Genomic DNA, 288,358 nt, shown 5'->3' on the forward strand with positions numbered 1-288,358 from the left:
AACTGTGGTAGTTTTGAATTCCATAAACATAGTCATCATCATCATCTTCAACATGATATCAAAACTCTGAGAACTCAGAGGTGCCTGAGTGGCTCATTCGATTAAGCATGTGACTCATGATTTTGGCTCAAGTCATGCATGAGCTCATGGGTTGTGAGATGGAACCCATTTGGGGCTCTGTGCTGACAGCAGGAACCTTTCATCTTTTCTCTCTGCCTCTCCCCTGCTTGCACTCTTTCCCTCTCTCACTCTCTGTCTCCTTCTCAAATAAATGAACTAAAAAACCAAAATTTTAATATAAAGAACTCTGAGAATCCAGTGTCTAAATGATAGTATTCAAGTCTTTTTAATTCTAAGCTAATTTAATCACAATCCCTACAAAACACTTTATAAACTGATTTGCGCAATATCAGTGTTAAATCCTCCTTAAAAAAAAAGCTACAGGTGGAAAAGTTGAAGAAGGTATCATCTTATTTCTCTAGCATACATAAATAGTTATTAAATAATGTTGTCATGGTTTACTTAATACTTGTTATCAGGGTTTGCCAGAGAAACTGAACCAATGGGATGTTTGTTTCTTTGTTTATTTTAAGACATTGGCTCATGCAGTTATGGAGGCCAACAAATCTCAAGATTTACAGGATAAGTCCGCAAACTGAAATCCTAGGAGAGCTGATGGTGTGGTTCTAGACTAAAGGCCTGCAGCCTTAAGGCTCAAGAAGTACTGGTCTGTCATTTCAAGTCCAAAGGCAAGAAAAAGCCAATGTCCCAGTTTGTATGTGGTCAGGCAGGAGAAATTCTTTCTTACTAAGGACAGGGTCAGTTTATTTATTCTGTTCAGGACTTCAACTGATTGGATGCCACCCACCCACATTAAGGACGATAATCTGCTTTACTCAGTTTACCAATTTTGATGTTAATCTCATGTAAATACATCCTTACAAAAACACTTTGAATAATAGTTGACCAGTATCTGAGCACCTTATGGTTCAGTCAAGTTAACACAGAAAATTAATCAGGACAGGACTCATGTTTAATGAATGATTACTGTATTACAGTTAGTTGTTTTAGGATTTTACATGTATTAACTTATTCAATACTCATAACAAAACTACAAGTTCTTTTTTTTTTTCTATTTTGGAGATAAAGAGCAGGTAAATAATTTGCCTAGGAACAAAAAGCTGAAAAAAAGTGGCATTAGGATTTTGATTATAGTAGTCTGGTGACAGAATAGCAATCCTTATCACAACTTAAAAGAGCCTCTCTAAATTGGATAGTTTGGATTATAAACATAGTTTTCAAAAATTACCATATCTGGATGCTTCCAAGAGTAAAAGGAAGTGCTAACAATTATGCTGGAACACCACTCATAGATTGGACTATAACCTGGAGATATGCTCACCTTTATATAAGTTTTTAATAAAAGAGCTATTGTGTATATCAGATTATGAGCGTATTTGCCCTTCCTTTTACTGCTACTTATAATGAGAGTAAGAATAAAAACTCACATTTGCCCCAGCATGCAGAGATGACATGGCTGACTAAGAAAAATATGAATTCAAGGCAGACTGATTAGTTATAGAAGGACTGGCAGGGCCAAGCAAACAGATAACAGTCATTCCCAAGGTTAACAGGTAAAGCAGAAAGCTGGCATTTTGTAGAACATGTGAGAAATAGACTCAGCACTGAAAAACAACTAATAAAGATTCAGTGCTTAAGATGTACTTGCAGTTTTAAACATACAAAGGCTAAGAACTCAGTAACAAGGCATTAAAACAAGTAAGTGGAATTCTCATACTGATGGTATAGACAAATAAAAGAATGTTAGATTCACAAAAGAGAATCAGTGAAGAATGAGCAACATATATAATGGAAAGCAGACCAGAAAAAATACCCTTTTCTTAAAAAGGCTCCTAGGTTTACTTTCTAGTTGCCTTGTAAAAAACCTGAAATACTGCTTTCAGAACCATGGCCTATAAACTTTTCTAATCCTGTTTATTCATTTTAGAAATACTGTATTACTTCACTGATTATCTCATAATTCCTGTGGGTCGTGATTCAGGACCAGCTTAGATAGGTGATTCTGGGTCAAGGTTTCTCATGACTTTGAAGTCAAACTGTGAAGTGGGCTTGCATTCTAATCTAAAGATTAGATTGGACTAATCTAGACTAGATTCTGCTTTCAAAGTCACTTACAATTTTTTGTCAGACCTCATTTCCTTGTGGGCTGTTGGAAAAAGGGCATCAATTCATCCCTGCCACTGGCCTCTCCATGTGGGCCTTTCCATAGGTCACCTCCCAATACAGTGAAGAATGAATGATCTAGAAGGAAATCAGGAAGAATGAGCTTCAGATGTTCATGATCTAATCTCAGAGGTGATATATTGTCACTTATATATTATTTATTAGAAACAAGTCACAGCCCATACTCAGGGAGAGTCTATACAGAGGATTGGACACTTGGAGGGGGGATGTTTGGGGGCCATGGCAGATGCTACCCTCAATAATTCATATCCTTCTCATATACAGAATACACTCTATACCTCTCAAGACCACTCAAAGTCTTATCCCATTATAGCATCATCTCAAAGTTCTTAATCTTGTCCTTTAACTCAAGTCCAGGTATAGATGAGTCTCCTTAAGTGTAGTATGTTTTAGCACAGCTATTTGAGAACAATTCTTTTTGATCTGTGAAATTGAACCCATGAGTTATCTGTTCCCCACACACCTAACATAAAATGCTGGGTTGGATATAGAATAACCACTGTAGACATCACTGTTCAAAATGAGGAAAAATGAGGTTCAGGTGAATCACCAGTCCCTAGAATTTCCATGCAGAATAGTGTTAGAAATTGCTTGAAAGGTCTCAAGGCTTGAGAGTAATTCTGCATGGCTCTGAGCTCCACCTTCAGGGCTCTTTTGAGTTGTGTTTCCTTTTTCAGGAAACGTAGCGTGTGTTCACGGCTCAGCAGTTCTCTCAGCCTCCATCAGGTTTCGTATCTCATTGGACTCTGTCCTCTAATCCCATTCTAATTGTTAGAAGCTCCTTGCTTCCAAATCAGTGTCCTACTTAAAAAAAAGAATACGTTTAAGAGTTTAATTTACTTGTTTTGGTTTATAGAAATACTGAGTTAGATTTTGGATTTCAAAAATACTGTCCCTGTGGCGACAGGATTAAAACTTTCTTTCAAATAAGTCATAGAAGCTTTCACATCCCTTATTGAAGGCTATGAACTAGGAATTTAATGCTCTGAATTCATCATTTCCCTTCTTAAACTCTCCAGCACAGGTAGAAGCAAGCAACTAACCATCTGCATTCTCCTGTTTATTTTTACTAAAATATTCAGTGTGAGAAAATGCATAGTTACCCACATCCTTGCCTTCTTTTGATTGTTTAATTTATCCTTTTATTTTATTTTTTATTTTTATTTTATTTTTTAAATTTACATCCAAGTTAGTTAGCATATAGTGCAACAATGATTCAGGAGTATATTCCTTAATGCCCTTATCCATTTAGCCCATCTCCCCTCCCACAACCTCTCCAGTAACACTCTGTTCTCCATATTTAAGAGTCTCTTATGTTTTGTCCCCCTCCCTGTTTTTACATTATTTTTGCTTCCCTTCCCTTTTGTTCATCTGTTCTGTGTCTTAAAGTCCTCATATGAGTGAAGTCATCTGACATTTGTCTTTCTCTGACTAATTTCGCTTAGCATAATACCCTTCAGTTCTATCCATGTAGTTGCAAATGGCAAGATTTCATTCTTTTTGATTGTCGAGTAATACTCCATTGTGTGTGTGTGTGTGTGTGTGTGTGTGTGTGTGTGTGTGTGTATATATATATATATCACATCTTCTTTATCCATTCATCTCATTGATTGAAATTTGGGCTTTTTTCATACCTTGGCTATTGTGGATAGTGCTGCTATAAACATTGGGGTGCATGTGTCCCGTCAAAACAGCATTTACCTGTATCCCTTGGATAAACACCTAGTAGTGCAATTGCTGGGTCATAGGGTAGTTCCATTTTTAGCTTTTTGAGGAACTTCCATACTGTTTTCCAGAGCGCCAGTTTGCATTCTCACCAGCAGTGCAGAAGAGATCCTCTCTCTCCACATCCTCTCCAACATCTGTTGTTGCCTAAGTTGTTAATGTTAGTCATTCTGACAGGTGTGAGGTGGTATCTCATTGTGGTTTTGATTTGTATTTCCCTGATGATGAGTGATGTTGAGCATTTTTTTATGTGTCTGTTCTAAATCTGGATGTCTTCTTTGGAGAAGTGTCAATTCATGTCTTTTGCCCATTTCTTCAATGGATTATTTGTTTTCTGGGTGCTGAGTTGGATAAGTTTTATATAGATTTTGGGTACTAACCCTTTATCTGATATGTCATTTGCAAATATCTTCTCCCATTCTGCAGGTTGCCTTTTAGTTTTGCTGGTTATTTCTTTCGCTGTGCAGAAGCTTTTTATTTTGATGAGGTTCCAATAGTTCATTTTTGCTTTTGTTTCCCTTGCCTCTGGAGACATGTTAAAGTTACTGTGGCCAAGGTCAAAGACGTTTCTGCCTGCTTTCTCCTCAAGGATTTTGAATGCTTCCTATCTTACCTTTAGGTCTTTCATCCATTTTGAGTTTATTTTTGTGTATGGCATAAGAAAGTGGTCCAGGTACATTTTTCTGCACATCACTGTCCAGTTTTCCCAGCACCATTTGCTGAAGAGACTGTCTTTATTTTATTGGATATTCTTTCCTGCTTTGTCAAAGACTAGTTGGCCATATGTTTGTGGGTCCATTTCTGCGTTCTCTATTCTGTTCCATTGATCTGAGGGTCTGTTTTTGTGCCAGTACCATACTGTAATCATACTGATGATGATGTAATCATCATACTGATGATTACAGCTTTGTAATACAGCTTGAAGTCTGGGATTGTGATGCCTCCTGCTTTGTTTTTCTTTTTCAAGAGTGCTTTGGCTATTCGGGGGTCTTCTTAATCATAATTAATTAATTATAATTAATACCCCTTAATTATGATATAATGCCCTTCTTCATCTCTTGTTACAGTCTTTATTTTAAAGTCTAGATTGTCTAATATAAGTATGGCTACTCTGGCTTTCTTTTGTTGCCCAGTAGCATGATAGATGGTTCTCCATCCCCTTACTTTCAATTTGAAGGTGTCTTTAGATCTAAAGTGGGTCTCTTGTAAAGAGCATATAGATAGATCTTGTTTTCTTATCCATTCTGTTACCCTGTGTCTTTTCATTGGAATATTTAGTCCATTGACATTTAGAGTGAGTACTGAAAGATATGAATATATTGCCATTATGTTGCCTGTAGATTTGGAGTTTCTGGTGGTGTTCTCTGGTCCTTTCTAGACTTTGCTGCTTTTGGTATTTTTGTTGTTGTTGTTGTTGTTTGTTTGTTTTTTAGTTTTTAGGTTTTAGGGTTTTTTTTTGTTTTTTAAAAAAAATTTTTTTTTCAACGTTTTTTATTTATTTTTGGGACAGAGAGAGACAGAGCATGAACGGGGGAGGGGCAGAGAGAGAGGGAGACACAGAATCAGAAACAGGCTCCAGACTCCGAGCCATCAGCCCAGAGCCTGACGCGGGGCTCGAACTCACGGACCGCGAGATCGTGACCTGGCTGAAGTCGGACGCTTAACCGACTGCGCCACCCAGGCGCCCCTAGGTTTTAGTTTTTTTATTTTGTTTTTGTTTTTGTCTTTATCTTTTCTTTCCTCAGAGAGTTCTCCTTAAAATTTCTTTCAGGGGTGGTTTATGGTCACAAACTCCTGTAATTTTTGTTTGTCTAGGAAATTTTAATCTCTCCTATTTTCACTGACAACCTTTCTGGATAAAGAATTCTTGGCTGCATATTTTTCCAATTCTGCACATTGAATATATCCTACCACTCCTTTCTGACCTAAGTTTCTGTGGATAGGTTAACTGCCAACCTGATCTGTCTTCCCTTGTAGGTTAGGGACTTTTTTCTCTTGCTGCTTTCATGATTCTTTCCTTGCCTGAGTATTTTGTGAATTTGTCTATGATATGCCTTGTTGATGGTCAGTGTTTGTTGAATCTCATGGGAGTCCTCTGTGATTCCTAGAGTTTGATGTCTGTGTCTTTCCCCAGGTTAGGAAAGTTTTCCTCTATTATTTGCTCACAAAACCCTTCTACCCCCTTTTCTCTCTCTTCATCTTCTGGGACCCCTATGATTCTGATGTTGTTCCTTTTTAATGAGTCACTGATTTCTCTAATTTAAATTGTACTATTTTGCCTTAGTCTCCCTCTTTTTTCCTCCTTCATTATTCTCCATAAGTTTGTTCTGTATATTGCTGATTTGCTGCTCTGCCTCATCAATCCTTCCCGCCGTGGCATCCATTTGAGATTGCAGGTCAGTTATAGCATGTTTTATTTCATCTTGACTAGATTTTACTTCTTTTTATCTCTGCAGATAGCGATTCTAATCTATTTTTGACCCCAGCTAGTGTTCTTATTATTGTGATTCTAAATTCTGGTTCAGACATTTTGCATGTATCTGTGTTGTTTAAGTCCCTGGCTGTCATTTCTTCTTGCTCTTTCTTTTGGGGTGAATTCCTTTGTTTCATCATTTTGAAGGAAGAAAAGGAATTAATGAGGTAAAAAAGTAAAATTGAAACCAAAATTAAAATTAAGAAATCAAAAACAACACACACACTGACAAAAATCAAATAAATGATGCTAGATCCTAGGTGTGTTTTGGTCTGTTTTAAAAGGGGCTTGATAGATTAGGGAAAAAAAAGGGAAAAAGGAAAAAAAAAGGAAATCATTTGAAAAGTTGAAAAAATGAATACAATGAAATAGAATAAAATGAAATGATGGAAGTTAAATAGAATTTGAAAAATTTACAAAAAAGTAAAAAATATAGTAGAAAAAATTAAAGAAAAATATTTTTAAGAAAAATTGAGATTAAAAATAATTTTTTTCTCTTTATGTTTTCAAGAAAAAGAAAAGAAATGAAAAAATAAAAAGAAAATTGAATAGATGGACCAGCGAACAGGCTGAAATATTATTGAAATTACATCGTTTTCCCCTAGAAGTCAAACTATGAAGCATTTTGTAGTCTGTAAACTAAGCAGGCAAAGAGCCTTGTGTTGTTCCTGAAGAGTGGGGTTGGCCTGTTGGTTGGGGCTTAAGGTAATGGCTCCATTCTCCACCAGATGGCACTACTTAGCTTACTGGGATGGATTCTTATGGGGCTTTTAGGTGTGTATGTGCATGTGCAGGAGGGGTGAAAATGGCATCACCCAACTACCTAGTCTCTAGTATTGGAATTCTGTTCTCCCTGATCAGCAGTTGTGCACCCTACTTTGTCTCTGGCTTCTGTCCACTCCCTGCTTTTATACTGTCTGTGACCAAGCTGTCAGGTTGCCAGGTGGCACCTCCCTCCTGAGTTTTATATCAGATGTGGCTGTTTTACCCTACCCCTTACTTCTAAGGGACTGGGGCTTTGACCCATTCTGCACCTCTGTGGGAGGGTCTCACCAAGCAATGGCTAGCTGCTGGCCACAACCAGGAACGTTCACAGGACCATGCTGCTGCTGATGCCCAGAGACTATGGCTGGGTCCCAGCCCACCCCAGAAAAAGTTCACATGATCATGTAGCAACAGCATTTCAGGGATTATGGTAAATCACAACACACATCTGGCACCAGGCTTCACCCTTAATGACCTTGTTCTAGCACCAGCGAATGTAATTGTTCTTGGGGTCCACTGGGCTTAGCCTATTGGGGGGGTGGTGCACAGCCTCTACCAAATGTTCTCCCAGCAGGGGAATTGCCTCTCCCCATGTGGCCTGAAAACCCCCAGATTTCACTCTGCTACTGGCTGACTTCACTCTGCTTCCCTTCTCAACAGGGTATCACCAGGTATTGAGCTGCAGAGTTTAAGACTCTGCACTCCCCTTAATGGAATTTAAACCCTCTTCTTTCTCCTTTCTCCCTTTTTAGTTCAGTCCCTGTGGCTGTTTCCACTTTTCTACTTTCTCTCCAGCTGCTTTTGGGGGGTGCTTTCCCCATATTCTCCCCCCAACTATCTCCATCCTCTCTGCAAGCAAAAACAGCTCCCTGCCCTTGGTGGCTTCTCTCTCCCCCATATCACTTCCCTGTGCCACATACCTGCTGAGTTCTGTGGTTCAGGTTGTGCAGATTGTTGTGTTAATCGTCAAATCAGTTTTCTAGGTGTGCAGGATGGTTTAGTATTGATCTGGCTGTATTTCATGGATGCAAGACACAAAAAAAACTTCAATGCTGTTCTGCCATCTTGGCTCCTCCCTAAACCTTGCCTTTTTGTAGACATTTGATTACAAGCACCTTAACATGATAATTGAGTAATTGTTTTGTCTTGGAACATAATGGACCAGCGGTGCTTCCTTTACCACTGGAAGCAGAGTCATTAGTGTTTTTATATCTAGTCAGATCACAGAGCTCATTCCATAACCCTAGAATCAATTCAGAGAGCTCATCCTGAGGAGTCTTTTCCTCTGGAATTATTGGCAGTGTCAAACTCTATGCATCAGTGTTCAATTAGAGAAGTAGGTAACAGAAATCCCTGCCTGGACCATTATAATCTCCAACTCTGAGCTTCAAGGTCCACACATCTTTCCCGGATTACATCATCTGTTTGAGGGTCTTTTTGACCTTTTGTTAGGTTCACTCATCAATTCTAACTCTCCCTTTTCTCATGGTCAGTCAGAGTCAGATAATGATTATAGTAAATGGTCCCTTGATCAAGGATACCAAGATTCATCTGACAGATTTCCAGAACTTTGAACCTTAGGGAAAAGGAAATTGAATATTTTTTGCTTCCTTGCTCATTCTCATGACCAAGGTCTCTTGGCTTCTTATGTAAATAGGTCTTTCCCCTTCAGATCTCTGGAAGTTAATAACAAGAAAGAGTACAGCTATGCTATGTTGATTTTTTTTACACAACATTTTTGTTTTATCTAAATTTGTGTAAACTAAGAGCTTCCCAAAGGTGTCTAAAGAACAAAGATGTGTTCCAAGGTGATCTTCTCTTTCTGCTTATGTGGAGAAATGACTGGAAGCTTTTTCAACTTTAGAAAGAACAAAACACTTTATTATATTTAGTGCAGCAGGGGAGGAAAGTATTCCTGCTTCTCTGGTTTTATTATTGAAACTCTCCCTAGTTCCTTAAAAGTTTTTATATGAGAGCTTTTTGCTGTTGTTTAATGTTTTAGAAACAGATATTAGAACCACAATCTGCATCATTTATTATTCTGGATATTTATTCTTAAATTTTGTTGTTATTAATAAATCCTTCCAATTTCATAAAACTTGAGTAAAGTCTACTTTAGATAATGGTATATTGAGAAATCTGGAACCTGACAAAACACTAGTGTGTATAGTATGTAAAGACAAATAGGAGCCCTGCTCCAGAAAGATTTCTCAATCTGGCATCCAGAAAAACCTGAAGGATCCACTAAGCATCCTTGCCCTTGTGAATTATGTATATACTTTACACATATAATTATGTGTAGTATCCTTGTAACATTAAATGCAATCATAAATGAGTGGTGGCAACAAATTACAGTAGCGCAAGAGAGTCTCAAATTGTGGAACACAATTGATGAGCAACAGGGACCTACAGACATCTCGCCTAGTGGATACTCCTCTGGGAGGCAAGTTAGGGTTTTCCAACTTAAATTTTAATTGATTTCTATCGTCCTCCTTAAAATGTGAATATAACGAAACATCAGAGAAAATGTTACATTAGTTTGAAGGGGGATTACTGGCTTGTAAACATGTTTTTGAAACTATTGAATAAAATTGAAAAACGTAGCCTAGTAATCTACAACAGAAGAGGTTGACATTATCTGTCTACTAATTTTTATGTCATGGTTAGTGAAAAAAAAATTAAACAGATGACGGATTGAATTGAGCTCCAATTTAGCCTTTAGTTATAGTTATGGGCAAAATTCACTCTCACGCAGTGAAGGCACAGTTGCAGGCCACTGAACTGCATGATTAGATCTTGATATATAAAACAATAGGTTGCCTTTGTGAAGCTGACTCTGAAAACACCAAGCAAATGCAGTGACTGATATTTTGGTTTCTTTTGATCTCCATGAGATAGTAAGCCAATATATTTAGTTATCAAGAAAGAAAGAGGTTTTCTATCTTTTTATTATTTATATATTTCCCTAAAAAATTGAATTATACATGTTTTCTTTGACGAAAGGAGTTTTTTCCTCCCTGTTTCCCTCAGTTTTAAATTTATTGACTGAGAACTTGAATTTTGTGTTGAAATATTGGTTAGTTTACATGCTACTTTAGGACTACACAAAACATAGTTTGAACATTTAATAGTTTTTATTGCATTTCTTTCTTTCCGTATATTGGGCATTCAGTATTATCAAAAAGTATCAGAATATATTAAAAAGTGATATAATAGCCAAACAGCCTGTTTTGTTCCGTGACATACATGCATAGTTATTTATGTTCCTGTTTATTACTGAAGTATAATTAACATGCAAGAAAATCAACAAACTGGATTGTATATTTGACAAGTGATTTTTATCACCATCACTTTGGGTTTTCTTTTTTCTATTCTGGAGCTACATATAAATTGAATCATAAAATATTTTTCATCTGGCTTCGTGCATTTAACAATATTTTGTTTTGTTTTTTTAAAAAATTCACCCAGGATAATGTTTATTTTGATTCTTCTATGTTGCATGAATCAGTAGTTTATACTACATATTACTGAGTAAAAAGACAATGTAAGAATACATCCAAATTTTTATATTCATTCCTCTGTCAATGGGCATTTGTGGTGTTTCCAGTTTTTAGATATTGTGAATAGAACTGCTATGAATATTCATTTACAAATCGTTTTGTGATAACATACATTCTCTGCTCTTTGGTATATGCCTGTTAGTTTCAATCACTGGGTCATAGTATGACCATAGTAATTGCATAGTATGAAATCACTGGGTCAAAATATATGTTTAATTGTATAACAGTTTTCCAAAGTAGTTGTACCATTTTACACTCTCACCTGAGATATGTGAGAAATATAGTTGTTCTACATTCTTGCCAGCGCTAGCTATAGTCAGTCCTTTTCATTTCAGCCATTTTAGTGGATGTGAAGTCCTATCTCACTGTGTTTTTTAATTTGTATTGCCTGAGACTAATGACAACTAGTAAACACAAAATGCCAGGCATTCTTCTGAGCAATATGCCTGTGCTTTATACTCCAAATAACTATAATGTAGTTTATTGACAGGACTGATAATCAGAGAGAGCCCCTTCACTTTTTAAAACCTCCATAAGATTATGTATCAGCTGCAGTGCTTCCCACACTCCCCCTCACTAGTAAACTTTGGGCATTTTTCAAAGCAAAGTGCCATATGTATTGTAGAATTTATGTATTTCTTAACCATTCAAGATATGTAAAACTCAAATGCTGGTTTAATTAGAAAAACTTTGTCACTCGACAAAATGTTTTTTTAATATTGTGCCTATTACCAATTACCCATTACCTTTGTGGATTTTATTATGTCATTTTGCATAAGCACAGCTATCTCTAGGAACACATATCTCATTATAGCAGAAATGGTCATCTCTTTTTTTCCCAGTGATTTTACTATGATGACCTAAGTTTGATTTTCATCTTGTCTTTCCTGTTCCATGTTTCCAGTGTTTGTTCATATAGAATATATAGATTGAAGTCTTTTATTAGTATTAAAAATTCATAACCATGAATACTTCAAATATTCCTTCTGCCCCATTCTCTCCTTTTCCTTGTAGCATCATTTATACTTCATGTTGTACTTTTCTACCATATCCTGTATATTTCTTATACCTTTTTTTAGTATTTCTCAATTTTCACTCTGTGGTTCAGTTAGTATACTTTTATGTGGCTTCTTTGTTTGTTCATTAATTCTCTCTTTGGCTACATCTATTTTCCTATTAAATCATGGCTGTTTTCTTAATTTTAATATTTGTTTAATGCAAGAATTTTTCTATGCAGTCAATCCCCTGGCTATTGTTTCACATATAAACTTCTCATCTCCATCCCAACTGTGCACACCCTCATCTTCGTGTATTCTGAATGTTGATGGAGAGAAATTTAATGTTAGCCATATTCCTTTCTTGTAAAATATATATGAGTTGATATTTCGGTCTATTAACCAAAAATATTTATTTATTCACTTATTTTTTAATTTTTTAAATGTTTATTTTTGAGAGACAGAGAGACAGAGTATGAGTGGGGCAGGACAGAGAGAGAGACAGGGAGACACAGAATCTGAAGCAAGCTCCAGGCTCTGAGCTGTCAGCACAGAGCCTGAGGTGGGGCTCAAACCCACAGACCGTAAGTTCATGACCTGAGCTGAGGTTGGACGCTTAACCGAATGAGCCACCCAGGCGCCCCCCAAAATTTTTAAAATACACATATTCTTTAAGACTTGTCTTGATGTTCAACATTCTTGGTTAATTTTCTGACACAAGGTGTGCCTTTTTTCATCAGATTTTAACTTATTTCAGAAAATGTTTACTGAAATCCTTTACTAGACGTTTGTTCTTTATAATTATTTTGATATTTTTCTTTAGGAACTTCAACTATTCAGGTTTTGTCTGTCTTTTCACTGGTCATCTATTAATTTCTTATCAGTAGCTTTTAATGTTGATTTCCATATCAGTTTGCTCACTATTTGCTTATTTCTAATCTTCAAGTTCCCCTACATTGCTATTTACCAGGTCTGTAATCTCCTGTGTTCCTTAAAAATTTGTCTTTATTTCTGCAAATATTTATTTTTTTAAGCAAATAGTTTCTCTATTCTGTTCCATTGATCTGAGTGTCTGTTTTGTGCCAGCACCATACTGTTTTGATGATTACAGCCTCATAATACAGCTTGAAGTCTGGAATTGTGATGCCTCCTGCTTTGCTTTGCTTTTTCAACATTACTTTGGCTAATCAGGGTCTTTTCTGGTTCCATACAAATTTTAGGATTGTTTGTTCTAGCTTTGTGAAAAATACTGGTGTTATTTTGATAGGGATTGCATTGAATGTGTAGACTGCTTTGGGAAGTATAGACATTTTAAAATTATATTCTCTTCCAATCTGTCAGCATGGAATGTTTTTCCATTTCTTTGTGTTGTCTTCAATTTCTTTCATAAGTGTTCTATAGATTTCAGAATACAGCTCTTTTACCTCTTTGGTTAGGTTTATTCCTAGGTATCTTATGGTTTTTGGTGCAATTATAAATGGGATAGATTCCTTGATTTCTCTTTCTGCTGCTTCATTATTGGTGTATAGAAATGCAACAGATTTCTGTATGTTGTTTTTATATCCTGTGCCCTTGCTGAATTCATGTATCAGTTCTAGAAATTTTTTTTGGTGGAGTCTTTCGAGTTTTTTACACAGAGTATCATGCATCTGAAGTGTGAAAACTTGACTTCTTCCTTGCTGATTTGGATGCCTTTTATTTCTTTTTGTTGTCTGATTGCTGGGGCTAGGACTTCCAGTACTATGTTGAACAAGAATGGTGTGAGTGGATTTTGGAGTTACTTACTTAACAGTTTACTTAGTCTTACCTGCTTCCAAGTTCAGTTTTCCTATACCAGCTTTTTGCAAGAGGGGAGAATGCAAGAAAGTTGTCCCATTCTCCCTTCCTAAAACTTTGTGAGGGCAATGATCCTCTTTAAAAATGGTGCCTGTAGGTAGGCAAGCTGCTTTTGACTTTATGAACTCAATTTTGTTCTAAAAATCTTCACTGGCTGCTGTCACCAAAATTTCTAGCCCCTGCCTCATGAGCTATATCTTTCTCTTTTAGGTGTTTATTCCTTATACTTTATGAAGTTACCACCTTTGTCTCACTGGGTTATGTCTACACTTTCTCTCTACAGAGATGTGCTTACACCCTCTGCAAATGCACAGAAAATAAAAGCTCACTTCTCCTTCTGATTTTGGCTATCTGCTATTCAATGACTTTGTCTTTTTCCATTCTACCCTGTCACTCTTGCTGCTGCTTCTTGATGTCTCCAAAGTTTTCTTGAGTTGTGTTAGCAGTAGAATTTGAGGATTTCCTCTTGGTATGTACTAGGTTCAAGTTTGAATGTTTTCATTGTTTCTTTGTTTTTATTTATATAGCTAAGTCTTGGAAAATTAAGAATTAGATATCCTTGCTAATTTATCCCTTCCTGGTTACTATGCAATCTCTAATGAGAAACCTATAGGGATGTTTCACATCTCAGCTGCAACAGGCTTGTACTCTTAGAACTTATGTTTCCTACAAGATTTTGTTGTTTGGATGCTTTAGAGCCATCCAACTTTTCCTAGCAATAAAATACTCTGCATGACAACTACATGTATTTATATGTCTGGTTCTGACATTTTTCACTAATTGGTTTCAAAATATTTTCTATTTGGCAGTTATTCATTTATTAACACACTCTCTCTCTCTCTCTCTCTCTCTCTATATATATATATATATATATATATCAAAATATGATTATCTAACTATTTTTGGCTCTGAATCCATTTAATCTTTACTAAATGAATAGATAGGAATTACAGAGTATGAAAATTACTACAGAGTAGATTCTAATCACATTTTAACAATCATTGTGATTTTGAATAAGGATTGTAATGACTTAAAATATTCAACTATTTAATACAAAACAAAATAAAACAGGTGAAAGGGTGGTTTGTTTCATATATGATTTTTACTTCTTGTTACAGTTTTTGGAAGTCTAATAAATTTGCTTATTATCTGATGATTGCTTTCATTTACCATATTTTGGAGAAAAAAAGAACAAAAAGGATGAAAATAGCATTTAAATAAATAAATATTTAAAAAGAAGAAAGAAAATCCACAAAAGGCATATGCAATAGATAACAGAGACACAGAACTAAAAAGGAATATCGAAAGCTTATCATAACATCGATCATGTTCTTCCTCTCTGTGCCAGTCATGCAGAGTTTTTTCATTCCTTTGAATGTGTCATAATTTCTTGCCAGAGGACTTGTCCACATTGTTTTCTCTGCCCAAAGCATCTTCACCATTTTGTTACACTTATTCTTCAAACCTCATCTCAAAATTATATCCTTAAGGAAAAATCTCCCAGAGGTTCTCCTGTTTTATGAGCTAATCTTCCTAACACCATCATTTTCTGGCAGTTATCATGTTTAAGGTTTTCTTATTAGTGTAATTGTTTGTCTGGCAAGTGTAGTAGACTCCAAACTTCATGAATACATGAGCTCTGTCTTATTTTGCTCAGCATTATTCGAAATACCTTACTTTAGCACATTGTATATATTGAATAAAAAGAGTTTAATTAACAAATAAGGAGAAATAGGCATCTATAAACCAATTCCAGTGCCTATATGGCTGCATAATCTTGAAGAATTTTCAAGCCTTCTATTGAGTTGCTGGCTATAAAGATAAATGGGTGTCTAAACTTGGAAATGCTTTCCTTATAATTGTGGCAGGTGTCAAGAAATGGCTTTGAAGAGGTAATTCCAATTGACTCCTATTACTGTTTAAGCTTTCTCTAATAAACATCAGCAATTCTCAGAGGTTTAGATTCTCTGAGAATGCTCACAGAAGGATGGAGATATTACAGTTTGGGTTGCGATGTGATCTAGATTGCAGGAAAATTTATGGCGCAGTGGATGTATGTGGAGGAGAAAATGAGGGCATCAGTAACAAGCTCATATTTGATTTTTGAGGTGAAAATATTGTAAGTCCCTCTTAAGTCCTTTTTTAGCCATGGGAGACAAAGTAAATATTTCAAGAGTGGTCTCAGGGTTTAGGACACATGGTAGGCAAATTATTCTGCAAGGAGTGGGATATTATTTGTGAAAAAGTAGCCTAATCACATAGTCAGAAGGAAAACTTTGTGAAAAAAAGTGGAGCTAAGTGAACTTCATTAGGTATCTAAGCCACACCATGTCTTATTGTAATCTGGGGTTCACTTAAGGGGGATGTTCCACTTTGGATTTTTCTCTTTGCAGAAAATAAAGGATTGGGAATTAGAAAAAAATGATGAGTGCTTATTCTTCTCACCAGACTTAGGTGAATTCTAAGAGACGAGAAGCAAAATTTTACAGCTAAGGACAGAACACTTTCTCTAGTAAATAATATGCTTGATTTCTCAAGCAGAACTCGGTGTCTTTGAAATTTGTCAAACATGTTCAAATTTCTTCTCATAGCAGGGATGAAAAAAGAGATAATTCAATGGTCATTAAGCTGCTTTGACCTCTATGCCTATAGCTAATGGTTAATGAGCATGTGTGCCTTGATTGACCATTACATAATGAAAACTCATTTTAAGGCGTGTTATTTAGTAATAGAAAGTGCAGAGCCTTTGAATTCAGAACATATGGTTGGATCTAGGCTTTACCATTTACTAGTAAATGGCCTTAAGAAAATCACGTACTACTCAGACTTTCAGTTCATCATCTAGAAAATAGGTCTGTAAAAGCTTATCTACTAATAAGGCTATTCATATGATAAAAAGTACTCTATAAAAATTCTAAACTGTGAGCTCTAAAAGTATGTTATAAATATATAGCAGTGAAAAAGTTAGTTTATGCTTGAATTAGTACTCCATTAGTTAGAAATTAAAACTATTTTGTTTTTGCTTTATATATTAGTTCTATACATATATCTCTATGTAAGAATTTTAAATTGACAGAATTCTAATATGTTAAGTATATACTAACAACCCTCTCATATTTTTACTGCTTTCACCATTTAACATTCTGAGCACTTAACATGGTATCAAATAATTACATCTCTAAAGGCTATAAACCAAATTCACAATCAAGGTTTTGGGAAATTTAACTAAATGTCTTCCTCCCTTCCCTCCCTTCCCTTTTCCTCCCCTCCCCTCCTCTCTTCTTCCTTCCTTCCTTTCTACCTTACTTCCTTCCTCTTTCTCTTTCTTCTTCCTGTATAATATTTTATATTATACATTTTTCAGTAGAGGAAAGCAATAAACTTTTTTTCACTTTCAAGCACCAGTATTTATGGATAGTTCTATAAATGGGCATATGAATACTTAGAAGTAGAATACTTAAGAAGAAATGTGAAAAAAAGGAAAATAGGTTAATTTTACTATTTATGTCATAGCAGTAGCATTTGTGAGTCATCAGTGACTAATTATAAATTTATTTTTATTAACTCTATATGTTTCTTTCACAATAACTTAAATACAGGGATTGAAAACTAAATAGTATAGGATAATGTATGTAATAAAGGTTAAATATCTTTTTTACATTCTATAATTCATTTCTGATCTTCATATATTTCTTATGTTATACTAGAAATAAGTACTTATTTAATAGGAAGATATGAGAAAATTTTATTTAGCTTTTGGCAAAATAATCTGAATGTACTGAGATTTTCAAATAGTTATTTGCAATAAACATCCAATTTAAAGAGGTAAAATTATAACATATTTTGGAAATTTGGGGAAAAAGCAAGTAAATCATTTTTCTAAAGTAATTTAGCATACATTTTGAAAACAGAAAATTCAGATCTGAATGATTAGGTTATTAAGATAATGAATTTGTATGTCTATTACCAGATCCAATTTTTGTTACACAAAATCAGGTACAACATCAACTGTGATTGTTTGTTTCAGGAAATGACATCTGTGCTATAATTTATATGGCATTATAGTAGAAAAGCACTAGATTAGAAATCGGAAAACCTATGGTCTGGTCCAAGTTTGGGCACTTTTTAGCTTACATGACCCTGAACATATCAACTGACTTCCTAAATCTACACTATCTTATGTATAAAATATGAAAAATTAAAACTAAAGTATAGAGATTTTTAAAAATTTAATTATATGGTACATAAAACATTTTTATTTATTATTTATTTATTAAAAATTTTTAATGTTTATTTATATTAGAGAGAGAGAGAGAGAGAGAGAGAGAGAGAGAGAGAGAGACAGCGTGTGAGCAGGAGGGGCAGAGAGAGAGGGAGACGCAGGATCCAAAGCAGGCTCCAGGCTCTGAGCTGTCAGCATAGAGCCCCATGTGGGGCCGAACTCATGAGATCACGACCTGAGCTGAAGTCAAACACCCAACCAATTGAGCCATCCAGGTGCCCCAAAACATTTTTTAAGCATAAAATAATGCAAAGTTGCTTCTTTTTCACTCAAGTGTTCTTTTCTTTGCTTACATTACCCTCCTAGCTAGCAATGCCTTCTCCATTCTCTTTAAGTGAAAAACATAAACATTGTCTGTGATACTGATTTAAAGGTCTTTAAAGTGACTTTGATATGTAAACTCTACCATTATTGCTTTCTTATAATAGCAAATTATGAGGGTCATAAAGGAGACATATCTATTTTGATCACCATTGTTTGTACCTAGTGGCAGGTAGTTCCTTTAAAGTATTTATTGATTACATAATGAATAATTTGAACACAATTGATTGAAATAGTGTGATATCATAGATGGAAAAGGTAATTTTCTCAGGGATAAGAGAATTACGGTTACATTTCTGGTTGGGTTTGTTTGTGTCTATATAACCCTGAGCATGTCCCTTAAACTCTGAATTTCTGTTCTTCATCTCTAAAATAAAGGACTTAATTGACAATCCTAAAATTTTGATTATGTAGTTTTCTTAGACCTGTATACATCCTTTAGAAATATTAGTAAAATGATTCAGACAAATGCCTTTACAAGTTTCTGTTTTACTCCTTAAATATATAATTCCATCTTTTTTTTTTTTTTTTTTGGTAAAAAAATAAGAATCTTTAATGCCTCTTTAGTAGCTTTCCCAAGCTCATCACTGTTTCTTGGGAGTGCTGAATTTTCATCTCCTATTTGTCTAACACTGCAATTTTCCTAGCTTAAAACTCCACTCCCCACACAGCTTGCTCTCCTGCTCTTATTGCATGATATCCATGCAATTCAACCTAAGTCCGTTTAATTTCAAGCTGGTATGTACCTTGTATATATTCATGAGGGCAGTGCTTTTTGAGACATTGGATAAGGAGAAGCAGCCATGGTTGTCAGAATAACTGAACTCTGTATTTTCTTCCTAGATTAAAGAGTGGTTTCCCTAAAATGAGATTCATATTCTCTAAGTGAAAGCAATAAACTTGTATGTTTTTCCCAACCTCCCCCTTCTTGGGATGGAAACTTAATTTATAAAAGACCTAATTCCTGTAATCACTGACTTTTCTCAAATCTGGCTGGACCGTGTTATGCTTAGGCAACAGGACCAGCAGCCTTGCATCCATTATGGAGGAATCCCATCTTGTGTTGCTCTGAACCCTTCTTCAATGTTTCTGAATCCTTAACTATGGAAAGTAAGGAGGTGGCATGCATATGGTCTTCCATTAACTCCAACCATTACCTATACAAAGTGCTGCAATTTATGTGGAGTATTAGGGATACAGTGCTAAAGACAAAGTGTGAGCGAAAAGACAGTTTATGAGCCTGGTCTTTCACTTGAATAATCCTCACATTTTTCTCCCAGACTAATTATTGATGATGCTCCAAATGATGTATTTTCTGACTAGTCTTTCTTTCTCTATATGGGTCAGTTGCACATAGAGATAAAATTTATGGTTCCTAGCTCATTTCATCATTTACCTTTAAGTGGACACAAAGTGCTTATGGCTTTTGAGCTTTTGTTGTTTTGTTTCATTTTGATTTAAAATAATTTTTATCATCAATATATGTCAGAATGCAAAAAGAAACCAAATCTCAAGATATAACACGTCTCAAGTGTCTAATATGTGATTACCTAGGCTTATGGTCTTATTTCCCCCAGCATCATACCTTATGTCTCAAATATATTTAATTCTTAGGCTTTCAAATTTCTCTTTGGGATTTTAGTTTAGAAAATTTCTAATTTTCTACATGGGAATATGGATCATGAACAAATATTAATATATTAATTATTACAGTTGTTAAACACTTGCCTACTCAAAATACCATTGGAATAATGCACTACCTAGATAAAGTCTTAGCATCTTGAAGGTAAGAAGACAGAGTTGTGAAATTTATGATATTCTCAGTAGTATAGTTTGAAGAGAATTGGGCAAAGATTATGGTATAATAGTTTTGGCCTTGTGGATACAACAAAGTGGGGGTTTTGAAGAAAGGGTTTAGAAGAATCTAGGAGAGAAAAAAATCATTTGGAATTATTAGTTGAAAAGTCGACAATCTGATGTTCAATGACATAGGTCTTTCAGGAAGTTTCTGAAATGAATAATAAAGTTATTTGTAACTTTTCCTGGGCAAGAATTTCCTGGAAAACACAACAAAAAAGCTCAAAAGACATAATCACTTTATGTCCACTTGGATGTGTTGGTTATGATAGTGGAAAACTAAAGTCATATTAATATAGATAGTAACCTGCATGGGTGTATTATAAATGTTTTCAATTCTCACATGTCTTATGGAGAAAAGCAAGGAGCAAATCCTGAAGGTGGGGAGTGTGTGCTGTAATTTTAAATAGGGTATTCATGGAAGCCCTCACTGAAAATACAAGTTAAACACGAAGGAGGAAAACTGATTGGTTCTCTACTTCACTGATTGGTGAATTATCTTCACAGAACTCTAAGTCAATCTATTGATTGTTGTGGTGCTGTCAGATGACGATAAAGCTGCACAGATGCTTCAATTTGAACAATATAAACTCTCTGCTACACAGTCTCTGTGCATTGTGAAACAGAAATTCAAAACCTGGTATTTTAAATGTCAGGCAGTAAACAGCTGTCCATAAAAACTGATAAGTGCCTCCATTTACTCTTAGTTTGGCTATTATTTCAGCATTATGGTCTATTTTTTTAAAAAAAGAAAAAAATAATTTAATGTTTTTGTGGAAAGCCTATTTCTTTTAAAGTACAAATAAATTATGTTATTATTAAGCTTATTTTTTTTCATTCCAGTTTTTCTCTCTACCAAGTTTGAAGTAAGTTATCTCCTCCTCTTTTTTCTTAGACCAGCATAGGGACTTGTTAGTCTAGTAGAGAAGCAAAGTTTCTTACTTTGAGGTAGAAAATGCTAAATATTTCCTTCCTATTTCCTATTTCAATGAAAAGGAAATATGACATCTTCTCTGTAGTATCACATAGAAATTTTATGAATGAAAACTTGTAGAGCAAATATTTTTACTGTGTAAAATGTGTAAAATTTCTCTTATTTTTCATAGCTTATCTGCAACATAGTCCAGAAATATGACCCTGTACTCCTGGAGTTTGGGACTCAGACTTGTGGGTCTGATGGAAACATGGAGATCAAGAAATTCAATGTTTTTGATAGTCTAGTCTGAACTAGGGACTGATAATTCATGCTAATAAGATGTGTACTATTTGGAAATATATAAACTAGTAGATTAACTTAATTTATAATATAAAATGGAACGGCAATCAGATTAACATTGGAATGGAACTGATCTACATGTGTTTCTTATTAAGTATTACAGGTGTCTTTAACAATATCCCATTTCTTAACTTTTCAAGTCTCCTGACAACTTTTCATATTTGCCTTTCTGAAACAAAATAATGGTAAGTGTAAAATAATATAAAAATTTCAGGTATATTTTGCACCAAACACTGCCTTTGAGATGTACCAAAGAGACTTTGGCAAATCACAAAGACCTGTTCTTACACTTTATAAAAAGAGAGGTGCTAAAAATAAATAAGATTATTTTATACGTGACTATTGATTAATTACATAATAAGGGTCAACTCAGAAGAGATAGTTATCATTTTTCTACATTAAATATATATGAGTAAAATATTATTAATATAAATATTTCAGAATTTGTATGCTATATGGGAAATTCCTAAAGATTTGTCAATGCCTGACCTCCAAGGAAGATGGCAGAATAGGAGGATCCCAAACCACCTTGTCCCACAGATACAATTAGATAGCACTCACTTTAGTATAAATAACCTAGAAAATTACCTGAAGACTAGAATATACTCTCCATAGCTAAGTGTAAGGGAAAGGCCACATTCGAGAGGATAGGAAATGTGGAGATGCCGTTGGGAACCAAACAGACCTGCAGGACTATTTGTGGGAGGGAGGGATTTAGCAGGCACAGAGAGGAAAAGAGGAACAGGTATCCACACCAGGCACCCCAGGCAAGAAGAGCCTGCACAGAACAAACGAATCCCTGTACCATTTGGCTTTGAAAATGAAAGGGGTCTAACAATCAGTGAGTCTTAATGCTTTGAATTTTTTTAATGTTATTTATGTATTTATGTATTTATTTATTTTTGAGAGAGCAAGAGAGAAGAGCGTGAGTGGGGGAGGGCAGAGAGAGAGAGAGAGATACAGAATCTGAAGTAGGCTCAAGGTTCTGATCTATTCACACAGAGCCCGACACAGGGCTCAAAATCATGAACCATGAGATCATGGCCTGAGATAAAGTCAGATGCTTAACTGACTGAACCACCCAGGTGCCCCAATGCTTAGAAACTTTAAAAATCAGTAGCCTAGACTCTGGGAAAGCTAGGAGGGCAGAGTCCCTGCGCTGAAGAGACACCACAACAAACAGCCCTACTGAGATACAGCTTAGAAGCATCAGTTTGAAAATTGTCTGGAATATATGAAAAGGAGATTTATTTACTAATCTCAGAGTATGTGCTAGAGGGGCTGAGAACTTTGGAAGATTTATCCAAGAACCAAAGAGCTGCTAGGTGCCATTTCCTTCCCCCACTCCTAGCCCAGATACATAGACACCTATGGGAACCAGCACACGGCTAACACTCTCCACCTAGCTTGCTAAAAGCACCTCCTGCCCCACGGGCTTCTGTGAATCTACTCCCTCCAACCCAGCAAACTTAGCAGTTTTCCCAGGTGAGTACAGGTACCCTTCTGCAACAGACTGGTGTGGACCTTCCTCCATCATGTGCCCCAAGCCCATGTTCTTGTGAGGACCTTCCCCCTCAAATACCCTCGGCCAGAGCCCATCTAAAGCAGTGCCTCATGTGTGGCAGTGTGCAGACATCCCCAACAGGTGCCAGTATCATTCCAAAGTGACTCTTTCCCTGTGTGTGGGGGGAGATAACCACACATACACCAGTCCAACTGAGGCTTCATCAGTGGGCTGGGGGCAGACATGGGTCTGACTGCTAGCCTCACCCATCAACAAAAGCTTCCCAGGGGACAACACAAAGAAAGTGCCCTGCAGTTCAGCTATTGCATCTCTGGCAAATGTCTACTTGGACTCAACTGAATCCCAAGTCAGCCTCATACTGGCCCATTAACAACAAAGTGACCAAACCCTGCCCACAACAGGCAAAAAGAACCATTGTAGATGACTGGACCAAAGGCAAATGCATCTCAGCCACAGCAGTAGGGCACATGCAACACACATAGAAGATGCCCTTGAAACACCAGGCTCTAGTGAATAGGGCATATTGTACTGCAGGACACTACAGTATGTCTTGTTCATAAACCCACACTTTTAACAGTAGGAGACATAGCTGATTTCTTAACACATAGAAACAGACACAAAGAGTTAGACAAAATGAGAAGACAGAAGAATGTGTCCCAAATGAAAGAATAGGACAAAATCACAGCAAGAGAGCTAAATGAAACAAGTAATATGTCTGATAGGGAATTGAAAGTAATGGTCATAAAGATCCTCACTGGACTTGAGAAAAGAAAGGAAGAGTTCAGTGAGATCTTCAACAAAGAGGAAACGTAAAAAAAAAAAAAAAAAAAAGTGAGTCAGAGATGAAGAACTCACTCACTAAAATTAAAAATACACTATCAGGACAAATAGTAGACTAGGGAAAACAGAACAGGTCAGTGACCTGGAGGACAGAGTAATGGAAAGCAATCATGCTGAACAGGAGAGAAAAAAGTAAATAAAAAGTGAAAATAGACTAACAGAACTCAGTGGCAACATCAGACATAGTAACATCTGCATTATAGGGAAGGGGAAGAGAAAGAAAATGGAGCAAAAAATTTATTTGAAGAAATAATAGGTAAAAGCTTCCTGAATCTGGTTAAGAAAATAAAAATCCAGGTCTAGGAAGGACAGAGAGCCCCCAACAAAATCAACCTAAGGAGGTCCACATCAAGATGCATAGTAATCAAAATGGCAGAAAGTAGTGATAAAAAGAAAATTTAAGAGCAACAAGAGAAAGGAATACAGTTACATACAAGGGAAACCCAATAAGACTATCAGCTGATTTTTTAGCAGAAACTTTGCAGGCCAGAAGGGAGTGGCATGATATATTCAAAATGTGAAAGAAAAAAAACCTACAGCCAGGAATACTGTATCCAGCAAGGCTATCATTCAGACTAGAATGAGATATAAAGCATTTTACAGAAAACAAAAATTAGAGGATTTCATGACCACTAAGCCAACGCCACAAGAAATATTAAAGGGGACTCTTTAAGCGGAAAGGAAAGATCATAAGTAGGAGTAAGAAAAATAGGAAGCACAAAAGCAGTCAAAATAAGTATATCTATAAAAGTCAGTCAAGGGATTTACAAAAGAAAAGGAAAGAAAGTATGGCACCATATGCCTAAAATGTGCAAGGAGATTAGTAAAGAATGCATTCAAACTTAAGTGACCATAAACTTAATATAGACTGCTATAAGCATAAGATATTATATATAAACCTAATGATAACCATAAATCAAAAGTTGGTAATAGATATGCAAAAAATAAAAGAACAAAATTCAATTATATCACTAAAGAAAGCCAGTAAATTGAGAGAAGAGACCAAGAGAAGAAAAGTACACAGAAGAACTACAAACACAACCATAAAACAAGTAACAAAATGGCAATGAGTACATATTTATCAATGATTGCTTTGAATGTAAAGGGACGAATTGCTCTAATCAAAAGACATAGGGTAATGCAATGGATAAAGAAACAAGACTCATCTATATACAATTTACAAGAGACTCACTTCAGACCTAAGGACACATGCAGATTGCAAGTGAAGGGATGGAACAAAAAGTTAATGGAAGTGAAAAGAAAGCCAGGGTAGCAATACTTATATCACACAAAATAGACTTTAAAACAAAGGGTGTTGTAAGAGATTAAGAAGGATACTATAGGGGCGCCTGGGTGGCGCAGTCGGTTAAGCGTCCGACTTCAGCCAGGTCACGATCTCGCGGTCCGTGAGTTCGAGCCCCGCGTCAGGCTCTGGGCTGATGGCTCGGAGCCTGGAGCCTGTTTCCGATTCTGTGTCTCCCTCTCTCTCTGCCCCTCCCCCGTTCATGCTCTGTCTCTCTCTGTCCCAAAAATAAATTAAAAAACGTTGAAAAAGAAAATTTAAAAAAAAAGAAGGATACTATATAATCAATCATAAAGGGAACAGTCCAGCTAGAAGATATAATAATTATAAATATTTATGCACCCAACATTGAAAGCATCTAAATACATAAAGCAGCTATAACAATCATAAAGGAAATGCTCAATAGTAATACAATAATAAGAGGGGACTTTAACAACACAGCATTTGGACAGATCATCCAAACAGAAAATCACCAAGGAATCAATGGCTTTAAATGACACGATGGACCAAAAGGATCTAACAGATATATTCAGAACATTTCATCTTAAAACAGCAGACTACACATTCTTTTCAAGTGCATATGTAATATTCTCCAGAATGGATGATCTTATTAGGCCACAAAACAAGCCTCAACAAACTAAAAAAGATTAAAGTCATACCACACATTTTTTTTCTGGCCACAACACTATGAAACCAGAAATCAACCACAAGAAAAAATCTGGAAAGACCACAAATACATGGAAGTCAAATAACATACTATTAAACAATGAACGGATCAAGCAAGAAATCAAAGAGGAAATCAAAATATATGTGGAGACAAATGAACATGAAAACACAATGGTCCAAAATCTTTGGGATGCAGCAAAAACTGTTCTAAGAGGGAAATTTATAGCAATACAGGTCTACCTCAAGAAGCAAGAAAAATCTCAAATAACCTAATCATGTATCTAAAATCTAAAGAAGCTAGAAAAAGAAGAGCACACAAAACCTAAAACTAGAAGAAGGAAGGAAATAATAAAGATTAGAGCACAAATAAGTGAACTAGAAACAAACATAAAACAAAAAACCCACAATAAAACAGATAAATGAAACCAGGAGCTGGTTCTTTAAAAAGATCAACAAAATTTATAAACCTTTAGCAGACCCATGAGAGAGAGAGAGAGAGAGAGACAGAGACAGAGACAGAGACAGAGAGACAGAGAGACAGAGAGAGAGAGGGAGAGAGAGAATGCAAATAATAAAATCAGAAATGACAGAGGAGAAACAACAGCTGACACCACAGAAATACAAATGACTCTAAGAGAATATTATGAATAATTATATGCCAAAAAATTGGATTACCCAGAATAAATGGATAGATTTGTAGAAACATATAACATCCCAAAACTGAATCAGCAAGAAATAGAAAAATTGAACAGACTGATTACTAGCAGCAAAATTGAATCAGTAATCAAAAAACTTCCAACAAAGCAAAGTCTAGGATGAGACAGCTTCACAGGTGAATTCTACCAAACATTTAAAGAAAGGTTAATACTTATTCTTCTCAAGTTATTTCAAAAAATAGAAGAAGGAAAGTTAACAAAATCATTGTATGTATCACTCTGATACTAAAACCAGACAAAGACACTACAGAAAAAGAAAAAAAAAGGAGAAAGAGAGAGAGAGAGAGAGAGAGAGAGAGAGATAACTACAGGCCAATATCTCTGATGAACATAGATGCAAAAATTCTCAACAAAATAAAGTAAACTGAATCCAACAATACACAAAAAAAGTATTCACCATGATCAACTGGGATTTATTCCTGGATTGTAAGCATAGTTCAATATTTGCAAATCAACAAATATAATACATCACACCAATAAAAGAATGAATAAAAACCATATGATCATTTCAATAGATGCAGAAAAAGCATTTGACAAAGTCCAACATCCATTTATGATAAAAACCCTCAACAATGTAGGTTTAGAGGGAACATACCTCAGCGTAATGAAGGCCATACATAAAACATTCACAGCTAACATCATATTCAATGGCAAAAAACTGAGAGCTTTCCCCCTTAGATTACAAATAAGACAAAGGTGTCCACTCTTACCACTTTTATTCAACATAGTACTGGAAGTTCTATGCATAGCCAATACACAAGAAAAAGAAACAAAAGGCATCAAAATTGGTAATAAAGAAGTAAGAATTTCACTATTTTCAGATGACATGATAATATGTGTATGAAAAACACTATGGACTCCACCAAAAAAATGCTAGAATTGATATATGAATTCTGTAAAGTCACAGGATACAAAATCAATATACAGAAATCCATGGCATTTATATACACTAATATTTAAGTAGCAGAAAGAGAAGTTAGGCTAATAATCCCATATATAATTGCACCAAAAATGATAAAATATCTAGGAATAAGCTTAACCAAAGAGGTGATTTTGAAAACTATAAAACACTGATGAAAGAAATTGAAGACAATACAAATAGAAAGATAGTCCATGCTCATAGACTGGAACAACCAATATTGTTAAAATGTCCATACTACCCAAAGCAATCTACAAATTTAATGCAATCTCTATCAAAATACCACCAGATTTTCCACAGAACTAGAACACATAATACTAAAATTTGTATGGAACCCCCAAAAAACCTGAATAGCCAAAGAAATCTTGACAAAAAGAACAAAACTGGAGCCATCATAATCCCAGATATCAATATATACTACAAAGCTGTAGTAAATCAAAACAATATGGTACTGGCACAGAAAATAAACACAGATTAATAGAACAGAATGGAGAGCCTGAAATGAACCTGTGATTACATGGCCAGTTAATCTTCAACAAAGGAGGCAAGAATATGCAATAAGATAAAGACATTCTCTTCAACAAATGATACTGAGAAAACTGGGCAACTATATTAAAAAGGATGAAACTGAACCACTTTGTTGTTAGCAGAAACAAAATTGTTAGAGCATACACAAAATCAACCCAAAATGGATTAAAGACCTAAATGTGAGACTTGAAACCATAAAAATACTAGAAAAAGGCAGTAATTACCCTTACATTGCTGTAGATAAGTCTCCTAGGGCAAGGGAAACAAACAAACAAAAAACCTATTGGGACTATGTAAAAATAAAAAGCTTCTTCACAGCAAAGAAACAAACAATCAGCAAGCCAAAAAGACAACCTACTGAATGGGAGAAGATATTTGCAAATGGTATGTCTGAGAAAGGGTCAGTAAACAAAATATGTAAAAAATTGATACAACTCAACATCCAAAAAGCAAATAATCCAATTAAAAAATGGCCACAAGACATGAACAGACATTTCTCCAAACAAGGCATACAGTTACTCAACAGACACATGAAGAGATGCTCAACATCATTCATTATCCGGGAAATGCAAATCAAAACCTCAATGAAGTATCACCACACACCTGTCAGAATGGCTAAAATCAAAAGCACAGGAAATAAATGTTGGGAAGGATGTGGAGAAAAAGGAGGCCTCTTGCACTTCTGGTGGGAATGCAAACTGGTGTAGCCAATGTGGAAAACAGTATGGAGGTTCCTCAAAAAGTAAAATTAGAATTACCATATGATCCAGCAAATTCACCACTGGGTATTTACCCAAGGAATATGAAAACACTAATTCAAGAAGATACATACACCCCTATGTTTATTTCAGCATTATTTACAATGGCTAAATTATGGAAGCAACCCAAGTGTCCATTGATAGATGAATGGATAAAGAAGATATGGTACATGTATATAATGAAATACTATCCATAAAGAGAATGAAATCTTGCCATTTGCAACAACATGGATGGATCTAGAGGATATAATCCTAAGTGAAATAAGTCAGAGAAAGACAAATACCATATGATTTTGCTCATATGTGGAATTTAAGAAATAAAACAAATGACAAAGAGAGAAACCAAGAAACAGACTCTTAAATATAGAGAACAAACTGATGGCTACTCGATGTAAAGTGGGTGGGAGGATGGGTGAAATTGGTGAAAGAAATTAAGAGTTCATTTATCATGATGAACACTGAACAATACATAGACTTGTTGAATCACTATATTCTATACCTAAATCTATTATAACCCTGTACGTTAAGTCTCCTGGAATTAAAAAACATTTTTTTAAATGTCTAGCTATCCATGATATGTTTCTATCGGACTTCTGGTGGCTGCAATGCCTGATATCAGACATTAACAGTGTAGTATTATTATCAGCCATAATTTCAGTTATGTTTTTTAATGTCAACTTGATTGCTACTTTATTCCTTTAATGTGGATTTTGCATTTTATAGGCCAGTGGTTCACAGTTGGAGATTCATGTCAGTTATGTATTGAGCTTTATTAACATACATTATTTATGCTCTATCCCAGACTTACTGATTTTGTTTACTGACATTCTTCATGCATTCTTGGTATATTCTAACTATATGCTTATTATATTCATCGTAAATTATATCTCAGGATTATTGTAAATTATGACTAATGATTTTTTATTTGTGATGATTTTGTTCTTCCATTTTATGGATTAATGTAATATCCATGCTCTTTAAATAGAAGTGATCGTATTTATCGATGTTTTCTTTCAAATGCTTTTGGATTGATTTTATCTCATTTTGCATGCCAGATGTTATTGTCAGTTGTAGTATTCTTCATATGAACTCTCATCAGGTCTTTCCCTTTTGGAAATTAACAGTAATAAGTAATAAGTTAATTGCAAACATAGCAATTTCAGGTCTTTTGTCATCTAACAATAGGTTTTTTTTGTTTGTTTTACACAATGCTTCCCTAAAAGCACTTGCCATCAGCTACAGGCTATAGCACTTCATCTTAAAAAAAGAAGGGCTGTCACAGGGCTCCAAGAAATAGGAGTCCAGTAACTGGACTATGCCAATTATTTTTGGGGACCGGCTTCTGATGGGATCATTCAAATAAATTTGAAACTTAAACCAGTGAACTGACTCAGGAATTCCATAATTCTAGTTGAAAAGTAGATGGGTTCATGAGGCTTCTAAACTCAAGATAGAGCAGAACAATAACGAATTATGTAAGAAGGTATGAGCTGATGAGGGATGACTGATTTTTACTTGCAATTATTGGTGTTTTAATTTTATGTTTATTAAATATATAAGAAAACTTTTTTCTCTTAAGCTGTCTATAATTCACAATTTAATAGACTAAGCTTTTGTAAATGGAAATGAAACTTTGTATATATGTTATTTTCCTCTGCCTGACTTCTCTAGAATTGAAAACTCTTATTTTTATGGCATTATAATTATTTGCATAAAATTCAATAAGTCTGTACTCCTTGTACCAGGGCATAATTGGAAGTTTTAGGTATGCCTAAATTTTACATTAAGGAGTCAATGCTTATAAAGCCCTCTTAGGAAAACTGACTGGTACCAGTCTTATAGAGTTCAGAGCTGTGGTAAGCAGAATAATGCTGTTCACCCCCAAAGATGTTCATGTCATAATTTTCATATCTTGTAAATATATTATCTTACATGGTAAAAAAGGCTTTATAGATGTAATGAAGATTAAAGATCTTGAGATGTGGAGTATGTCTTGGGTTACTAAGTAGGGCCAATCCAATCACATGAATCCTCAAGGGTAGAAAAGTCTTTCAGGCTGTGGTCAGAGACAGAAAAAAGAGGGAAGATTCAAAGCAGAAAGTCTTGGCCTGCCATTGCTGGCTCTGAGGATCAAGGGTCCTCACCTTTGGTGGTGTGAAAAGTCAGCTAAAGGGTAAACCAGATGTCCAGAATAGGGGTTCTCCAACATTAGTGTTTCTCAGAGATATCTGGATGGCTTGGTAAAATACATATCAGAGTTTCTGATTCAGTAGCTTTTGGTAGAGCCAGAGAATTTACATTTCTAATAAGCTCCAAGGTAATGGTGATGCTGCTAGTTTAGGGCCTTACTCTGAGAAGCGCTGCTCTAAACAGTGGTACCCTTACTGGGTTCAGCAACATGATTGGGATTATTCGGATAACATTCACAATATCCACTAAGTAATGTTGGCCCCATGTGGCATTTTTGCCTGTATCACTCTTCAGTCAAATTAAAAGTTAAGCAGTGGCTATAGACTATACTGGGATGACTTATAAAATATCACAATGCTCTGTTCCAAAATGATCAAGGTATGTATGTACATTTGACTTTATTATAAGGGGTTTTTGTTTTTACATAATTGATTATTTCAGGTTTTACAGTACTTCATATTTGTGACATGAAAATAAACACTACTAGTATTTTTAATTGATTTTTTTGACATTGAAAGCAAAATGAGGAACTGTAGTGCTTATTATAAGGCCCCAATCATGCGTAGAGTTTTATTTCACTATCCTCAGAGAATTGGCTTAATAATAGTAGAAAATCCATGTATGTAAATCCATAAACAGAAGTGAACATCACCTGTGCATTTAGGATTTAAGCTTTTAAATTTGATTCCATCACTGGGGTTTATTATCTCTTAAAAGTGGATAATAGTTCTATGAAGTAGAATTATACATATTTTTAAATTTAGAAAAGATCCAACAGTTTGTTTTAGAAAAGAAACCTTGATTCTTATGGTAGCTTCCCTTTCTGGCTCATTTTAAAACCATTTACCTACCATTTACGTTATAACAAAGCCTTTATAATTATTTCATTTAATGTTCTATGAGAAAAGAATCAGGAAACATGAGGTGTTTATCTCTGTAATGACTGCTCATTGTGGTTTTTGAAGGAGAAGATTTACAATTTTAAAATTCTTTGACTATTAATTGGGTTAAAATTTTGATATTTTTTTAAAAAAATTTTTTTTTTTTCCAACGCTTTTTTATTTATCTTTGGGACAGAGAGAGACAGAGCATGAACAGGGGAGGGGCAGAGAGAGAGGGAGACACGGAATCGGAAACAGGCTCCAGGCTCTGAGCTGTCAGCACAGAGCCTGACGCGGGGCTCGAACTCACAGGCCGTGAGATCGTGACCTGGCTGAAGTCGGACGCTTAACCGACTGCGCCACCCAGGCGCCCCTAAAATTTTGATATTTTTAAAAGATGTCTTTTCTCCAAAGTTTATTGTTGTAGTTAATAATTTCTAACTATAAGACTGTTGCTTATATACACATATAAAAGGCATGATCACTGTGGCAGCATTTATATGAAAATTTTTCCCCATTGGAAGAAATGTTTTTTAATAATCAAAAAGTGTAATTTTCACCAAATGTCCATTTAATTTTTTTCCCCACAAAGTGGAAATTAGCATTGGAAAATATACTCTGGTATATTATTGTGAAATGGTTCTCTTCTATGCAATATTAAATTTTCAGTAATTCAAATAAATTATTTGGGTAGCTATCATATGCCAGAATCTGTGCTAGAGACTGGGTTCGCAAAAATAAGACACATAATCATTTTCCTTAAGTAATTTATAAATTTTGGAGGGAAGAATAAAGAAATAATAAATATACAAATAAATACATAAGGACTTTCAGTTTCAGTTCTGATATGTAATTGGCAATAGTCACTTATGTCCTTATAAAAAGAAACAAGCTGAACAAACTGAAAACCAATGACTTTTTGAAGGCCTATCAGAGAACTGAGATCCAGCAAATTGCCAGTCTAAAATAGAGGAGATGGGGGGCGCCTGGGTGGCTCAGTCGGTTGAGCATCCGACTTCAGCCCAGGTCATGATCCCACAGTTTGTGGGTTCGAGCCCCACGTCTGGCTCTGTGCTGATGGATCAGAGCCTGGAGCTTGCTTCAGATTCTGTGTGTCCCTCTCTCTCTGTCTCTCTCCCACTCTGTCTCTCTGTCTTCCAAAAATAAATAAACATTAAAAAAATTAAAAAACATAAAATGGAAGAGATGGGCAAATCCACAGACACTGCTGGAGACATAAACTGGTAGGAACACTTAAGTGACAGTTTCTACAAATTGCCAGAGGTTGCGCGTGTATTATTTTGAGAGAGAGAGACTACTGGGTGTTGCTGTTTTAGGAGTATCCTGTATCCTGTGGGTTTTTATGTTCAGGAACTCTACTATGTCCAGTGAAAAGCCTGGAAGCCCCTCATGCTTCACACAGAAATAGGGGAAGATTAATAATAGAGAATGAGCCAGAGCAATTTCCATAACAAAGGCCTACTCTCTAGGGGATAATCTTAAGAGAGCTTTATTCCACAGGATCTATCTCTCACTCAGCCCCCTGAAGCCTTCTTTCACCAACAGGGGATAGAGGAGAAGAAACACTTGAGAGGGTCACTGATCAGGTCAAAGGCCCACTAAATGATACATTTATCCACAAGTTCATAGAATGCTTCCCCTCTTCCACACCTTACCACCACAGCAACAGGGCTCCACTATAATAATTCTGGGTCACAGCTGAAAGAGCTGCAAGATGGACTCTCTGAGAAACACTTAAGGACACCCAGGGGCACCTGGGTGGCTCAGATGGTTAAGTGTTGAACTTGGGCTCAGGTCATGATCTCACAGTTTGTGAGGTCAGCCCCGCATAGAGTTCTATGCTAATAGCTCAGAATCTGGAGCCTGGTTCAGATTCTGTGTCTTTCTCCCTGACCCTCCCCTGATTGTACTCTGTCTCTCAAAAATAAATAAACATTAAAAAATTTTTTTGAATTAAAAAAAAATATTTAAGGAAGTCCAAAGCCAACAGAAACAAGAGAGAAAAACAAGGTCATTAGAGGAGGTTGCAGCTATACAAAACATTAAACAAAGCCTAACTGACAAAACCTCACACTAAAAGCCTATTTACTTCAGCTCCTGTTGGCTACCACATCACGTTTGACTTGAACAAAAAATATATATATTAGGCATGTAATGGACAAGAATTGAGAGACAAAGCTAACCTAAGAACTGGGTACAAATATGACAAAGATGTTGGAATTATCAGACAGGGAATTTGAAATAAATGTCACTAATATGTTAAGGGCTCTAATGACAAAAGTAGAGAACATTAAAGATGAATGGCTACTGTTAGCAGAGAGGTTAGCAGAATTTTCTGTAAGGAAGAGTCAAAAGGAAATGCTAAAACTCAGAAACACTGTTAACGTAATGAAGAATGCCTCCAATGGGCTCATCAGTAGACTTAACATGGCTATGGAAAGAATCAGTGAACTTAACAAGAAGTCAATAGAAACTTCCCAAATTGAAATGCAGAGGAAAAAAAAAAAAGAATAAAACAAGTAAAGAAACAAAAAACAGAACCTCTAACAACTATGGGACAATTACAAAAGGTATAAAACATCCATGAAGTTGGAATAACAGAAGGAGAAGAAAGAGATAGAAGAGAGGATATATTTGAAGTTATCATGGCTAAGAATTTTCCAAATTTATGATAAGACCCCAAATCACAGATCCAGGAAGCTCAGGTAAGGCAAGCAGGATAAATATTCAAAATTCTACACATAGGCATAGCATATTCAAAATTCAGAAAGACAAAGACAAAGATAAAATCTTGAAAGGAAGCCAAGCTCTTTATGTATAGCAGAATAAGGATAATAATTACAGCAGACTTCTCATCAGAAATCATACAAACAAGAAAAGAGTATAGTGAAATATTTAAAGTGTTGAAAGAAAAAAAAAACACTCACCTAGGATTCTATATCCAGTGAAATTATTCTTTGGAAAGGGAGATGAAAAAAAGCTTTCTTAAACAAAAACTGAGGAAATCCATCATCAACAGATTTGTTAAAAGTTCTTCAGGAAGAAGGAAAACTATATAGCTGCTCTCAGGAAACAGTGGAGACTACTTTGAAAGTAAATAGCAGAAATGGTTGTGAGGTCATCATATTTATGGGATGTCCAGGGAAAACATCCTGAAGTAATTAGAATTAAGCTGAGGTATATAGAATAAAAAAGATTTTCCTTCTGTAAATGTAGGGAAGGAATTTTAGGTAGAGGAAATAGCATGTACTGAGTTCCTAAGGCAAATAATAGAGTGATAGCCAGAGTATGGACAGCACATATGTTGAGGAGTTTATATTTTGAAAGGTTTTATGCAAGAAGGTGAAATATATAGATACTACCAGATTTATATTGCTGTTGTTTTTACTCGTAAATTGTTTACATTAACAAGAACAGCCAAAATCTAAGAAAAAAATCTAATTTACAATAACGTCCAAAAGACTAAATATTTATGAATAGACTTACCAGAAAGGTAAAAGACTTGTGCTCTAATAACTAGAAACATTGATGAAAGAAATTGAAGGATACACAAATTAATAGGCGATGGCCCATATTCATGGATTGGAAAACTATTAGAATACTGTTAGTCCATAGTACTCAAAATAGTCTACAGAGTCAATAATATTTTGATCAAAATCCCAATGACATTTCTTACAGAAACAGAAAAATGAATCTTAAAATGCATTTGAAACCACAGAAGACTGAGTAGCCAAGCAATCTTGGGAGAGAAGAGCAGGGCTTGAGGCATCACACTTCCTGATTTTAAATTTATATTACAAAACTACAGTAATTTTAAAAAATATGGTACTGACATAAAGGCAGACATATAGACCAATGGAACAGAGTAGAGAACCCAGAAATAAATCTACACATTATATGGGCAACTGAACTTCAACAAGAGTGCCAAGAATACCCAGTGGGAAAAGGGTGGTTTCTTCAACAAATTGTGTTGGGAAAACATGTTATCAACATGGAAAAGTATAATATGGGACCCCTATCTTACACCATCCACAAAAGTTAACTCAAAATAGATTAAAGACTTACCACATGAGACCTGACACTGTAAAATTCCTAGAAGAAAGCATAGGTGAAAGCTTTATGACATCAGTCTTGGCAAGATTTTATGTCACATGACACCAAAATCACAAGCAATAAAAACAGAAATAGACAAGTGGGACTATATCAAACCGAAAAGCTTCTAGCCAGCAAAGGAAAAAACCAACATAGTGAAAGGTGAACATACAGAATGGGAGAAAATATTTGCAAACCACATCTGATAGAAAATTAATATTCAAAATATACAAGAAATTCCTAGAACGCAGTAGCAAAAAAGACTTGATTAAAAAATGAGAAAATTACTTGAACAGAAATTTCCCTAAGACATACAAATGGCCAAAAGGTATATGAAAAAGAGCTCAACATCATTAATCAGGGAAATGCAAATTTAAACTAAAATAAGGTATTATCTCATATCTGTTAGGATGGCTATTAAGATAAAAACACAAGTGTTAGTGAGGATGTGGAGAAAAAGAAACCCTTGTACGTTGTCCGTGGGAATGCAGACTGATGCAGTCACTATGGAAAATAGTATGGAGATTACTCAAAAAATTAAAAATAGAACTACCATACAGTGCAGCAATTCTACTCCTGGGTATGTATTTAAAAGAATTAAAATCAGGATCTCCTAAAGATACCTGTACTTTCATGATCATTACAGCAATTATTCACAATAGTCAGGATATGAAAACAATTCAAATGTCCATTGACAGACAAATGGATAAAGAAAATTTGGTATATACATATAATGAAATATTATTCAGCCTTAAAAAAAGGAAATCTTGCCATTTGTAACAACACAGATAGACATGGAGACATGCTGAATGAAATAAGTCAGTCACAGAAAGAAAAATCAATGAAGCAGACAGTAAAAATGGTTGTTGTCAGGGCCTTAGGATTGGGGAAAATGAGAAGTTGTTCAATGGGTAGGAAGTTAGATTTATACAAGATGAATAAGTTTTGGAGAATCTGCTATACGGTATAGTGGTCATAGTTAAAAATATGGCACTGTGCACTTAAAATTTTGTTAGGAGGGGAGAATCTCATGTTAAGTGTTTTTACCACACACATACACACACACAAAGCAAAGGGACACAAGAATATTTGGGGAGTTGATGAATATGTTTAATACTTTGGTTTTGGTGATAGTTTCACGGGTGTTCAAATATGTCCAAAATTATCAAATTGTGTGCATTAAATATGTGCAGTTTTTTTGGTAAATAAATCTCAATAAAGCTGCAAGGAAAAAGAATGAAACAACAAAAAAACTAAATTCAAAAAAAAAAAAAGAACAAAGTAAACCAACATCATTGCTTTTCTAACAATGAGATAACACCAGACTATGTAAAAAAAAAAATTATACTGTGCCTTAAGAGGCATACTGTGCCAGAGACCTGATGTTGTAAGGCAACATCAGAGCATGTCAGAGCTAAATGCCATAAAGATAGATGAGAAATAAATCAGTTATGATTTTAACAAATTTGTAAATGCTGTGTGTGAATTACTGTATCAGTTTAGGATGACTAGAGCTCCAGACACAGGAGAAACTTGCAAACTCTTCCTCAGGAGTCCTAGGGGCTCCTAAGAAAGAACGGAGAAATCTGTGCAGTGATGCAGGATAGCAGGAGCTGCTTGCGGCAGGTACCAAATAGTGCACTCTTCCCCAGACCCTTGATCATTCCTATTTTTCCAGTAATTTGTTTATTTCATTTATAAGATTTATGGGCATAATTTTTCCATAGTATTTTATTATTATCCTTTAATTTCTATAGCATTTGTAGTTATATCCTCTATACTAGTCCCTATATTGCTTCTTTATAATTTGTTTCTATCCTCTTTTTTACTCTGATCAGTCCGGCTAGTAATTTGTCTATTTTAATAACTAATTCAAAGAATAATTTTAACATTTTTGAAATTATACTTTATTAAGAACTTTGATTCTGGATGAGACTGGGAATCAATGTTGACATAGATAAGATAAAGTCTGATGTGAGCACTCCAACAGTTAGAGGTCAGAGAGGAGGAGGGGTATGAGGAAAAGAGACTAAAGAGTGGTGGTTGATGAGGGGCAGAAACACTAAGCGAAGGATGTCCTGAGGGAAAGAATGTTCAAGGAGGAGAATGTGATCAACTTTGTCAGCTTTGCTGATAGGTTGAGGGAAGAAATTGATCATTGGATTTGTCTACATGGAGATGTCAGCATACCTAAAGTACTTGACACGAAGAACAGATCATTTCTTAATACTTTCCTCCTCTATACAATGGAATGATTTTCAGTTACAACCATGAAAAAAAATAATAACCTAAAAATACTGACAAGGAAATTTTCTTTTATTGAACTTTTTGTATATAGTCATACCAGTGGTAATTATATAAGAAATTCAACTGTAAGCCAAAATTATCCTAGGCAAATTAAGGATGTATAATCACCTTAGATTCAGGGCACAAGTAGAGTGTTGGACCTTAGGACCTAGAACAGGTTAACCATAGTAACAGGAGGGAAGACAGAACATACAGGAACAGATTTAGGTAGAACGGAGGACAAAAAATTGGGAATCGTATTTCCTTGTTTGTTTTAATCAGTGAAATAGAAACCAAGGTCACCAACAGAGAGTGAAGAAGAAGAATATTAAGAGTTTTGAAAAAAGAACAAAAGATAGGAAAGTAGTTAAAGATAGTCGTAGAGTGAGTGAAAGAGGAAAATGTAAGTAAATTATGGAGAAGTACTTTCTTGAAGTTAGTGTGACAGCTGTGTGTGTGTGTGTGTGTGTGTGTGTGTGTGTGTGTGTGTGTGTGTTAATATATGGTATGCCTGATGAGCAAAGGAAAATATCTGAGTGGTCATCTGCTGTCTATTTGGGACTTAAAAGCACTTGAAAGCAGGAAAATGTTCTTTTTTATAATCCATCTTTTGTCTCTGCACTGAAGGGACTGATGATTTTTTCTGCAAGACATATGCACATGGATTATAGTAAAACCAACAAATATCAAAACATAAAATAACCATATGAGAAAATATAAAATACAACACAACGAAGTATGTTATGTCAGTATTTCTGACGGTACAGAATACAGACTTTTGGCTCAAGTAGAGATGACTGAGTCCAGAAAGATTTCATTGTATAGATGAGGTCTGTCTGGGACATGAAAGAGACATAGACTTTTAATAATTAGAATAACCAGAGGATGTCATGTGGTTTACACTAGATGAACAAAGGTGACTCAAGTGGTACCTGACACATACTAGGTGCTTGATTTGAGCAAATTACAAGTGGACACTTGATCTTTACATGCATATTTCCCGTATTAGTGGCAAATATAGTTGAAAAGCTATTTGTGCAAGATTATAAAAGACATTAAGTAGGGTAATGAATATAGACATTTTTCTTACAGGCAGTGGAGAATTGATGACTCTTGAAGAGAGAAATCATTTGAGGGTGCTTTTGAAAGAATAAGCAAGCAGCACTGTAGAGGAATAATTCAAAGGAGAGAAGCTGGTGGTGAAAAGCTAGTTAGGAGATTATAACAGTATTCCATAAATGAGTATGTTATCTTTGTCTTAAAAAAAGGACAATATAAGTAAGTGGATATTTACTGAACATTTACAATATGGAATACATTATGTTGTGTGTTTTTGGCAAACGTTGACCATTCAACATAGAGCACGTAACAGCATGAATACCACAATGTTACCTTGTTGTATCTTGTTGTCACTTTTAGGCGATTCCAGATAAGCTAAAATGCATATTAAAAATACCTAGTTTGGGGCGCCTGGGTGGCTCAGTTGGTTACATGGCCAAATCAGGTCATGATTTCATGGTTTCGTGAGTTTGAGCCCTACTTCGGACTCTGTGCTGACAGTGCAGAGCCTGCTTGGGTTTCTGTCTCTTTCCCTCTCTCTCTGCCCCTCCCCTGCTTGCTTTCTCTTTTTCTCAAAATAAATAAATAAACTTAAAAAAGAAAAAAATACCTAGTTTTTCTGGATATAAAAGCTATAAACCCAATTATAATGTATTAGCTATTTATCATTCTTATAGTTAGACATGGGAAAAGGGTTTACATCTTTGCCGGGTTAAAAAGGATTATAAAATGTTTAATTAAATCTAAGCATTGTAGTTGATAATTTTATGGCTAACTTGGGATGCAGTGGTTAATGTGATTTAATTTGTTGGCATTAAAGTCCTAATTAAAGAGGAGTACAGCCTTTTGTAGTATACTAAATGAATTTTCTTTGGTGTGGTCCATATGGTATATGGCTTACAGAGAAATTTTCATAATACAATCATGGTGGGGGACAGAAAGCCTACATACTTGTAATACAATATTTAAAGTTTTAGGTTAGCTTAAAGTTAAGTAGAAATCAATAGATACTTTGAAGCAGCTTTGCAAATGTATTAGTAACTTTGACTGATTGGTATTATTATAAATAAGAATTCATATAAAATTGCTGAACATATCTTTGATGCTGAATTATCTGAAATAGAAGATAACATATTTACGGCAAATTATTCTTTAAAAGATATAATGTGGGAAAAGTGATTAGTAATTGAAGTTATTTTTTAAAATTTGTCAAATTCTACTTGGAATTATAGTTATTACTAATGCACATGTCACCGTCTTAACAACAGATTTTTATCTTATTTACTTTTTGTATTTCCAATAGCACTTTTGGGTTTAGCAGTTTTTTGTTTTAACTTATTAATTACTTAATAATTATTGATGAATTTATATTGGATATAGAAATTGTTTGGATTAAAGTTGTAGTAGATAGATGAACATGAATTTCTTATTATATTTTGTAGTTAACTTCATCAAAAATATACTTTAGAGTTTATGTTTTTTTATCCTGTGTTAGAATCCTTCCCACTCTATAAAATGCATATTTAACTTTGTCTTCCTGAGCTTTACAATTTTGCTTGTTATATCAGGATATTTAATCCACCTGGGAACACATATTTTCATATGCGATATGAGTTAGTAATAATGATAAAATTATTTTTTTTATGAAGTGAGTCAAATTTCCCAAAATAATTTATTGAAAATTCTGTTACTTTCAAATTTGTTTGTGATGATACCTGCATATAAATCATAATGATTTGTGGACTCTTGTATGTCTTTTACCAGTTACTCACTTTTTTTTTTTTTAATTCTTAAAGATTTTATTCCAGGGTGCTTTTCCCCTTTAAAATTTGTGCTTTACATATTTTAAAGCAGAATTATATTTATTTCAATACAAAATTCTCCCTAATCCTACAATAATTTCAAACCGTCATTCAAGTTATGTACAAGCATCTTGTTTGAATAACTTATACCCACAATCCCTATTCTTTTGTTTTTTTTTTTTTTTTACTTTACTCATATTTTATTGTTTTTTACTTGTATTTTAATTGCAATGGCATCAGATCGTTTAATATCTGTTAGGGTGCATTTTCCTTGGCTTCTCATATATGTGTTCTCTTTAATTGTTTTCATTCAATATTGGCATTTATTTTCCTATGTAAATTTAAAAACTTTTTTTAACGTTTTATTTATTTTTGAGACAGGGAGAGACAGAGCATGAACAGGGGAGGGTCAGAGAGAGGGAGACACAGAATCTGAAACAGGCTCCAGGCTCTGAGCTGTCAGCACAGAGCCCCACACGGGGCTTAACTCACGGACCGCGAGATCATGACCTGAGCCGAAGCTGGCTGCTTAACCGACTGAGCCACCCAGGCTCCCCCCTATGTAATTTTTTTTACAAATGTTTATTTAGTTTTGAGAGAGAGAGAGAGAGAGAGAGAGACAGCATGAGAGGGGGAGGGCATAAAGAGATGGTAACCAACTGAGCTACCCAGGTACCCCACTTTTATGTTCTTTAATAGAGCTTTAAAATTATTCACAAAATTCTTAGATATATATTTTGTTACATGAATTCATATATATATATATATATATATATATATATATATATATACATATACATATATATGTATATATTTGTTTTTGTTTTTGCTATTGTGTTATAACTGGTTGTTTTTTATATTGAAAAATACCATCGGTTTATAAGTTCCTAGATCCAACAAACTTTCTTCTTTCTGTTAACAGCTATAGGAGTTTGTTTCAGTTTGTATTATAGAATTTAACCTTTTTGAGGCCTTACCCATATATGGTTTTAAAATCATGGGGATGGAGCACCTGTGTGGCTTGGTCAGTTGAGCTTCCGACTCTTGATTTTGGCTCAGGTCATGATCCCAGGGTTGTGGGATGGAGCCTCGTGTTGGGCTCCATGCTCAGTATAAAGCCTGCTTAAGATTCTCTTTCTCTCTCCCTCTTCCTCTCTCCACCACTTACTCTCTCTCTCTCTCTCAAAACAATTTTTAAAAATCATATTATATTATTAGAAGTACCATAGTAGCTCCTTACTATTCATTAATATAAATCACTTATAAAATTTTTTAAGAGCAAAAATTCAATACTGAGCTGTTGCTAATTTCTTCTATGAAAATGTTGCATTCTTATTCAGGATAGAAAGATCCTGTTAGAGATGCGGTCTTTGCAAGGTGGCAAATGTAACTAGCTTCCATTTCTTATCACTATAGTCCAGACACTGTATGTAACAGCAAACAAATCAGAGAACTTTCCTCTTCTCAGACACATCTAGGTGGAATATGTAGTATCTTTTCCTTTGAGAAATCAGTCTTTGTTACCCATTAGTCACCCTAGTGAGGCACTGCAACAATCCGACTTCTAGGTTTTAGAGGAACAATGACCAAGAACAGGGCAAATATGGTTTCTCTTTCCTTCTTTACCAGTGTTTGTCAAAAATTGTCAAAATATAATCTAAAGAGCACCATTGGAGTATACTTTCAAACATTGATTTCTAAGAAACAACAACAAAAATACCCCTCTAAACCTGCAAAACTATGAGGAAGTGACACTGGGGCCTCTGGTTGTCCTCCTATCTGCTTGGATGGTGGTGGACCATCTGTGGGGCTCCTGAAAAGAAACCCACACAGTAGGAAGCAATGCCAAGTCAATAGGAAAAGAGAGGCCTGAATTCAGTTCCCCTCTTCAAATTCTTCTTCAAGATAGACACTATATTTTATTTTATTAGACTCCTTTGGAGTGTATAAATATCATTCACGGTCAAAAGCATCCTAAGGTGTGCCTGGCTGGCTCAGTCGGTAGATCATGCGACTCTTGATCTTGGGGTTGTAAGTTTGAACCCCACATTGGGTATAGAGTTTACAAAAAAAATCCTAATACTTAGTCTGATACTTGGAAGTAGAATATTACATCTGACTGGTTTAAAGCATGAAATGTTCAGTGTCATTAGATGGATGTGAACATTACTCCACTGACAGGTGGGAATTTGGCAATCTTTATTTGATATCAAACCCTTATTTGATAGTTACACAACTGATTTATGTGTGTGTTGGTGGATGGCATAATCATATGCCTCCAGGGTTTAGAAGTTTAGAGAACTAAGAAGAAAAATGTGACACTGTAGAATTGTGTTGGCTCATTCTTATGGCCTTTAATACTCTCTGGAAAGAAGTAAAGACCTAACTTTACTGAGAATCACAGATCTTCAAAAAGATTATTGTAAAAACTTTGGCTTTTGCTTTGAGTGAAATGGAGAGCCACTGAGTGGTTTTGAACAATAGAATGAGATGATCTGTATTATTATTTAAAAGGATCCCTCTGGCTTTTGAATAGAAAATAGAAGAAAAGCAAGGAAAGACCAGTTGGGAATCTGTTATAAAGATCGAGATGAGAAATGGTGGTGATAAAGGTAGTAGCAGATGTAGTAAAAAGTAGTCAAAGTTTCAGACATATGGATCTACCTAAACATACTAACTGTGAAATATGATTAGCCAATTGGCTATCCCATACTGACTATCCACAGAAACTGAGGAACAGATAACCCAACATACCTGTAAACACTGATCCCTTGGAGTTCCCTGGGCACCCTTGCCTACCCTTTTCAGCCCACTCAGTGGAAACAATGCCAGGTTGAAATATTTCAGAGACTCGCTCCCCAGAAGGCAGATTACTTAAATATATCTCACCAAGATTCCATGATTTCCGATTGCCATTCCAACCAATAAAGGTGTAAATGTCCAGTGATGCCTCTATATCAAGGCTATATTTTATAAATGTGGACCAAAAGAGGTGACAGGATGTTGTGACTGTATATAAACATGTTACTTAAACCTAAAAATGTTTGGACTTGTATTGTTAAATTGATATCCCATTATTTAAACAGAGTTTAAACATGTCTATGCACTTTTAAGTCAGTTACTTTTGAGACAAACTGTTAAGGGAAACTTTGTTTTTAGCCATGCAGAACTATATATTGCTCTCTTGAGAATTTTATCATCAAACTAATTAAGTGGTGTATCTGAGAAGAGTAAGAGTGCTAATTATATTTCTAATGAAAACTAATAATATATAAATAAAATGTGTTGATGTCACGTTAATGAATATTAAGAACATTAAGAAGGGTCTACACTATGCTTATTATAGCAAGTCCTATTAATTTGCGCCAACATTTTAATTTTCACCTGTAAATGAGTGAGGAAGACATTTTAATGTTGTAAATTTAGATACAGAAAGGGAATTAGACAATATTTTATTTCTTACATTAAAGAATTATTGCTGGATTCATGTACTTTAATAAAGAAAATTATTAATTAATTACAAGACAATTGGCCAAGATGTTTTTCCATATTAGTGTCTAATTAATAATTCATAGTTTCCTATGGTAAGCAGTTTTGAAAGGAAGCTATTTACTTGTGTATGCTACTAATATTTAGCAAACAACCATATGTAGAATCCAGCAAACAGTAGATTCCATCAAAACCCCACTGGGTTTTTTTCTCAGAAATTGACAAGCTGATTCTAAAATTGATAAGAAAATGTGAAGAACCTAGGAAAGCCAAAAACAGTTTAGAAAGAGAAAAGCAAAGTTAAAGGACTTAAACTGCCTGATTTCAAGATTTACCATAAAGCTATAATAATTAAGATAGTGTGATATTATATTAAATATGCGGTAAAATACTGAAATATACATACGTACTTATACATGTACATATACATATACATATATATACATTGGTGACACAGAATAGAGAATTCAGAAATTAACCAAATGGATATGGTCAATTTTATATTGATAAAGGTGGCAAAAACAATTCAGTGTGGAATAACAGTCTTAAAAAATAGTCATGAGCAGGGCACCTAGGTGGCTCATTTGTTAAGTGTCTGAGGTTCATGATCTCATGTTTTTGGATTCGAGCCCTGCCTCTTCCTGCATTGGGCTCTGTGCTGACAGCTCGGAGCCTGGAGTCTGCTTCGGATTCGGTGTCTCCCTCTCTCTCTGCCCCTCCCTCACTTGCACTCTGTCTCTCTCTCAAAAATAAATAAACATTAAAAAAAATTTTTTTTAAATAGTGATGGGAAAGTTGAAGACCCACATGGGAAAAAAATGAACTTGAAAACTTAGTTTATACCATTTACAATACTTAACTCAGAATTGATTATTGACATGAAAGTAAAAACTACAATTGGGAACCTTCTAGAATAAACAAAGGAAAAATATTTTGTGACCTTGAGTGAGATTGTTAGACTAGACACAAAAATTATGAGCCATAAAATTTAAAAAATCTGATAAATGGGACTTGATCAAAATTAAAACTATGTTGCTCTTCAGTAGTCACCATAAGCAAATACAAAAGCAAACCACAGAATGGAAGAAAATATTTTCAAAACACACATCAGATAAAAGACTTGTACTCAGATACATAAAGACATTGTGACTCAATAATAACAAGAACATAATCTAATAAAAATGAGGAAGAGATTATGTTCTTGCTGTTATTGAGTTTTGAAAATACTTTCTTCCACCTGTGGCTTGACTTATGACTTATCAAATGCTGTGCACTGAATTATCCCAAGATTTAGCATCTCCCTCAAAAGAAATGTTTATGATCTCACAGTGTCTGTAAGCCAAGAATCCTGGAGGAGTTAGCTAGATTCTTCTATGACCGAGTCTCTCATAAGACTACAACCAAAGTGTAGACAAAGGCTGCAATCAGGTTAAGGCTCAGGTGGGAGTGGATTAGCTTTCAAATTCACTCAGATGGCTGCTTGAAAACCTCAGATCCACCTGCAGTCTCAGTCACAGGGACCTCTCTCTACCTGGCTGCCAGCATAAATGGTAGGTGAGTGCTCCAGACAAAAACCTTTTTGTAATGTAATCTCAGAATGCTATCCTGTAGATTCTTTTATATTCTATTCATTAGAAGTAAGTTCAGCACATACACAAAGTTGGGATATTACACAAGAGTGTTAATAACAAGAGATGTGAAAATGTTAGGGGACCATCATAGAGACACTAGTTAAAGTATACCCTCTGGTCTCCAGTGATTCACATCCTCCTTGCATGCAAAATACCCAATGTCCTCCAAAGGTGGGTTTTATTGTTTGTTGGTTGGTAGACAGTTTATTGTTTAAACAGAGAGCATTATGATGGCACCTTTAGATCTACTAGACCCCTATTTATAAGTTTAGTTTAAGGAAAACTTCATAACTCATTTAAGGAAATTGGCTTGAGGAATTTTTAGGAAATTTTATTGTTCCCTTATTTTTAAAAATATATTTATAGTAACATACCATACAAACATATACTTTTAAGGAGGAATAAATACCTTTTTTAGTTTTCTAAATATCTTTCATTTCCATTTTACTTCTAAATAAAATGCCAGGATATTTATAATATACACATAATAATCTCTAAGTGAAATCTCTTTAAAATTGCTTCACACAATCTTTATTTATATTTGCCATTAATTCTATTCTGAATTAATTTGCCACCTCTCAGGGGCACATGGGTGGCTCATTCAGTTGAGCATCCGACTCTTAATTTTACCTGAGGTCATGATCCCAGGGTCATGAGATCGAGCCCCACGTCAGGCTCTGTGCTGAATGTGGAGCCTGCTTATGATTCTCCCTCCCTGTTTCTCTCTCCCTCCCTTTGTCCCACTCCCCTGCCTTGTACTCTCAAATAAAAAGAAAACACAAAGAACCCCAAAACATCTATAAATTGCCACTTCTAATATATGAGAAGTCTAGAACTGATAATTTTCAGGTTTAAAATAAAAATGATTTATTTTTCAAACTTTAAAAGAAATTATGTTTAAAAATACTAGTGGACACTCAATTTGTCATTATTTTTTCTGACTTTGGATTACAAATTAACTTTTTGTTTAATTTCAGAGGGTTATAAAAATTTACTTTATCTACTAATGATTTTTAAAAAGTAATGAAGTTTGGATAGTTTTTGAGACTCCCATTTCAAAATGATTTTATTCTCTGATATATATCTTTCTTCTTAAAGAACTCTTTATTTCATTACAGAATTAGCTCAAAGGCAGGAATCTCATCATCTAAATCAGGTCCGTGCATGGATGAAGCCCTGCAGCTGTGTCTCCTTAGTACAGCTCCTTGGTTATAGTTCTTCTCAATTTGCACAACCAGGAAGTCAAAAAGACATGTTATCTGCTCTCAATATACCTAACTAGCATTAGTGATGAAATAAGCATTAAGATAATTGCTATAGACATTCTGGTTGTAAAGGGGGAAATGAGAGGTACAGAGTGGTCACTTGTCCTTAAGAATTCTAAAATCTGTCCACATGTTGGAAGCTCCTGATTATATCCCACTGCCCAGGAAAAAAAAAAAAATTCTCCTTGGCACTCATGTCTGTGCTCTGGGTTCTTGGTTTCACTCTGGGAGCCATTTCTTTTTGCATAAAAGTTAGCACTTTTTTTTTTTTTTTTTTGCAGCTAAGTAGATGTAGTTCCCTGCTTTATGCAAGTAGAATTCTGAAGGTACAACAGCCTCCTTTCATTTGGTACTCACTTGATTTTGGCATATGTACTTTCTGGAGAGGCTGAAGACTTTTTAAACTATCAAGTCCTGGTTTTTGTTTTTTTTGTCTTTCTTTGCATTTAGCTCTTTTCTTTTACATTTCACTATTACCAACACAAATAAAACCAGTCCTCATCTTCAACACTTTTCTTAGACATCTCTTTAGGGAAATAACTCAGTTAGTTAAGCAAATTAGTTAGTTAAGTCACTAAATAACAAGGATTCCTCTTATTCCTTTTTCAAAGAGATTTTATTCACTTTTCTACAGGTCCTCACCCTCAGCACACTCAAAGTTCAAAATCCCACAAATAGTGTGTTCAAGACACTTTAAGTTTTCACTAACACTCTCTCCTCAAGGTCCATTGCTTAATTTCAAAGTCATTTCCACAAATTAGGTCTTTGTGATGGCAGTCTTCCATTCAGGCCCCAAAATCTGTATTAGTAATTTATTGCTGCCTAATACATTACTCCAAAACTTAGTGGTTGGAAACAGCAAACACTTATTATTTCACAGTCTTTGTGGGTACAAGGTCAGATTTGCTGGGTATTTATGCCTAAGCTCAAGAGACTTAGGAGACTGCAGCAGTCAAGGTGTTAGCTGGGATTGCAGTCACTTCATATTTCAAATCAGGTAGGATTCACTGGCAAGCTTACTCTCATGATTCTTGGTATGCCTCATATTGGCTTTCAGGTGTAGTGATAGGGACCTCTCCACTGGGCTGCCTCATAACATGCCGGCTGGTTTTCATCTGAACAGATAGTCTAAGACAAAGTGAGAGAGAATGCTAAATACTAAGGCTACAGTCTTTTAATGACCTGATATCAGAAGTGACATCACCTCATTTTTGCTATATTCTTTTCACTAGAAATGAGTCAGTAAGTCCAGCCCAAATTTAAGGGTAGGGTATTACACAAAGGCTTGAATTCCAACAGGCCTGGGTCTCTGGGGTTGGGGGTTGTAGGGTGATGGGGTGAGGAGCATCTTCAAGGCTGTGTGCTATAATAGTTTTGTATAAATACATATCACTAGTGATTTGCAATTGTCCATAATATTGAGCAAAATTTTTCCTTCAATCTCAAGATTTTCATTAAACATACAGTAAAACTTGGTTTAGGAGCATAATTCATTCCGGAAACATGCATGTAATCCAAAGCACTTGTATATCGAAGCAAATTTCCCCATGAGAAATAATGGAAACTCATATGATTCATTCCACAACCCAAAAATATTCATATAAAAATGATTACAATACTGTCATATAATACAAAATAATAAAGAAATACAAAATATAAAGAAAAATAAATAAATTAACCTGCACTTACCTTTCAAAACCTTTGTGCCTGGTGTGAAGGAGACAAGAGAGAGGAGAGTTATTGTGTAGGATGACTTTCACTACCACTAATAGAATCACTGCTTTCTGTGGGCTCAATGGAAGCTTGCTGCATGGGGGCCATTGTATATTCTTGCACAGATGTTAGGATGTTGACTATAGTACAGTATTAATAAACTCTTGTCATATACTATATTTAATGTAACTGGCAATAAGGCAGCAGAGAAAAGGTCCATATCTGCAGCAGCCTGACCTAGAGCGAAGCAAAGCATTCCTAAGCTTACTCATATGGAAAAGCAAAGGACTGTCCATAGGTGCTTGGAAGTGACAAAAAGTACACTAGTGCCAGTTGTGGGCACCTTCCAATGTTCTGCCAAACCTCACGACCTGAGACTGAGCATCTGGGCATGGGAGACCATCACCCACAATCCCACAGTGACAGAGAGAGAGAGAGAGAGACAGACAGATAGACAGACAGAAAGAGAAGAACCATTGGCTCAGTTGTGATCATGTGATGTCCAGCATCATGTACTACTCGTATTGCAAGATATCACTCGTTATCAAGTTAAAATTTATTAGAAATGTTTGCTCATCTCACAGAACACTTGCAGAACAAATTACTCACAATACAAGGTTTACTGTACTTCTTATCTTAAAGGGGAAACCACAAACCTTTAATTGGTTGAAAATTTCTTCAGTAGACCTTTTAAGTTAAAATTTATCAGATTCAAATTAGATGTGGGTGAAGTTGCCTTTTTTTTGTACCTTCTAGCTTTTATTTTATATATGTATGCACCATGAAAAAAACTACTACTTTGCCTAAAATGTGATTTTGTTAAATATTTTTTTTTTTCAATTAACTTTCCAGTAAAGGAATTCTCATGAGACTTGGCTTGTGCCCTCATGCTACCACATTTTTCACATGTATCTCCACCTTTATACACTAAAAATTCTTGATATATGAGAATTTGGACCACTGCTCCTCCAGGTCAGAGGAAACATTCTGTATAAGTCAGGATCCAGCAGGACAAAACAGAACAGAACAAAACAACACAAATCGCATATTTAATACAGGCTGCTGTTTTCATGGGTAAAGTCTAAAAGTCTAAAAGAGGGTAAAAGGGATGCTAAAGGAACTCAGAGAATCAAAGCTGTATAAAGCTCCCACCACCCTTTCAGCCTAAAGGAAAGAGGTGGTATTACCTGAACCTGGTGGCAGGGACATCCAAGGGGCTGTGGTTTGATGGTGCTCAGAGAACAGAGGGAGGTGGATGCAACCTGGAGTTTTTGAAACTCTAGCTCCTGATGCATGTTGCTGGGCTATTATTCATACTCTACAGGGAGTGGTACATGGCCACCGAGTGTGCCAAAAGAAGCTGAATTCTGAACTTAACTGGCCTAACCAGAGAGAGGTCAACAAGACCAAGGAGCTGGAAGCTGTTCTCGCTTGGAGCCCTCTAAGCTTCCACCAGTGGCTACCCTTGGAGAGATTAATTTAGCTGATAAGGCAATTGGTTAAATATAGTTTGCAGATTTCTAACCCCAGAACCCCTGAAGGGAGTATAGAGGGAGAGGCTTAAAAGTAGGAGACTAAAGGTAAGTAAATGCTCCCTAACAGAATGTTGCAATGGTGTCAGGTTACTGAGGTCCTGAACATATATAAAGTTCTATGAGTGCCTAAAAATGTCATGCATATTTATTTTCAGGTTTATAGTAATAGCCTTGATTCATGCAGGTACCAATACAACAAAGTTGCCATAGCTCAGGTTCCCAATAAGCAGATGCTGAGAAAGAATTGGGCTGTAAGATATTTATTAGAGATTAATGTTTGTAATGGGAAGGGAGAGAAAGAAGGATTAAGGAGAGTGGTCGTTCTCAAAGTTCAGCACCCATCAAAGCACCCAGAAATTGCTGATATTCACTCCCAGAATATCCGATCAGTAGTTCTGAGATCAACCAAGAATTTGAATTTTTAAAAAGGTCACAGGTGCTGCTGCTGCTGATATGGGCTTTGGGTAAATTACCCACACTAAATTGCAGGCTCAAGAAAATCCTTGGTCACCTGGAAGGGAGCTCTCTCAGGAGAGTATTGTCTACCTTGCTGGGCCCAAAGGATCAGGCCTTTGCTCTCTCATCTCTTTCAGTCACTGGATAGAGGTTGTCCTGGGAAGGGCCTAAAGTTGGGGGAAGCCAGCTCTCTGCAGTTGAGGCAGGCTCTGAAGAAGTTACAAGTTGGAAGCTGGAAGCTGGCTGCTGACCTTCACCTCTGTTAGGCTCTACCTTCCTGATGGGAGATCTGGTGGTGCATCTCCATATCTACCAAAAAAGGTTGAAATAAAGTTTCTTTATTATGGACTACTGTAAGTTTTTAAAAATTTCAGTTAAATTAATGTGGTATCCAGTATTCAAATAAAATATAAAATACACAACTATAGTTCCTTACACAGCCATAAACCATAATGGAAAGAAAAACATGCTTATAAAAATGAATGTGATTTTCTCTGTGTCCTCATATTGTTCTGAAATAATTGTGCAATAAATCTATAAAACAAAGCTATTTCACAAAAATAATACAGGGTGCAATTAAGGATGTTAGAGCTCTTCTGAAGGATATAGATGTAAAGTCCAGGTATAATGGGTAGAATTTATGATTCAATTATGCAAAATATTTACTTTCTTGGTTGCACACATAAACTAGGTTCAAGCCAATGGTTGATCTCATTGTGAAATTCACACTGAAACCAAAAATAAGCTCATCTATGAATTATAACATACTCAACATTAATAAAATATATTTAAATACACTGTTCAGATTAATTTCTAAAACCTACATGTTTTAAAGGATTAAAACTTTATATATATCCAGAACAACAAAAAAAGTATCTTTTTATTCAGAAGGTAATTAGCAGGAGTTTTGCATTTTGAGAAATGAATCAACCATTTACTACATAAAATTATCTGTTCTATTTTAAAATCCAATCTTCTTAACAGAATAAGTTAGTTTTTGTTTTGTTTTGTTTTGTTTTGTTTTGCTTCATTTTGCAAATTCCATTACTGCTGAATATACAACTCAGATGCTATTTCATAATGGCTATTTTCAGCTAGTTGTTTCCAACTCTATTAGTAATAGAGTTTGTTCAAAAGTTGCAGCAAAAATTCTGATGGCCACATCAAAAACTACAAAGCCTAAAATAATCATAAATGGCCGAAATAAGTGATGATATCTAAGGAAACATACAAAATATACAAAGTAAACTATACAAAAATATTCTCTTCTTTATGACATTTACTGTATTAAAAATGACTCTTCAGAGATTTGGAGCAAATCTTCAAGAAATTATGTATTTTAAATGAAAAAAAATAGATATACTATAGAGTTGCCAATTCCACAAGAATTCTTCATGTGAGTACATTGTAACACTGAATTGAAGCAATTCAAATGTTAGGAGTATTTTGATATTAATTATTATATCACATTTATATTTGAAATATTAGAATATATTAACATACATGATTATTTTAGAGTTGATATTATTCCAATAATATTTATAATATTATGTTTTAATTCCAGTTATATTTATATGTATGTAAGTAAATATAAGTCTATGTGTGCTTTTGGATGTATGGATCTTCATATGGGTATGTATGAATGGTTTGAATGTGATTTAAGAGTGAATGGATAGGAGAATGATAGAAAGTAGGTGTTCCTGAGTGAATCACTGTTTGATGAATTAATATATTTATTTTTAATGCTGTCCTTGGTGCTCCTATTTATCCATATTTATGGATGTGTGTACATGCAAGTGTTTGTGTTCATATTTTTTACAAAAATCTGTAACATTAACACTGGTTTAAATTGCATTTATCGAATGTAGTGACAAGTTTTAAAATCATTGTGCTTTACATGTTTTTTTGAAACACTTAAGTGGATTTTTTAAAAACTGAGTCTAGTTTATTAGATATAAATAAGCTTTTGCAATATTAGGAAGATGGCTAAATTTGTAAGTAGATACTTCAAATGGTTAAAAGAAAGACTCAGTTTTCAGATATAGTTTGGACTGTCTTAAAGAATTGATAAAATCAAGTTTGCAGACATTGTTAGATGTTGAGGGAAATTTACTTAACAAAATGAAAGTTAATTAAGCAGTAAACATAAGGGAGAGAGGGAGAGGAAGGGTGGAAAAGAGGGAGGGAGAGAGATGGGAGGAGGGAGGTGGAGACATTGACAAAGATGATCTTTCTTGTCTTTGCCCTCGTATATAGTCCATACTACTAAGAGCAGCCGGCATAATCCTTGGGAAATAAAATCAGGTCATTGCTGGGGTGCCAGGGTGGCTCAGTCATTTAAGCATCTGAATTCGCCTCAGGTCATGATCTCATGACTTGTGGGTTCAAGCCTTGCATTGGGGTCTATGCTGACAGCTCAGAGCCTGGAGCCTGTATCTCCCTCTCTCTGTGCCCCTCGCTCTCTCTCTCTCTCTCTCTCTCTCAAAAATAAATAAACGTTAGGAAAAAAAATTAAATCAAGTTATTGCTTGGCTCAACAGACCCAGAGGTTTCCATTCCACCAACATGGCCTTGTTTTTCTTGGAACATATTAAGAATGAATTGAGATGTACTTGACACTCCAAAGCTCCTTCTATCAAATACCCTCTTCTACCTTTTTGAGTGGCTTTTCCCTCTCTTCTGTCAGGTCTCTTCTCAAAGTTCCCTTTGTTGAAGAGTTCTTCCTGGCCTATTCTATATAGAAAACTGCTTTCTGTATTATCACTCTCTAGCTGCTACTTTGCCCTAATCTCTTTACAACATTTATATTGCTCCAGAAGACAACTACAAAACCAAGAACTGTGTCTGTTTGATTTACTACTATAACCCAGTATTTAAAACAGTGACTGGAAAATATTAGACACTCAATGCTTATTTCTTATGCGAACAATATATGTAGAGCTAACTTTGAAGAGATATTAACCTAGATGCCAGGTATTATGTTAAGTGGTTTAAATATATGACACATTATCCTGACAGGAATCCCATGTTATACAGAGAAATGGTCAGTTTATCAGTGGTAGAGATAGGATTTGACCTTAGGCGGTCTGATTTCAGTGACTACACTGTGTTTAAAAAAATTTTTTTAATTGTTTTTATTATTTATTTTGAGAGAGAGATATAGAGTGTGAGTGGGGGAGGGGCAGTGAGCAAAGGAGACACAGAATCCGAAGCAGGATCCAGGCTCTGAGCTGTCAGCACAGAGCCTGACCTGGGGCTGGAACCCATGAACCATGAGATCATGTCCTGAGCTGAAGCCAGATGCTCAACTGACTGAGCCACCCAGGCACCCTACAGAAACTACATTGTTAATCATCATATCAAACTATCAAACCATGGGAAATATCTTTTAGTGTTTAAAATAAAACAGTACTTTCTCCTCTTTGGGGTTTTGGGATTTTTCATTCTCTTAAATAAAGACAGCAAATTTAATTGATGTTTATTTTTACCCTTGCTGAGAGCTTAAGCTTTTGTTTGTTTTCCAATCGCTAACTTTACCAACACCTTGGAATATATGCCTTCTCTAACATGCTATCTTTTTCTTGGAAAACGTGGTGAATTAAAAAAAAAATTACAATTTGCCTTTAGGATGTCTAATCTGCTGATCTCGTATTCTAGCCTTATTTGTGATTTGCATTGCATTCCTGCCCTCTGGGGAACTTTAGGTTTTATTTTTCCTCCTCAATGTTTTATAGTATGTTCATGCTTATTGCACTTAATTTTGTGCTTTGTGAACACTTTTCCTACTTTACAATGTAATTTTAACTCTAATTATATATGACATGTTAGTGTTACTTTCAATTCCACATATAAACTCTAGTTTCCAGGAAAAAAGTGCAAAAGAATATATATTACTTGGGCTTTGTTCAGAAACTGACAGTATAATTTGATCATAAAATTCTGTGCTAATGTTTTACTGCTTTCTCACTGAGAGACTGAATATACAAATGGATGATAGCCAGACCATATATAAAAGTAGAGTTCTGACTCTCAACCTGCTGCAGTCAGTCCAGGAAGCTGAACAACAGCCTCAGTAGCCATTGGCCCCAAACAGTCAGGACTTGATCAATAACTGACAGCTTCCCTAAAATTTGCCCCTGCTTCCAACTTAGGACCAACTGGAGAAAACCAAATATGCTCCCATAACCAATCATATTGAATGCCCTGCTTTTAGTTAGCCCACTCACAGCTTCTCCATGGCAACAGCTTCCAATCAGAGGATACTTGAAACCTTCCCTTTTTTCCATATAAAGCTTTCCCATTCATCTGCCTGCCTTTGAATCTCTGCCAAACAAAAGTGTTGATGGCTGACTCCCTTGTTATAGCAAGCTCTGAATAAATAGCCTTTGCTCATTCTCATTTGGGTAGTCTTAACTTGTTTCTACAGTTCCTTTATTGGTACACTGACAATTTCAATTTGTTTTCATTGCTTCTAGAGTATACATTTCTAATATTATATTAAAACTATAAACTTTATTTATTTATATATTATATTCATGAGGACCCAGTTTTGAGAGTTTAAGTATGGAGGGAATGGCAGTCAAGGACACAGCCCCTCACTCCTGGGCCAGTCATGCTTACATGCATATCGGCATACCTAGCCTGGGTGCCTCCATTCAGAGACTATAGGTGACTATATAGGTGACTAAAAGGTGCACCTAAAATGTGCCTCAGCTGAAACAGTCTCACTAAGAAACTTTTCACCACTCTGATTCAGCACTTTTTCACTCCTAGCACATCCCCTACCTGTTCCTCTTGGCCTTCTGGGTATATAAGAGGCTGGAAGCTTTTGTTTTCAGGATCCTCAACCTGGAGATGATTCCCTTCACCATGCTGCACATCATCTGACTGATCCTCACCATGGACAATTTCATGGAACATGGTCAACCTTCACTCCTTTTCTTTGCCTCTTGCCTGTACTATACCAGTGCTATAATCTGTGTCTGTACACAATTCATATGGTGAAGTCCTAACCCCCAGTAACTCAGAATGTACATTTAAACTTTAAAGAGGTATTTAAGGTTAAATGAGGTCATTGGAATGGTCCCTAATCCAAAATGAATTGTGTTCTTATAAAAAGAGTATTTTAGGACAGAAACGTGCAAAGTGAAGGCCATGTGAAGACATAGGGGGAAGATGGCTACCAATAAGCTCAGGAGAGAAGCCTCAGAAAGAAAAATCCTGCTGACACCTTGATCTCAGACTTCCAGCCTCCGAAACTGAGTTTAAATTACCCAGTATGTGGTACTTTGTTATGGCAGCCAAGTAATAATATCCAACTAGTAGAACTGCAGTAGTATGCAGTTGATTTCAATGTATTAGGATGTCTATTCAATTGTTGAAGCACAAGTGAGTGGTTAGGTTAGTAAAGTAGTATAGACAAAAAATGTAACTTTAGGTAGAGATGACATATTTACTTCTACTAGTATAATCCATGAATGAAAAGTATGTAATATATAATTCTCTTCCAATAAGATCAACACAGTTAAATATGGCAAAAATTGGTGCTAAAACAAAGTAAACCAGGATAGAATCTGAGGTTAACTTTTAAACCAATGTAGGCAGAACTAATATAACTCGAATCAAGCTAATCTCTTTAGATTCCCTTGGGAGAACAAAACAAACCAAATACGCAGTTAAATTTCATAATTAAATGGACCTCTCAAAGGTCATGGCAAATGACCAAATATAATTTTATATGAGAGTTTCAGGAGACACAGTACATTTATAGAACCCCTTAGTTTATTTCAGGTCTTCCCAGTCTCTACATAAATTAAGAGTTTTGTTTCCATAACTTTTTTTTTATATATGATCCAACAAAACTTAGCAAAAAAATATATATATACTTTTCATACCAAGGGTCTAGACTTATCCATTTTAACTTTGTATTCCAGTTTTGCTCACAAGACACAGAATGTTTAAGTGAAAATGCCTCATATATACATATGCTAGAAATTGTAAAAGAGAGGACTAAGTGATTATTCAGGTAGTCTAAGATATACCAATCTACACTCCCTAGTGTATGTTCAAATTACTTCCGTTTTAACTTTTTCATTCTCATACTATAGGTTGTTTCTAACTTCTGATTACCTTAAATGTTTTGTGTTATAAGGGAGTAGAGTTATTTTCATTCAAAAAATTCTTTTATACCCACCTTCCTTTGAATAGCTCTCAAAATTTGCTGTCAGGAGCCTTTTAGATTTGTTCATTGTAAACACCAAAGGAGAGACCGCTATTATTGGCATCATTTGCCATAATCCATCATAACCATTGCCAGAAGAGTGTCTACATGTTTTCCCTCTACTTCAAAATATGCTACTTCTGATATAGATGTTTTGTAGACACTCACTAATATAATAATTAATTAATTGTCTTCACTCTGAAAAGGAAAGTTCTTTGCCAGTAATGATATTCTATCAAATTAAATGACAAGTTTTTGATTCATATCATTAATATGAATTTTTATTTTCCTCTGCTTAATGATCATGTATAAGCATTTGCAATATTCGGTAGAAAATATTTTTCCTAAAACTTTCAATTATTAGACCAGAAAAAAACTTAGTAAGTTGTATGTAGCAGAAACAGAGCTCTGTTCCCATTTGCAAAAATGCATATGTTAGCTATGTACCTGGTGTAACACATTTACTACTTAATTTAGGGTGGTGGCTGTCAAAAATTATTCTCAGGAACTTTTTAAGTTCTTAAAAATTATTAAGAACCTTAATGTGGTAAGTTCTATTCATTTTTACCATATTAGAAATTTAAATGGAGAATTTTTATAATAGTTATTTATTTGAAATAGCTATCCTATATAATATGTAACACAACAAAGAAAGCATACATATTTTATGAAATATTTATAAAATATTCTATATATTTATAGACCTATAGAAATATCTAAAACAAAGCAAGAAGAGTAATGTTTTATCATTTAAAAAATCTTTTTTGTATTTGGTTTAATAGAAGAGGTCTTATTTAAGCTGCTTTACTATCACACTGTAATAGTCTGTAATACATATAAGAGTGTGAGCATGAAAAAGGCAAATTTGTCATTGTTGTTGCCTCCTCCTCCTCCTTCTTCTTCAGAAAATAGTTTTGACCTCACCAACCATCTTGTGGAACATAGAAAATCAAGAAGCAGCTTTTTAAGTTACCTAGCAGTTTGCTATAATCATCTATTGTACCATTTGGAAGCTATGGAGACATTCTCTTATGTGTTCTCAGTGTCACACCCTTGGGTATGTAAAAATTCTGATCAGTATATACCTGGTGAACATTGAGCAACTTAAGCTAGTTGATAAGAAAGTCAGCACACTCAGAATGCCGGATTTCTCAACAAATAATATTTATAATAACTGGGTTTTTCTGTACAGAAATAGATTTTAGCCATATTATAAAAAATAGAAGAGGAAATATTGATGAAAACACAAGTTCATCAGAAGTTCCTTTGTAATCTTCTCTTTTTTAATTCTCTATTTAAGCATTCTCTTTTTTTCTTTTTCATCCTATCATTAACTCCTTTCCCAAACTTCATATTTTAATGTGATGATGTTTTATTTTGACAGCTTTGTGGAATGTTCCCTTTTCACAGTCTAGCAAACACATTGCAAACTGATAGATATGTAGCATTATGGTGTTATTTACCTTTATGAAATGAGTGGTCTCATCTCAAGTGGGGCAATAACTCCTTTCATATATCTCTTACATTGTTATTAAACTTACAAAAATATAAGGTAAACTGCAAGGTGATATACAAATATAAGCTATAAATATTTCAATGAATAATACTAGTCCTTGGTCCTTGATATACATACACTCGAGATACAAACCTAGATCCATGAATAGATGATGCCTTGGTTTCTTGTACCCAAATATTAGTATGAGAATAGGAATCCAGGTTGAGAGGTGATAAACAGCTGTTGAGTAGTTGTGTAGTTTTTCCAGTGAGCATTAGAAAACTCAATTTATGGGGCACTTGGGTGGCTCAGTTGGAGAAGCGTCCAACTTCAGCTCAGGTCATGATCTCGCAGTTTGTGGGTTCGAGCCCCATGTCGGGCTCTGTGCTGATAGCTCAGAGACTGGATCCTGCTTCGTATTCTGTGTCTCCTTCTCTCTCTCTCTCTCTCTCTCTCTCTCCCTGCCCCTCTCCTGCTGGTACTCTGTCTCCCTCTCTCAAACATAAACAAATATTTAAAAAAATTTAAAAAAATAAAACTTAGTTTAGCTATAGATCCTCATAGATTTAGTGGATACTAGAAAATACAATTTGTTATGTAGTCTAATTTGTGATAGTTGATGACTAGCTACTAGGGGAAGTGTGTGTGTGTGTGTGTGTGTGTGTGTAATGATGAATTGCCTGAGAGTTGCATATTGGAACATGCTCTATCTAGTTCTACAAACTCTAGCTCTTCTAGAAACATAGCAACCTCTGGGTAAGCAAAATAATTTTTTTCATCAATCTTACAGATTTAGCATAATTCTTCCTACTCATCATTAAAGAGCACTCTGGACTCTCTGCCTGTAGGGGGAAGAGGAAGTTAATTACTTTGTGGTAGCAGCAATAGACTGCATTCTGTCACTCAACCAATATCAGTGACTTAAGTGAAATGAGACAGTTTCTTGGTATTACATTCAAAAGGAAAGTTTTTAAACATTTTCCATAGACATCTTAGTATGCACTTGTCAGTATAATATAGCTGATATAATGGCAACCTAATTTCCCAGTGAATATTCACTTTAGCCATACCAGCTGCTAGGCCACGCTACTAGCTACAGCTTTGATGTTAAACAGAGATAGTCATTTTTGTAAAGAAGTAAATTGCTTTATTTATTACTGATGTTGCTTGCCTCATTTATTGAAACACTTTGTCACAGCTGGAGAATGCAGCTGCTTTCCTCTTCCTTATATTACAATAAAAAATAAATCGTAAGAGAAATACATTAGAGAGTAAAATAGTTTATTCAGTGTTTAAAATAGGCTGTCAGCAAGTTATAAATCTGTAATTTTCAGAAAATGAATACAAAATTTAAACCAAAAGATATTGATAATGATCAATTATTCTAAGTGTGTTGTAGTATTATTTTGAAACTCCCATTTCCCAGTCAAGACCCAAAAAAGACCCATATTTCAAACTTTTAAAGAAAATTAAATCTTCTGTGTAATCATCTACAAAAGATGATCAGATGTAAAATTTTATTAAATACATTTATTTATATCAGAACCTGGCACATATTAGAAATGGAAAACTTGAAAACACAAAATATAATTGTTCCTGAATGATATGATGATGTAGTTTAGAACATCAAAAATGATTTATCTAAAGCATACTTCTGAGTCAATAAAAACTAAAGTCATACAGTCTTAGTTGTTTTCTAAGGTCAGGTATATTTAGACTTGGTGGTTCAAGCTCAGAGGGAACTTAATGTGCTCAGAGGGAATTCAACAAGGAATTGATCATGAGCTGAACTTATAAAACTCTAGTGTATAAAATATTTTAGCACACAAATTGACCAGAACCTGGTAGAAAGTTTCCAACTAAAATTACCTAATGATTTGCCAAAAAATTATTTTTTTAAAAAAGAGAGTAAAAATAAAACAATTAAGTTCTCTTTCCATCCATGAGTGAGTAGTGGTCCGGATTTACCCTCTCTTTATGCAAAAACAAAATCTAAAAGCAGACAAAAATATATGCAATATTGTTTTCAGACATTGTACAAAATACAGTGTAAGTCCGATGATCCATTGAGAAAAGAAAAACAAACAAGGTGAATCCTGTGAATTTCTCAAATTATTACCTGGAAACTGTTTTGTCAGTGTAGTACAAGAAAGGTTTCTGGGTATACAGGGAGTGGGGGTGAGATTTTTGCCTTCTAATATTTTTATAGGGTATGGAACATCTGCACAAAACTCAGTAGTGGAGTGACTCTTTGTGGCCTGTGAAGAAACACTGGGGCATTAATCTAAGTTACAACAATTAGGGTATTTGATCTGAAGAAAAACTATCCATGAATGATACAAGTCTTAATTCATTATTTTAGAAAAAATTGAGGGAATAGTAAATTCAAATAAAGTCCACCAACATGTTGTATAGCAAAGTAATTGTTATTTAGATTAAATAGTTGTAAACCTAGCTTTAAATTTTACAATCTATGACCTTGGATAAGCCTATTAACTTTTCTGGATCTGTCTTTTCTCATCTGTAAAATGAAATTGTTAAATAAGATTGGTAGTTGATAATAATTCAGAGTAATAACAGTGGGGCATCTATGTGGCCTAGTTGGTTAAGTGTCCAACTTAGGCTCAGGTCATGATCTTATGGTTGGTGGTTTTGAGCCCTGTGTCTGGCTCTGTGCTGACAGCTCAGAGCCTAGAGCCTGCTTTGGATTCTGTCTCCCTCTCTCTCTCTGCCCCTCCCCCACTCACACTCTGTCTGTCTCTGTCTCAAAAATAAATAAACATTAAAAAATTAATATATATGGATATATTTGTCGTTATATATTTTATTCTTGTTATTTATTTTTTAGCCTGGTGTCTTAATGGTCACTTCTAGGGCTGCAAAGCTAAGTATTAGTCAATGACTGGGGAAGAGGATATGTGAAGGTTCTAAACCTCAGCTGAATTATCTGCGTATGTTAGAGTACATTCGAAATACAGCCAATCAGAGATGTCTGGGTGGTTCAGTCAGTTAAGCATCTGGCTCTTGATTTGGGCTCAGGTCATGATCTCATAATCATGAGATCTAGTCCCACATTGGGCTCTGTACTGACAGCATGGAGCCTGCTTGGGATTCTCTCTCTCTCTCTCTCTCTCTCTCTCTCTCTCTCTCTCTCTCTCAAAATAAATAAATAGACTTAAAACAAATAAACAACAACAATAAAAATACAGCCATTCTTCTAGTCTTCCTGGGCTTTCACATCTTTAGTATCTGAGGTATCTCAGGTATCCAAGATCACAGGGATTCTCAAGTGTCTCCAATGCATGCATTTACTTTGTTAGCCAGGAATGTGTGGATAGCTTATTTTGCCTTGTAAGCTCCCCAATACCCAGGATTCTGGATACAGAACCCTGTACACCAACCATGACTACAAACCAGCCCTAGCACGGTTGCATTTTTTTCTTTCTTTTCTACTTAATTTACTACCATTAATGAAAAAATCACCTCAGGTTTTTACCTTCTACTCCAAATCATGTGCCCTCTCTAGAAGCAAAGCTTCTCATTATGGTGGTCGTCTATGCCTGGAGAAAACTGTCCTAGCTGACCAAGTTAAAAAGAGAAGATAGGGAGCAGCCTCATGCAAAAATAGATCTCTATCTGTTCTTACCTGAAATTCTGTCAGGTTGTTATGAATAATCCCTTCCCAATTTTTTGTTTGCCCGTGGTCTATTTCCAGATTCCTGGTATGGTTTGCTTCAATAATTTTGTCTAGTTTTATATTTGTTTTATAAGCAAGAGGATTTATTAAAGTCCTCAAAGCCATAGTCAAAAGTCCCAGCCACAACCTTTGCAAATTTACTCAGATAATACTCAAGCACTTAGAGAAAACATTAGTCTCTTTGTCTTTCTCTAAGTTTTCTAATACTCCTTTCCATGGACTTTTGTGGGATCTCACTTTGCTTATAGGGATATAAACTACTTTTAATTGACATCTTAGATTTGAAATCAGATCCTCTTGAATATCTGAGGGTGAATTCACAATTCTATTTATGAAGTAATATGTTGGTTCAGTAATTGGTCTCATTTCTTTTTTGGGAAAAATGCAAGTCAGGTATTAGACAAAGAAGAGTTTGATATAAATTAATAAAACAATGCTTTAAAAATCCCTTCTATTTCTATATGCATTTCTGACCATGCTGCAGAGGAAAATTGCACACTGAATTCGGTCATGAAATCTAGGTGTTCTCAAAAATACAATATGAGATAAAACTATTGACCAGCTAAACTCCTGAGTTAAAACTGGTGTATAAAATTGGCAACATTAGGACAAAGTAAAAGAAGACAGAATTGTGGTTTATATGAAAATGTACTTCAAATATTCTTTCTGTCCCTTTTTCTTTCTTCTTTCTGGGATGTACATAATGCATATACTTCATGGCATCTCATATAGGTCCTTTAGGCTCTATCTACTTTTCCTCATTCTATTTTTTTTTCCTGATACTCAAACTAAATAATTTCAATTGTCCTAGCTTCAAGTTCAATGATTATTTCTTCTCCTTGCTTAACTCTGCTGTTGAACCCCTCTTGCAAATTTTTTGTTGCTGTATACTTCACCTCCAGAATTTGTGTGGTTCTTTTTAAAAACATTATTTTAGAAATTATGGTAAAAATAACCATTTTAGTAAAAATTACCATTTTAACCATTTAATTCAGTGGCATTAAGTACATTTACAAATGTTGTGCAATCATCACTACTATGCATTTCCAGAATTTGTTCATCTCCCAAAACAGAAACTGTACCCATTAAACAATAACTTCACACTGTCTCTAGTTCTTAAAATTTCTTCTTTCTCTATGAATTTTCCTTTTCTATGTACCTCAGATAAGCATAATTATACAACATTTACCCTTTGTGTTTGGTTTATTTCACTTAGCATGATGTTTTCAAGGTTCATTCATGTTGTAGCATGTGTCAGAGTTTTATTTAAGACTGAATAAATAAATATGTTTATTATTATATTATATTATAAATATATAATAAATATTTTGAGGAAATGTCAAAATTTTCCACAGTGGCTTTTTCTTTTAATAGTTTCTACTTCTTTATGGATATTTTCATTTAGTTTATACATTGTTTTTCTGATTTCCTTCAGTCTTTATCTATGTTTTTCTTTAGCTTTTTGACCATATTTAATGCAATTGTTCTCTAGTCTTTGTATAATTAACCCAAAGTCTGTATTTCCTTCAGGGATGATTTCTTTTTCTTTTTTTAATGTTTATTTATCTTTGAGGGTGTGGGGAGGGACAGAGAGAGAGAGGGAGACAGAATCCAAACCAGGCTCCCGGCTTTGAGCGGTCAGCACAGAGCCTAATAAGGGGTTCGAACCCATGAACCGTGAGAGCATGACCTGAGCTGAAGTTGGACGGTTCATCCACTGAACCACCGAGGCACTCCCTCAAGGATGATTTCTTAACATTTTGTTCCTCTCAATAGGCCATACTTTCCTGTTTCTTTGTATTCCATGAGTTATTTTGTTGAAAACTGGGCATATGAGTATTACAACATATGGAAATCAGATTTCCCTCTTTGCCAGAACTTATTGTTTCTCCGCTGTTGAAGGCTGTACTAGTCCATTTGTGTAGTGACTTTCTCAAACTATTTTTTAAAGGCTGTGTTGTCTTCTCTGACCACTGAAGTCTCTGTTCTTTGTGTTCAACTAATTTTGGCAGAGATTCCCTTGAGCACCAGAAGCTAAAACACAACCCTGCACTCACACCCCTGACCCTCACACATACACAAACAAAACAAACAAGCAGACAAGGAAACAAAATAATTCATCCCTTTGTGCAGAATGGTTCTGTGCAAAGGCACTATTTCAGTACTTAGCTAGGCTTACATTAAGCCTAAGGATTAGCCTGAGGTGAAAGCTTAGTGTCTTTCACATTGTTTTCTGCACATGAATTTTGCTCTGGGCATGTGCATGGCTTTCTAAATTTCCTCACATGGGAGTTTTTGAATGTCCTAACTTCTTAATGAATCTCCTTAACTTTTGTTCCAGGGACTTTGGCATCTGTTTCATGTTTCCATCATACTCTTTCCCTGGGAATCTGAGTTGTGAGTTTGGCTTGCACTTGTTTTGAGTAATGCCCACTGTTTTCCTGGTCTGTTTTCTATCAGGTGAAACAGAGACATGCTCCTTGCATCCCTCATTCAGGCATCTCCCAGATGGTTTGGAATGGACAAACATACACAATAATTTTCTAATAAGGTTTGCTGTGCTCCCTATAGAGCTAAGAGCCCAAGGACTTAAATAAGGTTGCAGGTTTCTTTTTCAAGATTGCTCATGTGCTGGGGGGATGCGGTGGTGTTGGAGCAAGGGCAAGTGAAAACACCACAGATCTTTGTTACCATTTTCAATTTACCTTTTGTCAATCTTTCTGTGGGGGCTGAGAACTTGGAGCTGCTTACCCATCTGTTGCAATGGAGATTGATGATGAATGTTTTACAAATACGACTACCAACTATTCTGAAATTATGTCTGGATCCATTCTGATTGGCTATTCCCAAGGTAAGAAATAATTTTTACTAGAAATTCAGCTACAGATTAAACTTTTTTAACACAAGGTCGATTTTGAATGCTCATGTGCCTTCTTGGCAATATATTCAAATAACCAAATCACTAAAGAGATAAATGTTTGAAATTTATGTACTGATATTTTGTAATCACTGATTGTTTATAAAGTACTTCACTAGTAAAGTCCATTGCTTTTAGAAATATTCTGCATCCTTCTTATCATACTCAACTAATTTATGGATCCCAAATTTTTAATGGAAATGAGTAAGCAAACTACCACTACCATAAATCTAGACTGCCATCTTTTTTTGACCAGCTTAAATGCTAAGAATGGTTTTACAATTTTTTTTTCCTCCAAGATTTTACTTAAATTCAAGTTAACATATTGTGTAGGATTGGTTTCAGGAGTAGAATTTAGTGATTCATCACTTACATATAACACCCAGTGCTCAACACAAGTGCCCTCCTTAATACACATTACCTATTTAGCTTATCCCCCCACCACCCCTCACTGAAAAAAAAATCAGAAGAATGGTATTTTGTGATGTGAAAATTAAAGTTCAAATTTCATTCTTCATAAGTAAATTTTCATTGGATCCCAGACAGCTACATTATTTGTTTATACATTTTCTAAGGCTGCTTTTTGCTACAAAGGCACAATGGAATAGCTTTGATAAAGATCATATGCTCTGCAAACCTATGGTGTTTAGTATCTAGCCCTTTACATAAAAAGTTGGCCAAATTCTGTTTTTGTACAACATAAACAGAATCAACAACCTAATAAATCATTCCAATGCCTTATGGATTTAAAAGGCCTTCTCTAGGATCAACAGCTCAAAGATAGGTACTTCTAGAAATTTCAGCTACCAAAAATTTATCAGGTAATATGCTTTTTTAAAATTTTCTTGTTTTTTTTTTTTTTTGAGAGAGAGAGAGAGAGAGAGAGAGAAAGAGAGAGAGAGAGAGAGAGAGAGAGAGAGAGCGAGCATGAGTGAGTGAGGAGCAGAGAGAGAGAGGGAGACACAGAGTGTGAAGCAGACTCCAGGCTCTGAGCTGTCAGCACAGAGCCTGACTAGGGGCTCAAACTCATGACCTGAGCTGAAGTTGGACACTTAACTGACTCAACCACCCATGTGCCCCTATCAGGTAATAGGCTTTTTTTTTTTTAATTAATCTTTGATCCTTTTAGCATCTTTTTCACTACATTAGCCAAATATGCCCAAAGTTTCATTTAACACATGAGTTTTGACACAGAACCTTTTCAGGTTGAAGGTTTTACTTGGGACTTAAATTTAACCATAATTTTAACCACTTTTTCCATAATTCTGATAGGTTTAACAACAAATCCTGAACTTGATGCTTCTTCTTCTACTTGAGGTAGAGAAAACTGAAAGTCTCCTTTACCATTAAAAAAACTTCATATGAGTACACTATTCTGTGTTATTGTTGTTTTTTTTTTTTTGTCTTGTTTTGTTTTGTTTTATTTTTTGTTTTTGAGAGATAGGCAGAAAGCATGTGAAGAGGTGGGGATGGCAGAGGAAGAGGGAGAGAGAATCTTAAGCAGACTCTATACCCAGCATGGAGCCACAGGTGGGGTTGGATCTCAGGACTGTGAGTTCATGATGTGAGCCCAAATCAAGAGTTGGTTGCTCAACCCACTGACCCACTTAGGTGTCCCTGAGTACATTATCCTTACATAGTTAATATTTAACTACAGGACTATGTGAATCAGAGTGCCTTGAAATCAGAGTGAATTTCACCTGTGAAAGATTTGCTTATTTCCTTATCAACTTTTGCAATGATGGATAAAAGCTTTGTAAACAATAATATGTTAAAAGGCAGTTTTTATTAAAAGCATGTGACATTGAACACTAGTGGTTTTGGTGACATCTGTAAGAATACTTTCAACTTAATACTTGTCAATATAAGGCCATTGGTAGAATTCTTCTGAGAACAATTTTGAACTGGACTGCCAGTCATTTCTTATTAACTATCATTTTTGAAAATGACTGCATCTGTAAGTTACATTATTTTGTGTATCTTTGAGATCAAATAATTCATGAGATTAGTATAAATAGATTAAATTACCAATTGAGTAACTACATTGTCATTAGAATGTGAAAATTCTACTATATAATCACATCTTTTTCTCCAGAGCTCAATGTCATAACCTAACTTTATTAAAGGAAATTCAGTTTTATAAAATAAAATTTTCTCAGGTGTTTCTACTTTAGTGCTGGCTACTGTCAAGAAAATTTTAGATAAAAGAGAAGATGTCACATTTTCTAAAAATTCATGAATCGGCATTAGGTTAGATAGTGATGGTCACTGACACTCTTTGCTGTTTTGGATCTTTTAAACAAGATCCTTAGAATCTAGTGGCAAATATGCTACAAAGTAGCAAGTTAAATGATTTTGAAAAATTTATTTTATCACTCTACTAGCTATTCCTCTTGTTAAATTGTTATTTTTATGTTCCTACAAATAGAGCCTTTATTTATATTCATGAGAAAATATTAATATAAAGGATTTAATGCTTTGCTGACCAACAATTTACCTATTGATAGTATTTGACCCACAAAATACCTTTGTCTTTTCTGAAAAGTTTTTTTAAAGTTGTAAAAGTTATTTTATGCATACATAGATAAAATACTATGTATTTTACTAGTAATTAAATTACTGGTAACTAATTAATTACTTCTACATGGTGCTTTATTCATAGTTAGATATTTTTGTTTGGGAGGTATTTTATAAACTGATGATACTTTATCTGCAGGTGGGAAAAGCTGATTTCTTACATCTGGTATACTTTTATTTGAACATACAAATACACCTTTAATAGTGAACCATTCAGTTTCATAGCTGTGTTACAGAATTCACTTGAGTGTTACCTCAATTTGCTAATTATTTTGGTGAAAATACCCTCTAAAAATTTAACAGGAAACCTCCAAGCTCATTTCCAGGTACACTTTTGGTCGCTTCATATTTATGGCACACAGGTAATATTAACAGTGTGCCTCTTTTCATGCCAAATGTTTATCAAAAGCATTCATCAAACCTTTCTCTTATCCAAATTTCTATTGTACTTTCTTTGATCTTAAAATCCTGCTCAGTATTATAAAAATCATCTTCTAGGACAATATGTTATGCTTTAAAAATCACTTTATTTTCTAAGGGAAGTAAGCATAGTTCTATCAGGTATAAAAGCTTCAGGGCTCATCTTGGTCAGGTGGTGAGGAAGATTTGGAAATATTGGTGTTACTTCGAGAAAACACCTTTGAGAGAGCTGAAGATACCTTTGCCAACATTTTAGATCCTTGTTTGGAAATACTAGGCTTGGGAGTTTCTGTGGAAAAAGCAAAAAAGTAATATTAATATTTATTAGGCATTCTAATTGAGACAGTATTTATTAGGCATTCTAATTTAGACAGTTATACTATAGAATTGATGATTTAGAATTAAGAAAGTGATGTTTATAAAATACTTTATGGGATTTAAAAACATTTGCAAATGTTCTTTTTTTTTAAGTTTATTTATTTATTTTGAGAGACAGAGAGAGCAGGGGAGTGGCAGAGCCAGAGGGAGACAGAGAGAATCCCAAGCAGGCTCTGCACTTATCGTGCAGAGCTTGGCATGGTGCTTGAACCCACAAACCGTGAGATCATGACCTGAGCTGAAGTCAAGAGTCAGATGCTTAACCAGCTGAGCCATCCAGGTGCCCCTCACAAAGGCTCTTCTAATTTGATCCTTCTAACACTCTTGTAAGGGAAATAGGAAGAGTGATAACTCCATTTTTGGACACTGAATCTTGGCAAGGTCAAATACCTTGCCTAAGGTCATATGAGTAGAAAATGGATGCTCTGGGAATAGGGGCCAGCGTTTTGACTCTCATGGACCTACCGCACTTTGATACTTCTCCAGTTAGGTGTACAAAGAATGTCTTTCTTTTTCTATCAGAACACTATTGGAAAAAGCCTGATGAGCTAAACTTAAAGTAACTTTCAACTTTACACAACGAGGGTATCTATTTCAGAGTACTCAAGTGAAAGCACAAGTGCATTAAAATTGTCATAATTTCTCACCTACTTTGGGTGAATTTTCAATTGGTTAACTTTAAGTGATTTTTTTTTATCATGTGAGATAAGACTGTATAGATCATAAGAGAATTTTCATTTAGATTCATTTTTCTACATTCATTTTTTACATTTTCTACATTCTTCATATTTTAATTATCACAAAATTATAATTTTACTTATAAATATGTAAAGATAGAAATGAACATTTATGTACTTTTTTGAAACTTTTTGATAAGACATGAAAACACACATGACCAAATTTTCTTTTTTTTAATTAAAAAAATAATGTTTAATGTTTATTAATTTTTAAGAGACAGACAGAAAGACAGAGTGTGAGTGAGGAAGGGACAGAGACAGCAGGAGACACAGAATCCAAAGCAGGCTCCAGGTTCTGAGCTGTCAGCACAGGGGCCAGTGCAGGTCTCGACCTCAGGAACCATGAGATCACGACCTGAGCCAAAGTCAGATCCTTAACCGACTGAGCCACCTAGGCACCCCCATTTTCTTAATTCCATCATGTGCCAAAGTTCATGACTATACATCTTGTAGTTACCTAGATTTGTCTTTTCTAGCAAGATAACCTTCTATAGTTAAAGTTAAGATAGCCAACGGTAAATTTAACTAAAAATATAGAACGAAAAAGTATATTCAGGGTTTTTACCCTACCATTATTTTTTAAAATGACCTAAGAATTTAAAAGGAAAAAAACCCACAAAATTTGCAGCAGATAAGACACAAAAGCATAGATGAAAGAGAAAGATGTACTTTCTGAAAAAGTAAGATAAAATTTTACTGACATGATTGAGGCATTGTTGCAAGACTTCTGAAATTGTCATTGGAGGTACAAAATAATTTCTGTTCTTGAAACTTGTGGTCCTGTTAAAAATTCAGATCTCTGGGCACCATTACTCAGAGATGCTAACTTAGGCAGGCTAGAGAGGGTCCAGGAATCTACATTGTGAAAAAAGTACCCTGGGTGGTTCTAATGCAAAGCAGCTCCAGGAAACACACTTGGGACACTGCCTCAAATCTGCATGCTTTATTAGATGACTGTATATTGTTCAAGACCGGAGGGTGCCTGGTATCCTAGCTTAATAACCTACATGAGAAAGTCACGAACCCTGCGTTTATCTTGTTAGTAGTTCTTTCTGTAGCAAAACTATAGACTATCTTTGGTTATTACCCAATATGGGGCTAATTCTGGGATGCAATGGCAACAATATGAAACCACATATGGAGGGAAGAAAGAGTGGAGGATCAAAGTCAGAAGATCTGTTTTTGAGCCCTAAAAGCTTTGTATTTGTTGACTGTGTAACCTCAGATAGTTATTCCCTCCATTTTCTCTTTTTTAAACTAGGGCTTTATGATTCACAGAGACAGAATAGTATGGTGTAGGGGATATAGACAAGTTTTGTTTGGTCTACAAAACATTTCAGAAGAACTTTGAATTATGTGTTAAACTTTAAAAGTCAGGAATTTTCACCTCTAACTTCTTTTGAAAAATGCGAAGACTTCAATTGGAAGACCTGGCAACAAGCCAGTGTGTCAGTGATTGCTGAGTAGCAGCTCCCTCCTTTAGATGGGACATGCCATCTCCAGTGCACCACAGACCCTTGCTCAACCTACTGCTCTTGTTTATAACATTACTTGTATGGCTCCTGTGGGCATTTAAGTGTATGAATTCTGGTTATATTGAACGAGCTTAGGCTTTGAAGTTGGGCAGATCTGTGTTTGAATCCCAGTTCTGCAGCTTATTAGCTGCAGGGTGACCTTGAATAATATACTCTTACTTTCTTCTTCGGTGACTCGCACTTCCCTCTTTAATAAAAAGGGGATATTTAATTCCTAATAAATGTTAGTTCTATTATTTGTAACTATGATTTGAGGTTAAAATAAAAGTACCACATAATAAACTGCAAATTGTTATACACACAAACATACACATAGTAAGAATATTATTTCAATCTCATATTGATAATAGGCATCAATACTTCAAGGAAGGAGCCACTCATTCCAGGATGAATGCTAAAGGATAGTATATTTTGTACCTGAAATGACTTCTTTTGAGGAATGTACATTGCCAACAATATTCTTGTTTCCTTCAAAGATGGTGATAAACTGCCAAGACAAAGTAAAGTACTTATTTAATCTTTTATTGGATAGTACACACTAAGATACCTAGAAATCCCCAAAAGATGTAGTACAACCATTGTAGCACCTTACATCAATAATGTCTGTGCTCTGAAGTCTCAAAGAATTATCCACTGAGACAGGATCATAATTTTTGCCAATTATGGCACCTAGGGTTGACCCTTGTCATAGATGTGGGCCTTGAATACCATTCAATGATGATCAAATGCTCAGCCATCTTAAGTCACAAAAAAAGCCAGCTCTGTCTGCCCCCTCCCTCTTTTGGGGGTATTGAAATAAGTAACAAATTATAAATTCTTTTTATGATATGAGAGATGATGTTAAGGGGTAAAATGGCTGTTCACTATGTAACTCCAGTTTCCTATTATGGAAATCTTAGGTATTTTGGAGTCTGGAGCAATAAGCAGGCTATCTGGACCTAGTTGGGCATGGAACATGGCTCAGATACTAGCTTTACTCTGTAGGCCTATATCACCTCTTTGAACAGAGAAGCAGCAATTTTCTCAGAAAGGCATAAAATAGAATGGGATAGGTAATTGGGCTACCTTGTATATATTTTATAAAACTAGCTATTAAATAAGGAAATCAATGATGAGAAATTTTTTTAAAAGGCCTAAATTCATGAAGAAACATAAAATATGTTACATATAGATTATGTAAAAAACCACCAGGTATTATAGGAGTTTTATCATAGTTCTTCAAAGAGGACTTGAGGTAGCTTATCTATTAATGTATTTCAAAACAAATATATACCTGAGGAATAAAATGGAACCAAGACTATCTAAAACACTAATTCTCAGTATTGGCAGCACAATAGTTACATGTGGAAATTTTTAAAAAAAATTTTTAAATGTTTTATTTATTTTTGAAAGAGAGTACAAGTGGGAGAGGGGCAAAGAGAGAGGGAGACACAGAATCTGTATTTGTCAGAGCAGAGTCTGACATGGATCTCGAACTCGTGAACCGTGAGATCATAACCCAAGCTGAAGTTGGACGCTTAACCGACTGAGCTATCCAGGCATTCTGTGGAAATTCCTTTTTCTTAATATGAATCCCAAGGTCCCACACCTCCAATTGAATTGAAATCTCTCAGGGTGGGACAGATATTGATATCTCTTAAAAAATGCCCACATGTGTGAGACTGACTTCAGAATCCCTAATCTAAACACCGGCAAGGAGATGCTACCAAGTGTCTGAGATGAATAAATATACTTGTTATTTTAGGAACACCTATCTTTTCATAAGATTTATTCATAAGAGATTGTCATTTCTTCATGGAACACCATTATAACCACCACTTTAAGTTTTTGTCTGAAAATTCCAAAATTTTAGTTGCATCAGACTTGTCTTCTCCCTTAAAAGTTGTAGACATTGTCTTATTTCTTTGTATGTTAAGTAATTTTGAATTCTATCTTGAGCATTTTAAACAACTTATGAGTTTCTAAGAACTGTTAGAGTACTCTGGAGATGGTTTAGTTTTTTATCTGTTTGCTTAAGTAGGTAATTAACCCACTTAGATTTAGACCACACATCCTACCCTTCTATAGCTGTTTCCAATGTAAATTCAGTTTCCAAAGCCTTGGCAGTATATATACGTAGCATCCCTGTGTGTGCACCACTATTAAAGCTATAGTTCAAGTTCTCAAAGCCTTTTGTTTATGTAAATTCAGGCCAGTTGCATACATGAACAACACAGGAGAGACATACAGATTTGTAGGGGATCCTTTCTGACGATATTCTGTGACTTTTTTTTTCCATATCCCTAACTCTCAATAGTCTCCTTTCTGGTTCTATGGCTAGAATGCTGTGGCTACCCATTCTGTGTGCTGTCTCACACATCCCACGATTGCATTTATGTCTAGAGTAAAGTGGCAAAAAGAAGCAGAGAAAAAAAAGCAGATTTCCTTTTAATCTTCTTCAGGTTACTGGAGACCTTGTCCTAATTCTTCTGGTCAAAGGGAAGGATTTTTCTCTCACAGAGTTTTAAGTGCCTCAAGCCTCTGCAGCCATTGCCATGTAGCTTCGTGTCTGAAACTTGCCTTGAGGCAGAGCCAAGAGATGGGAAAAGTGGGAAAGAAGTGAGATTCTTCTACTTCCCAGTCCACAGGAATATCTTAATTCTGGTGAGAGAGCAATGATTTCTCCTGGGGATTTATTCTGCCCATTCTTTCCATGCAATTCCAGGATTTGAATTGCTCTAGGTCTAAAGTAGGAGATAAGGGGGTACAAAACCAGGAAAACTCATAATGAAATTGGTGATTCTTTGAGTTTTTATTTGTCCCCTCAAACTCCTGCTATTATTTATTTTCCAGAATCCTCAGTTGTTGTCCAGAGTTTTTAGTTGTAATCAGAGATAGAGATGGCATAGAATGTGCTTAGTCCACCTTACTTTGAATTGGATTGGGTATAACAACTTCAACTATAGTTTTACCATGGAAAAAGCTGCAAGTTATGGGAAGGGCAAAAAGCCAAAAAAGGGTCCAGATTAGCAAGGAATTTAGCCTGACACAAAGAATAGTCTGTCATGAGGTCATCAGTCTACAGATTCTGTCTCCCTGTTATTTCCATATGATTTTACTTGGAAAATAATGGCCTAAGTAAGCCCGAGGTTGTCAGATAGATGTTTATATTCATAAATGAGGATTAGGTTGAGTAAGAAACTTCCCAGCATCTTCAGGGTTTGGCATTAGTATGACGAAGATGACTCTGATGATAAGGGACTGGGTAATTGATGGATTCCATGTGCATGGTGTAGGGGAAATTCAGAAGTGGGGTTAAATTGAGCCAAGAAACAAAGTGATAAAAACAAAAGAAGATCTGTAGCTTTGGCTCTCATTGGAAACTTTTAAAAAGAATTAGGAGGAAAATTTTTCCTGAGTTCATAGTGGAGAGTAGCTGAACCTCTTGGAAAGCTGCCTTTAAACAATCAGTCCTTAGGAATACAGAAAAATAGATGGAGTCAGCGCTCATTTCCTGCAAGCCAGTCTCCTCCATTTTTGAAAGCTTCTATTCCCTCCCTGCCTCCACCAAGTTCCTCACTTGGGTCTACCTGCCTTAGACAGGGCCAAGTGACTCCCTGTACAGTTTTCTCCGGAGTCAGTAGTAACACAGTTAAAGAGTGGAAGTCCATTTAGGTTCTAGGGAGGAATAGTGGGTTACTCTGTGCACGTAAGCAAGGAATAACTTACCTGTAAAGTGAAAATTTTGATTAAGGGATTTCTTCAGTTCCATGAATAGTTCTTAGCCAGAGGGAAAGATCTGAGCAGGAAGAAATACTGAATAGGGGTAGGTTTCCTGATGTTCCACAAACTGTACCACCCCAAGCCCTGATGTGGCCTTGAAAACTGGGCTATATTCAACTGGACTCCATGTATGCTAATTAGAGTTTATTGAAAAATATTTACCTTCACATTGTTTGAATTCTCTGGCTTTTGCTCCTGAGAATTTCCTGTTGGGAAGGGGAAAAAGAAAAGGAAAAAATAGTATTTTTTTTTCTTTTTTTAGGCATGAACAGTATTGAGACAAACCTGGTCTTATTATTTTTCACCAGAAAGTTCTAGAATTTAGTTAGGTAGAAGAAATTATTATCACTTTCGCTGTACAGACATTGGGAACACAACTGAAATAGGTAAGATCTCTAGAGTTCTGGGGCATGTCCTAGACTTTCCTTTAGGAATTATAAGATGAAATATGATTTAGTAGGAGAGGCCAACTCTGTTACTTAGTAGCCACATGTTTATCCATAAGTACTCAATCTCTGCAGGCTTATTTGTTTACATGTAAAATAAGAGATTACCTTACAGATGATTCCTAGGGGCCTTCCAGCTCTAACACTCTTTGATTCTACATAGCTAATTAAAAGCAGATTATTGAAACAAAGAAGAAGGTGCTGGTCTTATGAAATACTTTGAGTGAGAACCAGGAGAATTTTGAGGCAATACCAAGAGGAAATCTGGAGAAGTTGCTACAGAATCAAAAGTTGCCTAAATTCCAGGGGAAGTTAGTATGCCTGTAAAACAAATTTAAACTAAGGGAGTTAGAAATTAAGAGAAAAGTTTTGGGGCTCCTGGGTGGCTCAGTCGGTTAAGAGTCTGACTTTGACCCAGGTCATGATCTCACAGTTTGTGAGTTCAAGCCCCGTGTCGGGCTTTGTGCTGACAGCTCAGAGCCTGCAGCCTGCTTTGGGTTCTGTGTCTCCCCTCTCTCTGCTCCTCCCCAGCTCGTGCTCTGTCTCTCTGTCTCTCTCAAAAATAAATAAACATTAAAAACAAAGAGAGAGAAATTATTAGAAAAGTTTCACAAAAACCAACCACTAGGGAGGCAGAAAATCTGAGTTTGAGTTTTAGCTTTACTTCTGAGAGTGAAGAACATTGGCAAATTGAATCTAACTTATTTGACTGTTTCCTAATTATGTAGAATGTGATTGAGATTCTTCCCTGCCTGTCTGGCAACAGGACTCAATGAGATATCTTATATATAAGAATTTTGCATTTTATAGACATGTCATCATCAAGGGCCAACACAAGTGGTCATTCTCTGAGTTATCCTTTGGACAAATGTAGGTTTTGGGGTGGGGGGAAGTAGCAATAAAACTTCAAATAACTCAAATATGACAGGGATTCATTATGACACTTATCTGACAATACTGGTAAAAATTTATTGTTGTTTGATCATTTTTCTAAAAGTACCTGGCTCTATATTGCACATAATTGAGCTGACTTTTGCTTTTAAATGACTGAGGGTATTGGGTTTACTTCTAGGCCTATCATTCCAAACATAGGTTTTAAGTTTCTAGGCTAAATGGCTGTCAACTTCCCAGCATATACTAGGAGTTTGTTTTGATGAAAAGTCATAGAAAAATTCCTGATAGTTGAGGATCTCAGATGTTCAGAGTTAACTTATTTTATTGTATACCTATATGAAACAAAGAATATAAATTTCCAGCTCTGACCTCTCTGTTAAACTCCATCTTAAAAATCCTGTTTCTTATGTGACACCTCAACTTGAACATCTAATGGGTAAATCAATCTCAACATAACCAAAACAAAATTCTTGTGCCTCTCATTAGTTATTCCCATCGTCTCTCTTATTTTACTAAATGGTCCTCCTACTATAAGCCTATTTTAGGTTCTTGGGAATACTGTGGGAACTTACATTCTAGAAGGAGATAGTGACAAAACAACAACAACTAACAGTCTATCAGAAAGTTATAAGTGCCAGTGAGAAAAATCAGCCAAGAAGTGGAAGAGTTAGTGCCATGGTGAGAATGAGGGTACAATTTCAGAGTATGGTAAAAGAAGATCTCACTGAGAAGATGAAACTTGAGCAAAGACCTCAAGGTGAAGGGTAAGCAAGGGAGATGTAGGGGGAAGAGCATGACACAAGGATCAGAAAGAGCAAAGGCCTGAATGCCTGGAATGTTTAAGGTCAATGAGGCTGGGGCAGAGAGCTGAAAAGAGAAACAGAGGAGGAGTTAGAGAAGTAAAAGGGGGTGGAGTGATATCCAGATGATGTAATATTTTACAAGCCATTGTAATTTCTTTTGCTTTTGTCCCAGATGAGATGGGAAATACTTATAAATATCTGGAATCATCTTGTTCATGTCCTTACCCTTTGATGCCCACTCAAGTATAAATTCTATGAGATTAAGGACTTTGTCAGTTTTGTTCACATATAGGATCCTAGAGCACAAAGGAGATGCTTAGTAAATATTTGAATGAATGAATAAATAAAAGATTGAATTGGGCAGCTAAAATATTGCAGAAGGATATAAGAATTAAGCATGATCATTGCAAAAAAAAAATGGGAAAAAACACCCACAATACATTTATGGTGAGGAGATTTAGGATCCAGAATTGACTCTGCCTTTGACTCAAAGTAACCTTGGCAAAATTGTTTCCTCACCCTGAGCTTGAGTTTCCTCATGTAAACATGATGGGGGTTGTATTGAATGGTTTCTCTAGCAGCCTATGATTCCATAATACAGGTGTGATTAGTGATGATTGTGACATCTTCTGATTATGGTATGTTCATGGAATTCTGGAATATTTATTGCTATTCTATGAATCATCTTAATGAAAATAATTTCACTTCGAAGATAAGAAACTATGTTTCTAAAGTAACTCCTTGAGTGGTGTTGTGTGTTTGGAATAGCCAGGGTAAACCTGTGGTTTGAGGTTTTTTGTTTGTTTGTTTAAGTTTATTTATTTTGAGACAAGGAGAGAGAACACAAGCAGAGGAGGGGCAGAGACAGAGACAGGAATCAGAATCCCAAGCAGGTTTCCCGCTATCAATGTAGAGCCTGAGATACAGCTTGATCTCACGAACTGTGAGGTCATGAGCTACGCTGAAACCAAGTATCAGATGCTAAACAACTGAGCCATCCAGGCACCCCACTGTGGTTTGAATTTTAAGGCCGCTTTGTGTTAAACATGACACTCTACTTCTTGTACCTATGAACACTCTTAGAACCACATTGATCCTCTGAGGTTTCACCAAAAAGTTCTCACAAATGTTCGAAGGAGTAGGTATCACTCCTTAGAGTAAAATAAAAATAGAGATTTCTTTTTTTCAAGTGAAGTCCATACTAGTCAGATATTAATGTGAGCAAATATATTTAGCTCCAAAAGGCCCCTCCCCTTTTGTACATTATGGTAGGACTAAGTACAAAGGAAGGGTAAGAAATCGTTAAATGCTAGTATAATGGGTTCCAACTCAAGTAAAAACTATTGGATCGTGCAACCTTATTTTATGAATATTTTTCACAGGAGCATGGTAACTCAATTCATAATATCACACCATTTTCTTGATCAAAATCATTAATAAAATCTTAACAGTAATTCAGAAAAGGCAAACTAGTTGGCTCATTTTAGCACCTGAGTGATGTAGTAATGGATTATTTTCCTCCAAAATAGATAAATTTGCAGGAAAAAAATATCAATCTCAGGTTTGGTAACTAAAAAAAATCATCAAAGCAGTAAACAAGGCAGTAAACAAACAATAAGTAATTAGTAAAAAGTTTATCAAAGCAGTAAAGCAGTCTTCTTTTGAATGCTTTCTAATTTAAGAAAAATAATAAATCCAACCTTCTAATATTTTGGCACTTGTATCTGAGGAAAAATCTTCAGTCTCACTAAAACAAAAGAAAAAGAACATTTCATTTTCTGTGCATTTAATGAATGAAGAAATTACTGATTAAGCAAAAGAACAACCTGTCAGTTATTCTTCATATGGATGTAAACCTGGAGTAATTTATCACCTAATTTCCAAATCAAATGAAAATGATTTCTACATTAACTTTTTTTCCACTTTTAAAATTTTGGTTAAATACACATAACAAACTTTTCCACCATAACCATTTTTAAGCGTACAGTTCTGTGCTTAAGTCCATTCACATTGTTGTGCAACCGTTGCCACCATCTATTCTCCAGAACATTTTCATCTTCCCCAAAACTGACACTTTTCTACCCATTAAACATTTAATAGTGCATTATCCTCTCTCTCTATTCTCAGGAACTGCTGTTTTACTTTCTGCCTCTATGATTTGACTACCTGAGGTATCTCATATAAGTGGAATCATGTAATATCAGCCCTTTTGTGACTGACATGTCACTTAGCATAATGCCTTCAAGGTTCATACGTGTGTAGCATGTGTCAGAATTTCATTTTTAAGCCTTACTTACATCCTACTGAATGCATATACCACATTTTGCCTAACCATTCATTTATCGGTGACTCTTGGGTTGCTTCCATGATTTGGCTATTATTAATAATGCTGCTTATGAATATGAGAGTACTACTATCTGAGTCACTGTTTTCAATTCTTTTGGGTATATATCCTGACAATAGTTATCCTAATGAGTGTGAAATAGCATTTTATTGTCATTTTTATTTGCATTTCCCTAATGATTAGTGATGTTGAGCGTCGTTTCATGTACTTATTGCCCATTTGTATATTTTTTGAAGAAATATCTATTCAAATCCTTTGCCCAATTTTTAATCAGGTTGTTTGATTTTTTAATTTTTATTGAATTACAGGAGTTCTCTATATATTCTGGGTAGCAACCCCTAATTAGATATATGATTTGCAAGTATTTCCTCCTATTCTATGAGTTGACTTTTCACTCTGTGCTTTGAAGCACAAAAATTTTAATTTTGGTGAAGTCCAGTATATCTAATTTTTGTTGTTGTTTTTTCTTGTGTTTTTAGTGTCATATCCAAGAAATTATTGCCAAATCCAATGCCATGAAGCTTCCACCTCCCCCCCCCCCCCCCCCGCCCACCGGTTTTCTTATAAGAGGTCTACAGTTTTACTTAGGTCTTTTATTCATTTTGAGTTAATTTTCACATATGGTATAAGGGAAGGGTCTAACTTCATTTTTGTGTGTGTGGTTAGTTTTCTCAACACCATTTTTAAGAATGTTCTTTTCCCATTAAGTGTCCTTGGCATGCTTATCAAAAATCATTTGGTCATAAATGAAAGATTTGTTTGTATGCTTTTTATTTTATTTCATTGCTTTTTATGTCTGTTTTTATGTCAGTACCATACTGTTTTCATTACCATGTCTTTGCAGTAAGTTCTTAAATCAGTAAATCCAACTTTGTTCTTACTTTTCAAGATTGTTTTGGTTATTAGGAGTCCCTATATAAAATTTAGTAAGAATTTTTTATATATAAATATTTTGGAATGAATCTTTTCTGTATCTACAAAAAATGCCATCAAATGCAATTCTTATAAAATGCTGATCTGTAGAATACTGTGTAATATTGGCATCTTAACAATAGTGAATCTTCCAATCCATGAATTATTAAATTATTTTTTTTTGAGTATAACTGACACAGAATGTTACATTAGTTTCAGGTGTACAGCCCACAAGTTTATACATTATGCTATGTTTACGGCTATTGTAGTTACCATCTGCCCCCATACAATGCTATTAAAATATCAATGATTATATTCCTATGCTGTGTCTTTTATTCCTGTGATTTATTCATTCCATAAGTCAAAGTCTGTAGCTCCCAGTCATCTCTACCCCCTCCCTTTTGACAAGCATCAGTTTGTTCTCTGTATTACATTTATAGGTCTAATTCTGCTTTTCGTTTATTCATATTTTTATTAGATTCTACTTATGAGTAAAAATAATACATTGTCTTTCTTAGTCTGACTTACTTCACTTAGCATAATCTTTCCATTAATTTTTGTCTCCTTCCTTTTCCTTCAGGAATGTTCACTTATAGTTTTTACTTTTCCTTTGGGATTGTTCATTGTCAGTACATAGAAATGTGATTGAGGGGCGCCTGGGTGGTTCAGTTGGTTGAGCCTCCGACTTCAGCTCAGGTCATGATCTCACAGTTCGTAAGTTTGAGCCCCACGTTGTGCTCTGTGCTGACAGCTTGGAGCCTGGAACCTGCTTCAGATTCTGTGTCTCCCTCTCTCTGCCCCTTCCCAGCTCATGCTCTGTCTCTCAAAAATGAATAAACATTGGAAAAAAAAAAGAAATGTGATTGATTTTTCTATGTTGATTTTGTATCCAACAACTTTGATGAATTCATTTACTCGTTTTTTTTTTTAATTTTAAATATTTATTTTTAAGAAAGTGAGAGAGAGAGAGAGAGAGAGAGAGAGAGAGAGAGAGAGAGAACAAGAACAAGTGTGTGAAAGAATCTGAAGCAGGCTCCAAGCTCTGAGCTTTCAGCACAGAGCTGGACATGGACCTCGGACCCACGAACTGTGAGATCATGATCTGAGCCAAAGTCAGACACTTAACTGACTGAGCCACCCAGGTGGCCCTGAATTCATTTATTCTAAAATTTTTGTTTCTTTTTGTATGGACTCTTTAGGGTTTTCTACATATAAGATAATGTTATCTGTGAACAGAGATCATTGTGTGTCTTATCTTCCAATTTAGATGCCTTTTATGTCTTTTTAAGTGCTCTGACTAGGACTTCCAGTATGTTGAATAGAAGTGGTAAGACTGGGCAATTTTGTTTCCAATCGTAGAGGAAACTCCTTCAGGCTTCCACCCTAAGTAAAATATTAGTTCTAGGTTTTCCACATATGGCTATCATTACTTTGAAGTAATTTCCTTCTATTCCGAGTTTGTTGAGTGTTATCATGAAAAAGTATTGACTTTTGTTAAATGTTTTTTTTCTGCATTAATTTAGATCAGAGTATGTGTGTTCTTCATCTTGTACTATGTTGTATTAAATGGGCTGATTTCTATATGTTGAACCTCTCTTGTATTTCTGGGACAAATCTCACTTGAGTCCTGGTGTAAAATGTTTTAATGTGCTGTTGCATTCTGTTTGCCAGAATTTTGCTAAAGAGTTTTGCATCAATATTCAGCAGGGATGTTAATCTGTAGTTTTCTTGTAGTGCCTTTTTCTAGGTTTTGGTATCGAAGTAATGCTAGCCTCATGAGTTTGGAAATAGTCCCTTGTATACAATTTTTTGACAAGAGTTTAAGGAGGATTGATGTTAATTCCCCCTTAAATGTTCGCTAGAATTCACCATTCACTAGTGAAAACATCTGGTCCTGAGATTTTCTCTGTTAGGTTTTTGATTACTGATTCAATCTCCTTACTAGTCTGTTCAGATTTTCTATTTTTTTTTTTCATGATTCAGTTTCAGTGGTCATGTATTCCTGGGAATTTATCCATTTCCTCTCAGTTATCCAATTTGTTGGTGTATAATTGTTCATAATACTCACTTATAATCCTTTTTATTTCTGTAAAATAAATTGTAATGTCCCTTTTTTCATTAATAGTTTTAGGTTTTTGAGTCTTCTATTTTTTTCCAGAGGCCATCTTGCAATAATTTTGTCAATTTTGTTGGTGGTTTTGAGGAACTAACTCTAGGTTTCACTGATTTTCTCTATTGTTTTTCTATTTTGTATTTTGCTTATCTCTGCTTTGTATTATTTTCTTCCTTATCCTAGTTTTGACTTTAGCTTGTTTTTCTTCTTTTATTTAAGATATAAAGGTAAGTTATTGTTATAAGATCTTTATTAATGAATTTACACCTATAAATTTCCCTCTTAGAACTACTTTCACTCTATCCCATAAGTTTTAGTATATTGTTTTCATTTTCATTTGTCTCAAGTATTTTCTAATTTCCTGAGTGATTTCTTCTTTGACCCATTGGTTGTTTAAGAATGTATTGTTTTGGGCACCTGGGTGGCTCAATCGGTTAAGCATCCAACTTCCACTCAGGTCATGATCTCACAGTACGTGAGTTCCAGCCCTGCATCCGGCTCTGTGCTGACAGCTCAGAGCCTGGAGCCTGCTTTGGATTCTGTGTTTCCCCTCTCTCTCTGCCCCTCCCCGACTCATACTCTGTGTCTCTCTGTCTCAAAAATAAATTTTCCAGTTCTCCTGTTGCTATTAAATTCTAAATTCATTCCATTGTGATTGAAAGGATACAGTGTATAATTTTAATATTTTACAATTTATGAACACTTGTTTTGTGATCTATATGTGGTATCCTGATCACCCAGCCTATGTTCTATGCTGGATAATGTTCCATGTACACTTGAGAAAAATATGCATTCTGCTGTTGTTGGGTGGAGTGTTCTGTATAGGTCTGTTAGTTCCAACGGATCTATAGTGTTGTTTTAGTCCTCCATGTATTCCATCTGGATGTTCTGTCCACTATTGAAAGTAGTCTGTTAAAGTCCTCTATTACTGTTATTTCTGTCTTCAAATTTGTCAGTGTTTGCTTCATCTATTTTGGAACTCTCAAGTTTGTTTCGTATATGTTTATATTAGTTATGTCTTCTTATTGAATGAACCCTTTTACCATTATAATAATGTTGTCTCTTGTTTTTCACTTAAAGTCTATTTTGTTTGATATTGGTATAGCTAACCTTGCACTCATTCGGTTTGTCTTTGCTTGGGGTATCTTTTCCTACCTGTGTGTATCTTTATTTCTAAAGTGAGTCTCTTATAAACAATATATACAGATCTTCTTTGACTTATGAAGGGGTTAGTCCTGAAAAACCCATTATAAGTTGAAAATATCATAAATAAAAAATGCATTTAATATACCTAAACTACTGAACATCATAGATTAGCCTAGTCTACCTTAAACATGCTGAAAAAACATTAGTATACAGTTGGGCAAAATCGTCTAACACAATGCATATTTTATAATAGAGTGTTAAATATTTCTTGTAATTTATTGAGTACTTAACTGAAAGTGAAACACAGAATGATTATATGTGTACAGAATAGCTGTTCATATATTGGTTGTTTACCCTCATGATTGGGTGGGTGACTGGGAGTTGTGGCTCACTGCTTCTTCCCAGTATCACAAGAGAGTGTTGTACAGTGTATTGCTAGCCTGAGAAGAGCTCAAAATTTAAAATTCAAAGTACAAGTTTTTACGGAATGGGTATTACTTTTGCACTATCAGCAAGTCAAAAAATCATAAGTTGCACCATCATAAGTTGGAGACTATCTGTAGTTGGATATTCTTTTTGAAGTTCCTTCTATTAATCTGTGTTTTTTTAAAGCGTTTAGTCCATTTATACTAAATTACTGATAGGGAAGCACTACTTTTGTCATTTGGTTAGTTTTTTTCTGTATGTCTTATAGCTTTTTTATCCCTCATTTCCTTCACTGCTGCCTTCCTTTGTGGTAGTTGATATTTTGCAGCTACACAGTTGGTTCCCTTTGCATTTTATTTCAGGAATAGTCTATAGATATCTTCTTTGTTGTTAGCATAGGGATTACATACAGAATCCTAAAATGATGACAAATTGACACCAGTTTAACTTCAATTGCATACAAAACTCTACTCCTTTTAGATTAACCCCCTTTTCCTTCATGTTTTTGATGTCCCCAGTAATGTCTTTACATCTTTTGTACCCATCTGCAGAGGTTTATACTTATTTTTGTATTTATCTTTTAAATCTTGTAGAAAATAAAGAGTGGAGTTATTAAGCAAAATGATAATACTGGTTTTTACATATATGTCCATGTATTTACCTTTGCTAGAGAATTTTATATTTTTATATGGCTTTGAGTCACTGTTTAGCATCTCTTACTTTCAACTTGAAGGACTTCTTTTAGGATTTCTTCTGTACCGTGTCTGGTGGTAATAAAATTCTTGTTTTTGTCTTTTTATCTTATAATGTCTTTATTTCTCTTTAATTTATGAAGAGTATTTTTGCTAGTTATAGAGTTTTCATTTGATATTTTTCTTTCTTTCAGGCCTTTAAAAATATCATTCACTGCCTTTTGACTTGCAAGCTTTCTTCTGAAAATTTCCCCGAGTGTTCTGTGGGGATTTCTTATAGACAATGACAAGTCATTTCTCCCTTGATGCTTTCAGGATTCCCTTTTTATCTTTGGCTCTTGACACTTTGATTTCAATATGTCTTGGTTTCGTCTCTGTATATCTATGCTACTTGGAGTTCATTAAGCTTATTGTATTTGTATACTCATGACATTTTGCAAATATGGAGGGTTTTAAAGATCATTTCCTCAAATAATCGCCCTGCCCTTTTCTCTCCTTCTTCTGGAAATCCCATGATACATATATTGATATGTTTGATAGTATCCCATAGGTTCCTCATGTTATGTTCACTTTAGTCTATCATTTTTTGCTCCCCAGATTCCACAATTTCAAATGACTTGTGTTCATGTTCTCTTCTGTCTGAGTCTGCTTTTAAACCCATCCAGTGAAATTTAAATTCAGTTATACTTTTCAGCTCCAGAACTTCTCTTTGGTTCTTTTTTATAAGTTATATTTCTGGGGTTTTTTTTATTCTCATATTGCTCATATACTTCCCAATTTTCTTTAGTTCTTTGTGTTTTCCTATAACTTTTGAACATATTTAAGATAGTTATTTTAAAGTCTGTTGTATATGTCCAATTGTGTGCTTCTTTATGGACATTTTCTGGACATTTGTTTAGTTTCTTTAAATGGGGCCTCTTTCCATGTTTCTTTGTATGTATAGTGAACTTATGTTGAAATTTAGGCATTTGAAGAAACAACTACCTCTCCCAGTTTTTAGAGATTGGTGTGGAAGCCCTTTACTAATTAACAGGACTCAACCTTGAGAACAATCTGAGGCAGAACCTTAAGATTTTATATCTTTTCTCAGCATACATCCTTTTGATCCTATGTATATGCTTTCTTTTTTCAATTTGTCTGACCTGGTTTTGTTTTTGGTTTTGGTTTATTTTTGCTTATTTTTAAAAATAATTTTATTTTGTTTCATCATGATAAATGTACTCTTTAATCCTCATCCCATATTATCCCCTTTTGGTAACCATTGGTTTGTTCTCTATAGTTAAGGGTATTTCTTGGTTTGTCTCCCAAGAGTGGATATGTTTGTCTTATTCCTGACCTTAGGGGGAAACACCCAGTTTTGCACCATTGAGTATGATGTTGGCTGTGGGTTTTTCATATAAGGCCTTTATTATGTTGAGATATGTTCCATCTAGACCTACTATGCAGAGTTTTTATCATGCATGTGTGTTGTACTTTGTCAAATGCTTTTTCTGTATTGATTAAAGTGACATTTGGTTCTTATCCTTTCTCTTATTGATGTGATGTATCATGTTGATGGCTTTGTGCATATTAAACCACCCTTGCGTCCTAGGAATAAATTCCACTTGATTGTGGTATATGATTTTTTACATTATTATTGAATTTGTTTTGCTTGTATTTTGTTGGCAATTTTACATCACTATTCATGAGAGATATTAGCCTGTAGTTACTTTCATTATGGTGTCTTTATCTGGTTTTAGTATCAGGCTGATACTGGCCTCATGGAATGAATTTGGATGTTTACCTTTCTCTTGTATTTTTTGGAATAGTTTAACAAGAATGTGTATTAATGCTTCTTAAATGTTTGTAGAATTTGCCAGTGAAGCTACCTGGTCCTGGGTTTTTGTTTTGGGGAGGTTTTTTTTATTATTGTTATTACTGATTCAGTTTCATTGCTAGTGATTGGTCTGTTCAAATTTTATATTTCTTCCTGCCTTAGTTTTTTTTTTTTAATTTTTTTTTCAACGTTTTTTATTTATTTTTGGGACAGAGAGAGACAGAGCATGAACGGGGGAGGGGCAGAGAGAGAGGGAGACACAGAATCGGAAACAGGCTCCAGGCTCTGAGCCATCAGCCCAGAGCCTGACGCGGGGCTCGAACTCACAGACTGTGAGATCGTGACCTGGCTGAAGTCGGACGCTTAACCGACTGCGCCACCCAGGCGCCCCAACCTGCCTTAGTTTTGGTAGGCTATATGTTTCTAGGAATTTATCCATTTCTTCTAAGTTGTCCAAGTTTTTGGCATTTAGGTTTTCATAATATTCTGTTAAAATTGTTTGTATTTCTGTAGTGTTGGTTGTTATTTTTCCTCTTTCATTATTAATTTTGTTTCTTTGGGATATCTTTTCTTTAAATGAATTTCCTAGAGGTTATGATCTTTTCTTTTTTTTAAATATATATTTATTTTTTAAAGAGAGAGACAGAGTGTGAGTGGGGGAGGGGCAGTGAGAGAAGGAGACAGAACCTGAAGCAGGCTCCAAGTTCTGAGCTGTCAGCACAGACTGATGTGTGACTTGAAATCATGGACCACAATATCATGACCTGAGCTGAAGTCAGATGCTTAACCAACTGAGCCATCAAGGCACTCCTGTTGATCTTTACAAAGAACAAGCTCCTGGTTTCATTGAACTGCTCTTTTTCTTTCTTTTCTTTTCTTTCTTTCTTTCTTTTTTTTTAAATATGAAATTTATTCTCAAATTGGTTTCCATACAACACCCAGTGCTCATTCCAACAGGTGCCCTCCTAAATACTTATCACCCACCTTCCCCTCCCTCCCATACCCCCCATCAACCCTCAGTTTGTTCTCTGTTTTTAAGAGTCTCTTATGTTTTGGTTCCCTCCCTTTCTAAACTCTTTTTTTTCCATTCCCCTCCCCCATGGTCTTCTGTTAAGTTTCTTAGGATCCACATAAGACCATATTTCATTCTTTCTCATTGCCATGTAGTATTCCATTGTGTATATAAACCACAATTTCTTTATCCATTCATCAGTTGATGGACATTTAGGCTCTTTCCATAATTTGCCTATTGTTGAAAGTGCTGCTATAAACATTGGGGTACAAGTGCCCCGATGCATCAGCACTCCTGTATCCCTTGGGTAAATTCCTAGCAGTGCTATTGCTGGGTCATAGGGTAGATCTATTTCTAATTTTTTGAGGAACCTCCACACTGTTTTCCAGAGCAGTTGCACCAGTTTGCATTCCCAGCAACAGTGCAAGACGGTTCCCGTTTCTTCACATCCTCGCCAGCATCTATAGTTCTCCTGATTTGTTCATTTTAGCCACTCTGAAAGGCATGAGGTGATATCTCAGTGTGGTTTTGATTTGTATTTCCCTGATAAGGAGTGACATTGAGCATCTTTTCATGTGCCTGTTGGCCATCTGGATGTCTTCTTTAGAGAAGTGTCTATTCATGTTTTCTGCCCATTTCTTCACTCGATTATTTGTTTTTCGGGTGTGGAGTTTGGTGAGCTCTTTATAGATTTTGGATACTAACCCTTTGTTCGATATGTCATTTGCAAATATCTTTTCCCATTCCATTGGTTGCCTTTGTTTTGTTGATTGTTTCCTTTGCAGTGCAGAAGCTTTTTATCTTCATGAGGTCCCAATAGTTCATTTTTGCTTTTAATTCCCTTGCCTTTGGGGATGTGTCGAGTAAGAAATTGCTGCGGCTGAGGTCAGAGAGGTCTTTTCCTGCTTTCTCCTCTAGGGTTTTGATGGTTTCCTGTCTCACATTCAGGTCCTTTATCCATTTTGAGTTTATTGAATGCAAACTCCATTGAGTTTATTGAATGGTGTAAGAAAGTGATCTAGTTTCATCCTTCTGCATGTTGCTTTTCAGTTCTCTTAGCACCATTTGTTAAAGAGACTGTCTTTTGTCCACTGGATATTCTTTCCTGGTTTGTCAAAGATTAGTTGGCCATACTTTTGTGCATCTAATTCTGGGGTTTCTATGCTATTCCATTGGTCTATGTGTCTGTTTTTGTGCCAATACCATGCTGTCTTGATGATGACAGCTTAGTAGTAGAGGTTAAAGGCTGGGATTGTGATGCCTCCTGCTTTGGTCTTCTTCAAAATTACTTTCGCTATTTGGGTTCTTTTGCGGTTCCATATAAATTTTAGGATTGCTTGTTCTAACTTCGAGAAGAATGATGGTGCAATTTTGATTGGGATTGCGTTGAATGTGTAGATTGCTTTGGGTAGTATTGACATTTTAACAATACTTATTCTTCCAATCCATGAACACAGAATGTTTTTCCATTTCTTTATGTCTTCTTCAATTTCCTTCATAAACTTTCTATAGTTTTCAGCATACAGATCTTTCACATCTTTGGTTAGGCTTATTCCCAGGTATTTTATGCTTCTTGGTACAATTGTGAATGGGATCAGTTTCTTTATCTTTCTGTTGCTTCATTGTTAGTGTATAAGAATGCAACTGATTTCTGTACATTAATTTTGTATCCTGTGACTTTGCTGAATTCATGTATCAGTGTAGCATACTTTTGGTGGACTCTATCAGGTTTTCCATGTATAATATCATGTCATCTGCAAAAAGTGAAAGCTTAACTTCATCTTTGCCAATTTTGATGCCTTTGATTTCCTTTTGTTGTCTGATTGCTGATGCTAGAACTTCCAACACTATGTTAAACAACAGTGGTGAGAGTGGACATCCCTGTCGTGATCCTGATCTCAGGGAAAAAAGCTCTCAGTTTTTCCCCATTGAGGATGATATTGGCTGTGGCCTTTTCATAAATGGCTTTTATGATCTTTAAGTATGTTCCTTCTATCCCGACTTTCTCGAGGGATTTTATTAAGATAAGATGTTGAATTTTGTCAAATGCTTTTTCTGCATCGATTGACAGGATGATATGGTTCTTATATTTCTTTTATTAATGTGATGTATCACGTTGATTGATTTGCGAATGTTGAACCAGCCCTGCAGCCCAGGAATGAATCCCACTTGATCATGGTGTATAATCCCTTTATAAGCTGTTGAATTCGATTTGCTAGTATCTTATTGAGAATTTTTGCATCCATATTCATCAGGGATATTGGCCTGTAGTTCTCTTCTTTTACTGGGTCTCTGTCTGGTTTAGGAATTAAAGTAATACCGGCTTCATAGAATGAGTCTGGAAGTTTTCCTTCCCTTTCTATTTTTTGGAACAGCTTGAGAAGGATAGGTATTATCTCTGATTTAAATGTCTGGTAGAATTCCCCTGGGAAGCCATCTGGCCCTGGACTCATTTGTTGGGAGATTTTTGATAACTGATTCAATTTCTTCGCTGGTTATGGGTCTGTTCAAGTTTTCTATTTCTTCCTGTTTGAGTTTTGGAAGTGTGTGGTTGCTTAGGAATCTGTCCATTTCTTCCAGGTTGTCCAGTTTCTTGGCATATAATTTTTCATAGTATTCCCTGATTATTGTTTGTATTTCTGAGGGATTTGTTGTAATAATTCCATTTTCATTCATGATTTTATCTATTTGGGTCATCTCCCTTTTCTTTTTGAGAAGCCTGGCTAGAGGTTTATCAATTTTGTTTATTTTTTCAAAAAACCAACTCTTGGTTTCATTGATCTGCTCTACGGTTTCTTTAGATTCTATATTGTTTATTTCTGCTCTGATCTTTATTATCTTTCTTCTTCTGCTAGGTTTAGGGTATCTTTGCTGTTCTGCTTCTATTTCCTTTAGGTGTGCTGTTAGATTTTGTATTTGGGATTTTTTTTGTTTCTTGAGATAGGCCTGGATTGCAATGTATTTTCCTCTCAGGACTGCCTTCACTGTATCCCAAAGCATTTGGATTGCTGTATATTCATTTTCATTTGTTTCTGTATATTTTTTCATTTCTTCTCTAATTGCCTGGTTGACCCATTCATTCTTTAGTAGGGTGTTCTTTAACCTCCATGCTTTTGGAGGTTTTCCAGACTTTTTCCTGTGGTTCATTTCAAGCTTCATAGAATTGTGTTCTGAAAGTATGCATGGTATGATCTCAATTCTTTTATACTTATGAAGGGTTGTTTTGTGACCCAATATGTGATCTGTCTTGGAGAATGTTCCATATGCACTTGAGAAGAAAGTATATTCTGTTGCTTTGGGATGCAGAGTTCTAAATATATCTGTTAAGTCCCTCTCATCCATTGTATCGTTCAGGGGCCTTGTTTCTTTATTGAACCTGTGTCTAAATGATCTTTCCATTGTTGTAAGTGGAGTATTAACGCTCCCTGTAATTACCACATTCTTATCAATAAGATTGCTTACGTTTGTGATTGTTTTACATATCTGGGGGCTCCTGTATTCAGTGCATAGACATTTATAATTGTTAGCTCTTCCTGATGGATAGACCCTGTGATTATTATATAATGCCCTTCTTCATCTCTTGTTACAGCCTTTAATTTAAAGTCTAGTTTGTCTGATATAAGTATGGCTACTCCAGCTTTCTTTTGACTTCCAGTGGTATGATAAATAGTTCTCCATCCCCTCACTCTCAATCTGAAGGTGTCCTCAGGTCTAAAATGAGTCTCTTGTAGACAGCAAATAGATGGGTCTTGTTTTTTTTATCCATTCTGATACCCTATGTCTTTTGGTTGGCACATTTAGTTCATTTACATTCAGTGTTATTATTGAAAGATATGGGTTTAGAGTCATTGTGATAAATGTAGGTTTCATGCTTGTAGTGATGTCTCTGGTACTTTGTGGTCCTTGCAACATTTCACTCACAGAATCCAGCTTAGGATCTTTTGTAGGGCTGGTTTAGTGGTGATGAATTCTTTCAGTTTTTGTTTGTTTGGGAAGACTTTTATCTTTCCTTCTATTCTGAATGACAGACTTGCTGGATAAAGGATTCTTGGCTCCATAGTTTTTCTGTTCATCACGTTGAAGATTTCCTGCCATTCCTTTCTGGCCTGCCAAGTTTCAGTAGATAGGTCTGCCACTAGTCTTATTGGTCTCCCTTTATATGTTAGAGCGTGTTTATTCCTAGCTGCTTTCAGAATTTTCTCTTTATCTTTGTATTTTGCCAGTTTCACTATGGTATGTTGTGAAGAAGATCGATTCAAGTTACGTCTGAAGGGAGTTCTCTGTGCCTCTTGGATTTCAATGCCTTTTTCCTTCCCCAGATCAGGGAAGTTCTCAGCTATGATTTTTTCAAGTACATCTTCAGCCCCTTTCTCTCTCTTCCTCTTCTGGAATTCCTATTATACGGATATTGTTCCGTTTCACTGCATCACTTAGTTCTCTAATTCTCCCCTCATACTCCTGGGTTTTTTAATCTCTCTTTTTTTCAGCCCCTTCTTTTTCCATAATTTTATCTCCTAATTCACCTATTCTCTCCTCTGCCTCTTCAATCTGAGCTGTGGTCACCTCCATTTTATTTTGCACCTCATTTATAACATTTTTTAACTCCTCATGACTATTTCTTAGTCCCTTGATCTCTGTAGCAATAGATTCTCTGCTGTCCTCTATACTTTTTTCAAGCCCAGCCATTAATTTTATGACTATCATTCTAAATTCTTGTTCTGTTATATTGCTTAAATTGTTTTTGATCAATTCATTAGCTGTTGCTACTTCCAGCAGTTTCTTTTGAAGAGAATTCTTCCATTTTGTCATTTTGGATAGTCCCTGGGGTGGCGTGGAACTGCAGGGCACTTCCTCTGTGCTCTCTGGAGTAACTTGCCTTGGTGGGCGGGACATAGTCAGACCTGATGTCTGTCCCCAGCCCAGTGCTGGGGACACAGTCAGACTGGTGTGTACCTTATCTTTCCCTTTCCCAGGGGCAGGATTTACTGTGGAGTGCTGTGTCCCCTGTCTGGGCTACTTGCACACTGCCAGGCTTGTGGTGCTGCTTTCATGGGGTCTGGCGAATTAGCCAGAGTGGATCCACAAGGTGCACAGGGGCGGGAGGGGTAGGTTTAGCTCGCTTTGCCATCAGTGGTCCCCTGCGGGAGAGGCCCCGCAGCACCAGGGAGGGAGGCCGACCAGTCAGAGGGATAGATCCACAGAAGTACAGCGTTGGGTGTTTGTGAAGTGCAAGCAAGTTCGGTGATGGGAACTGGTTCCCTTTGGGATTTTGGCTGGGGGATGGGTGAGGGAGATGGGCAAGGGAGATGGCGTTGGCCAGCGCCTTTGTTCCCTGCGGAGCTGAGCTCTGTCTTCCAGGGCTCAACACCTCTCCCTCCTGGTGTCCTTTCACTCTCCCGCTCTCTGAGCAGAGCTGTTGACTTATAACATTCCAGATGTTAAGTCCCGCTGACTGTCAGAACTCACTCTGTCCGGCCCTTCCACTTTGCAAGTCAGACTTGGGGGCTCTGCCTTGCCAGGCGGGCTGCCCATCCACCCCCACCCTGGCTCCCTCCCACCAGTCTGTGTAGCGCACACCACCTCCGCCCTTCCTAGCCTCTTCCGTGGGCCTCTTGTCTACGTTTGGCTCTGGAGAGTCCGTTCTGCTAGTCTTCTGGCAGTTTTCTAGGTTATTTAGGCAGATGTGGGTGGAATCTAAGTGATCAGCAGGACACGGTGAGCCCAGTGTCCTCCTACTTCTTTCTTTCTGCCATCTTCTCTCCTCCTACTTCTTTCTTTCTTTCTTTTTCTTTCTTTCTTCTCTCTTTCTCTTTCTTTCCTTCTTTATTTCTTTCTTTGTTTCTATATCATTTATTTTGGCTCTAAACTTTATTATTTCCTTCCTTCTATTAAGGTTAGGTTGTTTATTTGAGATTTTCCTTGTTTCTTAAGGGAGGTCTGTGTTGTGACCAACTTCCCTGTTAGAACTACTTTTGCTGCATCCCAAATTTTTGGACCATTTTGTTTTCATTTTCATTTGTTTCCATGTAATTTGTAATTTCTTCTTTGATTTCTTGGTTCACCCATTCATTGTTTAATAGCATATTATTTAACTTCCATATTTGTGGTCTTTCTAGATTTTTTTCTTGTGTTTCATAGTGTTTCATAGTGTTGTGGTCAGAAAAGATGCATGGTATGACTTTGATTTTTTTTAATTTGTTGACACTTGTTTTGTGGCCTAATGTGTGATATATTCTGGAAAATGCTCTGTGTATACTTGAAAGGAATGTGTATTATTTTGCTGTTTTAGGATGGAATGTTCTGAATATGCCTGTTAAATCCATCTGGTCCAGTGTGTTATTCAAAGCTATTGTTTCCTCACTGCTTTTTGGTTTGGATGCTGTCCACTGATGTAAGTGGGGTGTTAAAGTCCCTTACTATTATTGTCTTACTATCAGTTATCTCTTTTATGTTTGTTATTAACTGTTTTATGTATTTGAGTGTTTTCATGTTAGGTGTATAAATATTTACAATTGTTATATCCTCTTGTTGGATTGTTGCCTTTCTTATTTTATAATGTCTTTGTCTCTTGTTGTCTTTGTTTTAAAGTCTACTTTGTCAACTATAAGTATTGCTACCCCAGGTTTCTTTTGGCATCCATTTGCATGACAGGTGTTTCTCCATCCCCTCACTTTCAGTCTACTGATGTCTTTTTTTGAAGTGTCTTGTAGGCAGCATATAGATGGGTCTTATTTTTAAATTCATCCTGACACCCTATATGTTTTGATTGGAGCATTTAGTCCATTTACATTCAGAGTAATTATTGATACTTATTTATTGCCACTTTTTAATTTGTTTTGTGGTTGTTTCTGTATATTTTCTATGATACTTTCTTCTTTTGCTCTCTTTTATGGTTTGTTGGCTTTCATTAGTGATACACTTGGATACGCTTCTCTTTTTTCTTTACATATGTATTACTGGTTTTTGATTTAGGGTTACCATTAGGTTTGTATAGGACATCTTATGTATAGAGCAGTCTATATTAAGTTGATGGTGGCTTATGTTTAAATCTAATTTTTACTCCTTTCCCTCCCATGTTTTAGATATATGGTATCATATTTCATATCCTCTTATTTTTGAATCCCTTGACTGATTTTTACAGAAATATTTATTTTTACTTCTTTTGTGTTTTTTACTTTTCCTAGTCTCACTTATTGTCTTCCTTTCCACTCCAGGTGTCCTTTTTAATATTTCTTGTAAGATTGGGTTAGTGGTCACGAGTTCCTTTAGTTTTTGTTTGTCTGAGAAACTCTTCATTCCTTCTTCTATTCTGAATGATAGCCTTGCTGGATAGAGTGTTCTTGGTTGCAGATGTTTCCCTATCAGCATTTTGAATATATCATGCCACTTCCTTCTGGCCTGCAAAGTTTCTGCTGAGAAATTCACTGATAACATTATGAAGTTTCCCCTTGTATATAACTGTCTTCTTTTCTTTTGCTGCTTTAAAATGTTTTTATCACAGTTTTTGCCATTTTAATTGCTCTGTCTTGGTATGGACCTCCTTGGGTTGAATTTTGGGGGAAACTCTGTGACTCTTGGATCTGGATATATGTTTCTTTCCCCAAATTTGGGAAGTTTTCAGCTATATTTCTTCAAATAAATTTTTTGCCCCCTTATCTTTTTCTTCTTCTGAAATCTCTATAATGCAGATGTTATTATACTTGATACTTTCTTAAGTATCAAGTAATTGGTGACTGAGTTCCCTGAGATAATTCTCAGTTTGTGTAATTTTCTTTCTTCTCTTTTTGACAGCTTGATTTCCATTACTCTGTCTTCCAGGTCATTAATTTGTCACATGTGACTAGATCTGTTTCTATGTGTTAGAAAAGTTAGCCACTCTTTGCTCTTTAATAATCATAGCCTTATGGAGAAGATGTCCTGTAGTGCCCTGCAGTGCAGTATCCTTGTTCCCCAGGACCTGGCACTTCAGGGAGTATCTCCTATGTGTATTGCGTGTGCTCTGCTATTGAGTCTTGGCCTCTTTTTCCTTCAGTCCAATTGTTTGCGGAGGCTGTCTTTGCCTATTGTGGGCAGCAAGATGTGCAATGGTCTGCTTGCAAAATGAGACCTGCCCCTGCTACTGCTGCAACTGAGGTCCTGAAAAATTTGAGAGGTCAAATAATGTGGTATTTACAGGGTTTGTGCTGGTCTTCTGGGGAAGGGGTCTGCAGTGCTGAGACTGAGGTTAGCATGACTGGGAAGGGTGGATCTGGTGAAGTATGGGGGGGGGTGCTTGGTGCAGGCAAGTTAGGTAAGAACTGCTGTGTTGTTTCCTGAAGGTGGCCCTTGTTTATGCTGGAGGGAAGGGGAGGGAAATGGCACCTGCTAGCTCCTTTGTTCCTGAAGGGGCCTACCCAAGATCCTTGTGTCTCTGGGCTGTGCTCTGACAAGAGCAGATCATTCTCTCCCCTGTCTGCCCCCTGAATTTTTCAAAATGCTGGTTCTATGCTGTATCTGCATGGGCTGTTTGTCAAGCTGTCTCTTTTAGGGCAAGGATGCCACTTCCTAACACCTTCTGAGCTCTATCATAGCCAAGCCTGCTGATTTTTAAAATTCCAGACTTTAAGTCCTGCTAGTTTTAAGAACTCATGAAATTTGACTCCTCTTAGTCTCAAAGGCAAATATTACAGAGGTTCATTCTCCTCATTTGTTGGCTTCCCTGTGTGAAAGTCTGTATTCTGCCCTTCTAGGTGCCACCCGTTCCCTCCCTATCACAGAAGCCCATGGTCTGTTTTGTTCGCACACCATGTTTTTACCCTTTCTACCTTATTGATGTGGCCTCTTCCTTGCCTTTAGTTGTGGAGTTTCTTGTACCAGTCTTCCTGGTTTAATTATGGCTGGCATGGGTGTTATCTAGTTGTATCCATGGGACAAGATGAGCTTAGGTTCCTCCTAATCTGCCATCTTCTCAGCTGAACTTCAAAGACTCCCTCTGTCTGATGTGCTTTTAAACATTTTATTTTCCAAGAATGCTTCCCATCATGCTTCTTCTCAGGGTCTTTAATATTCATTACATCCCCCTGCCTGTAAGCTCTTACTCTCAGGTGCATCTGCAGTCCCCAGTGATTTTCATGCACTGTGGCACCCATCAGCTGCCTTCTGTGATTTCAGGCATGGATCCAAACTGTGCCACTGTCTCAGTCTATTTAGGTGAGACAGAAACATTCCCTCGGGCACCCGACAGGTAGGCCAGAACAATGCAAACAAGTTCCAGTCTGCTGTTTCCAACCCAAGGGAGGGAACTGAGAATTGAGCCATTTCTTCCCAACTGTGTCTTGTCACATTGCAGAGAGGATTGGGCAAAGGCAAAGAAAAATCTGTGGAATTTCCTACTGGTTTGAATATGCCTTTTCCTTGATGAGACATTCACTTGGTTGCTGCAGATATTTGACTGCTTGTCAGAGCTCGTATAAAGTTGTTTTATCAGTATGTCGTTGGTTTTTTTTGTTTGTCTTCCTGAGGAAATAAGGGACTGCAGTTTCTTGGTCTGCCATCTTGCTCTAAATTTACATTTATTTGATGTTATCTGTGCCTTCTGTCTTCATCATTAAAATAAACAGTAGAGAGGTGCCTGCATTACTAGTGTATTTTAAAACAACCATTATGCAGGAAAAAGAGGCAATGATGGGCCAGGAATAGATGTCACAAAAATAGTGTCAGTGTTGAAAATAAACAGTTCCTTTATGGTATGTGGAAAGAACTGTAACCAGGCAAGTTTTTCTTCTTATACCTATTGCATCTCCTATAGTCTTATAAACTTAAGAACAATGTTGAAGAAATTTGAGCTCTTCTAGATACAGTTATTAGATTTCAAATCTACAGTATACTTTTCTCTGTCCTCTATAATTGCCACATACTCCAGACTTTGCCTCTATAGTCGTCCAAACCTGAATTGTCTTTTCATGTAAATTCTTTCTATCCTTAGAGGACTACATCAAACTCCATTGTTTTTTAGAGTTCATCTATGAACCGTCTACCTTACACTGCTCCATTTCATCTTTGAATCGTTCCTACAGGCAGTTATATACACTGGAACATTTAATTCATGAAGAGAGTTGAACAGGAACCCTTTGGGCTCATAGTACAGATACTGTTATGCCTGTCTCCCAGGGTAAAAAAAATATATATATATATATTCATATATAATATATATTTCATATTTCATATATAATATATATATGAAAATTCTTGATCCAAAATACTGCTATACAAGAAAAAAAAATGTACAAACCAGGTAACTATAAATTACGGATCAGGTAGAAGGGGGAATGCCTCAGGAAGTCTTCACAGTGGGAGGCTATAGGTGGGAAGAATATGAAGGAATGAAGGAAAGTCTAAGGCTGAATACTGCCCAACCATAGTTTTACCAGGGGCCTCATTCTTCCAATAAGTAATACTTTCATCTCAAACTTCTGTTTTTATATTGCTTAAATTTCACATACCTGGAAGATGAAATCAGATCTTCTAGGTTATATGAAGATGAACTCATAATTCTGTGTATGAAGTGATGTGTTGGTTCAGTAGTAAGATTCCTTTCTTCTTTCTGGAAAAGTGAAAACCATTTGTCACATAGAGATTGACACGTACTTTCTCACCTTATTGGCATATTTTAAACTCTAGTCTACACTACAATGAAAAAAATATCTAGAAATCACTTAAAAGATGGATGAACCCCATGATTCTCATTAAAAGATCTCTTTCCAATATGTATTTTTTGGGGAATGACTTAGTGAGGATGATCCATTATAATATGGGAGTTTGAATAGATTTTAAATTTCAGATTGTTTGAAGAATATAGTTTTCCATTTCTGTACTTTACAAATATTTTAAATCATACCTTACCAGCTTCAAAAAGGAAAAGAAAAGAGACATAACTCTGTTCAATTCAGATGCTTTTCAGATCAATTATCTTAACATGTACTCTGATCTATTTGTTGGGAAGTCATGTGTGATTTCATGACCATATTTTTTACGAGAATATTATTGTAATTTTTCTTAAAATCTCAAAAAAAGCAAATATTGAGATTATTGTTCATATAATCCATTTTGAATTTTGCTATATACAATTTGCTATACATTTGCTATATACAATTATGCTATATGCTATAACATTTCTTTGGCTACCTATAAAGCCAGCATTTCTGAATATGAGGCTCAAGAAAACTATTCTGCAGACTGCATCTGGTCATGAAATCATACATAGCTTCCCAACAAATAGACCAAAATTTGTGTGAAGATAATTTACTTGTTAAGCTTCTGAATTGAACACAGTTGTATTTCTTTTCTTTTTCTCTAGCTCATCTCAGCTTCTGTATTTACACATGAATCATGTTAATTGGATAATCAATAGAGTTGTCTCACCAGGAAATCCCAAATCATACAAAGTTTACAAAAACATGTTTTGGTACTAATTTTTGGACATGGCCAACCCCCTATGATCACTGAAGTTGAGGCTGTCATTTCAGAGTTATGATACCAGGGACAAGAGCTATACCCCATGATAATGGTGGAGTTTATGGGCTGATTACAAGGATGATACTTAAAATATTTTGATTAGCCTGTTTATTTTGGGCATGTTGGCTAAGTAACTTTTAAGAAAAAAGTTGGCTATGTAGCTTGCCCAAAGGAAACATAGCTATTAAAGGAGAGTCAGGAATCAAACCCAGACAATTTGAATTTGTATGGATCTTTTTTTCACTTCCTCCTATGTTGACCCAATCTAGTTCTATCCTACTTGTGTAAGTCTTCTTACACAAAATGTTCAATTTTGGCTGTTATTTACCAGCCAAAATAACAAAAAGGACTGGAATCGATTAAATGATATATTTAAAAAAGTAGCTTGCATTTATTTTCAGTGGTTTTCATTTTCTGTTCTCCTTGGGCTTCTAACTAATCTAGGTCTCTTTCAATTATCTGCTTTCCCTCAGTTGAGTCTCATGGTTTCATCTGTTAATAATTCTGTTATACTGTAATTAATACCAGGCTTGGGAAGAGACTGGAACCATGTAAGTATTCATTACTGCCTAATTAAGATACATTCATGGACAGAATATCTGAAGATCTCTATTCTTTGCGTAAATATCTGGTCACTGACAGTTATGTTTCTCATTCACCTTACTCTGTGGCTTTTTCTTCCAAGAGTCTGTTTCAGTCATGGCTGTTGAGCACGTGGCCATGTCAAACTCAGCAATGGTTCTTTTAACTTTTCTCCCCTTAAGTTCTATTATATGATTTGAGGTTCCTTCAGTACTTTCAATATTTGCACTGGATGTGGACTGACAACATTTTCTTAAAGAAAAAAAATTTTTCAGGGTGTTTGTGCTTAGTGTTGGCTTGGGAGAAACAACTTTGCTTTCCACTGGCTTCATGGCTTCTTTCACTTGGTCTTCAAATTGCTCTCTGAAGTATTCTTCTTTTACAACCTCTCTTAAAACAACTTCATCTTCAGACATTAGTCCCTCTTCTATGATACTTTCTGAATCTTCTTGATCAATATCATGAGCTACTAACCGAATGATAAGATCTTTTTTGGTCTGAACATCCTTTAAAAGCTCTACCTTGGTGATATCAGGCTTTCTTATATTCTGAAATGAATTTCTGCAAACAGCCTGGAATTGAAGGTACAATGAATATTAAAAACCAATGCTTCATTCACTCTTTCTGTGGTTCTATTGTAATATAGCTATTTTAATATGATTTATAGTTTCAATTTAAGTGGTATTATCTTTCAATGCCACTACTCGTATAAAGAAGAAACAAATGAAAGTTATAAAAAATATTTGTCAGTATCTAGCGTTTTTTTTAATATTCCAGAGATCATATTAATCTGCCAGAATTTACTCCTAAGTGTAGAGGAAGGTCTAACATAGGTTTCCTTCTAGTCTTTTTCTTTTTCTTTCTTTCCTTCTATTTATTTATTTATTTAGCTTAAATTTTATATTTTGTTGCATCATAATTTACTTTTTGTTTTTTCATTGACTTTGAAAGTTTGGGGACAGAAGTAGACACTATAATCCACTTTTCTAAAATTCTACATAGGCAGTCATAGAGAATCCAAATGTACATATTTGTAATAAAAAAGCAAGGTATTGTCTGATATTGGCTTTTTAAAACGATGAATAACCAAACTGGTGACGGCCTTTGACTCCTCAATCCCTGTTCTTCCACTCCTGATCCTGGTTATATTTTCCAAAAGAATCTTCACAACATAACTCTTAATGTTTTTCTTACCCTCCCAAGTCAAGTCAATGGAAAACTTTCCATTTTCAATGTTTAAGGACAGATCAAAGAAAAGACAATGATAATTAAATAACAGAATTTCTCTAATTTCTGTAGCCTTTGATGATGCCACAGAACCTCCAAACTGAGTTAGTAATCTTAGACTTCAACATCCCTTTGTAACACTGTGATCCAGTTTTTCAGATAATGATGCCCTAAAAAAATATCTTCTGTGGAAACAAAATATAGAAACAGCTTTTTCAAGAAGATAAAACACAATCAATTTTGATTTTCTGTGTTAGTAGAGGGAACTAGTGGTTTAGAAATCAAAAATAATTCCATATGGCTTTGGAATTTGTTATTATATATAGTTTGATATGTATATTCCTAGTGTGTTGGGAATTTATAGTACTCAAAACAGAAAACAAAGTACTGACATGGAGCCAACAAATGTTTAGATTCTTTGAACTAATCTATTATTCTTTTGTCTCTTTTCTGTCCCTTTGCTAAAGATATATAGTATTGGAACCCAGATTCGTGCAAATAATATGTCTTGATAAAGTTCTATGTATCTGCTTTAAAAAAATTTTTTTTAGGATGGCTTTTCTTCCCCTTAAAAGGACAGGGGTAATTTTTTTGGCTTAAATATTCTCTTTCCCACTGTGTGTGGTCTATAAATGACTTAAGTAAAGAGAGGCATTAACTAAGAGTAAGATTTGTGACAGACAATTCTATAGATAATTAAAAACAGATTTTGAGTAATGTTAGTTTACAGTTCATACAAAGATTCATACAAATCTTACCCCAAGGGATTACTTATATATAAATGAAGACTGCTAAGCAATATGCTAATACAGTGATGAGAACACATATGGAAGAGTAAATCTTAGAGCTGGAAGGAACTGTCATCTGGTCCAGAAAATTTAGGGCAAAGGAGATTAAATTAGTGCCTCAGCCCATGGTGATCTCAGTATTTGAGTATGAAAATATAAAGCACTAATTAACATACTTACCAACCCTAAGATGGAATTCAGTGCCTTACAGGATAGTACTGGCAAAACATTCACCTCAAGCTTATGCTCCAGGGAGAAGGGTTCTATCAAACTTTGCTCATTTTCCAGGCCACAGATTATATCCCTAAGCATACCCAGTCTTCTGATGAGTGAACACCATCAATTTAAGGGGATTGACAAAAATCAAAACGTGTAGATCAGTGTAACTCTATAGGCCAGACAATTCCTTTGTCCTCAGTGCTATAGTTTCCATGTAACAAGGACATCATTTTGACATTTTAAAGTCCTTAGGACTTTAATCAAATAATATATTTAATCACATAATCAAATAACATGTTTGATGCCCTAGTGTGTAGCTAATTTAGGGCAGAGCTAGGTCCAGTTTATCAAAATGGCAGCATTAGGGCAACTGGGTCTCAAATATGGACAGAAGAGGAAACTGGGCACTTATAGAGGATATAGAAAAAATCGAGGAAGGCTAATTAAAATAAAATGATAACAAACAAGTATAATCTAGCATTTGTAATGTAATGTTTGTTAGTGAGCGTTGCTAAAAGTAAAGAGTACCACTGTTATAGAGTCGTAAGTTTGAGAAATTAAAACTATTTTAGATAGTTTTTGAAACCTCATATATCCTGATATTCTTTAACTGGCCTTTAAAAACTGCTTTAGCTATCCACAATAAAGAATGTAGATATCCACAAAAAATAACAGGAACTATAGGAGACTGTGTTTCCTCTGAATCTGCAAATGAAGCTTATAATTTCAGTCATCCTTATTTTACTGTTAAGGGCATTTCCCTGTATTTCTGTTCTTTAAAAATGCCAGTTGAAACTGATTTCCTTAGGAAAACTAGCCTGAGACTTTTAGAGTGATCCACTGAACTGACATGGCAAGTCCCTGTAAATCATGTGACTAAAGGAATGAACCTGTGCAACCAGTTTTCCTGTTGGGCATGGAATAACAACAAAAAGTGCATTCCCATATACCTGTTGGAGGAAGGAAATCACAGGACAATCACTATTCACTTATGGTTTTGCTATTGCTTTTGCACTTACCTCGAAGGGTTTTACATCCAGTCGTCCCACCTGATTCAATGAGATACGTCTTTCTCTCTGTATCTTTTCTACATTAGATGTGTCTGGTAAGGAGTAGCTTCTCCCGCTTATTGATGCTTTTCTCAGTTCTGTTATGCTATGTCCAGTTTTTCTCAAACACTCCATCTTGAGTTTCTCAAGAGGTTGGGTTTTTACAGAAAGTACTGCTAAGTGTTCTGAGATAATTTCTGGATCTATTTTGATTGCTTTACTCCCAACGTGTGGAACTATTTTAATTGGAAAATTCTCATTTGAATCTTGATATGGCTCTTCTTCCTCTAACTCAGAGAGTGTATCAATAGCCACATGCTCTTGGGCCTTTTGAATAATTTTATTAACATCTAGATTTCCAGAGAGATTAGCATTTGAATTCTTTGTGCTAACTGTGTCTAATGGAAACTGTGAAACTCCATTAATAATTAAACCGGCCACGTTTTTAGAGAAAACAGTGTTTGTACCTTTTATATCATCATAGAGTTCTTTATGGGTTCCAGATTGTTGCAGTACTTTACTGTATACAGAATCAATAACCTGAGAAATCATTTCTATGCTTTCTGGATTTAAAAAGTGTCCTTCAGGATCAGCAGCAACAAGATTAATGTTACTTTGGGAAATTTCAGCTGTCACTGATTTTGTCAGTTGAGATGCAATTTTATTTAACTCAGGCTTTGATAAATTTTTTGCATCTTTTCCTGAGGCACTTGGCAACTTTACTATTTTAGCCAAGAACAAGGCCAGTGCTTCCTCTAAAAACCTGGCATCTAACATAGACTCTTTTTTGGATGAAGACTTTTCCTGGGACTTAAATTCATCAACAATTTTGACCACTTTTTCCATAATTTTGACAGCTTCCAGAACTAATTCTGAACTTGATGCTTTGTCCTCTACTTGAGGTTGAAATTCAGAATTGGAAATTTCCTTCACCATTAAAAAACCTATTACATCAGAGAGGACATTGCTCTTACCCATTAAATCCTTAAATATAGAAGCGTGTGAGCCAGAGTGCTTTAAAACACTGGTGTAAACAGAATTAACTACCTTTTCAATAGTTTCGTTGTTAGCTAAAGGTACAGTAGGCAATTCCTTGGCTGGTGGTGCAAGTTTAATCTTACTTTTGGAGATAAATTCTTGTATTGAATTTATTATTTTTGAGCTTATTTTTTGCATGTCAGTTTCTAGAGATTTGGTTCTTTCCTTATCCACTTTTGGAAACACAGATAAAAGCTTTGATAAAAATTTTACAGCAATTTCTTCTATCATGTTATAAGGCAGTATATGAACATGTGATGGTTGAGGCTGGGGAGCATCAGCAGTTTGGATAACATCTTTAAGAATATTTTCAACAACACAGTCAACTTCTGCACACTGATGTGGAGTTAGCTCTCCAGAAAAATAGTTTTGCAATTGATTGCCAGCCACTTCTCGCATAACTAAGTCAACTATGGTTTCTGAAAGGATTCTGCATCCACTGGCTACACAGTTTTGTATAATCTCTTGTGATCCAAACTGTGATAAGAGGTTATTATAAATAGAATGAATCACTAATTGAATAATTTCATCATCATTGGGATGCAAGGATTCCACATATTGTATAGTCATATCTTTATCATTGGAGATTGCTGTTGTAACTGTATTTAATAAATTCATTTGAAGGAAGTCCAATTCTGTGAACCAACTGTACTCAGATGTTTCTACTTCAGTGTTGGATTCTGTTAAGAAAATTTTGGATAAAAGAGCAAAAATCACATTTTCCAAAAATTTGTGAGGCAGCAGGATGGTGTATGGTGATAATGTTTGACATTCTTTGCTGGCTGTTTGTGCCGCCTTTCGGATGTTTTTGACATCTTCAGATTCCAGAGGCAAACATGCTGAAGCTGGAACTTCATCACAAAATATGAAATCAAGTTGATGTTGAAAAATTTCATTTATCACTGTACTGGCTAGTCTTCTTGCTAAATTTTCCCCATTGCTCTTTATATTTTTACAAATGGAATCCTGAGATCCATATTCCTTCAAAATATTGCATACAGAAGAATGAACAACTTTGTCAACCAATGTTTTATCAATTACTTGTATTTTATCTAAAGATATCTTATTTGATGAGGGTTTTCTAGTCACTTTATGCATATGTGGCATTCTATCCGCAGTTATTTTCTTAATGTTGGATGATGTTTCATCTGTAGTTGATTCTTTATGCCAAAGAAGTGCTTTAGGAACTGATGACAATTTATCTACAGGTGGAAAAAACTGATTTCCCTTATGTGGCCTAAATACCTTAGTTTGAGCATCTGAAAATTCCTTTAACAGTGAGTGCATAAGTTTCACAGCTGTGTCATAAAGTTCAGATTGATTTTCATCATCTCTTACATTTTGACGTCTATCACATGTTTGTGTTTCTGATGAGGAAGAAAAGATCAATTTGTTAACCATTTCAGTGATAACATCTTCTAAAAATTTAGCAGGAGCAATTCCGGGTTTAGTTTTTGGTGGGTAGTGAGGACTGTCTGATTTACTGGGTTCATTTTTAATCTCCTTACTCTTCACTTTTTCTGTTTTTTTCCCTCTCTCTCTCTCTTTCTCTTTCTCTCTTTCTTCCTCTCTCTCTCTTTCTTTATTTCTCTCTTTCTCTTTGACAGGGAGATTTTTGTTAATTGAGAGGGATGAATCCTTCGTTGAAACAGACTGTGTAAAATCTTCACCAACTTCTTGAATTGCAAGCAATGTTGTATCATTTGGGACACTGCGGGGTTTTGAATAATTTGCTGATTCTGGAGAATTACATATTTCTAAGATATTGTCATAAATGTTTTCAGTGACATTTTGAACATACTCATAATCTGAGTATTGTTTCTCACTTATATCTGTTTGAGACGGAGAGTCTTTTCCATCCTCATTATTTGGCTTTTGGGTAACTGTTTTCAAAAAATTCTCTGCTGTGGTCTCTGTATTTCTTGCTTCAGATGTCAAAGATAACTGAAAGGGCTTGTCTTCTTTTTTAAATGTATTTTCTCTTGTATAGTCAATCTTCTTTTCAATGTTTATTTCAAATTTTGGTCCAAGTACTTCCTCCTTATAGTCTGTATCATCAGTAGGAAATTGTATGTTTATATTATTATATTGTCTCTTCTTATATTTTGAAACTGGTATGGTTTTCTTCTCAATGTGATTGTTTTTTAGAGTTATCTTTAAATCTGGCTCCTGCATAACTTTACTTTTCACACTGGTGGTTGGAAAAGTAACTCTTGATAAATTCTCATGGTTTTTAATGGAAGTTTCCATTTTATTTTCTGTCTCTTTCTTTTTGTTTGCCACACTTTCAGCTGACCCTGATAACAGGTTAACTATGTTGCTTTTCATAATTCTAGTTGCAGAGGGAACTATTGGATCTTGGATGTCACCTTTTTTCATTGAGGTCTCTTCAGTGTTGAGTCTTTTCTTTCTACTTATTGTACCTCTGTCTATTTCCAAAGTGTCCAGCATGTTTTTCTCGTCTGTGGTTGCAAAACTGTGTTTATATGAATGTTTTGGTAAAGCAAGTTCATTCCCTTTTAAGCATTTGTTTATCTGTGTAGAGGTTTGCTGAGGTAAATGCTGAACCCTTTGGGTGATGTTATCTGGATTTAGAAATGAAAAGAAGGTGGAAGACCAGTCTCCTGAAAAAAGTGGTTGAATCTTAAAAGCAGAGATTGCCTTCTGAGCTAAAGTGGCAATCATTTTTATGACAATGTTACTTTTATCAACCTTCTGAATATCACTAGATCCATACTTTCCTATGAACTGATCATACACAAAATTGGATATTTTGTCAACTGTTTCTTTATGAATTGGTGGAAAAGAAAGCGTTTCTTCAGCATTTGGTAGAACTTTAATTTCACTTTTCCTAAATTCTCCTATCAGAGAGTTTGCAAATTTTATAGCTAAGCCCACAAGGTCTGGCTCTACCATTTCTTTTTTCTCAGAATCTTTAGTAATGCTTGGAAGAGAATAAAATTTATGAACAAGCTCAACGATTACATCTTCCAAAAATGTAGCTGAATAAAGAGCAGGCTGTGTCTTTTCTTTATCAGGTTTACTAAGTACAGACACATGCTCATAATCAGAGAAGTCACTGGAAGATGGTTCTTCACCATGTAAAAATGGATGCAGATGATGATCCACGATTTCTTTCATGATGAATCCAGCTATTTTACTGAGGAATGAGCCTCCTTTTTTGTCTGTACCTTTCTGTACTTCAGCTTGAAATTCAGATTTCTTCAAAATATTAGTACATATAGAGTCAACCATACTCTCAATCACTTCTAATTGCATACTTTCTGCATTCTCCTCTGCTGTGGCAAGGCGAATCTCATGTTCAGAAATTTCTTTGATAATTTCGTCTGTCAGTTTTGAAGTTGCATCTACAAACTCACCATCGGATGTAACTTCTTCCTCTTTTAGTTCACTTTCAGTGTCAGTTGAAGGGAAGATATGCACTAGCAGCTTGTAAATCATATCTTCCAAAAGAGAACGAGGCAACACAGTAATACAGGATGGCAAGGTATGGCTATCCTTTGTGATGACACTGAGCACATTTCTGATGATATTATCAGCTTGAGGGGAAGAATAGGAAGAAGACACTAATTCTCCTGAAACTAATGACTGCACCTGATAATCATAAATTTCCTCCAATAGCAAATGATATATTTTTCTCCCAAAACAAATAGTGTCACTTTGTACAGCCCTGTATACTTGCATCAGAGATTTATAATCATCTAAAATTTTTTCATAAATTAGGTTGACTGTGTTTTTAACAATTTCTTTATATCCTTCTGAAAAACACATGTCATCATCAAAGTTAGCTGCAACTAAAATCTCTGATGTGGTAAACTCCAGAACAATCGAATTTACTAATGTTGTAACAATACCAGTAATTTTGGCTTTTACTGTATCTGGGTTTTCAGCAGCCAAGAAATTGTGTGAGAATGCATAAAGGAGTTTACATAAAAGCTCAGAAATTACCTCCTCCCAAAACACAGCCGAGTTCACAATGAAAGATAACTCTCTTTTTTTAGGATCTATTGCTTTCTGTTTATATGTTTGATCAACTGCAGCTGAAACAAGAGTTTTATCTTCAGATAAAAATGACTGAAGATGGTGGTTAAAGATTTCTTTTATTATAAAACTTGCTATTTTTGAAACAGTTATATTACTTATACCTTTTTTATCTCTTGTAAGGGATTGGTATAGATTTGAACATGAAAGATCAGCATAAATGGAATCAACCATAGACTGGATATCTTTTTCTGAAATCATACTTTGTTTTTCATTCCCATGTTTAATAATACATATTGCATGTTTTGAAATTATTGACATAATTTCATTTATCAGTTTTGTGACTGTATTATTTAAGTCTGATTGAGAAGTATCTGGGTGTTCTGTCATGGAGGCCAATGGAGTCATCTGAGATATAAGCTGAGTGACAATTTTTTCCAAATCAGTATGTGATAACATGGTAGTATATATTGTTGATGCCTGCCTTTGAAATTTTGATTTGGTAATGTTACACTGAAGTCTTTTTATTAAAACATTAGTATTGAGTTTGGAGTGTGACTTAAAAGGAATCTTTCCTATGAGGTGTGGATGAATTTGGAAATCAAAAGTTTCAGCAAGGATGATTTTAGTTATCCTTGCAGCCAATGGTTTTGTGTCATTTAGAAAATCTTTAGGAGACATTATTTCCATTTCATATTCTTGAAGAAGTTTGCTGTATGCCATATCAATAATGTTCTTGACTGCATCTCTCTCCACTGGAGGCAAACACAGTTGTTCCTCAGCATTCTCTAGAATGCTAACTTCAACTTTTGAGAATTCCTCTGCTATCAAATGGATGAGTTTTTCAGCTTTATCAAACAGTTCATCTTCTGAATCCCTTACTGACGTTGTTTGTACAATGCCTAACACCCTGTGGAATATTTTGCTTAAAACCCCAGAGACTACATCTTCCAAGAAAGTTGAGGAATAAACACTGGCATAAAACCACTGTTTTCTCTCATCATCAAAATATTTATATGATGAAGAAGGTAATAACTTTCCATCCTCAAATGGCTGAAGATGTTGTTGACAGATATGTTTAATGATAAAACCTGCTATTCTATCAATAAGAACATCATTACTGCTTGTGATATTTCGCTCAACTAATTCTTGAGACTCAGAGTTTTGCAAAATATTTTTGAATACTGAGTCCACGAGATGCTGAACATCATCTTCGGAATAAACAAACTTGGTTTCTTCTTCATTTTTTGAAAACCGAATTTCATGTTGGGAAATTTTCATCCTAATATCACTGATTATCTCTGAAGCAATTTCGTTGAAATTCATTCTTAATCTGTCTTTTGGGCTTTCTCTATCTGGAACAATGCTAGATGCAGGAGGAAAGATTCTAGATAATAGTACTCTTACCATGTCTTCCAAAAACGTGTATGGCAGCAAGGTGTTATATGGAGATAAATTCTGACTTGTCTTGGTAGATTTACTGATGTTACCAAGAGTGTCCTGAACAATATTCTCAGCCATTGAAATAGAAGAGGAATATGATGACACATCCCCAGAAAATAGAGGATGAAGAAGGTAATCTGAAATAGCTGCTACAATTAACTTTGTAATATTTTCCACAAAAATATCACTGTCTTCAGACTCTTTATCAACCTCAGGGTCTAGCCCATGCTGTTTTAAAACATTTCTATAAATCGAGGTGACAAGTTTATCCACAATATCTGTATCTGCAGAGGTGTAAGACTGTTCTTTGCCATCATATAGAATGTGAATTTTAGCTTTGTTAAAATGGTTATTTATTGAGTTTACTATTTTTTGGGTCATATTTTCTAGTTCAATTTTAGTGTTATGCTTTGGACTGAAAATCTTTGATAAAAGTCTGGCAACAATTGCCCCTACAAATGTATCAGGATAAATACCTGAGGGTGATGGCGTGTGGGGTCTCTGTGACTCTATAACTTCATTGAGAACCTGTTTAACCATATTTGATACGGCATCCAATGGAGTCTTTGGACGAGGTAAACCTTCTCCACACAAAAATGGCTGAAGATGATTTTCAATAATCTCTTGGATAATAAAACTGGCTATTCGGTCAATCATAATTGGGCTTCGGCTGGCTATACTTTTCTGTATTGAAACAAGAGAATCAGACATTTGCATAATATTGTGATAAACGGTATCCACCATCTTCGGGAGGTTTTTTCCGCTACATAGATACTGATTATCATATATAGTGAACCAAATTTTATGTTTTGAAATGGCTGACATAACCTTATTTATTATACAGGTAGACATTTCATTGAAATCTGAACTCATGAAATATTTGTTTCCCAAAGGGGAGGTCTTGTTGGGTGAAGGAATCAGTTGAGATAAAAGTCTTCTGATGATGTCTTCTAAAAATGAATGTGACAACATGGTGCTGTAGCCTGTTGAAGACCTGAACTGGGAAGTAAATTTTCTCAAGTTATTTTGAAGTTTCTGCAATATAATTTCAGCTTGGAGAGGGTAATATGAATTTGGTATGAGCTTTTCTCTGAAGCAAGATGGGAGTTGGTAGTCTAAAATCTCCAACAATATGTTATTAGTTATTTGTTCTGCTATTGAGGTATTGTCACATGCCAGATTATCATCACAAGTCACTTTCAATTTATATTGCTGTAAAACATCATAATAAACTGAGTCAACAATTCTACTAATCGTTTCTTTATGGATTGGTGGAAAACACAGCCTTTCTTCAACATCCCGTAAGACAGTGACTTGTGCGTTATTAAACTTATTTACTACACCATTGACAAATAATGTATTCATCTCATTGAGCCGGCCCTCAGTGATGTTTTCATTTTTTCCCCACAGTGAAGTAGAGAGATTAAAAAACAGTTCTGAAATTATCTCCTCCAAAAATGTGGCTGAATACACACCGATATTTATATCTCCTGGATATAGCTTATTATGGATGGGTATTGAATCCATATCCTTTGTTCCCTGTCTTTTGAGAGGGGACACAGAAGTGGAATTTACTGAACTTTTCTTGCCAAATGATGATTGCTTTTGGGGGCTAAACCCTCTGAGATTATTCAGGGATCCTGTCAAAGCATTATCTTCATAATTCATGAATCCTAAAAAGGCTTTACCTTGTCCTAATTCTGTTAATTCTGGCCTTTGTGCATTTATGAAACTAGACTGTATTTCTCTTCCTGTGTGCCTCAAATGCTTGTTTGCAAAAGGTGGGCTTTGGGGGAGTTGTGTACTGTGACATAGTTTGTCCATCAATGATTTAACCAAGCTGTGGGAAATAATAGTAAGCATAGAGTCTGATGATAATAAATCTTGATCCATTTCTGCCAGATTTTCCAAATAGTCTGACATATAATCTCCTTGAAATTGTTCACAGTCCATTGCTCCCTTACAATAATCAAATTCTTTGTCTTCTACACTTTGCAGTATTTTTAAAAGTTTACATTCTTCTGCTGATATTTCATCAGAAAGAGGGCTATTATCAAGAAAAACAGTGCTTGTGCATTTTTCCAAAAGTGTTCTGATAAGTTTCTCACACACGACATTGAGAAGAAAAACTGATTTGGGGGTGAGACCAAAGTTATTTCCAAGTACGCTATTAGTTTGCTGCTCATTTGAGGATGAGAAAAATGTTCCTGCTTTTTTATTAGAATTCATGGCCTCACCTGGATATTCATCTGGTGAAAATAAATCTAAAACAATATTAAAAACTTTATTGACTACTTCTTTGGATTCACAAGTTTTTAGACTACCAACCAGATTGTCTAACTTACATGCCAGATAATTTAATTTCTTTTTTTGAAGGAGATGATCTATTTGGTAAGTAGATGCTTCACAATTTCTGGATCCTTTCTGTCTTTCCATGGTATTTGTTTCATTGCAAATGGGCACACTATTTTTTCTAAGCACGGAAAATGATTTTTTTCTTCCATTGCTTTCAAGATGATGGTTTTTTCCTGTTTCTCTGGACATTACATGAATTACTCCTGTTAAAAGATCCTGAAAGAGATGATCAAAGTCATCAGCAGCTACTCCTGGGCAGTAAATGTACTTTGTTTTTAAAGGACACATTTGTTGTGCAATGTCAACCTCTATAATGTTACTGTTAAAGAGGATTTCAGTAATGATTTCAGAAATACTTAAAGCAAGTTCTCCAATAGAAATTGATCTACTCTCAAACATTTGAGAATCAATTGAAATAATCTTGTTAAATGTTGCATTTTGGCTTTCCAATGCTTTCTCTTTTTCTCTACTATCTTTGGTGTTACCAGAAATGCTTGAAGTTAAATGGCAAATGACAGACTCAGTAAGATGTTCACAAAATTGATTAAGTGAAGAATCATTGTATATACTTCTTAGAGGCTGTTGTGATTCACATTTTTTCCTTGATAATGTAGAAAGAATAGATTTCTCCTCACTGGAAACTGAAAAAAAAACCTGATCATTTTTAGCACACATGAAGAGAAATATATAAAATTCAATATATTGGAAATTATTTACATATAAATTTCACCTATGGAATATCTCACTAAAGAAAATGAAAAACATAATCAAGAAAGATATTGGATTTTTTTTCATATATTTATTTCCCACATGTAGAATCTTTTTTTTTTCCTCACCTGTAGAATCTTAATTTTAGCCAAAAAATTGAGAAAATAATCCTAAAGAATTCAAGTCTCCAAGTCAAGTGCTGATATCTGTCTTGCTTAAATGGGTAGGGGCTCTAAGAAGCTGCAAATCATACAGAGAAATGATTTCCAAGTTTAATGTTATAATCTATCATGTCTCCAGTGATCTCTAGAGAGCTCATGTAATTATTTTTTTTTAGTGAAAACATTTAATGTTAGGCTATTCATTACTTTTAGGATGTGATGCAATAATGACTTGATTGAAATGAAAATGTGCTAGGAAGGCTGGGGATAGGTTGCAATGTCAGCAGAACTGTAACCCCTCGATTATAGTTTGTCATAACTCTACTCTTTTTTCTATTCAACAGAGTATTTATTGAAAATCATATACCTACTTAGGATGGCCAGCTTCTTGGAAGTGGCAGCCAGAAAAACACACTATTATTTCCTCAAAATATCCTCCAGATGTAATCATCTATTATATATCTGCATGTAAAGTCAGGCAACACTCTGTGGAGATGGAAGCTTTAAGCCTGGCTTTGACTGCTAGACAGGATTTGGTCATATTGAGATGAAGGGAATGAGAAAAAAGAGTATTCTAAGGAGAAGAAGGAGCAGGAGTAAAATCACTGGAAGGCCTTGAACATGTCTGGAAATAGAGAATAGATTTGATAGAAAGGGACAAATACCAATGGGATGAATTCATGAATCTTCTCTTTTTTTTTTCCCCCTTTATTAGTCTCTAAATTTAGTTAGGCTATGTTTGGAGAAAGTCTGTTTATGAGCTTGAAATTGCAGACACACAACTATCCATCTTGAAAGAATGCCAGTTTTGGGGCACCTGGGTGGCTTTGTCAGTTAAATGACCAACTTTGGCTCAGGTCATGATCTTATGGTTCATGGGTTTGAGCCCCACGTTGGGCTCAGTGCTGACAGCTCAGAACCTGGAGCCTGCTTTGGATTCTGTGTCTCCCTTTTTCTCTGCCCCTCCCCTGTTTGCACTCTCTCTCTGTCTCTCAAAAATAAGTAAAAAATGTTTTAAAAAAATTAAAAAAAAAGAATTTCAGTTTTAAGGATGAGAAATGATCTCCCTATGCAGGTGGGTAGGACTGGTAGTATGTGTTCTCCTATTAAAATGATTGGCAAGTGATGTATATGAACTGATATTACAGCAACTAATTATTGCAATTATTGATCCAGTTCAGGGACATTTTAGTATTATTATATTAAATTTTATGAAATTTCCAATAATCAATAGGTTTTGAGATGCAAAAATGGCTATTACATATGATTTAACCTCTTAGAAAAGAAGTGAAAATAACTTTGTGAACATATGTTTAGACTTTAAGGATTGTAAGAATAGTGGAATACAAACAAAACAAGATTGGTAATACCTCTGTCCTTATAAATAATGACTAATAATGGCAAAGAATTCAACTGTACACCTTGGAAAGAGAAATTGCTAACCTTCAATCAATTAACTGTGTATTTGGTATGGGTATAAAGAAGTCATGCAAAAAAAAAAAAAAACTTTAAAAACGCTTTGGAACTTGTATCTCATAATCAACCCAAATCCCCTCCTTTAAAATAATCCCATTTTTTTCTCATCTGCATATATGGAAAACAGCAATAAACTTACTTGTTCAGATTCAAGCCAGGTGTATGTTAAACTTTTTTTCTTTCTTTCTTTCTTTTTTTTTTTTTTTTTTTTTTTTTTTTTGGTATCCTGATATATTAAGAAGTAATTAAATACTCCACCTCCAAGGCTATTTTTAGAAAAACAATAAATGCAGCTTCTTGGATAGAAGAGCTTTTATACATATCTATTTTTTTCTGAATTATACCAACTTTTAAAGTAGGTTGTTTCTTGCTTACCTCTAGTTTCAAAGTTCTTGAAATATGTGACCACAGATGTGGTGATATGTCTTGCTACCAAATGAATTTCATTTGGACCCAGCTCGTGATCAGCAAAAGTGATGACTTTAACTTCCTTCAGGGTCTTTATCTTTGGGTATCTCTTACTTTCCCATTTTTGCAATAAAGAAAAATCTCCTCTACTGGTTTTAGGTTTTTTATTTTCTTCTTCAGGTATACAGCTGTTTTTTTTATCACACATTCTAAGCAGACTTTTTTCCTCATTCTTTTGTCCGGATATTATAGACACAGAGTTTTGCTTTGATATGAAAAATGGTTTCATTGTTTCCATGTTTTCATTAATGCATGGTTGGCTTGGAAAACCATAGCTTGATAGCACAGTACTGACAATATTTTCTGCAGCTAAACATATTTTGAGTGGAGATACAGTTGTGTGAATTTGGTTTGGCTCAACTGGTTTTAGAGTTTCATAATGAAATACTCTCGGATTTTCACCTTTTCCTATTTCTATGAATGACATGACTTGTTTTAATGCTGCTTCTGTGGATTCATTTGCTTTATTAAACAGTTTTTGTAAGACACTTCCTTCAGGGAGAGAGCTGATTCCTTTCATGGTTTGGTCAAAAAGGCCAAAGTTCGATTCCCTCGGGCTGTAGTCTTGTACTGGGTTTCTAGAGCATGATGTTATATTTTCTGAATCAAGCATTTCCATTGGCTCTGAGCTTTTAATTGTACCTTCTACAGAGGGCCTGGCATATGAGGGTAAGTTCGATGAAGGCTTATGCCTTTTTTTCGTATTTTCCTCTGGATAACACACAAAACTAGGTACACTGATTTGTGAAGGATTATTTCCCAAAGTAACTTCCTTTAACTTTGACATGGGCATTTTCATATCGGTTGCCAATTCAACTTGATTAACAATATAGGTATTTTCTTTTCCTTGGAACAAACTTTCCTTTGGAAGGTTATTGATATGAGTGCACTGGTCCATTAGTGTGCCAATGATCTCACTTGCTATAACAGTCTCTTTCAATGTACTAACTAAAGATGGTTCCACTTGGCTTATTTCTTTATCTAGCTTGTTCTTAATTATACCAAGCATGTCACTGACAATATTAACAGCATATGTAAATAATTCTGAATGGAATGAGTGAACCTGTAGAAGGGTATTCTGTATGTTTTCCTTGGAAATAATAGTATTTGAATTGGGTTCATCAGAAAACTTTTTCAATGGTTGTAATTTTGGCAGCATGTTTTTGCTTAATAGCCTCTGTTGGATAGGGAAAAAGTTTTCTATAGGCATTTTCACTATTTCCGAAAACTCATATTTAGAGATATATTTAAACTGCAAATCTACAAATGACTCTAAAATGTTTAAAACCCTCTCTATAATTTCTCTAACAATTTGGTTGCTAGATCCCAGAGAAATTTGGTTTATTGTCTTTGTGTTAGATATTGGTACACTGCCGAGGATGTCCTTGATTGGCAAATCATATTTACTTTTAGTACTAATATGTTCTTTTCTACTTGCTAGAGTTTCTTGCCTACCTGGAGAGGGCACCTGGGACAAAAAACAGAGCTGTAATTTTTCAAACAGCATTTCAATAATTTCCCTTCCAAACATATTAATTTGTGCTTTGGTGTCTTCAACTCTAGTAGAGGTTCCTTTAAAATGATTATAGAACCTGCTTTCGCAATCCTTAAGATGTGGCAAATTTAAAAGTGAAAGAGAATGTTCTAATTCTTTTGTTTTTATTGGGATTTCAGTCAGCACATTTTCAGCTATCGTCATTAGTGTATACTTTTCATTTTCCATATCGTTTGATTCTGCTTGCCATTTGTCAAACAATTTTTTAAATATACCTTCTTTAGGAAAAATCTGTTCTAGCTGTGAAGAAACATTTTCCAAGTAAAAACACGCTTGTTGTTTGGCAATATACTCTGCATCTGAATTCCTCTGTGTAAGTCTGAGATCATCCACATGTGAGCATTTGATTGGAGAAGCCACATTGCGGTTACTTGTAGCATATAATCCTTGCAAAACTGTGTTAACTATTTTATTTGCTGCCATGATTTGATCGAATGGTAAAGCTTTAACATTTATCATTGCTCTAGTTTGCTTCATCTTTTCAAATTCTTTCACAATTGTTTCCAGGATATTACTTACTATATCTTTGGCATACATTTTTAGTTCTGAAGTGGGCAGTTTCATTTCCAGTAAGTTTTGGGCATCACCTGTTGATTGGGTGTGTGGCAGCCCAGTGGTAGCCTTGGACTGATTGCCTTTTGGAGTCTTCTCTCTAGGACATAACTTGGTCTTGATCTTGACCTTAGAACCACTAGGTCCTAGGTGTGATTTTGTTTTAAATTTAGTCAAAGGAGTAACTTTTGATTTTGCTTTTAAACTTGTTTTAAAATCTGGTTTAGGGCTGACCTTAGAGCCCACTTTAGAACTGTGTAGCTTTAGAGGTTGCAACTCATCAGAACAACTTTCAGGGGACAAGGTCTCTTCTAGATGAGTTGAGGCAAAATTTATGATCTTATTAAGAACCATTTGGACTAAATCTTTCCCCACTTGCAATGGTGAATATTGAAAAAAATTGTTTTCTAATAGAGAGACATTTTGACTGCCTGCATAAGGATAAACCTGTGGTATCACACATCTGGTGGGATTACACCCTTTTCCTACTTGTTTAGTTTCTTTGATGCATGCTGCTTTCTTAGACAAGGTATCATTGTTGTCAGATGCTTCTTTTTTGTTACTTTCATTTAATGATGTAACTATAGAGTACATTTTCCCCAAAACACTTTCGACTATGTTATTTGTTACGCTGTTAATCTGTGATTGAAAGTTTTTTTGTGTTATGTCTGACGTTTTAATTTTAGAATTAGATACAAAGTGGGGGATTTCATTAAATGGCTGCAAATGGCCTATGATTTCCATTATTCTTTGATGAACTGTAGTTAACACTTCTTCCACTGCACTGAGCAGTGCAGCCTTTTCTTTTTGTTTTGATTTTCCATTTCTCATAAATATTTCTTCCAAAAAAATATTCTGGCTTTCTTTTTCCAATGCCATTTGGTTTTGTTCTAAAGGATATTTTGAAAACTGAGATAGTTTATTTTTCTCTTGCTCTCTTTGTCCTAGCAATATTTCATTTGATACAGTTAGTTGTGAAAATAATTGAGGATTGTCTTTTGAGTAAACACTAATTTCCTTTGCAGATCTTTTATCATATAAACTCTCTAAGATACTGTTCACGATTCCACTCACAATGATGTTTTCTTGGAATAAAATGTTGTTTGGATAGGGATACATCTTTTGGATTTCTAAGTCTAAGTCATTTTTAATAAGTGTCAAAGTGGCACTGGCAATGATATCAGCATATTCCTTAAGAGTAGCTTGTGATAGATGAATTGGGGAGTCAAGATTTTCTCTGTACCTTGCAAAAGTGGAATCTGTGAGTTCTTGGCTGAGGATAGTTTTAGTGGATATTTTCAGGACATTTGATTCCACTTGGCTTGATTCATGAAAGATGCTATCATCTTGTTTATAATTTTCCAGTTCCAGGCTATCAAATGACTCTTCTTTAGGCTGGAAAGCCAGAATAATTAGTGAATCTATTCTTTCTGTGGCAAAAGCTTCTAACCTATTGAAAATAATTTTAGTAATGAAGTTGGCATTTTCCTCACATGGGTCAGGAGCAGATTTATTGGCGTCTTCTTTCTCTATTGTTATCTGACAATCATCAGCATAAGCTGATTCCAGATTTCTTGAGGATGGCCAATGCTCTGTTTGTCTTTCACTTTTTGACCCCGTAAGAGGAGGCTGTTGACACTCTGCTTTTGAAGATATGTCACAAACAGTCAGGGGCAATTTTGCAGAAGTAAGATTCTTTGCATTTATGCTAAGCATGACAATAGAACTGAGATTATGAAGAACAATATCCACTATATCATTAGATATCAAAATGACATCTGATTTAGGCACTGAAAGTTTTGGGATAATCTTATTTGCATCCTCAGTGAATATCTCAGAGTTTGCTCCAGAATGTTTTCTAGCTATGCTACATTTCCGAGTGGATGTGGCACAAGGTAGATTATTCTGATACAGTGTTTTTTCACAAATATCACATAAGATACCTTCAATGGTATCTTGTATTTGAAACTGAAGTACTCTTCTATATTCAGTCTTATTAAACAGCTTTTCAATAATACCTTCTTGTTGATCTGAATTAATCTCTTCCTCAGAATTGTTTTCGTCACATTTTCCTTTAGATGACACAATATCTAACACCGTGTTAACAATTTGACTTGCAATATTTTCTGAAACCACAATGTTATGTGTTAAGAAAGGAACTCTTCCCCTTTCTTTATCTAACCCATGTTTGATCCCTTGTAAAATTTTTTTAGCCACTTCTGTTGCATATGTATTTAATTTATTTAAGGAGAGTTGGCACACTGAGTTGGTCTTTTCTGAGGTAATACGATCCACTGAGCAAGGGGAAAATTGGTCTTCAGAATACAAATCTTTGACTGATAATGCTTTGCTTAATGCATTTTTATCCAAAGCCACTGGCACTGTGAAGTTGATTTTGGGACAAAAGAGAGATTTTACTTTGGAAGTAGCAAAAGTTTCTAAATTTGTTAATATCGCCTGTACAATATCTTCAACTACATTTACTTTAGCCTGTTTGTCAACACTGAATCTGGACTTAGGAGTACAAGGGTTCTTGTCTAGCACAGTAACAGAAGACTTCCCTCCATTGGTGTGTTCATGTAAAGAAACATTTGCTCTAAAGGTGATGGTTTTATACCTATTTTCACTTGTGTTTCTTTCTGGCATGGCAGCTGCATAAAGCTTATGAAATACAGTTCTAACAACATCATCTGCCACTATGATTACATCTGCTTCAGACACTAAAGGACCCATCATTTTATCTATTTTATCTATAAATTGAACAGATGTTTGAGGAATTGGCTCACCAGTGTTGTGAGGGATGCCACTTAAATGAGAGTGGGAGAGAGAAAGTACGTTTAACTGATTGACCAACGCACTGTAGAAAATTTCATTCAAAATGTTTCTTATAATGGGAACGACTGGAGATTTCTGTGGTTCTTTGAGTTTCACTTCAATTTTGCTTAAGGCTCTCTCTAGAACCCACTGTTTAAGAGAATATGATTTAGTTTCTTCTCTTAATAATGTTCTCTCCACAGTGAATTCTTTCTCTGTATGTGAGGCATCTTCAGGAAATGAATCTGATTCAGCACCTCCAGGAAGAAAATTTCCATAGGTTGGCCTGTATTGATAAGTTTTAGTGACTCCCTCTTCAGATTCAGTTTCATTAAACATATCTGAGGACACTGCATCTAAAATTAAATTGACTATATTCTTAAGCACTTGTTTCTCAGGTGGCAGGGTATTTACACTTGTCCTTAAATCTAATGAGTTCATATTTAATTCTGTTTGAATAGCTTTCAAAATAGTACTTGATATCTTTTTTGCATTCATGTATAAAGCAGACTGCAATAGTTCTTCATGTGTGTCTGTGAAAATACTGGGACTTTCACATTCCAAGTCAATCTTACTGCTTTTTTCATTTCCATCATTAACACAACCCAGAGTTTCTAAATTTCCATTAGCAAACCTTTCCAGTTTAGCAAAAACCATATTAAGAATATCTGAAGCTACATTTTTCAGTTCATTTGGATGCATTTCTTTTGTTTTTCCTGTTTTGGAAGTCACCGAAGCCATGGTTTTTGTTGTGCTTTTTGTCACCTCTTTATTACCCTCCTGAATCATCCTGGAAACTATGCTGGAGATCATGTCAGTGCATTTGGCCATTTCCTTAATAATTGAAGCAAATGATAGGCTGTCGATATCAAGAGATTGAGACTCTGAGACAGCTTTAAATCCAGAACTTACAAAACTGGTATCCGTATCAAAACTGCATAATTTTGCAAGGATGTATTCCAAAATTGTTTTGGAAATGATCTGAATATTAGACTTCAATGCAGGAGCCATTTGAGGATTTTCATTCTCTTCTCTGCCTTGTTTACTACCACAAGGTGGCTGATGGTGAGGATGGGCTCCTATGAGCTTACACAACATTTCATATAGTATTTCTCCAATACTGTCTAACACTCGCAATCTGGCATTGCCTTCGAGATCTTTTGCATTTACAACACTATGGAGAGCACAGGGAGTAGCCAAACATTTGTGAAAAGATTTTTTATCCTGCCCACTTGGCAAAATGTCTTGTTCATCAACATCGTCAGATCCATAGGAAGTTGCAGGCTTTGGCTGGTCTGAAGGGAGTGAAATATTGCTTTGATCTGAATGTCCACTAGATAACATTTCACAAATACAAGTTAATAACGGAGATTCCATAATGTCATCATTGAGATTTGAGACAAGAGATTCTAATTTATCAGTGTCAGCAAAAAATCCTTTACCTGTAAGCAATTTGGCAGGGTCTATTTCCCTATGATTTAGGGTTCTGTTACTGAGTTCTAGTTCATTCTGGATAGCACGCAAAACAATGTTTACCACTTTAGTTGTGTAAGTACTAAGTTGAGATTGTAATGAAGATTGCCTCACAACTGAAGGTTTGAAGACCATCTGCAATTTCTGACAAATGAATAACTTCAGCTTTTTAACAATTGTATTAATGATCTTATCGGCAATGTCATCTATGGGTTGAGGTTCACTTTTTTCAGATTTTAACAGAGAAGGCCTCACAGTATCTACACTGAATGAAGATAAATATTTCACTTTCTTTTCACTGTCAAGCCATATTTTTAATGGCTTTTTATTTGGTGCTTCTTTGACCATGTGAGGAGTATCAGAACTATCTAGAGAAGATTGAACTGATGATGAAATGGAACCTTCGGTGGTATTTGGAATGCAGCTTAAGGCCTTATGGAGTATATTTAACACAGCGTCTGTTATTTCTTGAGCCACTGCACCAATTTCTGACATGGAGAACATCTTGTCCATCCATTCTTGATGTGACAGTCCTTGAGATTTTTTTGAAACAAGAACAGAAGAAGCTGCTTTGCCACTTTTACTGTCTAAGTGATCAGAAGATAGGTCCTTGAGCATTTCTGTTAAAATACTTTTAACTATGTTTTCCGAAGCCTTTTGTATGTGATGCTTTTCATCTTGGCTGAAAATCAAACTGTCTCTATTCAGACAGGGTTTTTCCTTTACAATTTCTTTATTATTAAAAGATGGTAGCCCAGTCTTTAATCCCTCATCGCAAAATGCAACTTTGTTTCTTCGAGAAGTAGCTCCTTTAAGTGGTTTGCTATTCCTCTTGTATTCAAAGCAAGTGTTTCCTTTTTTAAACCAATTCTCAGGAATTTGTTCCCGAGATTTTGGCTTTTCATCTTTAAAAGATGAATCAAGCACATTTTTCACAATTCTGTCTATTTCTTCATTATCATCTTCAGAATAAAGGACCATGCCAGGAACATTAACAGGTGGAAATGGTCTTCTAGACATAGGACCATTTGATAATCTAGTGCCAGTAAGTCTGTACTTTCCTTCAGCGTCAGAAGGACTTCTTAGTCTAGAGTGTCTACATTGTTTAACATCTCCTTTTCCTGGCTCCTGATGTAGCTGAGTGAAAATATCATCAAGAAGCTGAAGGAATATTACTGTTTCTTCAGATGCAATAAGTCTCTCGTCATTAAGTTCAGATTGTATGTATCCTAGTATAGTGCTGATTGCTTCCTCTATATAGCCGACCAAAGAGGACTGGGAAAAAATATTTGACATTAAACTTTTTATTTCATCTTTAACAATTAAATTAGCAGCATCAGGTTCAGGACTACATTTCTTTTTGTCGGCTCTTTTGAGGGACATGTATGTTGGGTCTGTCACAGGTTGCTGATCGGAAAGTTCAACTGCATCTTCAAGATGAGGCAGTTCATTTCGCTTACAAGATGCAAGAGTCATCAGCTTTTCTAAAATGGCATGTACCATATCCTCTGCAATGTCACACATGGGTTCCACATTAGAAGGCAGTGAAGCTTTTAAAGGTTTTCCATTTGATGGACTGAGGTATTCTCTATTGGGTATTAAGCCCGGCTTAATGTCAGCTGACAGATCTTCTTGTGAAAATATCTCAACACATTTTTTCTCAACTGCAGACTGTAGCTTCTCAAGCATATTCTCCACTATCTCTGAGGCTGTTGAGCAGATATCAACATTGTAAAGCAAGTCTCCCTTTTCAGGTTCACTTTGGTCCACAAAAACTTCAGCCGTAACAGAAGAAATAGAGGGAATGGCCTGTGTTAAATCAGACATTATTTCTTGAAAAATGCTTTCCAAAATCAATTCAGTTTCCCCTTTTAAGTGGCATTTAAAGTTAACAAAAACATTCTTCAAATTCTTCATTTCATCCATGGCTTTTGCTTTTTGATCAGGAACAAGTAGACTCTCTAAGCCATCTGTTTCAGTAGTAGCATCCTTAGATTTTTTTGTGCCTGTTTCAAATGATGTTAAAAGGTGGCTATCCGATTTACAAGTTCTGAGCTTAGGATTTGCATATACCATACTGGTTTTATCATATTTGAGTTCTGATGTTATAGCTGGCCCTTTCACGTGGCATGTTTCTCCCACAGATGTTCTTTTGATGTGAGCAGAAGGTGGTTTTAAAGGTGTGGTTGGTTGCCTTATTGAGACGTCAACCTCAAAGGCACAGGGCTCTTGCTGAAATGTTTTAGTAGTAGCAGATGCGTAGCTTCTGTATGTAAGCTCTCCACTGCATGTGCTACAGAAACTTGAACTCTCTGAAGAGAGGATGGAGTCCGAAGACCCTGGGTATGCTTTATTCCGGAACCTTTCTTCGTATTTCGTGATGGCTGGGTATAATATACTGGTCACTGTAGCTACAACCCAGGTCATTACATTCTGAATTATACTATTCAGTTCTTCAGAAGTTACCTGGAAATGAGGCAAGAAGAATGAAGAGAAAATCATTTAATAACTTATTCTATTCTGGGACAGAGGGTAACATTTAATTTTTTATATAGAACAGTGCATAGCTGGATACTATCATAAAGAGAACATAATGAATTTATTTAGAATCTCAGATTAATTTCAAATCGACTTATTCTGTACTGTAGTAAAATATTTTTTGTAGGTTTTCACTTGATTCACATTCCCTCAGAAGTTTTTTATTGTTTTTTCCCAGCATTCATTGCTGAGATAAATGACTTTTTGATGAAATAGAAAAAAAATCTCACCAAACTGCTGTCTAGCTACATAACAATGCTTCTGCAAGCGTTGGCAAGAAGAAACAGTGTCTACAACCCAGAAATATTATTTAGTAATATACCAGATTATTTACAACAAAGTATTTCTCAAAACAGATGTGGTCAAAACACTTGGGTGCTTTCAGAGGCATCTGTCTGTCTAGCTAAGATGTAAGGATGAAAATAAGCCATCTCTCCTTCCCATTCTCTGCTGCAGAGGTGAATCTGTGATTTATATATACATGGAAATGACTGCAGCTAACGTTAAGAATTATTTGATAGCAACAAAAGGAAATGCTTATGGAGACTGAATCACTTTGTATTGAACAAGAGTATCAATGCAAACTATTTTAGGTAGGAAGGCTGAGAAAAGATGATGCAATGAAAGAACAAATTAGATAGAAAAAAAAAAAGGGCTCCACTAGACTGGAGTCTGAAAGAGTCAGGAGAGTAAAAGGGTAGAGAAATTGAATTCCTCATTTTGAGCCAGAAATATAAACCCAAGGACCAGATTTGGATAACCATTTTCTTAGTAGTTAATGGTGGTGTCACAGATTACACTGGACCAAAAGGAGAAATAGAATGCATGTGTAGAATTCTATCAACCACGACTTATTTCCTGAAAATAAATTTGAGCTTGCAAAAATTCTTTTGCCTATAATAAATGAGTCATCTGGTTTTAAATTGTTATTACTCTTAAGACATAAAGGCTATAAACATAAGTAATTGACCTCAAAGTCTGGAAGGCTAGTATGATTCCTGTAAAGAGGCTGCTCATACCCAACATATTACCTTAAGTTAGCATGGAAGTATTCATATTTCAGGGCAACATTCAAAGAAAATTTAACATCTATGCAACATACTCTCTCCTGATATATTGGGAGAGTATTTAGAGGCACCCTAGGGAGAACAATTCTATCTTATTCTAATTCATGAGTCTTCCAATATATTTTTTTCACTTATTGTACAATGGCTAGTGATTTGAAAACATATTTTGGATGAAGGAATATATTGTATAATACTTGTTTTATATAATGACATCCTAAATCAAACATTTTTAAAATGAAATATAAATTTTAACAGAAAAATTAATTGTCATAATCCACTGCAATACATAATAAACTAAGACATTCTATATACACTACTTTTGTATTCAAACTTTATTACCAGGAATAACTTTTTAAAAATCTACATTATTATTCTTAGGCTAGGTGTGAGAAAGAGTTTCTAAATTTTATATATGAAAGAGAGATATTCCAAAAGTTTTCTAAGTAGTGAAGTATAGGAATTTAAACCTAGTTTTCATTTGCTTTCCATTTTAATGTTAAACTAAGAAATATTCCCTTGAATCAAAGTTTTTATATTTGCTACACACTCTATGACTTGAGCAAGTGTCCATGGGAAAAAGTATGTCAGAGTACGTGTTGTTCTCCAACCCCTTTCTATTTCCTGAGTGGTCTGACTAGTTCTAGACTAGGGCTTTGTAAATTGGACCATATTATCTGCCTATTCCAAGTCTCAACTCATAGGTGACCAGGTACCTTTTTATGTGACATTCTATGGTGACCCGGCCACTTCTTACTAAAATGTCTAGAGCTAGACCCAGGCATCCCAGCTTACCAGCCAAGTCTGCAAAGCCATGTCACCTAATGGTTTCCCATGATAAAATAGGTTTGTGGTATTTGTTGCTGTCATGATGGCTATGTCCTTTAATGTCATTCCACACACTTCTATACCCATGAAACTTCTCTCTGAAGGGCCAACATTATCTTTTGATAAGAACTTTAGATCACTGAAACATTTAAGAATTAACTGAAAGTAACTTTAAAGAAAGGCAGAGGAAGAAATTAATATCAATAGGTGATTCCTCATTATTTTATTCACAGTTTTTTTTCTATTATGACACATTAGAAAGTATGATTAATATGCTGTTCAATGATACATACTTTTTCTTGCCAGCAATTTTGTAAGAAGCTCTGTTCTCTGTAAAGTCAAGAAAGGTTGAGCATTTAGTTATTGTCTAGGGTCAAGAATTGATATAACTTTTTCCAAAATTTCTAATCATTAATCACCTGCTTCTTATCTTTATATCTGAGAGTTTTTCTATAGAAATTCAAAAGGAAGAATAAGCTTTATTTTTTGTCACCCCCTCCCCCTCTCTCCAATTTATCCTGCTCCTTTGATACTGGCCCACATACTTTATTGCTTGAAGGTATAGGATTGTAGCTGATGCATAAAAAATACATCTATCTAAAAATTCTACTTCTGACCCTCCTTTGCCATGCCTGCTTTGTGGCTCTCTGGAGGAAGACACAGCATTGGAGAGAGAAGGGGACTTGTCCTTTCTGTTCACTAAAAGGCACCATAAGGTGGCAAGGTATTTGAGAAGACCTTTCTGACAATTCTATGCTCTCATCAAACAGCAGGAAGGGAATATGTGAATGATTATTCAATAACTACGTGTTAAAAAATTAGTTTCTAGCCATGGAATACCAACTTAGATGTAGACCTTTTCTATATATGAAAATATTCTATCATGTTTTCTAATTAGAATTATTTATCATCACACACTAATGAAATAGAAAACACAGTTTCTGAATTATAACAAGTAAAATAACAATAATTAAAATTAGAGAAAAAAAAACAAGTCATTAATAAAACAAGCTCTAAGACCATATGATACTTTCATAAATTTCAACATGGGCTCTTTGCTTATATTCAGGTATATGATACTCTCATATATTTCAACATAGGCCCTCTTCCTACTTTCTTAAAAGAAAATTGACATCCCCTTTCCAGTTTTGAGGGCCTGTACTATCCATTATAAAATTCAATTTTTCCTGAAGTCTGAAATTCAATGAGAGACAGCAAGACTGGGAATTACATCCTAAATCTTGGCAGAAAAAACAAAAACCAAATTCAAACCAACCCTCCCATCCTCACCCCCCAAAAAAACACCAAAAAAACCCCCAAAAAACACCTTCATTGGTTTCAGCTCAGAAATTGGGCTTGGTAAAAACCATACTTAGACTAAAACCTTTTTTGCAGTATGGAACGTGGAGAATGAAAGCTGATGTCAGTGACATGTCTTTTGGCCTTCTTTATTTCTTCAGGATCTGATTTCTCAGGTCAACCTAAGCATAGTTTTCTTCTTTTAGATATTTTGCAACTTAGCTCTCCCAGATTCATTTTTCTGTTCCCTTCACATTATACTGTAGAGACCAAATAGAACTCAAGGAGTCCAACCTATTAACTAATAACTGTCTCCAACAGGCTTTCTGTCCCAAAGGCATGTATATGGATCCAAACAAACAGCAAAGACCTAAGAATAAAATTAGCCAAATAACAGAAAGTTTTATGAAGAACACTTCAAACAATTTTAATAACCAGATAAAGGATGACATTGGTGAAAAAGGCAGAGTAAGAAGCTCTAAAAACCTACTCCTCTATAAAAGTAATGAAAAACTGGCAAAAAATTACAATTTCATAGTAATTAATTGTCCTTTTTTTCAGTTTTCTGAACTCTGAAAATTAACCAAAGGCTTTCAGCATTCCAGAGAATGTTTATTCAAGAAAAATGGTTGATCTAGATAAAAACAGTGAGCTCTGTGCTATTTTAGCTTGCCCTATTTCTATCCTCTTTCTCCAGCTCCATGATATCCTTGAAAAGCAACACCTGCCAAACACAGGGGCATGGTTTTCTTCATTGTGGTATCTGCCTAACATTTAGCATTATGTTTTGAACATAGAAGCTTCTCAATAAATGTTTGATAAATAAATTCCCATTTAAAGTCTTTTGGATCTAGGCCTACTGTATAATACAAAATTAGTGCATGCCACTAATGGACTTTGAGAACTGGTTCCTGGTTTCTTGCCTTCAATTTTTCTTATGTAATTCTGTCAGAGTTATCTATCACGCATACTAATGTGACCATTACTTCCCCCTCCAAACCATCAGAGTGCCACCCATTAAATAAACTACAAATTCCTGACCACAGTCCACACAACGGCAGACTTATTGCCTTCTTCACTCTGTTACCCCTTACATCTTCCATTCCAATAATGCAAAACTTACTCATTATCAAAGTGCAGTACACAATTATTGCAACTCTGTTTATTGCCCGCCCCCCCCCCCCCCCGCTATCGTGGGGTAAACACTTTTGCTTTGTCTTTGTTCTCTTGGTCCTGAATTTCCATGTCTATTTTATAAAAATTTTCTGTGCCTTTTGTATTGACATTAGAAAAAACTAGAACTAAACAATAGAAGAAAGGGAGGGGAGAGGAGGTGGACAGTAGATCAGATATAATGATTCCATAGTAAAGTCTTACAAAATCTGGAGTTAAATCAGAACAAGAGGAATGTATGGAACACCTGGGTGGCTCAGTCAATTAGGCATCTGACTTCGGCTCAGGTCATGATCCCATGGTTCATGGGGTCAAGCACTGCATCAGGCTCTGTGCTCACAGCTCAGAGCCTGAAGCCTGCTTCGGATTCTGTGTCTCCCTCTCTTTCTGCTCCACCCCACCTCTCAAACATAAATAAACATTTAAAAAAATTAAAAAAAAAAAAGAACAAGAGGAATGTGATATGTGTATGATGGATGGGCATAGTCAGACCAGAAAGTATCTTTAGTTGTGTTTTATTTGTATTCTGACCTGGGGTTAGGCTGGGTAATGCAGCCGTAAGTATTCCTGTCAATTTGGGAGGAACTGGTAAAGAAGCTCCAGGCCATGCACTGAGTTAGTCATCTTAGCCAAGCTAAGATTTTTAATGAAAGAGTAGCTGAAATATTTACTATGAAAGATTCAAATGATTCTGTAGTTCTGCAATCTTGGGTGGGGAAAATAAGAAGGCAGAAATTAAGATTTATGAACGTCCTGCAAACTTTTTAATGAAGAGGTATTTATATTTTCAATAAATAAAAATTTATTTGTTCAATAAAATAAAAATGGTCATTATATAAACATGATCATCATTCCTCCACTCCATACTATTGCTTTAAACTGAACTAGTCAGTTTTCTTCCTCCTGCATCTATTACAGTGCTACATATCCTATGAAGTCTCAGTAAGTCAGTCAGACTGACATCAGTCCTAAAATCAAGATCTTTCCTCCAAGGAAGCTTGATCTGAATATTTTGACACCCTCTATTGCCATACATCACTTAACTTTACCCAACCATTTTCATAGTGATTTGGTTTCTAAAGTATATGCTAGACATTTTTGGCATACTACTTTTTTAAAAAGGTGATGATATGGGCCTAAAATAATAGTTTTTCTTCTAAAGTTGAGAAGATCATACATAACCACTAACAGAATAGGTGACCACCAAAGTTTGAGGAATGGAAATCCCCCAGGCCCCCAAAATTTCTTCTCCAGAGACTTGCAATTTCCAATGTTAGTGGTTATTATTTGAGATTATACTGCAAATACCCTTTAGGAGAAGAATAACTGATGAAGCTAATACTTGGGAATAAACTAATTTACCATCCTTAGGAAGCCAACAATCTCAAAAAGCCAAGAAATGGTAAATGCTTCAAAGGGAATAAAAGCAAAGAAACAGGTTTAGATCCTGGAAATCTCCTGTAGTGGGGGTGTTAATGTAGGATATACTTGAAAGGTGCACGAAGGCTCTGAATATAGTGGAAGTGTAGAACCACACTGGGGATAAGGAAACAGAAAAGGAAGAGGAAGAACATTGGCTTTGTCTGCTTTACAGTTTACACTTAGTGCTGAGAGTTTGCAAAAGACAGAAGTTTTCAGTAGAACTACTAGAAGGTTACATGTAATCATTTGCTTTTGAATAGCACTCATGTGATTATTAAAGTATTAATTTATAATTATACACTAATTTTCTTAGATACTTACGTATTTGTGAAAATACGACAAGGGAAAGTACCCTTGGATCTGGCATGAACCTGAGGTCCTAATTATTAGAAAAAGAAAATTGTAATTAGTTTGTATTCTTCCCCAGAAACTTGTAAAGTGGAAATTAATATCCTCTAGTAGATCTTTATTCTCTCGGACTGTTTTGTTTAAAAGCCTCCAGACACTCTCCACAATGAAGTCCAAATTCCTTAGTAAGACATAAAATATACCATACCATCTGATGTTCTTACTTACCTCTGTAGTGTCTACTCTGGTTAGCCTCTATATATTCATGTATGTTCTATAGTCCAGAGACACAGAATAACATAGTTTACTGAGTAACATGTTTTCCATGCCTCTGGGCCTTTGTTTTTGCCATTTCCTTTGTCTCAAGCACCCTACGCCTTCTTTTAACTTCTCGTCTTTTAGGCTTCATTCAGTTTGTGTTAATTCCACTAGAAACCCTTGCCTAAGTAAATAAATAAATATCTTTCTTCAGTGCTCCTAAAGCATTCTACACATGTTTCTATTATAAAACTCATTATGTTATATCATAATTAAATGTTTACTCTTCTGTCTTCCTGACTATGACATAAATTTACCACTATATCCTCAGCACTTAACACACAGTATACAGTAACATTTATTTGTTAAATGCATTACTTGATTAATATGCTCCTCACCATTTATTCATTGCTTTATCTGCCACTAATCTCCTCCTGCTTGAATATTAGCTAACTTGCTTTGTACATAATCCAGCATGATTCTATTACTGGGTTTTAGTAAATACTTTATATATAAGTGATATAGGAAGTCTGTGCAGTACATCTCTACAGGCATACTGGATTGGTATATGTCAACTATGCAAAAAAACAAGTGAATAAAAGATGTAGACAAAAAGGATGCCCTGATTTCAGAAACTATTATCAGTAATTAGAACCAGTTCAAAGTCAAGTTTAAATGGTAACTCTTGTTTCTTCTAATAAATGAGTAATCAATAGGTACTAATCATGTGCATGAAAAAGTCTTATTTAAATCTCATGAACCTTTTTGGGGTTTGTTTTTGTGGGTATGTTTTTTTGTATGCTAGGTTTGGAGAAGTAACTGGAATTAAGAGTGAGTAACTGGGAAATTAAGTGTGAAGACAGTACTATTTTAAAAACAAAATAGAAAACAAACAAACAAACAAAAACCTTTTCTGTGGTTTCCATTAATATGTGGGAGTTAGAAATTTAAAAAAATGCCTAAAATTCTATATAAAACATTGAAACAAACCTCTTAAAAACAATCAAGCAAAAAATTTGGGGTAGCACAAATCTAGAAGGGTAAGCAAGTGTTAAAGCTGATGCTTTCCTTATGAGACTCGGCAATACCTGCAAACAAGGTGGAGAATCAAAACTAAGAGCCTCTAAAAATGTACTGGATCCCAAAGAGCTATACCCTTGGTAGAAGAGATGTCTTTAAACGTAAACTCATGCCACAGAGGTAGCAGCACAAATAAATTATGTCTTGGCTTCAGCCTTGGATAAAGGAAGAGGAAAAAATGAAAATCTCTCTTTTTAAAATTTTTTTTTAATGTTTATTTTATTTTTGAGAGAGGGAGAGAGAGAGAGAGAGAGCAAGCAGGGGAGGGGCAGAGAGAGGGAGACACAGAATCTGAAGCTGACTCCAGGCTCCCAGCTGTCAGCACAGAGCACGACCCGGGGCTCGACCCCATAAGCTGTGAGATTATGACCTGAGCCAAAGTCAGTCACTTAATCTACTGAGCCACTCGGGTGCCCCCAAAATATCTCTTAAGAGATAATCTGTGATGATTAATTCTTACGCAACTTTGAGGTTCAAATATACTGTATATTCCATAAAAATTAAAATAAACCTGTATTGATATCTCTCCCAGATGCCTACCAGAAGCATATGGTAAAATTTTAACTGCTTTATTGAACCATAACTGGTGATCAAAGAAGTATACATATTTAATGTGTCTAATTTGATTCTATAGAGCAATATATACTATCTAAATATGGAATTCCCAATGATACATTTCTGCCAGATATGAGCTCACAGATAGGGACACCTGGGTGGTTCAGTCGGTTAAGCGTCTGACTCAGTTTCGGCTCAGGTTGTGATTTCACAGTTTCATGAGTTTGAGCCCCATGTCCGGCTCTGTGTGGACAATGCTGAGCCTGCTTGAGATTCCTTCTTTCCCTCTGCCCCTTCCCTGCATGCACTCTCTCTGTTTTCCTCAAAAATAAATAATAAAATTTAAAAGTGAGCTCATGGAGTACCTGCGTGGCTCAGTTGGTTAACAGCTGATTCTTGATTTCAGCTCAGGTCATGATCTCACAGTTCCTGAGTTTGAGCCCTGCCTGGGATTCTCTCTCTCTCTCTCTCTGCCCCTCCTCTGCTCATGCTTGCTATCTCTCAAAATAAATAAACATTTAAAACATAATAATAAATTTAAAAAATGAGCTCACATATATAATAATGCCCTGTACACACACACACACACACACACATACACACACTACACACACAGACAAATATGAAGAAACACCATGACTGCAGAAAAATAGCATTAGGCATAGACATCAATGTTTTAAAATATTTGAATTACTAGATATAGAATATTTAAAAAGTGAATTTTATCTGTTAAAATACATAAAGATGGAATTGGAAAATACAGGAATGGGACAAGAACCTATCAAAAAAGTCAAGTTAAATTTGAAAAATATCTACTCAGATATATAGATCTATATATAGATCTATCTATAGATCTATATATAGATCTATATATAGATATATATATGTAATGTTTAACCAGAAAAATTTCAAAGTGCATGGAATTGATAAAATAGTAAATTAGATAAACTGAAGAAAGAATTGGTGATTTGGAGGACAAATTGGAAGAAATTAACCAGAATGCAGCACCAGAGAGATGGAAAATATGATAGTTGTTAAAGGATGTAGAAGAAAAAGAAGATATCTAACATATATATACCTGGAGTTTTAGAAGAAAATAATAAAGTGGAGAGAAGCAATATAGGAGAGAAAAATAGCTGAAACTTGTCCAGACCTGTTCACTATGGTGATACTAATGAAAAACAAAGGCAAGACCTTAAAAGCAGACTGAGGTGTGTATGGAGGCGAGGGGAAGAATCACTTACACAAGAATTATTAAGTACAGAAAAAGTAGAACATTTAAGTAAAACAGTATCTTCAAAGTGCTAAGAGGAAAATAACTGTTCTTAATAACTTGTATATCCAGCCATAATTATATCCCAGAACATGGGTAAAATAAGGAGAGATTTATCAAATAAAATCTGAGGATTTATTCCCAAAATACATTCACTAATGACATTTCTGAAGAATGGATTTACTTTAGGAAGAATGAAGGTGATTCTGTAAAGGACAAAATGCAAAAAGGAATGGTGAACAACAACAAAATATTGGTAAACATGGAAAAATATAAACAAAACCTGGATGTATAAAAACAGAATTTAAATTAGATGGTAATAAAAATCAAAACTAAATAATTGGTTAAATGTGAGATAGTGATTTAGAAGTAAATTATTCTAACTTTGACTTTCACTTTAAGTATACTTGTTAAAATTCAAAGGTAATTGTCAAAAGGAATATACATACATACAATTCCTAAAACTGTAGAGGGAAAACTGGATTAAAAAATAAGTTTAATAAATTAAAAGAGAATATCAGAGAAAATTTAATACTCTGAAAGAAAGCAAGAAAGGAGAAATTAAAAGAAAATATCAAAAAGCAGAACAAAGCAAAACACCAATATGGCGTTAAAAATCTTCCAAAGGTTGTAATTAACAAAATGTAAGTGGCTTACATTCAGTTAAAAGTCAAATTCTAAGACTCAATAAAAATGAAACAAGATGCAGGGATAGAGTGTTTACAAAAGCCACATCTATCCATAAAATATACTAAGACTGAAAGCTAATGTTGCTATATTAGTATCAGACCTACTAAATTTGAGACAAAAAGCATCACTTCTGGTAAAAACCATACACAATAATAAAAACTCAATTCTACACCTGAAACTAATATTACACTGTATGTTAACTAACTGGAATTTAAATAAAAGCTTAAAAAAAACCCCTCAATTCATCAGGATAGTCCTTGATGTGCCTAATAACTAACCTAGATCAAGGGTTGGACACAACCTACTGAACCACACAGATGTCCAATTCCAATGATTTTTAGAACAGAGTAAATAAAAGTAAGTATATAGATTTTTTTGAACTACACAATTAAACATCTTGACTGAATGGAACTATTTAGAACATGGTACTACCAAATTGATATTTATTATTTTCAACCATATACAACTCTTAAAAACTAATCACGTGTGCTAAGCCAGTAAAGAAATCCTGCAGATATTTGAAAAAGCTGGTACAGGGGCGCCTGGGTGGCTTAGTCGGTTAAGCCTCCGACTTCAGCTCAGGTCATGATCTCACGGTCCGTGAGTTCGAGCCCTGCGTCGGGCTCTGTGCTGACAGCTCAGAGCCTGGAGCCTGCTTCGGATTCTGTATCTCCCTCTCTCTCTGCTCCTCCCCCACTCATGCTCCGTCTCTCTCTCTCTCTCTCTCAAAAAAAATAAATAAACAAACAAACAAAAAAAGCTGGTACAATAAGGCCATGATCTCAGTCTGCAAAGCAATTAAATTGGAAATAAATAACAAAAGGGAACCTAGAAATCCAATATACTTAAAATTTTAAGATGAATTCACAAATACAAAATAAGACAATTAGAATATAGATATGAATTAGAAAAAAATGAAAATATTGCAAATAAAGTTTTGCAGTACATTTCAAAATCTTACATATCACAAATCAAGTGCCACACACTGTTCTAAGCACTTTTACAAATATTAACGTATTGAATTGCCATAGGAATTGTATGAATGATGTACAATTCCTGTTCTTGTAACAATACTCCAGCCAGTCCTAAGGGTTAACTTGCTTCAAGTTAACACACTCCTTGCTTCCTGACCCTCGATCTGTAGCAGAACTAATTTACTTTCTTTGAGATTTGCAGACCACTGGCCATGGGGGAAATGAAGGACCTGAATGTTCCCAGGCCACAGAGGCCAGAAGTCTGTTTGAAGCCACTTTAGCTTTTTGATTGGCCCAGCATCTTTTAGCAAAATATTTTTCTTTTGCAAGGTCACACAAATAACTTTATTGTCCTCCCTTTGCACATCAGTAGAACTTGCCCTCCTATGCAGAAAGAACAGAGTAATCTTGCACAACTCCTGGATACCAAGGAACTGGACCTTCTTGCACAGCCCTTATCCTGGGCACTAAGGAACTAGAACTTGAACAACCTCCAAGCTCTGAGATAACTGGTGCCATCAAGTGTGCAAGGTAATCCAGAAATGTCACAGACCACTGCATTTGCCTTAACTGATTAAACCCCTTTAAAAATCTTTTGGCCAAGCAAAAACCTTGGACAAGAGTACACCTCTCTCCAGGTTGCCAGGCTCCTGAATAAAGCTCAAATTCCTTTCCAATCAAAGCTCCTCTCTTGATTATTGATCTTTCCAGCGGTGGTCAGCGAACTTGTGTTAGGTCACTTGTGTTAGGTAACATTCTCATGTTATAGTTGGAAAAAACAAAGAACAGAGAAGTTAAGTAACTTGCCCAAACATAAATTTTAGGTGTTGGAGTGTGGATTCAACTTAAATATTTGGGTCAGATTATATGTTCCTACCCATTATGCTACACTGCCTTTCGATAATCTAATCCATATGGATAGGACATATAGCAACTTTCTGCCAAGAAGTTTGAAAATTTAGATGGATAAAAGAGACAGAAAATATGAATAGTTTCAGATTTAATTGAATCTGTAGTTTAAAAATCGTTTTTCTTACTAAGAGAGCCAGGGCGAGGTTAAATATTTTTCCAGTAATTTGTACCAAACATTCCAGGAATATGTAGCACCATACCAGGCATGAAGCAGGACTTCAATAAATGTTAGTTAAAAGAATGAATTAATAGATCTCATAACTTACTCAGTAGCTGTTACTGATGTTTACCTGATTCACAGAAGTAGCTTGATCTCTTGTTTGATCGTTCATTCCATTCAGCATTTATCTCCTTCTATATAATCCAAACAACAAAACAAACATCCTCAAAAGATTTCCCCCTCCATGATTTGAACATCAACTATTATTTATATATTTAAAATACAGAAATTTAAGATTCTGAGAATTTCCCTTAAATGTCAGTTTTTAAGAACTGCACACATTTTGTGATATTTACATAATTTAAAAGTTCATAGTTGTATCATGGGAGATACACAAGACTGCCCACACATTTGGTGATTTTCTAAGGCTCATGGGACTCAGAATATAGTTGTACTCATGTTTAAGATTTATTATAGTAAAAGAATACACTATAGGATAAAGAAAGGGGAAAAGGCGCAGGCCGAGTCTTGAAAACTCCATGCGCAGTTTTTCTTATGTTCTCTCCCTTCTCTGTGCATGCTCTTTTCTCCAGCAATTAAAAAAAAATTCAGTAACATGTACAATGTTTTTACCATGGGAAATCCATTAGAAACTCAGCACTCAAAGGTTTTTATTGAAGGCTGGTCATGAGGACACCCTGTGCCTTAGTGCATATCAAAATTCTAGCCTCTTAAAAGGAAATCAGATGTTCAGCAAAAATCACATTATTAGCAGTACAGTGCACCATCCATTCAGCTACGGAAAGTTCCATATTACTTCAGGACTTGGGAAAAGTCAACTTCCCAATGCTAGCCAAAGGGGTAACCTTGCAAACAGGCCCTTCTAAAGACACAAGTCTCAAGCCTGCTTTAACTCTTTTCTGACAGTGATATTCACTAGCATCCTAAAATGAACTATCTTTGGAATACACTGATTGGTAAATATGTTAATCAACTCAGTGGGATAAAAGAATAGGTGTGCTTTTTAAAAAAATGTTTTAAGTTGTTTTTTTTTTTTTTTTTTTTTTTTTTTTTTGAGAGAGAAGACAGAGTGCAAGTTGGGGAGGGGCAGAGAGAGGGAGACACAGAATCTGAAGCAGGCTCCAGGTCCAAGCTGTCAGCACAGAGCCAAACACGGGGCTTGAACTCACAAACTACGGGATCATGACCTGATCTGAAGTCAGACGACTAACCAACTGAGCCACCCAGGGACCTCATTGTGCTTTTTTGACAAAGCTACAATAAAAACTTTAGAGGTGGAAAGCAGATAACAGGGTCTCTGATTACAGAGGGATGTGGTTCTCTAGACTTGCTCAAGAACTCAGTCTGCTCAAGGAGGTAAATCAAGTGAAACAGGCTTCTTTTTTTGCCCACCAGATCTGAGAGCTGAACATAGGTCACAAAAAATATATTTTATGACAGTGGTAGGCTACGTATAACATGTTGGAAACAGAGTGTAATACTTAACATAATAAAACAGTCAGGCTTTTCCTCATAATAAATTAGGAATTTGTGGACATTTGGTACTCATTTGAGATCAATATGGATGGCAAATTTAATAATATGCACATTAACCAAAAAAGGTCAGTAATAAACTTTAGATTGTTTTTACAGGAGTTTTTGTTTGTTTGTTTTTAGTAAAAGACATGGCCTTTGGAATCTGTTAGGCAATCTGAGAATTTTAAATGTCAAAGTTGTTAAGAAATTTCTTTTTTGACTCTTAGCATACTTAAAGTGGATATTGACATAGTAAAATGCTGAACTGGAAAATGTTTGTAACAAAACTGCACTATAGAAAAGCATTTTATGGTAAACATACATCTTAGAAGTTATGTGTAGTTTGTCAATTATTATGCATTATAAGAAACAGAAAATGATGCCACTTCCTACCCTATTCAAGTACAAATTCATTTGGGAAAAACAGTTAATTTCCATTTTCAAACCAAGTTAACTCTTCAGTACAGGTGAACCAGTTAACACTGTGCTGGTAATGGAATGTGGTTTTGACTCCTAAAACCAGTTGGTAACTCACAGAGGAAAAAAAAAATGTAATGTATATCAGAAGACACACCTTGAATTTATGATGGTAACTTTCCAAAAGCAGGTAACTGATGGCTAGTCAAAAACAAAGGGGAGAGAGAATATGACTACCTCTGAACAGTCCATCCGTATTAGTAGAAGCCCAACCAAAGAAAGCCAAATTAATACTTCCTCTGTAGGCTGCAGGTATGCACTGTGAACTACAATGTTGTAGCCTATATTTAGGAAGATTATCCTAGGGATGTTAAAATTTTGTTATGGTATGACTAATTTCAGGGAATGAAGCTGTTTTGTATGGCCACTTCATGAATGGAAATTTTTATACTCATGCTGATCATAAGAATGTACTTCATTAATTCTGCTTGCCTTTGGGGCAAAAGGAAATATTATATACCTTATTTTTTGGAGGATCCAAGTAAGACTGTGAAGATCTTGGACAATTTCTTGTGGGTGAAGTTTGAGCTGAAATAATTGAATTTTGAGTTGAGATGTTTACAGCTCCTAGAGAAAGAAGAGATTAATTTTACATATGAGAAGATCATATTTCTGGAACAAGGGTGAATGCTGATGAATAGATTTGATCCAATGTTCCCTCTGCTGAGCTTAAACAATCATTGAATTACCACAATCAGGCATTTATTTGAGGTAAAGAAGTGTCTCCAGGAATTACATGACCTGTTTTTAGTGTTCACTGGCTACAAATTTCAAATGGTTCATTATTGCCTTTAGACACAAGTCTGAAATCCTTAACCTCTGATCCTAATTTATTTAATATTATGCTAGCTTAGTCCCTATAATTAAACACAGACCACTGCCAGAATTAACTGCTTTCTTTTCATTCAGTCTGCAATCAAAAACCACTCACTACTTGGATAAGGGAATAACCAAAGCTGTGTTTTAGGAAGATTGCTTTCACAGCAATATTTATGGGGATTAAAAAGAGGAGGAGGAGAATGGAGGAAGGTACTGAAATAGCCAAGGATGAAAGAAACAAGGTAGAAGCTGTGGGAATGAAAAGAGAGGAAAGGGCAAAAGAAATTAAGGGGGTAGATTAGAAAGAAAGTAGCAACCTTGGGATGCAAAATACAATAAAGAAGAGTCAAAGAATAATTAACATTTTGTGCCTAGGTGAAACAGAAGAAGGATCAGGAAGATGATGAGTTTGATATTCTATAGAATTCGAAGTGATCATTGGCTACTCAATGGAGGTGCCTAATATTTTCTTTGTGTATATGTAGGATATGCATATGAGTATTTTTAGTGCCTTCCAGAAATCTAACAAGGTATGGGGAAATTTAGCTACTGTATAGTCTGCTGAAGGGGAAATGAGAAATACAATGTATTGTCTATGGAGAATTGATGGCAGTGGAGTGTGGGGCCCTTCCAGAGACAGTTCTCTGTACTGTAACTTACTGAGTCACATATGTGAGTAATGTACTCCATCACTATAAACAGCCACATCAGGGACCCTAAATTTTCCATACTTAGCAAAGTTCAAAAGCCATACTCATCAAGCAAGCACTGACATGTGAGCTAATTATATCTATATTCATAAACAATTTTTTTACCATTTTTTATTATCCAAAATAACCATGATTGTTATAATCAGCAAAACAAATTGAAAAAACTGTATATATATTATATATATATATATATATATATATATATAATATATATACATATAGTCATGATTATGAAACTGTATATATATATATATAGTCATGATTATGAAATTAACAATATAACAAGTATGACTGTTTTTCATTTTCTCACCTCTATCATCAGACGTATTTGATTTTCTAGTTACTCCATCTTTCTACATGGTACATTAAAGAGAAAAACATTCATTAGTAACTGCACTTATAAAAGAAATTTTGTCACTATCAATCAACCAAATTAATATAGTTTCTCTCTCTTTTATCCCCTAATCTCACATGAAAATTGTCTCAGGAAAATATATATTAACAACCTCCTGGAATAGTTTCTATAGGGATCAAATTTAACTAGTTTAAAATTGAGTTCAATATGTAGCAGTATACAAAATTGTTCCTTTTCTAGTATTCCATATTTTGTTTAAAGGCATAGTAATCCATTCAATGGTTGGTTTTACAAAGTTTAGAGTCATTCAGTCTATTTCAGGGAAATACAATGTAACCTATTCCAATCCAGCCTACAGCTTAATTAAACACAGTTCTCTTTGATTTTGAGAAAATCATTTTCTTGTGATAACATTTTTGAGTCTGTCTGTCCTATTAGGCAATGAGTCCTCAAGATAATTGATTATGTTTTATTCATCTTTATATCTTATGTGTCCAAATTTCCTCATTTTCCCTTCCTTCTAGTTTAGCACAGGGCTTGGCCAACAGTGAATACGTTTTAGCTATTATTATCATTGTAATTGCTAAATGTTTGGATTAGTTACTACTGTTAAATTACATAGTGACTCAATACGCCCAAGGAAAGAAATCTGGCCTCATGAATAGACCCTAATATCCCTAACCAATTGGTATCATGCTAGTGAAAGAGATCATAGAAGTGAAAAATTAACTAGATAAGTAATCATCATACAAAAGTTTGAGACATAATTTTATACCTTTTGTTCAGTACTATTAACTTGGACATCTGACTGGCCAACTAAAGTTGCTGATTTTTTGACGACATTCTTTGTATTACTTAGAGATTGATAAACGGCATTTGCTGTAGGTCCTAAAAGTAAATAAATGAGAGAGAAAAACCATAGTTATTTTATTTTAACAATCTATTGAAGTGTAATTGAAGTATAATAAACTATACTCATTTAAATTGAAAATATTTCAACTTTAAAATATGTCTACAACTATCACTGCAATCAAATAACTTTTCTAATACTCTTTTAAAAGTTTTTCATCCACCTTTGTAATCCATCTATCTTTCTCCTCCCATCCTGACAACACTCTATACTTCTCACACAAGATTAGCTTGAATTTTCTAGACTTTTATATGGATGGAATCATATAACATGTACTCTTTTTTTGCCTAGCTTCTTTTACTCAGTATAATGGTTTCACATATTTTAATAATTTGTTCCTTTTTATTTCTGAGAAGTGCTTCATTATATGGATACACCACAGTTTTTATTCATTTACCTGCTATTTGGGTTGTTTCCATTTTGGCCTCTCACAAATCAACTTTTATGAGAATTCGTGTACAAGTCACTTTGTTTTCATTTCTATGGGGTAAATATCTATTAGTGGAACGACTGGATCATACAGTGATCCAGTATATGTTTAACTTTTACAAAACAACACACTGTTTTCCAAAGTTGCCGTACCATTTTACAAGCCATTCAGCAGTGTATCAGAGTTTCAATTCTTCCACCTCCTTGTCAATATTTAGTAAGCAGAAGAAAGAAAATAGTAAAGATTGAAGTGAATATCAAAGAAATCAAAAAAAAGGAAGAAAATAATGAAACAGCTAATTCTTTGAAAAGTTCAATAAAAGTGATAAGCCAGATTACCAAGAAAAAGCACAAATTTGTAGCATCAGGAAAATTAGAGATAATAGCACAACAAAAGTCTATATAGATAATACTAAAAAATAATAATAAAGGAATATTATAAGTGTATGGTAGTAGGCTTAAAAATTTATATACAAAGGACAAATTTCTTGAAAAACACAAACTAATCTCATTTATGAATAGATGATATGAAGAACTACATATCTATTAAAGAAATCGAATATGTAAAAACATGTGCACAAAGAAAACTCCAGGCTCAATTGACTTCATTTCTGAACTATACCAAATATCTAAAGAAGAAATTACACTAATTATACACAAACTCTTCCAGAAAATTAAAGAGGAATACTTCTACTCTCACAACTCATATTTTGAGACCAAAATCACTCTAATACCAAATTCATTAAAAGACATTACAAGAAAAGAAAACCTCAGTCACCATCCCACATGAACAAAGTTGCAAAAATTATAAATGAAATATATTGAATCTAACAATATATGATAAAGATAATGCATGATGAATGAGTAACGTTAATCCCAAGAATGTGGGACTGGTTTAACATATAACATTAAAAATAAGTCAAAGTTATTCACAACTTTAAAAGAAATAAGGAGAAAATTTAGATGATTATCTCAAAGATGCAGGGAAAAAATGATAAAGTTTAATAGCCATTCATGATCAAACCTCTTAGTGAACTAGCAATATGAGGATATGTCCTTCCTGTGATAAAAGCTATCTTCAAATCTCTAGAGCTGACACTCTATATTGATCATGTCCCCTTAAATTTTGGAACAAGATTAATATGTACACAATCACCATTTTTTTCAATACTATCCTGGAGGTGCTAGCCAGGAAGAAAAAGAAATGAAAGGTGAGCCCAAATAAAATCCCAACAGACTATATTGTAGAAACTGGAAAGCTGTTTCTGAAATTTATATGGAGAAGTAAAGGCCCTACCACAGGACAGTCAATCTAGAAGAACCACAAATATTAGAGAACTCAAACTACCAAATTTGAAGACTTATTATAAAGCTATAGTAATTGAGAACACTGTATTCATGTAAGAACAAATAGATAAATAAAACAGGAGACTGTCCAGAAATAGGTCTATCTATGTATCTATGTATCTATGTATCTATCATCTATCTGTCTATCATCTATATATGTTCACTTTATCATTTAAAAGATGCCAGTGAAACTCAATGATGTTGAAGCAATTAAATGTGTACAAAATAAGCTTGAATAATCCTGTCTTCCCAGATAGCAAGGAAGCTATAAAAAATCATTAGGGTTATGTCACAAAGGACTCAAGAGTTATACTAATGGGAGATCCCACTGGCAGGAACTATCACCCTTTTAGCATTAATAAACACATTAACATAATTTTATTGAAGTACATTAAATTTATTTAAATCTGTAAATTCACAATGAAAAAAACAAACCTAATTGCTCACTGTTGAAGGATGCTACTGAAACAATTTACTACTTTGAAAACTAATAAATGATTGTAAAATGTTAAGCTTCAATCTGCTTTTCCGAAGTATCCTATACCACACTGTAACCAAATAGTAGTTAAGAGGAAATTTCTTTTTTTAATTTTTTTTAATGTTTATTTATTTTTGAGACAGAGAGAGACAGAGCATGAATGGGGGAGGGTCAGAGGGAGGGAGACACAGAATCCGAAACAGGCTCCAGGCTCTGAGCTGTCAGCACAGAGCCCAACGCGGGGCTCGAACTCACGGACCACGAGATCATGACCTGAGCCAAAGTCGGCCGCTCAACCTACTGAGCCACCCAGGCGCCCCAAGAGGAAATTTCTTTTAATACAACTTTTCCAATTAATCTAAGAAGAAGGAATGATAGAATTAAGTTATCCCAACTTGAAACCCTTAATTAATTCATAGATCTAGGCCTTGAACATAAATGGCTGCTAACATTACAAAGAGAAAGGAAATGAGATATTATATGCCTCTTGATGGAAAGGCACGCCACCATCTATGAATCAGTCTTGCTAGAGAAATTGAACCTGCAAGATGGCAGCATAAGAAGACCCTGACCTCACCTCCTTCCGTAGACCCACCAATATCCAGCTACATACACAACAAATTTCTCTGAAAAAGCCCTGAATGCTAGCTGAGCAGTTCCTCCACAACAAAAGATAAAAAGGCCACATCTGCTTGGGAAAGAGATACACCATGCAGAGGTGTGGTCTAGCCAAAAACCCCACCTGTGGTATGACAACCGACCTGTGAGAGGGATTCACAAATATGGAGCATATCCCTGAGAAGCAAGCAGTTTGAGCTCCCTAGCCCTTGGGACCTGCACTGGAGAGATGAGCCTCCAAACATCTGGCTTTAAAAATCACTATGGGGGAGCATGGGTGGCTCAGTCAGTTAAATGTCTGATTCTTGATCTCAGCTTGTGTCTTGATCTCAAGGTTGTGATTTCAAGCCCCATGTTGGGTCCTGCACTGGTCATGGAGCCTACTTAAAAAAAACACAAAACAAAACAAAACATCAACATAGCTTACATCCAGGAAACTCAAAGGGCATTAGGAAATAAGATTCTGTTCCTAAAGGGTTTGTACACAGACTACTTACCCTAAGACCCAGCACAAGTACAGCAGGCTGAAAAGCATGTAGACCATACACGAAGAAGATCCACTGGCTATTCTTAAAGCATCTTCTGGAAGGGTAGAAGTTTGTTCCAACTCTCTCCAGGGAAGGAGGTGCTGATTGTTCCCATTTTTATAGTCTCCTATCTTGGCAAGTGTTGGCACTGCCAGGTGCCATTTTTGCCCTCTCTCTACCCTGCTAATTCTGCTTGCCTTACCCCTGCAAACTCCTGTGGCCCTGCCCCACTGAAGCCAGTGGGTGGGCTTGCCTGCCCCAACCCCTCCCCTGTAGCCCTGTCAAAGCCAGCAGGTACACACAGTTCATAAGGGATACCCTTTGATTGCCTGGCTCTAGTGGCCAGGGGTCCTTGTGTTTTGGGGCCCCATGGGACTGAAACAATCGGAGAGCCAATTCTTGGCAGGATGCTGCACAGACAAGTGAAACACACACCCGGCCTTCTTTTGATCACTCCCTTAAGACTGGGAGAGATAGCTGTTTTGCCTAATACATAAAAAACAAAAAACAAGGAAAATGAGGAAACAGGGGAATGTGTTCCAAATGAAAGAACAAGAAAAACTCCCAAAGAAAACTTTAATGAAAAAGTGATAAGTAATTTACCTGATAAAGAGTTCAAAGTAATCATCATAAAGATGCTCACAGATCTTGAGAGATGAATAGATGAACACAGAAAGATCAACAAAGATAAAATATAAGACAGTGTGAAACATAAGTCATAGAGCTAAAGAATACAATAACTGAACTGAAAAAGATACTATAGGGGTTCAACAGCAGAATGGGTGGAACCGAAGAAAGGGCTAGTGATCTGGAATTGAGGGCAGTGGAACTCACCCAAAAAGAGATAAAGAATTTATATATATAATGTTTATTTATTTTTGAGAGGGAGACAGACAGAGCATGAGCAGGAGAGGGACAGAGAGAGAGGGAGACAGAGAATCTGAAGCAGGTTCCAGGCTCTGAGCCATCAGCACAGAGCCCGATGCAGGGCTCAAACCCGCGAACCATGAGATCATGACCTGAGCCAAAGATGGATGCTTAACCGACTGAGCCAAAGATGGATGCTTAACCGACTGAGCCACCCAGGCACCTGGAAAAGAATTTAAAAAAAATAGATTAAGAGACTGATGGGTAGCTTAAGGGACCTTCTGGGACTCCAATTAAACAACAACAAAAAAAAAAACAAAAAAAAAAAGAAACAAAAGTCATCCAAATTGGAAAAGTAGAGTAAAATTGTCACTATTTGTGAATGACATGATTTTATAGATAGAAAAGGTATTATGCTAAGTGAAACAAGTCAGATGGAGGCACCATATGGGTTCTGCTGGTTTTTATTTATGTTTGAAATGTTTAATAAGAAAAACTGTTGTGCGTGGGTGGCTCAGTCAATTGAATGTGTGACTCTTGACTATGGCCTCAGGTCATGATCTCATGCTTCCTGAGATCAAACCCTGCATCAGGCTCCATGCTGACAGCACAGAAACTGCTTGGGATTCTTTCTCTTCTTCTCTCTGCTCCCCACTCTCCAAATAAATAAATAAACTTAAAAAAAAAAAAAGAACAGTTAAAAAAGCCATTAACAAAACTGGAAATATTTGCTACAAATAAGACAAAAGATTAACATCAGCCATATTGAATTAAGAACTTCTGTACATCAAAAGATAAAAAGAAAGAATAGAAACAAATCATAATTGGAAGAGGATATTTATTATAATGTGTGTATATATATATATATATATATATATTAACACAATTATCTAGTATGGCTTAAAAATCTTTCACATCCACAGGAGAAAGAAAACCCCTTAGGAAAATGGACAAGAGATTTGAAAATATGATTTCTCAGAAAAGGAAACATGATGCAGAAATCCCATATCTAGGCATATAACCCCTAGAGAATCTCTTCAATGAGTACCATGAGATTTTATATTTATATAAACATTTATATAAATACAATATATAATATATATAGTATCTGTAACATATAATACAAATATATATAACATATAAAAATACGATATAAATATTATGTATATAATTTCCATCAAGAGAAATATATGTATATCGTGGTATATTCACACAATGGGATATATCAGTAATGAAATAAAATGTCAGGCAACAGAGATAAAACTTCTGAAACATAATGCTGAGTGTAAAAAGCACATCACATACAACTGGATACAACAGCATATCAGTTACATTAAAATATTTTTAATGGTATTTATTTCTATCTATATGTATATATGTAGTTTAAGGATATACACCCATGTAGTAAATATATTTAAAAAATATATTTAAGGGGCGCCTGGGTGGCGCAGTCGGTTAAGCGTCCGACTTCAGCCAGGTCACGATCTCACGGTCCGTGAGTTCGAGCCCCGCGTCCGGCTCTGGGCTAATGGCTCAGAGCCTGGAGCCTGTTTCCGATTCTGTGTCTCCCTCTCTCTCTGTCCCTCCCCCGTTCATGCTCTGTCTCTCTCTGTCCCAAAAATAAATAAACGTTGAAAAAAAAATTAAAAAAATATATATATTTAAAAAATAATGGTTATGATAATCACTAGATTTGGATAGTAGTTCTTTCTGTGAGATAAGGAAGTCTGCTTAAATTAAATTTGGCAAAAGATATAAACTTAAGTTTAAGGAAATTCAGTGAAGATTAAAGCAGGCAAAAAAATAAAAATCCACACCAAGATATATCATAATTAAGTTGCTAAAAGCTATTTCCCACCCCCCAGAATTTTAAGAACCAGAGAAAAATGTCACCTTACTTACAGAGGATCACTATTCAAATATAGACAATATCTCATCAGAACTACAGAAACACAATGAAACGGAAAAACAGTTTTCAAGTTCTGGAAAAAATGTCAACTTACAATTCTATATCGAATGAAAACACTGTCATTCAGGAATGAAGGTAAAATAAAGACATTTTTAGAAGACGGGAAATAAGATGATTCAGTGCCAGAAAATCTGTTCTAAAAGAAATGCTAAGAGAAGTTCTATAGGCTGAAAAAAATGACACTGGAAAAGAAACCTGGAATATCAGAAATTAAAGAGCATTCAAAATGGCAGCTATCTGGGTAAATATAATATGTTAGTCTTCTTCTATTTAGTTATTTAAAATAAAAATGTTACGTTGTCTGAATGGATGTTTGATGTATGTAGATGTAATACATAGGGCAACTATAACAAAGGGTTGGGGGATAAGAAGTCATAGATAGTGGAAAGATGTACATTCCACTTAAAGGGTGAAGTGGAATTGTGAAAAGATAAGTACAGTGTTGTCTAGAACAACCACTAAAAAATATGTAAAAAGAGGTATCGTAAAAGTATAGTCATGGACAACAGGAAAACAAAATTTAAAAACGTCATGTATAATAGTACCAAAACAATGAAGTACTTATGTATGAATATGACACAACATATATAAGATCTCTATGCTGAAAACTATAAAAACACTTATGACAGAAATCAAGTATAACCTAAACAGAAAAAGATACTATGTTTATGGCTTGGGAGACCAAGATTTGTAGAAGGTTTCTTTTCTCCTTAAAGTGATCTGTAGATTGATTTAATGTACTTCACTAAAATATCTCAGCCTAATTTTTGCAGACAAGCTGATCAAAAAATTTATATGCAAAAGGCAAGCAAATTAAAATAGTCCTAAAATTTTGAGGGAAAAAATTAAGTTGGTAGAATTATACTACCTGATTTCAAGACTGTAAAAAGCTATGCTAATTAACAGTGCAGTACTGGCAAAGAGGTAGACACATAAATTGATCAATGGAACAGAAATTAAAAGGCAAGTCACAGACTGAGAGAAAATATTTGCAAATCACATATCTGAAAAAGATTTGTATTCAGAGTATATAAATAACTTCTGAAACTTAACAGTAAGAAAATTACCCAATTAAAAATGAGCAAAAAGCTTCAACAGAGACTTTACTAAGCAGGATTTACAAGTGGCAGACAGCATATGAAAAGATATTCATCATCATTAACGATCAGGGAAATGCAAATGAAAATCACAATGAGCTAACACTATATCTATTAGAATGACTAAAATAAAAAATTGCTGATAAACAATGGTTGCAAGAATGCATAGCAAATGGATCTCTCGTGCATTAGTGATGGGAATGAAAAATATTACAGGCACTCTGGAAGCATTTGGGACAGTACTTTGTTCACTTAAACATACATTTACTATGACTCAACAATCCCTTGTTTACATAAAAAGCTGACTACAAATACTTCTGATTTTTCTATTCATAATCACCCAAACCTGGAAACAACCCAAATCTCCTTCAACTGATGAATGTACACATTTTGTAGAGGTGGGGCTGGTGTTGTCATAATTGTGTGCCTTGTAATAACTATTGGTGTCTTTAAAAAAGTCTTTGAGCTTTAAAAATAGGACCCATGAAGCTTAAGAGTTAAATCTACCTCAGTGGTCCTGAAAGTGGAAGACATCCTCTGCTAAGACAACTCTGTCGCTCCCCAGGTTTCAGAGTCTTGATGAGACTAATCAAATTACATACTCAGGGAGGAAAGATTGTGGACTTTTCTTCTTTAAATTTGAATTAATAACGCCAAAGTAATTTAACTTTTTTGATTTAATTTTTTCCTGGAAATTTGGTAGTGGGAGGAGATTCATATTGTTCAATTTTTAACAGCCTCACACTTTGACAGTGTATTATTTGGAGAAGTTTTATGCTGCCGTTTGTGTTCCTGGTCTAATCCAGTGAGCCCTAATAGACAACATGAAGTAACAGTATGGGATAAATAATAAAGTAAAATAAAGTAAAAGGGTTCAGAGTAGTTTTGGAGTTAATTTCTGACTGACTTCAGAGTTTTCTAAAATCATTTTGAACATTATAAAAATTAGTTTTTTTTTTTTAGGTATCATATACTGTTTAACAGCAATAGATTTTTCATTTTATTTTTCTAAAATTATGACATAATATTAAGTTTAGAACACTAAATCAGTAACTAGAGATCAAATTCTGAAAGCAATAGAGGTTGTGTCATTATTGGTAAGCATCATTCTAAATCAGTCATTTGACAACACAAAATAGAAGATTTAAGCATTTAAAGCATTTAAGCAAAAGTTTCTATCCAAACTCAGTCTTTCCTCAAATTACTACAGTATTTCTTATCAAAATATTAAATTACCATATACTCCTTTATTTGGTCTCTGGTCACCAACTTGGTAAACTAAGTTCATATTGTCAAAAGACTTCTTTTTCTTCTTTGGAGAATAAGCTTAAAAAATGTAATAAAACATTTATTTTTAGTAAGAGTGATGACAGAATTACCCAATATAGACTATTTTATCAAGCCCAAGGGAGGTGAGCCTTATGCTCATTTGTAGGTGGGATTATAGGGAGGTATTGGAGAAGATGGAAAGATGTGAAATGGGAAGGTAATAATTCTTGAAATATTATCACTTCAAGTTAAAAGATATACTTGAAGGGACAGAATTTTCTTCTGGTAGAGAGAAAAGTTACACCCAGACAAACTGTAACATGTCATTTCCTATCTGCTGGGATGCATACCAATGTAGCTACTGGCTAGAGACCCACTGGGCCACAGTTACTATTGCATTCTTGGATGTGCCTCCCAGCCTGGCACAGGCAACTGTATATATATTACTCCTTTGTGATAGAGGTAATTATAGTTCTTCTTTTTCACCACGTAAGGAGGGTAAAGTCTCCTCACATAATGGGTACTCAATGGGTTTTCATTAGAGATGTAAATGTGAGAGTGATCTGTCTGCCCACTGGAGCAAATTTCACCTAATATTCCCTTCCTCTTTCATTCTCTCTCTGTCCCTCTGGAAGTTGTCTACTTGGTGGAAGATGACAATATTATTTGGAAGTATAATTGTTTGTTTTGTAAGATAGATATTCGTGTCACCTTGATAATATAAATTGGATTCATTTATACCTTCTTAATGTATTTTATCTTTATTTTTTGAGAGAGAGAGAGAGAGAGAGAGAGAGAGAGAATGCACATGAGGGTGAGGAGGGGCACATGGAGAGGGAGATGGAGAGAGAGAATCTTAAGCAGGCTCCCTGCTCAGCACAGAGTCCAATCTAGGGCTTGAGCTCACAATAGTCAGATAATGACCTGAGCCCAAATCAAGAGCCAGATGCTTAACCAACTGAGCCACTCAAGCACCCCCTTTACATCTTCTTCAAAAGGGAATTTGAGGTAACAAATGTTTAAAATGTCTACTTGGAACTCTTTTCCTATTTAGAAAGTTAACAGTTGAGTTTGTAGGAATGTATATAGTTACTAAAGTGATTTCTTTTCTGAAGCATGAGATTGTTTTCATTATTTTGATGAGCTGAATAAACTGAATTAGCCCATTTAGCAAATATATATTTTATACACAAACACATACACATGCATACATACATAAATACAGTACTCTCTGCTCTGTGAAAACAAAAGTGGGAGATATGATATTATGGGTGATTAAGACAGTGGGAAGTATGTAATAAGTGTATTAAGAATAATACAAAGTACTATAAGGGATTCAAAGAAGAAGGATCTTCCAATTAGGGCTGTTAAGAAAGACTTTGTGGGAGGTGCCTGGGTGGCTCAGTCGGTTAAGTATCTGACTTCGACTCAGGTCATGATCTCATGGTCTGTGAGTTCGAGCCCCGCGTCGGGCTCTGTGCTGACAGGTCAGAGCCTGGAGCCTGTTTCAGATTCTGTGTCTCCCTCTCTCTCTGGCCCTCCCCCGTTCATGCTCTGTCTCTCTCTTTCTCAAAAATAAATAAACGTTTAAAAAAAAAAAAAAAGAAAGACTTTGTGGAATGTCACTTACAGTGGGGCTTAAAGAAATGTGGATTGGGATAGATGGACACTGAGCACATTACTCCAGGCTAAGAAAATTGGACAGAGAGGTACAGAAGTAAGAAAAGGACCTTGTGTGTTAGGAATGGTCAGTAGTCTTATTTGATTGGACAATGATTGGACAATGAAATAAATTGAGTAGTTACTATAGACTTTTGAGATCTTTGTGAGAATTTAGGAGTACTATTTTTGTTTTTAGATCATGAACTGTAGCTCAAAGAGGTTAAGTAATTTGTCCAAGCCATTTGAATGGCTAGATTATTACGGTAAAGCAGTTTGGTAAAGATTATGGACTTTAGCAGTTTAGCTCTAGAGCCTAAGTACATCACCCCTAGATCATAGCTGCCTTCTTCAAGGAGGTGGTATGAAATAAAGCTTAAAGTTTAGGTTTGAGTTGGGCTCTAGGTAGTGATGAATGGTTGCCTCAAAAGTCTGAGCTTCAGTTAAGAGGTGATAGAGATCTTTATGTTTTGGGAGCAGAAGAAAGCCTCAGAACAGATTTAAAGTGTAATTAGTAGCAGTTTGAAAAATAGATTTGAAGTAGGTTTGAAAAAAGAGGCAATGAAAACTAGTTAGTAATCTACTGGAGTGACACAAGGAGGCTTTCATCTAGAAAGAGGATTGATAGGACAGAGGATGATCTTGTTTTTTCCTGATACCACATAGGATAATTTTTTTTTTAACGTTTATTTATTTTGAGACAGAGAGAGACAGAGCATGAACGGGGAAGGGGCAGAGAGAGAGGGAGACACAGAATCCGAAGCAGGCTCCAGGCTCCGAGCCATCAGCCCAGGGCCCGACGCGGGGCTCGAACTCACGGACCGTGAGATCGTGACCTGAGCTGAAGTCGGACGCTTAACCGACTGAGCCACCCAGGCACCCCCCACATAGGATAATTAAAGCAAATCTACATTTTTGCATTCTGGCTATGAAATTGTAGTTAACATCATTAATTTAATTTAACAAACAATGTATTTTATGAGCTTAAAGAAAGCTGGTAGAGATTGGGCATAGCAAAGTCATGACTGGATATCCCTCCTTTAAACTCTTCATTTCCTTCTTTTGTCTTTTCTTCCTTACATTCCCTTCTTCTCCACTTCCTCCCTTCTTTATTCCCCGACCTCCTGCCTGCCTCCCCCCCCCCCCCCACCTTCTTCTGGTACTGTCTATTCATTATGGCTGGGAAAATAGTAGAATACCATGTTGGTTATAAAATAGCAATTATCTTACATGAAAGTTTTTAAAGTTTCAGTAGCAAAAAATACATTATTTTTAGTATAGGGAAGTCAGAACTACAGAATAGACAAGCTTGCTACTAGACCACTTGATAAGATTATTTTACTTTGTTTTAATTTTTACATATATGTCTATTTTTCCACTTGAACCGTAATAGAAAAACGCCTAGAACTGTGCCTAACACAAAGCAGATAGCAATTGTAAGCAATCAGAGTTTTATGAAAGGATTTTTACGTAAATACATAGATAAGCATTTTCTACATAGCTCCATCAGCTTTTTAATATTCTCACATTCACTATATGTTCCATCTTGTCCTCTGTAATGAAATGTGTTGTTTCTCATCTCTTCTCTTTTAAAGCCATTTTCTTGCATTTTTTGTAAATGATAAGCCATTTTTTTCTCTAGAAGGGCTTGTTTCTAAAATATTAAGATATATAAAATTAATGTCAGCTTTCTGTTTAAAAATGCAAAACAAACATTTAAAATGTGAGAGTATATGTTGGAAATCAACAGTCACTCCTGTCTTAAGCTTTTGGGCTAATATTGACCCTCTACGTACCAGAAAGAAAATAACTGCACAGAGAAAGAACCCTAGGGATCCTCCACGGGTTCCCTAGAGTATTTAGCAAGAGAATGGATCAGTACAGGTATGCGAGGAAACAAACAAAGGCCATCCTAAAGGATTAGAGAGAAAAGTGCTTGGTACCTGTCTATCATGCCTATTTTCACCATCCACTCCAGAAAAACGTCTTAAGTCACAGGGCATTGGGTAGAGTACTAAAATGGGTCTTGGTTCAGTAGTGAGGAATAACTAGTATAAGATTAAACATGGCTCTGGTCCCATCTAACAAATCTTAAAAAGCAAGACTTAAAACAAACTGTTTCCAAAGAAATTATCTACATTCAAGAAAAAAGTTAAAGGATATTTAGAAGGATATGAAAATATTCAGCATCCAAAAAGTAAAATTCATGATATCTGACATCTAATCAAAAAGCACCAAGCATATAAAGAAGCAGGGAAATATGATCCATAAAATGAGTCAATCAATCAATTAAAATTGACCCATAAATAATACAAATGCTAGAATTAAAGGTAATAATATTAAAGCATAACTGTATTCCATATATTTACAAGGTAAGGAAAAGACATGGAAGATATAAAAAGGACCAAAATCATTTTTTAAATGTATGAGATGAGTAATATAAGATATGCATTAATAGCAGAATAGACATTGCAGAAGAGATTAATTAAAGTGCATTAAGGAAAAGAAACCATCCAAAAGGAAAGATTGAGAGAAAAAAAGTTACAAAATGAAAGAGTATATGTGAGGTGTGGAACATCAAGCAACCTAATTAATATATGCCTGTACAGAGGAGAGAAGGGACAAAAGAAATATTTGATAATAATGTCCATTATCACTTTTTCTATTCTAGGTTATAACAGGGGTTATAAGTCAGTGCAATCAGGCAAGAAAATGAAAAAGCATCCAAAGAAAAGAAATAAAACTACCTTTATTCATAGGCAACGTAATCATTTATGTAGAATGTCAATTGGCATCTAGAAATAACTTACTAGAATGATTTTGTCAATGCAGACTACAAGATGAATATAAAAAATTTGCTTTTCTAGATACTAACACCAAATCATCATAATTTAAAATTAAAAATACCAATTATAATTGCATAAAAATTATGAAATACCTAGGGATGAATCTATCAAAAGATGTGTAAGACCTGAAAACTGCAAAAATTAAGGAAACCTAAATAATTGGAGAGAAATATTTGGTCCACAAGTTGGAAGACTCAATATTATCAAGAGATCAACTGTGCTCAAACTGACCAATAGAATCAACATAATGCTAATCTAAATTTCAGTAAGATTTCTTGGTAGAAACTTAAAAGCGGATTCCAAAATTTATACAGAAATGTGAAGGATTTAGATTAGCCAAAACAACTTTAAAATGGTAGAACAAACTTAAAAGGTTAGCACTACTGATTTAAAGAACTATAAAAGGTACAGTAATCAAAGCAGTGTAATAGACATAGATCAAAGAGTAGAAAAGAATACAAAAATACACTATACAACTGATTTTTGACAAAGATACAAAGGCAAAATCTTTTAAAGATTTCCATAATTGTAATTTAAGCACATACATTGGAGTAAAATGTATGTCAATGTAAAATGGTGTCAATCTGAAAAAAATATTAAGAAGCATACACCAATGAATTGAAAACTTCTATTAAAACACAATTCAAGAGAAACAATTTAGAATAACTCCATTGGAAATATCAATACTTGAGATATCTCTCTGCCATGAACATGGCTCAAGCTTCCTGTGTTGTCACCATGTCTACCATCAGTGGTAGCGTCTAAAAGCACTTCCAGGGCCAGAACTTGTCCCATTGCACTGGTTGTCACGAAAATTGGTCAGGACTCCTTGAATAGTAATTGGCATGAGGCAAAAAGGGGAGACCTGGGACATTCTGTTGCTCTACAAACCAGATACTTTCAGAAATGTCTGGAAGCAAACAAAAAGGTCAGTTTGGAGAGAGTTCCCATTGCAAAAAAGTGATTATTAGAAAATAATAATTACAACAAAGTGAGATAAGCTGAGCTCACCATATGAACCTTGAAAATACTAAAAGGTATATCTACCAAAGTAGAATAAAAGATTATCATACATATTTAAATTTACATTAATAAAAAATATTACATAGCAGTATATATCAATATAACCAAATTATGTATATCTTATACTACATCTAGTTTGTCAACCATAAGCTACTGAGGGGAGCCTGGGTGGCTCAGTCGTTTAAGTGTCCAACTCTTGATTTTGGCTCAGGTCATGATCCCAGGGTTGTGGGATCAAGCCCTGTGCTGGGCTGTGCACTGAGTGTGGAGCCTGCTGAAGATTCTCTCTCTGTCTCTCTCTCTCTCTCTCTCTCTCTCTCTCTCTCTCTCTCTCTCAAGATTCTCTCTCTCTCTTTCTCTCCCTCTGCCCTTCCCCTGCTTTCTCTCTCTCTCTCTTAAAAATAAATAAATAAAAATAAAAACCAATAAGCTTTGAAAATACTTGTAATTTTAGACAAGTATTAATCCACATGGAGAGTTGTCAATGTTCTTTTATTAAATGAAAGAGCAGTCTACAAAACACCCTGTAAGGTGTAATAACATGAATTTATTTATTGTAATAAATTTTCATAGAAATATCACACAATGTGTGCATGTATCATACAATAGGTGGTGCTAGGATTACAAATAATTTCTTTCTCTTTACACTGGTTTACATTCTAAATCATAAAATATTATGTATCATTTAAAATAAAAAATAGTTACTCTAAAAAAATTAGCTGGTAGGGAAATATTGAGAACTTTTCCCAAGAAATTCTGGGAGTAGAAAAATCAGTTTATCATTTTTTTCCTAGAACAATTACTAGTTTACGTCGTGAGATAAAGTCAAAAGCAGTTGTATCAAATAATAAGGCAGCACTTTTTTGATTATAGTCAGAATATAATATAGCCAAAATATATCCGTAGCTTTCAGTTTTGTATAATGCATATCATTTGGGGTAACTGGTCCATTGTTATCTCGCAAAGTGTACTTTCAAATACCAAAACTAGCAAAAGCTTCTCTTCAAACAGTCCCAGTTAGAGGTTTTAAAGCTCACCCCACCTTCCTGTCACTCTCTTCTCTGCTGCGACGCCGTTGTTCCTCTATCCTAGCTTCTCTTTTAACATCTTCTCCAATCCTCATCAGAAGTAGCATCTCTTTTGTCTTCCATTCCTAGGGAGCACGGAGTTACATACTCAGTACATGCTCACACTAAACCTTTGTATTTTGCCCACCACCACCAAGCAAATTAGAACACGTCAGGGGCCCAACAGACATCAGGTCAAGGATAATGAAAGTCATACATTGGGTTTAGGATGGGCTTTCCTTACTGCAGTCCTATTAACAATGCAAGATGGTTATTTTTTACTAAAGCTGAATTAAAAATCTCCCCCCCTCCCCGCCAACAATGAAGACTTTAGGGGAGTTAAATAGTGTCTAGTAACTTTCATAATCATCTCTTTAAGAGCAGGTATTGGTTCATATACATAGTTTGTGCTATCAGCCTTATTATTTTATGTAACAACTTGTATATTATAGCTGTGAAGAAAGATTAATGGGGATATATGATTCAGACCTGAAATGACTTCAGGAACTATGATGGACAACTAGTTACAAATGAAACAGTTGTATACAGTTTTTCTCTCAATATTTTAAATTTGTTATCTCACCTCTTCAATTTTTCTACGAAGACTAAGTTTTCTTCTTGTGTGTTCTCGCTGTCGTCTTTCTTCTCTATCCATTCGGAGCAGGTGTTGCTCTTCTGCTGTACGCTCAAGTTCTAATTCCCTATTTATCATATCCAAATATCTAAGTAAAAGTGCAAATACAAGTAAAGGTGTATTGGCTGTTTCCCTTATGACGGCTTCATCTGCTTTGATATTCCAAAACCACCTTCTGGCTTAGTTTTTGTTTCTTAAACTACAAGAATTTTATTGACTTTCTATCAGCTCTGTTCATAGACCTTCAAGCCAGCATGATCTCATGGTTCCTGAGATCGAGCCCCACTTGGGCTCTACACTGACAGCAGAGAGACGGAGTCTCTCCCTCTCTCTCCCCCTCTCTCTTTGCCCCTACTCTGCTCATGCTCTCTCAAAATAAGTAAACAAACATTAAAAAAAAAAAGAAGCATGTGCTAAAGATACTTTCCTTCATCTCCTACAATAGGAAAGATTTTGGATCTGATTTGTTCTTCAGTTATCAGCTTGGATTACCTTTTGGATTCCCAGAAACCCTGTCTTCTCTGGTAGAAATTCCTCTTCATACCTTTGCCACCATAATTTCCCAATTCCTGTACCTCTTGGTCTCCTTTCCTCTCCATAGTGGGGAGTAGTGGAGTTAAATAGTGTCTTGTTATCTAAAAAAATTCCTACTTTCAATTCTTTCTAGTATCTTCTTCCATATTTGGGTCTACAATATATACATAAAATATGCATTAACTTCAATCTTACCTGTTCCTTATTAATTGTTCCTGGTCCTTAATAGATTGGGTGTCTTCCTGTAACAACCAATTTTGGAACCGTGCAACATCAGAACGTCTAGGTATTTGATTGTTTTCCTGTAGTTTATTTACTTGCTTTGCAAGCATTTCCTATTGAAAAAAGTATGTCATATATACACACATAGACATATATGTACATAAATGTGAATATAGATAGATATACATATATATGTATACAAAATCTTTTTGCATTCTTCAGAAATAAAACTGTCCTACGATATGCCTTTTTATTTAGTGCTTAGTACTTTGTGAATAGCTGCTTCTGTTTAATTACATTTAAACCTATTATAGACATGGACAACTGACCCAAAATAAAGATGTCTTTCTCGGAAAAAAAATGATAAATATTTCATCATATTTTTCTACCTATTCTGAAAAAGTTAAGTGAAAATAAGAAAGAAGGGGAAGAGAAGCTCTAGGCATAGGAGAGAAATTGGGGAAAATATAGAACATTTAATAGTATAGGGAAGTCATTATCATTCTTTTACAACTCTTAACCTTTGAACATAAATTTGTGAAAGTACACATACACATACATTTCTCATTTTTATCCAACTCACTCGAGCCTAAAACCCGAATTCACTCATGCACATGTGCATGTGTGCACACACTCTCACACAAACTTTGAGTCAAAAATTGAAAGGAAGTCACTATCTATACCCACTTATTCTACATCAAGGCATTCCACTTCACCTTTAATAACATTTTTTATTGAATGAACACAGCTGCATGTGTGTGGGTACACATACACAATGTACATGTTTCTTGAGTCACCTGTAGGACATTATAACTATCATACACTTCCTCTCCTGTTATTCCCACTGTTTTGGGGGTTCCAGATGAAGAATCTTGCTAGCCCAATAGACTCTTCCTATTGGTCCTCGCTCAGGTAGAAGTGACATGTCTGAGTTGCTAAATTATTACTAAATTATGTAAGCTACCACAGGCATATTAATAGATGACTTGGTCCCTTTTTTTTTTTAGCTCAATATAGCAACTGTGTTGGTCACAAAATATTATTTATTCCTCTTCTAAATTTTATTTGGAAAAAGTAGTCTGTCAAAATTAAAGGTAAAAATATTAAAAGAAAATATTTTGCATACAAAGAAAGCTTTCTTCCAAATCCTAGGTAAAGAAACCATATTAAGTATTTAACTTACTTGATCTCTCATATAGTTTCTTTCAAAGTCTAATTTTAAACTGGTAAGATATTGCCTGTACTTATTCAATTCCCTCAAGGTACATACAATCTAAAAAACAAAACAAAATAATAACAACAAAAATATATGAATACAAATATTTAAAAATCATTAACAATTACTTTCTGGAGGAAAAAACAGTAATGGAATACCATTTGATAATATTTTGGTATTAAGAGTAATAAAATGCTAACAATTTTTCAAGCAGGATCTCTCTATAATTTTTAACCCAGAGGAAATATCTTTTCCAAACCATTACTTTATTAATATGCATTATGCCATGATAGAGGATTTAGTACCCACAACTGGAGTTATTAAAAGACCAATGTAATAAAAATGTTCAGCCCCAGTAAGAATATAGTCCATCAATATTCCATCAGACTGATTTTGCTAGGTTCCTATTTTGTCTCAAGTTTTTAAAAAGTGTATGGGACATAATCCTTGACAAGCATATAGTGACATTAGAGGCAGAGAAAGAGGACTATGATACAATTGGGAAAATTACCTTTACCTCCCCAAATTATTTGGTAATCATCTTTTGATGGTATAAAGAAAAAAGGTGAGGGAAGAAGTAGTTTCATTCAGAAAAAAGCGATTGTCTGATTTCCTTTGACCCAAATACTGAGTAATTTATGAAATTTCCCATTAAGTATTTCTTCTGACCAAATCAAAGGTGATACAGACCTCCCCCCCCCACCCCGCCGTAAGGTACAGAAGCAAGCCTTATCAAGTCTTAGAAATTTGCAATGATTAAAAAGAAGTAATCTTCAACCCACTTTATTATTGCTGGTGATATAGCCACCCTTCTTTAATCTTCTCAGGATATCTTTGCGCTTATAGTATGCTCTTAAATGTGGATCATGGAGACTTTTATATTGGTTTTCCAAAAGTCGACAGTAAGGATCAGTCAGGTTAAAACCGTAAGAAGGTCGAAAAAGCTGCAAACACAGATTTAAAAATATTATAAAGGTAAAACTAATGAAATTCACTTTTAAATGTTAACCTATCGAAATGACATGAAGAATCTGGTGTGGAGAAAAATCAGCAACAGAAAAGCCTTGGATTAGGCAACATAAATTTATTATCTCTCCCTCTTTTCTCCACATGATCCTATTCTAAAAACCTACTCTCATTCAATTAATTCCTTCTCTGATCTCCATCAGTCCTTGGCCCTGAGCCAGAGAAGAAAGAAGGGAAAGGAAAGAAAGGGAATAGGATAAAATTTGTTTTAATGTATAAAGAAAGCTAAAACTTTCTTTTCCTCCTCCCTCTTCCAGGTCAATGTACTCACTTCATTTAAAGTATAAAGGGATAATATTGTGATTATCAATAAACTGAAAATGAAGAAAATAGAAGTCTTTTATCAAGATTCATGGAAACAGCTTTTTTGTTTTTAATTTTTATTTTTTATAATGAAATTTATTGTCAAATTGGTTTCCATACAACACCCAGTGCTCATCCCAACAGGTGCCCTCCTCAATACCCATCACCCACCCACCCTTCTCCCCACCCCCCCATAAACCCTCAGTTTGTCCTCAGTCTTTAGGAGTCTCTTATGTTTTGGTGCCCTCCCTCTCTAACCATTTTTTTTTCTTCCCCTCCCCCATGGTCTTCTGTTAAGTTTCTGAGGATCCACATAGGAGTGAAAACATATGGAATCTGTCCTTCTCTGTATGACTTATTTCACTTAGCATAACACTCTCCAGAAACAGCTTTAACAAAAATAGTAGAAGTAAAAATCAGATTTTAAAGATAATGGATTAAAGAGTTATTTTGTATTGGGGGGGGTCTTATCTAAGGCAAGAAACCCAACGATCCCTGAATGCTACAGTTAGGAAAAAAATCAAGGTCTACAGTTAGGAAAAAAATCAAGGTCTTACAAAGTTCAACATATTGAAAAACCAATTATAAAAGATATTGATAATGGGGTACCTGGGTGGCTCAGTTGTTAAGTGTCCGACTTAGGCTCAGGTCATGATCTCATGGTCTGTGAGTTCAAGCCCCGCATTGGGCTCTGTGCTAACAGTGCACAGCCTGCTTCAGATTCTCTGTCTCCCTCCTCTCTCTCTGCCCCCCCCCCCACCAACAACAACTCATACTTGCTACCTTTCTCTCTTTCTCAAAAATAAATAAACATCAAAAAATAGATCTTGATAAGACTGAAGTTTCTTCATATGTGTAAAGACCAAATACCACCTTATACAATAATCATTAGCATATAAAAGAAGGAAAATATCAGCTAACAGTCATGTTTCTCTGTTACTTTAGAGAAAACAGATGAATTATCTACTCTCATTTATAAATTACATTACCAAAGTGAGGTGGATTGTTTTGTGTGTGAGTTCTTAGTCCATTTTTCAATGGCAGGGTGGGATAATGGGTTATGGGGGAATTTCTCAAAGGGAAAAAGTGGAGGATATAAGTGGGTGTGGAAGTTGTCCTAATATTGCCTTTGCATTCTTTCTTTCTGCTATCCTTTAAGTTTTCTTGCCCAGAAAAATGGAAGTTCTAGTCTAAAGTACAGTCAAAGCAGGAGTTGTCTCAAGTGAAAGGCAACTGGAATGTGCGTAAGATGCGGGACCCTTAGAGCGCCTGTGCTGCTTGGGGGCCTTCAGTTCAACTGATAAGACCCCACACACTGTGCACCAACCCAGATCTGCCTGCAGGTACCAATTTGTGACCTCTGTGTTCAGTCTGGCAGTAGCCACCTCAGTCAGATTCCAAACACTATTGAGCCTGGCCAGGTGGGACCCTATAAAGAACTCCTTTAAGGTAGGTGGGAGGATGTTTCATATGTGGGCAAAGGGGCAGGCTGCGGGAACCTGATAGGATGCTAGCTTTCCTTTTCCATTTAAAAGCCTCCTTGATAAGTTTTTGACCTCTTGTTTGACACCAGGCTTCAACTTCTTCCAAGGCCCTAAATCATAAAGCAGAATTCCCCAGTTACCAATGCTTCTCTGAGGAGGCAAAGAAAAGAATCCCATTGGACAATGTTTTGAATTCAGTGAGACCAGATATAAAGACCATATCTTTCCTGTAAGGGGAACAATCAACAATCATGAGTCAAGGAGTGGACCGATCATATTTTTCTAAGATACTGACATCTTTTTTTAAAGATGTTAACATCTAAGAGATGTTGAACATTAGCTGGGATGGCAGTATATATCTCAAGACCAAACTTGGGCTACTGACCTGTAAACAAAGAACACCTTTTAGACATATCCATTCATTGGAGCCAGCGTAACCATTCTGTTGTCAATTAAAGTGATTAGTTTCCCTTAAACACACACACACACACACACACACACACACACACACACACACACACACACAAACTAAAAGTATAAACATAAAGCACCAGTCTATGGAGGAGATTGTACTGAAAGAAAAAGAAGGATCTCACAAAGTCATTCTCCAGGGAAACAGTCTGGTGCCTAATTATGATTAGCCACCCAGGTTCCCCCCCTTTTTTTTGGGGGGGGGGAGGCTTATTTCTGATGACATCATAGATAGAAGAAGGGCACGGGGTCACTCAGAATTCTTTCTCATAATTTTTTTTTCAATATTGATCAAAGAACCACTGAAAAAGAATGCACTGAACTTTCTTCAGCATTAGTTACTGGGTCAAAGGCTGGGGAGGTTTGAGGGTAGAGGTACGGAGGACTAAAAATATGAAAGAGTTTGAGAGAAGCATACTATACCCCAGTATGATTTAAATTATAAACATAAAATTATACTGTTGAGTGAAACTATATAAACCAAGAGCAATGCAAATTTTAAGGAAATACAGCTAATTGGGGGCTATCATACTTCAGAAAGAAACTTGAAAGATGGTTCAGATTCATAGACTGGGCAGAAGAAGAAAGAATATGCTAGGTTTGGGAGACAAGGCACAGAACAAAGGAACAAAGGCACAGAAATACTAATGTAGTATGTGTGAGTAGGTATAAAAGACCCCAAGTGGAAAAAGCTGAGGCTTTGGATTGGGGGAAAAAACTGGATGAGGAAGTTGGGGCAAATCATGCAGTCATTAGTTAAATACTGAACATGTTAACTCATTTCAACTTCATTTCTTTCTCACTTAGTATATGAAATAGAATGCAACTCAAAATAAAATAGTAGGAAAGTGTTCTGTAATTAGAGTTTTGTCCAAGTTATTATTGGTTAAAATCATAACACAATCAAATATCCAGCTATCCCTGATAACCTTCCCCCTCTCAACCAAATATGTTTGCAATAAAACCTCACTAAATAAGTAGATGTAAAGTGATAATATAAAGACATGTTAATATGGTTCCATAAATTATAAATTAAGACAGAGCTAAGAATCTAAACTTTCTAGCCCACAATTCTGTTCAAACTATACAGATGAAGTTGCCTGATAGGCATCCTAAGCAATATCTTAGGTTAGATATGGAGTTGGTTATCTTTTTCGTCTGTATATCAGTGCAGATTCCCTTAATGGACTTTGTATGATGTAGTTCCTGTATCTAACAGCAAGTAGCAAAGGGCAAAGAAAACCAATGTAAGACAATTAAAAATTACTTTACCTTTTCACCTAACTTCGTAGTATAGTATAAAGTATTGCTTCCTGGGATCATAGGCAACTTGACCCCAAGAGGCAGATCCAGTAGTTGACCCGCTCCGACCCCTGGAAAGTGGGTTTTGTGCACGCCCTGTCAGATGCAATTGGGAGAGTTTGGTCTTTCCTTTTAGGTATTAGGCCAATGTACTCCTACTCCAACCAAATGAACTCCTACGGTCAAGGTCGAAGGGTCCCGCCGTACCAGACAGCCCTGAAGACCTCCCGCTCCCCCGGACACCGCCCACTCTTCGCCCCCCAGTGCCACAGCCAGTTGTGGCCAGCAACCCAAGCCACCACCACCGGCTGCGCCGCACGAGGGCGCCAGAAGCGGGCGGTTAGGAATCGCGAGACCGGTCGGTGGCTGTGCCTGCCCCCGCCCCACAGGGCCAGAAGCCCGGGCGAAGGACCACGACGCCGGGCTGGCTGCTACTCACGTCTCCGCATTGCTGGCTCTCCGAGGCTAGGCCACTGGTGGCCGTCTTGGTGGCAGCGACGTTGGCAGCCTTAGAACAGGCGCTGAGGTACAGCTCCATCGCCAGCCCCGGGCCCTTCTACCCTCAGCCGCCCTCTCCTGTGTCCTTCCTTCGCACCCCTTTCCCCGTCGTCGTCCCTCCGTCGCGACTGGATCCAGAATGGTCAGTACCCCGCGTCCGCGAGGCCCCACCCTCGTGGCGTTCGAGGCTCCCAACTTGGAAGCGCCGGAAGGGTGGAGCCCTCCCCGAGGTGCTTGCGGCGTGAGCGTCCCAGGCTCCGGGAAGTCGGTCCCAGGGGCCTGGTCTGAGAGTCACCGTCAGTGTACCATTTCTCTCTCAAACCAGTACCCCTCAGTCATACCAAACAAAAATCCAAACTTTGAAAGCTGTCTAATTTCTCCTGGCCTCCAAGAAGCTATGGTTTGGCCCGGGTTGGGGGAGGGGGGGCATTATTGGGGGTGGGGGTGGCGGTGGGGGAGGGGAAGTGGAGTAACAGGGCAAAACACAAAATCCAGGAGTGATTGTACAGCCCACTGTAGGGACAGAGGCCTGGTTTTCTATATGTGCCTCCTTACGGACACTGTGATCGCACTCCATCCCCAGGTTCCCACTCCAGGTTCACATAAGATCCTTTGACTTCCTTTGAGGCTCACTGCCTTTCTCCTGTCCTCCCTCTAGTCTCCTCCTTTCTTTCTAGCTCTCTTCCCTCACTCTCCTACTCCCTCCTTCTTTCTGACTCCCTTGCTTTCTCCATGATCCCTCTTTCTCCTCCCGTCAACCATCCAGCCAGAATTTATAAAATACCTGACTCCTTGGCCCCATCAGTGAGTGGAGCACTGGGGATATGGCGGTGAGTGAAATTTGGCCCCTTCCTTCAAGGAGCTAACTAGACTAGAAGTACTTTGAAGGCCCAGACTGTATCTGATTTGTCAGCAATGTGGATTTAGACCTTTAATATTCTTTAACCCACTGTTGTTCTTTCTTATTTCTGGGCTATTTAGTAATAATACCTACTATTTACTAACGTACTAACTCTAGGTACTGTGCTAAACACTTACCACATTTAATCTTTCTAACAGCCTTCCCAATAGTTGCCTCTTTTTTCCGCAAAGGTTAAAGAAGAATTATAATTACTATTTAATAATGGCCCCAGAGGCAGTTTCTTAATCAATACACTAGTTTTACATCTGTTCTATTTGTTTTATGGGCACTCATATGCAAAGTACTCCTAAATTTGAACTCTGATTTTAAGATACAGTCCACTGCCCCTCTCCACATAGATGTCTTGCAATCGTCTCAAATTCCACGTACTCAAATCTCAACCCATCCCTTTACCAAAACAGGACAAAGCCAATGCCCTATTTTTCCTGCATTTCCCATCTCAGTAACAATATCAGTATCTACCCAAGCCAGAAACTGAGAAATAGTACTAGATACTTAACTTTCCCCATATTCCCCACATTCAGTTGATCTCGTAGTCCTAATGATTTTATCACTGAAATTAATTGGACCTGTCCTATCCACCTGTACACTACTCCCTCAGTTAAGCCACTCATCATTCTTTTGTCTGTGTGATAGCCACAGCCTTATCTCTCTGACACCTTTACCCCAGCAATCCATCTTTTATCAGAGTGCTATCTGATGCCATCGCTCTCCTCTGTAGTAAATCTCCAATTGCCCTAAGATTTAACAAAGCATATAACAGCCTCTGTGACTTGGCCCTGTGGTAGTTTTCTCTTGCTGCTGTAACAAATTACCACAATCTTTGTGGCTTAAAACAATACAAAGGTATTATCTTACAATAATTTGAGGTCAGCAGCGTGAAATGAATCTCATTCTGCTGAAAACAAGGTGTTGGCAAGGCTGCATTCTTCTGGAGGCTGTTGGACACAATCTATGACCTACCTCTTTATGGTTTCTAGAAGCTTTCCCTTTCTCCCACTTCAAATCCAGCACATAGCATCTTCAATTGTCTCTCTGATTCAGACCTCTGCCTCCCTCTCTATAATTAAAAATCTGTTAATTATATTAGGCTCATCTAGATGACCTACAATAATTTCTTTATTTTAAGGTCAGCTGATTAGCAACCGTATTTCCATTAGCAATCTTAATTCCTCATTGCCATGAAACACATATTCACAGGTCTTGGAGTTCACAGTCACAGGACTGCTGAAGTGTCATCATCTCTACAAAGTTTTTCTGACATTCTAAGCTTTGGCCAAATTTGCTTCCTCTGTGCTTTCCTCCATTTTAGCACTTTTCATATTACATCAAAAATATCTCTTTACCTGTCAGTCTCCCTTTAAGGGAATGGAAACTCCTTGAAAGCAGCTATTGGTTTATTCACACACTTATTTATGTACAACACTTAGTATAGTGCCTAGCAAGCATTTAGTGAGCCCCCAGTATATTTTTGTTGTCTTGACTTAGGCATACATAAATGAGAACCCATCAAAGCGTTTTTGGTTTTTTTTTAATGTTTATTTATTTTTGAGACAGAGAGAGACAGAGCATGAACGGGGGAGGAGCAGAGAGAGAGGGAGACACAGAATCCGAAACAGGCTCCAGGCTCTGAGCTGTCAGCACAGAGCCCGATGCGGGGCTCGAACTCATGGACCGTGAGATCGTGACCTGAGCCAAAGTCGGATGCTTAACCGACTGAGCCACCCAGGCGCCGCCCCCCCCCCCCCCCCTCATCAAAGCGTTTTAAGCAAATTCTCAATTTAGAAGATTATTCTGGTGACAATATGGGGGATGGATTTCTGGGGTTAGAAGGCCTGAGAGATTTCACTATGCGTAGTTACATAGGCAAGAAACACTGAAGTCCTGAAACAAGGAATCTATAAAAATAAAGGGGAAAGAATGGATTTGAGGCAACATTGTAATAACTTTGGTTTCTTCCTCATCTCACCTACTTTAAAAACAATAGAGTTGAAGGGATGATTGTTATGGTGAAGCTGACAAGAGTAGATAATCTTGAATTTTAGAGAAGAACAGTTAAATCAGAAAAGTAAATTAATTCCCCCAAAAAACCCATCCAACAGGTTAAGTTCTTTTTATACGGATAGCAGTTAGAAAGTAAGAATAGAGAAGAGAAAGCCCATGATAATTCTGTTTGAAGAAGAATTTGTTGTATTCTTAGAGATGACAGAGGAGCATGTGTTTGAAGTTTTGTGAACTTCGGGGTCTTCTGTGTTGGCCCACACAGAGCTGAATAATCTAGGTGGCTTCACTCACATGTCCAGCCAGGGCCTCAGCTAGGATGGCTGGAGTGGTTGGGAGTGTTGGACCACTCTGTACAGATGTTCTTTTCATATTCCAGGTGGTTAGATCAAGCTTTTTACATGGAAGTCTTGGGGTTTCAGCATCAAGAAGGGGTAAACATTAGTGTGCTTTTCAAATCTTCACTAGTATAATACTTTCTAAGGATACTAATCCTTGGATCAGAGCCCACATTAATGCAGTATGACCTCATCTTAACCAGACTGCATCAGCAAATTCTCTATTTCTAAATAATTTCATAGTCTGAGGTTCTGAGTGGACTAAATTTTAGGGTGTTGCCATTCAACCAAGTACAGAAAGTTACAGAATGTCCTGCTAATGGAGACAATATGATATATTGACATGTCAAAAAAGGCTTTATTGGGATAATTGATTTGACAGAGGACTCAAAATAAGAATTTGTCTAGAAATTACAAAATTTTAGATATCAGAATCATCCTGATGTATATAAGTTTCTAAATGATTCCAAAACGTATAGAGATAGAATGGTATTATCTAACCTCCCATAACTGATTCGGTAAATGTAGGCAAAAAGAATAAATGAGTATCACCCTCATATATTTTCTAAAGTGGTCTGTTTTTGGTAGGTAAAAGCTTACTTAACTTTTGATTAGTTACTCCCTCTGATTAAACATGCCTCCTATTGCCAACAGAACTGACTCAAATATTGAAGTAAACCATCCTCTGAATATATATAATCTATCAAATGTTAACTGCTTTTCTATATTTCTGTAAAATAACTTATTTGCTGGTGTTTTAGATTTTTTTTCAAATAATTATCATCTTTACAAAAGAGAAAATGGAAATTATATTAAAAAATGTGGTAAGAGAAATTTTGTCCCTATCACTAGTATAATACTACCTCTACAGCAGAACAAATTAGCACCTGATTTTTTATTGCCTAGCCCTTATCTCTCATTACTTGATGACTCTCTGTGGGTCTTAGGCCCTTAATAAGATTCTAGGTGCTTTTGATGAGAGTTACATTGCTTGGATCCCCTGGGTCAGCAGTGCCCAGCACTGTGCTAGGCATTCAGGCTGCTCATTTCTTGATTACGTTTTAGTAATTGCTAAATAGTGTGTACACACACACACACACACACACACACACACACACACCAGAGTCTGGTAAGGACTACACAGTATCTTTTCATATTATAAAGTATATCTCTTTGCCAGTATCCTACTCATTTAAATACTTTACACTTGAATTATTATTTTTTAATATTATGTTTATCTTGATGATGAAAAGCTGATATTAAATACATATTCCTGATTTGTTAAGTGGTGCAGACCATGCAGAAAGAAGGGTACCAAATTAAATATCAATTGGGAAAATTGTTCTTATATTCTCAATATATATATTTTAGATGATAACACAAATGAATCATAGTGAAATATTAAATAAAAAGTAATGTTCAAACATTATGTCCAGTTTAAGCTTTCAATTGAGAATAACATAAAATTTAAGGTAGCCAGTCACAGGTAGGGAAAATTCCATGATAGTAAAAGGCAACAGGAATACGTAGTACAGTATTAATAGTGTAGACTTGGGATTTAAATTCTATTTATTTCAACTCTTGGCTTTAGTTTCCTCAGCTCCAAAATTTGTATAGTGCTAACTCTTATTTTATAGGGCCATTATATGAGTTAAATTGATAAAAACAGCAAAATGCATGGTCTATAGAGATGCTCAATAGGTGATAATTTTATTATAAGCATCACTTTGATTGAGTAGCATTAATAGGGAAATGATTAACTAATTAATTAATTAATTAATTAGAAGTTTCCCCCAGTTTCATTGAGAGATGATTGACATAGTTCTGTATAAGCTTAAGACATACTGCATGATGGTTTGATTCACATATATTATGAAGTGATTACCACAGTAGGTTCAGCTAGCATCCATCTTCTCATATAAATACAATAAAAAGGAAACAAAGAATGAAAGAATAAAGGGGAAAAATTTTTCTCCTTGTGATGAGAACTCTTAGGATTTATTCTCTTAATAATTTTTCTATATCATTTTAGCTATGTGTTATATGGCAATGTTAGCTATAGTCATCATGCTGTATGTTACATCCTTACTATTTATTTATCTTAAAACTGGAAATATACCTTGATACCTTCCTCTAATTCCCCCTCCCCTTACCCCCACCTCTGGTCACCATAAGGCTGATCTCTTTCTATGAGTTTGGGGGGGTGGTATTGTTTTTCATTTCTTTGTTTTTTTTGTTTGTTTTAGATTCCACCTATAAGAGAGATCATGCAGTATTTGTCTTTCTCTGTCTGACTTATTTCACTAAGAATAATGCCTTCAAGGTCCATTTATGTTGTCACAAATGGTAGGGTTTCCTTTTTTCTGGCTAAATAATGTTCCATTGTGTGTGTGTGAAATAGCCATTCATCCATTGGCCCATTGATGGATATTTAGGTTGTTTCCACATCTTGGCTATTGTAAATAATACTGCAGTACGTATGAGGGTGGAACCATGATTTTGAGTTAGTGTTTTTTGTTACCTTTGCATGTATTTTCAGAAGAATTGCTGGATCATATTGTAGTTCTATTTTTGGTTATTTGAGGATCTCCTATACTATTTTTCCATAGTGGCCGTGCTAATTTAAAATTCTGCTATCAGTGCACAGAGTTCCCTTTTCTCCATATCCACACTAGTATTTGTTATTCCTGGTCTTTTTGTTAATGGCCATTTTAGCAGGTGTGATTTAATATCTCACTGTGGTTTTGATTTGCATTTCCCTAATGACTAGTGATACTGAGCATCTTTTCATGTACATTTTGGCCTTTTATATATCTTCTTTGGAGAAATGTCTATTCAGGTCCTTTTCCCATTTTTGAATTGGATTTTTTTTTTTTTTTTTGGTTATTGAGTTGTAGGAGTTCTTTGTTTTGGATATTAACCCCTTAACAGATATATTGTTTGCAATTTTTTTTCCCATTTTCTAAGTTGTTAATAGTTACTTATACTATGTAGAAGCTTTTTAGTTTGTTGTAGTCCTGTTTTATTTTTTATTTTGTTGCTTATTCTTCAGGTGTCATATCAAAAAAATCATTACTATGATCCATGTCAAGGAACTTGGTTCCTATGTCTTCTTCCTAGGAGTTTCATGGTTTCAGATCTTGCATTTACATCTTTAATCCACTTGAGTTAATTTTTGTGAGTGGGTTGAGTTTTATTCATTTACATGTGAGTATCCAATTATTCCAGCACCATTTATTGAAGAGACTTGTCTTTTCTCCATTGAGTATTCTTGTCTTCCCTGTCAAATATTAGTTAACCTTACATACTTGGGTTTATTTCTGGGCTATCAGTTCTGTTCTGTTGGTCTATTTATCTGTTTTATACCAGTACCATACTATTATGATGACTTTAGTTTTATAGTATAGCTTGAAACTAGGAAGTGTGATACCTCCTGCTTCATTCTTCTTTCTTAGGATTTCTTTGTATATTTGGAGTCTTTTGTGGTTTCTTATAAATTTTAAAAGTGTTTTTTCCCCTGATTCTTTAAAAAAAATGCCATTTGAATCTTGATAAGGCTTGCATTGAACCTACAGATGGCTTTTAGTAGTATTGACATTTTAATAACTAATTCTTGCAGTCAACGAACATGGGATACCTTTTTACTTATTTATGTCTTCTATTATTTTATCAATGTCTTATAGTTTTCAGTGTAGAGATCTTTTATTCTTTAGTTGAATTTACTCCAAGTTATTTTACTGTTTTTGATGCTACCATAAATGGGATTATTTATTTCTTTTTCAGAAAATTAATTGTTGGTATATAGAAATGCTACTTTGTGTATTAATTTTGTATACTGCAACTTTACTGAACTCATTGATTAGACATAACTGTTTTTTGGTCTTTAGGATTTTCTATGTATAAAATTATGTCATCTGCAAATAGAGACATTTTTGCTCCTTTCTTTATTCTGATACCTTTTCTTGCCTGATTGCTTTAGCTAGGACTTCCAGTACCATGTAGAATGGGAGTGGTGAAAGGGGGCACTCTTGTCTTTTTCCTGATCTTAGAAGAAAAGCCTTCATCCTTTCACCATTCAGCATAATGTTAGCTGTGGTCTTGTCACAGAAGACCTTTATTATATCAGATATATTCCTTTTATGCCTAATTTGTTGAGTTTTTATCATGAATGAATATTGAATTTTGTTGAATATTTTTTATGCATCCATTGAGGTAATCATTTGTTTTTTTTTTTTCTTTCATTCTATCAATATGATGTGTCACACAGATTGATTTGCATATGTTGAATCATCCATGCATCCCGGGGATAAATTTCATTTGATCATGGTGATTGAAGGACATGATTAATTTAAATGGTGGGCAATCTGCCCAGCTAAGTATAGTACTAGACACTGTACTATGTATTCTAGGTTAAAATCATAGAGATATTTGAGGGAATGGACTTTCTGGTTATTAAGATTTTTTCTTTTCATTTTAATTGTTGGAATATGTTGCCCTCACAATCCTAATCATTGTTATTAATGAGATTGGTTATGTTGTCTACATTTGATGCTTGGGGAGAAAATATTTTTGAAATTATTGGAAAATTTTATCCAGTAAAATGAGTAATTTTGCCGTATTTGTCAAGTAGCTACAGTTTTTGTTTGTTTGTTTGTTTGTTTTTTAAATATCAGCTCTGGCCAACAGCTTGATTGTAGCTTTGTGAGAGACCTTGAACTAGATGCACATAGCTAAGCTGTGCCCAGATTCCTGTAGTATAAGAACTGAGAGATACTAAATGTCTGTTGTTTTAAGCCATTAAATTTTGGGACAGTTTTTTACATAACAACAGGTAACTAATGTTTATGATGTACCATTCACTGTGTTAGGTAGTTAGTAAGGTGTGTATTATGAAACCCTTTCATTAACATTGTAAGACAGTTATTACAATCTCCATTTTGCAAACAGGAAATTTGGGCTTGGAAAAATGAATTTGCGTGTCATCTTAAAGCTCTGAAATTGGCTCTATTCTAAGGGATTCTTAATCAGCAAACAATTATTCTTTCTCCTCATCATTTTTTAAATAAAATTATTTCTTGCATCAAAAATATTTTTCCTCAGGTTTGTTGAGATATAACTGATATACATCACAATAAGTTTAAGGCATGCAGCATGATGGTTTGATTTACATATATTGTGAAATTTTTACCACAGTGAGTTGAGTTAGCATCTACTGTCTCATATAGATATAATTAAAAAAAAAGGAAAACAAAGAACAAAAATTCCTTGTGATGAGAACTATTAGGATTTACTTACATAACAACTTTCTTATATATTATACACAGTGTTAACTATAATCATCATGTTGTACATTATATCCCTGGCACTTGTTTATCTTATAACTGGAACTTTTCACATTTTGACCACCTTTCTCCAGATCCCCCTACCCTTAAATCTTGATGAACTATGCATTATGTACTTCTCACATTAGACTTCATCAGTATAAAATTAGGGGGAATAATAGAAAACCAACAATAAAACTACCACATGATATAGTTTATTATCTATACTGTGTATCATTATGATCTGGACCAAGCCTGAATAAGACATGAGGGGCAGGATTGATGTACTGATTTCTCTCCTCAATTCTGTCTCAGATATTAAAGATATAATCTCAAAACTACTTTACATACTTCAATAATTCACTGATACTATTCATCTATTTATCAAAGTCTATTTTTATTTTTATCCATTTTAGTCATTTTTTGTTCTTAAAAAGAATATAAACTCACTACATTTTGAATTATATTCTAATTTCTTTCTTGGCTTTTAAGAATTAACCACCTGTCTTCTCATTATAATGTAAATATATTTGATCAATATGTTCAAAGTATCTTGTCATCTGGAAAGAAAGAAGTTAAGTTGCAGGTCTGCAATACAGTCTCTTCTTGTATTGGGGGTGCTCCAGGGAAAGATAAAAAGGCAAGGAAGCTGAATTAATCCCCTTCTAAACATACTGATGACAATCCTATTGGCACAGCAGCAACAACAAAGGTTTTTGCTAGTAAAATAGACTTTTTTATTATGGAATGCTTTTAGCAAGATGTGCCTAATTGTCTAGATTTGTTTATGATAAACAAACTGGAATATATGGAGTTATGGATAATGGCTGGTTGGGAAATGTTACATAATCAATGTAACCCTCTCAGTGTAAAATATAAATGTCTTATAACCTGAATGGATTATTATATGAAAGTGAAGTAAGTAAATGCAAACCTCATAGAAATCTCATCTATTAACATGTGTATCCAATGTAGTATAATAGGACTTGGGGAACTAGACTAGGGGTCATAGACTTCTTTGGTTTACCTGTGACTCATGATGACATATATCCTTGTAATTATTAGTATCTAATTGACACTTAAAACTTGATACGGAGTCAAATCTTTGAGTGATGTTAGTCTGAATTATCAATATGACCCTTTATGTTATCTTAAGTTCCAAGAGATATTGATTCCTATGATAGTCCTCAAATTTCAGCCTTCCAATAATTTATTTAATAATTTTGGTGTCCCTCAGAGGCAGAGGAGGCAGAATTTTGTAGTGGTAAAGTAATAACATGTGTGGGTAAACATTGAAACAATATAAAGTAAAATAATTTACCCTTATTCCAAGATCTTAAGACTCTCAACCCACAAGCAAACAATAGTAGTCTGTATGTCATTATACATATGTGTAGGGGCCAAGAGCATCCCCCCTGCCTCATGGGCCACTTTGGCATAAACATTATTTTGAGTTAAAAGCAATCTAAGCACAGCAGATTCAGAAAAATCTCTTTCCCTCCCCTCATCTGAGGGAAAAATCTCTTTCCCTCCCCTGGTCTGTTTGTACCAGGAAGAGAGCTATTAGCAGAGATTCCTCCTTACCTAAGAAACTGATCTTAATAGTAGAGCAACCTGTGGTTTCCAAACATCTCCTTTTACCTTCCTGCTAATGATAGTTCACATAAACATCATGTTGCCTCACTTTGGAATTTCCATGTCTGTGTGTATTTCTAGTACATATGCTATGAAATTTGATTTTCTCCTGTTAATCTGTCTCATGTCAATTTGATTTAGTCAAGCTAGAAGAACCTTGAAGGACAGAGGAAAGTCTTCCCCCTTAACATATGCAAATCTGTGTTATAAAGCATGTTTCACATGTTCCATTTTTTACTGACCAGTATGTCTTGAAGATTATTCAATATGAGTACACTGATTTAATTTAGTTTTTAACTACAGTTAAGTGGTGTTTAATGCTGTCATTACTATTATTTACTTAACCAGTCTTCTATTTATGAATTTTTTGATTTTTTTTGTTACAAAAATTCTATAATCATCCTTTTACATAGATTTCTGGATTAAAGAGTATGTTGATTTCATTTATTTTTCTTACAGATATTGTCATGTTTCCTTCAAAGAAATTACACTGCTTTGTGATTTATCTGTGGTTTATCCTCCCACAAATGGAAATTGGATAAGGTATGTGCCTGCTGTTAATATCTTCTTTCTATGTTGGATAAATCTTTCTCATAGGCTGTGGTTTCAAGTAATGGCTAAAATTAGTTTTTCTAATTTTGTTTGCTTGTTTTAAAGACAGTGGAGATTCTTCCCCTCTTTATTTTTGATTTTGTATTTTGAAATCTTTGCTAACTTCAAGCAAAATCACTACTTTTCTGTTATTTTTAAAATTATGTAAGTTTGGAGGATAAGAAAAATGAAAGTAGTGACCAAGTTGCTTAGTATGGACTAACTTGCAAAAGATAATTTTTGTATTTTTTTAAAATCAATGCAAAATTTAGTAATTGTAATAAACATATGTATACTTTTGGCCTAAAATGCATCACAAATTAAAAAAAAAAACCACCTGAATTTGTCAGCCTGACTATGCACAAAAGAGTTAATGCAGTTGGCCTGAGACTGGTATTTTTTAGAAAAGCCTACTTGAAAAGTTCTCTCTTGATTGGAGTTGGGGAACTTGGTAGTTGAGCCATTTATGAAGTGATAACTGGTTCACTGTGCCTAAACTGCTTATAAAATCAATATGGTTTATGCTGGACATATGCCTTCTGTCTGGGCGTCTGCAAATTTGATATGTACTAGGCAGCAGATGCTTACATGATAAACGAGCATTAAAAACCTTGGGCTTTGTTATGGGTTGAATTGTGTCCATCTAAAATTCATATGTGGAAATCCTAACTGTCAGTACCTGTATTTGGAGAGAGGGTCTTTATACATGTAATTAAGTTAAAATGAGGTCACTAAGATGCATCTTAATCTAATACAACTGGTATTTTTATGGGAAGAAGAGATTAGGACACAGATAGGCATAGAGGGAAGACCATGTGAAGACATGGGTATGTCTAATCACAATAAAATGAAAATTCTTTAAGGAAAATTTTTGTCTGTCTTCTTCAATGTACTCTTCAATAACTAGAGCAGTACCCAATAATTATTATTAAGTAGAAAAAACTCAATAATAGATATTCAGTAACTAACACTTCAGAAAATAAGTGAATCAATTCTCCCCCCCCCACCCCAGTCACTGCTTAAATAGTGCCAATGTATGCTTCAGAATAGCTTTTCTTTTCTTTTCTCTTTTCTTTTCTTTTCTTTTCTTTTCTTTTCTTTTCTTTTCTTTTCTTTTCTTTTCTTCTTTTATTCATCTCTGAGAACCTATCCTTCTAACTGACACTGTATCCTTTTAGATAGAATCCCACATTTTTAACTCCTAAATTACTGTTTTTCTACATAATGTTAAGAACATGATGTATAGAATAGTAAAAACACCATGTGATGGCTTACCATTCTTTATCTCATCCATTTATTAAAGACTAGGTACATTATTAAACTGTAGTAATAACTTTGTTGCATACTTTCCTTGACTGAATTGGAATATTTTAATCATGTTTGTTCAGCATTCATATATTAATCCTTACAAAAGCTATCAGTATATGCAGATTAAATAAATTACAGGGTTTATTGATGTGCATAAATGTAGCTATTTTGTTAAATGGAAGAACAAAAACTATTAGTATCTTGTGAAATTAACTCAGTAGATCAAGGCAATATTTTTAAAGTTACAACAAAAGAGAAAAGAATAGAAAATAGTGGGTTTCAGGTTTAACAAGAGTATCACTTTATGAAAATTTGTTTTAATTATAGATATATAACTTACATATTTTGCTTATATAAATATGTACGATCTATAATGTATATCTTGTGAATTTAAGGAAGGAGTATTTTGAAGTAACACAAGATAATGGATTATGAGCATCTATATTTCAAAAAAAGATTCATTTTTTTTTAAGTTTATTTATTTACTTTGAGAGAGAGAGAGAGAGACAGGGAATGAGCAGGGGTGGGGCAGAGAGAGGGAACAAGAGAATCTCAAGCAGACTCTGCACTGTAAGCACGGAGCTGGATGCAGAGCTCCATCCAGTGAACTGTGAGATCTGCTTAACTGATTGAGCCACTCAGGAACCCCTCAATAAAAGATTCTAAAAAGTGAAAACCCTTCAGAATATTAGAACAGAAAAGGTTATTAGTTATCTTTTAAGTGGATACTTTTATTTTACAAGTAAGGATACAAGGGATCAGTAAAGTGAAGTCTTCCAAAATTACAAATTAGATTAGTGGGAGCTTTAAGTTATCACTCAAGTCTTCTGTCAATTTACCACCAAATCATACAGCTAAAGAGAATATTATGCTTCATGCTCTCCCAGCATGTAATTTGGGGTCTGTTCTACTCATTAGACTGAAACTGGCATCAAGTTAAGTTTATTTCTTTTCCCAGTAAACACATTTGTTATGGTAAGTTCAATCACCATAGAAATGTGGTTGTTCTTTTCAAATTGTTTAAAGAATATTCATTTAAATAAAGTACCTCTAATTGTGGCTATGTAATTTCTTTACTTTTGAATCCTTCTGATACTGAATTAAGAGAAACTTGTTTTTTGTTAACATGGAATAATTTTCACCTTTTCGTGTAGTTGGTATTATAAGTATTCAGAATAAGTGCCAATTAAAAATATTACTACTTCCTTATCATCTTCTGCCAGCTGGCCCTTTATATTAACATTGAAGGGTTATTTCAGGAAGCAGCTTATCAAGTCTGGGGCTTTTTTTTGGTTTGTTTGGATGGTTAGTTTTTTCACCTAATTAGTGAACAGTCTGAGAAGGGTTTTATTTTTAGCAATTCCAAAACTAATGAAGGTGGGAATACAAATGACCTTAGAAGACATTCTCAGAAGACATTCTGTAGAAAAAAAAAATTCTCCCAATTCTTTGCTCTTTTATTTGAGGCTTTCTGTCTGAATTCTACCTTGTCTGATGTTAGCAGCTTACTCCTGTTACATCATTAGTGTTTGCATGTTTGTTATAATATTGCCTACCTACTTTTGAATTACTTTGTTTTAGCTATATCTCTTACATACAGAAAACAGTTGGTGTTTTTTGTGGGATAATTTGAAATCTTATTTTTAAAAATTTAATAGATTAACCCATTTTTACCTATTAAGATAATTGTATATACATTCCAATCAATCAAACTAGTTTATGCTATTTACTAAGAGTCTTTAGAGGATTTTGTCTCTTTTGGTTAACCTTGTTCAATACCTTAACTGCCTTGTAAATATTGCTTCTAATTTTTTTAGATATCTTTACACAAATAGAATGGTAAAATCATTTTGAATTACAGACTCATAAGCATATGTTTTAACATTTTCATTCTGGCCCAGGGAACGAAAATTAAAAGGTAATAATGTCCATTCGAAATTCTGTCCAAATTTAAGAGGCCATCAGAGCCATTGTTTCTTGCTAAGATGTTGAAAATACAGAAAATAAAATGTTTTCTTTAAGTGAGAAAGAAGAAAATTCAGAGAAAGTTTGTCATTTAAGGATTGAATATTCAGTGTGCCCTCATTTACATAGCTACTTCATTTCAAGTATGATCTTATTAGTCTCTGATGGATCTGAATATTGGAAACACATTTTAGATTAGTTCTCATTTTAAATTTATTGTGTTTGCCTTGGGTAACCTTGGTAATCATTGAAACCATTATTTGTGTAGGTACTTAATTATGTGGAAACAATTATGTCCTGCAAAACAATCCTTACAATGGAAGATTTTAGGATGTTGGGTAATAGCTTATTAAACTTATTTCCCTAGATTTTTTTCTTTTTTTGTTTAGTAGTAGGAGAATAAAGCAATTGATTTACTTAAATTAGCTTTTAATGTTTAGATGATTTCACCATGTTTTATCAAGAGTGTGCAATTTAAAAACTTTCTTTAAATATAATTCCATCTCACAAATGGTTTAGTGTTGTAATAAAATATATTTGCTTTGCAACAAAATATAGACTTGTAAATATATCTTTATAGGATTATTGGTATTATAATTATAACAATAGTGAAAATAATTTTTATAATTTCTCTAAGTTGGTAATATTAAACAATATAATTGAAATATGAAGGAAATATGTTTTATATTATTTATTTTATTAAATAAAAGTGAACTATTAGTGATGTACCTTTGAATTAATCATTTAGAAGAAAGTGTCAAATTACTGACAAAATTTTGTGTGTTACCATAGCATAACATGTTACCACAAATTGAATTATCTAAACCTTTCATATTACTGATTCTTTTCATTCTTGCATTCTCTCTCCTTCCTGTCTCTTACCTTTCCCACTCATTCTTTTTCCTTATGTCTTCCTTTTATTGATTCATTGTTGTGGAATACCTAGATAGTAATTTGTGGTTGGTAGCTTTTTTGTTAAAATATGCTTGCTAAAAAGATATTTTCCACTAAGTCATTAGACCAAAATGAGTGCAAGAGGATACCAGTAGTTTTGCATTACACAAAACTAAGTACATCTTAGCTCTTATTAAATTATTTTAAACCATTTGTAAACTCCATGTAATATAGTGTAGCCAATAATGATAATAATTGCTGTTGGCATTATTAGTATTTTACCAGCATGGATTTACATGAATTAACTCATTGGATCCTTACAAAAGCAGCAAACCTGCTATTCATTTCTTTCCTATAGCAGGGTAGAGGTGGAGGGTGCTTCTGGGAGAGAATAGGATGGGTGATTTCATAAAAGCTTATTTGAAGCATGCTAACAACTGGCTTCCTGAAGATTAAATTGATAGTATTCACTTAGAAAAGAGTTCTTATGTATGGAATTCTCTAAGCAGGATGTCCCTGGTTTAGATTGTATATGGTAAACATATGTAGTATCTATGGATTTATGTGTTATGGATCTTTGAAAAATGTCACAAAGTATGTAACTTTCTAGGAGTAAAATGAAGATTACCAGACCCTAAATGCTAACTGATGTGGGGTGACCTGCACATCTTATTTAATTATCTCATCTATTACTCTGATAAATATATATATACACCTACATATATATTTAATATGTATTCTATTTGGTGTAGATATATACCGTATATCAGTATGATATTTATAAATTAGATATAGAATCATATATATGATGTATATAGGCATAGTATATTATATATATTTTATATACTTATATATAATACATAAAAATACATAACATAGGGGCACCAGGGTGGCTCAGTTGGATAAGCATCCAAGTTCAGCTCAGGTCATGAAATCCCGGTGCTTGAGTTCAAGCCCTGCCTCCCGCTGTGTGCTAACAGCTCAGAGCCTGGAGCCTTCTTCAGATTCTGTCTCCCTCTTGCTCTCTGCCCTTCCCCCACTCGTGCTATGTTTTTCTCTCAAAAATAGATAAACATTAAAAAATTGAAAAAAAATACATTATATAATATATATAGTTTACAAATAAAGGACCAGAGGGTGAATACAAACAGGATTCAAGACCCCTCCCTTGATTTTCTGTGCTTCTTAATTGATTGTATTCTTGAAATTATTAGGAAAGCTTTATCCTGGATGAGATCTCTGAATCATGTAAGTCTGATTTTAAAATGGAATCCTTTGTGTCATCTCAGGGTTAGTAAGTTACTCAAGTTTACAGAATTAGAGAATAATTCCTACCTCACCTCAGAGCTCTTTTTTTTTTTAAGTTTATTTATTTATTTTGAGAGAGAGAGTGCATGAGCAAGTAGGTGAGGAGCAGAGAGAGAAGGAGAGAGAGAATCCCAAGCTGCTGACTCCAGTCTTGATCCCACCAGCCATGAGATCATAACCTGAGCCTATATCAAGAGTCACATGCCAAACTGACTGAGCCACCTAGGTGCCCCTCACTCCAGCGTTCTGCTGTATTAGTATGCACATAAAAATAATTTACTATGTCACACTAATAAAAAAAAATCCTAACAGACTTATACAAGGCAGTCTTAAATTCATCTTTACTCTACCCACCCTTAATGAACTATGAATCTCAGTTCTTTAATTTAAAAAATGGAAATAATAATAATACTAGTGTCTATTTTAAATAATTGTGATATTAAGAAGACGAAATAGCATATGAAAAGGAGCTCTGCAAAGGTTTATAGATAGCCCTCAATAAATGTTATTTTCCTCCTCTTCTCCTCTATATAGTTTTTTTCCTCTTCCTTCTATGGAAACAATAATATTGTGAGAATTTGAATATATAATGCCTACCTGTGTCCCTAAGATTCAAATGCTATTCAGTTTTTTTTTGAGCAACTTTCACTTTCCTCATTATTTTTTTAACTCAAATAATGCAGTTTTCTATGAGTTTTATCAAATTTTATCAGAAATTACTTGAAAGACAGTAATTGTCATCATTTATTTGGAGACTGTATTATTACTAAGGAGGAAACTCTTTACCTCTGAATACCTGGTTGTCAAAAGATACTTAGATAGTACACTTAAATTCCTACTTTATTTGAAGCTAATCATAAATAAGGATACTTTTTGACCTTTGTTAACTGACATTGTTCTAACATGACAAATGCTAGAACTAACATTGCAGTATCTTACATTGCAGTATCTTAATATCTAACATTGCAGTATCTTTATATCTATAGCTATTATGCTTCGTGGAATATATTTCAAAACCCAAACTATTGAAAATATTCCTATAGCCTTGATAAAGTACAAGAATTAAAAAAAAAAATAATCGTTCTTGTGGCAAATAATTCAAGTTTGTTAACTACCTGGTGAAGTTTGCAAAGACAGTTAGATCAATAAAGGAAGCCACTCACTTTTAGAAGTAGGAAGATTGTTACATTATTAAGTGTGGATACTAATGAAATCTAAAGTTGGCATATACAGTATAGAAAATATTCTTTCCCTGCTAACATTCATACATTGTACTTATTTTTGTGAGTTTTATCTTTTTAAGTTATTTTGAAGCACTTAAATAATCTGTCAATAAGTTATCTTGTTCTTTTTTTTTTAATTAAAAAATACATGAATGTGGCAGTAAAGTTAGAAAACTTCAATATGTGAAATATCAAAGTGACTTCTCAGTAGGCAAAACTGAGTCATTAAAATTTTATGGGAGTGAGGGGTTTAATAAAAAGAATTAGAGCTGACACAAAAGCAGGAAGAGCTAGTATGAACATCTGGAATGCTCCAGATTAGTGGAACAATAACTAACAACTTCAGCGTAACTCACTGGAGCAGGAAGAAAAACTAGTATTCAAAGGGAAGTCCAATAATGAGATATATTTAGCCAAAAGATGGGGACATGAAGAGGGAGTTCATGGAGAGTTCTGCAAAATCTGCCACAGTGGACAGTGTGAGCCTGTAAAGTCATCTGCAGAGTTGCTCTGATTAAAGCACCATGACTGATCTCTGAAAATAATGTCTTTTGCTTCACTTCTGCCTTCCATATCTCACACAGATTACTTTCATTAGCAAATTTTAACCTAGAGCCACACAGGGAAGATTCCAGAAGTAGTAATTCTTATCCTTACTGAAATGTATGATAGAGACAAGTACCCAAGAGATAATCTAGCACAGTAATGCTTTCTTTATATTTGATCAAATAAGCATTTTGCCTTCTTATTTCTACAACAGAGGATGCTGTATGTGCTTAAAATAAAATGAAATATAAACAGTCAAATAATAAGTGATCAGAACTTTAATATGACACTATGTTAATAATTCCTTCCCAGCGTTTTCTTCTATATTTGTGTTTCTATCTTGGGTAGAAAAGTCAGTCCAAGTTGCAATCTTTCTTTGAAGGTAATCTTTGAAGGTATGAAGAATGCAATCTTAAAACTATTAGGTATAAAATTAGAAAAAAACGTTTTCTTAGTTAAATGTTGAGCATCACATAGTGCCATCAATTTGTATTTGATACTTGTTTTCAAAAGTATTATAACAGCTTCTTTAACTTAATAAAATAAATAGAATATTTATGGTGGTTTAGTGCTATTAATCTTTGCTGAGCTACCAATTGCAGTGAAGCTGACCAAACTGTGCATGAGCTAGGGCTTGATTTCTTATCGTTCATTTAGTGTTTTCTATTGAAGCATACTCTATAAATGCACAAATGCATACTCAGTAAAATACACAAATATTAGGCATATGTCTTTGAGTTTTACAAAATGAACTCACCTGTGTAACTGTCACCTAGATCAAGATGTGGAACGTTATCAGTACACCAGAAGACTATCAATGATGTCTCCAAGCAAAATATTCTGATATTAGTCACTATTGATGAAATTTAAACGTTTTGTATATTACATAAGTGGAGTGTAACAGTATGAATCATTTGTGCTTGGCTGATTTTATTCCTTATTATGCCTGTGCGATTCATCCCTGTTGTTGCATATAGGAGTCATTCATTGAATGATATTTCACTGTATGTATATAGCAAACTGTTTTTCCATTTCATTATTGATGGGCATTTGAATTCTTTCCAGTTTAGAGATATTACAAATAATGATGCCATAAAAATTTGTGTACATTCTCTTTGATACACATAATATATTTCTGGTATGGAATAGATCAGCAATAGCGTGAATATTTTCAGCTTTAGTAAATACTGCAAACTATTTTCCAAGGTGGATTTCTAACTTGCACTCCTACCAGTAGCATAAAAAGTTCTACTTCCCCACATCCTCACCCAAAATTGGCCTAATCTGTTGTTGTTGTTGTTGTTGTTGTTGTTGTTATTTTACTTTCACCCTCTGGTAGATGGTGAAGGGGTATCTAATTTTCATTTCTCTGATGATTAATGATGTTGCACCTTTCTTCATATGCTATTGGCCATTTGTGTATCCTCTTTTGTGAAGTGTTCAGGATTTTTGACTTCTTGCTGAGATAACTGCCTTTTTAATTATCATTATTATTATTATTATTATTATTTTGTTTTTGAGAGAGAGAGCGAGAGAGCGAGTGAGCATGGGAGGGACAAAGGGAGAAGGAGAGAGAATACTAGGCAGGCTCCAGACCCAGTGCAGAGCCCAACACAGGGTTTGATACCATGAACCATGAGATTATGACCTGAGCTGAAATCAAAAGTCGGACGCTTAACTGACTGAGCCACTCAGGCACCACTTTAATTATTGATTTGTAGCAGTTCTCCATGTAACTGAATATGTTATTTCTTGTTTCCATGTATTGCAAATATCTTCTGTCACCTGTAGCCTGATTTTAACTTTCTGATGGTGTCTTTTGATAAAGTCTCTTAGTTTTTGACATCTAATTTATCCTTCTTTCCTTTAATATTTTGCTTCTTATATATTTATTCAGAGATTATTGCCTATCCTAGAGTCTTGAAGATATTTTCCTATGTTAGCTTCTAAAAGCTTTATTTTAACTTTCAAATTTATGTCTATAATCTACCTAGAATTGATGTTTGTGTATGGTGGGGGTAAACACTCATTTTTCATATAGATTCCAACTGACCCAATGCCATTTATTGAAAAAACCACCTTTTCTCTTTTTTGTGCGGAGGCACTTTGGCATAAATCAGGTGATGAAATATGCATCAATGTGTTGCTTATCTGTTTTATTGAGCTATTTGCCTATCCTTGCACCTTTACCACACTCTCTCAATTACTGTAGATTTATGTGGTATGGTATAACCTCTAGATATGTTTTTCTTCTTCAAAACAATTTTAGATATATTAGCCCTTTGCATTTACATATAAGTTTTATAATTAGCTTGTAAATATCTACAAAAATAAAATGTACTATAATTTTTATTGGAATTGCATTCAAACTATAGATCAAGTTCAAGAAAATAGATACATTATTGCATTGAGTCTTCCACTCCAGGAACAGCTTTCCATTTAAGGATATTAATGGACTATAGCTCTCCACTTGTTAAGTTCTTTTTTCATTTCTCTGATGTTATTTATACTTTTTTAAATTTTGAAATAATATTAATCCTACAAGAAATTCCAGATTCCCCAATTTTTTTTATGTTGATTTATTTTTAAGAATGAGAGAGACAGAGTGTGAACAGGGGAGGGGCAGAGAGAGAAGGAGACACAGAATCCAAGAGAAGCTCCAAGCTCTGAGCTGTCAGCACAGAGCCCTATGCGGGGCTTGAACTCATGGAACTTGAAATCATGACCTGAGCCAAAGTCAGACACTTAACCGACTGAGCCATCCAGGTGCCCCTCCAGATTCCTCAGTTATTTCTAGTATTACTCATTTACTACATTTGTTCTCTCTTTCTCTCTTTCTGCACAGACCTACAAGTTCCCAGACATACACTCCCATTAGATTTTTCTCAATCAATTGATAGCAATTTGAAAGCATGATGTTCTATTATTGCTAAACATTTCAGCATATAATTACTGAAAGAGAAGGGCATTTTCTGTATAAATGTAGTACACTGATCAAAATCAGAAATTTAACACTAACAGTGCCTTCTAATCCAAATATCTCATTCAAATTTCATCAACTGTCCAATGATACCAATTATTGTAAAATAAACAAACAAATAAGTTCTAATCCAGGATCCCAGGATCTGGGATCATGTGTTAAAGAAGTCATGTCTACTTCAACTCCCTCAATATGGAAGAGTTCCTTAGTCTTTACTTCTCTTTTGAGTTCTTGATATAATTTTAGGCTGATGCCTGTTATTTTGAAGAATTTTCCTCATTTTGTTTATGTATAATATTTTCTTGGGATTAGATTCAGGTTAAGCATATTTGACTGGACTACCACAGATACTGCACTGCATTCTTCCCAGTATATCTTTTCAGGAGATGATGAAGTTAGTTTATCCTACTACTTGTGCTCTTAACTTAGGTAACTGGGCAAAGGTGGTATTTTCAGGTTTCTCTGCTATAAAGCCACTATTGATAAGAGTGTTGAAGTGTGAGCTCTCATAACATGTTACCACAATATATATGACTTCTTAGGTCATACCCAAATAGTGAGGATTCTGCCAGTCACAAGAATTTTTCTTTACTTTTCTTGTGAGGTTTGTATACCACTTGGCTTATTATCCTTCCTGAGTGGTCCATACTCTAGGGGAAAAACAAAAAAAAAAAAAAAAAAAAAAAAAAAAAAGAGAGACTGGAAATTTGTCTAATAAGCATTTCAGTATATACTTTTAATATTGTATTTAAGATTAAAATGTTTGACATAATTGGTGAAAAAGTAAACTTAGCATATGAGCAGGACTTTGTTTAGCCAGTAATGACTTATTGAGATTCTGATGTTTCCAAATCTTGCTGAATAGTCTACATATAATGAATACTAAGGCACATTCTTTATTATCAAGGAGCATATTTTTTAAGAGATGAGACATTTTAGCGAGGCACTTACTAAATAATGAGTGCTCTTCATGATACTACATGGGGATATATAAGAGTCTTAACAAAGCACTGGGGGAAAGGAAGATCTTAGCCAGAGAAGACATCTAAACATTTGCAATAGACCAGTATTGACAGAAAGCAAAGAAATGAGGATATACAAGGAATTCACAATGATTAGATTTCATAGAAGTAAGTGAATTCATTGAAGAGTTTTAAGGAAGATAATATGATTAATTCTGAGTTTTAGAAAGGTTAGTCACACATAGAACAGTGCATTGTTCCATAGTAGGTGGTTAAATAAATATTAGTTCAATGAATGAGTGAAGGAATGCAGTACAGAGAGTGAATTACAAGAGTTCATTTACAAGAGATAGGTAGCTAAGTTCATAAGCTGTTGAAGTAAACCAAGCTAGAGATCCTGGGCTTAGTTGACTATTGTCTTCATAATGGAGAAAAAGTATAGATTCTAGAAATATTAAGAAAGTAGAATATAGAACGTTAGTGATTTATTTGATTAGTATAAGGGTAGACAAGGAAAGAAAGTCAAGACGACATCAAAATTTGTGGCTTAAACAAATTATTGAGAATGGAAATATGGGAGGAAGAGAAGATATGAGCTTCAGTGAAGAGTAATTCCAATAATCTTTTCATTAAAACTTAATGTCTGTGAAAGTTTTTATAGTATAAAAACATTTCTATTTTATAATATTTAAGTTTTAATGAACATCTATCAACTTAACATAAGCAAGTAATGTATATTTAGTACTATATAATTCAGAATTTAATGTGCTATTTTTTACATACTAGCAACAAGATTCTTCCATGGGCTTAAGAGTACAGCTCTCCATATATGTTATGCAATTATGTTTGATTCTACATATGGCATAGTTATAAATGTGCTAAATATGAGGGCAAATCTTGCCTTACATAATATATATATATATATATATATATATATATATGAGAAAAGAAAATTTATATATATATATATAAAGAAAAAATATATATGTATATATATATATATAGTAGATATTTTCATAAAAAATTGATTATTTGAAGTACATTTTACACTTCTAAGAAGTTTGATCAAAGTTAGATCAAAGAAATTTCATGTTCTCTAAGAAAAACTGCTGCTTTAATCTGTACAATATATAAATACTTGCAAATACTTAGTGACTATGGCCATGCAAAATCCTATTTAGAACACTCCATTTATATTTATCAATAACACTTTCTTAAAGAACCCATGTAGGAACCTGATTTAAGCAGGGTCATTGTTATATGATTAAAAAAGGTTTTCATTTAATATCAAAAGAATAAGCCATTTTTCTTAGAATGGTTCCTGATACTTTTAGAGAACAAATGGTTTTGCAATACTCAAGCTGGTAGCAGATAGAACTTTATATCTAAATCATTATGTTTTGATTTACTTTGTTTTTTAAAGAGAAATTTTCTGAGATGCCCAGCCATGAGATCTCTAAATTTCTTTTTCAATGTTAAATTTATGCAGGTAACTAAATAACAAAAGAAATAATCAAAGTCACTTAAAAATTAGTTTCCACATATTTTGAACATGAGACCTTTAAATACAAAAATATTTCAATGATTTATTATACTAGTCTTGAAATTTTGATACTTGATTGAGGAGACAAATTATGAATAATAGGTATGTAGATTTAGTTGTTCTTTAAACACACACACACACACATATATATATATATATATATATATATATATATATATGTATGTATTTTTTTTTAACCATTATTAGAATAGATATTTTGGCAGGGACATCATCATCATGGCTGCATAAGTCATTCCCTTTGTCTCTCCCCTTCAGATTTACAACCAGTAGGATACCCATAATCTAACAAAGGTTTCTAACAAAGGTGTGCACAGCACACCAAGATTCCAGAAAGATCCATATATCTGTATATCTGAAGGTGAGTGGATTAGACATCATGGATCTAGCGGAGCCAGGGAAGCAGTAGAAGCGCTGGTGCCTGTGAGCCCAGTAGTTCCAGGAGCAGCAGTAGAGACTATAACCCTGGCAGGAGAAGCAATGCCCACAACTCTGGCTACCCTAACGTTGACAAGCACTGGCGACCTCAGGAGCACAATCAGTGACCTTGGTGCCAGTGGCCCTTCTTGCAGAGGAAGTGGAGAACGGAAAGTGCACACTCCCAAATATAGCCACAATACCAACTCAGGTAAGAGAAGCCAAAAACTTGTGCTAGAGTGTCACCTGCTGGAATATAAAAGCAAGGCCTCTAATTCTGAACCTGTAGAACTATTAAAATCAAAGTAAACAAAACTTTACTTACATAAGAAATCACTGACAGAGACACATCTCATCAAGTGCCGTGAAAAATCCAATAATGCAGTATTACAAAAAGAAAATGACAATTCTCCAGCAACCAGATTCAAAGTCACAGAAGATTGGGATCTGACAGAATTCAGATAGATGTTATGAAGAAATTCAGTGAGCTACAGGAAAACTCAGAAAGACAATTCAATGAACTCAAGAACAAAATTAACCAAGTGAAAGAGTACTTTACCAAAGAGATGAAAATTTTTAAAAAAGAATCAAATAAATTTTGGAGCTGAAGAACTCAAGAGATGAAATGAAGAATGCAGTAGAAAGCATTGGAACTAGAGCAGATTAGATGGGGAAAAAATAAGTGATTTGGAGGATAAGAGTCTGGAAATGACTCAGGTAGAAGAGGAGAGCAAACTAAGATTTAAAATAAGTGAAATGACCTTACAAGAAGTATCAGATTCCATTAGGAAAGCCACCATTGAAATAATGGGTATACCAGAAGAAGGAGAAGGAGGCAGAAAGATTATTCAAAGAACTAATAGCTGAGAACTTCCCAAACCTGGGGAAAGAATTAACCATGCAAGTCCATGAAGCTAATAGATCACTTTACTATCTTAGTACAAAAAGACCCTCTTCAAGACACATTATAATTAAGCTGTTAAAAGTCAATGATTAAAAAAAAAATAATTTCAAAGACAGCCAGGGAAAAATAGAAAGTAACCTACAAAGGAACCCCCATTAAACCAGCAGATTTCTCAGCAGAAACTCTATAGGCTAAGAGAGAGTGGAATGACATATTCAAAGTATTGAAAGATAAAAATTTCCAGCCAAGAATATTCTATCCAACAAAATTATCTGTTAGGTATGAAATAAAGTCTTTCCCAGGCAAACAAAAGCTGAGGGAGTTTACCACCAGTAGATCTGCTTGACAAAAAATGTTGAAAGGAGCTCTTCTACCTGAAACAAAATGACAAAAGTACACACAATTTTGAGTAAAGTGATAAGTAAACAGAAATAGAAAAGTGTAGCTCTAATTTGGAATAGGGTGTTAAACATTTAATTATAGCATAAATGTTAAAAGAAGAAAAGCATTAAAAACAAGCATAGCTCCTACAATTGGTAACAAACTCACAGAATTAAAAGGATACATTTGTGACAATAAAAATATAAAAGGATAGAAGGAAAATGATGGAACCTGTAGAGGCAAATAAAGACAAATTGTGATCATCAGAAAAAATACTATTTTATCCATGAGGCATTTTACACAAACCTCATGGTAACCACAAAACAAAAATCTAGAAAAAAAAAACACAAAATATACAAAAAGGGAAAACTGAGAAAATCATCACAGAAAATCACCAACCTCAATAAACAGAAACACAAAGAAAAAGAAACAATGGAGATACAGACAACCAGAAAACAAAATGGCAATGGCAAGTTCTTATATATCATTAATCACCCTAAATGTGAATGGATTGAACTCACCAACCAAAAGCCACAGAGTGGCTGGATGGATTAAAAAAAATAAGACCCTACTCTATTACTACTTTGCGTCAGCTCCAGAAACAGATTCAAAGTGAAGGGGTAGAAGATGATACTCCAAACACATGTTAGGAAGCAGGTGCAGCTATATATATATATATCATATAATATATATATCAGACAAAATAGACTTCAAGCCAAAAATGTTAACAAGAGACAAAAAGGTCATTATATAATGATAAAAGGGTCAAAACATCAAGATATAACAGTCATAAATACAGCTGACCCTTAAACAGTGTGGGGGTTAGGGGAACCAACCCCCCCCCCCATGTAGTAGGAAATCTGTGTACATCTTTTGACTTCCCTAAAACTTAACTATAAATAGCCTATTGTTGACCAGAAGCCTTACAAATAACATAAAATATTGATTAACATGTTTTGTATGTTATATATTTTATATACTATATTCCTACAATAAACTACAAAAAATAAAACGTTATTAAGAAAATCACAAGGAAGAGAAAATTCATTTACATTACTGTATTATATTTATTTTAAAAATCCATATATAAGTGGACCCACACAGTTCGAACCTATGTTGTTCAAGGGTCAACTGTATATACACTCCCCACCATCCAAGCACTGATATATATTAAGCAAATACTAACAGATCTTAACTGATAAATAGACAATATATTAATAATAGGGAATTCCAGTACCACTATCAGCAGTGAATAGATTGTCCAGACAGAAAATTAACAAGTAAATCTTGGAATTGAACAACATTTGAGAACAAATGGACTTAGAAGACATATATAGAACATTTTGTACAACAACAAAATACACATTCTTCTCCAATGCACATGGAATGTACTCCAGGATAGATCCTCATATATATTAGGCTACAAAACTAATTTTAGCAAATTTAAGAAAATTGAAATCATACTAGCTATTTTCTCTGACCAAAGTGGCATGAAATTAGAAATCAATAAGAGGAAAGTGAATATATCTTCAAATCTGTGGAAACTCAACAGCATACTTCTAAACAATTAATGGATCAGAGAAGAAATCTAAGTGGAAATAAAAAATTATCTTGAAAAATGAAAATGAAAATACGACTGATTATCAAATTTTCTGGCATGCAACAAAAACAGTCCTGAGAAGGAATTTTATAGTAATTTTTGCACATATTGAGAAATTAGAAAGATATCAAACAAAATAACCTAACTTTATACCTCAAAGAGCTAGAAAAAGAGGAACAAATTAAGCTTAACCTAAATGTTCATTGATGGATGCATGGATCAAGAAGGTGTGCTATACATACATACATACACATATACAATGGAATATTATTCAACCATAGATAAACAAGGAAATCTATCATCTGTGGTGATATGGATGGATGTTGAGCACATTATGCTAAGTAAAATAAGTGAGGCATATAAAGACAAGTACTGTATGGTATCATTTATATGTGGAATCTAAAAAAGTCAAACTTGTAAAAAACATACAGAGTAAGATGGTGGTTACTAAAGGATGGAGTGTGAGGGAATAAAACTGATGTTGTTTAAGGGTACAAACCATAGAGATCTAATGCACAGTATGGGTATAGACAATAACATTGTACTATAGTGATGTAATGTGATAAATACTGCTTCAATGGCAATCATATAATGTATAAATGTGTTAAAGTAACATGCTGTATACCTTAAATTTACAAAATGTAACATGTCAAGTTTATTTTAAAATAACAAAACCCTAACAACCTAAACTGTATACACAATAAAATTTTAGAATGACAGAATAAAATATATATATATATATATATATATATATATATATATATATATATTTAGTTAAATTCAGTTGCAGGAATTATAGAATGATCTTGCTAGCTGTATCTTCGGAAATATAAGATTCCTGTTAAATCTTCTATCAAGTTCAAAAAAGAGTAGACATTTCATGTTTTCATGATAGATTTCAATTTTTCTTCCAATATCTTTCATTTTTATATATAATCAATAGATTATGCATGTAATTTTGTGTGTCTTTATATAGAAGTGGCTTGAAGTACAATGTAATCTCCCTGAGATTAAGTTCATTTAGGGAAATAGGACATAACTGTGAAAAATAGAAATAATGCCACAAATGAAAGTGAGGTCACAAGATTACACATGATTAATTCCAAGTGAATGATGTGTCATGATGTCATCAGAAATGAGGATATGGGAAAGGCTTTATGAAAGTAGACTGAAGCACAAAGAATAATTGGATTTCACTAAACAGAAAGACTTTTTTTTCAGTCTGTTATTAACTATAGTGTGATTTTTAATGTATTAAAATACTAATGGAGTAACTCAAAAGACTAATTGCATTTTTAAGTTCAGTTTATTGCAAAATCTACAACAAAAGTGGTACACTTATAAAATAATCACAGGGAGTCTAAGATTCATTTATTATTTAAGTTAAATAATATTTCAGTACATTATTTCTAAAATCTGGAGTAGATGTCCTTTTACTAATTCATAAGATATAAAATCCATTTGATATGAAAATGAAAAGAAAGAGAAATTGACACTTGAAATTGATTTTAATCAGCATGTTAGACAAAGGTTCATCAAATATTAACCTGAGTAAAATTTAAGGCATATTTATTCTTGGTGCCATATTATGTACAAATGAAGAAAATGCTATCTTTCTAAATTTTTTATTTTACATGTGGACATTATTCTATATGTTTACTTATTTTATCAACTCATTTTTTCTTCCACTCTGTCTCCAGAATTATAACATAAAGTTTGAACTTACTTCTATTAAAACATACTAAATTACTATGACAACTTTTAAACTTGACAATTATATAGTAAAGAGATTCCATTTTTTTGTTTATTTTTTTGAGAGAGCAAGAGAGAGAGAATGCACAAGATGGGGAGAGGCTGAGAGATAGGGAGAGAGAGAATCCCAAGCAGGATCTGCACTGTCAGCATGGAGCCCGAAACGGGGCTCCATCCAATGAACTGTTAGATCATGACCTGAGCTGAAATCTAGAGTTGGATGCTCAAGGGGATGCCTGGGTGGCTGAGTTGGTTAAGTGTCTGACTTCTGCTCAGGTGATGATCTCATGGTTCATGAATTCGAGCCCCACATCGGGCTCTGTGTTGACAGCTCAGAGCCTGGAGCCTGCTTCAGGTTCTGTGTCTCCCTCTCTCTCTGCCCCTATCACACTCATGCTCTGTCTCTGAAAAATAAATAAATGTTAAAAAAAATTTTTTAAATGAGTTGGACACTTAACTGACTGAGCCACCCAGGTGTTCCTCATTTTTTTGTACTTACACTGCTTCAGTCAAATTTGCATAGTTAAAATCTGAAGTTTTGCTATCAGAGCCATGTGGAAAAAATTTAGTAGCTGGGTTAAGCTTAGGCAAGACCAGAAATTTAGGGTTCCTTTCTCTAACAAAGTACTTAGTAGAATGTAGACATACATTAATATTCATTTTTTCCAGTTCCTTTACCTGCATCATATATCCTTTTTTTTTAATGTCATACTTGTCTAAACATTTATAACCATCATAGAAATGAAAGGTACTACTGAAGTAATTGAATGGATAGAATGGTTGCTTATTTCAAACACATGATTTCATTTGATTCTGGTTCAGTAATATAGTTTAAATGAAAGAAAAAGGTCCATGGAATGTCTGGGTGGCTCAGTTGGTTAAACAGTTGACTCAGCCCAGATCATGACCTTGCTGTGGGTGAGTTTGAGCCTGGAATCAGTCTCTGTGCTGACAGCTCAGAGTCTGGAGCCTGCTTTGGATTCTATCTCCCTCTCTTTCTTTCCCTCACCTACTTGTGCTCCATCTCTCTCTCTCTCTCTCTCTCTCTCTCTCAAAAACCAATAAAAAATTAAGAAAAATAAAAAGGTCCACAAAAATACTTTTAGATAGCTTAGTCCCTTTAGTAATTAGCTGATATTTGTGATGTGACACTTTAAATGTCAGGGTGTTCTTCTGACACTAAAAGTAATTTCTACATAGTAAGCCAGGATTTGTTTGGCTTGGTGGAATGAGCACTAGTCCTCCCACAGATAAATTATTAGTAACTTTGTGGGAAAACAAAATACTACCTTAGGACTCTATAGCTTAAAAAAATGGTACTTTTTTTTTAGTGGGGGTCTAGGGAGTGGGGACAGAACTTAGAAGAATTAAACAAACTGGAATAATTTCCACTATAGCTACAGAAGCGGAAGCACCAGATTCCAAAATTTAATAGAGAAATGTGAAATCTTTCAAGCTGGAGGAACCAAATGAAGGAGTCCCGGAAAACCAGAGCTGCTGGAAAGTGGGAAAGGTGTCTCCAGAAAGAAGAAAGCCAGGAGAAAACTCCTGATCATTTTCAGTCCATGTCACTGAATGATCCCTGAACAAGGTACATGAAGGTCAAACTGAAAGCAGCTTGCAATCAAAGATTAACAAACTGAACAGAAATCTAAGTTGCCATTCACTGCAGGCATGAGTCAGCAATTTAAATCAAACAAGCTTTGAAGCAACATAACAGAATCTAGAATGTACCCAATGTACTATTCATAATGCTTAGGACAAACTCAAATTCTTCAATAGTCAGGAAAATATGATCTAGTATCAAAGAAAAAAACTATCAACAAATGGTAAATGCTAATTAACTTGGCCATTGTCAGATCAAGATTTTAAAATAATTATTTTGACTATGTTCATTGAAGTAAAGGAAAATATACTTATAATGAGAGAAAATATAGGAAGTATTAGCAGAAAATAGAAAAATGAAAGAAAATCCAGTAGAAATATTAGATGTGAAAATACAGAGATAGGAGCTCCATTTTTGTACAAATTCTGATAAGATCTCTGGCTGACTCTGAAATCATGCATACCTACCTGTAGCAGACTCAAAGCAGCACAAATAAACATGATTAGTCATAAATGTAATTTCCAGTGAGATCTACCATACATCCACCAGAATGTCTACAGCTAAAATGACTGCCAACATCAAATGTCAGCAAAAATGTGAAATAACCAAACCTATCTGATCATTGATTGGAATAACCAACCAATATATAGTTGGTTGAATGTAAAATGATAACAACTTTGGAAGACAATGTGGAAGCTTTTCTTTTCTTTCTTTCTTTTTTTCCTTTTTTTTTTAAGTAAAAACAAACTACTCTTCGACCTAGCAGTCCCCACCTGGATGTTTATTCAAAAGAAATGAAACTTATTTTCACAATTTAGATGTGCATGATTGTCATTGTTAATGACAGCTCTATTTCATAATAGTCAAAACCATGGAAACATCCCAGATGTCTACGATAAGAGAATTGCTAAATAAATATGGTTTATTCACACAATGGAATGCTAGTCAGCAACGAGAAGGAACAAACTAATGATGTATACAACAGCAGGGCAAATCTCAAGAATGTTCTGTTCAGTGAAATAAGCTTTCTCTAAAAAATGTATATTGAATGATTCCATTTATATGAGTTTGTAGAACAAGTAAAACTAATGCTTATGGGGGAAAATCAGAGCAATTCTAACATTTGAAGGAGTATGGGTAAGACCCGAATGGGAAGAGAAATAAAGGAAATTTCTGAGATCATGATAATGTTTTCTTCCTTGATAAGGATTTGGGTTACATGGAAATATTCGGTTATCAAAACTCAGCCAATGCACTTAAGATTCATGCATTTTATGGTTTTGGGTGCAATTATAAATGTGATCGATTCCTTGATTTCTGTTGCTTCATTATTGGTGTATAGGAATGCAATCAATTTCTGTGCATTGATTTTACATCCTGCCACTTTGCTGAATTCATGGATCAGTTCTAGCAGTTTCTTGGTGCAATCTTTTGGGTTTTCCACATAGAGTATCATGTCATCTGCAAAGCCTGAAAGTTTGACCATCTCCTGGCCAATTTGGATTCCTTTTATTTCTTTGTGTTGTCTGATTGCTGAGGCTAAGACTTCTGATACTATGTTGAATAACAGTGGTGAGAGTGGACATCCTTGTCTTGTTCCTGACCTTAGGGAGAAAGCTCTCAGTTTTTCTCCACTGAGGATGATGTTAGCGTTAGGTCTTTCGTATATGGCTTTTATGATCTCGAGGTATGATCCTTCTAATAAATCTAACCAAAGAGGTGAAAAATCTATACACTTAAAACTATAGAAAGCTTATGAAAGACATTGAAGAAGACACAAAAAAATGGAAAAGTATTCCATGCTCCTGGATAGGAAGAAAAAATATTGTTAAAATGTCAATACTATCCAAAGCAATCTACATATTCAGTGTAATACCTATCAAAATAACACCAGCATTCTTCACAGAGCTAGAACAAATAATACTAAAATTTGTATGGAACAAGAAAAGACCCCAAATAACCAAAGCAGTCTTGAAAACCAAAGCAGAAGACATCACAATCCTGGATTTCAAGATGTACTACAAAGCTGTAATCATCAAGACAGTATGGTACTGGCACAAAAACAGACACTCAGACCAACGGAATAGAATAGAGAACCCAGAAATGGACCCACAAACGTATGGCCAACTAGTCTTTGACAAAGCAAGAAAGAACATCCCATGGAATAAAGACAGTCTCTTCAGCAAGTGGTGCTGGGAAAACTGGATAGCGACATGCAGAAAAAGAACCTGGACCACTTTCTTATACCATACACAAAAATAAACCCAAAATGGATGAAAGACCTAAAGGTAAGACAGGAAGCCATCAAAATTCTCGAGGAGAAAGTAGGCAAAAACCTCTTTGACCTCAGCTGCAGCAACTTCTTACTCAACATGTCTCTGGAGGTAAGGGAAACGAAAGCAAAATGAACTATTGGGACCTCATCAAAATGAAAAACAAACAAACAAAAAAACCTTCTGCACAGCAAAGGAAACAATCAGCAAAACTAAAAGGCAACTGATGGAATGGGAGAAGATATTTGCAAATGACATATCAGTTAAAGGGTTAATATCCAAAATCTATAAAGACCTTATCCAACTCAACACCCAAAAAACAAATAATCCAGTGAGGAAATGGGCAAAATACATGAATAGACACTTTTCCAAAGAAGACATCCAGATTTCAAACAGACACATGAAAAAATGCTCACATCACTCATCATGAGGGAAGTAGAAATTAAAACCACAACTTAGGCAACTTAGGCAACAACAGGCAACTTAGGGAAGTAGAAATTAAAACCACAACTTAACAACTTAGGCAACAACAGATATTGGCGAGGATGCGGAGAGAGAGGATCTCTTTTGCACTGTTGGTGGGAATGCATATATATATATATATATATATATATATATATATACACACACACACACACACACACACACACACACACACACACAATGGAGTATTACTCAGCAATCAAAAAGAATGAAATCTTGCCATTTTCAACTATGTGGATGGAGCTAGAGGGTACTATGCTAAGCGAAATTAGTCAGAAAAAGACAAATATCATATGGCTTCACTCATATGAGGACTTTAACACACAGAACAGATGAACACGAGGGAAGGGAAGCAAAAATAATATTAAAATAGGGAGGGGGACAAAACATAAGAGACTCTTAAATCTGGAGAACAGAGGGTTACTGGAGGGGTTATGGGAGGGGGGAATGGGCTAAATGAGTAAGGGGCATTAAGGAATCCTGAAATCATTGTTGCACTATATGATAACTAACTTGAATGTAAATTTAAAAAAATAAATTAAATTAAAAAAAATTAAAAAACAAACTCACAAAAAAGATTTTATTTTATGTGAATATTATATCAAAAAAAACTAAAAAAAAACCGAAGCAAATATTGAACTCTGTCCATACTCCAGTATTCAAGAGGAATATATGAAATGCATGAAGGAAATGGATGAAGGAAAAGATAAAATGAGTTGTGAGTAAGCTAGTTAAAATAAAGAGTCACAAATAGCCAATTGATAATAAAATTGTAAGAAGAAAACCTGTGAATATTTTATTCAAAAGTTTATTTTAGGTCAGGTCCCAAAAGAAAAATGAAAGGTTAGTGTCAGACTGATGCAGAATGATAAATGACAAATCAAATAATAGTCAAATATTACACATTTTGAATAGTTTGTTGGCATATATCAAATTTTTCTCAGCAGGACTTTAAAATATTAGCAATATCTATGCAAGAGGGCATTTTAAAAATTCTCTTGGTACAGTATACTGAAAGATCAAATAAATTCTTGATATAGATCAAGGATTTTATAGTTCAGATCTCTGAGAAAGGATTATGAAATGGACAAAATGTGATCGTCTGGAGGAAAAAGAATCAGGGAAATTGAATTTTCTGGATTCTGATTTCACATCAACGTGAGGTTTCATGAGAGTGCGATAGGACTATTGAGTATGTACATGTCCTGAGATGGAAGGCAGGTGCATTTAGTGGACCATCAGAGATTTTGACAGAATAAGATCTGTGTGGGAGTCATTGTTTTGTTTGCCTGGGAAAGCATAAGCCATTGATATAGATAAAAAGAGAATTTATTATTATGATTGTACTGAGGAACCTGGAAGGAAGTTATTAATATAACCTTTAGAGTATACTGGTTGCTTCCCTGATTTCCAGTGTTCCCCTTCTTTAGCACCCATACTTTTGTCCAAAGAGGCAATATATCCATTTAAATATGCTTACCTTCTCAGACTGTCTTGTAGCTAGTGTGGTATAGTTCTTGGGCAAAAAGAAGTAAAATCGGTAGATGTGAGTTTGTAGGAAAAGTTTCGGCTTCATCCTGTTCTTTTCTTTCTGTCTGAAACATAGACAGAAGTCAGAATAACCTTTCCATGAGGAAAAAAGTCAGAGAGGTTCAATACCGAAAGTAGAAGGAAGCTTTATTTATTTATTTATTTATTTATTTATTTATTTATTTGGCAGCTAGATGAACTCGGGATTGCCTACTCCAGACTTCAATTGCATGAGAAAAACAGTACCAAAGCTTCTTGGTACTTGCCAAAAACTTGCCAAAGCTTCTGTAGGAGGGTCTCTCTTTTATGTAGCTAAATCCAGTTGTTAAATTGATACAGAAAGGATGATCAAATATCCAGGAATAAATTCTCAAACAAAGAAGAGGAATATAAAGCCTGGATTCCAGAAATTCAGGAAAGCAGTGATAGGATTCAAAGAAATCAACACAAAAACAAACCAAAACATGTGATATGTTTAAATGGAAAGTAGTTTTAACATAACACCTCAAAAATAACCTTCAAATTTACCTCTTACATGTAGGGAATTATGGCAAAAATACTAGATGGAAATGCAAACTAAAAAAGTTAATAAAGAGCATCTGAGCATTGGATGGGCATATGTAGAATTTAGGTAAGCTGTACATAAGAGTGAGATAGTTGAGAGTTAACATAAAGGCCTTTAGTTAACTTTAATCGTTCACATAAAGGCCTATTTCATCAAGAAGGAAATTCCCTTTACAGCTATCTGAGCTGAATCCTGACTTTTTGAGAAGTGGGGTGGAGTGGAGATGTTAGCTAATATAGACCAAAAACACTTGTCAACAGTTTTGGAACGAGACAACTCAGTGTATCTTGAAAGAAGTGATACTAAAACTCAAGGAAGAAACTGTCCTGGGACATATAATATCTGGGATTCATTGTCTTGCTCCAATTTTCTATTTGTTCTATCTATCTATCTATCTATCTATCTATCTATCTATCTATATTTTAATATTTTAGCGTTCCATGCTATCTCCTCTATGGATTCCTATTTGTGTCTCTTTGATTTATTTTTAGTCACTGCTCTAAAGAATACAATTTGCATCTTTATTCTTTCAGTCTACCCACAAATACTATTCAACTGCTTTGTATAGCACATAGTATAAGAATCTTATAAAAGTATATTTCTGTTTTCCTCTTCCTGCTCTTTTTTCTATTGTCATGTTTTTTCTACATATGTTATAAAACCCACAATGATTGTTAATTTTCCTATAACTGACAATTACCTTTTAAATTATAAACCAAAAAATATCTTTTGTATTTATCCACAATACTTTGTGATAATTCCTTTGAGTAGATCCAAGTTTCAACACAATGGCATTTCTTTCTTCCTGGAGCACACTATTAAGGTGTGTTTACATTTGGTGGCCATGAATTCTGTCAACTTTTTTTATGTGAAAGATTATTTTGCCTTAACTTTCTGAAGGATATTTTCCCTCAATACGAAATTCCAGATTGAGAAATTTGTTTGAAAACTGTTTTACTTTTGTGTCACCTGCTTGGCTCAGTCAGTTAAGCACCAGACTTGGGCTCAGGTCATGATCTCACGGTTCGTGGGTTTGAGCCCCGTGTCAGACTGTGTGCTGAGATTTCAGAGCCTGGAGTCTGCTTCAGATTCTGTGTCTCCCTCTCTCTGCCCCTCCCCTGCTAGTGCTCTGTCCCTCTCTCTCCTTCTCGCTCTCTCAAAAATAAACATGAAAAAAATACTACAAAAAATTTACTTTTGTATGATAAATATGTCATTCCATTTTCTCCTAGCTTTCTTTGTTTCAGAGTCTTTAGGCATTTTTATCTTTATTATTAAATATGATAGACTGATATTGTCCCACATATCACCAAAGAGCTGTTTTTTTTTTCAATCTTTTTTCTCTATGCTTTAGCTTGCTATTTCTTTAAGTCATTTTTAAAAAATTTAATATTTACTTATTTTTGAGAGAGAGAGAGACAGAGTGTGAGCAGGGGAGGGGCAGAGAGAGAGGGCGACACAGAATCTGAAGTAGGCTTCAGGCTCTGAGCTGTCAGCACAGAGCCCCATGCAGGGCTCAAACTCGTGAACCTTTGAGATCATGACCTGAGCCAAAGTCAGATGCTTAACCTACTGAGCCAGTCACTCAGGCACTCTAAGTCATTTCTTTAAGATCATTTATTTTGGAGTATATAATCTAGGTCTACAAAGTGAAAGTGTCATATATTGTAATTCATATATTTTTCAGCTACAGAATAATCATTTAATTTTCTCATATCTTTTACTTTTCTATTTTAATATTTTCCTTTAATTCCTGAAATACGTTTATAATAACTTTTTTAATGTCTTTACTTTTAACTCCATCTTGCCTCATTTTTTATTGACTAATTTCTCTCCTGTTTATTATTCTAACTATGCTAATTCTTTGCATGTATGGCAATTTTCCTCATATTTTTAACAGCTTTATTGAGATAATTCACATAACATACAGTTTACCCATTCAAAGTGAACAATTCACTGATTTATAGTATACTCACAGATATGATGCTTATCAACTCAGTCCATCATAAAACTGTTTCATCACCTCAAAAAGGAATTTATATATTTATCTCTCATCTTTCCTAAATCTAAGGAACCACTAAGCCTCTTGCTATCTTCATAGATTTGCCTATTCAGGATATTTATAAGTAGCGTCATACAATATTAGACCTTTGGTGTGTGTCTTCCTTCATTAGGATAATGTTTGCAAGGTTCCTCCACATGGTAGCATGTATCAGTACTTCATTCCTTTTTGTGGCTGAATAATAGTCCATTGTCTGGGTATACCTCATTTGTTTATCATTTGTCAGTTAATGGTCATGTTAGTTTCTCCCCCTTATTGTCTATGAAGAATAATGCTGCTATGAACATTGGTTTATAAGCTATTAAGTGAAAATGTGTTTTCTATTTGTTTTGATATATACTGAGGAGCATTATTGCTAGGTTGTGTGGGTATGCTGTTTAACTTGGTAAGGAACTGTTGAGTGTTTTACACAGAGGCTATACCATATCTCCACCAGCATTGTATGAGACCTTCAGTTTCTCCATATTATTGCCAATATTTGTCTTTCGTTTCTGGATTTTCATAGTCACTATCTTAGTGGGTATGAAGTGGTATATCATTGTGGTTTTGAAGTTTCCCTGGTGACTAATGATAATGTGTATTTTTCATATGCTTATTGGCCTTTGGTTTATCTTCTTTGGAGAAATGTCTGTTCAATTCTCCTGCCCATGTTTTTTAGTTAAAAGTTTTTTTTTTAAATCAATTAATTAATTAATTAATTTGGAAAAATTTAGGTATACAAAGCAGAAAAATTGAGCAGAGAGTACAGAGTTCCCAAATACATTCTCCCTCCATTGCCCTTATTATTAACATCTTGCATTATTGTGGTACATTTGTTAAAGTAGATGAGCCCATATTGATACCTTATTATTAAGTGAAATATATACCTTACATTATGGTTCACTCTATATAATACTTTCTATCATTTTTAACATATAAATAACATGTATCCACAATTACAGCCTCATACAGAAAGAAATTTGATACCCTAAAAATCCCAATTCACCTTTTTATCCCTCCTTCCCTTCCTCTTTACTTCTCTTTTTTCCCTTCCTATAAACCCCTGAAAACCACTAGTATTTTTTATTATATTGATAGTTTTGCCTTTTTCAGATGTCATATGGTTGGAAATGTATGTAGCCTTTTCAGATTGGCTTACTTTACTTAGCATTATCCATTTAAGATTTCTCCATGTCTTTTCATGGCTCAATAGCTCATTTCTTTTTAAGTGCTGAGTAATATTACACTTTCTGAATATACTACAGTTTGTTTGTTCATTCACACATTGGAGATCATCTTGGTTGCTTCCATGTTTTGGCAGTCTTGAATAAAGTTACTATAAACATTTGTGTGCTGGCTTTTGTGAAGACAAATTTTCCCTTTATTTGGGTAAATACCAAGCAACACAACTGCTGGATCATATGGTTAAGAGTGTGTTTGATTCTGTAAGGAAAAAAAACCTGCCAAAGTATCTTTCAAAGTGGCTATACAATCTTGCATTTTTAATAGCAATGCATGGAAGTTTCGGTTGTTATACATCCTCACCGAGATTTGATGTTGTCATTGTTTTGGATTTTAGTCATTTTAATATGTGTGCAGTGGGATTTAACTTTTTAAATTTGCAATTCCTAATGATACATGATGTTGAACATCTATTCATATGTATGTTTACCATCTACTTATCTTTTTGGGTGACATGTCTGTTCAAATCTTTTGTTCATTAAAAAAATTTTTTTTAAAGTTTATTTTTATTTATTTTGAGAGAGAGATAGAAAGCAAGTTGGGGGGGGGGGCAGGGAGAGAGGGAGACAGAATCCCAAGGAGTCTCTGCACTGACAGAGCCCAATGCCAGGCTTGAACTCATGAACCATGAGATCATGACCTGAGCTGAATTCAAGATTCAGATGCTTAACTAACTGAGCCACCCAGGTGCCCCTCTTTTGTTCATTTTTTTTCTTTTGTTCATTTTTAATTGAGTTATTTTTATTCTTATTGATGAGGGTTTTTCCCCCCTATTTCTATGTGATTGAGTTCTTTGTATATTTTGGATACCACTCTTTTATCAGGTATGTTTTATGAATATTTTCCTCCAGTCTGTGGCCTGATTTTTCATTCTCTTAACAGTCTTTCGCAGTGGAGAATTGTTTAATTTTATTAAATTTCAACAGATCATTTTTTGTCTTTCATGGTTCATACTTCGTGTTGTACCTAAGAAGTCACCACCAAACCCACTGTTAGCTCGATTTTCTCTTATCTTCTAGGGGTTTTGTAGCTTTGCATTTTACATTTATATCTATGATCCATTTGAGTTAATTTTACAGTTTAGATTCATGTTTTTCTTTTTAGTTTTTGTTTGTTTATTTGTTTTATTGGTTTTTTTTTTGCATATGAATGTTCAGAGATTCAAGCTCCATTTGTTGTAAAGACTGTTTTTTCTCAAATTGCTTTTCTTCCTTCTCAAAAAGCAGTTGACCTCTGGAATTTTCCTTCTAATTTCCTTCTCTGTGGTACTTCATTCTGGGTAAATTTTTGTTGTGGTTGAACTAGATTCTTGTAGAGATTCACTTAGGAAAAAAAACCTGATTTTTGTGTATTTTCTTTTATTAATAAGCTAAGTTCTCAAATCTGTTTCACTAGTTACATTACTTGAGGTAAAGGACACTGAACTTATAGGACTAAAATAGCATTCCAAAAGTTAAAAAATGTGCTTTTTTCCTTATTGATCCTTGCATTGTAGGTGTACCTTCAAAATAGATTTTCAAGTTCAGTTTATTAAAGCATTATAAGATTATTAGTCTTGCTAGAATTTACAAATACTGTAAAAATTTGCAATATCAACGTTCATTTCTAGTATTATAATTTGACAAGTTATGTGACGAAACAATTGGAAATTAATACAACTCATTATTAAATAGGGAATGGCTATATGTTAGAACATTTTTTATTCCTGCAATTTTTTAAAAAAAATTTTCATGTTTATTTACTTTTGAGAGAGAGGAAGAGAGAGACAGAGTGTGAGCACGGACGGAGCAGAGAGAGGGAAACACAGTATCCAAAGTAGGCTCCAGGCTCTGAGCTGTCAGCACAGAGCCTGACATGGGGCTCAAACTCTTGAACCGCGAGATCATGACCTGAGCCGAAGTGGGAAGCTTAACCAACTGAGCCACCCAGGTGCCCCTATTCCTGCAAATTTAAATGTAGAATTGTACCCTGATGCCAACATATCATAAGAATTCAGCATAATATATAACATCCGTAATAATCTATACTAATCTTTTAAAGCTAGAGAGAGATGCATAGTTAATAATTTTATTTTATTTTTACTTCCCATCTTATCATTATTCTGGATAGTTTAGTTCCTAGAATGTTATCTTGTTGTAAATTATAAGAAAGGTTATTATGCAAAATTGTCTAAAAATTTATCATATTTATCTTTATGTCTAAATTATCCCTGAATGTAATATTACCATGGAACTGATTCTGAAATATCACAAAATTTTAATGACAGTTTCAATGTATCATGATATATTAAAAAATAAATATTCACAAATTTTTAAGGAATGAAATGAATTCTACCTGACAGTTTTGAAAATATGTGTAGTAAATGCATAATTGAGCACATATCTCACATATTAATGCTTGATTCTATTGTACATGATCCCTCAACTTTAATAAAAATAATTACTAGCAAAATGTACTCATATTTAAATGTTACAATTGTGTAGGACTAAAAAGACATATAATAAAACTCATAAATACAAACATGATAAACCCACTTTATGGTTAAGTCTGTAATGTTATTTACTTAGGAAAATACTTTCTCTTATGGCTAATCGATTTTTAATTATGGGTTAAGATAATCCAGAAAGGAAAAAAAATGTCTATAGCTGCAGTGTGTGAAATTACATAAGCAGGAGTAATGCAAAAAATAACCCTCAGAAGCTCAGAAAATAAGAAAACATGATGGTATGAACTTAAACTCTGGCAAAGTAAAGAAGAGAAATAGATTTGCAGTTACAGAGGGCTCACTGATTTATTAGTTAATGTTGAAGTTAGGAAGAGGAAGGCATCAAAAATAACTTCCATATTTCTGGCTTGCACAACTAATTAGTAGGTGGATTCATGAATGAGATAACTGAGGAAGAAAAGTACTTCAGGCAAAGTGTATGTTAGGAGTAGATGAGGAAAGGGAAAATAAAAGAATTATAAATGAATGATGATGTACTTTGACAACATTTAAAGAGAATATGCAGTTCTAAATGTCTGTAATTATTGAATTGTTTACTATAAATAGCAAACAAAAGAAGCTATTATTTTTGATAAAGAAAATGCATAATTTAAACTAAGATATTTTACTATTATTCATCAGCAATGAACTTTCTAGTGTATATCATCAAAGTCTAGGAAGCAGCTGGAGATTATTTGTGGGACTGGCAATAGATTTTGTTTCATTTATGATATTGCTGATAGCAGAATTTAGTTTCCAGTAGGCTTCAATAATAGAAAAGGCTTTCTTTTTAAATTTAGTAAAGCTTAAAAACAATCTACATTTTGAAAAAATGAAACACATTAAAACAAAAAGCAAAAGAACCTAAAATCAGAAAGACTGAAGCAAGATTTCAAAAGCAAGTCTAATTATACCACTTGCTATGCATGTAATTGAGTGAGGTCTCCTAAAAGGGGATAGGGTGGTGGAGAGGAAGACACAGAAATTCTTAGTCTAAAAAACTACATGTGGGGGCAAGAGGTATATGGGACATCTCTCTACATTCCCCTCAGTCTTGTTGTGAACTGTAAACTGCTTTAAATAATAGTTGTAATTGAAAAAAAAACTATAACATGCAATTTTTAATGTGTCACGCATAAATTAAATTAAACTGAACATTTGCTTTTAAAAAAGATTGTCCAAAAGGAAATTTAGAAAGATTTCACAGTGTTGGACAAAGAGAGAATCATCTCATAAATATTTCAAGTTGAACATATTCATTATATTTTCACAGAGAGTTTAACAGAATTCAAAATTTCAGGCAACAATCCTGTATGGTCAATATGGTGACTTTTCTTTGGATTTATTTGATCTATTTTTGTAAAAACTTGGAAAAATAAGATCAAACAAATCAGCAAGATGGTAGTAGCCCAAGCCAGGTGACAGGTAAAGCCAGGGAATGGGCACCATCATTTCCTAACTTCAAAGTTTCTGCCTGGAAGCAATACCTAGATGGAGGTTGTAAATATGTAGATTCTTAATATTTAGTTTATTCACATTAATTATAACTCTGCCAACTGGGAAACTTACAGGGCTGCAGTGTTCCTATAAATGCTTTAATTGCATTTTCATTACAGTATAATCTACTTAAAACCCAAGTCCATATCATCTTGGTCATATTCTTTCTTCACTATACACTACCCTTCAGAAGGCTCCCTAATTCTTGCTACAAATGGAGCCAGGTAAATTGTATGTTGGTGCCAATAATTATTGTTTATTTTTTTTTTTTTGCTCATTGCATTTCTCATCATCTTATAGAAGAGAAAAAAACTAATACCTTGAGATAATTATAATTAATAATAAAATACGATGTATTCTTAGAGGGGGCAAAATTTTTCTAATAAAAGTTACAAAGACAGAAACTAAAAAAAATTGATACAGATTTTATGAATTAAAAAATGGATGACCAAAACAAACAATGAAAGATTGACATAAAGAACAAATAAGCATCTGATTCAAGAGCAGAGTACATAATTTACCCTTTCTCCTTCATAGAATCTAACTGAAGTGAGAGTTGATAAATACAAAGTACTAATAACAATATAATAAATCCATTTCAAAGTAAGAAATAGTGCCATCAACGGAAGAGAAACATTGACAGATTTCTGGAGGAAACAGAGTGGATGGTTATTGATTGAGGCCTCTGGAAAGAATGTGTAACTTTGGTTTTGCATAGAAGAAAATGCAGTAGACAATCTGAATGCAGTGATGAGCTGTTGGAGAAGAAATCATTGTAATGAATAAAGAACTGTCTTTGAAAATGTATATGTTCTGTGTGCAAGGAGCAACTGACTGTAACATTTGCCCTTAGTTAAAACCAAGAAATACTTCCTAGTCATTCCACAGAAGGGAACTAGTATGAGAATTAGAGAGCAGATAGAGGGTAAGACAATTTCAATCTCCAAATTAGTCCAAGGGGGAAAAAAAGAAAAGGATTTCATGCCACTTGTTTTTGAAATAAATAGTAAGTAAGCGAACCCTAGAAGACTATTTTTATTCTTATTATAGTGATTTGAAGGGTCTTACACATCTTCCTAATAACATACATTAAGTAGAAGGCTGCATCTACTTAGAACTTGTCCATTTTTCAGAACTTGGATTTATTCCTCACATAATGCAAAGAAAGTTGCAACTTTCTATCATTGTGATTTGTCTGCAGCCTTCTACTACTGCAAAAGAATAAAATGCCAATAGCATTACTAACCAACATAGTCCTTCATTGTAAATATTAAAAACCAATTGAGGATTAACAGATATTTGAAGATAGCCAGCAGGAGGAAGAGAAAGATCAGAATATAAAAACTGAGTCACAGATTCCAAAATAGATAGAGGTAATGAAAAGAATGTAAGAGAATTTTAAAAATGTAACTAAAATTTTCTAAAAGGATAAAGAGTACTGCATATCTAGTTTTTAAGAAACTGAAATAGAACCAAATCAACAAAAGGGTTAAATAATAGAAGGACTATTGTCATAGAAAAGATGATAACATATGGTACTTAAAATGTTTTATAACTACTATTATAATTTGTTTAATAAAATGAGAAATTTAACAAAAGTTGTACATGTTCATTTCACATAATATTGGAACATCAAGTAATAGTTTGAATTTATTAAGCAGTAATATTTGAGAAAATAATCAAATAGCTTGTTGAACAGCATTATAATGCTAGTGATATTGGTGATACAGAGAACATGTTATGATGATGGGACATAGGCAGCAGGCTTCAGGGGAAAGAGGATTACACTAGAAATTATGAGTCTCGGGTTGTAATTTTAGTCTTGCTTCAAATTTATGGTGTAACTTAGAAAACCATTTTGTATCACAGGTGGCAGTTTTTCTCCTCTATAGATTCAGTTTCCTCATGTTTCAGTTTCTATATTTTTATCATACAGTTCGCAGCAATATTTGTATTACCTGTAATGTATTCAAATATGTAAATTTTATTTATCTAGATATCGAAGAGAGTGAGTTCTAATATTTGGCTTCTATGAATATGTTATGCCTGTTTTGTTTTGCTTTATTTTTGTTTTAGTCTTCTCCATCTCTGTGTATTCTTCCAGCATGGCATCTGTAGTTTACATTTTTGTAGTTCATAATTCTTTCTGGTTACTGTGCCATATTTACCTTGGTCCAGCAGCCAGCTCTCTGCATCTGCAGCTCTCACAGGGGTGGTGGGCTGGAAAGAATGGGTGAAGTGCTTGATTGCAGCCTTGGCACATTCAGACAAGCAAGCTTCCCATATTCTTTTGTTTGCTTAACAAATCATGTAGGACAAATTAAAGCAGCAGGCCAAACATGCCTCGCACTTCCCCACGGGTGCAATCCTCATATTCACGCATGGGCACATGCTCCATTGTGACCCTTTGCAGTTTGTCTAATGACTTATCATTTTCCTTATCCTATATGCCAGATGTGCTCTAAGCATTTATGACCAAAATTCAAATTCCCTTCAGAAGATAAACAAACTCGTGTACTCCCAAACAATCCAATTTTCAATATTCATTTTCTCCCTTAATACAGGGGAGGATAAAACAGTGAATTTTCAGCCCCAAATTTACTTCAACCTATTACAATTATCTCATAGTGGAAGGTAAATTCAATGAAGCAGAGTATTTGAATTATTCAATTACTTGTGCATAGAAGGCATTTAATAAGTATTTGTTATAAATTAACAAGCCAGCAGATTCAGAATCTCTCAGATTCAGAATCCACATAATCATCTTGAATTGATTTATTGTTTAAGCATTGATAATCAAAACTTTTCCGTAAATAATGATGTCTTTGCCTCATTAACTAAGTAGTTTTAGGAGAAAGGAAAGAATCCACGAATACAATGAAATCATTTTTTCCATTGTCTGCAGAAATAACAGCACAAAAAAAATCTGGCTTTGATTATGAAGAATATTTTAATTCAATAACTTCTAGAAACGGTCATGTTTTTAAAATGACACTGATTGAGCTACTTGTCATTAAAATATTAATTTAAAACTTACGAAATAAAATTGGCTTATTGGAATAATTTCTTTTTAGGTATTTGCATAAAAGAAAACTGTTTTTCTGCCTCTGTTTAGACAATGAATATTCTATGTAATCTTATTTTAGCATTACATATAAAATAATGTGAGAGCTGATTGTGAATCAAATGCAATAAATTCTCTTTCCTTTAAAATCAGTTTGAGCTAACCTATCTGGAATATAATACTTTTATCGTTATTGGACCATAGCCCAAAGTTAGTGGTACTTAAATTCTAGAGTGCCTAAGAATCAGCTTGGAATCTTGATAAATATGTAAATTCCTATAGACTAAGATAGGTCTCTGATGTCATCACTGAGGCCTTGAGCTATTATCCCATCAAAAGGAATTGATTGTATCTCTTTAGAAATGTTTTTATCCTTTTCTCATCAACACCACTTATTCACAGATATAAAAAGTCATTTATGTGGAAGAAAATGTATCCCAGAACAATGGCTTTAAAATATATTTTGAAATCTGGCATGGCAATTCAGTTTCTGCCTCCTGGAGCCAGAAAGGTTAGCTACACAGGTATTAAGAATCCACCCTTTCCAGGATCTTTCAAGATCCTACCCTTTCCAGAATCTAAATCTGATTTGGTACTAGAGCATCTTCTTGCATCTATTTGTCTGAGTTTATAAGTTCTTTTTATTTCTGGCACTTGTTTTTTCTGTTTTTTTTTTTTTTCTCAGATACATATTGAGTATTTTCTGCTTTATTTAACATGTCTTCTTGCTTTTAGGCAAAATGTAATTTGCCCTTATGAACCTTATGTAACATGATGCTTTTTTCCATTATTATTATTGTTATTATTACTAGATGTGTATCTTTTTTCCAAAAAAATGAAGTAATTATGCTAAAATATTTTCCCTTTCCTTGGTATTACCTTTCAATTCAATAGATCTAGATACTAGTATACTTTATTTCTTAAAATGTAGGTACTATACTCATACTGTCTTCTTCTTTTTTTTCAACGTTTTTTTTTTTTATTTATTTATTTTTGGGACAGAGAGAGACAGAGCATGAACGGGGGAGGGGCAGAGAGAGAGGGAGACACAGAATCGGAAACAGGCTCCAGGCTCCGAGCCATCAGCCCAGAGCCTGACGCGGGGCTCGAACTCACGGACCGTGAGATCGTGACCTGGCTGAAGTCGGATGCTTAACCAACTGCGCCACCCAGGCGCCCCTCATACTGTCTTCTTCTAAGGCCTTCAACTGTTCAGTCTGCACTATGAGAATTCAAACATGTATTCTTTATAGAGCTGCTTGTCACACAGGAATTGTACAGGTATCCTGGTGCTTCTCTATTTATTCTTTTCAACTTATCTTTATTATATATACATACTCAGTTAAAGCAATCTCCATGTGGCTTTGTATTTGGGAAACTATTAGTTTATTTTTACTTTTTCCCCTTTAGATCTATTTCTTTTTCATTTAATATAGTTTTATATTTTGAGGATGTATCACATATTATGTATTTAAAATATAATGTTTTCAAATAAGAGCACAAAAGACCTGGAGTGTTCAAATAAACCTGAGAAATCCCATCTGACCACATTTTCAGCATTTGGTTTGTTGTATGTGCCAGATGGAGATACAATAAAAAACAAAAGCAAAAAACAAACAAAAAAATTGTGCAATTGTTGAATGATGGTGAGCCTTTGAAACGACAACAAAAGAATGCACAAAGGTATAGTGTAAAGGTTAAGATACCTGAGGTTATTTTACTGAAAATAAGGCAACTAGTCCCATGATTGGATGAAAGCAGTAATTATGGCTATGTGTTTACTGTTGGTCTGACAAGTATTGTACAGAATATAAAAAGAAGTCATGGGTGTCTAAATGTAGTATTAATTCACAGTCATATTCAGCATTTGAAATTGCTTCTCACAAGATTAACATTAGTTTGGACATGAGCACAAGCAACAGAAATAATCAAGTTGTAATTGAATCCATGGTTACCAGTGCAGATATTCTTAGAGTCAGAAAATATTACCTTTGTCTTTGTTTTCATTTGTTTTTAATACACTAGAAATATAGTTACCTTTGTATCTATCCATCATTCTTAAAACATTTGATGTTTGTCATGAAGCTCTGTTTTTTTTTTAATTCAGAATGAAGTCTTAATAGGATTTAATGTGTTACTATTTTTTAACTACATTTTTTCTCATACTGATTTTCCCTTTTCTTTCTCAAATGTAATGTGAACATAGTTGAACAAAATAAATCATAAAGACAATTTCCTAATTCTTGCATGATATATGTTTAATGAACTGTTTTGTAATTCTAAGTTCAATATAATTGCATTGTTTGTTTATAGTCATTTTTCATAGTAATAGACGCTACCTATGAATGTAAACTATGAATGTAAAGACTAGTATATTGTATACCATTTGATATGAATGAAATTCTTTTATTTGAGGCCTAAAGCTATGTACACTATCCTGTCTTTCAGAGTTGATCTCTCTTGCTCTTTCCTCACTAAATATTTTTGTCTTATAAAAGGGTGGTGAATCGTTTTATAAGACATAATTTTATATGTATGTATTTTCTCTTTTTCTGGAAAGGATTACAGCAGTTTATCATTTGTCAAATCATAGTATCTAGTAAACATGAGCATATATTCTCAAATATATTTTAATTGATCTGAATATCCTAGAAGCTCATTAGTTATTGGCTTAGAAGAAACCAGCAATTATTGTATTTCTTTAGTAAGTAGGAAGGCATACTGGCGATCTTAAATAATTTCCTCCATTTATAGCATAAAATAAATTTTTTTTCTATTTTGGTTGGTCTATACTTTATGTATGGCAAAATAAACTAGATTGAAAAGAAAAATAAATGAGGAAGATTTACCGAATGACTATATGTAGAGTTGTCATGCTTAAATATGATTGCTTGCTAACCATAGACTTGGAGTGATAGAAAAAGGTGACCCTGATTTTCTTGACATCATCATATTTTGGGACAGTTTAAAGTTATTTCAAATGCATATGCTGAGGTTTGGGTGCTTACATATATAGTTCATGAGTTAACTATATTTAGAAAATAATTTTTAATTTAAGGTACAACATTGTTTTGTTTAAGAAAGCTAGTTTGCTTCCTTTCAGTCTACTGAAGTATCTGCCAGGCAAAGTGATATGACAACTATATTATACAGCATAATTTCAGACTATTCCTAAAATAACATAAAGAGGAGCATAAGGATAACAAGATTTTTTTTCCCCCAAAAGTGGCCCATCATCATTCTTTGAACAGGTCATTTGTTTGCACAGTTATAAATTAGCCATGCTGTGTTAATTTAATATTCATTGAGTAAATATGTGTAAACGAGTGCAGAAAAGGGATACTTCCTTCTCAGGTATGACTATGTATTGATTAGAAAAAATATATAATTTTTGAAATGATGCTGAGTGTGTTATGTATCAAGGGACAAGCTGTAGAATGTAAAACTTTTTAATTCTGACTCCACAATTATATTTTTTCTAGCATTCCTACAAAATTCCTTCAGTAGCTTTTACAACTTATTTCTAAAATATATGGTAAGTTAAAATTCATAATGTAGATCAAAATAAATCAAATTTAATAATTGTTGAAAAGATAACTCTGTTTGTAAAACATACACACACAAGGGTTTATTTTCCTTTACTTTTGTAATGGGCGACATGAATATATCTTTTCAATGGAACAAAGCCATGTTGATGGAAGGAGTTGCATCCTTTGGTATTGGTAGATATTATAAGATATAATGCATGTCTGTGAGTTTGACAGCATGAGTTAAACTTTTAAAACTTAATTAAATTCAGGGAGCCTGAGTGGCTCAGTTGGTTAAGGGTCCAACTCTCGATTTCAACTCAGGTCATGATCTCATGGCTGATGAGTTTGAGCCCTGGATCGGGCTCTGCACTGACGCATGGAGCCTGCTTGGGATTCTCTCTCCTTTGCTCTCTGTCCCTCCCCTGCTCACTTGTTCTCTCTCTCTCTCTCAAAAATAAACATTTTAAAAAATTAATTAAATTCTGTAGGGGAGAAAGAGTAAGTGTAAGAGCAATATTTCTTCGTGGACGTATGTTAAATGTAAGGTAATGTCATGAGCTGTGAGAGGTTTGAGGTTTTACGCTAGTTGTAAATTAACACCTTGGGTTAATGGATGCTAGAAGATAGCTTAAGACTCCTGATCAGGGGCGCCTGGGTGGCGCAGTCGGTTAAGCGTCGGACTTCAGCCAGGTCACGATCTCACGATCCGTGAGTTCGAGCCCCGCGTCAGGCTCTGGGCTGATGGCTCGGAGCCTGGAGCCTGCTTCCGGTTCTGTGTCTCCCTCTCTCTCTGCCCCTCCCCCGTTCATGCTCTGTCTCTCTCTGTCCCAAAAATAAAAAAAAAAAAAAAAAAAAACGTTGAAAAAAAAAATTAAAAAAAAAAAATAATAAAAAAAAAAAAAAAAAAAAAAAAAAGACTCCTGATCAGAGACAAGGATTTATCGCTCACAACAGGTAATATGAATTTCATATTAGATTTTGTATTTTTGTATTTGATTGCTTTGGTCCCCAATCTCCCAAGTGAAGTGGAAAAAGACACAAGTGAATGCACAGTGGGTTTACATTACAACCGAGTAACCTTGAATTTAGGAAAACCAAATTCATTATGAGGTTCTGCAAGAACCTGCCCAACCTTTTTTCTGGAGGAATACATTATCTTCATTAGAGTGGACAATAAAGCAAATCTGTTCTTTATTCCAGTGGGAGATACTATTGCCATCTTTCAAAGCTGTTTTCTATACAAACATCCTTGAAAAGGCAGTTTGAACAAAATCATCAGTGTCTCTGCTCACAAGATAGGCAGAAATGCAAGAGACCCCTAGAAAAATGTCTGTCAACAATACCCACTTCTCATTACTACATTGTCTTGGTCTCTGGTGAATCTTCCATGTTATGTGACTCTCTCATCCACTCTGATTAATCTGACTAACAAGGACTGGGACCAAATCTGTTCCATTTGTTTCACATAGTATATAATCAAGGCCGCTTCAAAAGAACTTGAATCAGCAGGATGAGTCAACCTGGAATATTGATTTCAACCTCACCACCAGGAGTCAGCCTCAACTTCTTTAACAAATCATATAAACTGTAAGGATCTAACTTAGAGAGTTGGATGATTATCGTTTTAAGCTTCTGTATTGGCCTTTTCACTTGGCGTAATGCATTAACCAAGTTAGAGCAATATGTATTATTCATTGTATAAGCTCCATCTTGGTCCACAAAGAGGAAGTCTGGACAGTACTATAATCTCTCACTACCCTGTATAAGGAGCTGAAGCTAACCTCAAGATGGAGTCATTGATCACTTCAGCTAAAGTCAGGGAGCAATTTTGTGCCTCGTTTCCTAATTGAATGACTCTTATTGCAGAGAAAATGGCCTACAGCATGCATGTAAATGACAGCTGTATTTTGGAGAAATCTGTCACCTGAGAGCTACATAATCTACTTATAAATTGCTTATGAGCAACCCTGAGGTGAAAGTCACTGTGTTTTCAGAAGATGAGCCAGTTTATGTGTGGCTTCCACTTAAGATGTCCAGTTCTGGAAGTGCATATGTACTTCATGAAAGAAAATGGTGTTTACATTTATTGCCTTCCTCCAACCAATGGGGCCTATATCAGACAGGGAGCCCAATTGTAAAGTGCCTCTAATATGGCCTTGGTAGAGAGGACTGGTAAGCTTAGGGTCCCTAGTTTAGTTTAAATAATTGAGTCTAATTATTGTTTTTGGTTTGCTGAGGACAGTTAATCTAATATGTCCTGTTTGTCCATGCCACCAGCTAGGTTGCTTCCTTCCCACACCAATGGAATAACTGAGAATGGAGGCGTGAAAGATATGGTCTCTCTGAAAATGGTCTACCCGAGAGATGCAGAAACTGGAGATATCCCTTGCATTTTTTGATAGTTTTCTTAGCAAGATTAAAGAAATTGCAAGCGAGTCATAGGATTATCTAAAGGCAGATTGCAGACCTAGCAGTTAGTTAAATTTATGCGTACAACAGTTTGGGAGTGCAGTTTGGGAGAGCTATACCACAGTATTTCCCTTCATGAAGAAGGCTTCAGGGGCAGTGTTAAAATACAAATGATCATTAATGCTTCCTCCACCACCATTCCTCCCAGGGACTCAATTATCCCCTCCCCATTGCCAAGTTGTTCCTTCTCTATACATCCACAGAACCTTTATGCCCCATTATGATAATTATAACTGTACCTTTTGTCCAATTATACCCTGTAGACACACAGACATTTCATTCAGAAAGCCAGGTACAGGAGGACAAGAGCATTTATACAGAAGGTAACCAAGTATTCTGGGATGTGGAAATATTGAAACTGATGCTTCATCTGTGGGAATGTAGAATGATACAGTCATTCTGGAGAACAGTCTGGCATCACTCAGTCTAATCAGTTATAATGATACACTGTTACCTTGTAATTATGGTCCTAGGTATATTGTATACCTTCTCCCCTCCACTCCACCGAACTTCTCACACAGTTTAAAAAGGGGACATAATTACAATGTTTATTAACATGTTATCTGTGGTGCCAGGGTGATGGGAGATACTGTCAGTGTCTGTTACTAGGTGGGAGGATAGGTAAAAGATATATAAGTACAACACGGAATTCTATGCCCCAAATAGAATTAGATTAGATGATTAGATGGACATAATTATAGATTAGAGGACCATAGATGAATCTTTTTTAAAAAAAGTTTATATATATATATATATACATATATATATGTATATATATATATATACACACACACACACACATATATATACACACACACACATATATATATTTATATATATAAAATATTTATGTAATACTGTTTATATAAATTGATATGTACACCCCAAACAGAGAAAATTGGAAACAGTATTAGCAGTACTAAATCCACATTAGGTACAAAATATAGAGGGGTGGAAGAGAGAGTTTAAGTTAGCACTGAAATTGGGTTTTAAAGGAGTCATGTAAGTTTTGTTTACTCATTACTTCATATTCCTCCTAATTCTTAATAAGAATGAGAATGGGGGGCACCTGGGTGGCTCAGTTGGTTGAGCATCCAACTTTTGATTTTGGCTTAGGTCATGATCCCAGGGTCGTGGGATCATGCCTCAAGTAGGGCTCCGCACTGAGTGTGGAGCCTGCTTAAGATTTTCTCTCTCATTCTCTCCTTCCATCCCTCTTCCCCACTCATGCTCTCTTGCTAAAAAAAAATAATAATAATAATAAAACAAATCTTGAAAAAAAAAGAAAAAGAGTGAAAATGATATAAATTATTAAGTTTCAAATGCAGTGTAAAGTCCTGGGACAGTTTGGTTGTTTCCTGTCCCCTCCTTTGTGGATCCTAAACTGACATTCTAAGATTTGCTATTTCATCCATACTATATGTTATATTTGTGGACAAGACAAGTAATGCAAATGATGACAGTGGGCATTGAGGGGACAAAATTTGTCATGAATTGTTTCATGTCCACTTAAGGTATTCAAGCATAATTTTTAAACCTCCTATAGTGGGTAAATAAAACCCATCTATTGCTTAAATTGTTTGAATTCAGCCCTTGCCAACAACTTGCAACCATTGCCAATCAAAACAAGGAAAATATTTTATTAAAAGAGGATACAGAGTTGATCATTTGAGCCAACAAGGGAAATTGAAGCACTTAAGATAATCTTAGACTATCACAGAAACAGATTTTAAGCAGATTAGAAAAAAAAAAAAGAGAATTTACCTGCACTTTTTAATTTTTTATTCCAACCAGCCAAACATTCCAACCCTATAGGGAAGCCTTGGTAATTAGAGTCTGAAGTAGCCAAGAGTTAATTAGGGATTTTAATTTTGAATGAGGAAATACACTGCTTAAATTAATCCATGAAATTAAGTACAGGACTTTTGGTTCCTGACAAGATAACACACTTATCAGAGTTGTCCTCCTCTCAAATAATCAACATTGAATATTCTGTCAAAAAAATGGTTATGGAGGGGCACGCAGGAAATTCTAAAGCTAACATTAATGTTCTAAGTCCTAAACTGGGTGTGAGAAACATGGGTGCTTTACTATTAATATCATCATGATATAATTGTATACATACATATACACATATAACACACATATATAATATATATATATATATATATTTAAAAATTCAAATTCATGACATCAAATATATGATATTGAAGGGATAGAAGTAAAATGAAAGTTAAAAAAATGAAAGTGATCTAGACTATTTTGCATAAATAATGAGCAAGAATTGTCAAGAACTAAAGCAAGGTATAGTTCTTTACTTGGAAACTGTCATTGTCGAACATGACTGAGGTAAAAATTAAAGAAATATTTGAAATTAAAAATATCAAAAAATATATTCTTAAAAATCTCAGAAGAATAATGAAAGAAGAATTAAACTGACATCAGATTGCTTCAGAAAGTCTGGTGTATTTGTTTTTATTGCTGTGTAACAGATGACCACAAACTTAACGGCATTAATTTCCTAGCACTACCATAGCAGTACCACACTGAGTAAGCTTGAAACGACATACGTGTATTGTGTCATAGTTCTGAAGGCTAGAAGTCTGAACTCGAAGTGTTAGCAGGCCCATGCTCTCCGAAACCTATAGGGAAGAATACTTCCATGCCTCTTCCTAGCTGCTAGGTGTTTGTTTATTGAAGGTCCTTGGTGTTCCCTGGCTTGCAGGTGTAGGTAGCCCTTCAATCTCTGCCTCCAGGGAACATGATGCTCTCTCTGTTACTTCACTGGTGTTCCTCTCCTGTGTGTGTGTTTGTATCCAAATTTCTCTTTTATGAGTACACAAGTCACATTGAATTAAGGACTCACCCTAATGACTTTATGTTAATTTGATCACGACTATAATGAGCCTATTTCCAAATAAGGTAGCATCCATAAGTATCAGATACTGGGAGTTGGGACTTCAATACATCTGTTGAAATAAAAAACAAATGAGACCTGCCTTGAAAATTCCCTGAGCAGACAAAGCCAGTTTAGTCATACAAACAAAGCTTCATCTGGCTTATTTTGCAAGGCTAACTTGACCTAGGTCACTTCTTTCTTGTGTCTGCAGAAATCACAAGCAAAACTTAAACCGTTTCTCAAGATTGATATGAGGTAACCATTGAGCAATTCCCTATCATTTTAGAAAATTCATATTTTGAAAGTTTTTATTTAAATTCCAATTAGTTAACATACACTGTAGTATTAGTTTCAGGTGTAGAATTCCATTATTCATCATTTATGTACAACATCCAGAGCTCACCACAAGTGCTTTCCTTAACCCATCACCTATTTAACCGATATCCTCTCCCCTGTACCTCCTCTCTGGAAACTATTGGCTTTTTCTCTGTAGTTAAGAGTGTATCTTGGTTTGCTTCTCTCTTTCTTTCTTTTTTCTTTTCTTTTCCCCCTTTTCTCATTTGTTTTGTCACTCTCTTCTGGCCTGCCAAGTTTCTGTGGAGAGATTTGCTGCCAACCTTATTGGTCTTCCCTTGTAAATTAGGGGCTTCTTTTGTCTTGCTGCTTTTAGGATTTTTTTATTATCTCTATATTTTGCAAATTTAACTTCAATATGTCTTTGTGTTGGCCTGCTTTTGTTGATTTCAGTGGGAGTTCTCTGTGCCTTCTGGATTTGGATGTCTGTTTCCTTCCCCAGATTAGGAAAGTTTTCATCTATAATTTGCTCAAATAAACCTTCTGCTCCCTTTTCCCTCTCTTCTTCTGGGACTCCTATGATACAAATGTTATTATGCTTTATGAAGTTGCTGAGTTCCTTAAGTCTACATTTGTGATCCAATATTTTTCTTTCCCCCTTTTTTTCAGCTCCGTTATGTTCTGTAATTATATCTTCTATATCACTTACTCATTCCACTGCTTCCTTCCATTCTTGGAAGGAATGGTCATTACACCATTTGCTTGTCCATCTCTATTATTGCATTTTTCGTTTTGGCCTGACTGGTTTATAGGTCTTTTATTTCTGTGGTAAGGCTATCCCTGGTGTCTCCTTTGCTTTTCTCAAGTTGAGCTAGTGTTCTTATGATTGTTGCTTTACATTCTGGATCAGGCCTATTATTTATACCTGTTTCAGGTAGATCCCTGAGTGCGATCTTTTCTTGTTCTTTCTTTTGGGATGAATTCCTCTATGTTTCTTTGTGTTGGTCTCTGTCTTCTTTTGTGTTTTAGGAAACCTGTTATATTTCCTGCCCCTGAGGGTAATGACTTTATAAAGAAGAGGTCGCATACTGTCCAAGGCTTGGTGCTTCAGGAAGTGTTCCTGGTGTATGCTGTGTGAATGCTTGTGGGTGTGTTTTGGGCAGTCTTTTACTCAAGTCAGTCCTCTGCAGAGTTTCTTCTTGCCTGCAATGGGGAGTGTTTAGACCTTGGCCAGAGAGTGGCAGGTTTTAATTAGGTGTGCTCTGGTCTGCTTGTTAAAAGAGAGGTGATGCTATTTCTACTAGAGATAAAGCTTTGCAGATCTCTATGGTCAGTTGATGTGGTGCCTCTGGGGTGGTATGTGCTGGTCTTGTGGGGAAGGGGCTTGGTGCACTGGTTCTTCGGCACACTTGCCCAAGAAAAGCAGCACCTGCAGAGTGCAATGTGGTGAGGCTTGGTATAAACGTTTTAGGTGGCCAGTGTTGGTGCTGTGGTATTTACTGAAGTTAGTTTATGCTGAGGAGTAGGGGAGGGAAGTGGTGCCAGCCAGCTCCCTCGTCTTGGGAGAGGGGAGTTAGTTTCCTACACTGTCCAGGAAGCCCTCCAGAAGAGCAAACAATTTCTCCTCATAGGACCTAGGGGTCCCTCATATCATTGCCTTCACCATGTCTGTGTCAGGGCCCACCCAGCAGCACAGTGAACCTTGGGATCTACCCTAGGCAGGCCAGCCGAGTTTCAAAACTCCAAACTTTAGGGAACTGGCATAGCACGGACCCACACTGGTCCTCTGGGGGAAGGTCTCACCACATTGGGACCGATGTAGGTTTGTCCCAGAAGGGCAGTTGCACCAAAGTGCAGGGGCATGGAGTTTGGGATAAAGCATAACAAAGAGCCAGTGTCCAGTTTAGCCACCCTAACAAGTGTTTCTGTGCCCATGCTGAGGGGTGGGGAAGGGAAATGTCACCTGCTTTCTCTTTTGTCCTTGGAGAGGCAATGCCCCGTTTCCCAGATGCACTCCAAGTAGGGGCAGCCATCTCTCTTAGTGCATCCCAGGGTATCCTCAGATTCACTGTATGTCCTGGGCTATCTGCCCTCCTCCACAGGAGCACTGCAGAAACCTCAGGGCTCCAAACTGGTCATGCCCGCAGACCTATAAAACTCTAGTCTTTGAACCCACTGTTTGTAAAAACTCAACAAAAATCAGCTGCTCTCCTTTTTTTCCAGTCAATGGCTTTGGGGGAGTGTTTTCCTTGTGCAATCCCCTCTGGGCTCTTCTCCCTCTCTCTGTCTCTGTCTCTCTCTCTCTCTCTCTCTCTCCAGGACCAGGGCCCCCTCCCATCCACAACACCCATGATTCTTTTCTCCCCCAAACCATATCTCTGCACCTCCTACCTTCTTTGATGTGGTCTCTTCTCTCCCTCTAGTTATGCAGTTGTGTCATTCCTCATATTGATTTCTTGGGTATTCGCAATTATTTGATTTTTATCTAGCTATGCGGAAGAGATGAGGGTCCTAGAGTCCTCCTACTGTATCATCTTAGCTCCTCCCTGTAATAAATGAATTTCAAAGAAATGGTGTCATATAGTGAAAAGAGTTCATTACAGAAGTAGAGGGGGGAGCTACATTTAGCTTTTGTGTCATTATTCTCAAGTAAATAAAAAATTACATTAAATACTAGTTTCCAAACAATTATCTGGAAAAGAAGGGGAAAAATTCATATTCTGAGGTGATATTCACTCACTCCCCCAAATTCTGATGTTGTAAGTTTCAGGTAGGGCCAAAGGAACTTGCATTTAATAAGCATTTGAGGTGATAATTATGTAGTTTGTCTACTGAACACAATTTTGAGCCACCACTATGAGAAATTATGTGAAGTATTTATGGAAATCAGTAATTTTATTGTAACTCTGTTAGTCACACTATTTTACTTAATGATTTTCTTGTTTGATAATTTTTTGCTAACATTACTAAACTATAGATATAGTCTATTTGTGGGTAGTCTACTGTATTCATTATACCACCAATACTAAAGACTATTTACTACCTTAGGTTTTTGTTTTTTGTTTGTTTGTTTGTTTTAATGAGGTAGGAAAGATAGGAGAGCAATTATCCAAACCAAATATTTTTTATCTGCACATGGACAAATGTCTTTACCTGTATGTGGACAGCTTTGTATTATTTAACCAGGTCTCCAACTACTATAATATTATTCAATTCAAAAAGGCAAATTGTGTCTATAATAAAAATTTGGTTGGACCTATTGAATAAGTTTCACATTACAAAAGGTTAGAAGCCTAAAATGAATAAAGGAATCACCAAAGCTTTCACCTAGTTATTTCTTGGATGGGATTGAGAGATTCCTGTAGATTGGAACAGTGTGTAAAGACACATACCCAGAACTAGAAGTAAGTGTGAACATAGCAAATTTTGGTTTCACATAAATCTATGCTTTGCAGTCCATCATTACGTAATTTTTTTGCAAAATGTCAACAGAAGATCTTAGAAGTGAGTTGGCATTTTATGTTTTCTTTTATGTAGAAACAGACTCCAAAAAATGTTTTTTGATTTCTGGTTTTGTGTGGAGATATTCTTAAATTTAATATTCCCATGACCAAAAAACTTGTCTTATAAAAAACTTTTAAAATTACAAGTTATTTTTTTAAATGTTTGTTTATTTATTTATTTTGAGGGGGGAGGGGCAGAGAGAGAGGGAGAGAGAGAATCCCAGGCAGGCTCTGCACTGTCAGCACAGAGCCCAACATGGGCCTCCATCTCACCAATGGTGAGCTGAAATCAAGAGTTGGACACTCAACCAACTGAGCCACTCAGACACCCCTACAAGTTACTTTTACAAGAGTGCTATCCTGACAAGTGTAAAGTGATAACTCATTGTGCTTTTAATTTGCATATCTCTGATGATTAGTGATGTTAAACATCTTTTTATGTGTCTGTTGGCCATATGCATTTCTTTGGAAAAATGTCTATTCAGGTTATCTACTTATTTTCAATCAGATTATTTGGTGTGAGTTATATAAATTCTTTATAAGTTTTGACTATTAAACCCTTATCATTTGCAAATATCTTCTCCTATCCAGTAAGTTGTCTTGTTGTTTTGTTGATGGCTTCCTTTGCTTTGCAAAGTTTTTCATTTTGGTGGTGTAGTCCCAGTAGTTTAATTTTTTGTTTCCTTTTCCTGAGGAAATATTTCTAGAAAAATGTTTCTATGTCCAATGTCAAAGAAGCTACAGACTGTGTTCTCTTCTAGGAATTTTATGGTTTCAGGTCTCACATTTAAAGTCTTTAATCCATTTTGGGTTTATTTTCTGTATGGTCTAAGAAAGTGGTCCAGTTTCATTCTTTTGCATGTACCTGCCTAGTTTTCTCAACACCATTTGTTGAAGACACTGTCTTTTCCCCATTGTATATGCTTGCCTCCTTTGTCATAGATTAATTGACCATATAAGCATGGATTTATTTCTGGGCTCTCTATTCTGCTCTTTTCATCTGTGTGTCTATTTTTGTGCTACTACCATACTGTTTTGGTTACTACAATTTTGTAGTATATATTAAAATCTGGGGTTGTGATGCCTCAGGCTTTGGTTTTCTTCTTCAAGATTACTTTGGCTATTCAGAGGCTTACTGCTTCCATACAAATTTTAGGATTATTTGTCCTAGTTCTGTGAAATATGTTCTTGGTATTTTGATAGGGATTACATTAAATCTGTAGATTACTTTGGGTAATATGGACACTTTAACAATATTTGTTCTCCCTATTCATGAATAGAACATCTTTCCATTTCTTTGTGTCATTTTCAATTTATTTCATTAGTGTTTATAGTTTTCAGAGTACAGGTCTTTCACTTCCTTGGTTAAATTTATTCCTAGGTATTTTATGGTGGTGAGAATGAACATCCTGACCTTAGGGAAAAAGTTTTCAGTTTCACCATTGAGTGTGATGTTACCTGTGGGTTTTCATATATGGCCTTTGTTATGTTAAGGTATGTTCCCTCTAAACCTACTTTTTTAAGGCTTATCATGAATGGATGTTATACTTTGTCAAATGATTTTTCTGCATCTGTTGAGATGATCATATGGTTTTTATCTTTTCTCTTGTGAATGTGATGTACTACACTGATTAATTTGTGAATATTGAGCCACCCTTGCATCTCTGGAATGAATGCCACTTGCTTGTGGTGAATAATTTTTTAAATATAGTTTTGGATTTTTTTTTTTTTTTGCTAATATTTTGTTAAGGACTTTTGCATGTATGTTCATCAGAGATATTGACCTTTTCTTTTCTTTTCTTTCTTTCTTTGTTTTGTAGTATCTTTATCTGGTTTTGGTATCAGGGTAATGCTGAGTTTAATCCTTACTATCTAAGCATGTGTTGTTATAATTATAAACCATATATTTCTGAACTTTTTAAAGCAAATTTTTGTTGAGTACACAATGTACCAGACAGTCTTTTAGTCTCTTGGGACCCATTAATAATCAAATCAAATAAAAATTCTTGCCTTTCTGAAGCTTATACTTCAATAAGGAGAGGCAGATAACAATAAAGATAATAAACAATCTAGGACATTGTAAGGTGATAAGTGCTGTGAAAGAAAATAAAAAGGAGCAGGGAAGAAGGTTAATGATTGTGTGCCATATTTCAGAATATAGCATTAAATATGATAGAATAGAACTTATTGAGAAGGTGACAGCTAAGAAACTACTTGAAAAAATAAGGGATATTATTTTTACTATCTTTGCATATATCTGGGACTGGAGTATTGCAGGCAGAGGAAGAAGCTAAAGTAAAGCTGCAAATGCAGCAATCTACCTGATATACTCAGAGGCAGTGTAGATGACATAGAGAATGTGAGAGTGTGATGTATTATGGAACTGAGGAGGGAATGATATCATAGAAGACATCACAAAGTTCTTGGCTTCTTTTAAAGGTGAAAACATGAACTAATGTGGCATATTTTAAAAATGATTCTCTTAAACACAGAATGTGGTAGGGGAAAGCAAAGTACCAGGAAGAACATTAAGATACTATTTTTGTATTTCTAGTAAGAAGTGTGGGTAGCTGAGCAAGATGATAGTTGTGAAGGTGGGAAGAAGAAGCAAGATTTTGAGTGTATGTTCATTTAAAGCCAAGTGTATGTTCATTTAAAGTCTGTGGACGGATATCCTGATTAATCTGATATAAGGTATAAGAGAAGTGTAAGGATGTCATCAAAGTATCCGGCCAGAGCTGTTGAAAAAAAATGGAATTGCCAATAATTTTTATCACAAAAATGGAGAGAAGAGTTTGTTTGGATCTATTGAATTTGATATGTCTATTAGGCATCCAGATGAGGAGGTAGACTAGTCAGCCATAAGAAATTAGAATTTGGGTAAGAGGTCTGAAACGAAGCATTATAGATGGCATTTCAAAGTCATGAGGTCAGATGATTGTTTTTGCAATAGGAATATTACAAATCTGTCAGTATCAGCACTGCCCCCATTATTGTTTTGGGTACTATTAACACATTTTACTTTGTGCCGTCCTAGATTTTGCATATTCAGCCTTTTCATTTATGCATTGCAAAGAGCTGGCAATAACTTATTAATATAGTTTTTCCCTATAATTATTACCATTTTGCCCTCTATTCAAACATTACAGTTTTGTTAGTGCTTATCCACTTTAGCATCTTGTTCAAAATTGTCCTGTATGATTTTAAAACTCCCCTTTGCCCTAATGCCTTCTGTTTCCTTACCCAAAGTTCCTATTATTTTTCCATTTTTACACCTAAGTTATTCATGTTTAAAATATCATGCCAGAGAAAAGAAGGTTAGAAATACATTCCAGGTTCAGAGTAAATTCTAATGGCCCAGATGGAAAAACATGTTATATAAACATTCCAGTTGCATATTTGAGTTTTATATCAGAAAACAAAATGTAACTATGTGAATAATACTCTTATGATTTTTAAGAGGAAATAATCCAAAATAAAAAGGAATGAAAACACATTTTGATTTTCTATCATTTGAGTTTTTAGAAAGAATGCAATAAAAATATTGTTTCTGCTGAACAATTTCCCTTAATCAGGTAATTTAAAAATTCAATTAATATAAGTCAATGTTAAGAAGTTGCAATAAAATATGTCCTATCTGTTCACACTTAGAAAAAATAAATCATGTACAAGTAAATCATGTTAGTAGAACTGAAAAACTCTACAGAGAAATAGGGAATAGTTGAATAGACATTCAATGTTACTAAAAGGGAAATATGACACAGGGCACCTGGGTGACTGACTGTCTGTGTCTGACTTCAGCTTAGGTCATGATCTCATCGCTTATGAGTTTGAGCTCGTGTCGGGCTCTGGGCTGACAGCTCCGACAGAGCCTGGCGGCTGCTTCAGCTTCTGTGTCTCCTTTTCTCTCTGCCCCTCCTTCATTCATGCTCTCTCTCTTTTTCTCAAAAATAAATAAACATTAAAAAAAAGGAAAATATGACATCAAAAGCTACTAAAGGAAGAATATCTTTGCTTTTATATCCTTTATGGGGGAAGGAGAGAGATGTAAGATGAACACTAATAAAATTTGGTTTTATTATAACGATCCAATGGATTCACATTTCTAGAGCTTATTTAATAAACTTTATATATGTATATATAGAATATATATACATATGTAATATATATGTATTATGTGTGTGTGTGTGTGTGTGTGTTCATAAACAAAAGTAAAACCAATGGATCACTGAAGTAATAATCAGTAAAAATTTATTGAACACACACCAAAAAGACAGTTTGCAATTAAATCACAACATGGAACAAGGCTCAGGGGTATATTGTTATAAAGTAGCATATATAGTGAGAAAGGAGTGATGTTTTGTTCTCTATAGTGACTGGTTACATATTAGAATGTTCTTAAATGATAAGGAACTGGTCAGTGGTTACCTCATTCCAACCTTGGGAAACAGTTTAAGTTTTGCTTCTAATTTTTAGAGACATAAGCAATAAATGACTGAGGTGAAATTGGCCTAGCAAAATAAGCCAACTGGAACTTTGTTTGTATGACTAAATTGGTTTTGCTTAGTCAGGATATTTTCAGGGCTGATCTTCCATTTACTCTTGATTTTAACAATTTTCCCTTTTGGTCATTCTTTCAGTAGGCTGAAAGTATGACTAATCAGCATAGTGTTATTCTCAGTTACCTGTGTTGATGTAGTCAGGCTGGAGAATCACACATTCAGTATTTTCATCCAGTTGAGACATCAGGCTAGCAGGCCATGTAGTCACTACCTTCATCATGTATGTGGTTATTGTTTATTTTACCCATTTGGCTGATTCTGATGGAGACCATTTGGCATGTGAGTGGCTACCAATAGGCATTTAAAACCCTTGATAGTAGGGGCACTGGGGTGGCTCAGTTGGTTAAGCATCCGACTTCTACTCAGGTCACGATTTCACATTTTGTGAGTTCGAGCCCCATGTCTGGCTCTGTGCTGACAGCTCAGAGCAAGGAGCCTGCCTTGGATTCTGTGTCTCCCTCCCCTGCTCACACTATCTCTCTCTCTCTCTCTCTCTCTCTCTCTCTCTCTCTCTCTGTCTCTCTCCCTCAAAAATACATAAACATTAAAAAAGATTAAAATCCTTGATAGTCTACAACACACTAGAGAGGTTAATATGGTAACTAAAAGGAGAATAATAGCCAAGGATTGAAAAATTCCCCAGAGCAGAAATTCCCAGGAGCCAAGATTTAACCCATTAAACAACTCAAATGGGTTATAATTTTTTAAGTTATTTACATAGGCACAACATGATATTTTAGCAAACACATTCTCATGATTACTTAGAACAGGAGGAATATGAAGATGTTTTATTCTAGGAAGCAATGTTTCCGGTGAACTTCCACCTAAATTGAGCCTCTATGTGATGTGAACAATGAAATGATTTAACAAGAGGTGTTTCTATGGAAATAAGATAATAACAATTAATATTTTAAGCAAATTATAAATTCAGTTTCTTAGTTTGGGGAACAGCCAGTTGAGAAGTTTTCTGGATGTTGAATTCTGAGCATCTTCAGATGAAGTGAGGGCAAGCAATGAAATCTGACAGATTTTCCTGGTTTACAGGTTTAAATGTCTCTGGTGATCTTTCTGAATGACCATATAGCAATAGGCATGAAGATTGTTCACGTACGAGCTACTGTGGTGATTTCTCTGATGTTTATAGTAAGTTGTTCAACTTTAGCTTGCATGACTTTGGGAAAAGGGCTGTTTTAATTTCATGGTGATTTGAAATTAAAAGCATGGGAGAAAATTGGAAATGTTAGTTTGGAGAGTTCTAGCCAAATATTGGAAAAAACCCAAAAGTATTCAGGACCCAGTCCAGTTTATAGGTAAAAAACAAAACCTAAAATACATTAATGGCACTATAATCTGGTGTCAACAAAGGTCTATTACTGAAACAGAAATTTTCTCTATATAATAATCTCCATTTCTATAAAAGATAATCATAGTAAGACCAATTTGTTTGCAAATAAATCTAGTTTCAATAAATATGGCTTGATTATTACATAAATACAGCAAGAATGGTGATTGACCATATAGGTTCTTTTAACACTGCTTTACTAGAACTTTTCATAAGGAATCCCAGTATGGACTTTCAAAAGCCTCTCCAGACTAGGAAGCCCAGCCAAGAACTTGTTCAATTGTCTTCTGTTACAAGAAGATTAGGTTTTTATTGAATTTATAAAAATATATGTGTATATATATAGTCATAAAATATATATATATATAATATACTTAACATATATTATATATATAGTCATAAAAAATAAGAATAGTTTCTGAGCTTTGGAGGGATCAGGTAGGGAGTAAAAGATAAATGCTCTAAACTTTGTTAAAAAGATACATTTTCCCAAGTTGCTTAAATTATAGATAGCTTAAAAGAGAGAAGAAAAGTGGGTCCTTTAAATTTGGAAAATGAAATATTACAAAGTTAGCAATGCCTGAAATGAAGTCATAAAAATTAAAATCATCTTTGTCAGTTCATTCAATCTATGCATTAAATTCTTGTTTGCTTGACTTTGGATTAGCGGCTTTATGAATCAGTTTTTTATTAAAGATTCAGAAATTCTTACCCAGTTAAGTGTTAAGATCTCAAAGTTATTCCAAAACTTCATTTTAGAATATTTTTCAGGGTCTTTTCGATGAATATCTTTGAAGGTAAAACACTTTTGCAGGCAAGCATCAGGGTAAAACAGTAACTCTATAAATGAGAAAAGACTTAAAAATTTCCAAATTTAAAGATCTGGTGAGAGTTCACACACCAAAAAATTATGCAATTGACAAGTAAATTTGGTTATTTTTGTGATATTCAAATATTTTAAGATAATAACTGGAATTATGACTGATAGCATTATACCATGACAGATCAGATTTTTAGGAATTTCATATAATTTCTGAATTACTTATCTTAATGATATATATTCTTCATAGAGGAAAGTTAAACACTCCTTTTTATTTGACCTTTCCCATGCAATTTGGCCTATATAAAATGTTATGTAGTTGTAAAAAACTAGGTCTTTAATAGAGAGGAATCATTTTTCTTTTCTTTTCTTTTTTAACGTTTATTTATTTGTGAGAGAAAAAGTGCAAGTGGGAAAGCGGCAGAGAGACGGGAGCAGAAGATTCAAAGCAGACTTCTCGCTGACAGCCTGAGGGCTAGAGCAGGGAAGGGGCACAGAGAGAAGGGGACAGATGATCTCAAGTGGACTCTGTGCTGACAGCAGAGAGCCTGATGTAGGGCTAGAACTCACGAACTGTGAGATCATGACCTGAGCTGAAGTTGGAAGCTCAACTGACTGAGCCACCCAGGTTTCCCAAGGACTCAGTTTTCTTAAATAATCAAAGACCTAATAAAGACAAAACAGAATTTTTGCCTTCACAAAAGTGAGGAAACTTTGTTTATAATTTCTTATTAAGAACAAAAGAAATCCAAATTCTAACTTTGCATCAGTATATACTTTTGATACTAAGATTAATTTTTAAAACTTTAAATCCATTCCAATTTTAGTCAGCTCGACCGCACGTAAAAATCCCTTCTCAAGATTCCTTTTTCATAATCCTTCTGCAGCTTCCTATGTCCATTTGAGTTTTGTCCTATCTTACTCCTTTCTTGTTCTGAAACAGTCATTTTATTTTAGGACAAAATTACTTTTTTTCTCTTAACAGAAACAAACAAAACAAAACCCATGTCCTTTACACTTTTTTTTTTTATCCAAAAAACTCATTCTATTTTCCTTACCTACTTTTCACAAGTCATTTTTTTACCTTTATTATTTTTAGTAGTTTATTTTTAAATATTGATTATAAATTTTAACTTAGTAATTCTTGCTTTCCAGTGAAAACTAGGAAGCAAGTAATTTTGAACTATCAAATATTAGCATCAGGAGTAGATTAGCAAATTTATGTAAATTTATGAATATAGTTCAATATACTTTTATCTCAGGTACAGTACTGCAAGATGGCTCCAATATGCTTGTAAGTTGAACAACTAACTAGGTTGATGATAAATTCAGTTAGGTGAAAGTTTGGTACATTCCAATTGTCAGTAATTATTGTATTAATCACCATCACAACATAACAAATTTTAAAGTATCAGTTTCACTTAAGAATGTTCTTGAGAAAGCAGTAAAAGAATTAATAAAATTGTGACCCTAGAATAAGATTCTTCTCCTTAGAATATATGATAAAATGGGAAATGTGAATGAAGCATAATGCTTCATGTAGTAATGTGGTAGTTGTCTCCAAGAAAAGAATTTGAACTGTGAGCTGAACTAATCGGTTTCATGGAACAGCATTTTGACTAGGCGAACTATGGTTATTTAGATCTCAAAAGTGAATGGAGTGAACCTAGCACTTTGAGGAAAGCAGTGAAGATATTTTGCTAGTGGTAAAATATAAGATTTAGCTACAATTAGAACTTTGGAAAACTTATCTTCACCATCATGACTTCAATAATTTCCTAATACACAAGGGGACTTTTCTGATAAGAACAGTAGTGACATTAATGAATGCAATTTTTTGATATTTTATAATGCAATTATATTAACAATTAGAAGATCTTCATTATTTATTGAACCCATATTTTCCAAATGACCAATGCATGATGCTACAAAATCATGGGTAAAAAAATCCATTCAAGTTACAAGACAGACCAATACGTTTTAACGTAGCATTGATATGGTTTCAGATTTTGCATTGTGAAGATCTTTCAAGAAATCATCACTTGAGTTTTGGAGCAGTATCGGGGCGCCTGGGTGGCGCAGTCGGTTAAGCGTCCGACTTCAGCCAGGTCACGATCTCGCGGTCCGTGGGTTCGAGCCCCGCGTCAGGCTCTGGGCTGATGGCTCAGAGCCTGGAGCCTGTTTCTGATTCTGTGTCTCCCTCTCTCTCTGCCCCTCCCCCGTTCATGCTATGTCTCTCTCTGTCCCAAAAATAAATAAAAAACGTTGAAAAAAAAATTAAAAAAAAAAAAAAAAGAGTTTTGGAGCAGTATCAAAGAAAAATATCTACATAATTTGAAAAGACTATTGAAATACTCCTCTTTGATCCTACTACATATCTGCTTGATTCTGGATTTTCTTCATCTATTTTAATGTTGTTTTGTTTTGTTTTTTGAGAGAGAGAGAGAGAGAGAGAGAGAGAGAGAGAGAGAGAGAGAGAAAGAGAACGGGAGTGGGGAGGGGCAGAGAGAGAAGGAGACATAGACTCTGAAGCAGGCTCCAGGCTCCAGGTTGTCAGCACAGAGCCCAATGTGGGGCTTGAACACATGAACACGAGATCATGACCTGAGCCAAAGTCAGATGCTTAACTGACTGAACCCCCTATGCATCCCCATCTATTTTAAATGAAACCACATATTTGCAAAACGTTGAATGTAGAGCAGATAAAGAATCCAGCTGTCTTTTACTAATTTAGATATTAAAGACACTTTTTAAATGTAAAAAATTATTTTCACATTTTTTATTTTTCACAATGTAATTTTTCATCAAAATATGTTATTTGTTTTGGCCAATGAGTGTGTGTAGAACTGACATGTGCCACCTTGTGGTTTATGATTTGAAGAGCAGATGGTGAATTTCTGGACTTTTCTCTTTCTGTGGACTTCCACCTTTTTGTTTCTCTGGACTTTTCCCACAGTGCTATTACACTTCCAGGGAAACTCCAGAATTATTAATCCAGATGCATCTAGGGTCATCTGTTCTCATAATTTTTTTCCCAAGCTGTGTCTGACTTCTCAACTTTTCAGTATTAATTTTGGGTCAATTAACTTTTTCAATATTTTGCTGTCCTCAGATGAATGAGCCCTTAGGGAACAGTGCTTCTAAGCACACTTTTTACTTCCAGATTCTCTATTGGTTTTGATCAGCTGTTGTTAGACCAACAGGCTAGCTTATCCTGGCACCAAATCTTTTTTTTTTTTTTTTTTTTTGGTAGAAAAGGAAATGTTTATCCTTTTTGTTTTCTTCTGTTAATACTTGTGGTAATATCAAGCTGAATCTCACTCACATTAAACAATTTACTTGAAATACATAGGGAGGTTGTAATTTTTTTTTTATTTTTATGAGGCTAGTTAATTAATACTTTCCTACTTATGTAAATTACAGATCCAGAATTCATGCAACACCCTCCCCCCCAATACACACACCATGGGAGCTTAGTAAAGATGCATTGAATTGAACCTTTTTTTTTCCTACTTTTCTTTTTCTGTCCACTGTGACAAGGGAAGCCTCGTTTGGAAATGGCAGGACCACTAGAATAAGGCAGCCCAAATCACTAAGTCATTGCTGTGTTGGTGACCCATAGTAGGAAGGACATGAAAGAAGTAAACATGTATATAAAGCCACTGAGGTTTTTTTAATATTGTTATTATCATTACAACCTAACTAAACCAATTATTACTTATAGAGGGCATACTCTATTAAAAGATAGAAATAATCTCAGAAAGGAAAAGGGCTGATAAAAAAAATGAGAAATCCACCACAGAGGAGAAGGGCAAGGAACTCAGTGGTGATGCCTAGTTCCAAGATTAAACCTTTGCTGCTGGTCTAGTTGACAATTAATATTGATTGGAGTAGAGTTTTAGAATGTTCTACAGAAGATATCTCTAAGGAAAAGTGAATGTTTGGCTTATATTATTGGAATATATTGATAGGCATTTAGGGAATCTGTTGGAGAATTTAAGGAGAAATTAATGATAAGTGGGGAATAAAACAAGAAAATCTTTTAAGAATTGAAGAAAACAAATTCCAGAGAAAAAATAAAAATATATGTCACTGCAAATGACCCTGATATTTATCTATAAGTAATACTTATATTATTATACTCATGTAAAAATTAGATACTTATTTTCTCAAATATTTTGGTATAACTGTATTGAGAGGAAGGAGGGCAGTGAAACATATTTATACACATGTGAAGGAAAAGTTGGTATTTCATATAAGCTAAATATTTTCTGTAATAGGGAACCAGTAGATATATTTTAAAAATAACAATCAAGAAATAGCAGTAAAGTATTATTATTTAGAAATAATAACCAGATAGATAAAAATGTTGAGAGCCTTTTCTTCCAGGGAGATGGCATTAGTGAATTAGGAAAATGCTATTTCCAGTATAAGCCTTGAAACAATATTTTATTCTTTTAAACTAGGTACATGTATTGATATTCTAATAAAAAATTGAAATTAAATTTAAAAATTGTCCAAAAATTATTTTTAATAAGGCTGTATTTTTAGTGGTCAGCAGTTTATAAGATTTTTCCTGTATAACACACTGCTTAAGGATGCCGGACTGTAGAATAAGACATAGGGTTTGTGGCAACGCCTGGTCTTTAACAGGTGAAAGTCTACAGTTGATATTAAAATGATTTTGTCATCACATTTTCATGTTTACTTGAGGTATACTGTATTATCAAGGAAAAAATTACGGTTTCTTGAGTCCAGAAAGATTAGAAGTTAAATTGATGATCATTAGAATGTAGGGGGATAGTTTTTATGTGTGTATGTGTCTTATCCACCCTTCCCTATGCTCCAATTGTGAGATAAGGGTGTGTGCTTATTCATCTTACAACATTTAAAAATGCCTGCACAGACATTTAGTAAAAAGTTAATAAGTACCATTTAGAAAAAAAAAAAAACTATTATGTTTCACAACCAGTTTTCTTGGTAGTACTAAAGGGCAATTGTATTTGCCTCATTTGTCACTATATTTGAGGCTATTGGGAAGAACATGAAAGGCAAATGTGTGCTGTTAGGTCATTACAAAGTATCTGGGAATCTGTGAACAGTTAAAATGCATACTAGGGTTTTTAAAAAAGTATTTAATGTTACTTTAAAAAATAGTTTTATTAGTGAGCTCATGAGAGTCAGAATTATTTTATCATATTTTTGTATGGGAAAGTTTTGATTATCAAATCTTGCATTTTTTCTGAATTTTCTAGATCTGCTTTTTTTGTTTTTGTTTTGCTTTTCTTTTTCTTTTTTTTTTTTAAGTCTTTTTTACATTTTGGTTCTAGTTTCTGAAAGATTTTTTTAGCTTTATCTCTCTTCTGTTTTCTTTATGCTATATCTTTTTCTAACAGCTTCACTAAATATATATTTTACTATATCCTTTTATATTGCAAAGATTCCATATTTTTTCATAGCTCTGAGGTTATTAAAAGTTTATTTAAATTTTCTTGTTTTATGCTTAGTGCTTTTCATGTGACTTTCACTATTTTTCTTTTTTATTTGATTGATTTAAGAGTTTTTCTTTTCTTTCTTTCTCTCTTTTTTACCCAAGTTGAGGCTTTGTTCAAATGTTTCGTTCTTGACTGTCCATTTATATTTTAGAATGAGGGACTTAAGGTCAGTTCTAATCAATTGGTAGTTTTTATTGCAGAGTCATCAAGTCGGGGATAAAGCTATTTGATAGAGAAGCCCAATGGTAACAAATATAATCCCTTTCTTTTAGGACAATTGGTAATTTCTTTAGAAGGAAATCCTGCAAGCTCCTAATGGGAGTAGTTAAGTGTGTCTCCAGCATTTGGATTAAAAAGGAAAAGGGAGGGGCACCTGGGTGGCTCAATCAGTTGAGCATCCAACTCTTGATTTTGGCTCAGGTTAAGATCCCAGGGTCATGGGATCGAGTCCCACATAGGGCTCTGTGCTGAGCATGGAGTCTGCTTGTGATTCTCTCTCTCTCTCTCTCTCTCTCTCTCTCTCTCTCTCTCTCTCTCTTTCTCTCTCTTTCTCCCTCTCTCCCTACTTGCACACTCTCCCTCTCTTTCTAAACAAGGAAAATGGAAACAATGATGATGGGTCTTTATCTTGTAGTCACCATGTTTTCAGTTCAGCACTTTACCCCTGACCACTACTGCGTTCAAAGTCTGTTAAATCCAGAATGTCTTTGATTCATAAACTCTAAAGGAAACAGTTACCCCATCACAGAATCAGGGAATAGTAGGTATTTGTCTCCCAGGGTTTCAGGAAATATAATCAGGGATATAATTGTTCCATGTACAGACGTTCAACCCACACAGCACTCTTTCTGTACTATTCATTTATTAACATCTAAGATATGATTATGTCAATATAAAAAATAAACCCTAGGACTTCAAGTATAGTGGTAAACCACCATGCTCCAGACTTTATCAGAGCCATGTCAAACACAGCTAATGAGTGGCAGATACTTAGAAAATGGTGCTTTCCTGTTTGAGATGCTATGTAAAAATCTGTAGGAAAAAGGCCTACATCAAATTGACATGTTTATAGACAAAGATATAGATCAGAAAACTAAAATTGTAGTTTAATTTATTCCTTCAAACAAAACTTCCAGGAAAATTTAAAGTCAGAATCTCAATCTATAAAACATGACTACTCTGTAATAATACTTTTCATTTAATAAATATTTGAGAGCATTATTTTAATTGTCTCACAATAATATATGAGTTTGTCAAAAAGCAAAACAATGTTGCAATTTCAGAAAAAACTGGCATTTAGGAAGATGAAAAGAACTCAAGATAGAACCATCTCGTTAAAGTATTTAATCAAGTGCTAGTTCCTGTCATCACTGTAGAATAATCCACGCAGTTACTAATGTTATTTGAATTTGCTTCAGGAATAAACTTACTTAATAACGACAGGATAATGATGATTATGACAACAACTAAAGGCTTTTTCTCCAATTTCTCCTCATTTATTTGCATAGAAAATTGATGTTATAATAAGAGGTAAAGAATAAAGGCCAAAAACATTTGATATAGGTAAACATCTCCTATGCACTTAATTTTAAAGTTCATGTGTATGATGCTAAAGTGATTTTTGGCATTTGAGTTGGTATTTTTCTTCTGAATATATAACTTAATTAGAAGATACATGATATGAAAGTGACTAATTTTGCCTATAAAAGACTGATTTTATCTGTAATTCTATAAACATTAAATTAGTGCAGGAAAAGTAGGCCAAGTTTTAAGAAAAGAAAAAGAGAGAAAGAAAGAAAAAGAGTGGGGGTGGGGGAGAGGCAAGGATTCTTACTATGAAGGCAGAATTTTAACTGAGTTTTCAAGGGGATGAAAATAAAATATGTCCTGGACATATGAGGACCTTCTTTTGAAATATTATATATAAGCATATCACGTCTTCTTTATTTAAAATTTTTTTTCAATGAATATTTATTTTTGGGAGACAGAGAGACAGTATGAGCAGGGGAGGGTTAGAGAGAGAGGGAGACACAGAATCCAAAGCAGGCTCCAGGCTCCGAGCTATCAGCACAGAGCCCTATGCGGGGCTTGAACTCACAAACTGGGAGAACATGACCTGAGCTGAAATCAGAAGTCGGACACTGACAAACTGAGGCACCCAGGCGCCCCTCACATGTCTTTTTTTAACAGAGTGTTTTGTTTATAAATTTTTCTTATTGCTTCTCTGCCTTTTTGGCTAAGAGCAAGTGTAAATTTTTCCTGACATATAATAAATATTCAAAAAAGTGTACATATCAAAAGTTAGCAACCTCATGAATTTCCTTTAAGTAACTCAGCACAGAACACTAATTGAAATCAACCAAACCCCTCCATACCAGAGCTTCCCAAAAGTCCTCCTCTAAAAGTTCAATGTTTAACCCCACCCCAAATAATCTCATCTGATATCTAAGGCAAAGACCATTATGCCTATTTATATAAATGGAATCATATTGCTTTTGTATTATCTGTATTATTTTGCTTAATATTTTAATTTATACTATTGCACAATTATATAGTTTTTCCATTTTACTCCTAATATATGGATTCTTCTTAGTTATCCACTATTAGGAATATTGTGAACATCTTACATACATGTCTTTTAGTGCACATATATGTGAGCGTTTCCCTTAGTTAATTGATGAGGAGTGAAATTTTTGAATGGAGAGCTAAACATATGATCAATTTTATTTTTATCCAAAATAGGTCTACCAAATTATAATTCTATTCATTATACATAATGTAATACACAGTGTACCTCTGTATTTGTGCTAATATGTTTATTATCAGCTTATTTTCCTTTTTAAACTTTAGCTCTCTGGTTATTGTGTCAGAATATTTCACTGCAGTTTGAATTGAATTTTCTTTGTAAGTAATAATATTGACATATTTCTTATGTTTATTATTCATTAGATTTTTTAATGTGAATTGCTTGTTCGAGTCTTCTAATCTACTTTTCCATTTTTATGTTTCATATTGATTTGAGGAAATTCTTAAGAAATTGTAAATGTATTTATAATTTTATAATTTTAAAGAATACATGAACTTTAATATGTGTATTACTTTCATGCATGCTGCATTTTCTTTTTTTTTTTTTTTCTAGTTTTTATTTAAATTCCAGTTAGTTAACATACAGTATGGTATTAGTTTCAGGTGTAGAATTTAGTGATTTATCACTTACATACAACACTGAACACTTACCACAACAGGTGCACTCTTTAATCCCCATCACCCATTAAACCCATCTCCCCGTCCACCTCCCCTCCAATAATCCTCAGTGTGTTCTCTGTACTTGAGTCTGTTTTGCCTTTGTTTTTTGTTTTTCCTATGTTGATCTGTTTTGTTTCTTAAATTTCACATATGAGTATAATTATATAGTATTTGTCTTTGATTTATTTCATTTAGCATAATACATTCTAAGTCTAGCTCAATCCACATCATTGCAAATGGCAAGACTTCATTTTTGGAGGGGGGCTGCGTAATATTCCATTGCGCATATATATATATATATATATATATATATATATATACACACACAATCTCATAGTTCCTTATCCATTCATCAATCAATGGACATTTGAACTCTTTCCGTAATTTTGCTATTGTTGATAGTGCTGCTATAAACACAGATGTGCATGTATCTTTTTGAATCAGTATTTTTATGTCCTTTGGGTAAAAGCTAGTAGTGTAATTGCTGGGTCTTAGGGTAGTTCTATTTTTAACTTTTTGAAGAACCTCCATACTGTTCTCCAGAGTGACCACACCAGCTTACATTCCCACCAACAGTGTAAAAAGTTCCCTTTTCTCCACATCCTTGCTAACAATTGTTTCCTGTGTTGTTAATTTTCACCATTCTGGCAAAAGTGAGGTGATACCTTATTGTAGTTTTGAGTTTAATTTCCCTGATGATGAGTGATTTTGAGCATCTTTTCATGTATCTGTTACCCATCTGAATGTCTTCTTTGGAAAAATGTTTATTCATGTCTTTTGCCCATTTCTTAACTAGATTGCTTTTTGGGTGTTGAGTTTGATAAGTTCTTAAAGATTTTGGATACTAACCCTTTATCAGCTATGTCATTTGCAAATATCTTATTCCATTCTGTCGGTTGCCTTTTAGTTTTGTTGATTGTTTCTTTTGCTGTGCAGAAGCTTTTTATTTTGTTGAAATACCAATAGTTCAGTTTTGCTTTTGTTTCCCTTGCCTCAAGAGACATATGTAGTAAGAAGTTGCTCTGGTCTGTGTCAAAGACGTTACTGCTTGTGTTCTCCTCTAGGATTTCGATGGTTTCCTGTCTCACATTTAGGTCTGTCATCCATGTTGAATTTATTTGTGTATATGATATAATAAAGTGGTCCCATTTCATTCTTTTGCATGTCAGTGTCCAGTTTTCCCACCGCCATTTGCTGAAGAGACTCTGTTTCTTCCATTGGATATTCTTCCCTTCTTTGTCAAAGTTTAGTTGACCACATAGTTGTGGGTCCATTTTCTGTTCTGTGGATTTTCTATTCTGTTTCATTGCTCTGTGTGTCTGTTTTTGTTTCAGTACCATACTTTCTTAACGACTGCAGCTTTGTAATATAGCCTGAAGTTTGGAATTGTGATACCTCCAGCTTTGCTTTTTTTTTTTTTTTTTCCAAGATTGCATTGGTTATTTGGGGTCTTTTGTGGTTCTGTACAAATTTTAGGATTGTTAGTTCTAGCTCTGTGAAGAAGTTTGTTCTAGCTCTGTTAGTATTTTGATAAGAATCCCATTAATTGTATAGATTGCTTTAGGTGCTATAGACATTTTAACAATATTTGTTCTCCCAATCCATGAGCATGGAATGTCTTTCCATTTCTTTGTATCATCTTCAATTTCTTTCATCAATGTTCTGTAGTTTTCAGGTACAGATCTTTTACATCTTTGGTTAGGTTTATTTCTAGATAACTAATGATTTTTGGTGTAGTTGTAAATGGGATAGATTCCTTGATTTCTCTTTCTGCTGCTTCATTATTTTATAGAAATGCAACAGATTTATGTACAGTGATTTTGTATCCTGCAACGTTACTGAAAGGTTGTTCATGTATCATTGCTAGCATCTAGTTCATGTATCAGTCATGTATCAGTTCTAGCAATTTTTTGGTGGAGTCTTTTAGGTTTTCTACAAATAGTATCATGTCATCTGCAAATAGTGAAAGTTTTACTTCTTCCTTGCTTTTTTGGATGTCTTTTATTTCTTTTTGTTTTATTTCTGAAGCTAGGATTTCCAGTGCTATGTTAAATAACAGTAGTGCAAGTGGAAATCCCTGTCTTGTTCCTGACCATAGATGAACAGCTCTCAGTTATTGCCCATTGAGGATTATATTAACTGTGGGTTTTTCATATATGGCCTTTATGATGTTGAGGTATATACCCTCTATACCTACTTTGTTGAAGGTTTTTATCATGAATGGACGTTGTACTTTGTCAAATGTCTTTTTTGCATCTATTGAGAGAATCATATGGTTCTCATCCTTTCTCTTTTTAATGTGGTATATCATGTTGATTAATTTGCAAGTATTGAAACACCTTGCAACCCAGGAATAAATCCCACTTGATTGTGGAGAATGATTCTTTTAATATACTGTTGGATTTGATTTGCTACTATCTTGTTGAAAATTTTTGCAGCCATGTTCATCAAGTGTATTGGCCTGTAGTTTGCGTTTTTAGTGGAGTCTTTGTCTGGTTTTGGAATCAGGGTAGTGCTAGCCTCATAAAATGAATTTGGAAGTTTTCCTTACTTTTTTATTTTTTGGAATAGTTTGAGGAGGATAGGTATTTAACTCTTCTTTAAATATTTGGTAGAATTCCCTGGGTAAGCCATCTGGCTCTGGACTTTTGTTCGTTGGGAGAGTTTTGATTACTGATTCAATTTATTTGCTGGGTATAGGTTTGTTCAAATTTTCTATTTCTTCCTGTTTCAGTTTTGGTAGGTTATATATTTCTAGGAATTTATCCATTTCTTCCAGATTGTACAATTTTTTACCATATAATTTTCGAAATATTCTTTTTTAATTGTTTGCATTTCCCTGGTGTTGTTTGTCATCTGTCCTCTCTCATTTATGATTTTATTTATTTGAGTCCTTTCTGTTTTCTCTTAGAAAAGTTAGGCTAGGGGTTTGTCAATTTTATTATTTTTTTCAAAGAACCTGGTCCTGGTTTCATTGATCTGTTCTACTGTCTGTTTCTTGTTTGTCTGTTTGTTTGTTTTCTTCATCATTTATGTCTGCTCTAATCTTTCTTATTTCCCTTCTTTTGCTGGCTTTAGGTTTTATTTGTTATTCATTTTCTAGCTTCTTTAGAGTTAGGTTGTACACTTGAGATTTTTCATGCTTCTTGATGTAGGCTTGTATTGCTATATAATTCCCTCTTATGACCACTTTTGCTATATGCCAAAGTTTATGGACCGTAGTATTTTCATTTTCATTGCTTTCCATGTATTTTAATTTCCTGTTTGACCCATTCATTGTTTAATAGCATGTTATTTAACCTCTGTATATTTAGTCTTTCCATACTTTTTCTTGTGGCTGACTTCAAGTTTTATAACATTGTGTTTAACAAAGGTGCATGGTATGGAGTCAATCTTTTTGTATTTGCCCTGATTTGTGACTTAGTATGTGATCTATTCTGGAGAATGTCCCATGTGTAATTGAAAAGAATGTGTATTCAGCTGCTTTAGGATGAAGTATTCTGAATATATCTATTAAGCCCATAGGGTCCAGTGTGTCATTCAAAGCCATTGTTTCCCTGTTGATTTTCTGCTTAGATGATCTGTGTATTGATGTAAATGGGTGTTAAAATTTCTGTACTATTATAGTATTATTATCGACCAGTCCCATTATATTTGTTATTGTTCTATATATTTGGGTGTTTCATATTGGGGGCATAAATATTTACAATTGTTAGATCTTGTTGGTTAGTCCCCTTTATTATGACATAGTGCCTTTCTTCATTTTTTGTTACTGGCTGGTTTAAAAGCTAGTTTTTCTGATATAAATATTGCTACTCCAGCTTTCTTTTGACTCTATTTTCATGAAAATGTTTCTCTGTCCCCTCAATTTCAATCTACAGCTGTCTTTAGGTCTAAAATGGGTCTCTTAGAAGCAGCATATAGATGGGTCTTGCTTTTTTATCCTTTCTTACCTTTCAAACCCTATGCAGTTTGATTGGAGTAATTATTAATAGATATATATTTAGTGTTATCTTATTACTTGTTTTGTCGTTGTTTCTGGAGACTTTCTCTTCCTTTCTAGTCTTTGTCACTTTTAGTCTCTGTACTCAAATAATCCCCTTTATATTTCTTGCAGGGCTCATTTAGTGGTCATGAAATCTGTTACTTTTTATCTGGGAAACTCTTGATCACTCCTTCTATTATGGATAATAGCTTTGCTGGATAGAATATTCTTGACTGCATATGTTTTCCTTTCAGCACGTTGAATATATCATTCCACTGTCTTCTTGCCTGCCAAGTTTTTATGGAGAGATCTGCTGGTGAATCTTATTGGTCTTCCCTTGTAAGTTAGGGACTTCTTTTGTATTGCAGCTTTTAGTATTACCTTTCTTTATCACTATATCTTGCAAGTTTACTTACAATATATCTTCGTATTGGCCTGCTTTTGTTGATATCGATGGGAGTTCTCTGTGCCTCCTGGATTTAGGTGTCTGTTTCCTTCCTCAGATTTGGGAAGTTTCCAGCTATAATTTGCTGAAATAAACCTTCTTCCCTTTTCCCTCTCTTCTTGTTCTGGGACTCATATGAAACCAATGTTATTAAAGTTTATGGAGTTACTTAGTTCCCTAAGTCTACTATTGTGAATAAACACTTTGCTTTCCCTCTTTTGTTCAGCTGTATTTTTTCCATAATTCTATCTTCCGTATTACTTACTCATTCCTCTGCTTCCTCCATCCTTTTGGTCATTACAGCCAGTTGCTTTCTAATCTCTGTTATTGCATTTTTTCATTTTGGCCTGACTAATTTTTAGGTCTTTTGTCTCCCTGATGTCTTCTATACTTTTCTCAAGCCCAGCTAGTATCCTTATGAGTGTTGCCTTAAATTATGGATCAGACCTGTTACTTATATCTATTTCAACTAGATCCCTGGCTGTGATCTTTACTTTTTCTTCTTTTGTGGATGAATGCCTCCATTTTGACATTTTATTGAGGTCTCTATCTTCTCTGTGCTAGGAAAGCCTGTTTATGTTTCCCACTTCTGAGAGTAATAATTTTGTGAAGAAGAGGTCGTATACTGTCTAAGGCTTGCTGTGTGCACTCTGCTGCTATGTTTTGGCTGCTCTATCCTTCAGTCAATCTTCTGCAGAGTTTCTCCTTGCCTGCCCTGGGGAATATTTGGACCTTCACCAGAGTGTGGAGAGTTTTAACTAGATGTTCTGTGGTCTGCTTGTTAAAAGAGAGCTGATGCTGTTTTCAGTATAGCTGAAGCTTTGCAGAACTCTGTGGTTAGTAGACGTGTGTGCAGGGTGTTTGTGCTTGTCTTCAGGAGGAGGGTCCTGCTGTGCTGGTCCTTAGGCACACTTGCCTGAGAAAAGCAGTACCAGCAGAGTGCAGAGGGGTAGGAGTTGGTATAAGTAAGTTAGGCAGCAGTATTGGTGTGGTGCTGTTTAATGAAGTTGGTATATGCTGAGGGGTGGGGAAGGGAAATGGTGCCAGCCAGCTCCTTTGTCTCTGAAGAGGGGAGTACATGCTTGCTGCTCTCAGGCAAGCACTTTCAGAGGAGCAAATGATTTTCCTTCATGCATCAAAGGCATTTTTCAGATTGCTGATTTCATACTGTCTGTCTCTGGGTCACTTGCCTGCCTGGAGCAATGCAACACACCTTAGGCTCTACCATAGCCAGGCCTGCTGACTTTTAAAATTCCAAACTTCAGGGACATGGTGTGACCAGGATCTGCGCTAGTCCTCTGGCAAAGTCTCACCATGCTGGGACTGATGCAGTTTTGACCCAGAAACATAGCTGCACCAGAGCACAGGAGCTTGAGAGTTGGAGCAAGCAGGCTAAACAGCCAATGTCCTGGTTAGCTGCCTTTAGCAGATGTCTCTGAGCTTATGCTGAGGGGCAGGGGAGGGAAATGGAATCCATAGGTTCTTTTGTACCCACAGAGGCAATGCCACCCCTCAGAGATGTGCTCCAAAAAGAACAAACATTCTCTCCCCATACCACTTATGCAATCCTCAGATCATGCAATCTGTGCTTGGTTTGTTTGCCTGCCATTCATAGATGAGTTCTCTTTTATTCCTAGTTTGCTGAAAGTTTCAACATAAATGAATTGCTGAATTTTATTGACTATTTTTTGCGTGTATTGACATGATAAAATTTTTCCCTTTATTGTTTTTCTTATTAATTTCCCAATTGAATTATTTTATAATCCTCAAATAAATTAACTTTGTTTTCATGTATTATTCTTTTTAAAGATGACTGGATTTTGTTTGATAAAATTATATTAGAGAGTTTTACATTTATGATCATGAATAAGATTAGGTAGTACTTTTCTTTTCCCGGGATATTCTTGTCAAGATTTGGAATAAAACTTGTTATCTGTATAAAACTAAATGATAAATGTTCAACGATTTTTTGTTTTCTGGGCAAGTTTTTGGAGTATTGGTGCTCTTTTATTTTTAATTAAATATTTTGGAAGCTTTGCCTTTAACCATCTAGAAATGATACTTCCTTTGGGGTAAGGCTTTAATTTATAGGTTCATGATGAAAATAAACTTTAGATTTCATATTTCTTCTGTGTTCATTTTTTCATTTATTTTTTTCTAGGATTTTGTTCATTCAAGTAATTTTTGTGTTCCCATAAAATTGTCCATAGTATCCTTTTGTTGTTGTAATAAGTGATAATATTTAAAAACATTTTTTGATGTTGTCTGTGTCAAATAATAGAGGTCACAGCTTACTTGATTTTCTTTCAGAGAGCATTTACCCTACCTTACCTTAAAGAGCTAGAATGCAGAAGATGATCACAAATTCTAGACTAAGCAGAGACCTGGTGGGATTACACTTTTGGAAAGCTCAGTTTGTCTTTTGCTAACAATAATTCCTATGGCATGGGACTCCAAGCTTATCAGCTGCAAGCAGTGCCCTTCTTTCTTGGTGAACCCTAAAGTACAGTTTTTCTCCCCAGTATTATAAGAATGCCAAAAACTGTTCTGCATTCCAGTGGCTTTTTCTTGACTTGATAGCTTCTTGCCGTGCTTAAGCATTCAGCAAAAGCTGCAAGAGGAAAGCTGCTATATGCCTTACTTAGTGTTTTCTGTTCACCTCCGTTCTCTCTGAGATCAGACCTCCTTTCTTTTTGAGGTCTTGATCTCCTATGTCCTGATTACCTTACCATTCACCTGTCTTCTCAGCCTATTCTTCTACCCAGGGAACGTTACATATATGTATACTCGGTGAAGTTGCTGGCAAAAAATTTCAGAAGAGAAAAGTAGTACACAGAAAATTGGGCTTATCCTGGAAAATTCCCTTTTTAAAATCTTGGCCCTTCAAGACCTGGATGCCTTTGTAGTTCTCTAGTTCCTTTAAACTTAAAACTTTAAATAATAAAAATGAAAACATATTAATACTCTTCCTGATCTGAGCATTATCCCGCTTACATGATATTTCATTATGGATAGAAGTTAGGGTGAATGCTTTGGCTAAAGAAAGAAAATATTTCTGAGAAAAAAGGGGTTTGGAAGAGGGGTGTGTCTTTGATTTACAGTGGAAAGATCTTAAGCAGGGGGAGAAGGAAATATAACAGAATCTTCAGGAGTAAAGAAAATCAGTTCTTATCAAAGAAGGCACAACTCATCACATCTGGGTGTTCTTAGACTATTTTCTGTCACATGCTGGATACAAATTTGGGAAGATAAAAGTCAGGGGCCAAAGTTTTATCTATACTTGTTTTCTTACCTATAGGTAAAAGTAACATGGCTTGGGGTTATTCTGATATAGGTAGGATATTTATCACTAGAAGTAATGTATAAACACTTATGTATAGGCCTCTTGATTTATTCCCTCAGAAATTTTTGGTTTTAATGATTATATCAAGTGCTTTTTCCTTAGCTTTTCTATTACTTCTCAATTAGTCCATTTGAGGTGAATATCTGAAAAAAGTATAAAGATTGTTGTTTTTTCTTCTTTATCGCTTTCATGACTAGAATTCTCTTGACATGTTGGGGTTGCTATGGTCCTAACATTTAACTGAGACATTGCTTTCCGTGAGTATGTATATTAAAAAATATTTTGAATGTTTTGTATGAGTTAAAATATTACAAATGGTTTGGCTCAATTGGGGCAAATATCATATATGATTGTTTTATTCTCCTTTTTTTAAAAAATATATCTTCATCTTGATACATTGTATACTCATTTTGGAATTTCTTGCCCAGTTAGCTTAAAAGAAAGAAATATTGGAAGTGTTTCTAATTGGGGCTGGTAATTTGGCCTTGTTTTTGTTCATCATTAAATATAACACCTCTGTATTGGTAAAAGTACAGGCTAAGTTGCTATACCAAAATGCCAAACTAATAAGCTAGTACTAAACAAGTTAGTCCCTTATTTTCCTCTTGCTTAATAGTTTGGGGATATTGAGAAACTATGTGCAGACATACTGATAGGCTATACTGTTCTAAAACGTCACCCAAATACCCAGGTTACATCTACTTTATTTGTCCACCTTATTGGAGCACTGTCTTATATTGCAGTTTTGTAAAGGTGAACAAAAAGGAACACCCATGTAATCACTTTATGGGAAATACTCAGACATTGTATACATTGTTTTTGTTCATATTCCATTGTTAATAACTAAATTGCATAACGGAATGAATTTGTGAGAAGGAGTCCTGTGAAATATAATCCTAGGTGAGTGTCATGGACTTAGCTAAAGTTTAGGAAGTTTTATTCCTAAAGGTTAGATGGAAAGATTCTTGGAAATATCATTTACATGCCAAGATATGACTTTCTGTGTTTTTCCAGATTATATCAAAATAATCATTTATTACTTTAGATATAATAACATACATAATAGTGTAAACAAAAATAAAATAACAAAATACATAAGGGCATCTGTACACATTCATTACTGTTATGATTATAAAGTAAAGAGATATTCTGACTCAATTCTATCTTTTGGAATATTTTCATTCATCTCTTGCTCAGGGTTGTCAAGAATCAGGCTTTGTTTTCTTGGTTCTTGCCATTTGTATTTCTGCTTTTCTGATAGCAAGCAGATTTCGATTGTGAAATTTTCAAATTCTCCTTTTCTACTTGGTAAAATATGGCCTGCTTTTGTATTTATAGTTATATATTTATCACAGTCAAGTCTTTGAAATTGTAAACAAAACAAAGACAAAATCCATGCCTAACTCATTTCGTGGAACGTCCTTGATTATAGATCTCATGAACTTTTAGCACCTGTTCATTTTTTTTCCTCTGATGATATTCTGAACATCATTATAATTCAAGGCAAAGCCTACTTTGCCAACTTAAACAGCCATTATTTTTTCCATTGTTTTAATATTTGCCAACTTGCCCTATTATTCATTAATTAGTGCAAGGATATTTCCACCTCAGAACTCTTACACTTTCTATTTCCTCTCTCTGGAATACTTTTCATCCATCTGTCTCACTTCAAGTCTGTGTACAAATATCTTTCCATTGAAGCTTTCCATAATTACCCTAGCCAAAGTATTTTCTATCCCTTCACTGCCCCTTGAACTCTCTATTTCTGTTTCCTGTTCATTTTATCAACATAGTATATATTACAACCTTATAGTATACTACATGTTTGTTTATTAATTTCTTATCTTTTTCCCATAATAGAATGTAAACATAAAGAGATTAGGCACTGTGTCTTTTTTTGCCACTATTGAATTGCTTTTGAATAGAACGGTTCATATTACATAGTAAATGTTTAATGCATATTTCTTGAATGAATGAATGAATGAATGGGTTTTGGTTGTTCCTTGACATAAAGAATTGCCAAGGAGTTAGAAGGATACTTTCCTAACATGATTCAGAGCAAACACTAGTGTTGAAATAGAATAATAATAACAATAATAATGATAATAACATGGTTAAGAATAATGTAATAGTAAGTAGGTGGAAATATAAAAACAACGGGGTCTTCTTAAGCGAAGCACATTCTGTAAGAGGGAATTGTTATCCTACTTAAAGTTATCACAGAATCACTTTATTATAATGGTCAGGTAATGGAAATACTTGGGCCTTGGCATGTGAAACTTTCCAAATCATATTTTCCCCGAATAAAACTTCTATAAGTAAAAACAAATTCTAAATAGAATGTGCATGTAACTGGGGTGCCTGAGTGGCACAGTCAGTTAAGCATCCAACTTCAGCTCAGGTCATGATCTCAGAGTTCATGGGTTCAGGCCCCGCATCAGGCTCTGTGCTGACAGCTACAATTCTGCTTTGGATTCTGTGTCTCCCTCTCTCTGCCCTGTCCCCACTTGTACTCTCTCTGTCTCAAAAGTAAATAAATAAACATTTTTTTTTAAAAAAGAATGTGCATAGAACTAAAATAGTGGAAGGAAGGAAGGGAGGGAGGGAAGGAAGAAAGGAAGGAAGGAAGGAAAGAAGGAAAGAGGGAGGGAAAGAAGGAAGGAAGGAAGGAAGGAAGGAAGGAAGGAAGGAAGGAAGGAAAGAAGGAAAGAGGGAGGGAAGGAGGAGGGAGGGAGGGAGGGGAGGAAGGAAGGAAGGAAAGAAGGAAAGAGGGAGGGAGGGAAGAAAGGAAGGAAGGAAGGAAAGAGGGAGGAGAGAGGGAGGGGAGGAAGGAAGGAAGGAAGGAAGGAAGGAAGGAAGGAAGGAAGGAAGGAAAGATTCCTTCAGAACTTTCCACTTGTCAAGTGGTCTTCTTGAACTAGGATATCTTTTTTTTAAATCTGAACTGGACTTGCAACTGCACCAGATTCAGAGTCCAAAACCTATATTATAGATGGGTTTATTAACTTCTAGTCCACTCAGCCTGGAGAAATTGCTTCAATGGGATATAGCATCCATGACCTTGAAATATAAGAATACCTATATAGAGTCTTGTTAAAATAAATGATGACTCTCTCCTTTTGCTATACCCAAATAATTTATTGCTTCTTTTATCAAATAGAGAAAAAATCTTAATACCAAGAGACAATTATAACACAAAAAGGCTTTCTTAAATCCTTCATTTCTACCCCAAATAATTTTGAGTAATAAAATATAACCTTCACTGATTTTCAAATCATTTGAAATATTTTCATAGGCTTCTTCAAATAGTGACAGTATATAAAACCCAATTCTTCACAAGTAAGGGAAGAATAATTACATGGCAAACATCCAAACTACCACACACGTTTAAAATAGGATTTTCAATGCTCTTGAATACCACCAAAAATGGAAAAGCTGCAAAATATCCATAAGTAACTTCAATCTTTTATATGAACATAAAAAGACTTCCTTCATTGTCCTTACTGTTTTTGTTTGCTTGTTTGCTTGTTTAATAACTAAATTCTTAAAGTATGTAGACCCCAAGATGACTTTGAAAGTGTTCAACTTTCAATATTATGCAAAGAAGCTTTTTTCCTTTTATAAGTAAATAGTGTACACATTTTGTTGCAGCTGTTGTGTGTCAACAACATTTGGTTTGGCATCATGAGACTTGCATTCAAATAGCAGTTGTTCATATTGCTGCTAGTTGTGTGACCTTGGTCAAACAAAGCATTCCTATATCCATGAGCCTCATTTCTTCTTTCAGAAAACAAGTTAAACCTGCGTTGAGTTAATAGGAAATGTGAAGGTGATAAAGTATTTGAAAGTATACATTTTCTGTTTCATTGCAGATACTCAGCTAAGTTAGTTTATACTCTGAAATTCCTCATCTCTTTTAATTAAAGATTTCAGGGTAGTAATGAAAGCTTTCTTCAACACAACCACTTGTTATGTTCTGAACAATATTTCTCCTAACTTTATTCAAAGTCAATCTAATATGGAAACTATTCTAACATAATAAAAACAAGCCCAGATTTAAATAAGGAAAGATTTTATTAAAAAAGACTATAGTAAAGGGATCATGCTCTGACCATAAGATCTGTGTCTCAGAGTGAAGAAAGAGAGGGATTCCTTCCCTCATAAAGGGAAGCAAAACAAGATTCGAAAGAACTAGGTGTGGATTTGTGGGGTGAACAGAAGGCGGCATGATCTAATAAATGAATAGAAAATGTTTTCTTTATGGTTAGGTGATTTTCAGAAGATGACTTTAATAGGGCATAGTTCCTCTCAGTGCTTATGCTGAAGGATGGGACAAAGTTCAGGGGTCTGGGAAAAGGAGAGAAGCCTGACTAAAGTTAGTCAAGTTAAGTTAGCAGCCACTTGATGCGTATTTGTTCAAACACAAGAATAACAAGCAAAACATTGAACAGTAGTGTTTTTTGTTTTTGTTTTTCATAATACTGAATATCTTAGTTAGGTATACTGTGATAGAATACCCCATACTGGTGGCTTAAGCAACAAACATTGATTTCTCACAGTTCTGGAGGCTGGAAGTTGACCAGACTGACAGTATGTTTGGATTCTTGATGAAGTCTCCTTTTCTGATTTACAGACGGCCATCTTTTCATATTCTCACATGATGGAGAGAGAAATTATCTCGTGTCTCTTCTTGTAAGGGCTCTAAACTCATGATCTAATTACCTCTCAAAGTCACCCTCCTCCCCCCAAAATTATCACATTGTGGGTTAGAATTTCAACATATGATGTTGAGAGGATGTCAACACATTGTTTGACATACAGTTTTTTCCTTTTGTTTAATGTCTATTTTTGAGAGAGAGACAGAGACAAAGTGCAAGCTGGGGAGGGGCATAGAGAGAGGGAGACACAGAATCTGAAGCAGGCTCCAGGCTCTGAGCTGTCAGCACAGGCCTGAACTGCGAGATCATGACCTGAGCCAAAGTCGGATGCTTAACCGCCTGAGCCACCCAGGTGCCCCTTAAAAAGGTATGGATATTCAAGAGACTGTCAACATAAATGTGCCTTTCCTCCGATTGCTGCCATCCTTATTTCAGTAATTCTCTTCTCTTGGTCCAAGCGGATCTTTGTGCCAATCAATATATAGGTCAAGTCTGGAGGATGTGCTTTCTAGAGAATCCCTGTAGGCTGCTTTTCCCTCTGGTCTTGTGCGAGACCAGACAACAGGGTAGGAGATCCTAGTCCTGCAGGACTAGGATGAGAAAGGAGTAAGTCCTCCTGGGGAGAAGCAAAGAGGTCTCAGACACTTTGGGGAAGGGCTAAAGTCGCTCCTCTGGATGTACTCATTCTCCCTGACCTTCAAAGGTATACAAACATACACACACACACACACACACACACAAACACTTGCATACATAACTAGTTGTTTTATCAAAGCCTCTGATACTTGCATGCCTTGGTCATTTATAATTATGCTTAAGAAATATGCTTGAGTATAGTAAGGACATCTCAGTGGCTCAGTAGGTTATGCATCTGGTTCTTGACTTCTGCTCAGGTCATGATCTCTTGGTTTGTGGGTTTGAGCCCTGCATGGGGCTCTGTGCTGGCAGTGTGGATCCTGCTTAGGAGTCTCTCTCTCTCCCTGTTTCTCTGTCCCTCCCCTATTTGTGTGCTCTGTCTCTGTCTCTTTCTCTCAAAATTAATAAATAAAACTTAAAAAAAGAATATGAAGTATTATAAACAAGAATGTCATGTTTATATTGTGAAGAATATTACTAACTTACCTCTTAACACATATAAATGCTCCCTATTTTCATTTATATTTATGATTAGGATTTTTCTATGTTTTTTTCTGCTTTAATTATAGGTAAGATTTTTATCATAAAATATAGCAATTGTAATTATATACTGGAATAAAAATTATTTCTTTCATTTCAGATGAAGGGAGTTATTGTATGTGCACTTATCTGGTATGTAACTTTAGAAAACTATAGATCTACCTGGAGCTCTTTAAAAATAGTAACATTGTTTGGGTGCCTGGTGGCTCAGTTGGTTAAGTGTCTGATTATGGCTTGGATTTTTTTTTTTTAAGTTTATTTTTGACAGAGACAGAGTGCGAGCATGAGCTGGGGAGGTGCAGAGAGAGAGGGAGACACAGAATCCGAATCAGGCTCTAGGCTCCAAGCTGTCAGCACAGAGCCTGATGCAGGGCTCGAACTCACGAACCGTGAGATCATGACCTGAGCCAAAGTCGGTTGCTTAACCGCCTGAGCCACCAGGCAGTTGTGAGTTCAAGCCCTGTGTTGGCTCTTTGTTGACAGCTCAGAGCCTGGAGCCTCCTTCAGATTCTGTGTCTCCTCTCTCTGTCCCTTCTCAGTTTGTACTCTGTCTCTGTCTCTGTCTCTGTCTCTCTCTCAAAAATAAACATTAAAAAAATTAAAAAATAGTTATATGCTAAGTTAAGATACTTTTAAGTTAAAACATTTAATTTTTTTTTTTTTTTAATGAGCTCCAAGCAGGCTCCAGGCTCAGAGCTGTCAGCACAGAGCCTTACGTGGAGCTCAAACTCACAGACCATGAGATCATGACCTGAGCTGAAGTCTGATGCAACAGCCACCCAGGTGCTCCCTTTCATGTTAAAACATTTATCCAAGCTTTTTTTTTTCTTATTTATTTATTTATTTATTTATTTTATTTATTTTTTTTTTTTCAACGTTTTTTATTTATTTTTCGGACAGAGAGAGACAGAGCATGAACGGGGGAGGGGCAGAGAGAGAGGGAGACACAGAATCGGAAACAGGCTCCAGGCTCCGAGCCATCAGCCCAGAGCCTGACGCGGGGCTCGAACTCATGGACCACGAGATCGTGACCTGAGCTGAAGTCGGACGCCTAACCGACTGCGCCACCCAGGCGCCCCTATTTATTTATTTTTAATGAAAAACTTCAAATAATGTTGAAACTCTTCTTGCTGAAGTCAGCAAAAATTGCCACATTGCCAGAGGCAGTGGCCTGTTTTCTCTCTTGTCCTTCATCTCTGGCATTTAACAGTGTTTACTCATTCTGGCATTTAACAGTATTTGCTTATGCTTTTCTCTCCTGTGGTTCTGAGAAACCTACCCCACCGGAAATTCCTTCTCATTATTTATAACCTTATTTCTATCTTATTCTGCTTACATGAATAACTTCTATAAATTTTCTCTTGGTCCTCTGTTTTTCATACTCTCCTTTGTGAGACTTTACCTACTACATAACTTCAGGAACTATCATCAAAGCTTCCGTTAGGTAGAAAGAACTTGTGTGGAGGAAAATACACTTAATACTTACAAGATATAAAAGCTGAGTGCATTGGGGTGCCTGGGTGGCTCAGTCTGTTCAGCGTCCGACTTCGGCTCAGGTCATGATCTTGCAGTTCGTGAGTTCAAGCCCCACGTTGGGCTCTGTGCTGACAGCTCAGAGCCTGGAGCCTGCTTCAGATTCTGTGTCTCCCTCTCTCTCTGCCCCTCCCCCCCAAAAAAAATAAAGATTAGAAAAATTTTAAAAAAAAGCTGAGTGCATAATATAGACACACACACACAAGATTGTTAGCTTTCTAACAAGGAATTCTAGGGGTGGTGGGAAAAAAGAAGAAAGAAGAGATTGAGAGAAGAGAGTGGGATATACTAAGGACAACATAGAAGAATGGTTGAAGAACCCTTATGCACAAAGCTGTGTAATATTTGAATAATGTTCATTTTACTCTTCTCTTTCTCCTCTCTTTACCCAGTTACAATGCTTCACATACAGAATTAGATTGGCAATTTTGTTTTATTTTAATTTAGTTTAGTTTAATTTGGTGTATAGTAATATAAAGAAAAGAGCTGAGTTCCACATTTTTGTCACTGAATAAAAATAACACTTGTGAGGTGCTGAACAAAGAGATGGAGTTAACTCACAGCATTGGAATGAGAGATCACCGTGCAAATGTTTTTCCCTTAGAAATTTGCAGAAACTTGTGGGAAAGCACATTAGATTCTTTTTCACAGCCCTCCCTGCATAACTTTACCTTAGCGCTAATCACACTGTCCAGAAATGCATCATCTATCTGCAAACTATTTTAGCACAGAAGCCATGCCCTTTGATACTAAAATAATAACCCACTTCTACCATGTACTTAAAAATGAGCAACTACAGCAATGAAGGGCTTAATGTTGGCTGTCATAGGCATGCTGGGCTTAAAGGAGAAAACAAGAAGTAGACCCAATAGTATTGACCTAATTAAAGAATGGGACCCCATGAGGTGAGCCTTCAGTCCGAATTACCATGTTCAAGAAATCGTTAAAAACCTAGTTTTCTGGCAAGCAACGTGAGTAAAAACAGAAGAGCACTAATTTCGGAGCTATTCAGACTTGTGTTTAAGCACTGTCCCCGTCATTTGTTGCCACTTTCTTAGCTTCTCTGAATTAAAATTTAGCTCATTTTAATTCACAGGGGTATGGGAAGATTAAATTATTTAGCATGCATAAAATGAGTTAATGTTCAACTAAGGTAAATTTAATGCCTGGCATGTTTTTGCAGAAGTGGAACAATATTATAGCAACTGTAGACACATTTTGCTTACTCTACAGTTTTACCTGGAGCCAGTTGTGCCATGAGGCAGTCACTTTTTATTTATGTCTGAAAAGAGTATTGCTGAAGAACTGGAATCAAATTTTATTTTTGTTTAAAGAACCCAACTTCTGCTGCCGAGGGCATAAAGCCAAATCAAGTGGGCAAGTGGGAACGGTGCCGTTACGCTCACTGCCTGTGCCTGGTGACAGTAGTGGATTCTAGGAAGAGTGAAACCTTGGGTTCAGCAGAAATTCTCTAACGTGCCTCTCCCCCAAGACTTCACGAAATCAGCTGTTGATGAGGAAAAATAGAATGGGGAAAACAACTTAATTTATTTTCTTAAAAACATTTACTTTGTATCACCCTAACCCTCTGATAGGAGATAGTGAAAAGAAGTCTAAAATTTGCCTCCATTGTAGTGTCTGATTGTTGCTGGTAGAAGAGGAAATATATCTGTAATTCATTTTGTAAAGCCCATTTCCTGTTACTTGCTACAGAGATAGCTGCCACGTCTAATTGTGTTTGTGTAGTTCCTTAATTTGCATGAAAGAAGATAACATAAATGAAAAACTCAGGAGGAAGACTAATTCAGATTACTAGCCCAGGCAAGCTAATTTGTTATTCATTAAATGCTAATGAACCCAGCACCAATGTTTTATTTGTTTCACTCTATTTGAGATTTGAAAGGTCTTGTAACACAGTTAAAGTCTACAATAAACAGATATGTGAAATTAAAGCATTGCTTTCCTCTTGTTTCTGTTATACAATTATTCCTGGACTAGGAAAATCAAGTAAAACAGCATGGAAAAGTATGTTTTATTTCTGTTTGAAAGAAAAAAAAAACAAATTTAATCAAATTAAGTTCTTCTCACGTGCATATTGTCTTCAATTTCCATAAGATCTAGACATTCTGAATATCAGTCTGGAGTCAAGCCTATTTTTAAAAATCCACAAATGGAGTGTGAGTGAAGTGAAATCTATTATATCTTTCTTTTAACCACTTAACCATTTTTTTTTTTCTGATTATATTTTCTAAGTCTGCGTTCTATAAAATGAAGGAGGTAGAAAGTGATAGCACTTGTAATCAGGGTAGGTTGGTTGTTTATGTTTTGACCTACTTGTTTATATTAATTAGCTGGATTATTCATTGGTGAACTTAGCCTTTATGTAGAATTCCTGAATTGAGTTACCTTTATATAGTTTTAGTTATTAATTAATTAATTAATTCTGTATGCCTTACTTGCTATTATATTGCAATATTCCATACAGTGACTACAAGGTCAGAATTATGTTTCAGCCATCACTGCTCATCTAGCATCAAAACCACAGGTGTTCATTCTATTTGTTAGCAGTGCTTTTCTCATGTATATAAACTCTGATTCATAAAGAGATATGATTAAGAAAAAGAAAACAATGATACTTCCTCCTTTTTGTATAATTCATATTCATATAAGACAGCCAGAAATCTACTAAGTATATTCCATAAGGTCCCTTACATCGAGATCCCTTACAACTCTGGGCTGGAGTAGAGTAGTTTTATTTTTCACCAGGGATCACTGGTGGTGATTCACCTCTGGTCTACAGTGTGATGCATTTTGGTCACAGAGGATTACCTGCATGACTTCTGTGTTGGCACAAATAACAGTCTGTTGGAACACCTTTTTTTTTTTTTTTAAAGCCCATTCTTTTTCTGCCATCCAGGTATGAACAATCTTTAGCAGTAGCAAAAGACCATTTCTGGAGATTTAGGGAATTTTTCAAGAAAACATCTCTTACCCTTCATCTCCTCAGCTACTGAAAAATGCTAACTACTTTTTTATTGTTTTTTAGAAGTCACTGTCAAAGGCCTCAACCTGAAAACAACTCTAGAAATAACTACTTCATCTACTCGGCAACTAATCTTTATTAAGAAAATTGCTAATTTTGGAGAGTAGAGGCATGAGGAACACTGAAAGAGCACACATAGGCTTTAGAGAATCAAGAGAAGGGTTTTTTTTTTTAATTTTTTTTAATGTTTATTTATTTTTGAGAGAGAGAGACAGACTGTAAGGGAGCAGTAGAGAGAGGCACAGAATTTGAAGCAGGATCCAGGGTCTGAGATGTCAGCACAGAGCCTGACATGGGGCTCAAATCCACAAACCTAGAGATCGTGACCTGAGCTGAAGTCAGAAGACCAATCGATTAGCCACCCAGATGCCCCGAAACAAGAGAAGGTTTTAAAACTGACTCAACCACTGACTAGCATCGTGACTATACCTTGTTTTCTTCATCTGTCCATCTGAAATCATCAGACTCCGTATTATTATCGTACATATAGTTAAAAGCCCCTATGACATCAACCTGAACATTGTAGGCACTTGATTCGTATTAGCTGTAAATTGAAAGTTTACAATATCGTTCTCTGATGATTTTATTTTTTTATCTATAGATGTGTTTATTGTTGTGCTAGGGTCCCCTCCCTAAGGAAAGAAACAAAACAAAACAAAACAAAACAAAACAAAAAGCCTCAAGGTAACCTGGCTGTGCACATACGTGACAACATCCCTCATGACCTTGTAACATGAGACCACTTAATCAGACTGCATGTTTGTGTGTGCTACCATATATGGGAGACAAAGAAGTAAAAAATATATGAAAAACTATGTGGCAGTCAGGGCTCAGTTCTCACCCAACTGAGCAGTGCCCCGGCAGGAATAAAGTTGCTTCTTGGGAAGAAAAGCTTCCATGTCAGGACTCTCCGTGTGTGAGAATCCTGCTACATTGTTTGCTATAAACAAATGAGGTCATAGCTCCATCTGTTGTGTTTGCATTGTCTTTTAGCACCGAGAACAGAGCCTATTGCACAATATCATTCAATAAATACTTGTTAAATCAACAAATGGCTTGCTCCCTCGCTAATTCTTAGTTTTTATATTGTTGATTTTGTATAAAGTCCAAAAGAGATGAGAAATTATAAACTACTGTGTTTCTAAAGTTTTCCCTGATGTTATTTCTGTCCTAGCATGTAACATAAAGACATTTTTAAAGTGTAATTTACAAAAAATTATTATTCTCATTCCACTTTGTTTATTTTTTTAAGAAGAACTTGATTATAAAATCACGTTTGAACATACTATTACGGCAGGAGATAATATTGAAATTTGGTGGCCTTTGAAATATTTTCTCAAGACTGTAAGTTTACTTCACTAACAAAATAAACCTACTCTTCTTAACTGCACTTTGATTTACTGCAAATTATTATTATTATTATTATTATTACTATTATTATTATTGTTGGAAAAGTATTATTATTTTATGGAAAAGTATATTGCAAGATGAGTTCTATTTTAAAACATACAAATGTCAGTGAACTCTCTGCAACTCAGAAAACAAGAACAAAAACAAAAAAATCTCTTGATCCTTTTGACCTCACGGTTAAAATCTAAATTACTTCTTGACATCCTCAAAAAAAACACTATTAGGAAGTGAAATTGAGAAATAAAAGAATAGGTTCTATTATAAATATATTCTGGACCCTGTGACCTACTGAAATATCTGTGACAAGTTTAATCCTCAGATGATGGAGACATTTGTGATAGATTCTGATTTTGTTGGATTATACAGTTGAACATTATCTTTGTGTATCACATTAGAGTGAATGCTTTCATTTTTCACTGTAGGTTTGTGGAAGGGCTGAAAGGTCATCTGTTGTTTGCTCATGGTTGCTGCAGTGACACAACTGCCACAGGTCACAGGCTTTTATGAAGTTGAAATTGTAGTACAACTTGATTAAAACATTGTAAGTCCCTGTAAGTGGGCACCATATGATTTTTTGTTTTTTGTTTTTTTTTTTGTTTGTTTGTTTTTAAGTCTGCCCGTTGACAATTGCTTCTCTGTATATCCCTGACAGAATGAAAGTTTCCCTCAGCTAACACCACCCTTCTCCCTCTCAGGCCAAAATCTTGGAAGCCCATAAAAAGCTCCAGATAGTTTCTTTACATCTAAGAAGATGGAGAGAGCTTTTTCCGGCTTACTGTCTTCAACTATGTGGCACATCATTGACTTTTTAGGAAGAAAGAACATAGTCCTTCAAATTTCTTTTGGCCATAGGGCACAAAGAAAGGAGTGATGTAAGTAGCTGTGTGTGGGCTGACAGACTTGGAGACAGCAGAATGCAGAAAGCATTGCCAAAATAACCTAAATTTACAAGCAGCTATGTCAGTGTTTAATCTGTGAATGCAGAGGTACTATAGGTGATGCCAAATCACCAAGTATCATGAGTTATACCATAGTTGGGGCCATCCGGGACAAATTATGGAGTCCAAGGACTGGCAAGATGACTCGAAAAAGTCTTTCCTTAGCCTGAAATCATCTCCAGAATATTACTCTAACCTCTTAACAGCCTTCTACCTCACATCTCCATTTCTCAAATTCTTCCTCTAAAACAATGTGGCTCAAACCTTTACCGTGTTAGTAAATTTACCATGTTAGTAAAAATATATTAAGTTCTCTGGTACTTACATTTGTATTTTTATAAATTATATACATATTTTACTATACTATTATATATCAGTATAGCAATACCAACTATGAAAAGAATGAGACTAGGAAAAGGTAATCTTGCTCTCTTTTAATTAACATAATTTGCATACTTTTATCTCCTATGGAATAAATGGCAAGATTTTAGCAGATCCTGAGCATGTCCTTCTCTGGTCTAATTCTTCAGCCTCATCTCACACTAATCCATTGCCCTCTCCTACTTATTTATTTCCTTATTCAAGAAATACACAGCTTTATGAGGTTCCTTCAAGTACTACTGTTGAGTATGAATACTGGTTGACATAGTTTTTACCTGTATTACAATAGTTGCTATGCTTGCTTCTCTGACTAGACTGTAAGTTTTTGTTGTGATAGATCCTGGTCATCTCTCTCTCTCTTTCTTTCTCATACCTTAGTTCATCATAGTGAGTACCTCATGTACATTTTCATTTTCTCCATTTGGCAAGAGAATTTCCCAGCACATGTGTATTAACAATTCCGACATGAGCATATTTTTTTATTATTTTTTAAAAGTTTTATTTTAATTCCAGTGTGGTTAACATACAGTATTACTATTAGTTTCAGGTTATAATATAGTGATTCAGTAATTCCATACATTAACCACTATTTATCAAGTGCCCTCCTTAATTCCTATTGCCTATTTTATCCATCGATCTACCCACCTACCCTCTGGTAACCATCAGTTCTCTATAGCTAGGAATCTGTTTCTTGGTTTGTGTTTCTCTCTCTCTCTTTTTTTTCTTTGCTTTTTAAAAATTTTTCTTAAATTCCACATATGACTGAAATCATATGGCATTTGTCTTTTCACACACGAGCATAATTTAATGAGAATGCTTCAGTAACCATTGTATTGATACTTAATTATGCCGTCTTTTATTATCAAAATAAATGGGGCTCCTCTTGTATCTAAACAGAAAGAAAGTATCTATACAGAATCACTGAAGTAATATATATGTGTATTTTGGTAAAAAGAAAACAAATAATGAACAACTAATTGTTAAAATAATCATTCAAATTATGCAACAATATGAAAAAATTTTAATTTTTTTTAATGTTTATTTTTGAGAGAGAGCATAAGCAGGGTAGGGGCAGAGAGAGAGGGAGAGACACAGAAGCTGAAGCAGGCTCTGGTCTCTGAGCTCTTAGCACAGAGCCTGATGCGGGGCTTGAACACATGAACCGTGAGATCATGACCTGAGCCAAAGTTGGTCACTTAAGCAAATGAGCCACCCCGTCCCCCACAATATGAAAAAAATTTAGAAGAAGGCTAAGTGAGAAAATAGGATACATAATTGTACATGCTCTATGATTATATATCTATTAAAGATATAAGCAAAAATAAAGGGCATAACATTGAATAATGCAACATTTAGGTTAATATTTAGTCTTCTTGGCTTTTTGCTGATCTTGGATTTGCTTGCTGAGATTATCACAAAGTTTAGTGCTATTCCTCTTATGGGTTTTTTTGTTGTTGTTGCTCTCCAGGTTCTGTTCCTAAAACTGTGTGCTATTAGTTAGTATACTAAACACTTGATGGTCCCGCACCCGTCTTGAGGCGGTAGCAGCACATTAGCTACTCCCAATGTATTCTGGAGCTTGCCAACAAGTTTTAATGATGATGCTGTTGATAAGTGTTACTTTTGCTCTCCTTATGGACTTTGACACCCTCCCCCCACCTCTTTTGGGGAATTTGAGGAATACATATATCATGGTTTTGCTATCAGAAATGCTCCAGAATGCTTTTTATTTACTTTTGTAATTCTAATTTTTGTTTTCTTTTGGATAGATCTTTTTCCTCCTCTAATGATCTGAAATTATAAATTTTTGTTTTACTTCTTTTAGAGCCTGTTCTAAAAATTTTCTTGTATATATTTAATTTTAACTTATAAAAATAATCAGGAGATATACCCTCTTTCTTTTTTTTAAATTTTTTTTTTCAATGTTTTTTATTTATTTTTGGGACAGAGAGAGACAGAGCATGAACGGGGAAGGGGCAGAGAGAGAGGGAGACACACAGAATTGGAAACAGGCTCCAGGCTCCGAGCCATCAGCCCAGAGCCTGACGCGGGGCTCAAACTCACAGACCGCGAGATCGTGACCTGGCTGAAGTCGGACGCTTAACCGACTGCGCCACCCAGGCGCCCCTATACCCTCTTTCTAAATGATGTCAGAATTTGAAAACACTGGTAATCATCCTCACTTCTTATATGTTATTACTGCTCAATATTTTCATTCTGCTTTACTTTTACATTTTTTTTTTTAATTTTTTTTCAACGTTTTTTATTTATTTTTGGGACAGAGAGAGACAGAGCATGAACGGTGGAGGGGCAGAGAGAGAGGGAGACACAGAATCAGAAACAGGCTCCAGGCTCCGAGCCATCAGCCCAGAGCCTGACGCGGGGCTCGAACTCACGGACCGCGAGATCGTGACCTGGCTGAAGTCGGACGCTTAACCGACTGCGCCACCCAAGCGCCCCTACATTTTTTAATTTTTAATTATTTTTGTGTTATATATCCCATGCTTTAGACATTGCTTTAGCCAGTTCTTTTTTTCTTTTATATGATTCTTGTCTTCCACTTTGTTCTATACCTAATTCTCTATTTCTTTAATTACAGGTAGTTTTTATTGTAAAGTTGTTGGTGATAGACACATTTTGATAGAAAACATCTTTATTTTTGTCTTACATTATTTTGTCTTACATGAAGATATTCAGTTGGCTTCATGTTGGCCATGTTTGCTATAGACCTGATTCTATTTTCTGCCTATGATTTTTTTAAGATCTCTTAATTTTAGTATTACAAAATTTCATTAAGATATGTTCAGTTGTGCACGTTTATTCCTTTTCCCTCTTTAAGCCTGTTATGCTTCTTTGTATTGAAAATCTTGTCTTGTGTTAATTTCTAGTATATTTTATCTCTGTCAATTTGTGTTTCCTTCATTGTAACTGTATTTTTTAGGAAATCCTATCGTGTGTGTGTGTGTTTGTGTGTGTGTGTGTTGTGTGTGTGGGTGTTGTGTGGGTATCCATTCCTCTGTTTCTTTTAACTTCTCTTTCACATCTTCAATCTTTTTATCTCTTTTTATTATGGAAAGTAATCTGAGATGTCTTCTAATTCAGTAATTACTTTTATATCTTCTGTTTAATATATTTTTGTGTTTTCATTTAAAATTTTTACATTTTTATTCTCTGTTCACTTTCACAGATGTCTTTTTCTTATTTGTCATTTATTTCAAGCCTTTTACTTCATGTGTCTTTATTTGAAATATTTATTTTATTGTTCCTAGCAGATTGTTCACCAATGAATATAAGAATAATAATACTCGAGAGTAAAATTACACTGTTAATTGTTTCTGATGCCTCTTGCTTATATGGTCTTGTTATTGTACGTGTTTGTAATTTTTGCCTGTGAGGTGACTTGATTTGGGAGAAGCCTGTGGTGGTCTGAATTGAGACTTGGAGTGTATCTTCACAGTGGGTTTTGGTTTACTTTCATCAGACATATTACTAGTTAAAAAACCAATGACCTTTCTTTTCAATGACCAATTTTTATGTTAATTTCATGCCTTGGGGATGATCAGAGTATGTCTGGGGTGAACCCAGAAACTTCTGTTTTGTTTGTTTTTTTTCCCACAGGTTATGTAGATACAGAGAAGTTTGTAATAGTCTCTGCATTTCTCTTTCCAGTTTTATTTTTTCAGGTTTACAGACTAGTTGAGATTTCCTGGTTTATCAGTAGCTATCTTATTTCCTAACATGGGCATAAGTCTAGTCTCCTGGGTTTATGGAGATGTAACCCTCTTGAATATGTGCTCCCATGGCCTGAGACCTCACACGGAGCAGCCTCAACTCATCTACTTTCCTCACTAGGGTTCAGTTTTGACATTATATCTAGAAACTGGAAATTTCCTTTTCTTTACGGCAGGATCAGATTTTAACTTAGAATACACTTGCTAGGCTTTATCTAGCATTTCTTATGTTTATGGCAAAGGAATATTTAGATTTCTTCAATCTACTCCTTTACGATAACCACAATTATGTTTTATATATCAGTCTCTAAACAGTTCAGAAAAGTTTTTTACTCAGTTGAAACAAAAGACATTTGACAGTTTAAATTCACAGAAGAAAAGGAAACAAAACAATAATTGCATCATATCATCATTTAAAACTTTACCTACAGAGTGCCTGTGTGGCTTAGTCAGTTAAGCAACTGACTCGTGATTTCGGCTCAGGTCATGATCTCATAGTTCATGAGTTTAAGCGCCACATGGGGCTCTGGGCTGACAACGTGGAGCCTGCTTGGGATTCTCTCTCTCCCTTTCTCTCTGCCCCGCTCAATCTATCTCACAAAAATAAATAAATAAACATTTAAAAAATAAAAATAAAATACTCACAGACTTTGAAAGTTTTTCAATTTTTTAAATCACCTCAGATAAATATCACTCCAGATAAATACCTTGATAATTGTAGTTAGTAAACATTTATTTATGTATATATTTTTTAATGTTTATTTATTTTTGAGACAGAGAGAGACAGAGCATGAACGGGGGAGGGTCAGAGAGAGAGGGAGACACAGAATCCAAAGCACTCTCCAGGCTCCGAGCTGTCAGCACAGAGCCTGATGTGGGGCTTGAACCCACCAGCAGTGTGATCATGACCTGAGCAGAAGTCAGCCGCTCAACTAACTGAGCCACCTGGGTGCCCTTAGATGTGTTTTTTAAAGGTGTGCAATATGATGATTTAGTATACATATACATTGTGAAATAATTATCACAGTCAAGTTAATGAAACATCCATCACCTCACCAAAATTTTCTAAGACTATAGCATGTATTGAATAAAGGAAGAAAGAACATCATACCCTATAACCCTAAATAATTAGAAATAACTTTGCTTATTGTATAGCTGTTATAGTTATATATGTTTGTATATGCCATGATGACAATATTCAGTGTTACCTAACTTTTATTAATCAATTCTTCCCTTTTCTTATCCTGTAGACACATGAGGGTAATGTATTGTAAGTTTTGGAATTTATATATCCAAGCAGCTGCCAATACACTTCCAGGAAGAAGCATCCATGAAGAGCTTCCTATTAGCTAAAGTCCATAAAGCAAACTTCTATCCTCTAAGGTTTTTCCTTCAAATATGAATCAATGCCTGTGAATGCCTGATTCTGTCAAGTTGCAGATAATTATAGGAAAATACAGAAAGACCTCATATGAAATAGGAAGCACTATGGGAATAGAAAACTGTTGTATTAGTATAAACTTAATACTTACTTAAATGGAGTGGATAATTGAGGTGAATATAAATATAACATCACTTCCTATATTAAACTATTTCCTATTTCCAAAATGTGATATTTTGATTTTTTCTTAAACATAACTTTACCTGACTTACATCAGACGATATGTTTATAGATGTTGCTTTACCAATATGTTAACATCTATTGCAAAAGAAATAAAATTAGAAAAGCAATCCTTCATATCTCAAAAAGTTGAACATCACTTTTGATGTGACTGAAACATATTTTTTCTTTAAAAAACTTAGAAAAACTACTTAAGGAATGTTAAAAAGGTAATGGAACACATTAACTCATATCGTTAACTCTACAATTTGAGGGATTCAAAATGGGTCATTAACTATAATTTGACAATGCTGTTGAGTAGGATAAAAACAGAAATGTTGCTACAAAGCTTCGTATTCTATTCCTTTTAAAAATGTATGGTTACTACACTAATAAAAGCATTTAAAAGGCTTTTCTTTTTACTGTGAAATTTAATTATATATGGGATCCTTTATAAAAAACTTTCAGTGAGAGCTTTTAGGCAATTGCTACTTTTAGTTCAGTACAATCTATCTATAACATCAATTTTCTCTTATTGAAATTATATTACTAATTGAAAGCTACAGATATTCAGTTGCAATTGGTTTAGGAAGGAAAATATTCATGATGTTAGAGTATACTTCTACCAGGTGTTGAACCCAAAATAAAGTTCTCGTTTTTAGCTATAGCAAAGTCTGTCATCAGTATCCATCCAAATCATACAGCTTGAAGTCCGGAATTGTGATACCTCCAGCTTTGGCTCTTTGGGGTCTTTTGTGGTTCCACAAAAAAACTTGAAATTGTTTGTTCTAGCTCTGTGAAGAATGCTGATGTTATTTTGATAGCCATGGCATTAAATGTGTAGATTGCTCTGGTTAGTATAGACATTTTAACAATATTTGTTCTTCCAATCCCTAAGTATGAAATGTTTTTCCATTTCTTTGTTTCTTCAATTTCTTACATAAGCTTTCTATAGTTTTCAGCGTACAGATCTTTTACCTCTTTGGTTAGGTTTATTCCTAGGTATTTAATGGTTTTTGGTGCAGTTGTAAATGGGATTGATTCCTTGATTTCTCTTTCTGCTGCTTTGACATGGGTGTATAGAAATGCAATCAATTTCTGTACATTGATTTTATGTCCTGCTACTTTGCTGAATTCATGTATCAGGTCTAGCAATTTTTTAGTGGTGTCTTGTGGCTTTTCCATGTGAAATGTCATGTCATCTGTGAAGAGTAGAAGTTTGACTTCTTTGCTGATTTGGATGCCTTTTACTGTCCTATTGTTGTCTGATTGCTGAGGCTAGAGCTTACAGTACTATGTTGAACAACAGTGGTGAGAGTGGAAATCCCTGTTTTGTTCCTGACCTTAGGGGGAAAGCTCTCAGTTTTTCCCCTTTGAGGATGATATTAACTGTGGGTCTTTTGTATACAACCTTCATGATGTTGAAGTATGTTCCTTCTATCCCTACTTTCTTGAGCTTTTTTTTTTTTTTTCAAAAACAATGATGTATTTTGTCAAGTGCTTTTTCTGCATCTATTGAGAGGATCATGTGGTTCTTATCCTTTGTTTTATTAATATGATGGGATCACATTGATTGATTTGTAGATCTTGAACCACCCCTGTATCCCAGGAATAAATCCCACTTGATTGTGGTGAATAATTCTTTTAATGTATTGTTGAATTCAATTTGCTAGTATCTTGTTGAGAATATTTACATCCATATTCATCAGGGGAATTTGTCTTTTTAGTGGGTTTTTTGTCTGGTATTGGAATCAAGGTAATGCTGGCTTCATAGAATAAGTTTGGAAGTTTTCCTTCCATTTCATTTTATTGGAACAGGTTCAAAACAATAGGTCTTAACTCCTCTTTAAGTGTTTGGTAGAATTCCCCTAGGAAGCCATCCAGCCCTGGACTCTTGTTTGTTGAAAGATTTTTGATTACTGACTCAATTTATTTACTGGTTATGCAATTTCTTTTGAAAATAGTAATGTGATATATATTCCAGGTACAAGTCATATATGCTTTGTATAATCTATAAATATCTTGTCAAAGTTTAGTTTTCTGTATCACCCCAGTACTATTTTTTGGTGATCAGAAATATTATTTTTCCCTTATGACTAATCCTCTTTGTGTTACATTTGAAAAACAATCTTTGTAGGTTTTCTCCTGTATTATCATCTAGAAGTGTTAATGTTATGTTGTGGGTGCTGTAATTTTTTATCAGGATACATGGGAAACAATAAGGAAACCCAAAGAACTCACCATTGTGTTATTCATCATGTCCTGAAGTCTGTAGGTTGACTTCCTTCTTTCTACCTATCATAGTATTCCTATGCTTATTTGTGACCAGGATGTTTTAGTTGTACGGTGGAGGGTTTAGAAGAAATAATCTATTTTGATGGAATCATAATTCTCCAGTAACTTCAATTTTTTTCTGTTTTATTTGTACCTATGCTTCTGTGATATGGAGAGTTATATCTTGAACTGTCTTATAAGTGTTTTGCCAATATTCCTTGCTTAATCATTTGTCTCAATTTGTGCTTGTTTTCTTACATTATACTTGATTTTTAAGTGGTAGAATCATTATAATTCTGCTTCCTGTGGCTTTGTTGTAGTATATATGTGTATAATTTTTAGAATTAATTTGCTTACAATGAATATAATATGTTATACTTTAGCATTAACATTCCATAGGCAATAAAAAGATCAATGGTCATTTTGTATAAAGAAGTGTATTTCAATGACCATCTAGAGTTTGATATGAAAATTTTGTAAAATGAATCTATAAATTTTTAATATGTGTGCAACCAACTCTTTTTGCTTATTCCTACAAAATGTAACCTTATCTTAACTATGAGAGATACCTCATAGATAAGAGAGCTTTTCTCTATTTACTAACAAGCTAAATAGTTGAAAGCAGAACAATACTGAGAACAGATGTTTCAGTGCTTATCCAAATAATCTGACCATTTAATTGCCATATGGCAGAAAAAAACAAAAACAAAAATAAACACAAACAAAACAAAAGCCACTGAAAACTTGACTATTCCTTATCTTCAGGGAATGTGACACTTAGGATAAAAAAGTGGTTTACAAATATAATGCCTTATCAGTCAACAAAAGAGAATCAAGCTAATTTTAATAAAAGATGACAACCACCTCATTATGTAATAGCACAGTGGTAAATATAATACAAGATTTACTTTATGGGTGGCACTCTACATTGATGAAATTCCTGAATGTTAACACCCAGTGCTGGAGAATTCTGCCTGACTGCAATGCCATCTGTTTTCAGATCAATGTATTGTAATTGACTGATATGAAATTTAAAACAGAAAATCCAGCTGTTCTAAATTTGTCCTCTTTGGCCAAAAGTTAAATTATCATATTATTCATCTACATAATTACATTCATTTCCACTATAATGTGACCTTGTAAATGGTAGAGTATTTATTAATCAGATGACACATGAGCTTCTGTTTGTAGAAATTTTATATTAATACTAGTATATTACCCCACAAGCAAAGAGTGGCACAGATTTAAAAAGCCATCCAATTTTAGATCAGTGAGGACTACTGGAGACACTAACAACTTTTAATACCTGGAAAGAATTTGACAATAAAGGGAACTTTCACTTGCCATGATGGTGATATATGTAGACAACCAGATATACCTGTGTGGCATGTTTTACATTTGGTTTTATCTGTATTTGTGTTTAGAGGTATTCTCACTGTCCCCTCGTGTATGTATAGTACTGACTCTTTCTTTGAAAGAATTTTCTATGAAATACAGGTAATTATGGATGCAATTTATTTGATTCATTTATTTATCTGTTTACTTATAAAAATGTCATGTTTGAATTTTAGAGATATCCCAAGATGTGATAGATTGTCTAATTTGAAATTTAAGCTACTGGGTTTTTTTTTTGTTTTGTTTTGTTTTGTTTTTGTATGTGTTTGTTAATTAAGATGACCAATTCAGGATAATACCATGGAAATATTTTTCTAACAGAACATAAATATTAGTATCGGCCACAAATAGTGTATATATACATATGCATATATATGTACATATATATATATATATATATACACACATATACATACACACACACATTGAAAATAGTCAGTTCATACCCAAGGCTACATAAAATCACTCAGGAGCATAGGACTCCCTAATTGCTCAGAATAACTGAACCAAAAGCAGGAAATAAGGAAGCAGCCAAAGATAAAGCAGAGATTAGTGGGGAACAAATGAAAAAGTCTCATGAAGCAGTAATAAGACTGGATTTTATTCAAAGAGTGGTAGAATGCCTTTGGACTATTACAAAGGGAGATTAACATGATGTGCCAGACATTTAGATATATTGCTGGTATAAAGGTAATGTTTATTGAAGGTGCAGGTGGAGTAATCAACCCTGGAGGTAGTGTCAGTGAGTCAAGCGGCAAGCTATTCTTCACATCTATTTGGCATCAGTGAAGCAGAACAAAGTTCTTCAAGGTGGGATGGTCAATGCTCTAGTCCTCTTGGTATCACTGGGATCCAGTGGGTAACTGAGCTTCCACAACCAACCAGAATCAATGAAACAGAAAGATGTGGAGGGAGTAAGGTCTAGTTGGCATTCTATTTCTCCCAAATTCTCTCCTGGTGTTAGCTGGGACACAAGAGTTTCTGCCTCCAACCTGCAGCAACAAAGCAATGTGAGTGAGCCTTCCACTTCCACCTTCCTTGTTAATGGTGATATTTTTCCCCTCCTAGGAGGCAATGAAATGGTATGAGTCAGTGTCCCCTTTCACCAGGAAGATATCAGCCTGGCCCAAGGAGAGCTGAACCTCATTTTACCCATCTGCTATGAAGCAGTGTGGATCAGTTGCCCACTTTTGTTGAGGTGAAGTCGGTAAGGCCTGAAGGGAAGTTGAATATATACACCCAGCAGGCACCTGTGTTACAACTCACCATAACGATGTCCCACTAAAAAAGATTAAGTGAGAATCAGAGTCTCATAATATAATGTGTAAAATATTCAGCATATAATTGAAGATCACTCATTACACCAAGAACCAGGAAAATGACAGCATGAATGACAGAAGACAATTGATAGATGCCAACACTTATATGAATCAGATGTTGGAATTCTTACAAGTATTTTAAAGCAACTATTTTAAAAATGCTTCAATAAACAATTATGGATTTTCTTGAAGTAAATTAAAACATAGAAATATCTTGGGGCACCTGGGTGGCTCAGTTGGTTAAATGTCCAACTTCAGCTCAGGTCATGATTCCCTGGTTCGTGGGTTTGAGTCCCATGTCAGGCTGTGTACTGACAGCTCAGAGCCTGGAGCCTGCATCAGATTCTGTGTCTCTCTGCCCCTTCCCCACTTGCATTCTGTCTCTCTTTCTGTCAAAAAAAAATAAATAAATGTTAAATAATTAAAAAAAATAAATTCTCACAAAAGAAATAGAAATTATATATTAAAAAAGAAATGGAAATAACAGAACTGAAAAATACAATAGCTGAAATAACAATTCACTGTGTGGTCTCGGTCATAGAATGTAGATTATAGAGGATGAAATTAGTTTTGAAGAGTCAGTAAACAACAGCTAGAGAAATGAATGAATTCTCTGAGGAAGAGGAAGAATCTGATTTTCAGAGTTACTACATAACAATATTCAAAAAATCTACTTCTTTTTAACAAAATATTACAAAGTGTGTTTAAAAAAACCAAGAACGTATAGCCTATTTACAAAAAAAAAAAATATTAAGAAAAATTGTCCTTGAGGAAACACAAACATTGAATTTATTAAATAAAGAATTTAGGGGCACCCTAGTGGCTCAGTTGGTTAATTGGCCAATTCTTGATTTTGTCTCAGGTCATGATCTTTTGATTGGTGAGTTCAAGCCCTGCATTGGGCTCTGTACTCACAGCACAGAACTTGCTTCATATCCCCTGTCTCCTTCTCTCTGCCCCTCCCTCACTTGTGCTCATTCTCTATCTCTCTCAAAAATAAATAAACATTGAAAAATTCAAAAAAATAATAATTCATATTGACTGTATTAAATATGTTCAAAGTGCTAAAGGAAACCATGGATAAGAACAAAAGGAAATAAGGAGAGTGATGTATCAACAAAATGAGAATGTCAATAAAGAGGTGGAAATTATAAAAAAAGAACAAACTAATTCAAGACTTAAAATGACAATAATTGAAATGAAAGATTCACTAAAGCATCTCAGTATCAGATGTAAGCATGCAGAAGATAGGATCAATGAAATTTAGGATAGGTCAATTGAAGTTATTCTTTCTGAGGAGCAAAAAAAAATTAAAAAAATGGAGAAAACTAAACAGAGCCTAAGAGACCCATAGATTATCATTAAGCATGCCAACATATACATAAAGGGAATCCCAGATGTAAAACAAAATTATAATGGTACAGAAAGAATATTTGAAGATATAATGACTGAAACTTTTCAAATTTTATAAAAGACATGTGCACAATCAAGAAACTCAACAAATCAGAGAAAAATAAACACAAAGAAATACACACAAAGACACATTACAATCAAATTTTTGAAAGACTAAATCTTGGAAAGCAGCAAGAGAAAAGTGACTCCTTATGTATAGGGTATAGGATTAATAGCAGATAACTTGTTATAAACCATGGCAACCAGAAGGGAGTGAATGACTTTTTTTTTAGGTTTATTTATTTTGAGAGAGAGAAAGAGAGTGCAAGAGAGTAGGGTAGGGGCAGAGAGAGAGGGAAAGAGAAAATCTCAAGCAGTTCTTACACTCTCAGCACAGAGCCTGATGTGAGGCTTGATCTCATGAACTATGAGATCATGACCTGAGCTGAAATCAAGATACAGTTGCCCCACCCAGGCACCCCATGAATGATGTTTTTTAAGTAGTAGTAGAAGAAAATATTGTTGACCTAGAATTCTACATGTTACAAAACTGTCCTTTAGAAATGAAAAAGAAATTAAGGCATCCCTCGATAAACAAAAGCTGAGAGAATTCAGTACTAATAGACCTGCTCTGCAAGAAACGCTAATCAGTTTTACAGGCTGAAATGGAAGGACACTAGCTAGTAACTCAAAACAATACAAAGAAGTGAAGAATCCAAATGAAAGTAAGTATATAGGTAAATACAAAAGCTACTGTTGTGTTTTTTATTTGTAACCCCTATTTTTATTTCCTACATTATTTAAAAGGCAAATGAATAAAACAATAATTATAAATCTATGTCAATGTCACCTAAGACATTAGGATGGATTTTGTGACTCTAACAAAGTAAGGGGGAAATTGAACTGCATAGGAGAATTTTGTATGCTGTTGAAGCTAAGTAGCTATAAATTAATACTAGGTTGTAATAAATTTAGGATGTTAATTCTAATCTCTGTATTATTTACTAAGAAAATGCCTGAAAATGACACCAAGTGAAACCAGAGGAAACTAAATAGTGTATCACAAAAACTTTTTATATAGAAGACAGTAATGGAGAAAAGGAAGGAAAAAAGCTGAAAGACATGTAGAAAACAAATATCAAAATGACAGAAATTCTTTCTTTATAGCAAATAAATGTAAAAATATTTATTTAGATCAATTACATGTAAATAGATTAAGTTGTCAGACCAAAAGGTAGAGATTGACAGAAGGGATTTAAAAAAACTATCCAACTACATCCTATCTCCAAGAGGCTAACTTCATATTCAAGGCACAAATAAGTTAAAAAGAAAAGATGGAAGAGATATTCCATGAAAATCGTGACAAAAAGAACAGGAGTGGATATACTGTGAGACTATGGATTTTAAGTAAAAAACAGTTCCAAGAGTCCAAGCCTAACATTGCATATTGATAGAAGGGTAAATTCATCAAGAAGATAGAATTATAAACATATATCCACCAAATAACAGAGTCCCAAAATATATGAAGCAATTATGCACAGAACTGCAAAGAAGAACACATAGTTCTACAATAATAGTTGGAGTTTTCAATATCACAATATCAATAAAATATAGAATATCTAGACAGAAGAAGATCAGTAGGTAAATATAAAAATTGCACAACTGTAAAAGTTCACTAGACATGTATACAGCGTTTCATCCAACAAAGTAGAATATATGTTCTTTTCAAATGCACGTGGAACACTCTCCAGGATAGACCGTACATAGACCACAAAACAAATTTCAATAAATTTAGAAAAAAAATCATGCAAAATATCGTGGATCGTAGTTAAATTATTTGAATTAACAAATTTCTTTAGAAAAGCAATACAAATGATCAATAAGCACATGAAAATATAGTATCATTAGTCATTAGTTTTGCAAACAAAACTACAATTAGAGACCACTTTGTATCCACAATGAAGTGCTATAACCAAAGCCACAAAAATTAATGATTATTGATGAGAATGTGGAGAATTTGAAATCCTCATCTATTGCTGGTCGGGATTTAAAATGGTACAGCTGCTTTCAAAAATAATTTGGCATTTCCCTAAAATGTTAAATGTAAGATTACCACATGACCCAGAAATATTGTTACATGTATACAAATGAAAACCTATGCCCACACAGAAGCTTTTAAGTGAAGTTTATAACAGCATTATTTGTAATAGCAAAAAAAAAAAAAAAAAAGATGGAAACATTCCAAATGTTCATCGAACTTTGAATGGGTAAGTAACATGTGATACATCCATACAGTGGAATAATACTTGACCATAAAAAGAAATGAGGTAGGGGCGCCTGGGTGGCTCAGTCGGTTAAGCATCCGACTTCAGCTCAGGTCACGATCTCACGGTCAGTGAGTTCGAGCCCCGCGTCAGGCTCTGGGCTGATGGCTTGGAACCTGGACCCTGCTTCCGATTCTGTGTCTCCCTCTCTCTCTGCCCCTCCCCCGTTCATGCTCTGTCTCTCTCTGTCCCAAAAATAAATAAACGTTAAAAAAAAAAATTAAAAAAAAAATAAAAAAGAAACGAGGTAGTAATTCGTGCCACAAGGGTGAACCATGAAAACATTATGCTAAGTGAAAGAAGCCAGTCACAAAAATCTATGTATTGTGTGATGCCATTTATACAAAATATCCAGAATGAGCAAATCTATAGAAATGGGAATTACTGGTTTCCTAAGGCCTGTGGTGTAGGGAGGGAGGGAATGAAGAATGATTACTACTCAATCTGCTGTTTCTTTGGAGATGATGAAAATGTTCTAAAGGTAGATTGCAATGATGTGTGCCTAACTCTGTAAAAATACTGAAACCCTAAAGTTTACGCTTTAAGTAGATGGCTTTTACGGCATGTGAATTATATCTCAATACAGCTATTAAAAAAATGAAACACCAACATTAAGAACTAAATCATGAGAATGAATTGGACTATCAGTTAACGTTTTGTTGTTTTGTTGGGAAATATGAAAGGAAGTCTATCTTATAACTGCTGATTAGATGAAAGCGTTTGCAAAAAGAGCTGTTAGAGGGGTGCCTTTAGTCCAGGTCATATCTTATGGTTCTTGAGATAAAGCCCTGCATCAGGTTCTGCACTGACAGTGCTGAGCTTGCTTGGGATTCTCTCTCTTCCTCTCTCTCTGCCCTTCCCCAACTCATGCTAGCATGTACTCTGTCTGCTTTCTGTCTCAGTATAAATAAATAAACTTAAAAAAATAGTTGTTAGGTCTGGGCTCCAAAATTTCTGGTGATTACTTAAAATTTTCAAACTCTGAATATTGTTCATATATTTCAAGTTACATGATTTGCTCATTTTGACTGGCTTGGCCTGACCTCATCAGTATTATTTGCTTTATTGAACTATCACTTGTTGGGTGATAAATATATATACTTCACTAGGTCATTCGTCACAGAGCCAATTAACATACCTTCTCCATACTATGTAAACTGCTTTGCCTAATTCTGGGTTTGTGGAAATCCTCTTTTTACTATTCCATCTACAAATATCTGAAATTTGTCTAGCTGAATCTTGAAATATGAAGGTATGAGAATAAATACAATTGTTTGCTAAAAACAACTTACCACCTCTGAATCTACCTTTGAACATAGTCCTTAAAAATAAGAACCTGATGTAATTGTTTAATATAAAAATATATCAAAGATTCAGATTTTTAAAATTAAGATACAAGATGTTGAGAAATATAAGTATTAAGTGAATAATGAAAACATACAGAATTACACATGCTTAGTATCTTTTTAACTCAAATATAACATTTTGGGGTTTTTTTATTAGAAAATAATGTTTACATCTTATTTAGTGTCAAATATGTGGCTCAAGAGTACTCTATAAATAAAGTAAAACAGGACAATTGTCTAAAAGCAAAAAGCAGATTTTTAAATTTGACAACTGAACTTGTAAAACAATTAATCAACCTTCTTTTCTTATGAAGATTTAGCCATAAGATGGCAGTATCATATTACCACTTTCATAATTATTTCCTTTAGTTTTTGTATTAGTATAAACTAATAAAATTTTGCTCCAATGTTGCAAGCACGTACACAGATTGAATTATATGTGCATATTAAGCTTTTTATTTATCAGTATATAATATTTATAAATGGCCATTTCCTGCTGATTATGGGGTCACAAATACATAAAGAAGATTTCTCATTGCCATTGCTGAAATAAATGCATGATATCTTATTTTTAAAGATATCTGCCTGGAAATACTACTTTTATGAAGTAATTATAAAATATATCTGAGGTTCTTACATATAATTACTAAATATTATTTTTGTTTACTTTTGGAATATATTACTCTCGACTTTTGAAAAATTTAAGAGGCAGGTATCAAGAATTTCACTCCACCAAAAATATTCCTTCTCTCTCCTCTTCCTGCTTCCAAAAATATAAAACCTAGAAAAGTTATAATTCTAGCTTTAAATTATATATTTTTATAAAAGAAATATTACTGACATGGATAGTGTTTTCATCAATTTCACAAATGCATGTATGATTATAATGTCTAATTTAATTGCTTTTTCAGGTATTTAGGAGAGTTGGACAGGAAAATATAACAGAACTTTTGTGGAAACTTTTTGAAACTATGTTTAACACCCTTTCATTTTGGTGTATTAGATGAGTTTGGGATATAATTTGAAAACTCTTACACATTTTGAACACATATTTCTGCTTGAGGTCCAGTGACATAGATGGACAGTAATAAAGTAAAGATCTTTTGATATCTGCTGCATACTTGTTTTTCTATAGCAAAACACTCTTAAAATGTGAGATGTTATTAATAGTATTCTTATTATTGTTTGTAAAACAAGATGGCAAAATAAGGATTATGATCCTTTTTTTAATATACATGGAAACTGGGACCAGGAGGTTAAATAGTTAGCTTTCTTTATATCTCTCTTTCTTTCTCTTTTCCTTTGTCTATTTCTCTTTCCTTTTTTTTCTTCCTCTTTTTGTTTTATTTTTCTTCATCTCTCGTTTCTTTTCTTTCCTTCTTTATTGTTTGAAGATGATGTGATCTTCTGTAAAGAAAACCCTAAAGAATGCACCCAAAAAACCTTGTTAGAATTAAGAAATGAATTCAATAAAGTGACAGGATATGATACCAACATACAAAATTCAGTTTTGTTTTCATGTACTAACAATGAAGAATCCAAAAAGAAAATTAGAAAAAAATCAATTCACAGTAACATCAAACAGAATAAAATACTTAGGAAGTAATTTAACCAAAGAGGTGAAAGATTTATACACTGTAAACTAAAAAACATTGCTGAAATACAAATATATTGAAACACCTATGTTCATGGACTAGAAGACTTAATATTCTTAAAATGTCCAAACATCTACAGATTCAATGCAATCCCCATCAAAATCACAATGGAATTTTTTTACAAAAATATAAAAGATACTTCTACAATTCATATGTAGCCACAAAAGACCCCAAGAGCCAAAACAATGTTGAGAAAGAGAACAAATTGGAGGTCTCACGCTTCCTGATTTCAAAATGTATTACAAGCCCACAACAACTAAAACAGTATGGCCTACCATAAAGACAGATAGATAGGCCAATAGAAAAGAATAGAGACCCCAGAGATAAATCCACACATATATGGTCAACTGATTTTCAACAAAATTGCCAAGAATATCCCATGAGGAATGGATAGTCTCTTCAACAAATGACGTTAGGAAAACTGGAGATCCACATTCAAAAGAATGACATCGGACCCTCATTTTACACATCACACACACACACACACACACACACACACAATCCTTGAAATGCATGAAAGACTTAAACATAAGATCTGAATCTGTAAAATTCCTAGGAGAAAACATAGGAACAAAACTAATGTCATTGGTCTTGGCATTGATTTCTTGGATATAAAATCAAAAGCACAGGAACAGAATAAAAGATGGGCTGGTGGGATTACATCATACTAATCTTCTGCATAACAAAGGAAATAACCAGAGTGCAAACGCAACCTCAGAATGGGGAAAAAAAAAATTTACAAACCACATATTTTATATAAGATTAATATCCAAAATATATAAGGCACTGCAACTCAATAACAAAAAAAAACACCAAAAAACAAAAAAGCAACAAAAAAAAAGCAAATGGTTTGATTAAATCAACAAAGGACTGGAATAGACACTTGTCCAAAGATGACACATGAAAGGCTAATAGGTATATGAAAAGATATTCAACATCACTAATCATCAAGGAAATGCAAATCAAATCCCTAATGTAATATCACCTCATACCTGTTAGTATAGCCTATATCAAAAACAAAATAAATGACAGAGAGAATTTGGAAAAATTGGAACACTTGTATATAATATGGGAATGTAAAATGATATAGCCGCTATGAAAAACCATACAGGGTTCCCCCCAAATTAAAATTTGAGCTGTCATATGATTCAGCAATCTCGTTTCTGAGTAATTTATCCAAATAAATTGAAATTAGGATTTTCAGCAGATATGTGCACTCCTATGTTAACTGCAGTGTTATTCACGGTACTCAAGAGTTGGCAACACACCCAATGTCTATTGACAGATGATATGGATAAAGCATATGTGGTGTGTGTATACATACAATGAAATACTATTTAGTCTTTGAAAAGAAGAAAAATTTTTTATGTTTATTTATTTTGAGAGAAGGAGATAGAGGGCCAGAGGGGGAGGGGCAGAGTGAGAGGGAGAGAGAAAAATCTCATGCAGGCTCCTTGTTGCCAGCTGTGGAACCTGTCACGGGGCTTGAATCCACAAACCATGAGATCATGACCTGAGCCAAAACCAAGAGTTGGATGCCTAACTGACTAAGCCACCCAGGAGCCCCTGAGAAGACAAAATCATGGATGATCTAGAGGACACTATGCTAAATGAAATTAGCCAACCACAGAAGGACAAATACTGCATGATTCCCTTATAGGAGACACCTAAATTAGTCAAACTCATCAAACCAGAAAGTAGAATGGTGGGGAAAATGGAGAGTTACCATTCAATGGGTATAATGTTTAAGTCATGCCAGATTGAAAAAATTCTAGAGATTTGCTGTACAACATTGTGCTTTAACATAGTTAACAATACTGAATTAGTCACGTGGAAATTTTTTAGAATATAGGTTTCATGTCACATATTTTTGGCCACAATAAAAAAAGAAACATGTATGTCAATATTCACATATGCACAATTATTACTTTATCACTGTGCTTTAGTAATTTGATTAATATAGATTTTGTGTGAATTTATTTGTGTGCTCATTATTGATTGTGCTCCTTGGATCTGTGGCTTTATTATGCTTCACAAATTTGAAAAAAACTTTGGTTATTATTCCTTTAAATATTTTTCTCTTCTTCTCTTCCACATTTTCTGAAATTCCAATTATATATATGTTAAGTTACTTGTAATAGCATAGGTCAGTGGGCTCTGGAATTTTTCTTTGTGTTTTTGTTTGCTAGGACTAAAATTCAATGATATAGTTTCTAATTTGCAGTTAAGTAAAACAAGTTATTTTCCTTCACTTTATCAGTCTTACTTTTTACATTGAGAATTATTATTGACTTCATTTTTATTCAATTTTTCTCATTGAATTAATCATTTCCTTTAAATACACAGACATGTTTAAAATAAATGTATTAAAGTCCTTTTGTAATCTTTTTCCAACTTTTTTTGTGATTGGAAGATTCATTTTATTGAATCTATTGATGATGTGCCATATTTCTCTGCTTATTTGCATGTATAATTATTTCTAATAAGATGATAGATATATATTTTATATTTTCAAGTGCCATGTTGTATATATATTCCCTTAACGATTGTTGGACTTTGTTTTGGAAGCTAATTAGCTAATAATTAATAAAATTGACCTTCTGAGGCTTTTTAAGCTTTTTGTTTTTTTGTGGATATTAAAAGTTTCCTTTATTCTAGGGCTCATGTAATTTTATTAAGATTTGACCCTTCTGGAATCTCACTGAATGTTCTGGGTTTCAAACAGACCCTTGAATCTGGTTAGCTGGAACTTCAGTGTCTTTTAACCTTGTATAAACTCTGAGGATTACTCATCTTAATACTCCCAAATCATTTCTTGATATTGTGAAATTTCATTTTACATATGTATATTTATATTCTGCTAAAGATTCAAGTGATCCATGTAAAGTTGTATGCGTGCGCGCACACACACACACGTACACACACACAGGCATTCAAAGACTGTGATCCTCAGTATCCTCCATTGTTTCTGTACAGGGGTAAAGCATTTGTGTTTAGGAATGGGGCTTGTGCTAGGCAGCATGTGACATAGCTTCCAATGACTTCCACATCCAGATTCTCCAGTTCTTATGTAATTCCTTCCTCTTGAGTGTATGCTGGGTCTGATAACTTTCTTTTAACAAATAGGAAATTACAAAAGTTACGGGATTTACTTCCATAATTATTTTATAAAATAAAGTGACTTTCATGCTGTTAGCACTTTCTTGCTGGCATTCTTTCTTATTCCTTCATTTGGTCACTCTGATGAAGCTAGGTGTCATGTTGCATAAATCTATTAGAAAGGCAGGGAATCAAGGAAGGCCTCCAGCCAGTGGCTCATCAAGTACTGAGGCCTGAGTTCCACAGCCTATGAGAAATTGAATTCAGCCAACTATCTCTGTGTGAGCTTGGAAAATGATCTTGCCCTTGTTGACCTTGACATAGCCACATCCCTGGTAGCCTATATCTTTGCAGTCTTGTGAGAGATTCTAAAGAAGTGGACCCAGCTATTCTATGTCTGGATTCCTGGTCATAGAAACTATGAGATAATCAATGTTTGTTGTTTTAAGCTGCTAAACTTTGGACTAATTGATTATGTAGTAAAAGATAATTAATATAGGACAATATCCTTTTTCTTTGGAATGTGGAATTAATTATTCTAATTTTAATGTTTTATGTGGTATTCATAATTTTTGGAGAGGGCAGTGAATATGAATATCATTTTTGTATCTACTTTAGACCAGAAATCAAGTCTTTTTTAAAAATTTGAAAGAGGTAGAAAATTATTTTTTGCATGTCAACAAATGCAAATATTCTTTGACTAATGAGTAAAATGTTAAATATTATAGTAAAATGGAATCAATACTAAAAGCTTCTAAATTTTAATTTTATTTATAATGACTTCAAATACCAGTAGCTACTTTATCCATGCTTATGACACCTGATATGCAAATAAACTATCAAAAAACCAATGTTGTATATAGAAGTATATTTACAGTATGTCATCTGAACAGACCATTTATTAAATGACCAAACTGTAGAAACAGGAAGGAATTCCTTTAAAGTATATTAAAATGATTGGAGTAATAAATTCTACAAAATAGTTTTTTGTATGATAGCAGGTTAGAGAGTGTTGTGATCTTTGTTCTTTCCCTAGTAAAAACCCTAATATGTACCTTGTGAGAAAGCTTTAATCACAAAGACTTTTTTTTATTCTTTATGGTGATTTATAACTGGTGGTTGGTTGCCTTTATTACCAACAGCTCTATATTTATATTTAGGGCATACATAATTATCTTAGCATTATTAACAATTAAACACAGAAGATGTTTTTCAGAATTATTAATTTTATCCAAACATTTCTTTTTGATCTCCACAGAGTTTTCTTTATCAAATTGCCTTTGGCTACATGGGAAATAGGAAGAAATGACGTTTAAAGAATTAGAAGTATTCAAATATTTGATGAGATTAATATTTTATTAACTAGAAAGTTTTCAATTCTACCTGACATATTCAAATATATTTTTTTACTAAGTTTACAATGTAGATATTAAACCCACTTCCTTTTCAGAGAAGTGGCTAAAACCTGTAGTCAAAAAGGAAGTTATTAAGATTTATGTGTGGGTGTTAAGGAATTAAAAGGCTCTGTGGCTATAGTAAATGCTTTTGAAATTTGCTTCAAGCATAGAGTTTATCAAGAGTCTCTTTTTATTAAAAAATAGATTTCCTGTTGGATATGGAATCCCATAGTTCTCATCCAGGCTCTTGGCAGCCTTTTACTTTTAATAAAGAAAGAAAAAGACAGATCTTCAATCAGGGATTTTTATTGCACTTGATTAAACTTCTTTAATAAAAGTTAAAAGACACTAAAACTGTGCATAAGTAATATTAAAACTCACTCAGGCACAAACATACATGAGAAAAGAAATGAAATAATCTTGTTGAAACAAATTACAGATACGCAATTTCAATGAGGATCTAGAGAATCTTTGAAAAGCTTATACATTTTAACATTTATTTGCTATTGGTAAATTTATTCTTCTCATGAATTTAAACTGCAATTTTATATTGAATTTTTATTATTTAGAAATGATTGTATCCAGAGATTAGCAAGGTAACTGCTCTCAGGCTGTTACATAATGTGGATTAAAAAGACTACCAGTTCACAATGAAGAGTATCTGCTTCTACAAGATGCAGTTATTTTGTGAAGTAAGTAAGTAAGTAAATAAATAAATAAATGTATGTTTTATGGAGCTTTATTTTAAAAGTTTAAAGATAGGTTTTGTTTTAAAGGTTAAATTGAAATTTCCCCTTGTAAAATTCAAAATTTTTTATAACAAATGTACTTAAATAAAAACAACTCTTGGACTTTCAATATCAGAATATCAGTTTTATACTGTAGATATTTGAAAATTACAGTGTTACCATGTTGAAGTTGAAAGCTCCCAATGGCCAAATCTGGAACAGTTTGAATGAATGAATAGATAGATGATAGATAGATAGATGATAGATAGATGCAAGAATGATAATATTGGGTTAGAACCCATATAATAATATAAATATCCATGTAATGATCTAAGTAAATAATGTAAATAATTGAATTAAAAATGAATGGGGAAGATAGGCAAATTTTAAAATTAGATTCCAATTAATAGGATAAAATAAAACAAATTCATATGAATGAAGGAAATAAAAAATCCCCATGGCATATACTAAGAGTAATAATGGGTTCAGGAAAAAATCATTAATGTATAAGAAAAGTAGTGGGTGAAAGTATTACAAAGAACAGGATACCTCTGCTTTCCAAAAATATCTCCCTAAAAATACTGAGCAATTAAAAAGGGGAAAATATTAACTTTTCATAGTGGAGAATCCTCTGTCCCCAGAGAATTTGGGTATCATTAGTGAGTTATATCAAGATACTCATGGTTAAAATAGAATTATCACAACAACAAGGCAGATTTTTTATTGTGTTACCCAAGTCTATATATTTACTGATTTTTTTAAAGTGAAGTATAGTTGACTTGCAATGTTACATTAGTTTCAGGTGTACAACATTGTGATTCAGCAAGTTTATATGTTATGCTATGCTCACCACAAGTGTAACTACCATCCATCACTATACAATGCTATTACAATTCCATTGACTGTACTTCCTATGCTGTACCTTTTATTCTTGTAACTTATTTATTCATCCCATACTTGGATGCTTGTATCTCCCACTCCCCTTCAAATATTTTGCCGATTCCTCACCCCTTCACCTCTGACAACCACCAGTTTGTTCTCTGTATTTAAGGGTCTGTTTCTGCTTTTGTTTGTTTGTTTTGTGTTTTAGATTCCGCATGTAAGTAAAATTATGTTAGTTGCTTTCTCTTTCTTATTTATTTCACTTAGTGTAATACCCTCTAGGTCTATCCATGCTGTCACAAATGGTAAGATCTCCTTTTTTATGACTAATATTCTATTGTGTGTATGTATGTGTGTTTATATATACATATATATACCACAACTTCTTTTTAATTTTTTTTTAGTTGAGTATACATGACACACAATGTTGCATTCATTTCAGGTGTATGCCATAGAGATTCAACATCTGTATTCATTACTTACTGATTTTCCTTATACTTGTTCTACCAATCATTGGGAGAAAGGCATTAAAGTCTATAATTATAAAATGGATTTGTCTCTTTCTCTTTGAGTACTATCAGATTTTGCTTCATGTATTTCAAAGCTGTTATTACGTATAATTACTTATTGCATAATTACTTATGATTGTTATAATCTTTTGATCAATTGACCACTTTATCACTATGAAATGCCCTTCCTTAGTCTTATTTAAATATTTTTGATGTAGAACTTATTTTTTTCCTGTTATTAACATAGCCACTTCAGTTTGCTTTTGGTAAGAGTTAATATGGAATACATTTTGTTATCTCACTTTTAGCCTATTTGTGTCTTTATATGTAAAATACAGTTCTTTTAGACAGTATATCATTGAAGCTTGCTGTTTTGTCCAATTTGACAATACCTATCCTTTTAATTGAGATATAGAGACTATTTAAATTTAATGTGATTATTTATATGGTTAAATTGAAGTCTATTATTTGGCTGTTTCCTACTTATCTTTCTTTTTCCTTTGTTCCCTTTGTCCTATTTCTCTGAATTCTCTTGGATTGATTGAAAGTTTCTTTTGTAATTCTATTTATATCTTTTATTTTCTTATAAACTCAGTGTTTTATTTCACTGATTTATTTACAATTAAAAGTATCTGTACAATTGATAGTATTCTTTATATTTATAATATGTAACAATGATATGTAAAGAACTGAAGAGTCTGGGATTATATCTTACTTGTAAGCACAACTTTGTCATGTCTTCATGGAAGAAAACAAGAGATGATTAGGCCAAGGAAAAATGACTTTATTGTTCATAGCACAGCAATCAGCACAAAATTCATGTTTCTGTTGTGTCTGTTTGCTACCCAAGTCCCACAAAGGTAGTGTGCAGATATCCAGGTGAATGCAGCACATCTAGTAGATAATGCATGATAGGTGAGAAACTGCAAACTTAGGAAAGCCCAATGTCATGCTCCTTTATAGTCAAATCCTTGCATCAAACCAGATTCCCAGGAAACCACTAATATATTTTCTCCTACTATAGTTTACTTAGCCTTTTCTTAAATTGTGAAATTAAACTGTATAGTATATAACTTTCTGTGTCTGGCTTCTTACAGTCAGCATGGTGTTTTTTAGATTCATCCTTGTAGCTGTATGTTTCTGTAGTTCTTTCCATTGCTGAATAGTATTTTAATATATAGATATACTACAATTTATTTATCCATTTGCCAGTTGATGTACATTTGGATGGTTTATAGTTTGGGCTATTTGGACATTGCTTAAAAGCATCTGTGTGGGCATTTGGTTTAATTTATCCTGGCTAAATATCTGATGTCAGCAACTCAGTTGAGCCGGGAGAGAGATAAACTGTGAGGTGTCTGAGTAGCTGATTGTAGCAGAAACCAAAAATGAAAGAGTTAAAGCTTTCATCACTTACTGTAATGGTATAAGCAAGGCTAAAACCAAAGAGGGTGAGGAGGGTAGCTTTTCCCTATAGGAAAATCCCTATAGTCACACCTGAAAAATTGCAAATAGATTTTTAACCAGAAGCCAGACTCCTCACCTAGGAACAAAATTACCTGGGTGTAGAGTAGGGAAGGCTATTGATATTTCACCATTACTTATACTATCAGATGTAGATTTTTACAGATTATCAAATTGAGAAAGTTCTCTTATGTTTCTAGTTTGCTAAAAGCTTTTGTCATGAGTGGTGTATAATTTTGTCAATTACTGTTTCTTCATCAATTGGCAATGATAATATATATTTTCTCCTTTATACTAATAATACAGTTAATTTTTTATTTATATCTGAGTGTCAAAATACCTTGCATTCTTGTGGCATATTTGATGACATTTTTCTTTTTTTTTTATAGACATTTTTCTTTCAAGTCATTTGCTCATTTTTATCTAACTTGTCAAGTATGTCAGAAGAAAGTTTATACACATATTTTTTCTTTTTAATTATTTGTATAATCTGTAATGATATAGCATTGCTTTTTTTTCCCTCACTTTCCTCACCTGTATAGTTTATAGTGAGGACAAATTTTCCACTTCTTATTTGGATAATATATGTTCTCTCTTTCTCTTTAGGATCAGTCTACATACAGAATTTTTTTTTTAATTTTTTATTGTAGTAAGAACACTTAAAGTGAGATCTAGTCTTTTAGCAAATTTTTAAATGTACAATACACTATTGAAATTATAGGTACAATTTGTATAGTAGATCTCTGGAATTCATTCATTTTCCATAACCCAAATCTTATGCCCATTGATTAGCAATTTCCCATTTCCTTCCACACTCTCAGCCCCTGGTAACTACCATTCTTCTCTCTAATTCTATGAATTTGACTATTTTAGATACCTCATGTAAGTGGAATCAGGCAGTATTTGTTCTTCTATGGCTTATTTCATTTAGAATAATGTCTTCCAGGTTCATTCATGTTTTTGAATATTGCCAGGATTCACTTCTTTTTTTAATGTGGAATAATAGTCCATTATTTGTATATGCCACATTTATTTTACTTGTGTGTTGATAAACATAAAGGTTGTTTCCACATCAACTATTGTTAATAGAGCTGCAATAAAGATGGGAGCAGTAATCCTTCTCCAAGTACTGATTTCAGTGCTTCTGGATAAATACCCAGAAGTAAGATTGCTGAATCATGATGTAGTTCTATTTTTAATTTTTCAAATGAACCTCCGTATTGTTTTTCAGAGTGGTTACATCATTTTACATTCCCACTAGCAGAATGTGAGAGTCCCAGTTTCTCCCCCTCCAAACACTTGTTATTTTCTTTTTTCTTTGTTTTTATTTATATAGTTTTTAACATTTTGGTAATGGGCATACTAATAGGTGTGACATGATAACTCATTATGGTTTTGATTTGCATCTGCCCATTGATACGTGGCAGCATCTTATTATATATTCATTGGATATTTTTATGTTTTCCTGGAGAAATGTGTATTTATATCATGCATACATTTCTCAGCTGGGTTATTAATTGTTTTACTGTTGAGTTGTAGGAGTTTCTTACACATTTTTTTGGGGGGAGGAAGGGTATTAATCCCTTGTTAGACATGTGGTTTGCAAATAATTCCAGCCATTTCATAGATTTGGGGTATTAATCCTTAGATATATGGTTTGAAAATATTTTGGGCTATTTCATAGGTTTCCTTTTCACTCTGTTGATTGTTTCCTTTTCTGTGCCAAAGTCTTTAGTTTGATGTAACCCTGCTTATTTTTATTTCTGTTGGTTGTGCTTTGGTGTCATATCCATGCAATCATCTAAGTCCAATGCTTGAAGATTTCCCCTATGTTTTCTTCTAGGACTTTACAGTCTAGGTCTTATGTTTAAGCCTTTAATGCATTTTCAGCTGATTTTTCTGTAGAGTGTAAAATATGGGTCCAAATTCATTCTTTTGCATATGGGCATCCAGTTTCCCAACACTTGTTGAAATGACTGTCTTTTCCCCATTGTGCATTCTTGGCATCCGTGTTGAGGATCATTTAACTTTATAGGTAAAGACTTATTTCTGGGTACTTTATTCTGTTTCATTGCTCTATGTCTGTATTTATACCAGTACCCTAATGTTTTTAATACTACTGCTTTGTGAAATTATTTGTTTTTTGTATGTGTGTTTCCATTTGAATTTTAGATTTTCTTTCTGTAAAAATGAAGCCATCAGGTTTTGGTAGAAAATGCATTGAATCTGTAGGATCACTTTGAGTGGTGTAGACACTTTAAGAATAATAACTCTTGGGGTGCCTGGGTGGCTCAGTTGGTTAAGCATCTGACTTCAGCTTAGGTCATGATCTCGCCATTCATGAGTTCGAGTCCCGCGTGGGCTCTGTGCTGACATATTGATGCCTGGAGCCTGCTTCAGATTCTGTGTCTCCCTCTGTGCCCATCCCCTGCTCATGCTCTCTCTCTGTGTCTCTGTCTCTCTCTCAAAAATAAACAAACGTTAAAAATAAAAAGAATAGTAAGTCTTGTGATCTATAAACACAGATGTCTTTCCATTTGCATCCATTTGTGTCTCCTTTAATTTCTTTCGTCGGTGGTTTGTAGTTTTCAGTGTGCAAGTCTTGTACCTCCTTAGTTAAGTTTATTACTATGTGTTTTACTTATTTATTTAGTTATTTTTGGATGCTACCTTAAGGGATTTTTTTCTTATTTTTTTCCAGAGGGTACACAGTTAGTGTATAGAAATGCAATTGATTTTTGTATGTTGATTTTGTATTCTGCCACTTCCCAGAATTTATTTATTAGTCTAACAATTTTTGAAAGTGGTTGTTTTCTTTTGGTGGGATCTTTAGGGTTTTCTACACATGACATGATATCAGCTACAAAAGGAGGTAATTTTACTAAAATCTATTTGATTTAGATGTTCTTTATTTCTATTTCTTGCCTAATGGCTCTGACTAGGGCCTCTAGTACTATGATGAATAGAAGTTACATGAGTGGACACCCTTACATTATTCTTGATCTTTAAATAAAAGCTTTCAGTTTTCATTGTTGAGTATGATGTTAGCTGTGGGATTTTCATATATGGTCATTATGTTGAGGTAATTTATCTCTGTATTTATCTTCTTGAGTATTTTTATCATGAAAGAGTGTTAAATTTTATCAAATGTTTTTTCTACATCTATTAAGATAATATTGCTATTTTTAACTTTTTTTCTGTCAATATCATGTACCTAATTGAGTGATTTATATGTGTTGAAACTTCCATTCATCCCAATTGGTCATGGTGTATGATCCTTTTAATGTGCTCTTGAATTTAGTTTGTTAGTATTTTATCAAGGATTTTTTAGTTTTCTTTTATTCAGGTGTCTATCTATTTTTATATCCTATTAGAATGATGCTGGCTTTATAAAATGAATTTGGAGTTGTTCTCTGCTCTTTAGGTTTTTGGAAGAGTTTGATAAGGATTCACATTATTTCTAATTTAAACGTTTGCTGTAATTCACCAGTGAAGACATCTGGTCCCAGCCTTTTCTTTGTTGGGAGGTTTTTTATTGTTGTTTCAGTCTCCTTACCTATAGGTCTGGTCAGACTTTGTCTTTCTTCATGATTCAGTGAAGATAAATGGTAAATTTCTGGAAATTTATCCAGTTTATTGGTGAATAATTGTTCATAGTAACCTCATGACTGTTTATATTTCTGTGGCATCAGTTGTAATGTTTCTTGTTTTATTTATGGTTTTATTTATTTCAATCTTGCCACTTTTTTTCTTTGTTAATCTAGCTAAAATTATCAATTTTATCCTTTCAAAAAACTATTGATTTTTCTATTGATTTACTATTCTATATTTTATATCTTTATTCTGTAGTTTTTATTATTTCCTTTCCTCTGATAACTTTTGACTTAGTTTTTCCTTGTTTTAGTAGTTTCTTGAGGTATAAAACTAGACTATTTGAGACATTTCTTTTTTTTTAAGTATAGGTATTTATTACCATAAACAGATTTTGGTATGTTGTATTTTCATTTTATTTTTCTGGATATATTTTCTAATTTGTCTTTTGATTTTTTCTTTGATATATTGATTGTTCAAAAGTTCATTTTAATCTCTGTATATTTGTGAATTTTCTTTTTCTTCTGCCGTTAGTCTCTAGTTTCATTTCATTGTGGTCAGAAAAGATAGTTGGTATGATTTCAGTCTTCTTGAGTTTGTTAAGGCTTGTTTTGTGTCTTAATCTGTGAACTAGCATGGGGAATGTTCCGTGTACACTTGATTAGAATGTATATTATGCTTCCATTAAATGGAATGTTCTATTATTAGATCCATTTGGTTTATAGTGTTGTTCAAATTCCTTGTTTCTTAGTTTGTTTTCTGTCTGGATGATCTATCCTCTTTTGAAAATGAGGTATTGAAATCCCCTCCTATTAGTGCATTTATCTTTATTTCTTCAGTTCTGTCCATGTTTACTTTACGTATTTAAATGCTCTAATGTTGGATGCATATATAGGTATGATTGTTTTATTTTTTATGTTGAATAGATCCATTTAACATTATATAATGTTCTTTTTTCTCTAGTGACAGTTTTTGACTTAAAGTATATTTTGTCTCAGGTAAGCATAGCCACCATGGTCTCTTTTGTTTGTTGCTATAGCCCATGGTATCTTTTTCTACATCTATCTTTACTTTCAGCTTATATGTGCTCTTAAATCTAAAGTGAGTTTTTTGTTGGTGGTGAGAATAAATGTTATTTGATAAGTATGACAAGCCTACCATTAAGGAATACAGATTATATTTCATATGTGAACCAATTCTCACCAAGCTTGGCAAGCAAATATCTGTAGTATCTGTTCATTGGTTTAGATGGCCTAAATATTTTATGTAGTACGGATAATCACTTCCTGCCAAGACAGGAGTCTAAGAAATTTTGTGAGACTTCAAAGAGAGAAGAATTCAGCTTTATTTATAAATAGTGTAGAAGAAATTTGAAGATAAATTTCTTAGTTTTAATTTCTTTATTTCCAAAAAATAGAGCAAATAAGAATGATAGTAATAATAATAAAAAAAACATCTCTGGCCTGAGACAGGTTATATAAAATAAAATTTTAATATATTTAATAAAAGCTCGGACGCAAAGTTAATTCTTTGACATTAATAGTAATTCAACTCCAGGATGACAAGAAGGCACATACTGGCATACTTCAAAGATTTGTGGGTTTGGTTCTAGACCACCACAATAAAACAGTTATCATAGTAAAGCAAGGCAAGTGAATTTTTTTGGTTTCCTAGTGCATAAAACATTATGTTTATATCATACTATAGTCTATTTAGTGTGAAATAGCATTATATCTAAAATAACCATGTATTTACCTTCACTAAAATATACTTTATTGCTAAAAAATACATCTGAGCTTTCAGCAGGCTCTAATTTTTTTTGTTGGTGGAGGGTCTTCCCTTGATGTTGATGGTTGCTGAAGGTTGCTGAAGGTGGTTGCTGAAGGTTGGGGTGACTATACATTTAAGACAGTGATAAAGTTTACCTCATCAATTGACTCTTCACAAATAATTTCTCTATAGCATGAGATGCTGTATGATAGCCCTGTACCTACAGAAGAACTTCTTTCAAATTGGAGTCAATTCTCTCCAAGCTTGCCACTTTATTGTCAACTAAGTTTATGTAATACTCTAAAACCTTTGTTGTCATTTCAACATCTGTTTCATCTTCATCCAGGAATGGAATCCATTTCAAGAACCTATT

At 34.7% G+C, this 288,358-nt stretch overlaps 1 protein-coding gene across 3 annotated transcripts; it reads right to left on the reverse strand.

The window, feature by feature from the left end:
* Nucleotides 1-68,443: 68,443 nt before the first annotated feature.
* Nucleotides 68,444-163,193, reverse strand: FSIP2 (fibrous sheath interacting protein 2). 3 transcript variants are annotated; one of them, XM_058711929.1, is made up of 23 exons: nt 162,984-163,192; nt 162,515-162,640; nt 158,741-158,902; nt 157,926-158,015; nt 156,716-156,855; nt 155,936-156,074; nt 155,328-155,438; nt 151,944-152,070; nt 148,725-148,814; nt 140,022-140,134; nt 139,202-139,244; nt 137,823-137,929; nt 135,480-135,543; nt 129,421-129,478; nt 125,499-125,535; nt 114,289-123,241; nt 102,701-112,209; nt 99,525-100,019; nt 97,854-97,954; nt 78,612-78,658; nt 74,931-74,974; nt 71,424-71,493; nt 68,444-68,645 (listed from the first exon to the last, which is right to left on the reverse strand). In XM_058711929.1, exons 1-23 carry the CDS (start codon nt 163,080-163,082, stop codon nt 68,509-68,511), a joined length of 20,862 nt encoding a protein of 6,953 aa, XP_058567912.1. In that variant the 5' UTR covers nt 163,083-163,192; the 3' UTR covers nt 68,444-68,508. The 3 variants fall into 3 exon arrangements, with proteins under 3 accessions (XP_058567912.1, XP_058567931.1, XP_058567920.1); XM_058711948.1 differs by lacking the exon at nt 99,525-100,019 and having other exon boundaries at nt 162,984-163,193; XM_058711937.1 differs by lacking the exon at nt 157,926-158,015.
* Nucleotides 163,194-288,358: the final 125,165 nt, after the last annotated feature.

Source organism: Neofelis nebulosa, chromosome 2, assembly GCF_028018385.1.
Source record: "Neofelis nebulosa isolate mNeoNeb1 chromosome 2, mNeoNeb1.pri, whole genome shotgun sequence".
Lineage (NCBI taxonomy): Eukaryota > Metazoa > Chordata > Mammalia > Carnivora > Felidae > Neofelis > Neofelis nebulosa.

What these genes read in the sequence shown, in the direction of transcription:
- FSIP2 (XM_058711929.1), bottom strand. Translation starts at nt 163,082, where the DNA reads ATGGAGCTGTACCTCAGCGCCTGTTCTAAGGCTGCCAACGTCGCTGCC. An exon ending in TGGATCCTCCAAAAAATAAG is followed by an intron (nt 135,544 to 137,822) that starts GTATATAATATT and finishes TGGATTATATAG; the next exon opens with AAGGAGATAAATGCTGAATG. An exon ending in TGGATGTAAAACCCTTCGAG is followed by an intron (nt 100,020 to 102,700) that starts GTAAGTGCAAAA and finishes CTTCAATTCCAG; the next exon opens with GCTGTTTGCAGAAATTCATT.